The sequence below is a fragment of the Manis pentadactyla genome, chromosome 9, assembly GCF_030020395.1.
Source record: "Manis pentadactyla isolate mManPen7 chromosome 9, mManPen7.hap1, whole genome shotgun sequence".
NCBI classification, from domain to species: Eukaryota; Metazoa; Chordata; class Mammalia; order Pholidota; family Manidae; genus Manis; species Manis pentadactyla.
Window position 1 is genome coordinate 15312764 of NC_080027.1, and position 275511 is coordinate 15588274.

General features: G+C 52.6%; 6 protein-coding genes and 2 pseudogenes across 36 annotated transcripts; 4 read left to right on the forward strand and 4 right to left on the reverse strand.

The window, feature by feature from the left end:
* Positions 1-3782: 3782 nt before the first annotated feature.
* Positions 3783-119703, reverse strand: FADS2 (fatty acid desaturase 2). 7 transcript variants are annotated; one of them, XM_036925515.2, is made up of 15 exons: positions 98575-98701; positions 93952-94022; positions 36041-36195; positions 26041-26151; positions 24236-24433; positions 24007-24108; positions 19093-19218; positions 13240-13300; positions 12782-12858; positions 7106-7203; positions 6825-6921; positions 6443-6522; positions 5669-5794; positions 5377-5444; positions 3783-4822 (listed from the first exon to the last, which is right to left on the reverse strand). In XM_036925515.2, the coding sequence occupies exons 3-14, from the start codon at positions 36173-36175 to the stop codon at positions 5393-5395; spliced, it is 1263 nt and encodes a 420-aa protein (XP_036781410.2). In that variant the 5' UTR covers positions 36176-36195; positions 93952-94022; positions 98575-98701; the 3' UTR covers positions 3783-4822; positions 5377-5392. The 7 variants fall into 7 exon arrangements, with proteins under 7 accessions (XP_036781410.2, XP_036781423.2, XP_036781402.2 ...); XM_036925528.2 differs by having other exon boundaries at positions 93952-94033; positions 98575-98596; XM_036925507.2 differs by lacking the exons at positions 36041-36195; positions 98575-98701 and adding an exon at positions 119579-119703 and having other exon boundaries at positions 93952-94033.
* Positions 75140-76134, forward strand: LOC118931542 (swi5-dependent recombination DNA repair protein 1 homolog; annotated as a pseudogene).
* Positions 94190-94923, forward strand: LOC118931568 (40S ribosomal protein S16-like; annotated as a pseudogene).
* On the forward strand, positions 98870-113411 carry FADS1 (fatty acid desaturase 1). Of its 2 annotated transcripts, XM_036925532.2 has the most exons (12): positions 98870-99214; positions 101125-101235; positions 101803-102000; positions 102729-102830; positions 102935-103063; positions 107310-107370; positions 108820-108896; positions 109734-109831; positions 110046-110142; positions 110390-110469; positions 110558-110683; positions 111044-113411. In XM_036925532.2, the coding sequence occupies exons 1-12, from the start codon at positions 99023-99025 to the stop codon at positions 111093-111095; spliced, it is 1323 nt and encodes a 440-aa protein (XP_036781427.2). In that variant the 5' UTR covers positions 98870-99022; the 3' UTR covers positions 111096-113411. The 2 variants fall into 2 exon arrangements, with proteins under 2 accessions (XP_036781427.2, XP_036781433.2); XM_036925538.2 differs by lacking the exon at positions 101125-101235.
* FEN1 (flap structure-specific endonuclease 1) lies at positions 115608-119708 on the reverse strand. The gene is made up of 2 exons (XM_036925550.2): positions 119579-119708; positions 115608-116842 (listed from the first exon to the last, which is right to left on the reverse strand). The coding sequence occupies exon 2, from the start codon at positions 116819-116821 to the stop codon at positions 115679-115681; it is 1143 nt and encodes a 380-aa protein (XP_036781445.1). The 5' UTR covers positions 116822-116842; positions 119579-119708; the 3' UTR covers positions 115608-115678.
* Positions 119709-119892: 184 nt separating this feature from the next.
* Positions 119893-123062, forward strand: TMEM258 (transmembrane protein 258). Its single transcript, XM_036925562.2, has 4 exons — positions 119893-120026; positions 121510-121619; positions 122209-122345; positions 122956-123062. The coding sequence occupies exons 1-3, from the start codon at positions 120024-120026 to the stop codon at positions 122333-122335; spliced, it is 240 nt and encodes a 79-aa protein (XP_036781457.1). The 5' UTR covers positions 119893-120023; the 3' UTR covers positions 122336-122345; positions 122956-123062.
* Positions 123063-123621: 559 nt separating this feature from the next.
* MYRF (myelin regulatory factor) lies at positions 123622-159613 on the reverse strand. 14 transcript variants are annotated; one of them, XM_036925373.2, is made up of 27 exons: positions 159424-159613; positions 147312-147399; positions 146835-147098; positions 144423-144484; positions 143224-143503; positions 141950-142200; positions 141737-141860; positions 139861-140056; positions 138534-138610; positions 138246-138356; positions 137736-137826; positions 137145-137345; positions 136781-136892; positions 136105-136214; positions 135201-135361; positions 135065-135125; positions 134698-134786; positions 134341-134409; positions 133833-133913; positions 133570-133658; positions 133269-133460; positions 132784-133035; positions 131031-131133; positions 128393-128467; positions 127910-128015; positions 126396-126470; positions 123622-126205 (listed from the first exon to the last, which is right to left on the reverse strand). In XM_036925373.2, exons 1-27 carry the CDS (start codon positions 159467-159469, stop codon positions 126125-126127), a joined length of 3447 nt encoding a protein of 1148 aa, XP_036781268.2. In that variant the 5' UTR covers positions 159470-159613; the 3' UTR covers positions 123622-126124. The 14 variants fall into 14 exon arrangements, with proteins under 14 accessions (XP_036781268.2, XP_036781288.2, XP_036781257.2 ...); XM_036925393.2 differs by having other exon boundaries at positions 131031-131118; positions 133570-133655; positions 135053-135125; XM_036925362.2 differs by having other exon boundaries at positions 133570-133655; positions 135053-135125.
* A 4543-nt stretch (positions 159614-164156) lies between these two features.
* DAGLA (diacylglycerol lipase alpha) lies at positions 164157-225406 on the reverse strand. Of its 11 annotated transcripts, XM_036925241.2 has the most exons (23): positions 225254-225406; positions 205092-205297; positions 191101-191212; positions 190500-190620; positions 189355-189493; positions 188745-188956; positions 187273-187374; positions 186701-186839; positions 183469-183556; positions 181320-181454; positions 180633-180710; positions 178778-178902; positions 175525-175678; positions 174866-174949; positions 174675-174752; positions 174233-174313; positions 173237-173379; positions 172867-172935; positions 172247-172319; positions 170864-171060; positions 169918-170047; positions 169169-169353; positions 164157-167749 (listed from the first exon to the last, which is right to left on the reverse strand). In XM_036925241.2, the coding sequence occupies exons 5-23, from the start codon at positions 189447-189449 to the stop codon at positions 166789-166791; spliced, it is 3129 nt and encodes a 1042-aa protein (XP_036781136.2). In that variant the 5' UTR covers positions 189450-189493; positions 190500-190620; positions 191101-191212; positions 205092-205297; positions 225254-225406; the 3' UTR covers positions 164157-166788. The 11 variants fall into 11 exon arrangements, with proteins under 11 accessions (XP_036781136.2, XP_036781145.2, XP_036781174.2 ...); XM_036925250.2 differs by lacking the exon at positions 205092-205297; XM_036925279.2 differs by lacking the exon at positions 190500-190620.
* Between the last annotated feature and the right edge of the window lie 50105 nt (positions 225407-275511).

A 275511-nucleotide genomic window follows, 5' to 3' on the forward strand; every position in this document is an offset into this window, starting at 1 on the left:
TACCAGGGGGATGTCCTGCCTCTGTCAGGACTCAAAGCTGTGTGACCTTGGGGAAGCTATTCAACCTCTGAGTGGTAGTAGGACCTTCCAGGGTGAGGGAAGATAAAAGGGATGCTGTGTGGAAGGCTCTTTACAAAGGGCCCAGCAACAGACCTCAGAAGTTTATTGAACATTTTATAAAAACACACAGTCCAATGCCCTGGGGCCACCACCTGCTCTGACCTGGGACAAGCCCTTGGCTATCTCTAAGCCTGTTAACTCCTTGGAAGGTACTTCCTGCCTTGAAAACAAACTTATGTCCAGAGCAGGTGCCACATTCAGGGCCCTGCACAGGCTGTTGCCTCTGTCAGGAGTCCCCCTTCCCGTGGCCACCTGTGGTAACCCAGCCGACTCCTGGGGCTATGTGGGCCTGAGGTGGCATTCTCTCTATCCCCTGCATGGGTACACGGTCAGTGCATTTCCTGCAGTGGTTCTGATGTGCTTCTCTGGGAGACGTTAACACCCTGGACTTGGGTGGGTGGCATGACCCCACCCAGCAGGAATGCTGAGCCTGCAGTGCCACCCAGGAATGTGGTGGGGTATCTGCATCACTGTGCGGCAGGCTCTGCTCCATGCTGCCCCCGGTGGTGGTTGGGGGAGGTGCGCCCTCCCATCTGCTGATTCGAAGTTGCCCAGTAACTTGATTACAGGACCCTTGGGGAGGCCGCGGGGCCTCAGGTAGCCACCCCCAGATCTCTCCTTATTGCCTGGAATCCTTCACTGACTGTCCATCTTTACCCTTGTTCCACTCTGTCTCCTTTGCAAGGGCTCCTGGGGACAGGTCCCTACCCCTCTCCTGAGCTGAGCTCCTCCTCTGCTTCTCATGCACTGAACAAAAATGCAGGAAGCAGGATCTGGGTTTGTAAAAGGACAGAGGTAAGGGCCTTGTGGCACCTCTAAGGAACCCTGTGTCCCTGCTTTATGTTCTGCAGAGTTGGGCGCAGAGGCAATGCAGAACTACCAAGCAAGCCACTTGTTCCTCAGTTCCCTCAAGCAGCCTGCTTTGACCGTGTCCCTTGGCCAGCCCAGGCCCACGGGTGGAGGGGGCGCACAAGGGCCGGCCCCTGCCTGCAGCTCGGGGAGGGCTAGGAGGGCTGACAAACAAACTCCTTGTGGCAGGACAGGTCATGGTTCCTTCCCCACGACAGGCCCTGGAGGACCTGGCTGCCTCGGTTCCTTGGTCCCCCCTTCCAAGGGCCTATGTACCTGTCACTGATTCTGGAAAGTTGTTCTTGAACCAGATGATTTGGAAGAAAGACCTAAATGCCTTCAAAAATTCAAAGAAACATGCTCATAATAGCAGAGGACAGTAAAGACATGATCTTTAAATCTGGGCAAGGTGGAGGGTTGGGGGAAGTCAGAGAGAAGATCCAAGTGCCCATTGACCTGGGCCAAGAGTTACCTGAACCATTAGGTGGCCACTGCTCTGCTCATGCATGGGCCAGTCTGGTTAGAAACAAAATCCAGTCAAAAGAGCACTAGAGTTTGGGACCCGGGGCACACTTCCAGCCTCCAATTTCTTCATGGAAGGCTGTAGGCATGCCCTGCAATCCACAGCTTATCATTTCCATCTCAGACTAGGACCAGAGACACTTTGAGAAGCCAGATCCTGTCCAGAGGGGCACACCTCTCTGGGGATGGTGCAGCTGGAACAGCTGATTGACCCAAAGTGCTGTCAACCTGACAGTGTCTCCTAAAGGCGGTCCAAGCCCAGCCCAGGTGGCTGCCCCCTCTCCCCTGCCCCTCTTACCAAAGGCCTTCTCTCTCTTCCCAGTGGGCTGAGAGGGCTTCTGAGTGTCCTGCTGGATGCCTAAGGGACTTGCCAGGCCACTGGCCATCTCCAGGGTGCCAGGTGCACACACAGCTCTGCAAGCTCCTCCTCTGGGCCTGGCAGCCTGCACATGCCCATGCCACCCATGGAACTGATAGCCTTTCATCAGGCAGCTGCCTCACTATGGGTGAGCCCTTATCTCCTCCACAGGACGAACTCCTTCCACTATCACCACCCACCCTGGCCAGCTGCTCGGCCTCTTGGGAGCAGTCTGTGACATGATGGGCCCGGGGGTGCCTTGGTCTAGGAAACAGCCCTGCCCTAGCAGGGGGTGGAGATGGCCAGGCGAGTGCTGGGGGAGGAGCAGGGATCTCACATGCTTGCCCCGGTCCAGCTGCTGTTCCCAATTACCCTCTGGCCTCAGCCTCTCACCTGTGGATGGGAACACTGGGTCTTGTGATCATCAGAGCCTTGCACGTTAGGGTGTCACGACTTTGGCAGGAGATGAGGATCAGGAACCCACGATTCTGTGCTGGGCAAGAGCCTCAGTGTACAGGGACAGGAGGGGTGGTTAGGCAGAGAGCAGGTATGGGTGTCCCCAGCTTCTTGCCCCAGGGAATACTTCTGGGCAAGATGGAGAGCTGGGAGAAGTCACAGCGGAGACCCAAGTGCCTATTGATCTGGGTCTGGGCCAAGAGTTACCTGGGGCCTTCGTAGCTACAGCATCCAGCCAGCCTGTCAGTCCTCCCACCACCCTGGTTGTCACTGGTGATGGCCCCTGGTTGTTACACGTGGCAGGAGTCAGGGGAGCCTGTACTGTACCATCCTGGGATTCAGAGTGCCAGGCCCAGCCCAGGTAGGAGGGATGGAAGCTATGTTTCCCAGGGGCTTCCAGCCTCAAAGCCTCTAAGAGGTCTACTGGGAGAGCAAGGCCAAGGGCTCACAGGTGTAGAGACGACATGTCCTCAGAGCCTCCAGCCCAGAGGGCTGGGAAGATAAAGGACCCACCCAAGGCCTCTCAGCCAACCAGGCGAGGGTTTCCGTCTCCCAGCTCAGGGCTGCTTCTGCGGTCATAGGCCCTCCTTAGAGCTCCTGCGCCCACTGGGGAATTATACACACCCTACTTGGGTCCCCGGGCTGTCCCTGCTGGCTAAACACAGGCAAGCAAGGGGGACACAAGGCTCTGCCTTGGAGATGAAGCCAGGTGGGGAGCCCTGAGGTGCTGGCTGCCCTGAAGCTCTTGGCTCTTCCTTGGCTGGAGCCTGACCTGTTGGCTGAACCGGCCCAGAGGCAGACGACCCAGGGGCAGCATGGGGGCCGGTGGGAGGCAGGCTGCACAGCCGCCCCCAGCACATCCTGTATTAGACCCTTCCCAGGCTCGTGGGTCAGACCCAGGACCGTCCCCGGGCTGTGGAGACCAAACGAACCGCTGCACGGACATGAACCCTAGGACGGAAGCATTAGTCCCCGGGGGTTTCCAAAGTCCCTTCTGAGCTGCTCTTTGCCCCCAGTGCTCTGCGCACTGACCAGAGCAAATGGGCAGAGGGCAGCCCAGCAGAAGCCAGGTGGTGTGAGGCTGTGCGGGGACAGCTGGTCCTGAGATGAAGATGTGGAGACAGAGAATGGGGGTGTCGGGAAGATGGCCTCTGGAAACCTGGAAAGCCTTAAGTGGCCCCAGCAGCACTTTGGAGTTGGGGCTGCCGGAGCTGCTCAGTCCCTAGGAGGAGGAAGGAGGGCCCATTTATTTGGGTCATTTGCCCAAAATTCCTGGCCCAGAGTGTACTTGAGGGAAGGGGAGAAAAAGTTCCTTTGTGAGCAGAGGCAGCAGGGGGCTGAGGGCAGGATGACCGCCAGGGCATGGGGCAGAGGAGAGGCTCCCTGTGCCCAGGCCCGGCTCCCGCTGTGAGGCCCATCCTCCGCCCCAGCGCCGCACCAAGCATGAGCACGCAGGAGCACGGGCTGGCCGCTGATCAAGAAGTGAGAATAAAATTATTTCTTTTATTTCCAAAAAATGTAGGGGTGGGGAAGCAACAGATAAAAATTAAGATCAGTTCCCTATGGATCCATTTTGCCTTTGGGGAGAGACAGCAGCTTGTGGGGCCTGTGTTCTCAGTGAGAGGGCCTCAGGGGGCTCATGTCTCCATGGCAACCCCGTGGTCACACTAGACGCTGGTCCCTCCTGGCTGGCCAGAGCTGGGGGACAAGAATCTTGTCCCCAAAGGCCTCCACTCTGAGTTTGTCCCAGCCTCTCCTCCCTAAAGCTAACTACTGGTTAGTGGGTTAGGTTTCCAAATGCAGCAGCTCTGGGTCCCTCTTGGTTCACTTTCTCAGCCCCTCTACCTCCAGCCCCAAACCCCCACTTGGCCCCATCCAGCCCCCCCAGCCCCCCACCTCCTCTGGGACTGCTCCCTCTCTGCCCCCACTGCCCTCCAGACAGCAGCAGCTCCAGCAGCCCCAGCAGGCAGGGCCACCGTGACCCGCTGCAGCGCCTGGTGGGGGCTGCAGGTAAGTGGCAGATTGTCACAAGGCCCAGCCCCACTGCCACCACCCCGCAACGGAATGTATCCTGTAGCAAAAGGTTAAAAAACCAGTAAAAGACAAGAGAGAGCGGAAGACAGCAAGAGCACGTCCACGCTGGCAGCCCCTACATGGGAGGGGCTGTGGAAGACCTCCCACCAGAGCCCTCTTGCAGCCGGTGGGTCCCAAGTCCACTGGGGCCAAGTGGCCAGGGACTGGCTGGCATGCCTGACAGGTAACGGAGCACTTTGGAGAAGGGTCCAATCGCTCCAGAATCTCAGGCCTCCCAGCTTGGACAAACATCTGAACGGGGCGGGGGGTGGGCAGGGCTGAGCCTGCAGGCTGGCCACTGTGGCCTCTGCTGAACCCACCTCCGGGCCTGCCCCCTGGGTCCAAGGTCACAGCTCTGGAGTAGGGACTGCTCAAGCCCTGGGCCAGACGGCTCCAGCAGGCAAGGCGGCCATTCCCTGGGCCCAGAGGTCTGAGCTGGCTGCCCTGCAGATGGAGGGAGCCTGGAATCAGGGCTCGGGCCCTGGACATTTAAAGAGAAAGCAGCGCCTACATGGAGGCCCCAAGTACCGATCCCCTGGGGTGCAAAGGAGACCTGGTGCACAGAACACAGCTCCCTAAAAAGGGCAGCACTGCAGGGTCAGGGAGCCATCTTGGCCGACGAGGACTCAGCCCCACGGACCTCAAGGGCGTCTGAGGAGAAAGGGGGTAGTGTGAGGCCTGGAGGCCAGGCTGCCAGGGGGTCACAGGCCGCATCTGGGGACCTCTGCCTAGATGGTTAAGGGCAGAGGGTGGAGGCAGGGACAGCTCCCTCTGCTCCTGGGGAGGAGGCTGGAGGGTGGTGGGAGAGCCAGTTGACAGAGGCAGGGCCCAGGAAGGAGGGGGCGGGCGAAGAGAAGGAAAAAAAGAGAGAGAATGGGAGAAAGACCAAAAATGGGGTCTGTGAGCAGGCACTGACCCAGCCTCACAGACCCCTCTCAGGACAAAGCCCACCCCTCCCTTTGGCCATCACCCCCTTGCTCCCCCGGCCCCGTAGGCACCAGGAGGGCTGCAGCTTCATTTATGGAGGTAGGCGTCCAGCCACAGCTCCCCAGACTTCTTCAGGGACCTGGGAAGAGAGCAGTGGGGATAGTCAGGGGCCAGGAAGTGGGCAGGCTGGGGGGCCTGCAGGGCCACTGCCCCAGGAAAGACCAAGGGAAGATCCTCGCCCAGCCCAGAGAGGAGTCAGGCAATGCCTAGTAAGGAGGGGCCTGTGGCCACTGCAGCAGCCACCGCCTCCACCCGCCCCCAGTCCCAGCTGTACGCCTCCCCGTCCCCTCCCGGGCCCAGCACCTGATGATGTCCTGCAGGGCCCTAAGCAGCGGCTTCTCCTGGTACTCGATGCCATGCTTGGTGCACAGAGACTTCACCAGTGGGGCGATCTTGTGGAAGTTGTGCCGGGGCATGGTGGGGAAGAGGCTGGGGGCATGGGGCAGACAGTGAGGACTCACAGGGGCGCCGGGCCCAGGGAGACCCCAAGCACCCACTGTGGGGCAGGTACGTGGGGGCACACCTGGGTGCTGGATGTTTGTGGACAGGGCTGAATTTGTGCTCTGGGGGGCTGGAGGGATACTGGATGGCTAGGGACAGAATGTCTGTTTTTCTGAAAAGTAAATGATGGGGAAGAAGAGAGGAGAGAGGAAAGAGGCAGAGGGGGTGTAGAGGGTAAGGGGCAGGGGTGAGGCGAGGATGAGGTGGCAGACCCTCGGCCTCCTCCACGGCAGGGCAGCTATCTGACCCAGCTGGGCCTCATCACCCTATCAGGGAAGTGGGATTGACCACACTGCCCCGGGCAGCTCACAGGATCAGGGGAGAAGCCAGTGCAATTCTCTGACTACAGACAAGCCACACTCGAGGGGCGGCTGTCATTGTGGCTGTGTGGCACAGGCACAGGGAGCCCCCCTCCCCAGCCTCATGGGCTGGCTGTGGAGCCATGCTCTAGGGCTAGAGAATGGGGGACCCTCAGCAGAGAAGAGGAGGGGATCACCCCACTTGCTGCCCCTGCCGAGACGGGACCGGGGCCTCTCCCTCTCCCATGCGGCCATGCGGCCGCCCGCCTGCACTCACTGGTGCTCAATCTGGAAGTTGAGGTGTCCGCTGAACCAGTCATTGAAGAAGGACTGCTCCACATTGCAGGTGGCTGCCAGCTGCAGAGGGGAGAGGGTGAGCAGCGGGCGCGGAAGGCAAGACAAAAGGCCTGGTCTCCTTCCCATGAGGCTCGGCCCCACTTGGTCTCAGGGGCACCTCCAAGTCACACTGTCCTGCCTGGCATCCTCAGCCTTCCAGTCCCCCCCAGAGACCCCTGACTAGCCCACTGCCGACCAATGGAAGGCCACAGGCAGCCCTACGAAAGCCCAACATGGTCCACTGGGCGGCCAAGTTCTGGCGACCAAGGACATGGACCTGTGGGCACCGAGGGGCCCTGGTGACCAGCTCTGGCTGCCCTCACCTGGCTGCTGAACCAGTCACGGTACGACTCGCGGTCAATCTCCATGACGATGTGATTCATCTGTGTGACCCACACAAACCAGTGGCTCTCCAGGAACCTGGAAGGGAGCACAGCTCGGTGCTGGGGCTGCGGGGCCTGCTCTCCAGGGGGCCCAACCACGGAGGGGACAGATGCTCCCTGCCAGCCCCAGCGGCCCAGGGCAGGAAGTGGGGACCTCACATCGAAGCCCCCATCAACACCAGCGTTCAGGGCCCAGGGATTAACTGGCAAAGCTCAGGCACCTGATGAAGTTGAGGAAAAGGAGGGCTCCCAGGACGCCGTAGAAAGGGATGTACGTAATGAAGAAGCGGGCATAGTAGCTGACGGCCCAGGCCAAGTCCTGCAGAGAGAAACAAGATTAGACGTAGGACTGCGGAGTGTTTTAGCAGCAGGAAGGGGGCTGCGTGCTCCACTCTTGGGGACGGGGACCAGGAGACATCAGCCGAGCGGCAGCCACAGGAGGACCTGGCCGGAGGTCAGCGGGCTTTCACGGTCCCGGGCAATCTGAAGGTGCACGTACAATCTGCACACGCCCCTGACACCTGGCTCACAGGCAGCCCCACTCATCGGCTGGGATGGCCTTCCTCGACTCTCACTCCAGGGCAAAGGCCAGTGCCACTGTCCGTCCCCAACCTAAGGGCCCTTCCAGCAACCACTGGCACTGCTGGCCCTCTTCCTCGGGCTCCTCTCTGATCCCTCCTGCCCTCCGGTGGGGCAGGAGCAGAGGCCTGAGCTTGCACGTCTGTCCTCACTTCCTGGGCAGGTGTTTCCCTTGGCTGCCCGGCAGCTCCGTCCTCCACACAGCTTTGCAGGCAGGTGCCCTGTGGAGCGGGGCCTCCTCTGCCACTGAGTCAGCGCGCCTGCACCGGACCACAGCAGTAGCCTCCCGTCTGTCTCCTAATTTCCCTCTTGCGCCTGCGGCAATCAGAACAGCTGCTTCTAAGCACCAGGCAGACCCCATCTCTCCTCTGCTAAGCCCTCCCATCCCTCCCAAAGTAGCCCAGAGCTTCATGGATGGGGAACCACCCCCTCCTCAGTCACCCTGACCCAGCTTGTTCCCACCCCAGGGCCTTTGCATTGTTTCCTCTCCCATCACTTCTTCTGCCCAGAGCCTTGGCAGGGTAGTGATCACAGCACACAGGCTGGGGGTCAGGCTGCCTGCATTAATGCCTCCCCACCATGGGCTCTGCAGCTGCAGGTGATTTACTCAGCTGTGCCTCTGTTCCCCGTCTGCAGAACAGGGAGAACCTCCCATTGCCCTGCTACAGGGTGAAATGTGCATCAATCAGTGTAGCCTGCAAGTATGAGCCCTAACTGGCCAGGCCCTGCCTTCACACTGCCGTGTCTGCCTGGAGGTTTCTCCTCTTCTCTGCTTGCCAAACTCATCCTTCAATCAGCTGTTCAAGTGTAGCACAGAGAAGGCACATAGTGCATCTGTGGCATTGTGCTGCACTGATGGACAGTGACTGCACTGGGGTAGGGTGGGGACTTGATAGTATGGGTAAATGTAGTAACCACATTTTCATGTGAAACCTTCATAAGCGTGTATATCAATAATACCTTAATAAAAAAAAATCCAGCTGTTCAGTCAAGTCACAAGCATTCAGTGAATGCCTTCTGTGTATCAGGGGTTGAGTTAGGCGGGGGGTAAAAGGAAGTCCTGTGTTTGGAAGGACAGGTTTATAAGGAGATTTCTTAATATCACATGGAAGGTGTCAGAGGTGATGGGAGTGTGGGGTGGGGTCTTGACAAGATCCTGGAATTTAGGAGGCTGCTATTAGGAGTTGGTGCCTGAGCTGGGCTGGGCTGGTGTACCAGAGGCCAGTCAAGCACAGGAAGTAGGAAGCATCTTTGGAGAATGACGACCGTACAAAGAAAAACCCAGACAGGAGAGGCTGCTGTGTGTGTGTGCTGCACGAGGCCGGCCAGCAGGGACTACTTTACATACAAGTGACATGATCCAAATAATCCAGCCCAATGATCCATATACTCCAGCCCAAGGGCTGGAGACCGTGGCCACGTCACACGTGCCTGGGGAGCCTGACCTCGCTACCTTGCAGGCAATGGAGAACTACTGAGAGCTTTCCCCAATGGAAGAACATGGTCACATTTGGATCTTAAAATAGACCCCTGCCAACTGGAGGTGGAGAGATTAGGTTATGTCAGGAGCTCAGCCACGGAATGATGTGGAGACCCAATCCCAGACCCACAGCACCAATAGGGGAAGCAGATGCAGAACACTTTAGGTGGCAAATGCAGTTGCATTTGGGGACTGCTTGGTTGTGGGGGGTCTAGGCTGGTCCCTGGCATTGGTGCCAGGAAAGGCTGAGTAGGAAAGGAGGAGGGGAGCAGCTGGGGAAGGGCTGGCAGCAGGCCCAGGGCAAGACCCTGCAATCCAGTGAGGTGGTGTGGATAAAATGAAGGTTCCTGTGGCCAGGATTCTCACCTGGCCCTGGTTGGCTAGCTCACTACACAAGTGTGGGCAATGCATCGTTATTGATTCTATATAGAGAGCCCTGCCCAGTGCTCTGGGCAACACGGTGGCACAGCTGCAGGAGAGCAGAGCAGAGGACACAGGCCCAGAGGACAGCTGGGTGGGCACAGAGGCCCAGAGGCAGAGACCAGCTTGCTGCCTGCAGACTCGCTCTGAGCAGATGGGATTCTAGTGATTGACATGCCACCGTGGGAATAAAGTTGGGTATAACCCTTTCACCCCAAGAACGTTCTACTATCATTTCTTTGGTCTCACTGAATCCACAGTGAACTTGCCTGGGGCTGAAACCCCCAGGTGGTCTTCAAGAGCATGGGGGAAGCAAATACAGTTCACCCTTGAAGAACACAGGTTTGAACCACAAGGGTCCACTTATATGTAGGGTTTTTTTTGTTTCAATAAATGTATTGGGATAATTTTTGAGACTGTGACAGTTTGAAAAAACATCTTTTCTCAACCTGACTTTAGGGTAAGAATACAATATATAACATACAGCATACAAATATGTATTAGTTGGCTCTTTCTGTTACCAGTAAGGCTTCCGGTCAACAGTAGGCTAATAGTAATTAGGGTTTGGGGAGTCAAAGTTATCCTTGGATTTTTGGCTGTGTGGGGGGTTGGCACCCCTAACCCTTACGTTGTTCAAGGGTCAGCTGTACTGCAAGTTCCACTCCTACTTCTCATCACATTCACTTTAATTTCTTTTCTGTGTGTGTGTAGTACAGCAGTGAATGCATACATATTAATGGGGGTGTTTGCTCATTTACTTTTGTGCAGAGTGACCACAGGACCACGGGACCACTGGTTTCAGGGGTAGGGGGCGAGGGAGATGCAGGGAAACAGCCAGAGAGGCAGAGGTAGGAGATGTAGAATCAGGGAAAATTTCAGGAGGGAGCAGCCAGTGGTGTCAGAAGCAGTGCACCTCCAGGAAAGGTGAGGCTGAGAGGCAACCCTGGATGTGGTCACGGCCGTCCTGCCAGAGCAGCAAAATCTCCCTCCTCGGAGCTCTTCAGAGTGTGCCAGCCTCTCTCCTCCAGGCCTCAGTTCTCATCCCCCACATGCCTGGCATCTGGGGCCGGATATTCTTCACTGTGGGAGGCTGTCCTATGTGTGGTAGGACGTTAAGCAGGATCCCTGTTTAGATGCCCAATAGATGCCAGTAGAACTCTGTCCCCTACCCCAAGTTATGACAATAAAACATGTCACCAGATACCACCATATGGTCCAACAGAATTGCCCTCCCTGAGGACCACTGCCCCAGGTGCCATGCATTTGGCACCCAAACTCACTGTTACATGAATCAGAAAACTATGGGGCACGGCATGCCTCCAGCCCACACAGCTATGGGCCCAAGGGGCTCCCCGGGTCCTATCGGCCTGGAATCCCTGGTGCCAAGCTTGGCTGCAGTCAACTACTGTTTTAGGAGCCCAAGGCTGGAGGCCTGGCCTCCCACCCACTAAACCCTACTCCTGGGCAGGGGCCAGAGCACGGCCGCTGGGGCTCCCCACAGCCAGCAGGCCTTGAAGGGCCTGAGAGGCCCTATCAAATTGCCCTGGCTCTGCTAGCTGACCCGGTTCAGGTACATAGTCTTATTTCCTCTCCTGCTGTCCCTATTTAATGCTTTGTTCCCTGGGGAACAAGCATGGTCAAAAAAAAATTAAATATTCATGTCGGAGTCACGTGCTAAAAACTGATTAAAATACCCCAGGAGCATCAGGTAACCCAGCAGAGCAGGGCTCATGATCTTTTTCAGCCGTGACTCCCTCCACTTGCTACCACATGAATCCTGGAAACAGCAGCCTCCACAGGGGCAGGACAGTGGGGCTCAAATTCCCACCACTGAGCTGATCCAGAAACTGCCTTCCAGCCTGTGCCTGCTGCGTCAGTAAAACAGGTTAAGTGACGCAGTGCAGGTAGCAGTGCTTAACTGTCCCTGTCAGTATGGGCAGAAAGCTCACTTTGGGGGAAACGGCACATCCTAGAAGTGAGTGGCATAGGCTCTCCGTGCACAGGGCTTCTAGAATCACACCTCCTCCTTGGCCACCCCCACCTGCCCAGCTCTCTTAGCAAAACCAACAGTCACAGTGCCTTTGTCCACAATTTCAAAGAGAGAATGTAAGACAAGGTACTTTGAAGCTCTTAAAATGCTATACAAATATTGTTATTTGAGAATGATTGGTGGCTGGGGTGTGGGTGGAGAGTCCAGGACATTGGGAGGCCCAGGTTCTAGCGACCGACCCACCCCTTGGAGTCACCGTGGGCAAGTCCCAAACTCTCAGTCTCAGTATCTTCATTTGTAAAACTGGGTTTAAAGAAAAAAAAGGCCAGTGATACCTGAGTGACTGTCCCCTTGGTCCCCAGGTCAGGGGCCCTGTCCCTGTCTCAGTGAACCCTGCTCTACAAAGCAGGCTCTGCCTACAGTAACTGCCCCACCTGCCATTCCCTTGCAGGAACCATCTCCTCTGAGTTGGGATCACGCCTAGACATCCAGAACAGGCCGAGGACTGCTGTGGGCACCACGCTGTAGGGCCCCGCCTGGGGCCCTGCTCACTGGAGGCAGGATTCGAGGTTCAGCCAAGCCTGGTGTTACCAGCTGGACTGCGCCCCCTCAAATGCATATGGTGAAGTCCAAACTCCCAGGACCTTGCATGACCTTATTTGCAAATAGGTCCATGAGATGTAATTAGTTAAGATGAGGTCATAAGGTGGGCCCTAATTCCCTGCAACTGGCATCCTTATAAAAAGGGGGAAATTTGGACACATATATAGACATGTGGAGGGAAGAGGATGTAAAGAGATAGGGAGAAGATGGCCAAGATCCACAGGCCAAGGAGGGAGGCCCGGACCAGACCCTCCCCCACAGCCCTCAGAAGCACTGACCCCGCGGACGCCTCCATCTTGCGGACTTCTAGCCTTCAGAATGGTGAGACACATTTCTGTTGTTTAACAGAACTCTGTTAACACTCAGCCTCTGGTACTTTGTTCTGCAGCCTTAGCAAAGTAATACACTTGTCGTCTCAGCCAATGCCTGGCTGCTCTCTGCTCACCAACCCGAGTGTGGTATGACATGGCTCATGGGGTCTCAGGGGCCACGCAGGGCCACGGGAGGGCCATAGCTACAGAGGGACTGCAGATGGATGGGCCGCAAGTGGCTCTCATCACATTGCCTTCAGGAACTTTCTGAGGGGCTCTCCACAGCCACTGGCCCCCAGGGGACGCCCCGTGTGCGGGAATCTTTAGGACTGGGGTGCTGTGGCCTCCCTATAACTGGGAAGTTGCCTTCCTGAGAGGGACAAGGCAACCACCCCTTCGGGAGATGCCGGGAGCCCCACAGAGGTACACGGGGGCACAGTGCAGGGGCCCTGGGGGCCGCTCGCCCCAGACCCCCCTCCCCACGTTCCCGCGCCAGCCACGCCGCGTGACTCACCACCCAGTCCTTGCGGACGATCATGGTCATGATGATCTGGTATTGGAAGTACATGGGGATGAGCAGCGGTGGCCCAACTGTGGGAGAGGCAGTGGCACTTAGAGGCGTCCTGTCCCACCAGGTCCAGGCAAGATCGGGAACAGCGGCGGGCAGAACGCCGAGTGCGGTGCCAGCCCTGCGGCTCGTGGGTGGAGGTGGCTGGAGGCCCTGGTGCCTGAGACAGCACCCCTCGCACCCCACCAAGGGGTCAGGGAGTGTGGGGCTCTGGGCAAGTGTTTGGGACTCTAGGCCTGTGTCTCATCAGTACCGTGGGCTGTGAGTGGTCTGCCTGGAAGGCTGCTGCAGCCCCTCTCATCTGACAGGTTTGGGGTCACTGCGTGGGTGTGAAAGGGTGTCAGGGGAGAGGAGGGACAGATGGCCCCCGGGAGAACGCGAGTCCAGGGAGCCCCAGCACTCACTCAGGAAGAAGTACTCGTGTTGGTGGTTGTAAGGCAGGTATTTCAGCTTCTTCTTGCCGTACTGAGAAGAGAGCAAAGACCATGAGCCCCAGCAGCCCCCAGGCCCCAGACTCCTGGGCCCACCCGTTCCTCCTGCTCAGGGGCCTCTGACCCTCTCCTGTGAATCTGCACTCTGCGAGTCTCTGGCCCTCTGGGCTCCCAGCCACTCCCACAAACAGTGGCTGGCATTTCCTCAACCCCAGCCAAGTGTGCCGCCTGGGCCCTTGTGGGCAGCCTCCGCCCACGCACTCCTCCGCAAGCCCAGGAGCAGCACTTCTGAAGCTGAGGTCCGGTTAAGTCACTGCCCAAGGCCACGCGAGGTGGGCCCAGCTGGAAGCTGAACCCAGGAACGGGGACTCAGAGCCCAAATGACAGGCACTACGTAAATGCTCATTGAGTGAAAGCACCACTGAACAGTCCCCACAGGGCATGGGTGCCCAGAGGGAGCTCCCTGGCCAGTCTCCACCGCTCTGTGAGTGAGAGAGCCCCAAGGGCACCCTGGACAGCTGCCTGGAGCCTCAGCGGCCCGGAGAACGCAGGCAGGGCCCAGGGAATTGTTAACAGTCACCAGGCTGGGAGCATCTACCTCCCCGGAGCCTCCTGCAATTTCCAAAAGCTAATCGCTCCTCCCAGGTGGATGCTTCTCACTTGAGGATGTCGGCAGGCCACATAAGGCCATCGCGTGGACTCCTCCGGCCACACCTGTTCACCTGGTCCCGCCCAGAGCACCCTGATGCCCAGACACTTCAAGTGAGGAGGGCTGGGCTGGGACCTGGGCATCCTCCTTGTACAGAGCTGTGCAGGCCACCCTGAGCATGAGCCGGTGGGGAGCCATGGCCCCACAGGGTCCCTGGAGCCCTTTCATTCCAGGGCCCAGCCCCGTGGGGACCAGTCCAGCCTGCTCTTTGGGGACTGAGAACAAAAGAGGCTGCTGAGAGAGAGGCACCTATTCTTGTGTGTGATGCTGGGGGGCTAGAGGGAGCCCAGGCTTGAACTCTGCCCTCCCCAGTGCTAAGACCCTGCACAGGTCACTTAGCACCCCTGAGCCCTGTTTGGCTTCACTGGTTGTTAAGAGGAGCCGATGAGAATATGGGCCTAAGTGCCAAGGGCTGACCCCTGGGACACTGCCTCTCATCCACCCCTAGACCTGAAGGCCAGAGTCACCTTCCTCTGATGGTGTCTATTCTTACTGCTGTTGGGCGATCCAAGCAAGTGACAGATGGAGAAACCTGGCTGTCATCTAGGCCAGTGCCCCTGTTCTCCAGGTGAGAGGGACGTGACTGTCAAAAATCGCAGGGAGGGCCCATGGACTCCTGAAAGAAGGGCTCTAGGTGGAAACAAAGCCTAGCCTGTCCTCTGGATGCACATCTTGATGCCCATGGCCATGGTCATGGCACACCTGGCCTAAGCACTGTCAGAATCGACCCCTTGTTTCCTGTGGCCTCCTGTATCTTGGCAAGGGTCTCACTCCTCCCCGCAAAGTGTGCCCATTTGTGCAAAGGCTGTCATGAAGGCCAGGGCTGAGGCTGGCCCTGGAGAAGTTCCAGACAGGGTGGCCTAGAGGCAGCCTCAGAGGAGGGGGCCCAGCTTGGGGTGTGCTGCAGTCCAGACTCCAAGGAGCATGTGGCCTTGGGTAGCCCCCTCACCTCCCAGAAGCCAGGAAACAAGCCCACAAGCCCAGTCTTGGTCTGCAGGCTTCTTGGCCCTGGATGGGGGCCCTCCTCACATCTCTGCCTCCCAGGTCATCCCAGTGCACAGTCCCCGGCCCAGAGGATACTCAGAAGGACTGACAGGTGGCTGAACTTCTGGGGGCACAGGGGACTTCATTTGAAGCTGCCTTTGTGCAGCAAGCACTATTTTTATGGTGCCCTTTGTGGGGGACAGATTACAGGCCTTCACCCTCCCTGCCAAGCCCCAGCCCCAGGCCCAGCAGGCCTGTCAGCCCCTGAGGGTCCCAGGGTTAGGGATGCAGGGCTCAGGGACAATGCAAACAATGCATCTGAGCAAACTGCTTCACCCCCACCCCCATGAGCTTTGAGTTCCTTATTGGTCAAGTGGATTAATGACACTTCACAGGTTTGCTGAGGGGCAGGCAGAGGAAGCGGATATAAATGCACTTGGGGATTGTGAATGGAAGGTCAGTCCCAGTTACTGGTGTGACTGTGGCAACGCACCAAGACACCACTGCATGCCTGTTCCCCGTCTTGGTGACCTCGGCTGGGGCAACTGCAAGGCCATTTGTCAGTCTCGCTGACCCAGAGAATAATTTTCCTCTGAAAACCAGAAAGAACAACTGAGCTCAGGTGATGCCAAGCCCGGTGTGTGGCTGAGCTCCTGGTTCTCGTGTTCTTTGCCAACGCCTAGCTGAATGAGTGATGGGCCCAGGGAAGGGACAGGGAGAGGTATTTTAGAATGTACCATGCTAGGAGGAGGCACCCCTGGCTTCTTAATTCATCAGAAAGCTGGAGTTAGCTAGCAAAATATCTCCCTAGTGTTCACCACGTGGTGGCCCTGGGCAGGGCCCCACAGACCCGGAAGCCCTGCAGGAGCCAGACAGCCTAGGCTTGGAAGACAGTGCTGCCTTTTCTACCTGTGACTTTGGGCACATTATTTCACCCATCTCAGCCTTGGTTGTTCCACCTATAGAATGGGTTTGATGATAACTTCTGCCTCATGGTTAAGCAAGAGTTAAGTGATGTCCTGCATACAGTGCTCAGCCCAGAGCCAGGTCTGTGGATTCACTCAGTAAGAGCCTTCCTTCCTCCCTATGGAGGCGCCACAGGGCCTGGAGGACCCCCATACCTCATCTCCTCCAGGAGAGCCCTCATCACACATGGAGAAAGCTCGGGCAGGAGGCGTCATAGGCAAGATGCCAGGAAGACAGGGTGCTTTCACTTGGGTGAGGGCATAAGTGGCTTGTTGAGTCCAAACCCCAAGGAGGAGATGGCAGCACGCGCAGGGCTCGCTTTGACATGCCCCAAGCTGAGGCTGAGAGGGTGTACAGGCGGAGGGAGGGGGGTGCAGCCAGTCCTGGTGGCCGACTTCTTGGAGGTCCCTGACAGTTTGCCCTGGCTGGGCTGACTCTCTGTGCTCAGCATGCCCCCAGACCACACAGCCAGGCCTGGGTCACCGGTTCAGGGTATGCTGGGGGCTGTGCCAGGGGCTCTTGGGACAAAATGCCTGAGGACTGACAAGGACCTTCCTTGTCCTTTCAGGTGGGAGGGGGAGGAGCCCAGGCCCTGCCTCTGGGAACCTGCAAACACACACACACAAACGTACACACGCACACACAGAAATGAGCAACATGGCCCCACCAAACACACACAAAATAGCAAGACCACAGGCCCTGGCTCCAGGTAGGACTGGTCTTTTGGCCTGTTCAAGAAGCAGGAAGCCCCGAGGGTTATCTGCAGACAGATAGGGAGAGATCCCAGGGGCAGGGAAAAGCAGGACCTCAGGCCAGGAGGCAGAAGCCCTCACAGCGTCTTGGCTCAGGGGCAATGGCCTCCCTGATCCCCTCTATGATATGCCAGAAAGAGGGTGGGGGATAAGCAAAACTGCCCCTGATATCACCACTATTTAATTCTGTCTGGGAGTCCAGGAGTGTCCGAAAACCCACACCAGAAATAAGAGCGTGGGGCTATTAGGAAGAATCTTCATTTTCATTATTTTCAAGGATATGACTGTCTACCCAGGACACTAACTCAAAAGAATTAACTGAAAAACACCTAGTGTCACAGAGATGGATGTGGACACTAGTTGGACATAAGGTAACTTGCCAAAAGTCAACAGCTCTCCTGAGTACCGGAGAAATCCCAGCCTGAGACAAAACTACCAACTATCTAGGATTAAACTGGAAAGGAAACATCCGCGAGGCATTCCAAGAAAAGTAAAAATCCTTCCCAAGAGATATGAGACGTGAGTAAATGGAGAAAGATACCTTACTCCTGGGAGGAAAAACTGAGTATAAAGATGTAAATTCTTTCCAGGAGGGGAGGTCAGCCCACTAATAAGCTCACGGTGACTGGGTAAGCAGGTCCCTGAAACCTTCTATCCCAGCCCCTGCCCAAAAGCCAGCATTCAAGAGGTATTAGGGAGAGGACATGCTGGAAGAGGTTGCACTGGCTGCCACACAGAGAGGAAAGACGCCTCTTGCCAGCATAGCTGGGGAGACTAGACTTTGTTATTAGGGGCACACAGACACCTGTCAGGACAGCCAACGGCTTACACACCGAAGCTCCCGGAGGAAGGGAAGGCCTTTGTTTTCACTTATTGGAAGGCCCCAAGAGAATCAGTTCTACTATTTGCACATTTCTAGCCAAAGCTAGCACACTGTTTCCTAGAAGAAAAACGTAAGTATTTACTTTGGGAGAGAATAAAACCCCTGCCCTGCTGGAGAGACTCCGTGCTTCCAAACTACTGAATTTTAGCTTATTTCCTCTGAATTGATGATGTCACAGAAAACCTGTTTCTGTCCAGGGATCCTCTCTGGTCGAAAAGAAACTGAGAGACGAGGTAAAAACCAGAACTGGGGGACAGGCTCACTCCTCTCCTTGTTCCAAGCCTTGGGTGCCATCCCTGTTCAGAATCTATTGCCCCTCGAATGTGCTCATTTGGCAGATGCTATTGAGCCTGTTCTGCAGGGCCTTATGATGCTTAAGACCTGCATTAAAGCAACAAGGATCTTCTAACCTTCGGTTTACATAATCACGGTATTTCCAAAAAACAAAGCATTATATAGGTTTTTAAAAAAAACTGAACCCTAACATTAAGGCCGTCACATAGAGATTCTACTCTTTATAAAAAAATGTGTTCAATGAAGACATTCTTCAAATGCATCAGGGCACTTTTATGAAAAGGAACTTAAGAATTAGCAACACCAAATTCTCCTGTCTTATGAAACAACGGGGGTTATGATAGGGCATAGAAATATGACAGAGCACTGGAGAGCCCCAGGTGGAGGCTGATGGCCTTGGACTTTAAGAAGGAGGTCCACGTTTGATAGGCAGTAAGTTGCAGAATAGAATATCTAAGTTTTAATTTGCTTTTAAGAAAGATATGTGCATATTTATACACACAGAAAATATCTGGAAGGATTCATAGCATAGTGCCAACAGTGGTCACCCTCAGGGCATGACATTTAGGGCAAAGCAGGGGGATAATGGATATAATAAGAGATTCATTTTAGATTTTACACATTTCTATACTATTTAAGTGCTTGGAACAGGTATGGTCTATATTTATAATTTAAAAAATGAGCTCAGATAAAAATAAGGTGGTGTGGTAGAGTGAAGGAAATGGCCCAGCTGTCAGGTCTGGGGCCTCAGCCTAGACTGACCCCTAAACTATGTGACTGTGTGGACACATCCTCTGCTCCCACTAGGCCTCGCTTTGTCATCTGTGGTGAAGCAGGTTTGACCAGCTCATGTTGAGATCCCTCCCGGCATCAAGGACTATGACTCTCCAAATAAGGCTTGCTTGAGCTGGTCTTTGGGGACCAAGCTTGAGCCCTGGAGTTGTGCCTTCCTGCTGAACAGGAACCAGATTTCCCTCTCCCCCAGGAAGAAACAGGCCAGCAAGTGCTGGCCCATGGGAGGTAGGGAGGCAGCTGACACTAATAAGGAGCTGTGTCCATCCTTTACACGTGAGGCCATTCCATAGAAACGCCAGCTTGAATTCAGGGTGTCTGGAAAAGGTTTCTGTCCAAGAATCAGACACAGGTGTCTCTGGCTGATGACCGACCCTATAGGATTCCTTCCTGCTCCCTGTTCAGGCCAAACACTTCCCACGTCAGCACTGTCCCCTTTATCATACCTCAATGGGCTGCCACTTGCCCAAGACAAACACGTGCAACATGTTCACATCTGGATCCTTGTGGAAGATGTTGGGCTTGGCGTGATGCTGGAAGTGACGATGGTTCCACCAGTTGGCAGAGGCACCCTATGGGGAAAAATGGGGTGAGCACTGCAGCCGTCTGGGGGACCCATTGGGACCAGTTTCTACACCTCCAACACCCAGGACTGACGTCTCCATTACACTCAGGGCCCTGGGCCCCTGAATGGAGGTCACTCCATCCCTCCAGGCCTGTTTCCCCAGTCATGAGGTGGTGATGGCAGGTGAGGGTGTTAGTGATCCACAACATGGTGAGCACCTCAGCAGGTGTGGGGTGGCCTCTGCACCCTGCCAGCACCGGGTGAACCCCCATGCCCCTCATCCCTTGCACATCTCCTGTGTGCCTAGCTTGTGCAAGGACAATTCTGTTTCAGGAACCGTAAGAAGTGCGCCCAACCATTTGACCCAGCATCCGAGCACCTGAGGGAAATGAACACCTGGCCACACAAAAAATGTGCAGCATTACTCAAAATAACCAAAAGTGGAAATGACCCAAATGTCCATCAGCTGATGACTGGATAAGTAAAATGTGGTGGAGCCAAACAATAGGACGCCATCTGGGTCTGGCCACGCCACAAAAAGGTGTGAAGGGCTGACACATGCTACTGCATGGATGCCTTGACAACATCATGGTGGGTGAAAGAGATCAGTCACAAAGGACCACATATTGTATGAAATGTCCAGAATAGGCAAATCTCTAGACAGATTAGTGATCGCCTAGGGTGAGGGTTGAGGATGGGTTGGAGGGACGAGGGGGTTCAGAAGTGATCACTGAGAAGCATGAGGTTTCTTTTTGGGGTGACGATGTACGCTAGAATTGTGATGATGCCTGCCTAAATCTGTGAATGTACGAGTCACTGGTTTGTACATCTGAAATGGGCAAATTGTATAGTATGTGAATTATATCTCAATAAAGCTTTTTAAAAACAAACAAAGAAGACCCCAAGTGGTCCCTGCTTTCAGAGGGCCCATAGAGTATTTGGCAAGGGACAGCCCAACAGACAGAGGGCTTAAATAATCGCTAACATAAATAGCTAAGAGCCTCCTGGTCCTCACACATAAACATAAAGCCAGGACTCTAGGAGCCAGGAAGTATTACGTGAGTATTTATTTCAAGGTCACAAATCTCTGTCTCATCAGCTCAAGCTCCTGACACATTCCGAGGGCATGCCCCTTCACAAGGTTGCCCAGTGACGCACGGCAGAAACAAGATGTTTCTGAGGCTTCAGCATCAGGACTGTCCCGGTGAACTACTGCTGGATAAACCAGTGCTCTGGCCCAGGACTGTTCGCTGAGACTAACACTTCACCTGGAAGATGCTTTTGGCAGACATGTTCTCTGGACACTAAGAGCCATGGGTGGGAATAGTGAGGAGCAGCTGTGGTCTTTGCTGGGACCTCTGGCCTGTCAGCAGGTGGCCCTCAAAACCCATCAGGGAAAAGGTGATGTCAGTGAGTGAGAGCTTAAAGGGCCAAGGACTTTTGCATTTGATCTTTCCCAGGAGTTTGGCTTCTTTCGGTTAAAAAGGTGGATGTGTCCTCTGACTCCTCGATCCTCGATGGAGGGGCAAGGCATGTTACGGTAAGCGTGATGTTCAGATTACACCGTCCAAGAGATGTTTGTTGAGTGAAAAAGTGAAGGAAAGGAAGACAGGCTGTGAATACCACCAGGATGAAGTCAGCAAGGTGGGGCCAACCTGCCCTCCCTGGACGTATGTAAGGACAAAACATTTTTTGATCCTGCTATTCCTCTGCTGTAATTCTCTTTCATTCTAGGCAAAGCCCTACCTACTCTGCACAAACCGCTCCTTCCCAGGCACAGGGAACTTCCCCGGAATGCTGGCCCACCCCATGTTCTCAGAATGTGGGGCAAAGCTGCCTGTCCCGGGGATGAAGTGGTGAGCAAGGGGTGAGCCCTTGTCTAGCGGGGGCGAGTCGGGCATCACACGGGTGGATGCTCAGGATGCGCCAGAGTGAGGGGTGCTTTTCGGATAGAGGGAAGAGCCTAGTGAGGGTTTTAGGGGTGGGGTGGGGAGTGTGGGCTGTTCCAGAAGCCAAAGGAAGGTCCCTTGTTTGGGATGGAGACCCAGGACTGTGGCCAGCAGCCCTGGGCTGAACCAGACTGTAGCCTGAGAGAAAAGCAAAAGTGTGCACCCCGAGCTTTAACAGACACAGACTTGTCGACAACATTCTCAAAATCCCTTTTTGGCTCATCTTGTTTTCAATTGTGAGAATTGCCAAGTTTGACCATTTTTCTCAGCCAAGCAACAGTCTTAAGTAATTTCTCATTAACTTAAACTGAAATAAAATAATCATTATCAATATAAAGAATATTTTTAATGTTGAGACTTTTAATATACCAACTCTCCAATGTTTAAAAATTTTCAAGTACTTTAATGTTCTGGGAAAAAAAAAAATCAACCATCAGAAAAAGGACACATGCAAACACATATACAGGGGCACAAAGTTTTTCTTTTGCCTCAGGTGCCAATATGGCTCAGCACAGTCCTGATCTTTATTTAAAACGTTGATATTTTGTTCATTGTGGATTTTTCTGCATTAATTTTGCTTTTCAAAATATATTGCATTAAAATGTGATTTATCTTGATTACCGTCTTCTCGAGTCCCCTTAAGTCCCCTAGGCAAGTGGCTCAGCTGCCCCTCCCCAGTCCTGGCCGGGGTAGCCGAGAGGAAGTTGTAAAGAGGCTGGCAAGTTTCCAGGTTTCTATCTTCCGACGCAGAGTCTAGATGGCACCAGGCCTCGCAATCTGCATTTTATCCTAAGTGCAGGGGCTGAGCAATTAACAGTAAAGTTTTAAGCAGAGGTGAGACCGCTGAGAACTGTCTTTGCATGAGACAAAGATGGGCTGTGACACCCTTGAAGAAATGCCCACTGGAAGTGGTATGGGCTAAAGGGAGAGGGGAAGACAGGGTGGGCAGAGCTCACACCCAGAACCCCACAGCCGTGCAGGCTGACAGTAAGAAGCAGGTCCAGCCCCTCAAAGCTCCCAGCATCCTACTCACTGCCCTCATGAGCCTGAGCTAGAATATCCAAGCTGGCAGGGCCCTCGGGACCCACCCTACAGCCAGCCCCCTTTCTTCCCCGAAAAGGGACCAGAGGAACAAATGGAATCCCAAGACTTTGCAGTTGTGTAAAATTGCCAGAGCAATTTCAGACCTAAGCTGTGGTCTTCCTCACTCTGGTTGTCCCCAGAGGTGCTGCGCAGACCAGCCACCGGCCTGGACACAGCAACATGGCCACATTAACTGGGGGCTGGCAAGCCTGAGTGGAACCCATGTCCTGACCTCCTCTAGTCTCTGAGCCCGAGTAGGCCTGGCTTCCCATCGTCCCAGAGTTCTAATTTCAGAAGGCCACCATTCTACATGGAGGCCAGTCCTCTGGCCTCGTCTCCATCTGATGCAAGAGCTCTGCTGCATGGCCTTCAAAGACTGAGGGACATCAGGCAAGAAGGGCCCTCCCAACTCCCGCCCAGAATCTGGAAACAGGACACAGCCCATCTTTGTTAAATGCATGGGGATAGCATGGGTCTGGAGTGAAATGTTACTTTCTAATACTGAGGAGGGTTTCTTCCAACAGAGAAGAGTATAAAATGAAACAAAGCACTCTACTATGTGCACCCTCTCCCTTCATCCCTGAATTTTTGGAAAGAAACCAGGTTCTCAGGCCGCTCCAGGCTCAGGGCCAGGCAAACTGCTTGCTGTGGAAACTGGTTACTAGTTCAATGGTAGTTCACCCCCAGCCAGATCCCGGGCTGGCAAGCCAATGACTTGATGTGGTCTGGGCAGGGGATAAGCTTAACCCAGACATATAGCTCTTCCCGAGCCAGGGTGGGAAGGGCCAGAAGTCTTAAGACAGCCTTTCTTGGGGTGTTGCTGGATGCTGTTGGGAGAGGCTGACATGGAAGATGATGTGTTTTGGAGGGAAAGCTGGCAGACTCATTTCCAAACCCAAGGAGATTATGCCTATCAGATTGGCACAAGGTCACTAGCCAATCCAGCCTGTCTTTTTATAAACTTCTGTGGGTGTGCCTCCTTATTTGAAGGGTGGAGAGAGTAGAACTAACTCTCTTTCTGAATTTTAAACAACTCGTCCTTTGGCTCAGCTGTTCACTGCACTGATGTCCCTTAGTGAAGGACTTGTAAGATGACAGGATCTCCTTATACTTTCAAAAAAAAACCCCATATACTTTCAAAGCATATTTGAGATGGCTTATGATAAAGGACTCAGATAAAACAGAACAGTCTCAATAAAGATAAAAGCATAAATGACCCACAATGAAAGGGGAAAATGTGTAAAATGAAATGTAGACTAAGGATAGTTGCTGTTCCAAATCTTTGCTATGAGTTTCTGGGCACTAGAGTTAAAAAGAAGACTAAATATTAACTCACTCACACTACCCAGTGGTGGAAAGCATACCAATTCATCAAGAGAGACTGCTTCTTTACTGGTCCCAAACTAAAGGCAGTTTATTAGATAGGGTGTAAATACATAATAAACTGAGTCAACACATCACAGGAGCACATGCCGGTTTTTATAACTAACACTCTGATTTTGGAGGTCTAATGTGATACACACACAGGGCTCAGAAGATCAGAGAGGTGGAGGATCTGGAAGCCTGCAGCTCAGTAACACCCTCCCTTCCCCCTCTCTCTGACCCTGGCCCTGCCCAGCAGGAAAGCGTGGCTCCTGGGTGGGCCTGCCCACTATCCTGCAGCCTCAGACACAGACCTGCTGGGACCCAGTCTCAGAAAAGTGAGGTGGCGCTGCACGAGCTGCTAACCAGCGAGATGGATGCCCAGGGCTGCTGATATTTACCTTTAAGTGGCCAATGATGAACTTGTGGACAATGTGGTTCCATGTGGACTTCCTGTACACAGACAGGTGGCCATAATCATGTTGTAGCCACCCAGCTTGGGCCTGGGGAGAGATGGATGGAGAGAGCCGCAGATGCTTACAAGTGTCAGCACACGTGCATTAGGCCTCTGTGGGCCAGGGGAGCCAAGGGTGAAGGCGTCAAGCAACGGGTGAGGGAGTCACGCCTCACCTGAGAGGTAGCAAGGATGAAGGCCGTGATGATCGTTGGAATCCAGCCATTGCCAAAGTAAAAGACGGTGAACCATGCTACGCTCTCCATGACGATGATGTGGGCCAGGAGGAGGAGGAAGAACAGGTGGCTGCTCTTGAACAGGTTCATATCCTCCGCGGTCTTCCTCAGGGCCCGGAAGTCGTCGGTGATCTGGGACTGTTGAGCAAGAACACAGGGAATGGCTTGGCCACCCAGCTACTCTGGAGAGGCCCAACATCTTCTCAACACCCACTGGACTAGAGAAGCTGTGGGAAGAGGGGACCGACCCACAGGGTGTACCCAAGGGAGCCCACCATGTGCACTCCAACAGCTGCCGTTGACCACATACCTACCCGGGCCTGGCACAGCCCTGAGGACTGTGTTTGTGCACGGCCAGTTAAGTGGCAGAGAAAGGATCTGACTCAGGAGCTTGCATTTTGCACACCCACATTCACAGCAGCATTAGTCACAATGGGAAAAAGGTGGAAACAACCCTAATATCCATTGAAGGCTGAATGGCTTAACAAAACGTGGGCTATACAGACAATGAAATATTATTCAGCCCTAAAAAGGAAGGAAATTCTGATACGTGCTGTAGGACGGATGCACCTTGAAGACATTTTGCTCAGTGAGTTTAAGCCAGGCACAGAAGGACAGATGTCGTATGAGCCCACTTACACGAAGTCCCTAGGACAGGCAAATTCATAGTAATAAAGGGTCTGCTTTACATGGGCTTTGGGGAGGGAAAATGGGGGGATTCATGTTCCATGGGGACAGAGTCTCAGTCTGGGGGTAATGAAACTACACAACGCCATGCCATGTGTTCTGGGCACTCTACTGGGTCTGGAGGGGGTTGAACTGGGGGAGACACAAAGCAGTGCAGGATGAAGTCCCGGTCCCCCGAGAGCTCAGGGAGGCAGGAGAGGACTGGGTGGGCACTGACAGGGCAGGTGGGGCCGGGGTGCCGAGGCAGAGTTAAGGATGGCTCTGGGGAGATGAGAGCATCGCTGGGAGAATGAGGAAGATGGCAGGCAGGGGCAGGGCAGGGGAAGGAAGAGAGTGGAGGCCAGGGGGCCAACGGCATCCCCTGGGACATACCCAGCATGTCTGAAAGGTCGCACAGAATGGCGCGTGGGTAGAGGTGGCCAGGTTTGGGAGCCTGGGTTCTAGGTGGTGAAGAATCTGAGGAGTGAGTGGCTACCGATCATTTAAGCAGCAGTGAAAGGTGGTGGGAGCTAGAGAAGCAAGGTCAGGAAGGAGGGAGTCTTCGGGACAAGGCAGAGAGGAGCGGAACTGCCTGCCTGGAAGGGGCATGCGAGGCTGGAAGCTGGAGCCACGTGTGAAGGCAATAAGATGGAACCCCAGGTCAGCTCCAGTGAGGGGTGAGGGCAATCTCATCAGCCCAGAGGGAAAGGCAGAGATGTGGGGACCAGTGGGAGGGGACGGTGACTTCTGGAGGACATGAGGAACGGCCCAGATATCCCCAGGAAGGTGCGATATAATAGTGGGGGTGCTGGACAAGGGAGAAAGACCCTGTGCCCAGCCTGGCCCCACCGGGAGCCCAGAGGTGAGGAGGCTAGAAATGACTGCTCCAAGGTGGGGGACCAGAGACCAGGCTGGCAGCAGGAGGAGGGGGCCTCCTACAGAGGCTCTGAGTCCTCCCTGACCCCTGGTAATAGGCACTGGCAACCCCTGGACTGGCAGAAGCTCCTGTGGCCCACTCTCCACCTTGGGAGCTTCTGTCCCCATACACAGCCCCCCTTCCTTGGCCTGGTCGGACTTACATTCTTGCCACGGTCCTGGCTGGGCTCCTCAGGGGCTAGCTCTCCAATCAGCAGTGGCTTCATGAACTTGCCCACAAAATCAAGGTCGCGGTGGAAAGCACGGAATGCATCCTGGGGAGCAGAGGGGCAGGTGTGAGCAGGAGGCTCCCCAGGAAGGCAGGGCTTACCAGCAGGAACTCTGCATCCCACCAGGATGCAGAATGGGGATTCCCTTGATCCAGCCCCAAATGCTCTCTGGGGTTTCATCCTGGGCAGATTTGCAACTCAGTACCCAAATGCAGCGATGGGGCTGCCTGGGTCTCTGCCCTGAAGAGAGGCAGAGCTCGCTAAGGGTGTGTGCATAGTGGGTTCCCTTGGGGAGTCAGAAAAAATACCCCTCCAGGCCACAGTGGGCGGGGCCCAGAAAGAACAGGAGTCTCTGCAGGCTCCACAGCAGGATGCCCAGTGCCTGCCAAACGGCACCACCCACCACCCCGTGCACACGGCTATCGAGAAGGGAACAAGGCTAGAGACTACTACAGTCTGGAAGATCTGCTTAGATCACGTTAAACCAGACGAGTACGGAATTAGGTAAGAAGCATTTCTGAAAAAGCTTTTTCATGATTTGAAAGAGTTGAAAATAATTATAAAAATTATGAAAAATATGTTGGGGAAGCTCTAAGCTAGTGTGTGTTAAGGTGGTAGCATTGTGCCTTGCTTTATTTTCATTATTTTTCAAATTTTCTCTAATATTTCTGTATCACTTTTAAAATAAAAACAGTATCGTACATTTTAATCTCTTTTCCAATTATAAAGCAATAATGTGCGTAACTCTGGCCAATTTAGGAAATGTACAGAAGAATAAAGAGGACAATAAATACCGCCCACAGTAAATTGTTGCTAATGGTTTAGCATATTTCCTTCCAGTTTCTTTCTAGGCAGGTGGTTATATATATTACACAAATCATCTCACAACAAATACAGCATCTCCATTAGAGATGAGCTGGCACCAGGTTCCCCGGATGAGATATCCCAGGGGGTAAACAACACTCACCCTGCACTGAACCAAACTTCAGACATTGCTAGGAAAGAGGAACAAGTCAAATGACACCATGAGGAGCAATCAGAAAAAAATCAGCACAGTGGGGAAAGAGTATGGGCACATGTGTGGAGATTCAAAGACTGAAAAAGAGAACGCAAATGTGGCAAAATGTTGAGATGAGTGCATCTCAGTTGAAGTTACACAGGTGTTCACTTACTCTTTCAACCTTTCTGTATGTTTGGAAATGTTCAAAATTTTAAAAAGATGAAGCTGGAGGAATGGGGGAAAGGCTGACAACTCAAAAAAAGTGTTTTCAACCCCCCATGAAAATACCTGGTGATGGTAACTGCCAGCCTTCTCCTACTTCCTTACTGCAACCCTGGCATTGAGTCCTTTTGCCTGGTCTCTCTTCTATTTATGTCTAGAAAGATTTACAAAGCAACACTTTGTGCAGAGGAAAACTGGGCCCAGAGTTTTAAAAAACCGACTGTGTCCCCCTAGCTGAACCGAAAGGGATGGTAGGTTTGATCAAGTGTGTTTCTGGACAAGCGATGTTTGCTATTCCACGGGCCTGGGCAGTCATGGGAGGCCTGGGTCCAATGTTGGCCAGCTGCCACTCTGGGCCAGCCACCCCCACCCCGCCAGCCACAGGCTCCCCCACAAAGTGAGGACCTTCTTCCCACCTTGGATGTCGGAAGGTGCCAGGAGAGCCCCATGGGGAGCTTCCCAAGTCAGGGCGCAGGTGTTGGTGCAGACTGAAACCTAACTGCCTGCCCAAGTCTGAGCCTAAAAAAGCCCCTTCGCTGGCCCTCTTCACAGCAGATCATGGCTTCAGGAAATGAACAGGAAGTCTTCAGTAACATAGTTTCCTAGGGAGCAATGGCTACACTTGATAACAAAGTGATCACTCCCTACTCTCACTGAGAGGTAAAGTTCAGCCTGTCAGGAGAGCCCTCCTGTCTCCTGGCTGCCCCCACCCCTCCTCCCAGGTCTGGGTCATGCCTCCGAGCGCCTTGCCTGGGCCAGGGAACCTGGTGGAGCAGACAGACAGGCTCCTGGGTGGCCTGAAGCCACTCCTTTGCTATTTCCCTCGGGTTCTGGGGCAGCCTCACATCCCTGAGGCCAGGGGAAGGGAGGGCGGGATGCCAGGGAGAGCCAGGAGTGCTGTTTACATCCCATCCCTGATGCCTCAAAGCCCTACTGTCCAGATGAAGACTGGAAGGCAGGAAGGTGGCATCCTGTGCTCCAAGCGACAGAGCCGGAATCAAGTCCAGGTTCACCTGACTCAGGACTGCTTCCCCACACGCCACACACGCCTGCCAGCTGGGGACGCGTACTGCTGCTGGATGTCCCGTTGTCTGCGGTAGATCTGGCAGCTTCCCAAACAGGCCTGGTGGGAACCACCCTAGAAGTCACCAAGCTCATTCCTGTGCCTGGGCCTTTGCAGGGCTCTTCTTCCTGCCTGGAGCCCGACTCCCTTAGCGCGTTGTGGTGGCTTCTCCCAACCACCCCATTGAAATGGCTATTTCAGGACACTGCCCTGTGTCATCATCTTCCTAACAGTTACCCAGATCACAAGCTAGATTAGGTACTCACTCTGTTAGCCTTCCCCACTAGGATATAAGCTCCACGAGGGCAGGGCCATGTCTGTCTTGTTTGCTGCAATAACCCCAATGCTCACAAAGCCTCACAGAGGCTCACACGTGAACCTGGGGGCCAGGACCCCACGGCTGTGCACCCTCCAATTCCAGGAGACTTTCCCACTCAGGCTCCTCTGCTGTTTTCAACAACTGGGCTTATGCTTCTGGAACATCAGAATTCTTCTCCTTCCCCAGCACCCACACACTGGCAGTCGGTAAAACTGCCACATGCTGAGGTTATGCAGGCTAGCCCCTGACCCCGGACTTGGCCACAGAAGCTGCTAATTAGAGAAGGTCCTGTTTTAGAGATGAGAAGAAGCTGTGGAAGGCGAAGCTACCTGCCCACGAGCACACTCTGAAGGTGCCTAACTCTAGTTTTCTGCTATTAATACAAAGGCCTCCATCAAAATGAGCTTCGCCCTCCCTGAGAGATGACCACTTTTCGTGTGCCCCCACCACCCGGCCCCAAATGCCACAGATGTGCCCCACACACTTGCAGAGAGTTCCCAGTACCTGCTGGATTACAAAAATAGCTGGCTGGGCAAGGTAGGCCAAGGGGCAAGGCAAACTCAGGGCCAATCCAAATGCTGACTTTGGAACAAGAACTGGAACCAGGATCTGTCCTCATCTGACAGGGAGAGAGGCCAAAGACTTTCCAGTAAGAAGACCCAGGATGCAGGTGAAGAGAAGGGAGGGACAAGGAGGCTGAGAGCTGAGCAACCCGTCCCCAGGTATGTGCTGTGGGGTGGGGAGGTCAGGCTGCAGGAAGGGGGGCCAGAACACCCAGGTTGCCAAGTGGAAGCCACATTATGTCACACTTCCTGGCCTTCCCCAGTCCCCACTTCTGCCATCACCCAGCCCCAGCCATCTTCTGCCTGGCAACCTCTTCCCTGACCCGGCCACACCCTGGTAGAGCTCGCAGCTCCACACGCAGCACGCAGCCTCTCAGTGAGAAGTAGGGAGTGATCACAGATTTGGTTCTGGCAGCGTCCACCTTGTCTGTAGAGCAAGGCTAGTCACTGGTTCAGCTTCATGCATCCGGGCACTTGCCCGGGACTCGGGAAGTGCAGGAGGAGCAAACTCAGGGCCCCCAGTGCTGCAGGCAGTAGCGCCAGGAACAGGACTGGGGAATGGGGGTTAGAGAGGGAGAAGCACAGGAGGGACCCCAAGTGCACAGAGCTGGAGACAGGGACAGTTACTTCCTGTCTGAAGCAGAGATGCAGGCAGGGCTGAAAGCCCCTGTGCCATGTCCCCTCCAAGGGAAAGACGCAATGGAAGTTGGTGGTGCAGTGCCGGCAGATCGTGAGTTTAGGGCCCTTGGTGAGAGGTCTGCTGCTGTCAGGTCCCTGCCCCCGGCACAACCAGAGGAGGGATTTCATGTGCAGTAAATGCTTTTTCTTTTGGCAAAAATGGAGTCACTAAGGTTTCTTCTTCACACTCCTTCTTTCCCTATTTACTGAACTTCCTACTAGTGTGCGGGGACATGCACACACATTTTGATGCACTAGGCTAAAGGGCACACAGTAATGATCCCTCACACCCGTAGAGCATTCTGAAGTTTAGAGATCTCATACACAGCCCTTGAGCCTGATAATAGCCTTCCCATTTCATAGACATGAAAAGTAGGGTTCACAGTAAATGCCTTGCTTAGGAATTCAGAGCTAGGACTCAAACCCAGCTCCGCTGCTTCTAAATACTGCCCATGACCTTCCTGCCCTTTCTAAAGGAGATCAGGGATTTGTTCCATTTTCAGTGTCTTGCCTTCTCACAAGAACAGCAGAGGACCAGATTAAAAGATGGAATGAATCTTGACCTCTCCTTGTGACCTATGCAGATAAGGCAGGAAAATCTGGCTCACACAAGGTGGGAATGTGGGCAGGGTTTGGGGGTGCTGGTATCTAGAGGCAGAGGGTCCAGAGTCAAGTCCCAGCTTGAGAGGAAGAAAGGAACCCAGCAGATGCGATCACTTGTCTGTGAATTATTTGTCTTTGTGCCCAGGGCCAGCTCAGAGCCATGGAGAAACTGAATAAATGTGCAGTGAATCACAGTTGAAGATCCGAAGTCCCAAGTGGGGTAAGTTCTGCAGCGGTGGGACTCTGCCTGACAAGAGCAGACACCCTTGGGGCACAGGTGGGGGTTCCTTTTGCCTACAGCAAGGCAAAGACCAGAGAAGTGCCAGAGGGCCAGAGGGAAGGGGCGAGAGGGAGGAAGGCAGGAAGGGAGGGAAGGCGGCTGGGAGGACTCAGTGATGGCAGACCCTGAATTTAGGTCTCAGCACTGCCACTTGAGCAAGGAGCAATAAGACGTAACAACAGGGCTGATCCGAGGGCTACACAAGGTTATATGAAGGTGCTGTATGAGCTGCAAACATTAAGCAACTTTTATTCTTACAGGCAAGGCCAAATTTAACTTCTCTGGGGAGGCAAAGGTGAAATGTCAACTGCCTTTGCCCTTGACTAGGTTACCCATGCTCTTGACTAGGTCATCGTTTTGGTGATGAGGCAGTCCTGATTTCTGAGGTCTTTTTTTCTACAGAAAAAGGAAAATCCCCTATTGAGGCCCCAACTGTAGCATGAAAGGCCTGCTGGATTTCCAGCCTCTTGGGAGCAAGTTACTGCATTGTGATGAGTGCCTAAGAGTGCATCAAAAATGCTGCAGGGGAGCCGACCTCTATCTGCTGAGCAGTCCCTCTCCACATTTGCTAGACCTACAAATCCTCTGTCCCTCCCCTAGCTCTGAGGAAGAAGTCCAGGCCCCAGGGGGCAAAAGCCACCTACCTTCTCAACAGCTTAAAAATAAGGGTCTCTAGATTCCTAGCCTATTCCTGCCTCTCCTCAAGTCCCCTTCCCAAACACCCCATAATTCCCATTGCCTTTTCCTAACCAAGACAGTTAAAGAGAGAGACTCCAACTGCTCATTCCATATGCAACTATATTCTCCGTTAGTGCATTTCATGCCCTAAAAGACTTATATCTGAGGCTTTGGGGACAGGAGTTTCTTTATGTCTTGCTATACCAAATAAGCTGTCATAGATTTAAACTTTTCTCTCCAATTCCTTTTTGCTTACTTTACATTCTAGCTGTTACAAATCTTAGTGTCAATGTATCTGATACCACTCCGATGCATTTATCTAGTGCTCACAACTTATGAAGTTCTTTGCTACATAAGAAAACAAGTTTTTTTCCACATATTTAACACTATGGATGATCAGACCAATCCATTGTATTTGACTTGTCCTTCTAGGCAGGCAACTTTTTGGTGAAGGCCTGACGTGGGCAGAAACCCTCTGGAATTTACCTATGAAATCGTGAACACGTGAAAAGTCCGGCAACATGGAATAGTGGAAAGACCCCCAACCAGGAGTCAGGAGGTCTTTTACTTGGGAATTACCCTTACCTAACCTCCTCACATGGTTGCACAGAGGTCCAAGTGAGAAAATACACTGATGGTGTTTGAAAACCTTATACCACCTACTTTCTGATGAGCACCACAGACCCAAGGCCCTAAACAGTTCAAAAGCAGGAAAAGCTGAAGGGGCCAAAAGCTGCAGATGCTATGGCAGACTCTCTTCTCGATCTCGAATACACCTGGACCCTGTTCCTGAAAACAGAGCTGAGTAACAGCTTAGCTTGCAGCTAGCTGCCTGGGCTGGCTCCCTGGCTAGGCCTGTTGCATTAAGACTTGGAAGAGGTGGGGAAATCAAGACCTCCACACACCAACAAGGGTTCATACAACTTGGACAGCAAAGGCCCACAAACAGGTCAGCATGCCAGACCTCCAGGTGAAATGATCCATGTCAAGCTTATCCTGCCAGGGCCTCTCCCCTATTCACCCAGCCCAAGTTCACTATTCTCCCTGATGGCTTCCAGCTCACTGCCACCAAGAGAGGTCCCTTCTTCCCTCCTTGCCTCTGTTCTTTTCCCTCTCTGCTCTTTGAGTCTAGGTGACTCCAGCTGCACGTTTAAGAAATCAGACCGGGGGTTCAGGGATGCAGAGGGGGTGCGGTGTAAACACGGAGCCACAGGTTTGGTGCATTTGCTGACGATAAGATGGGCAGCTCTGGCACCCCTGTACCCTCAGGAGTGCAAGAATGAGGGAAGGGCATTCCTAGCTGGATTTACAAACAGAAGACCATTGAGACAAAGTCCCAGAGTAACCTCTCAGGGTGCAGCTGGACCTGTTGCCAAGCCAGCCCAGTGCTGCTAAGTCCACGGGGCTCAAGGCTTCTCTCCAGCTAGGCTTCGCAACCTCCAGCCCTTTTTCCTTCCCATTCCCCACCTCCGTCCCCAAGAACGCCGACCCTTGGGGTGGGGTCCTGGTAGTCCGAAGAGCGTGGGAACAGGAGGTACCCGGCAGTCTGAGTAACACAGCCATTGCGGACCTTCGGAGACAAGAATCCAGGCAGGGACGAGCCCGGCAAGGGACTAGCCTTTCTTCCCCGCGCCCTAGATTGGCTGGAGAGTGAGGGACGCATGCCGAGTCCCACACCTGGCTTCTCTCCCGCTCCTTTCCGCGGCGCCCGGGGCGGCCATCTTCCACGCGGGGCTGGTGGTGGTGGTGGTGGGGATTGGCGCCAAGGCCCTGGGCCCGAAAGTCCCCTTTGGGGGGGTCCCCGGCTCCGGGTGTGCCCGCGGAAGGCGGAAGCCTGGGTCCCGGCGCGCGCGGTGCAGCCTGCACGGTTCTCCACCGCGCCGCTACCTTCCGGGCTCCCAAATCCGATCCCCACAGCAAGTTGGCACCGCTGTCCGAGAGGCTGAGGATGCCGGGGGATGGGAGCTGGGGGGTGGACTCGGTAGACACTTTCCTTCCCCCGCTGGCCGCCCCAAGCCCAAGGCGATGGAGGTCTCGGTTGGCGTCCCGGGACCCGTGTCTCCTGATTCCCGCCCGCAGCGGTGAGAGGTGGCGGGAGAGCCGCCCGGCAGCCTTACCGTAGCATCTTCCCCCGCGTAGTGCCCGATGACCCGGTGGCCCCCCGGGTGCCGACTGCACCATTTGGTGATGTTGTAGACCTTGCGGTCGATGACAAGCCATTTGTCGGTGCGCAGGTTGTGCTTCTGAATCTCCTCCCAGCTGAAGGTGGGCATCGGGGCCTCGCGCTCGGGAGTCCCCTCACCCTGGTTGCCCCCCTTCCCCATGCTGCCTGCCCGCCGACCGGGAAGCCCCGTGCACTGCGGCCTCCCGCGCAGGCTGCCCGCGAGTGCCGCCCGGGCCCCGCTCGGTTCGGCTTTTGTCTTCTCCTCCTCCTCCCACCGCGCCCCCTCCCCCAGCCTCCTCGCCTGCGCTCGGGAGTGTCACCGGAATATCCCCGGCTTCCCACTGCCCCCAAGCGGTCGCCTTCTCCGCCCCTCCCTCCGCCCGCCAGTCCGCGGGGGACTTTCGCCTCCAGTTAAAACTCCGGGGTTGCTCAGGGCCCCGACGCCTCCGGCGCCCGCCCCTCCGGCTGCCCCCGCCCGCAGCTCCGCATCCTCCCGCGTTCGCCGCCGCCGGGGTTTCCACAGTGATCAGCAGAGCGCCTGCACCAATCCGGGCGCGCCGCCCCGCCTGCCATTGGCCCAGGAGGATCTTTCGAAGGCCAGCGGGCCGGAGCGGCAGTCCCCGGCTCCCCCGCCCGCCCGCGCGGAGTCGAGCCACCTTGCGGACGGCTACGTGTTCGACCTCCTCCCTCCCCCGCGGCTGCCCGGGCGCCGTGGGAGATCCCGGAGGAGCGGCGCCGGCGGGCAGGGCGGTTCGCCCCGAGCGTGTGAGAGCACCCCTCGCGCTCCCGGGCTTTGCCCTTGATGCCGGCACCCTCCTGGGACTGGCTTGTCTAGGTGACTGCCTTCCCCAGCCCGCCGGAATGGGCACTACACACTGTCCGCGCCTTCCGCACTGCTGCCCCCCCTGCAACCTTCCTGGAGAAACAAGCCGGCCTCGGGCCTGTCCAGTGCCCTGAACCCTGTAATCAGACGATCTCAGAAAGGAATTGTGGAACCTCTGCTCTGCCTCTTTGTGCTGGGCGCCACGGTGGTGGAAGGAGAGGGCGGCCGTGATGGGGGGACCGGGGGCGCGACGCTGAACAGTACGCGGTCCTTGCCCTGGATTCAGGAAACTCACAGCCTAGCTGGGAGATGAACCTGGTACAATACACGATTAACTGGGCAGTGGCGTAGTACCGACTCCGGGAAATAAAGATGGGGCATCAACAGGATAGGTGGAGGGACAGACCCCCCAGACCCCAACTGGATGCAGCTGCTTAGGATCAGTGCCCTCTGGGAAGGGGCTCACCTGGAGCCCTGGACTCAGGGTGGCTGGGGACAAGTGGGGCAGAAGAATGAACAGAGGGAGGTTGGGGGTGAAGATGGCCGTGTGAATCAGTTAGGAGTTAGGCAGGGGCCCTAATAATTCAATGGAATGATTTCTCATTAGCTTCTCACCCCAACCCTGTGAGGTGAACAGCACCACATCTAACTGAAATGTGGAAAGGCTGAGGTTTAAGGTAGAAGGGCCAAATGCACATGGTTAGCAAGTGGCACAGCTGGGCTCCTTCTGGACCTCACACTGCCTCTTTCCTGATGAGGTCAGTGGAAAGGAACCATTGTAGAAACTGCTGGGGAGCAACCTGATGCAGGGGGTGCAGGATGATCACTCTGGCCAACTGGTGGGGACAGGGCAGTGGGGCTACTTAAGGCCCCTTTCGTGCTATTCCCACAGTGGTCAGTGACAGAATCTGGACCTGAGTACCACCTTTCGAATAAGCCCACCCACATCACAGAGAGACCTAGGTGTCATCTTGCTTAGGCAACAAGCATTCTCCAGAGGACATGTCAGCAAGCCAGAAACCCACCTTTCCCTGACCCCTCCCCTCAAAGAGCCCGCCAAAAACCCTGGCCATAAAGAGCCTCTTGACCTGTTAAAGACCCCTTTTTCCTTTGTTCTGCTGGCCAGGACAGAGGGGTCCCTCTCAGGTTTAGCAATAAACCTGCTTGGACTGTTGAGTCTGCATCCCTTTCAGTCGGCCTCCTTTGTCCATGCTGGTATCAGGTCCTGAGCATCCTTCATCCACAACACAAACTCAACACAACACAAACTCCGGACAGGAAGAGAACAAGGCCTTTCTGGCTTTGAAGAGTGGGAACAGACACACAAACCAAAAGACTCGCTCCCGAGATAAGAGAGGATGAAGCAAGCACCTCAGGAGAGCACATCGACTTTTAAGCCTGCTAAAGGTTTACTGAAATGGTAACCAAGACTGTTATTTTTTCAAAATGGGGATTAATACGACATATATTAATGAAAAATTTTAAAAGGTTGTGGAGCTCAGAGCAGGGAGTGATATCTGAAAGGGAAACTTGGGTATTACCTCATAGAGGAGATTTGAAGACTGAGAAAAGAGCACGCGGGAAGCCACCAAGGCTCTGAAGGGCAGCAAGTGTGTTTGGGGTGGGCAGGAAGTGTGGACCAGCCAAAGTGTGGGGCTCCCAGGAGGTCCCAGCATGGCACTCTCCAGAGCAGGCCCTGAAAAAACATTAGCTAAAGACAAATGAATGAATAAATAAAAAGAACACTCAGACCATTGATAGAGAAAAACTGAGAGCTCCAAAACCTGGCATTCTTTTATCTTCCTAGATGAGAAGGTTTTTCTCTATATTAACTATTAAAGTGTAATTGAATTTTTTTTAATGTTAGGATTACTAGATACAAGATTATAAATAACAATAGTTGTAGTAAAAAATGCCCCAAATATGCATAAAGGAAATAGAAAGATAATTTTAAAATGTTAGGAAGAACCACATCAACAAGAGTCCTGGTAAAATAAGACCTACGATCAGCTAGTTGCCCTGTCAGAGTTTATGAAGCATCCTTAATAGCAAACTCTGAATGAATCACTGGAACACACATAATTTTAAAATTACAAGATACTTGGAGAAAACAAAATCATCTTAGCAGTATATGGAGAGGCAAAATTAGCACCAATACCATTACTCACATTGGATTGTAAAGTGTCACATTTTTATTCCCTGAAATAAAGTTCATTCTTGAAAAAGTTAAAAAAAAAAAAAAAAGAACAGTGAGGAATGACTCCAGGGACCTTCTGGTGAGAACTGCCATGGGTGGGGTTCAAACTGGGAAAAGCCTTGCAGGCTTTGGTAAGGATGGAGAATTTGATCCAGAGGAGGTGCGGAAATTCATGAAGCAGGAGTGTGCTAGCACCAGATCTATGGTGTAGGAAGAGAACTTGGCAGGCAAGGTGGGGCTGGGATGGGATGCGCAGAGAACCTGGAAGCACCAAGAGTTCAGAGGCTACTGCAGTGCTCCAGGAGAGAGGAGCAGAGGAGGCTCGAACTGAGAGAACTTTGGAAGGCTGAAGCCCACAGCAGACAATGCCTTGCCCCCATCTGCCCTCTTCCTGCTCTATTATTTATGGTGGTCACTACTTGGATGACTAATGAGACTGTTCCCTTAAAGCAAACATATAGTATCCCCCTGATCCCAGAGTCATTTAGGAAAAGGGGTGATCTCAGGAAAAGAGGTTCCCATGGCTTCCTCCTGCCCCACAGAATCCCTCTGCATGCCCCCAGCAGTGCCAAGGACCACAGCTTCCTGAGGATCTTGCAAGGAACTCGTTGTGATCATTGCACTTTATCAGGGACAAAAGAGGCCAGCCTAGGTGGCTTGGAGCCCAGGTCCTCTCAGCCAGCCAAGTGGGTGAAAGGCTGGGCATGGTGGAGAGGTGACTTGGGAGACAGGTCCTGAGGGATGAAGCTTGTTCCACTGATCCCCACAGAACAGGTAAGGGGGCTTTCCTTCTTGTCCTAACAGGAGTATTTGACGCAAACTGGTGGAGTCACGGAAACAGAGACAGGTTAATCAGGAGTAGTCATGGGGGCAATGAGAGGGCACATGATTCTGACACAGAGCACACCACAGGCAGGTGACCAGCTGACCAAAGCAGAACACTCCTCCCGGCACCTTGTCTCTTCCTTTTCTTGGATAACTAAGTCACCCCAATCATTAAAAAATCTTCAGTCGACTTTTTCTCAAGCCATGGCCCTTTCTTTCACAGTCCATTTATTACGGAATTTTGTTAATGAATAGTCAACCTCTCTGGGTCTACATTCTGTAACCCATTCATTCCTCTGTCATTACAATCTTCTCCATGTCTGATCGTAGTGATAGCAATCCCTTGTTTCGCCTATCGAGTTAGGCTATGCAAAGGACTCTTCTATGGTGGACAAGAGTGTTCAGAATGATGGCTGGTACTGAGCAAGCATTCAGTAGGTGGTGGTTCTTAATCTCTCCTCTTCTTATCATTCCTCACAAGACTAGGTAGGAGTTACACAGACACTTGGGGAGGTAACATGTCTGGCCCCTCAGCCAACAGAGTCCTTGGATGAAAACCCCAGACCTTGCTTTCATTAAGCCTTCTAGAATGGGTGATGCCCACTCAAGAGCACTTGGGGAACCCAGGCTTTGGGGAATCTGCCTAATCAATGACTCTGTGACATCAAATAAGGTCACTGGATATTACTTTTACAATGTGCCCCTCTGGGTCCCCATCAGGGAAGGACAGTGGCATGATGGACTGCGAGCCAGACCCCAGAGGACATGGGTATTAGAAGACACAGATTTTAGTTCAGGCTCTGACCCCTATTGGCCATGTGACATTCCTTGGCCAGGACACTGTATCTTTGAGCCTCAGTTGTGTGTCAAATGGAATACCTACCTCATAGGATTATAAAGGTAAAATCGGGCAAATACAATAAAAACAAAAAAGCTTGACAGCTGATGAAGTAATATACCCAATATAAGGGATTTATTGTTGCTGTCGTTAGTCTATGAGTAGTGCCAGGTTTTTGGTGCCACTTTATTTGTTTCTTTGGCTATCAGTACTGATAATTAAGATTTCTTGAGCATTTATTGTGTATTAATCACTGTGTTAAATCCTGTAAATCCATTATCTATCTTAATCCCCATAACAATGCTACAAGGACCACTAATGACCTGAGCCTTGGAGAAGTTGAGGAGTTAGGCCCAGGCCCTACAACTTAGCAGCAAAGATGGAATTTGTCTGCTTCTGTAGCCCATGCCCTTTCCACCAAACTGTACTGCCTTGTTGAGAGTAGTGTTTAAATCGTAAATGGTAAAGCCTAAAACCATTCATTCATTCATGCAACAGCTGTGTGTTGAGTGCCCACTCACGTCAGAGTAAACAAGGAGGCGATGTTGAGGGACTAAGCAGTGTTCACCAGGAGGAGGAGCTGCACTGGAGCCCTTAGGTTTTGCTTTCAAGTTTACTAAGTTCGAGTGCATTTGCTCATTTCATAATGTCATAGTTTTAGAGCTGAAAGGACCATATTATACCAACAAGATGGGTAAGGCCCAGTGAGGACAAGGGGTTTAGCCAAGGCCATGTAGCAAATTAGTGGCAGAATGAGGACTAGAAATTCAGGTTTCTGACTCAAAGGTCCGTGCTCTTTCGTCCGCGGTCTAGTTACCAGCAACAACCAAAAGCAATACACATGGCAAGACTTGGTCTAACACTGCAGCTGGGATTTGACTTTCTATTCCAAAGTAAGAGATCTTTCCAAACTAGCATTACTTCAAGGCAACTCATATGCATTTGAGCATGATGCTTACAGCATCTAAGAGCTCCAAAGAGTCTCAGAGCCTGGACCCTGAAATGTTCACCTCCTCAGCTTGGAGAGACCAGGTTTGGGAAGCTTCAGTCTGCTTGGGGTAGGGACTTACAGAGCCCCAGCAGGCTCGTCTCCAGCCTTTGGTTCACCATGCAGCTGGCTCTCACTGCTGACTCCCAAACATCAGGTGACCTAAAGGAGGAAACATGCTGGGAAGTGGGTATGACGTTATTGTTTCCATTTTATGGTTGAAGAAATTGAAGCTCAGTGACGTTCAGTAATTGGCATAGCTGGGATTTGACTTTCTATTCCAAAGTAAGACCTCTTTCCAAACTAACATTACTTCAAGGCAACTCATTTAACTCTTGATGCTTGGTTTTCTCATCTGTAACAAAGAAAGCAATATATATATATATATATATATATATATATATATATATATATATATATATATACAGCCTGCTTACTTCAAAGGGCTGTTGTGACAATCACCTGACATAATGGATAGAAAGCACTTTGAAATTGTTATACATGTAGGTTAAATAATGCAGATGCACGTCTATATATAGATGTGACATTTACACGTATCTATAGTGTTGGAGCTAGAGGCAAGTTAGCATCTATGTGACATTTACACGTATCTATAGTGTTGGAGCTAGAGGCAAGTTAGCATCTAATCTAATCATGTGGTTTCACCCTGATGGCTGCAGAGCCAGAACCAGATTTTATGTCTTTTGGTTTCTATTCCAGGGCTCTTTCCCCAAGGGCCTTCAGGAATCTGCAGAGCTGGGCAGAAACACTGCTGCTGTGCTTCAGTCACTCTCCTTCCATTTGTTTAATGTCTGGTGAGACAGATGTCCGCAGGGTTCAGTTCGTGTATGACCAACTTTGGGAGGCTCAGGAAGGGCAGAGGGAGCACTTCCAGGAAAGGGGCGGGTGTCCACAGGAGCAGAACTGAAACACAGGAGAAGCGCAGTCTGGGCGCTCAGGCCACAGCCCTGCAAGGTGCAGGCCAAGATGCGACAGGGTCACAGGAAGGCTATAACTTGGGATGGAGGGGATCCTGGTGGTGATCTGTTTTTACCTTTAAGACAGAGAAACTGAGGCCTTGTCCCAAATCACCCAGCAGTTGGGAAATCTGAGAGCTTCCTGTTTCTAATAGAGTTGTCTAGGCATCTGGATTGTCCTCAATGTCAGTAACTAAAATTCCTGGATAAAATACATAAAGCATCACTGAAATGCAGCAGCTGCCAATTGCCTCAGCGTGTAAAGGCTTGTCAGACCTTGGATGGTGTGTCCCTGTGTCCACAGAGCAGCATCTGGTTCCCGCCCTGTGGGAGATGGCACCTTGCCCTGGCACTACCGCTTAATTTCCTCGGCTATCTCCACCTGGAGGCCAAGCAGAGCAGGGGACAGCCAGAGTACTGGTGTGCTCGGGTAAGAACACCAAATAGGGGCAGAACAGACCCGAGTTCACGGCCTCATTTTACACCTCCTGGCTCTCCCCTTTCTTATAAAGAAAATGGTTTTGAGTTGATAATCTCTAACTCCTAATCTATGATTCTGCTTCTCCAAGAGCAATAGGTTGCTTCAAGTTTAAGGCGCCACCTCCCTGGTTTCAAGGCTGCCAAGCCGAGGAGGCAGCTGGGGCATCTGAGCAGGGGCTAGACCTCCCTGGTGCAGGCCGCTAGGAGGAACTGCCTGCCAGGCTTCTGAGTCATCCGGGAGTCCTGTCTGGACTCGTTCCTGGCTGCCTGGCAAATGCTAAGGGCCTACATGTCCCTGGGGGAGGTAAGATGGACAGTCTCTTTTGCTTCAAAGCCTACCTCTCCCAGGGACATGTAGCCTCTTACATTCTCAAAGAGATCCCATGGGTCTGCCAGGTTAGCTCCAGACCTCTAGCTATCTCTGAAGTCTACATCCTCGCCTGCTGAATCCAGCCATCTTTATCTTTCTGCCAGGGTTCTGCAGCCAGCATGTGAGGTCCTTCATGACCTGGCACCCACGTCACTTTTCTGTATCTTTTCTCCCTTCCAGCTGTAGACATGCCGAACTGTTCAGTGGTCCCCAGCATGACCATGACCTCTCAGTCATCCTGGCTTTGGGCCCATGCTCACCTCCTGGCCAGAGTGCCCTTCCCCACTTGTCTGCCTTCAATGCCTACTTGACCTTCACATTCAGTTTTCGAGTTGCCTCTACTGTGGCAAAGTCAGAAGTTCCTTGCCTGCGCTCCCAAAGCTCTCCTGACATAGGTAGCATCAACATTACTTGTATTTCTCCCTCTGTCATCAGACCTGTGGCTCCTGTGGCAAAAGGCTGACTCAGAGTTGAATTCTTGGTATGGGGTACATGTTGTGACCTTGTTAAACATTTGTGAGAACTCCAGGGAAAGCTTTGAGGAAAGAAATTGGAGCAGTGGGACTCACACCAGAGAGGTGGGGTATCCTGCCTTGAGGCCCCCTTGCTGGGCTGAGCAGCCAGGTCCTCTCCAGAAGTGCAGGGTAGTGGAAAGCCATGCCTCCGGGCTAGAACACCCTGTTCACATTCCAGCTCTGCATCTCAATTGCTTGCTGTGTGCCCTTGGACACAGCACTTCCTTCTGTCATTAAGCATTTATAGGCATGGTGGTGACTTTGTAGTGTGTTGCCTTAGCTAAGCTGAACTGCCATTCCCAGAATCCCCTTCTCCGTGGTGCCCTGGGCTTGTGGTGGCCATGAGAGAAACACGAGAAAGATTCGGAAGGTGCAAGAGAAGCACAGCCACTTTGTCGCACTCAGAAGGTCAGACACAGGGGCCAGCACTCACACACTGTCACTGCTCTGCTGGCCCCCCTTGTTGGCCTGGGGCAGCCACTGGGTCCGCAGCTCCTGGGCCAGGTGTGTGCAGCTCTCGGGGGAGGGGCCCCCGCCTGTCCCGCAGGTCACCCGCATCATGGAGACTGCAGGTGGTGAGAGCCAGACACCGTTCCAGCTTGTCCCTCGTCTTCCCTGATTTACATCCATCTTCCTTCCCAAGTGGGCCCAGCTGAGACCCAGGGACACCACCTTATACAGACTGCACCCCTTATACTGACCCCTACGAGAAACCCCTCATTCTCTACGGCTCCCTGAGGTCCTGCTTCTCTGATGGGACCCCTGCTAGGCACTGAAGACAAGGAAATAAACAAGTCATCCTCTTTGGGTCTCAGATTCCCCATCTGTACAATGGGAGAAGGGGTAATTAAATGAGTAAGATTCTCAACTTCTCTGTTAAATGTTTGATCAGATAAGCCCCCAGTGGAAGGCACATGGAGCCACTCGTTGCATACCCCAAGGGCTTAGGCACTGTTCCCCTGAGACAGGGCTTGGTGAGTCAAGAGGCCACCCAGGAGCCAGACTTCGATAACCTTGAGGCTGTGTCTGCTCTGGGCTAAAAGAGAGAACTTTGGGCTCAGTCCACCAGTTAGCTTGGCCAAACAACCACATTATTTTTCTTCCTTTAATCCTGAGGTCAAAGGTGGGAGGCACACAGCCTCTATACTGTGCTTCTCAAACAATCAGTGGTAAAGGACCAACTTAAAAAAACAATTTCCAATCCATCAAGACTGACACTTTCATAAAATACAATTAAAATGAATCACTAGGAAAAGAAAAGAAAAAAACCCAATGTCCAAGGCCAGAGTTTTTTATTAGAATTAGTAGGCATAAAATTTCTCCATCAAGTTGCTATAAACATTTCTAAATGCTTACTCTCGATTCCTATACTTACCCTGGTGTGGACAGGTGACAACTCGTGGACAGGTGCTGATGTGTGGCCCGTACTTGGGAGTAGTTCTGCATGATGCCAGAGAGACCAGAGACCAGGGGCGCAGCACCAGCTCCCGGACTGGTAGGCCCTGCTGCCCAAGGCTCCTTGCTCTTCTGGCAAACAAAATTAACAGGCCTTGGAACCATTCACTCTGTGACTTTACTCCCAGTAGGGCCCTCTCAGGGTCTCAGGTTTCTCATCTGTAAAATGGGGCGCTGTTAGACCGATAAGGAGACTCGTGTAAGGGAGGGCATCGTGTAAACTCTCCACTGGGTGGCGAGGACTGCTGAGCCTCCACTGGGTTTGGCTGTGGCTGCTTGATCTGAAGTTGGTGAAAGGGCTCCTGGAAGAGCACATTTTGGAAGTCCTGGGCACAGACACTGAGCTGCAGAGACAATGTCTTACTTAGCTCTGCTGAAGGTTTTCATGAGATCTCTAGGAGACGGAGGGCACGCGTGCTGCCCCAGAGACACAGAAGGATACGGAGAGAGAAGGGCAGGCACCCCTTTTCTATGAGACATCAGCAGGGCTCAGGGTGGTGAAGTCATCAGGGAAACTGATGAGTTTAGCTCCTCAAGGCTTCTGCTACTCTGAGAGGGTGGGAGCGTGACTTTGGGGAAGCACCCTTGTCTTTGGTGCCCCCGCTAAGCAGGGGCAGCAGTGAGGCAGGTTCCTTCAGGAAGCAGTGGACGTGGTGAGGTAATGAGATACTCTCTGTGGGCCCTGGGCCAACTGGGGGAGAGTCGATCTCCAGCATGCATCCTCAGTGGGGCAGGATCACCCCTCAGGTGGCAAAAACAGCTTCTCAGGGGCAAAAAAAAGCCTGGCTCTTTCTATATATAAACACAAATATACAAAAGTATGTAAATAGATAATAAACTTTTAAGAGGTGTCACCACTGGGGGGAAGTGTCTGAGATGGCTTCTTAGGGATATAATAAGGCAAAAAGGGTTTGGACATACTAACCTACAGAGTACAAAGTCCTGCCATTCTGTAAGTAGAGGCAATAAGCCAGGGAAATCCCCTCATGTTCACTCATATCCAGGTTGCCTCATTTGTAACAGCAAACCCGACTCCTGATCACCCTGCACATCGGGGCATCACAAGAGCCTTCAGCCTTTCCCACACCTGCCATTCGTTAGGGCCAGGCTGGTCTCTTCCAAAGCCCTGATCTGTCCACACGGCGCTCCTTAGCTGACTGTGATCCCTGAGCTGTCTTCAGAAGCTCACCGCAGCCTCTGCAGGAGAATTCAGGAAGTCTGGTGCATACTGGTTAGCTCTAAGGAGCCAAGCCCCTGCTCTTACATGAAAGGTGGAAACAACCCAGATGTCCTGCTTCTGGGACCGTGCCACAAGCCTGGGGCTGTTCTGGACACCCTTAGCTGAGCGGGAAACTTTCCCTCCTCACCCCGAGCCCCACGAGAGCCTGTCTGCAGCAGCAGCAGAGCCTCCACACTTCCTCGCTGCCTCCGCAGAGCCTCCCGACGACCCCCAGCTCCCGCTTGTGCCCTGCTCCATTTGGCTGCTTGGATCTTAAACATGCGCTGGAGCCTGTCACTCCCCTGCTTCCGGCTTTCCACTGTACTTAGAATAGTCAATGCCTCACCGCAAGACTGCTTTCGGGTTCTGAAAAGGCAAGTTCTTTCCTGTTTTATGGCCAAGCTGCTGGCTTGGCCTGTTAGTGTTCCTCCTCACCCCCTGTCCATATCTGGCTCAAAAGTCAGACCTCAGAGGGGTTTTCCTCAACCACCTGCAGCCACTCCTCTTCTCTATTATCCTATTTTTTCCCCTCAAAGCAGTTGTTGCATCTTGTTTATTGTCTTTCTTCCACTAGACTGAAACCTCCTGGGGGCAGGGACCAGGTACATTTGCCCACTAGTGTACACTGCACCCCTAGCAGCACGCCCGCCCTGCAGTACATAGTACCTTCAGTAATTGAGTGAGTGAGTGAGTGAGTGAGAGCACAGGTGAGTATCATGTCTGCCTAAGAAGGAGCAGGCTGGTATGAATATGCATTGTAAATGGCTAAGGATCTAGGAGAGACTGTCTCTCGCCGAGCCTCCCGCCCCACACTCAAGCCCAAGCGCTGCTAGTAAGAATCTACCTGGCAGGTGACAAAGAGGGGCTGAGGCTGGGGTCAAATGAGACTAGGGGACTTTCAAAGGCACAGATGAAACCCTCATTGGACTAAATGCCACTGGACTCCTGAGTTCAGATTGTCTCATTTTTCATACACAGTGTGCCTTTAAGGCAGTCCTTTCACAGTCCTGGGCCTCAGTCTACCAGGTAATAAAACAATAAAGAACAATACAAAAAAAATCATTCTGTTAAATCACTTATTAAAGTTAAGCACTTTCTGGGATGGTGGAAATGCAGTAGCTGCTAATCAGGTGTGGCTACTGAGCATTGGAGATATAATTAGTGTGACTGAGAATCTGAAGCTTTAATGTTATTCAATTTTAACTAATTTAAATTTATATAACTGCATGGGGCTGGTGGCTCCTGTATTGGATGGTGCAGGTCTAGACATCTAGGGGTAAGGAAAACATCAAAAATAAGTTAATGACTCCTCAAAAAGTTAAACACAGAATTAGCGTATGACCCAGCAATTCACTCCTAGGTATATTTAATTTCAAGAGAATTAAAAAGAAGTATTCAAACAAATACTTATACAAGCATGTTCATAGCAGCAGAAGGTGGAAACAACCCATGAATGGATAACAGAATGCAGTATGTCCATGCAATGGGATATCACTCAGCCATAAAAAGGAAGACCTGATGTGTGCTACCAGGAAAACATTACGCTACATGAAAGAAGCCAAGCACAAGAGGCCACCTATTGTATGATTTTGTTTATATGGAACAGCCAGAAAGGAAAATTCACAGACAGATAGCAGACTACTGGTTGCCAGGGGCTGGGGTTAGTGCTTAATGGGCAGGGGGTAGCACAATGTTTGCAACTACCTGGAGGGGGTGGTAACACAACATTCTAAATGAACTAGGTGACACTAAAGTGTACGCTTTAAAATGGTTAATTGTATGTTATGTGAATTTCACTTTATGTAAATAAATAAACATCAAGGAATGCATATTGTAGTCAGTATTATGAAAGAAGAAACAGGATGAAGCAGCAAAGAATAATGGGGAGCAGGGAGGGGACCACGTTTCCTAGGTTGATTAGGAAGCGATGTTTCAAGTGAGACCTGATGGTGTGGAAAGGCCTCCATGTGAAAAGTGGGGAGGGGAGTATCTGGAGGCAGTGCTGGGATGGCCTGACAGGGAGAAAGCTTGGCTGTCAGGAGTTGGAAGGAAGCCAGGCAGGCAGACCACAGCCCACTTTGGTTGGGACTGGCCAAGCCGTCAGTGGCCATGTCAAGGTGTACCTTAATGGATGTGCAGTCCACAAGGACAGCATCACGAATACCCGCGGGTGACCAGTACACCTGGGAAGAGTGTTGGCCATTTCTCTACGAGGTCCAAACACTGGTCCTCCCCCTCCCAAGACAAAATCCTGAAGGTTTAAGCAGTTCTTTGCTGCAGGGTTCAGGTTGGAGGGGAGGGAGGCTGTCCCTCCCATCTTTTCTCCTTGCTCCTTTATTCTTTATCACCTACACTTCTGAGTGTGTCCCCTAGGGGGTCTCCTCCCTCCCTAACTTATCCTCTTTTCCCCCAAACAAGCCTTTCTCCCCCTCCCCCGCACTCCCCATTGGGTGGCCCTGCCCCCGCAAGCGCCATCCTTCCCTAACCAGCAATGGTGTCCTGGCTGCTGGGCTGCCTTCCCCTGCAAATTCCTCAGCCTGGGTAGTCCTCTGAACATCAGTGACTCTCTGATAGGCTCAGTTCTCGCTGGTCCCATACAGGGAAAAGTAAGTCATGCCACAGAATCTACTAGTTGCTGGTTCTTGTGGCTACCTCAATGGAGATGCCATTCCTCAGACAAAAGACTCGAGAAGCAGCAGAGTTGGGAGGAAGCATGAACTCAGTTTTCACATATCAGTGCTAACCCACTGTATCCATAAGCAGACTGTGGTTCCAGGGAAAGTGACTCACACAGTCACCAAGAAGTCACTGGTAGGCTCTATATGGAGGGTCAGCAGGAGCTAAGGCCCAGGAGGCCTGACGGAGGTACCAGGGCAGGGTGCGTGGAAGGTGATGGGCAACTAGCCAGAGATGAGGGCTTGCCTGCCACTTGGATAGTGCTTCAGGCTTTGTAACACACTTCCCATTTGATTTCACAACCATCTGTGGGTCAGCCAGGCCAACTGACTTCCTCTTCACTTTACAAGATGAGCCCCAGAGATTGACTTGCTTCAAGGTCACCCACTGAGGGCCAGAGCTCAGGACTCCCAGCTCCAAGATCTTTCTCCTGTTGCCTGTTCTCTGATGCCTCCTGGAGACCCTGCAAAGGGAAAAGTCCTCTCAGAGAGCATTTTCTGCTAATGCTAGCGTGGTGGTACAGGGGTGAAGGAACAACCACCTTCAGTTCTGGGAGTTTCCTAAATGAACAAAGCTATCCTTAGTCTTGGAAAGACAGATGTCAAAGTCCTCTGGGCACAGATGTTTCCTGAACTGCTCCTTCTGAGCCAACAGCCAGGGGGTGGCTGGTCCTGCCTCTGGCCCCCAGCTGACATGCTCCTGCCACCAAGGTGTCCACCAAGGGTCTCAACAAGGCCAGTGGTGCTTGGTTCTGCTGAGAGGTCGCGGGGTTGCTGCAGAGATCTGGACCATGTCCTGCAGCCCCTTCTGCAAAGCTGCAGGCAGAATAAACAGATGGGTTCTCCCAAGGTCACTGGTGTCCAGGAGGGCAATGCAGAGGGCAGCAAAATGATGCCAATCAAACAGGGGAAATCTTTGACCTGAGATATCCGGGCTTAGCTTGGATGCCTCAGAGCAGAACCTAAAGCTGGGACTTTGTCCCTGTCCTTACTTGGCACAGGAAATGCTAACCTGGAAAGTGCCACCCACCTCCACTGTTTGCCTGTCTGAATGTTTCCTAAATTCACCTTGTTACACCAAATGCACCAGAGATGAGAGGTTGTGGGTTCATTTGGTGAGGCTATACAGATCCTCTAGATGTAGAGCCTACCTCTCCTCTGCTTGGGGCATGTAACTTCCAGGAAAGAATGTTCACCCTCTCCCAGCCCTCAGCTGGACCTGAGTTCAATGCCGAGGAAGTTTCCTGCAGCCACAGGCTCTAGCGCTAACTTGCTGTGACCTTAAGAGAGCCCTTCCCTCTGTGAACCTCCACGTCCTGAGTAGCGAGTCCCCTAAAATCCTCTTTGCCTCTGGAATCCTCCAGCTCAGTCTTTTGGAGCAGTCAGCACTGGTCCATCCACCAGGCTCGGAGGCCTGGGAAGGATGTGGGTGAGCTGCACCCTGCAGGAACATTGTGCCCGCACCTGGGCACTCAGACCCCTGCCTATTTCTAGGCAGGACGACCATGGTAGGGGAGCAGACATGTTACTGATAGCCTGGGGGACCTAAGCCAGGTGGACTTTACCAGTGTCATCAGAGAGGGTGTGGGCATCTGGGCTCAAGGCTAGGGCCACAGCTCCACTCCCACCCCACCCAGCCCCCTACGAATCACAGACACACACAGATCTCCTGAGGCTTAATGATTAGCACAGGTCTACAGAAGGGTGTCTATAGCCCCTGGGTTCACATGCCAGGGGCAGCGGGCCAACAAACACCTCCTTCTACCTTATCTCATTTAATCAGTACATCAAAGCTCTATGGGAGTGTTATCATCTCTACTTTGATCGTAAAGAAATAGAGACGGAGAGAAGTAGGAACCCAGCAGCCTGAGATCCCACGGCTAACACCTGGTAGGTCTGCATGTACAGTCTGGCTCTTTATCTCCCTGCAGTGCTCTTTGTCTATCCCAGCGGCTGACACCTGTCCTTGGACCCCTGCCAGGCCAGCTCCACTGGGGCTCAAGGGCCTCACTTCCAGCGATGCTGAACATACCTTCCACCCACACTTCCGCTGCTCCTGGCCTTTACCCACACTGTCCATTCTCATCACACCCAGAGCTCATCTGGACCTCAGGTAAATCGATAAACTCTGTCAATCAGGTTGGGGTTTTTAGCTATTACTGTTCATCTTTATTTTATTTATAGCTCTACAGAAATAAAATCTAGTATCTCATAACAACAAAACAAAGCAAAAGCCTCCTGTTGATTCTGATGCCTCAGGTTTGGGAAACTGCCAGTCTGCTGTTCTCCCCAGCCTCCCTCTCGTGGCACCGCCCCATCTTCCACTTACCCACCGCCTCCGCTGCGTCTCGCTGCCCTAGCCCTCTCTGCTCCCCCCATTCCTGAAGCCTGGGCCCTTCTGGGGCAGGCTGCATCACTCCTTCCCCTACCATTGCACAGTCTGCTCATTCAGGCTGCAGTCCTGGCCTCTCCTGCCCTGGCGGAAGGAGGAAGCTGTACTGGGTCAGAAAGGCTCTTGAGTGGGGGACTCAAATCCCACACTCAGGCTCACTCTGCAGGGCTCCACTAGCAGACTAGCTTCCCCTCACCTCCCAGGTCTGGTTAGCTGCCCCTTCAAGGGCCAAGGGCCCAGAGCAGCAGGGGAATGCAGCTACCACCCTCATCGGGGACCCTCAGAGGGGTGGCTGAGAAGGGTCTGTAAGGGTGGCCTCATCCAGAACAAGGAAAGAGGACAGCGGGAGATTGGAGTTAATGTCAGTGGGCCTGGGCTCTGTGAGGCTACATCCTGAGACCCTGAACAGCCAGACTGGACAGCCCCATGGACTCTGCCTGGTCCCTCCTGCAAACATCTGGCAGGTACACAGGAGTGTCAGTGACAATGAAGAGATGACCATGCCCCTCAGGAGTCCAGTCTAGTGAAGAGGAAGATAGAGTGCTGCCAATCCTGGTACAGGGCGGTATGCCAGAGCTGTGAGAGCTCAGGGGGAGGCCCACTCTTGGGCAAGAGGCTTCAGAGGAGACGATGTAAGAGTTGACTCTTTGAGGAAGAGGCTAAGTTTTTCAGCTAGACAATGGGAGAAGAGAGGGCATTTTAGACAAGGGTGTGTCCTAAGCAAGGCATAGAAAGCATAGCGGCCCCAAAGCTACCCAGGGACAGCAGCCTGGGGGAAGGGAAACATTTGAGATCCATTTGGAATCACTGCACCCACCCAAGACTAACATCTGAGCACTCACTATACAGAAAGCTCTACACTGGATGCTGGGGGCAGTGATCAAAGAATCAATGTCTTTGCCCTAAACGACACCCAGTCTGACAGGGAAATAAGGGGAATACAAGTAATTGAGGATTATGGAATTTTATCAATAGATGGAAACTTGGAGATGACCTGGCCCAGCTTCCTTTTTCTAAACGGAGATAAACAAGAGGCGGAGTGACTTGCCTAAGACAAAAAGCCAGTTGGTGGGAGAGCCTGGATCAGACTCAGATCTTCAGATTTTCATTTCATGTTCTTTCCCTGGTGACAGGTATGACACACACCACAGCAGAAAACTGGAACAGGCCATGGAAACTGGGAGGAGTGTGTGAAGGCTTCTGGCTGGGGGAAGGTTGTGGGTGAGGCATCAGAGCTGGGCCTTGAGAGCCAGAAAGGGCCCAGGGTGTGCATGCTCCAGGAAAGAGGGTGGGCAGCAGCCCAGAGACCGAGGAGACAGAAGGGGGCTCGTTGGAGTCAAGGCAGGGACAACAGGGTGGACCAGTCTTGCACTGACCTTCGAGAACTCTATACTTTATTCTGAGCAGTGAGAAAATGGAGAGGCACTGAAGGGCACAGGGGTATCACAGCTCTGTTAAGGAGAACTCTGGGGCAGACGGCATGCACAATAGTGGAGAGGGCCTACTACGGCCATCCCCTGCTAGGGGCCCCAAAGTACTCCCAGGGGCAACCAGCCTGGAGCTCTTCCTTGCCTTTTCAGGCATACAGAATTGATTTTTTGCTTCCCTTGGTAGCATATAAGCTCCTGGAAACCAGGGACCATTCAAGATAAAAGATGTGCTGGATCTGACCATCTTTTCAGCCTGAAGACACAAGTGACTTAAGGCAGGGTATCAGGGGTAGGTCGGGTAGGTAGTAGATACAAAAACCTAGCAGATTAGAATTGATTTAAAAAAACAAAACAACCCCAAAATAGAAAATAACAAGTGTTGGCGAAGATGTAGAGAAATTAAAACCCCTGTTGGTAGGACTGTAAAATGGTGTCATTGCTGTGGAAAATAGTATGGCAGTTCCTCTAAAACACTGAAAATAGAATTATCACATGACCCAGCAAATTCACTTCTGGGTTTATATGCAAAAGAATTGAGAGCAGGATCTTGAAGATATATTTTACACACATGTTCATAGCAGTATTATTCGTAACAGCTAAAATGTAGAAGCAACTCAGATGTCTACTGATGGATGAATGGATAAGCAAAATGTGGTCTATTCATACAGTGAAATATTATTAGTCTAAAAAGGGTGGAGATCCTGACACATGCTACATTTTGGATGAACCTTGGGGACATTATGCTCAGTGAAAGAAGCCAGCCACAAAAAGAAACATGTTCTATGAGTTCACTTCTTTGAGGTCCCTAGAGTAGTCAGACTCTACCTGCAAACATCTGGCAGGTACACAGAGACAGAAAATAGAAGGGTGGTTGTGAGGGGCTGGGGGAAGGGCAATGGGGTTAGTGCTTAATGCAGACAGAGTTTTAGTTTGGGAAGATGAAAACGTTTTTAAGGTGGATGGTAGTGATAGTGGCACAATATGAATGTATTTAATACCACTGTGCTGTATAAATAAAAATGGTTAAGAGTATAAATTTTATGTTATATGCCTTTACCATAATAAAAAAAATTTGAAAAAGAAAAAACCTACAAGAGATTGGGCTCAGCAAAGATTTTTTGTAAAGGGCCAAAAGCTAAATATTTTCAGTTTTGTGGGCCACATGATCTTTGTCACAGCTACTCAGCTACTCAACTCTGCCAATTTAGAGCAAAAGCAACCACAGATAATAATAAATACACAAATTAGCTTGGCTGGGTTCCAATAAAACTTTATTTACAAAAACAAGTGGAGGGCTGGATTACCATGGGCTGTAGTTTGCTGACTCCTGACCTAGGGGTCCACACCTGTATTTAACTTTCTGTTGTTTACTGATTGAAGGTTCTGGGTCTGTGAACCTCCATGTTAACTTGTAGATTTTTAGTCAGGCAGAGCGCAAATAATTTCTCTCAGGTAGAAGAGATAATTCCAAAGGTTAGGTTTCTTTTCCCTGGAGGACAGTATCAGTTTTGTATGTGACCTGCTGATCTTATTCTAACAATTCTTATAAATACCCCGTTCTTCAAATTCTTTTTTCCCATATTTACTATCCTGCTGGTTCCCTCACTAAAGAGTTAAATAAATCTCTGATGCTTGTTCTTTCTTTAAAAACAAAAGCTATGAGAGATCGTAAAAGGGGGTGATTCAAATTGTTGGGGAGATCAGGGAAGGCTTCTGGGAGGTGGCAGCACTTGAGAAGGGCCTGGAAGGTTGAGAAGATTGGCTGGCATGGAGGATGGGTGCCAGTGAGGGGAGGGCTGGGGAAGTGAACCGGGCCTGGAAGAAGGAGCCACATGCCCGGCTGAGAATCTCCTCGCAGGGCCTCTGACCCCATTCCCAAGGCCTCACTCATGTGGTCCTCTGCCTGAGAAAGCTTCTCTCAGGGTTGATGCTACCAAGGAGAGCAGTGGAAAGAGGTGAACTTGGAGGGCACAGAATGGGAGTGGGGGCCTGGCTCCAGCACCGCTGATGACTGCATGATCCTGAGGACATTTGTTAACCTGTGAATGTCTGTATTTTCATCTACAAGTAAAGACAGTTATCTGTGGAACTGGTAACCCACTGACCCAACAGCCCCGAAAGGGACTTGCTTTTCTGGACTGATGCCCTACCACTCCGATCATGCCTGTGCTCAGAGCAGCACCCCAGCTTTGGTGGGCTTAAGCTGTGCCGCAACCATCTGCTCTCTGCCTGGGAAGGGGTGACAATGAAGTCCAAGGGAGGGACTTATCATGGCTGGACAGTCCTCGGCCGATGCCACCTCACTGATCATTCCCTCATTCCAGCCATAAGCAATCGCTGAAGCCTGATACAATACTTCATATTTACAGAGCCCTATTTATGCTTTCTAATGAGCAATAGTTAGGTGATTCTCAAAGTGACCCTGGATGGTACAAAGGAACAAGTACTGCTAGCCCATTGTATCCATAAGCAGACTGTGGTTCCAGGGAAAGTGACTCACACAGTCACCAAGAAGTTACTGGAAGGGCTGGGGCTTGGGCTCCATGGCCCGTCTATGATGGTTGTTTTCCACTTCCTCCTGCAGCTTTTGTATGAGCACAAGGGACTGTGCTGGAGGCCCAGAGGCTGCACTGGGTGCCATCAGACTGATGACTCTAAGTAAAACAGTCCCAAATTATTTCCAGTCAGATCCCAACAATGCTAGGATGTGTCTGGTTGGAAAAGGTGCACACGATGTTTCTGGTGCAGCTCAGTCTCCAGAATCCCAGATAGCCCTGCTGGGGGAGGCGCTGAGTGTGCCAAGCCATTCCCATCGGATTTCTTGGGGATTACTGCCCCCTCTGCTTTCAGACTCTGATTTGCTGGCCCTGGTGGGGCCACAGGCTGAGTGCCTCACGAGCTCCGGTCCTGCGGTGACTAGGGCTGCTGATTTGTTCCTTGGCTTCCTGCTAATCAGGCCTAATTCCTGAAAACTCAAAGTCCTCCTCTAGGTAGGAACAGACCCTGGCCTGAGCTGGGCAAAGACCCTGCAGCTCTGAGGATGTGAACTCATTCCCCCAAGTCACTCACTGAGCTTCGGCCGAGTCACAAGGCACAGATAAACAGCCAGGAAGGTCAATGAAATGGAGACCTTGGAATAAACTGCTCAGGCTTGCTCTGGGTCATGGGGATTGGGCAAGATAACCTTTCTGCAGTCTCAGGGCCTTTTAGGGTAGCCTCTGGAGGCTGCTCCTTCCCAAGAAAGCTGACCTTGTCAGGCACAATGTGCTTCTCACTATTCCACAAATATTCTTACAGCTCTTTCTGGGGCCTCAGCATTCACGACCAGGGGAAATCCCTGCAAATCCTTCTGTTTCCTTAAGAAACAAATCATGAGCCAGCAATTCCACTCCTAGGTAGAGCCACAGGAGAAATGAGTGCATGTGCACATCAAAAACACACAAGAACTATTAGGGCAGCTTTATTCTTATTAGCCCTAAACCAGAAGCACATCAAATATCCGACAATAGAAAGGATAAACAAATTGAGATACAGCCATGCAATAGAATGCTACTCAGAGGTGGTAAAGAATGGGCTCCTGCGACATGTAACGATGTGGAGGGATCTCAGACATACTGATGGGCAAATGGAAACCTAAAACAGGCATGCTGTGTGACTCTATTTAGATGAAGTTCAAGAACAGGCAAAACTAGGGGACAGTGATACAAAGTCAGAATAATGGTTACATTAGGGTGGGGGGCGTTGCTTGGAAAGGGGCCTAGAGAAATTTCAGAGTATAGGAGCTGTTCCTTATCTGGGTGGCAGTTGCATAGAGGTGTGTGTGTAAATTCTTCAAGTCGTATGATTAAGATCTGTACACTTTATTGTACATACATTATGCCTAAATTAAAAAATTTAATGACCCAGTACATTAAAAATTTGTCCTTTAAGGTGTGTATTCTGACTCTCTTTTCCCACAGATGGAAACAACCCAGTCATACTTGCGTCTTTTGTCAAGTGGATGCTGGGTTCAGTTCCATAAATGGCATTTCAGAGGTTTCCTGCCCTGACGCATCTGAGGCCCTGAACTGCTGCCTCTAGACTAGCCTGCAGAAGCAGCGCATTCTCTGTGCATTCAGGCCCTGGAACCTCTGTCTTCCCGTATAAAGTGCCAAGGGAAAACGTGGAAAGGAGAGATGGGACTTGGGAAATGGGAAGGCTGCATGAAGGGGTGAATATCTGAGCAGGGCCATGGCAGAGTAGGGGCTGGGAGGAGGTGTGCCTCACTGGTAACAGTGACTAACTCTGTAGAGAGTGGCAAGGAGGGCACTCAAGGGGAGTTTATTCCACAAATTTCTGTAATGGGTGATGTTTTTAAATGAATTAACGTGAGTTAACCCTATACTTAAAAATAATAGCACATGTGCACAATACTCTGTACTCACAGTACAGCCCAAGCTTCTCAGCTGACGGGCTGAGAAGGCAGGGGCAGAGGTGGAGGTGCATGGCCTGAGGTTACACAACTAGCCTGTGATGGGCCAGGGCTGGTCTTCAGCCCTTTGGTTACCTGTGTCTCGCTCTTTGGAACTTGCTTTGTGCGGGACCTGGCTTGGAATTACAGTTGAATGCTCTTGGTTACTGATAATTTTGTTTGTTTTTCCTACTGAAATTTTCTTTCAGGATACACAACATATTAGTCAGCTCAGACTGCCATAACAAAATACCATAGACTGAGTGGCTTAAACAACAGAAATTTCTTTTCTCACAAATGTGGATTTGAAGCCTGAGATCAGGGTGCCAGCACAGTGGGGACCTGGTGAGGGCTCTCTTCCTGGCTTGCAGATGGGGCCACCGCCTTGCCGTGTGCCTCATGGCATTTCCTCGGTGCATGTACAGTGAGAGGGAAATCAAGCACTCTGGTGTCTCCTCTTATAAGGGCACAAATTCATCAGACCAGAGCCCCACTCTCATGACCTAATTATCGCTCAAAGACGCCATCTCCAAATACCATACATTGAGAGTAGGGCTTCCACATATGAATTTGGGGGGATACAAACATTCAGACCATAACACATAATTCTTCCTGGTTACATGACATGATTTTGAATCCCTTTTTCTATCCTGGGTTCCCTGAACTTTATTCAATTAACAAATTCATATCGAGCACTTACTGTGTTCTAAGCTCTTGGGATATACCAGTGAACAGAAGGACAGAGATCTCTGCCCTCATGGGTTCTCTTTTAATGTTGGGGTGTGTGTGGGGAGGCCCAGGGCTTGGTCCTTGCTTCTCTTTCGTTTCAATCTCCTTTCACTCTTAGTGGTTTCATCCAGTTCTGTGACTTCAGATAACATCTTTGTGACAGCCTGCCACCTTTCTGTTTTCAGCCCTAGATATCTCTGCCAAACTCCAGACTGATTTAATCACCTACCTACTCAACATCGCTACTTGGCTGACTGATGACTGTGGTGGATGCTGTGGAAGGCAGCCTAGGTTTTTCCCCTTTGTGTCCAAGACATTCATTCTTCCAGCTGCCAGTAGTGTTGGCCACTCACAACAGAGTCCTTCCCCAGGAACTGTCCTCAGCTGAAGGGAGCTGCCTTACCCAAGACTAGGCCCCCTCTGGGGAGCAGCCCAAATCCAGTGACTGGCTGAGTCAGCAACACCCAGTCCTGTTGCTTCAATTCAATTAGACTCTGAGGAGTCATTCCATCTCAGGTATATGTTATGCAGCCATTGAGATGGTGGATGAGTTCTTTTCTATCCCTGTGTCTAAAGACCAGAAGCTGTGCACATTTATAAGGGATGGATAACAGTATACATTATGGCCTTGTCCCATGGCTATGTTAACTCTCTTTCCTCTGTCATAAATATACTGAAAGGATTAGGATCACCTGGACATTCTGCAAAATATCTCACTGATCCACTACATCAATGAACAAAAGTAGGAAGCATACTGGAGGCCCTGACACGAAGTATTTCTTTCAAAGGATGGGAGATAAAGCCTATGAAAAGCCAAAGGCCCAGTTGAAAACTTATATCTACATAAAAACTTGTACACAGGGGTTTATGGCAGCTTTATTTGTAATTGCCAAAACTTGGAAGCAACCAGGATGTTCTTTGGTAGGCGAATGGGATAAATAAATATCTGGATAATGGAATATTATTCAGCAATAAAAAGAAATGAGATATCAAGCCATGAAAAGACATGGAGGAGGCTTAAATGCATATTATTAAATGAAAGAAGCCAATCAGAAAAGGCTTTATATTATGAGTCCAACTAAATGACCTTCTGGAAACAGCAAAACTGGAAACAGTAAAAAGATAAGTGGTTGCCAGGGCTTGGGAGAGAGAGAGGGATGAACAGGTGAAGCACAGGATTTTTAGGGCAGTGAAATCACAGTGTATGATAGTAAAATAGTAGATACATATCATCACACATTTGTTCAAACCAACAGAATATACACATCACAAATGGATCCTAACGTAAATTATGGATCTGGGGTAATAATGATGTATCTATATAGGCTCAGCAATTGTAATACAGCAATTGTAACACTGATGGAGGATGTTGGTAATGGGAGAGGCTGTGCATATGGGGGCAGGGGATATATGGGAAATTTCTGTACCACTCAATTTTGCTGTGAACCTAAAACTTCTCTAGAAACTATAGTCTATTAAAAAAAGAGTCAGAGGTCCACCATGCTGATGAAATTTTTAGGGGTCCTGGAGCATTTTAGAACATTTTTTTCAAAGTAAAGGACAAATTGCCCTTCTCACCATTAAGAAGGAAGCATATGCTTGGTAGGACTCTGGGTTCTAGAAGCTGCATATTCTACACTTGGGAATAGTACTCTGACCCACACACCATGTGAAGTAGAAGGGTGGCTAGTTTTGAGTGGGGTTCACTAGAGGAAAGGGGTCCAGGCTGAAGCACAAGAAGCCCGACTGCTTGGGTCATGAAGAGCGGTAGACCTCTCCCACAGTCCTAGAGGTGTGTGCACGCTGAGAAGTACAGAGTTTACGTCAACTCCCAGAAGGAGAATCACATCCTAAGCCCCTGAAACAGGCTATGCCAGCTGGAGGAAAGAATCTGCGAATCAGCTCCTGGCATGCTTTGCTTTATGGTAGAGATGGAGTCACTGACCATGGGACATCAAATAACCAGGTAACCAGAACTACCCATCATGAGCTGACTCCTGTCAGAACCACCAGGTCACAAGGTCACAGGGGCCCAGCAGCAATGCATTGTAAGACAGACCCAGAGGGCACAGGCAAGTTGAATGAGCCAACTGCCCAGATTCCCATGTCATCCTGGACTGTTATACCCATATGCCCCCTCAGCACACATGTATGGCTCCTTCATGCTAGTCGTTTATGACCAGCTGATGGAGGATGAAAATGGCTGACTTGGTTCACATATAAGTCAGCTTGACATGTGGGTGCAAAGTGAAAATGGACTTGTGATGCTCCAGACCGTGGTGAGGAGAAATCCTCCCACTGGGCATAACTTAATGTGCTGTGGAAAGAGAAATAGCCTTGGATAAGAATATATGGTGTATAAGAAACTGATGGACAGTGGTGAATGGCTTGGCTAGTTGGTGATGGGATCTGGGGAAACAGAAGAGGCCCGTGGGAAAGCCCATGGCAGTGAGCACAGAGTGTGAATATCTTTGCATTGCACCTTATCCCCCCGCACAGAGCATTCACTATGGAAGGAGCACGAACACTCAAGGGGCCGGAATGACTCAACCAGTTCATGTCAGCCAACCTCTGTCATGACCCACTCCAGTGCTGACACAGCTGTGGATGAACAGAGTAGCCACAGTGATCAAGCTGGAGGTTACATATGAGTCCAACAGTGTGGGCTCACCTCTCACCCTCTGCTGCCACGCTGAGTATCCAACCTGCCAGCAGGGATTGCTGGAGCCAGCCCGTACTGGCGTGGGAGACCCAACAGTTCCCATTTCAGGAATTTTGTGAGTTCAGCTGACATCATGCTGATTGCTTGAAATTGGCCATGGTGGGAGTATTTACAACACAGAAATCAGCAGATGCTACAAATCAGAGTTCCCACATACACCCTCCTGCCTGCTCAGACAGCAGGTGGTTAAACATTTACCAGCATACTACAGAATAAAGACCAAAGCTGAACTCCTGATATGGCACTATCCCTTGGGGGCACCAACAAGCCCCGTGGTGGCAAGACGATTATGTTGAACTTCTTCCACCCCGAAAGGGTTAGCAATTTATCTTAACTGTAATTGACACATATATCAGGGCCTTTCCTGCCCACAGGGCCTTACCCAGCAATATTATCTGAGGGCTTGCAGGTTCAATCCACAGCCACAAGACCCCACATTACCTAGCATAAAATTAAGGAATAAAAGAGGTATGGAAATGGACACATGACCATGGAACCCACTGGCCTTGTAACATAGGGTACCTCCTAAAAGCTGGTAGCCTGACAATGATGGAACAGCCTTTTAAAGGTGTAGCTGAATTACCATCTTATAAACAATATCCTCCAAGATGCAGTATACACCTGAAATTAATGACCTTTAAGGTGCTATGTTCCCAGTAGGTAGAATATATGGGTAAAAGTATGGGAGGCCCTGCTCCCACCATTCCCAGTAACCCGGCTTGGAGAATCTGTGCATCCAAACCCTGGAACTCTGAGCAATGTGGATTTAGAGGTGCCGGTTCCCAGGGACAGGACACTGCCACCAGAAGACTCAGCAAGAGCCCCATTAAGCCGTAAGCTATGGCTTGTTCCTGATCACTTTGGGATCTCCCTGTCTACAGATAAGCAAGAAAATAAGGCAACATCCTGGCAGGGGTAAATACCTCCATTCATCACAAAGAGGACTTTTGTTACATAATAAGGGCAGGGAAAATATGTTTGGCACCTAGGTAATCTACTAAGTGCATCTTTTGATAAACACTTGCCCAGTTTTTTGTCAGCGTCACTGAGGTAAAACTTATGTGCAATAAAATTCACTATTTTTAAGTGAACAATTACCACACCTTCCCCAAAAGTTTCCCCATACCCCTTTGCAGTCAACTCCAACCCCCTGGCCTCTGGCAAATACTATGTGCTTTCTATCACTATTGCTTTGTCTCTCCTGGAAGTTCCTGTAAATGGAATCATACAGTAGATCATCTTGTGTCTGACTTCTTCCGTTTAGCACACTTCTGTTGAGACTCATCCATATTACTTCCTGTAGTGGTATATTTTGTCCTTTTTACTGCTGAGTACTATTCCATTGCATGGATATATTATGATTAGTTTCTCCATTCACCAGGTCCTGGACATCTGGACTGTTTCCAGTTTGGGGCTATTATGAATAACACTCTTATGAACACATCTTCATATTATTAACATGTCTATATATATGTACATGTCTTTATATGGATAAATACTTCCTTTTCTCTTGAGCTAATAATGCCTAGGAGTAGAATTGCTGGGCCATATAATAAGTCTATGCTCAACTTTATAAGAACTTTCAAACTGTTTTCTGAAGTGGCTGGACCATTTTACATTCCTATCAGTAGTGCATAACAGTTCCAGTTGCTTCACATCCCTGTCAGCACTTATTTTCAATATTTTATATTTTAGTCCTTCTAGTGAGTGCAGTAGCATCTCATGATGGTTTTAATTTGCAATTCCCTGTGACCAATGATGTTATTTGCCACCTATATATATTCTTTGGTGAAGTGTCTATTCGAATATTTTGCAGACTTTTTACTGGATTTTTGTCTTCTTATAAGTGAGTTATAAGAATTCCTTACATATTAGGTGTACAAGTCCTTTGATGATATGTTTCACAAATATTTTCTCTCAGTCTGTGGCTTAATATCTCATCTTATTATCAGTGCCATTTGAAGAGAAAACATTTTCATTTTAATAAAGTACAGTTTATTAACTCTTTTCTTTTCGAGTTCATGCCAGCTTGTATGGTCAAGAAATCCTTCCCTAACTCAGTCACTAGGATTTTCTTTTTTTCTTTTTCTTATTTATTTATTTATTTATTTAAGGTATCATTGATATATATTCTTATGAAGGTTTCATATGAAAAACATTGTGGTTATTACATTCACCCATATTATCAAGTCCCCCTCATACCCTATTGAAGTCACTGTCCATCAGTGTAGTAAGATGCCAGAGTCACTACTTGTCTTTTCTGTGCTATACTGTCTTCCCCATGACAACCCCACACACCATGTGTACTAATCATAATACCCCTCAGTCCCCGTCTCCCTCCCTCCCCATTCACCCTCCCTCCCCATTCACCCTCCCCCACGGTAACCGCTATTCCCTTCTTGGACTCTGTGAGCCTGCTGCTGTATTTTCCTTCAGTTTTGCTTCATCATTATACTCCACAAATGAGGGAAATCATTTGGTACATGTCTTTCTCCACCTTGCTTATTTCACTGCCCAAAATACCCTCTAGTTCCATCCATGTTGCTGCAAATGGTAGGATTTGTTTTCTTCTTATGGCTGAATAGTAGTCCATTGTGTATATGTACCGCATCTTCTTTATCCATTCATCTACTGATGGACACTTAGGTTGCTTCCATTTCTAGGCTATTGTAAATAGTGCTGCGATACAGATAGCAGTGCATATGTCTTTTTGAATCTGAGAACTTGTTTTCTTTGGGTAAATTCCTAGGAGTGGAATTCCTGGGTCAAATGGTATTTCTATTTTCAGTTTTTTGAGGAACCTCCATATTGCTCTCCACAATGGCTGAACTAGTTTACATTCCCACCAGCAATTTAGGAAGTTTCCCCTTTCTCTGCATCCTCATCAGCATTTGTTGTTCCTAGTCTTTTCAATGTTGGCCATCCTAACTGGTGTGAGGTGATATCTCATTGTGGTTTTAATTTGCATTTCCCTGATAATTAGCAATGTGGAGCATCTTTTCATGTGCCTGTTGGCCATCTGAATTTCTTCTTTGGAGAATTGTCTGTTCATATCCTCTGCCCATTTTTTAAAAGAGTTATTTGCTTTCTGGGTGTTGAGGTGTGTGAGTTCTTTATATATTTTGGATGTTATGCCCTTGTCAGATATGTTGTTTACAAATATATTCTCCCATATTGTAGGATGAGTTTATGTTCTACTGATGGTGCCTTTGCTGTATAAAAGCTTTTTAGTTTGATGTAGTGCCATTTGTTCATTTTTGCTTTTGTTTTCCTTGCCCGAGGAGATGCGTTCAGGAAAAAGTTGCTCATGTTTATATTCAAGGGATTTTTGCCTATGTTTTCGTCTAAGAGTTTTATGGTTTCATGACTTACATTCAGGCCTTTGATCCATTTCAAGTTTACTTTTGTGTATGGAGTTAGACAACAATCCAATTTCATTCTCTTACATGTAGGTTCCAGTTTTGCCAACACCAGTTGTTGAAGAGGCTCTCATTTCTCCATTTTATATCCATGGCTCCTTTATCGTATATTAATTGATCATATCTGCTTGGGTTTATATCTGGGCTCTCTGTTCTGTTCCATTGATCTGTGAGTCTGTTCTTGTGTCAGTACCAAATTGCCTTGATTACTGTGGCTTTGTACTAGAGCTTGAAGTTGGGGAGTGTAATCCCCCCAGCTTTATTCTTCCTTCTTAGGATTGCTTTGGCTATTCAAGGTCTTTTGTGGTTCCATGTTAATTTTAGAACTATTTGCTCTAGTTTTTTGAAGAATGCCATTGGTTATTTTAATAGGGATTGCACTGAATCTGTAGACTGCTTTAGGCAGGATAGCCAGTCACTAGGATTTTCTACTTTTTGTTCTAGATTTTTATAGTTTTAGTTCTTACATTTAGGTTTATGCTTCTTTTATAGTTAATTTTTTTATATGGGATGTGTTTATTTATTTCTTATTTCCTGGAAAGTTTTGAGTAGTATTGACATTATTTTTTCCTTGGATGTTAGGTATAATTTACTAGTAAGGCAATTTGGGCCTAGTTTTTTTGTGGAAAAGCTTTTTTAAAACAAACAAAAACTAAACTAAGTGCCATACTTTATTCAGACTTCTTCAGTTTAAACTAATGCCCATTTTCTGTTCTAGAATCTTATCCAAAATGCCCCATACAGTTAGTCATTGTGCCTCCTTAGGGTCTTCTTGGCTGTGACAGTTTCTTACTTTCTTTGTTTTTGATCACCTTGACAGTTTTGAGAAGTACTGATTAGCTATTTTGTAGAATGTACCTCAACTGGGATTTATCTGATGTTTTCCACACGATAAGACTGGGATTACGGGTTTTGGGGAGGCAGACCACATACAGATCAGATATGGCAATAATTATTAATGGCTTAAGTTCCTCCAAGAAAAAGGAAAAGACTCAGAATGGAATAAAAATAAGAGTCAAACTATGGGTTGCTTATAGGAGACTCACCTAAAACAAAATGACCCCAAAAGTTTAAAAATTAACAGGATGGCAAATGCAAATGCAAAATCAAAAAGGCAACATTAATATTAGACAAAGCAGAAACACTTATTCAATATCAAAGACACAGTCTTTTAGGAGCTACTCAAAACCTACCTCTCTACCCCTCTGAGGCCAGAACTTTTGGGGGAAGGCTACTGGAAAAGCTCAAAGCAGGACTTGCAGGGACCCAGGAATCAAAATGGCTAGGACAGGCTGAGTGTTTCCCATGCCTTCAGACCACAAATGATTGGACTGGCATCTTACCAACTTTGGGGAAGAAGACACTGAAGAGATCCCTTCCCATTCTTCTCTGGTCACTTCAGCCCACCTCTGCTACCCTACAGAAAACCAGTTAGAATTAAGAGGCTGGAAAGACTCAGTGGGGAGGCCTTGTCAGCCCTGGCTCACCATGTGACTTTAGCAAAGTCACTTCCCCTCTCTGGGCCTCAGTTTCCTTAACTACAAAAGGAGTTTGGACTTTCTGATCCCCAAGTTCCACCTGAGCACTGAAAGTTTATTCCTGATCTTTTTCTTTCCACTGTTTTGCTGTTGTTGTTTTTTTCCTAAAATTTCAATACAACCAGTGTTACTGATCATGTGCCAAATCTACCAGGCACAGGACGTGTGGGGCAGCCTGAGTCCCTGCCCCAGGGACACTCTGCCAGCCTGCACTGCCCACTGGGGAAGCAGAGGGACCAAGGGCGATGCCCTGGACGGCTGCCCCTCCCTCTCCCCTTCTGCCCATTGTCAAGGGTGCATGCAGGGGGTGGGGAGGTACTCTCTTCTCCTGCTCTCCTTGTTGCAGGCTTCTCACCTCACACAAGAGCCCCTTCTAATTCTGGCTCTACCCCTGATTTCCTACAACCATGAACAAGACTCCACCACTCTGGCCTTCAGTTTCTCTATCTGAAAGATACTCCTTACCTTTCCCTACCTTAGTTAAACAGATAAATAAAATGCCAGATAAAGGTACTTTGAGAGCTTAAGACATAAAGCTACTTAAAAAAATATTTTAGTAAAAGAAAGCCTTTCTGTAAATATGACCAATGTTATTGATTTGAGGCAAATATTTTGATGTGTAAGTAACTATGAAGTATAGTAAAATTAACTATCTTGCTTGAGGTTTTGAACAGCAAATTAAAAAAAACATATTTTCCCACTACTTATCCTATGTTCCATCCACATAAAAACTGTCTTCTCTTATGGTCAAATTTTTTAAAGGTGTGATAATGGTCTTGGGGTTTATTTTTTCTTTAAGAGATACATAATGAAATATTTACAGATGATAAAATTTTATGTCTTGGATTTGCTTCAAAATACTGTGGAGGAGAGGTATGTGCGATGTTGAGGAAATAAAACCAGCCATGAGGTGAAAATTGTTGAAGTTGCTTGATGGGGATAAGAGTCCATTATGTTACTTTCTCTACTGTTACAAAATAATAGTAAGTAAGGTGAAAACTACTCTTTCCCTTTTCTCCCATATACTAGTCTCTGACATCTTTCCCCCCAACAATGGGGAATCACATTTTTTGACAACCCCTAATCTCAGCCTGTAATCAAGCACTGGGGTCACTGAAGGACAAGGGGAGCGACAGCAAGGGAGGAAAGCAGTTGAGAATTGCCAAGTGGCAACAAGGGCACCTGACAGTTTACCTCCATCACCTCCCAAATCCTTGGAGATGAACAACAGTAATACTTACAGGAGGGTTCATTATAGTATTTCTCCCAGGCAGGTTGAAGGCAGGGTCCAAGACATCTGGGCCTTCTCCAGGATTGCTGGGTTCAGGCTGTTTAACTCGTGCTTTGGGAACTTTTCAGCAGGGAGTAGAAACTGTTCACTGAGGGGCCCTCACCCACTTCACCCAGTGACTAAACAGCATGTGTTTTTGCCTGTGTACCATGTAGAGGTTGTTCAGCCAGAGTCCAAGGCAAGCCGACTCACAGTCTCCTGGCTCACCCCAGGAAAAGTCCAAAGACACCAGGTGCAAGAGCACAAAAGGCACATTGCCTTTTTTCCATCTGCAGACACCAATGAGGTGTAGAAGAGAAGGGTAGGTTAAGAGAAAAATAGGAAAAAATGAAATACAGTGACACTCTTGCCAGTCAGGTGAGGCTGCCAACACTGTTCTAAACAAAGTTCTAAACAAAGAGGAAAAAGTTGATAGAGTTTTCTACAAAATGATTTCAACTTTGGTATGGAAAAATATAAAGTTAAATGACATATGATAAATTTATAGATAAAAGAGTTAGAGTTATTATAGATAAATGAGGACTATCATCCCAATAGAAAGATGGATGATGGATATTAACTAGCAATTCAAGAAATAAAAAGAAGGACCTTAATAAATGGAGATTCATCCCGTGCTCTTGGGTAGGAAGAATTAATATTGTCAAAATGGCCATCCTGCCTAAAGCAAAGTACAGATTCAATGTAATCCCTATCAAAATACCAACAGCATTCTTCAACAAACTGGAATAAATAGTTCTAAAATTCATATGGAACAACAAAAGACCCCAAATAGCCAAAGTGATCCTGAGAAGGAAGAATAAAGCAGGGGAATCCACTTGCCAACTTCAAGCTCTACTACAAAGCCGCAGTAATCAAGACAATTTGGTACTGGCACAAGAACAGACCCACAGACCAGTGGAACAGAATTGAGACTCCAGACATTAACCCAAACATATATGGTCAATTAATATATGATAAAGGAGCCATGGGTATACAATGGGGAAATGACAGCCTCTTCCACAGTTGTTGTTGGCAAAAGGACAGCTAGATGTAAGAGAATGAAACTGGTTACTGTCTAACTCCATACACAAAAGCAAACTCAAAATGGATCAAAGACCTGAATGTAAGTCATGAAACCATAAGACTCTTAGAAAAAAACATACGCAAAAATCCCTTGAATATAAACATGAGCAACTCCCTCATGAACATATTTCCACGGGCAAGGGAAACAAAAGCAAAAATGAACAAGTGGGACTATATCAAACTAAAAAGCTTCTGTACAGCAAAGGACACCATCAGTAGAACAAAAACGTATCCTATAGTATGGGAGAATATATTCATAAATGACATATCCAATAAGGGGTTGACATCCAAAATATACAAAGAGCTCACGCACCTCAACAAACAAAAAGCAAGTAACCCAATTAAAAAATAGGCAGAGGAGCTGAACAGACACTTCTCCAAAGAAGAAATTCAGATGGCCAACAGGCACATGAAAAGATCTCTACATTGCTAATCATTAGAGAAATGCAAATTAAAACCACAATGAGATATCACCTCACACCAGTTAGGATGGCTAACATCCAAAAGACAAACAACAACACATGTTGGCAAGGATGTGGAGAAAGAGGAACCCTCCTACACTGCTGGTGGGAATGTAAATTAGTTCAACCATTGTGGAAAGCCGTATGGAGGTTCCTCAAAAAACTCAAAATAGAAATACCATTTGACCCAGGAATTCCACTCCTAGGAATTTACCCTAAGAATACAGGAACCCAGTTTCAAAAAGACATATGCACCCTTGTGTTTATTGCAGCACTATTTACAGTAGCCAAGAAATGGAAGCAACCTAAGTGTCCATCAGTAGATGAAGGGATAAAGAAGATGTGGTACATATACACAATGGAATATTATTCGGCCATAAGAAGAAAACAAATCCTACCATTTGCAACAACATGCATGGAGCTAGAGGGTATTATGCTCAGTGAAGTAAGCCAGGCAGAGAAAGACAAGTACCAAATGATATCACTAATCTGTGCAGTATAAGAACAAAGTAAAAACTGAAGGAACAAAATAGCAGCAGACTCACAGAACCCAAGAATGGACTAACAGTTACCAAAGGGAAAGCGACTGTGGAGGATGGGTGGGAAGGGAGGGATAAGGGGAATAAGGAGCATTACGATTAACATACATAATGGGGGGGGTCACAGGGAAGGCAGTATAGCACAGAGAAGACAAGTAGTGATTCTATAGCATCTTACTACACTGATGGACAGTGACTGTAATGGGTATGTGGTGGGGACTTGATAATGGGGGGAATCTAGTAACCACAATGTTGCTCATGTAATTGTATATTAATGATACCTAAATTTAAAAAAAGTAAAAAGTAATAAAAAGAGTCAATGACATAGGAGAAGAGCCCTAAAGTCATTAGTATCCAAAGAAAAGCAATAAAAATAGCATTGACAAATATTTTTGGTCAATCATACTGACAAAGATCTTAAAAATGGATGTAATTCAAAGCTTGTGAGGAGTCACTACCAATAAAAAGTTGCCTAAATTGGTTCAAAGTTTGTGGAGGGCAATTTGATAATATACAACTATGGTTATTTTCCTATACAACAATAATGGTATTATACACAACAGTATAACTCCTTTAGGGTTCCTGGGCGGCCAATTCCCAAACACCATCAGGGTGTCTGAGAATTCAACTCAATTCTGACGCTGTCTGGAGACAGAACCAGTTTCCCCAGGTTAAGGACTCTGTCCTGCAAGACTGCCCTCCACCCCCAGTCATAAGCCACAGGCAGTTACCTGTGCTTCCGACCTACTAGCTACAGACTGGAGGTTCCTATGACCTTCCCCTTAGGTTCAACTAATTTACTAGAGCTGCTCATACAACTCAGGAAAACACCTTTACCAGTTTAGTAAAGGATAGCTTAAACGATACAAGTTAACAGTCAGGTGAGGAGATACATAGGGCAAGGTCTCAAAGGAGTTTGTATCCTTGTGGTGCTTGGGGCCTAGCTCAGTGGTACGTGAAGGCATTCTGGCTCCCCAAGCATAGAAGCCCTCATTGCCAGAAAACCAGGATTCAGGAGAGCAATAAGCTCTTCTCAGGGGTTTCGAGAGGGTTTCATTGCGTAGTAGTGATTGACTAAATCATTGGCCATTGACTGATTCAACCTCCAGCCCACATCCTTGGGTGGAGGTCCAAAAGTCTTTCATCAACATGACAAGACACCATTTTACCTTTAAGACTGCAGTATTTTCAGGAACTGTGGATGAAGACCAAATATACCTGGGAAATATATATTTGGCCATATGAATGACCAAATATGTATTCTTATTATTCATTATATTGTAATAACTAAATTTTGAATATATATAGCTTTTGACCCAGTAGTTCCCCTTCTGGGAATCTATGCCAAGGAAATAAATGGACAAGTGTGTAAGATGTGCATATGAGGCTGCCCTGTTATTGGAGCATAGCTGGAAACACCCAGATGTCCTCAGTGGGGACTGATGAATCTGCTCTCTCTTTGGTCCTTTCCTTAAGCATATAAACAAGGCTGAAGTCTCTCATCTCTGTAACCAGCCTCCCAACTCCATGTCCCCAAGGGAAGCCCTGTTACCTTCACTTCACAGCCAAACTTCCCACAGGGTCCTCTGTGTTTTTCTCCACTTTCTTAGGTCTCAGCTTGCTACATCTGTGTCCACCTTTACTGCACCATCGCTCTCACTAAGACCATCACCTATGGTCCCATGTTACAAAGCACAGTGAACGTGTTCATAGTTTCTTGGAAGTGTTTAACACTGTTGCCCACTTTCTCCTTTTGGAACATTTGCCCTGGCTGCCAGGACTCTCCTGGTTTTCCTCCTTCCCTCCCAGCGGCCTCTCAGTCTCCTTTGCTGGCTCCCCTTCCTCCACCCAGCACCTCACTGTGGTCCTCCCTCAGGGCCTTGGCCCAGATCTCCCTCTCCCTCCACCGTGTCCCTGAGGTGGCCCAGCTGCTCCTCAGCCTCACTCACCGATAGCCAACGGCCCTCAGACCTGTGTCTCTAACCAGCAGCCTCTCTCCAACTGCTGACTGGACAGCCTTGCCTGGGAACCACAGAAGTTTCTCAGACTCAGACTATCCAAACTTAAGTTCATCATATTCCTTCAGCCTGCTCCCACAGCCCTCTTCCCTCAGCCAATAGCACCACTCTTCACCCAAGACAAAAAATCACCACTGGTTTCTTTTTGCCGGCGTTCAACGGACACTAAACCCTGTCCAAGCATTTCATTTCACTCCACTGCCATTACGCCAATCTAGACCACCAGCCTTTCTCACACTGTAGCCAGTAAGGTCCTTCATGGCAAGTCCAATCGTACTCCTCTGCAACTTAAAACTGTCCTGGATATTTCATTTCTGCTGGAAAAATGTCCAAATCCCTGGCCACAGCTCACTGGCCACGGCTGATCTGTGTCTAGCTTCTGTCATAATGCTCCCCACCTCACCTGTAGCCCTCTCTGCGAATGTGTCATCCTAGAGTGGGCAGCCTACCTTCTGCATCCTTAGGTGTCCTCCCCTTCTCCCCTTCTCCCACTCACACAGTACTGTGTGCCTTCCTTCACTGCCTCCTTGCTTTCCAGAAGATGGGTCTCATTACACAAACCCGCAGGGGAAACTACCCGGACAGATGTTGAGGCTGACTTATCCCTAAATGAACAAAAAGCCCCATGTTTCTCTGGAAGTCCATGGAGAGCAAAAAGAGAGAGAGAGGGAGAGAGAGAGAGAGAGAGAGAGAGAGAGAGAGAGAGAGAGAGAGAGAGAGAGAGAGAGAGAAACAAGTCCTCCCTAGTAGAAGGTTTAGGGCCATTTTTTCACATGGGTGGGTGAACCAAGGCCCACTGGTCTTCAGGGCTCCTGGCCCCCCTTCCCTCTGGAAGTGCTCTCCAGAGATTGACCCAAGGCTTGGGAAGTGGTTCCACAGTTGCTGATGACATCCACCTTCTGCATTCATTCTGCAAGCAAAGAGCCTTTCAGGAAGACTAATGACAGGACCTTACTCAGACTTCTGGCTAATAAGCCATCAGTGGGCTGTGGCTCACCTGCCAGAAAATAGCAAGGAGGTTGTTACTGAATTTTGACAAGATTTTGGGGAACTCTAATAAAAGAGGAGCCCCAAAACTCACACAGGAAATGCCTTGACCCTGGATCTAGCCGAGCCTGCCACACCCCCTCTTCTTCTACCTCTAAGAAACCCAACCTGTTCTCTCTAAACCTCTGAAATCCATCAAACCATGTCTTCTGAATAAGTCACAGCTTTGCTGACCTGTGAGACTCCCCCAAGACCCCAGAATTACATTCTTGGGACTTTACCAGCATTACTGAAACAGGCTCCAGATCATCCCAATTCCTGGAACCTCTCCTCTTGCTAGGACTTCTAAAGCAGGTCAGATTATATCTGAGCATTGGGAATGGAAACAATTGTCTTCACTGGATATACGAGGCCAGACCTGATCACTGCCAGGAGCTCGAGGCCCACAGCCCCCTGGCTTGGCTTGGCTACGTCCAGAAGAGCTCTGAAGGACCAGTTCTGAGTTTACCCTGGGACTCTGCAGCTTGCTAAGGCTAGGTTGCTAGGCCTCTACAAAGTTGTATACTCCCCAATGGCTCTAAAGCCCATGTCAGTTTGTTCCTCCAGCCAGGGAACCCATAACCAGATTGTCCTCAACCTTCATAACCCACTTATGGATTTCACAGACTGCTACCCAGAAAAGCACGGCAACCACTGTGATCAAGAATGACAAATGCCCACTATGAGATCCCTGAGAACATGGGAGTGTTCTGCTCATCAGGGAAGGGTGGGGAGCCCAGTGACTTTGCCTTTGCTGGGCCTCCTAGACTAGGAAGCCAGTACCTCTGAGGGTACACAAGGCCAGAGGATGAACTTGGCCCATGCCCAGGGGTCTCACTCACTCTCCTCTGCCATCATGATACTCCAGTGGAAGAGTCTAAGAGGCAGAGAACTCCACAGGGGTAATGTTACTTGCTAACCCTAAAAGGCTATTCCCACCTGCCCTATTGGGAGTCCATGGTTCCCACAGATCTAGTTATGACCCTTGACTAACACCCAGACTCAATTCCCAAGACGTCTCGAGAATTGCCTGAGTAGGTAATGACTGCCTCATGTATTCATTCATTCTTGAGTATCTATGAGCCAAGCATGGTACTAATTATTGGAAGTAGAAGCTGATGTCCTGAAATATGCTGGAATATAAGTTCCCAAGGCTTTCCTGCTAACGGTCAATGGAAGAACACCAGGACCATGTTCAAGCTTCCCAGAGCCCTCCATAGAGACCCTGAAGAATGAAGGGCTGCTCTTTGACATTTACCCAAGGACCAGCAGCCTCGATACCTGATTTTCAATTCTTAAGAAATATTCCCCTCCAGATATTTCAACACTGAGTATCAAATAGATATTATCCATTCCTTGTGGCTCAGAAAAATTAAGCAACTAGCCCAGGGTTACCCAGATAAGTGATAAAGCTGGCTTTGGAACCTGGCCCTGTCTGGCCCCAAAGTTCATGCTTATTCTTTCCTCCATGCCTCAAAGTCCTTGAGAAAAAAATATTCTTAGTGCCAACCCAGGCACTCAGAAATCCTATGTAAAATAGGGCTCCTCTCAGGGGCTTGGGGGAGTGGGGGGCAGTGAGTGACTGCATACTGGTACAGTTTCTGTTCAGAGTGATAAAACCTTTTGGAACTACAGATAGAGATGATGGTTACACAACATTGTGAATGTACTAAATACTCCAAAATTATACTTTAAAGTGGTTAATTTTATGTGAATGTTATCTCAATTTAAGAAAGAAATAAAATAAAGGGTCTCTCCTTTAATAGGTGCGCCATTGTGGGTATCCCTCCCGCTTTGTCAAGTCACTAATGTTCTTGTTAGAACAGCAAGGGATTTAGCTTCCTAGTACAGATAACCCCCCTGCCGATTTCCCTTAATAATCTGTCCATAGAAGTTTCTGCCATGTCAATCTGCAACATCGGGCCCTAAGTCTTGGTGCTCCAGAGTATCTGCTGTGGCCCAGTCTCATCTCACTGGCCCTGCCATTGCTACAGAAAGAGAAAAAAAAGGAAGAAAAATATAAAACTCATCCAGAGAGGCTGTGTGAAAATACGATGTTCATACATGCTCGCAGGACTGAATTCTGTGGATTTTAGTCAGGTAAGTCAGAAAACCAGATTCCCTCATGTTATCACAGAAGCAAAGGACTGTAAGTCAGAGGTCAGCTTATGGGTTTCAGTTCAGGGAACAATCCCAGAACAGAACTGCAGAAGAGACCCCTCAGACACAGATTACTTAAAATGCCATTTTCTGTTGTTTCACCTAAGCAATATCAGTCCAGGTTAAAAAATCTTTCATGGGCCATAGTATCTTATCCTTAGAAAGCCTTCTTGCTGAAATGAGAAAGTGAGCAGAGGACCATGGACAGCAGGAGCCATGTGCCAGGGGCCCTGGCCAAGGCCTCTGAGCAGGAAAGGGAACACCGTTGTTTCCATCCCAAACTCATCTTGTCAACTCACAACAAAGTTCCATGTCAACCAGGGGCTGCTGCATGGAGCACTGCAGGAGAACTCGAGCCTCTGGCTAAGAGGTGACCAGAACAAGTGTGAGAGGAACTACTTGAGATCAGGGAAAGAACCAGCAGCAGGCTGTAAAGCTGGACAATTCCTGGAACACACACAGGGCTGGGAATGGTTCCAGTAGACAGAGCGGAAAGACCTCACAACACACAGGTCAGCACCTTGGTAGTGGGAACAATTTAGCCCTAGATGAAAGGCTGCTATGGCCCTGCCTTAACAAAGCTTAAAAGCAATTCCCCAAAGAATCAAACTGATTCCAAGTAACTAACTGCATGCCAGAACAAGCCCAACATTATTTAAATGAGTATAATAAAATCCATCATCCATCAATGTAAACTTGACAGTGTCTGGCAGCCAATCTGGCAGATAGTATTACACATGTGAGGCAGCAGATATGGCCCACATCCTGGAGGAAAATCAATGAATAGAAACAGACCCAGTATTGACAGAGATAATGGAATTAGCAGACCAGGATATAAAAAAGCTATTAGAAATATGCTCCATTTGTTATGAAGCTACAGGAAGACAGAACAAGATGAGAGAAATAAAAGATATAAAAAAAGACCCCAATGGAACTTCCAGAGATGAATACGACAATAGATAAGACAAAAACTACTACACTGGATGGGATAAACAGCTGATTAGAGACACTGCAGAAGAGATCAACGAACTTGAAAACATCAATAAAAACTGTCCAAAACTAAACAATGGAGAGAAAGAAGACTGACAAAAAATGAGCAGAGCATCAGTAACCTATGGAAATACCGAGCATTCTCACATATGTTATTGGAGTTGCAGGAGAGGAGGGACAGGAAAAACTAACTGAATACATACTCAGGCCACTTTCTCAATGAAGACTGGGCAATAATTTTGCATGGGCCTTCAAATAGTGCCCACATACCTTACATAGACCAGCAAGACTCTACCCACCTCCCCTGCTTACCTCTCCCATTTCAGCTCCACCACCCTCTCCTTCACCCACTTCACTCCAGCCCTGACTCCTCATTCTGTAAACTTCCTCTCAGCCTGGGATCTCCCACAGGCTGTTCCCTCTACCTGGAAGGCTCTCTCCACTCCTAGGTGACTCCTACCCCTCCTTTGGATTGTAGCTAAATACCGCTTCCTCAGAGAAGCCCTCTGTGATTTCCCACCCAGGCATGTTCCTCTTAGCTCCCTTAGACCCACACCTTACCTTGGCACATTTTGCACTTTTGAGATGAGTCAGTTGAGTGGGGGAAGGTTCTAATGTCTTCTTCCTTAGAGTCTGATTCCTCATTGCCACATTTCCAATGCTCAGGCTAGTTTTTCAGCCCCCCAGCTGGAAGCTGGCAGAGGAGACTTCAGTGCTTGCACACATCCCATTCTCAAACTACCTCTGTTATGACAAGCAATTCACTGGCTTAATCTCTGTCTCCTTGGCATAGAATGACTGTCTCAACTTAATCCCCTCTAATGTCTACTGGCAAATACCTGTCTTTTCTATGAGCCAGGAGGTCCCTTGGAGAGAACCAGAGATATCTGTCTGTATTATTCAGGGATCTCCAGAGAACCAGAACATGATGTGAATATATAGACAGAGAGAGACAGATCATTTTAAGGGATTGCTTCTCATGATAATGAGGGCTGGCAACTCTAATATCTGCAGGGTGGGCAGGACTGGAGACACACAAAGAGCCAATGCTCAGTTCAGCTCTGAAGGCCATTTTCCAGCAGAATTCCCTCTTGCTGGGGGGAAATCAGTGTTTGGTCTATTAAGGCCTTCAACTGGTTGGATGGGGCCCACCCACATTATGAAGGACAATCTGCTTTATCTAAAGTCTACTGATTGTCAATCTTATAAAAAAAACATAGTAACATCTGGGATAATGTCTGATCTGGAAACTGTGGCACAGCCAAGTAGACAACATTTATTACTGAAGGCAAGGGTGATTATTCTGGTAGCCAGTGGGCATTTCCTCTCCCCACAAAGCCTCCTTCTGCCTGGTCCACTTTTGTACCTGGGTAGGGCTTGTTGGTCGGCATGGGATGAATGGGCAAGAAGCTAGCTTTTGGCTTGTGGCAAAGCCTTAACTGGCAGAACACCCACTCCTCTGGGGCACCAACACTTTAGCTGCAGTTCATTCCATTTCTTTGGAGAATATTACCCCGGATTTTTGTCTGGGGCTAAATGGCTGGCTGTCTACTGGCACAAGAGTGAAGGTGGAGTGAGAGGGCCATGCAGGTGTGAGCAGCTGATAGGTGCAGTTCAACAGACTGACTTCCATTAATCCTGCTCCACCCTCTGTCCAGTACCCTACTTCTGGGATTCTGCTCAGTAAAATGGCTCTATCGTCCAGTGCTTATTCTTGGTTGTGGTCTCCTCCACCCCATTTCAACCACCAGGACATTTCTGTTTACTTTATAAACTTCTGGAAAATCAGTGAAATCCCTTGTCCAGCCCAGAGCAGGACCAGCTCACGGCTTCAGCTGCACACGTTTTCTGCACTGGGAAAGGCGTAGGGAGACGTAAACCAACATTTCATTTTCAAGATGGAAAGTCCATCAGACTCAGCTGTGATTTTACCTAGCACTCCACAGGCCTGCGACAAGTCTACCATCTCCCTGCACGAGTAGTTCAAGAAGACAACCTATGAGTGCAACACTTAGAGAACAACTAAGGAAAACTAGATCTTCATTTAATTCCTGTTCCAATGTGGTAAAGCATCTTAAAGTAGAAAATGAAGGAAATAAGACCTTTTCAGAAAAACCAGCATGTTCAACAGAAGAAAACTGTTTGGAATTTTGAGAAAGCGTTAAACATATAGACAATGAATCTGAAAATACATATTTAAAAAATCCCTTCAAGAATATCAATGCATGTGAATCTAAGTCAGTTGACACTGGGTCATGTAGTGATCTCCAGGATGACTTTGTGAATGAGAATCTTCCCAAACAAGAATTAAATGAAGAAAAACCAAAACTGGTGAAGCAGATACAGGAGAAAGACCTTCCCTGGAGGCTAAAACTAGTCAAAATGTATAGATCAAAGAATGACCTTTCTCAGTTACAGTTAGTTGTTAATAGAAAAAAGCTGTAGCCAGCTGTTGCTTTATGAGTTGCAGTCAGCTATATCTGAGGAAAACAAGAAACTCGACCTTACTCAGTTGATAGACCAGTATGGGTTAGGTGACAAATTGCTATACTTTGACAGAAGTGAAGAATTAAAAAAAATTTTTCTTATTAAGGTACTATTGATATACACTCTTATGAAGGTTTCACATGAAAAAACAACGTGGTTGCTACATTTACCCATATTATCAAGTCCCCTCCCATAACCCAATGCAGTCATTGTCCATCAGTGTAGTAAGATGCAACAGATCCACTATGTGCCTTCTCTGTGCTACATTGTTTTCCCCGTGACCCCCACACCATGCATACTAAACATAATACCCCTCAATCCCCATCTCCCTCCCTCCCAACCTGCCTTCCCACACCCCTCTCCTTTGGTAACCACTAGTCCCTTCTTGGAGTCTGTGATTCTGCTGCTATTTTGTTCCTTCAGTTTTGCCTCGTTGTTATAATCCACAAATGAGGGAAATCATTTGGCACTTGTCTTTCTCTGCCTGGTTTATTTCACTGAGCATATCCTCTAGCTCCATCCATGTTGTTGCAAATGGTAGGATTTCTTTCTTATGGCTGAATAGTATTTCATTGTGTATATGTACCACCTCTTCTTTATCCATTCATCTACTGATGGACACTTAGGACGCTTCCATTTCTTGGCTATTGTAAATAGTGCTGTGATAAACATAGGGGTGCATATGTCTTTTTGAGTCTGAGAAGTTGTATTCTTTGGGTAAATTCCAAGGAGTGGGATTCCTGGGTCAAATGGTATTTCTATTTTTTAGTTTTTGAGGAACCTCCATATTGCTTTCCACAATGGTTGAAATAGCTTACATTCCCACCAGCAGTGTAGGAGGGTTCCCCTTTCTCTGCATCCTTGCCAACATTTGTTGTTCTTAGTCTTTTCAATGCTGGCCATCCTTACCGGTGTGAGGTGATATCTCATTGTGGTTTTAATTTGCATTTCCCTGATGATTAGTGATATGGAGCATCTTTTCATGTGTCTGTTGGCCATCTGAATTTCTTCTTCAGAGAATTGTCTCTTCATATCCTCCACCCATTTTTTAATTGGGTTATTTGCTTTTTGGGTGTTGAGGCATGTGAGTTCTTTATATATTTTGGATGTTAACCCCTTGTTGGATATGTCATTTACAAATACATTCTCTCATACTGTATGATGCCTTTTTGTTTGTTGATGGTGTCCTTTGCCGTACAGAAACTTTTTAGTTTGATGTAGTCCCATGTGTTCATTTTTGCTTTTGTTTCCCTTGCTTGAGGAGATGCGTTCAGGAAGAAGTTGCTCGTGCTTATATTCAGGTTTTTGCCTATGTTGTCTTCTAAGAGTTTTATGGTTTCATGTCACATTCAGGTCTTTGATCCATTTCGAGTTTGCTTTTGTGTATGGGGTTAAAAAAATAATCCAGTTTCATTCTCTTGCATGTTAGCTGTCCAGTTTTGCGAACACCAGTTGTTGAAGAGGCTGTCATTTCCCCATTGTATGTCCATGGCTCCTTTATCGTATATTAATTGACCATATATGTTTGGGTTTATATCAGGGCTCTCTAATCTGTTCCATTGTTCTATGGTTCTGTTCTTGTGCCAGTACCAAATTGTCTTGATTACTGTGGCTTTGTAGTAGAGCTTGAAGTTGGGGGGCATAATTCCCCCAGCTTTATTTTTCCTTCTTAGGATTGCTTTGGCTATTTGGGGTCTTTTGTGGTTCCATATGAATTTTAAAATGATTTGCTCTAGTTCATTGAAGAATGCTGTTGGTATTTTGATAGGAATTGCATTGAATCTGTAGATTGCTTTAGGCAGGATGGCCATTTTGACAATTCTCCTCATCCAGGAGCACAGAATGTGTTTCCATTTATTGGTATCTTCTTTCATTTCTCTCATGAGTGTCTTGTAGTTTACAGAGTATAGGTCTTTCACTTCCTTGGTTAGGTTTATTCCTAGGTATTTTATTCTTTTTGATGCAACTGTGAATGGAATTGATTTCCTGATTTCTCTTTCTGCTAGTTCATCGTTAGTGTATATAGGAGTGCAACAGATTTCTGTGTATTAATTTTGTATCCTGCAACTTTGCTGAATTCAGATATTAGATCTAGTAGTTTTGGAGTGGATTCTTTAGGTTTTTTATGTACAATATCATGTCATCTGCAAATAGGGACAGTTTAACTTCTTCTTTGCCAATCTGGATGCCTTTTATTTCTTTGTGTTGTCTGATTGCCGTGGGTAGGACCTCCAGTACTATGTTGAAAAGAAGTGGGGAGAGTGGGCATCCTTGTCTTGTTCCCAATCTTAAAGGAAAAGCTTTCAGCTTCTCGCTGTTAAGTATAATGTTGGCTGTGGGTTTGTCATATATGGCCTTTATTATGTTGAGGTACTTGCCCTCTATACCCATTTTGTTGAGAATTTTTATCATGAATGGATGTTGAATTTTGTCAAATGCTTTTTCAGCATCTATGGAGATGATTATGTGGTTTTTGTCCTTTTTTTTGTTGATGTGGTGGATGATGCTGATGGGTTTTCAAATGTTGTACCATCCTTGTATCCCTGGCATAAATCCAACTTGATCATGCTGGATGATCTTTTTGATGTATTTTTGAATTCGGTTTGCTAATATTTTGTTGAGTATTTTTGCATCTATGTTCATCAGGGATATCGGTCTGTAATTTTCTTTTTTTGTGGTGTCTTTGCCTGGTTTTGGTATTAGAGTGATGCTGGCCTCATAGAATGAGTTTGGAAGTATCTCCTCTTCTTCTACTCTTTGGAAAACTTTAAGGAGGATGGGTATTAGGTCTTCACTAAATGTTTGATAAAATTCAGCAGTGAAGTGATCTGGTCCAGGAGTTTTGTTCTTAGGTAGTTTTTTGATTACCGCTTCAATTTTGTTGCTGGTAATTGGTCTGTTCAGATTTTCTGTTTCTTCCTTGGTCAGCCTTGGAAGGTTGTATTTTTCTAGAAAGTTGTCCATTTCTTCTAGGTTACCCAGTTTGTTGTCATATAATTTTTCATAGTATTCTCTAACAATTCTTTGTATTTCTGTGGTATCTATAGTGATTTTTCCTTTCTCATTTCTGATTCTGTTTGTGTGTGTAGATTCTCTTCTTTTCTTGATATGTTTGGCTAGGGGTTTATCTATTTTGTTTATTTTCTTGAGGAACCAGCTCTTGCTTTCATTGATTCTATTGTTTTATTCTTCTCGATTTTATTTTTTTCTGCTAATCTTTATTATGTCCCTCCTTCTACTGACTTTGGGCATCATTGAAGAAGAATTTATAGGTGTTTAATTCATAATTTTTTCAAGAATATCTTTGAGAATGACAACTTAAAAGATACTTATATATTTTAAATGGAAGGTATAAACTATTAGAGCTTAGAGAAAGGTATCTTGATGAACATCAATTTAGGGCCTCTGTTATAAAAATATAAACTAATTTCTAAAATGAAAATTTAGTATTTTGGATAAATTTGCCAAAGAAAACTTTACATTTAAACTAATATAGAAAGAAAAGGTTAAATTATGTTTAAAAAAATAATTTGGGAAATTCCAGAAATCAGTTTTAATACAGTGTTTTGTTTATCATGGTAAAAAAAAGTTTTATTTTAAATGTTAAAAAGTAGTCCAGTCTAATGAATGCCTAAACCGAAACTGAACTAAAAATGCCTGCCTCTCTCCTAAGTTTAAGAACCTTGTTTCCATCCATTTGCCACATTTCCATGGGGATGGTCTAGCGGGTAATTAAACTCTATGTCCAAAATTTAAAAAAAAAGAAAAAGAAATTCCTTGTCCATTGGTGGCCCATTCTGTTTTCCTCAGTATCATTAGTTTAGTTTTCTGTCTCTTTTTCATTTCATTTTAATGGAATATCACGAGTTGGTGAGACACACACACATGTTCACTCTGCTATACTGCAGGGGAAGTCCAGAGTAACCTTATAAAAGGCTGACTTTCCTATTTTTACAAGGTTTTGATCCATACCAAAGTTCAAATGTCCCAAGAGATGTACTACTTGCTAATATGAACATTTATGCCCTTATGTAAGTGAAGGCTATGTGCACATCTTCTGATTTACTGACCAGTGGAGGTTTGTGTAGATGTCATACATTGTATCAGGTGTGGTACATGCATAACTCATTTAACTCCACATGGAAATCTAATGGAGGAGGTATTAAAAACCTCCATTTTAAAGATGAGGTAACTAGGGCTTAGAAAGGTAACTGTGAAATACTATTTTCACTTACTCAAAAAATACTTATCAAGAGCCTCCTAAGTGCCAATCATTGTTCTGGGTGCTGGGGATACAGGAGTAAACAAGAGAAAGTCCCTGCCCTCCTAGAGATAAACGATAACAGACAGATAAATATCTAGTATGTCTGGTGGTGACTATGCTATAGAAAGAATAAAGTTGAGAAGGAGGAGTAAGCCAGGAGTCAAGTAGAGTACTCTTTTGTATTAGGTGGGAAGGCCTTCCAGAAAAGGTATCATTTGAGACCCAAAGAAGGACAATACAAGGGCTCTCTCAGATAAAGGATAATGAAGAAATGAGTCTTCTTCTGAGGTTATCAGCTCTAATTGGTTGGAGACTATGAAGGAAATCTTTGGACCAAAAAGTACTTTGATCATTCAGATTGGTGAATGGGTACTTCTGTGAGAAACTGACTTTCCAATCTTAGAGAACTATACCAAGACCCTTGATTAGCTCAGGAATCAACTGGGGTCAAAGTACCAAGTAAAACTAAAGTTAAGTCTGTTCTGTTCTCTGCTGTAAATTACAGAGCCCTCCATTTGAGCTTCCTACCATTTGACATAAAGAGATAGCAACTCTCTTGTCAAAGTGATTAGCTACACAATCTGTCTTTACCATCTAAGCTATGAACATTCATGTTTTGACTGACATCTAGGTTTGTAAAACAGGTTTTAAATATGTATAAAAAGCCATAAAATAGTATACTGTATACTGTCCTTTATGCAAAAAAACAGGAAAAAGTATACACACACATGCTTGTACATGCATACCTACAGTCAAAGTCACAAACATATGCTGTTGTAGGCTGCAAAAAATACCACAAACTTTTCTCATCCCTGCACAAAGGCCTTTTGCAGTGTGACTCTACAGCTTTTTCCTTTGAGATGTGGAGTCTATTTTTCCAAACCCCTTGAATATGAACTTGTTATTTGCTTTGATTTTATGTGCTTAAAGTTTCAAATATGACGGAGACAGAGGCTTGAAAAGTGCCTGTGCTGTGGTGTGTTCCCTCTTTTGCTGCTGGGAATTCTTCTGTCATCATATGAGTGAGGCTGGGCTAGCCTGTTGCATGATGGAAGATGCATGGCTGTCCCATCAGCTGACACTGAGTCGACTCCAGATATGTGAAGACTCCTTAGTCCAAATAGCCTGCCAACTGCCAGACAAGTGACAGAGGCCATTCAAGACCATCCACCTCAGTGAGTAAGCCTGGACAATACTACCCAGCTGGCCCTTGAGTGATACAAATGCTTGTTGTTTTAAGCCACTACGTTTTGGAGTGATTTATCATGCAGCAAAAGCCAACATATATGTGTGGACAGTATATCTGGAAATAATTCCAGAGATATATTTTAACAGTAATTACTGGTTGTATCAGTTGCCTGGGGGATAGGAAGGACTAGATCAGGGGCAGAGATGAAGGGAAAATTTTCACTGTGTTCTTTATCAGACCTTTTGAATTTTGAACCCTGTGAATGTACATAAGTCCCTAAAAATAAACACAATTATAAAATGTTAGAATTATAAAGCATGACAGGTGGAGAAGTGTTTTGGTTCATAAATTGCACTTCTTTTTATTATTTCAAAAGTAACTGAACTGAAAATGAACACACAGGGCTTGTTGTTTTGTTCTCTCAAAGAGATCTAAGGCTTTTGTCTTTTGGCACAGTAACAGCCTAATACATTGTCTGGTGTTTGAGACAACAGCCAAGTCTCTTGTCCCCTCTGCAGTGGCTTAATGTAAGTACTTCTGACAGTTTCTAAAGCGCTGACACCATGAAGCATTGTTTGTCCACATCTTCTCAAGGATCCTACTCTGAAGTCCACATAATATGGTGCCACCTCCTTCCTGGGGAGAAAGATGAGCACTAGGATCTAAGCTGTGCTGGCTGCAGGTGACAAGACTTGAACTGGCTCAGGAAAATTCAACATTTGTTGCCTCACTAAACTCAAGGGAAAGTGGAACTATCTAACCACAGAAAGGTGGGCATGGAGGGGGTCTTGGGAACAAGTAGATTAGGGACTTGAAGGCTGCCAGTTTTCTCCCCTATTTCTCTTTGATATCACTCCATTCTCTCTCCTTACAGACTGTTTCTGGTGGACAGACTGCTGAAAACTACTCAGTCTTAGACCCTCTGGCTTGCTGCATGGGGATGTAATGCCTTCTAACCTCTCGAACTGTAAACTCAAACTCGAGGAAGAACTCTGACTGGCACTACCTTCTTAGATCAGTTCCTGTGCCTAAATGAATCAGCTATGGCCTAGAGATTGATCTCAAATAATCCACATGCTGGAGAGGGGGAAGGAGCTATTTTTGGAAGAGAAGGGTGCTATTTCCAGAAAAAAAGAGACAGCTGGGATAAAACCAGAATCTGAGGGCAGAAACAATATGGGTTTTAGAGTTAAGACAGGCCGAGGTCTGTGTCCTGGTCTTGCTACCACCACAGTATGACTCTGGGAAGGTTACTTGCTGTTTCCGCATATTGTTGTTTCAAGTATTAGCAATAATATGCCCAGCACATATGGCAGGGGCTTCAGCACTGATAGCTTTTTTTTTTGCTCAGGACCAGCATTCAGGATGTGTACTGTGGACCCTTCTGCAACACAAAACTCATGTGTGCATAAAGTCTCCAAATGTTAGGGTTACAAGATACCATTTACTTAGCTCAAGTGCTAGTCTACAAACTGATACCAGATGTTTTCAGCAGTTAATGACAAAATTAGAAAAATAAAGAAAAGTGTAATTTTCCATAAAACCACATTTATAAAAATAAAATGTATATTCAATTGAAATAATTGCCTTTTATTAAAGAATTGTATCCCAATTTATTTGTACTAAAATCTTTTCTATAACAAAGAGGAAACAGTAGATGGTGGAATTTAAAAAATATGTTTATTTGACAAAATGAAAAGTTGACAACCCTACACTGATTTCTATTTTTGTTTCTCATGAAGAACTCAAAAGCACCTGAACCACTCATACAGCCCAACTCTTTGTTTTCAAGTAGAAAATAAATCAAGCCCTAATGTGGTCACATGACTTTCTCAAGGTCCTAGTTGGAAAGTGGATACTACAGAGATCATCCAGCATTTTGATTCAAGGTGGGACTATCTGACAGAACAGATGGTTTTAGATTTTTAAAGTCTTTTTTTTTTAGTGTAATATACTTTATTCTTCAGTGCAGTTTTAGGGTCACAGCAAAATTGAGCAGAAAGTACAATTCCCATAAAGCCCCTGTGCCTACACACACACAGCCTCCTCCACTATCAGTAACCCTCAGCAGCAGAACATGTTACAACTGATTAACCGATATGGACACATTGTTATCATTCCAAGTCAGTATTTTAGGGTTCACTCTCAGGGCTGTACAGTTTTAGGGGTTTTGACAAAAGTATATTGCCATGTATCTACCATTATAGTATCATACAGAATAGTTTCACTGCCCTAAAAATCCTGTCCTCCACCTACTCATCCCTGGCAACCACTGATCTTTTTACTGTCTCCATAATTTTGCCGTTTCCAGAATGTCATATAATTGATATCACAAAGTACGCTATGGACTGAATATTTGTGTTTACTCCAAAATTCATATGTTGAGTCCTAATGCCCAACATGATGGTGTTGGATTAATGGGTAATTAGGTCATTAGGTTAGAGCCCTCATGGGATTTGTGGCATAAAACAAGCCCTGGACCCTTCCACCATACGAGGTTAAAGTGAAAAGACAGCCATCTAGGAGTGGACTTTCTCACCAGACACCCAGTCAGTCAGCACCTTGATCTTGGACTTCCCAGCCATGAGAAATGTCCTTCAAAGTGACTGTACTGTTTTGTATCCCTACCAACAATGAATAAGAATTCCTATTGCTCTGCATCCTTTTCAGCATTTGGTATTATTAGTGTTTTGGATTTTTGCCATTGTAATAAATGTGAGGGTGTATCTCGTTCTTGCAGTCCTCTAAATATGTATGGTGTTGAACATTTTTTCATGTGCTTACTTGCCATTTGTGTATCTTCTTTGGTGAGGTGTCTGTTGAAGTCTTTTGCCCATGTTTCAATCAAATTGTTCATTACCCACCCCCCAGCTTTGTTGAGATATATTTGACATATAAGTTTAAGGCATATAACATGGTGATTTGATATATGTAATGTTGCAAAATGATTACTACAATAACGTTAGTTAACACATTCAGCTCACATAGTTAATTTTGTGTATGTGGATGGTGAGAACTTTTAAGATCTACTCTCTTAGCAACTTTCAAATGTACAATACAGTATTGTTAACTATAGTCACCATGCTGTACATTAGATCCCCAACTTACTCATCTTACAACTAGAAGTTTGTACCTTCACCCATTTCTCCCTCATCCACCTCACTCCAACTCTGGCTATCACCAAGCTACTGTTTCTATGAGTTCATTTTTCAAAAATTCCACGTACAAGAGATTATACAGTCTTTATCTTCCTCTGTGGGACTTATTCCACTTAGCATAGTACTCTCAAGGTCCATCCATATCACAAATGGGAGGATTTCCTTCCTCCCTTCTTTCTGTGGCTGAATAATATTCCATTGTATATATGTACCACTTCCTCTTTAACCATTCATCTATTGATGGATACTTTGGTTGTTTCCATATCTTGGCTATTGTAAATAATGCAGCAGTAAACATAGGGGTGCATCTATCTTTTCAAATCAGTGATTTTTTCTTTGGTAAATTCCTACAAGTGGAGTTACTGTGTCATATGGTATTTCTATTTCTATTTTCAGTTTTTTGAGGAACCTCCATATTGCCTTTCACAGTGGCTGCACCAGCTTACATTCCCAAAAACAGTGTAAGAGGGTTCCCTTTTCTCCACATCCTTGCCACCACTTGTTATTTCTTGTCTTTTGGGAAGTGGCCATTCTAACTGGTGTGAGGTGATATCTCACTGTAGTTTTGACTTGTATTTCCCTGATGATTAGCGATATGGAGCATCTTTTCATGTTCCTGTTGGCCATCTGTATGTCTTTGGAAAAATAGTGAAGTCCTTTGCCCATTTTTTAATTGGATTATTTTAGTGTTGAGATGTGTGAGGTCTTTATATATTTTGGGTGTTAACCCCTTATTGGATAAATTATTTACAAATATATTCTCCCATACAGCAGGTTACCTTTTTGTTCTGTTGATGGTGTCCTTTGCTATACAGAAGCTTTTTAGTTTTTTGTAGTCTCACCTGTTTATTTTTGCTTTTGTTTTCCTTCCTTGGGGAGATGTGCCCAGAAAAAAAGACACTTATGCTTATGTTTGAGATTTTTGCCTATGTTTTCTTCTAAGAGTTTTATGGCTTCACGTCTTATATTTAGGTCTTTAATCTGTTTTGAGCTTACTTTTGTATATGGTGTTAGGGAGTAATCCAGTTTCATTTTCTTGCATGTAGCTGTCCAGTCTTCCCAATACCATTTATTAAAGAAATTGTCTCTTCCCCACTGTATATTCTTGCCTCCTTTGTCATATATTAATTGATCATGTATGGATGGGTTTATTTCTGGGCTCTCTATCTTGCTCCATTGATCTATGGGTATGTTCTTATGCCAGTACCATCCTGTTTTGATTACCATAGCTTTGTAGGATAGGTCAGGGAGCATAATACCCCCAGCTTTATTTTTATTTCTCAAGATTGCTTTGGCTATTTGGGGTCTTTTGTGGTTCCATATGAACTTTAGGATTATTTGTTCTAGTTCACTGGAAAACACCCTTGTGTTTTGATAGAGATTGCACTGAATCTGTAAATTGCTTTTGGCAGGATGGCCATTTTGAAAATATTCATTCTTCCTATCCATGAACACAGGACAGATTTCCATTGATTTGTGTCTTCTTCAATTTCTTTCATCGGTGTCTTACAGTTTTCAGAGTATAGGTCTTTCACTTCCTTGGCTATGTTTATTCTTAGGTATTTTACTCTCTTTGATGCAATTGTAAATGGAACTGTTTTCCTGTTTTCTCTTTCTGGGAGTTCATTTTTAGTATATAGTAATGCTAGAGATTTCTGTATGTTGATTTTGTATCCTGCAACTTTACTGAATCCAGTTATTAGTTCTAATAGCTTTTTGGTTGGAGTCTTTAGGGTTTTCTATATATAGTATCATGTCGTCTGCAAATAGTGACAGTTTTACTTCTTCCTTACCATGTTGGATGCCTTTTATCTCTGTTTCTTGTCTGATAGCTGTGGCTATGACTTCCAGTACTATGCTGAATAAAAGTGATGAGAGGGGGCATTCTTGTCTTGTTGCTGAGTATGATGTTAGTTGTGAGTTTGTTGTATGTGGCCTTTATTATGTTGAGTATATTCCCTCTATACCCATTTTGTTGAGTTTTTATCATGAATGGATGTTGAATTTTGTCAAATGCTTCTTCAGCATCTATTGAGATAATCATATAGTTTTTATCCTTCCTTTAATGTGGTATATCATATTGATTGGTTTAAAAATATTGTACCATCCTTGCATTCCTTGAATAAATCCCACTTGGTCATGATATATGATCCTTGATGTATTTTTGAATTTGGTTTGCTAATATTTTGTTGAGAACTTTTGCAACTATGTTTATCAGGAATATTGATATGTAATTTTCTTTTTTGTATTGTCTTTGTCTGGTTTTGGTATTATTGTGATGCTGGCCTCATACAATGAGTTTGAAAGTATTCCATTTTATTTTTTGGAATATTTTAAGAAGGATGGGTATTAGCTCGTCTTTAAATGTTTGTTAGAATTCACCTGTGACACCATCTGGTCCTGGACTTTTGTTTTTTGGGAATTTTAAAAATTACCAATTCAATTTCATTCCTTGTAATTGGTCTCTTCAGATTTTGTTTCTTCCTGGGTCATTCTTGGAGATTGTATGTTTCTAGGAATTTGTCCACTTCTAGGTTGACCAATTTATTGGCAGATAATTTTTCATAGAATTCTTTTATAATTCCTTGAATTTCTGTTGTGTCAATGGTAACTTCTCTTTTGTTTCTGATTTTGCTTATTTGTGTCCTCTTTTTTTCTTGATAAGTCTGGCTAGGGGTTTGTCTATTTTGTTTCTTTTCACAAAGAACAAGCTCTCAGCCTTCATTGATTTTTTTCTATTGTTTTCTTATTCTCTATTTTATTTATTTATACTCCAATATTTATTACGTCCCTCCTTCTACTAACTTTGGCTTTGTTTGTTCTTTTACTAGTTCCTTTAGTTGTGAGTTTAGATTATTTGGGATTGTTCTTGTTTCTTGACGGTGGCCTATATTGCTATGTACCTCCTTCTTAAAACTACTTTTGCTGCATCCCACATATTTTGAACCATGTGTTTGTTTCCATTTGTCTCCATAGATTGTTTTACTCTCTGATTTGTTCATGGATCCATTGGTTATTTAGAAGCATGTTATTTAGCCTTGATGTGTCTGTGGGTTTTTTGGTTTTCTTCATGTAATTGATTTCTTGATTCATACCACTGTGGTCTGAAAAGATGCTTGACACAATTTCAATCTTTTAATATTGATTGATAGCCATGATTTCTTTAAATAATTTTTCTACTTCAATCTCTCTCCTCTTATTCTAGGATGGCACTTACACATGTGTTAGACCATTTTATGTTGTCCAATGGTCTTTTTTTTTCTTTTTTTAGCCTTCCCCACACCCCACCTCACCCCACCCTGTGGGGTACCAAATGATTTCACTCATCTGTGAAGTATAAGAACAAAGTGAAAACTGAAGGAACAAAACAGCAGCAGACTCACAGAACCAAAGAATGGACTAACAGTTACCAAAGAAAAAGGGACTAGGGAGGTTGGGTGAAAAAGATCAGGAAAATGTGACCCACAACCAGAGTAAAAATAAAAAGAAGACAATAGAAATTGACCAGTAGATGGCAGAGATATTAGAAAGAGCAGACAAGCACCCATCCTCCCCAGTCCCTTTCCCTTTGGTAACTGTTGGTCCATTCTTGGGTTCTGTGAGTCTGCTGCTGTTTTGTTCCTTCAGTTTTTACTTTGTTCTTATACTCCACAGATGAGTGAAATCATCTGGATAATTCCTATGTTCCTATCATCAGTTTCACTAATCTTTTCTCCTGTAGTTTCCAATCTGCTATTAATTCCATGCAGTGATTTGTATTTCAGGTGCTATATTCTTCACTTCTAGAATTTCCACATTTTTTTATTGCTTCTATTTCTTTAATGAGTTTTTCTGTCTACCTGGTGTGTTAATCACTTCCTTTAAATCCTTTTATTTATAACAGCTGTTTAAATGTTCTTGTCTGCTATTTCTAATATCTCTGCCATCTACTGGTCAATTCCTATTGCCTTTTTATTTTTACTCTGGTTGTGGGTCACATTTTCCTGATCTTTTCAGGTCCAGCAATTTTACATTTTATGCTAGACATTGTGACTGCTAAATTTTTTGAGTGTCAGGATTTTGTTACCTTCCTTTAAAGGGTATTGTATCTTACTTTGGTTGACAGTTAATTTACTGGCATATAAATTTGATTCTTCTGAGGCCTATTTTTTTAATTAAGGTATCATTGATATACTCTTATGAAGGTTTCACATGAAAAACAATGTGGTTGCTACATTCACCCATATTATCCAGTCCCCCTCATACCCCACACTATTGTGGAGGTTTTTTGAGGAACCTCCATATTGCTTTCCACAATGGTTAAACTAGTTTACATTCCCACCAGCAATGTAGGAAGGTTCCCCTTTCTCCACATCCTTGCCAGCATTTGTTCTTCTCAGTCCTTTCAGTGTTGGCCATCCTTACTGGTGTGAGGTGATATCTCATTGGGGTTTTAATGTGCATTTCCCTGATAATTAGCAATGTGGAGCATCTTTTCATGTGCCTGTTGGCCATCTGAATTTCTTCTTTGGAGAATTGTCTGTTCATATCCCCTGCCCATTTTTTTTATTTTGGTATCATTAATGTACAATCACATGAGCAACATTATGGCTACTAGTCTCCCCCTATTATCAAGTCCCCATCACATACCCCATTACAGTCACTGTCCATCAGCATAGTAAGGTGCTATAGAATCACTCGTCTTCTCTGTGTTGTACTGCCTTCCCCATGCCCCCCACACACATTATGTGTGCTAATCATAATGCCCCTTTCCCCCTTATCCCTCCCTTCCCACCCAACCTCCCTAGTCCCTTTTTCTTTGGTAACTGTTAGTCCATTCTTCGGTTCTGTGAGTCTGCTGTTTTGTTCCTTCAGTTTTTACTTTGTTCTTATACTCCACAGATGAGTGAAATCATTTGGTACTTGTCTTTCTCCGCCTGGCTTATTTCACTGAGCATAATACTCTCTAGTTCCATCCATGTTGTTGCAAATGGTAGGATTTGTTTTCTTCTTATGGCTGAATAATATTCCATTGTGTATATGTACTTTTTCTTTATCCATTCATCTACTATTAGAGACTTAGGTTGCTTCCATTTCTTGGCTTTTGTAAATAGTGCTGCGATAAACATAGGAGTGCATATGTCTTTTTGAAACTGGGATCCTGCATTCTTAGGGTAAATTCCTAGGAGTGGAATTCCTGGGTCAAATGGTATTTCTATTTTCAGTTTTTTGAGGAACCTCCATACTGCTTTCCACAATGGTTGAACTAATTTACATTCCCACCAGGAGTGTAGGAGGGTTCTCCTTTCTCCACATCCTCTCTGCCCATTTTTTAATCAGGTTATTTCCTTTTTGGGTATTGAGGCATGAGTTCTTTATATATTTTGGATGTTAACCCCTTGTTGGATATGTCGTTCACAAATATATTCTCCCATACTGTAGGATATATCATTTACAAAATATATTCTCCCATACTGTAAGATGCCCTTTTGTTCTGCTGACTGAGGCTTATTTTTAAGCTTTATTGTAAAACTCTAGAGTGGCACATGGTCTAACACTAGAGTAGCCCTACTCCTAATGTATGGCCTTTCTGGGTTCTCAAATAAATGCTCTGTGATTAATGAGGTCTCTTGATTCTGGCTAATAGGAACTCCTATATCTCCCAGTGTTCTGAGATCCAGTAGCAGTTCTCTGCCAGGCTTGTGAAGTCTCACATGGCACATACCTAAGTCTTTAGTATTTGGCTAAATGCAGATATGCCATATGCAGAGTGCTGGAGCTCCTTTTCTGTACGATATTCTAATACCTTGACCCACAAATCCCAGCTGCTTCAACAGCTTCAAATGTTAATCTCTGGTGTGCTCTGCTTGGATTCTACCTCACTATAGCACCAGAAGGTAACATCAAGTAGAAAGCCAGGAAGACAGTGGGGTTCATTTTGTATGCCCCCATTCACTTGGGGATCATCATCTTATACTGCCTACTCTACACTGTCCAAAAATAGTCACTTCATATATTTTGTCCAGTTTTGCAGTTGTTTATGGTATGAGAGCTGTAAAGTGTAGAATTTCAAATACCATATTTATGTAACATGTTCCCTACTTTGATAGACACTTAGTTGTTCTAAATGATAGCATAGCATAACGATTAAGTGTGCAGCTATGGGTTAAATTCCTAGCTCTACCACTTACTGGCTATGGGTCTTTAGGAAGTTACCAGTTAATTTCCCCACATATATAATGGGATATAAGGATAACAACCACTTCATAGAGGTATCTGTGAAGTATGAGAGATACTATATGTGAAATGCTTAGAATGGTTCCCAGAACACAGTGTTACCTATTATTATTCCATATTCTTATTATTACAAAAATGCTACAGTGAACATTCTGGAATATATTTATTTGGATTCTTGTATAATCTCTGGAATTATTGGGTCATTGATATATGCTTTATAATTTGATATTTCCAACTGTTTCCTAAAAGCACTGCACTAATTTGCCATCTCCACAACTATTTTTCCAAACTCTTGCCAGGTCTCAGAGATGTGGCTAAACCTCTCAATTTTACCAATCTGATACAGGAAAAGTGCAAACTCCCCCTTTTAATTATGAGAGATTTTGAGCATGTGCTCATGCTTATTGGATCTCTGTTCATCTTATGACCTCCTGCTTGAATCACTTTTTTTTTTTTTTTGTCTTACTGACTTTATTCATTCATCCAAAAAAATTGTACTGAGTATATGTTAGGGATGTAACAGGGAACAAGAAAAAGCCTCTCCCTCATGAAGCTTGTAATCCAGTCAGGGAGACAGAAAAGCAAAGAAAGAACAAAGTAATTACAAATCCTGTGAGAAGAAAACAGTGGATGTTAAAATCATGAGTAAGCAGTAGTTGGGAGAATGGGGGGAGTATCTTCCTTAGAAAGAGTGGTAGTCATGGAAGGAGCACTTGAAGAAATTAAATTTAAATTGGGAACAGATGGTGGAGAATCCTGTGAAAAGCAAAGAATCATGTTTCAGGCAGAAGCAACAGTCCCATGCAAAAGCTCTAATTAAGGAAGGAGCTTCACATGTTTTAAGAACAGAAAGGCCACCGTGGCTATAGTGTACTTGGTGAGGGGAAGAGAGCCACCAGATGAGACTGGAGATGTAGGCAGGTGTCACAGGAGTATGAATTTTAAGTGGTAATGAGAAACCAATGGCAGGTTTTAAGCAGTAAACTAAAATAACTTTAAATTCTCAAAGATCACTCTAGCTCTTTGGGGAATTGATAGGAGAGAATCAAATGAGAATTAAGGCAAGAAGGCTAGTAAGGAGAGTACTGTAGAAATCCAAGCAAGTGACAATAGCTTCGGTTGAGTGGGGACACCAGAGGTTGAGGAAAGGGAGATTTATGTTATTTTTGGAGGTATGACCTGCAGGACTTGGTCTGAATCAACTGTGTGAGCTCTTGAAGATTAAAGTTTCAAAAATGACTCCCAGGTCTTTACCTTCTCCCACTGAGTGAATAGAGTAATAATAAGGATGGAGAAGACAACAAAAGGGGAGCAGGTTTGGGAAGTGAAGTGGGAGATGGAAAGTTCAGGCATGGACATGTAGATTTGGATGTGATGGCAAGACACCCCAATGGAAGTGGCTAGAAGGTACTGGGTATGTGAGTTAGAAGCCAAAAGAGTGGTCTAGACTAAACATATAAACTTAATGGGAAACTCTCTTCATGTTTTCAGCATGAAGCCTGAAAGTAATTAAATCTAATGATGTGAACATTTAAAGTTTTGCAATCTAAAATGATTTAGTTATTAACTAGACATATTGTGGTGTAGTGATGATTCTACAATATATGCAACTATTGAATCATGTACACTGGAAACTAATATAATGTTAACATGTCAGTAATACCTCAATTACAAAGTGGGGAGGGCAACAGATTAGACATTTAAAAAAATTAATTAAGCAATTAAAAGATCTTGCACTTATATTGGGTCTTTTTCTCAAAAACTTAATGTACTTTACTGAGTCAGAACTGCTGATAAGAATGAGGAAGTATTTAGCAGGGAGGAGGCAGAGGAAAGATTAATTCCTCCATCACAGCAGCAAAAGGGGATGCTACAGCCTGGAGCACTGCCCCCACAGTTAGGTATTCTTCTTTGCCAGGGCAGAACCACTTGGCCACATGTTTACAAAATCTCTAATCTCCTGTTCTTAAGAAAGACAGTTTAGATGCTATAGTATGGGGTAGGAGGTTTCTATTTTCCATGGTTCCATATTTAGCCTTTCTGGACTGGGACATTTGTTTTGGTACAGTAAATAAGTGAAGTGTTTTGCATACTGCATGGTACATTATAGGTGCTCAACTACTCAATATTATTATCAACATTAGAAGAAAGGACCCTGGCTGAGATCTAGAGGTTCTGGGTTCATTTCTTTATTCAAAGTAGCGAAAGGAAAAATATTAGTTTATTGGCTCACCTAGCTTGAAGACTAACCTGATAGGTCACAGAACCAAACAGCTTCAAAAACCAGAGCCTCTGGAAGCAGCAATTCAGTGCTTTCTACTTGTCTTTACTTTTCTTTCCCTGTTGGCCTGATTCTTTTCCACTACAGAAAGGTCTTCTCCATGTGACAGAAAACATGGCGTGCCTGCTAAACAATCTCAGCAGAAAGAATGCTCCCCCACCCCCTTACTTCTGCGAATTAATCCCAGGGAATGACTCTAATAGACTTGAGGTCACATGTCCCCTTGGACCAATTACTGTTGTTAGAGGAATGAGACACTGCTTAGTAGGCCTAGGTCACAAGCTCAGCAATGGATCTAGGTTCTGGGGAACAGCGTCTGGCCCTTCTGGTGGGAGTTCTCAAATCAAGAGCACATTAGTATTCCTATTCCATCACTTAACTGAAGGAGGGTAGGCCTTCTAGCCTCTTTTACCCTCAAGTTTCCTCATGATAAAAATGGAGGTTTCTAACCTATCTCACCTACTGTTTTGTTTTTTAAATGATGAAGCTCAAAGGACACAAGGTGTCTGAAAATGCCATACATGTATTACCTTAGTTAATAACATTGGCCAGGCCAAACTAACAGAGAAACACTCAATAATTTTCAACAACAAAAATGGCATAGATTTAGTAAGAGTGTCACATTTGGTTGGCTTAAATGGTAGGTTGGGAAACTTATCTAAGAAACCATGTTATCAAAAGCATTATCTCTAGGTGAACACTGACCGTAGGCATCATATCCTAAGTAAAACTTTTATCCAAAAAAGCAGACTGCTTAGTGCTGGAAGGAGTCTGGCCTCTTCATTTTAGGTGAGGAATCTGAGACCAGAGAGGTTGATATGAGGTTTAACATTATAACACAGCAGTAGATGGAGTAGCTTAGCTCCCAGGCTTTTCAAATACAAACCTTTATTCTATTCTACCATTACCTCCTTTACCTGCTATATCCTATTGGAACTTGATGGATCCTTCTCTAACTCCAAAATGCATTTAGAGAAGAATTTGGTTGTAGTTTAATATTACAGTTATTTGGATAGAATGTGGGGTAATTGGGAGACTCCCAGGAGAGACCCAGAGTGGTTGTGCTTCATTCCTGTATGTTTAGAACTCACAGTATTGCAGGGGAAGCAGCTGACCAAGGAGTGGCAGAACGGCATTCTTTTCTTGTTCTGGTTGACAGCAGCTGCAGTGAAACTAAAGAACACATAGTAAGTGCTCAATAAATAAACTTTGCTAACAAGCAATTTGGTAACAAAGGAGAAGAGCCTAAACATGTCACCATTTCATCCATTAATTACATATGTAGACTTATCCTAAGAAAATGCTCACAATACAAATTAATACCTATGTTTTTTAAAATGTTCATCACACTTCTCTTTTGGTTGCAGTGCCTCAGGGAGAGGGGTTCTCGTCTCTGCCGGCAGCCATGCTGTCCATGGGCTCTCTGCAGTCTGTGCGGGTCTTTGGATGCAAGAAGACAGCACTGCACATGGAGCAATGGCCTCAGCAGAGTAAATGGGTGGCCCCTGAGAATGACCCAACCCCACACATTGCAATACAAGCTACTGTAACCTGTTCTGCTTCAGAACAAGGAGCAATTTGCTGGTGTGGATCTAAGTCTGTGTGAAGGGTGGTGGTCACGTGGCCCAGATTTATACAATCCTCCAGTTCATCTTCAAAGCTCTGGTGGTCTTTAACCAGAAACACATGGGTAAGGGAGGCTTCCTTCCAAGATCAAAGAAATCCTCACCCAGTACGATCATATCTTGCCTGTAGCTGTTTCCTATCGTGAATCCAAGAAGTTTGGAGGTCCTGGTTCCCACACTTTCTACAACAAATATTATGGATAAGCCCATCATGAAGATCAGGGTTCATCTTTATAATAAACAATGATGTGGGATTTAAGGTTTCAAGGACAAACAACAATAACAATGGCTTCCCTGCAATATTTATACAAAAACTTCTAATGTCCAACAATAAGGAAAAGGTTAAATATATTAGGTATATATATGATGACGTGCTACAGTGACATAAACAATCTACTCATTATAAGTATTCTAAGCTTGGCATTTTTGTTTAATTTTAAGAAGAGATCCTTTGTACTGTCAAGTTACATTAAAAGACCAGCAAAAAGCGGACACTGATGCCTGGGGCACTGCAGACCAAGTCCTTGGGGAAATCTGAAGGCCTAAGGCCTATCTCTTTGGCTTGCCTTCTCTCACTTTACAGAGGCAGCTCTAAGTGCCTAGGAGGAAGACGTGCCCCTGTGAAGCAAGGACAGCAACAGTGACCCCACCACTTCCTCTTGAACAAGGGCGGCATTACATCAAATACATTCAATGAATCCACTGTTTAGGAACTCTTGCAGAGGCACTAAAAGGTATAAATGAATTCTGAATTTACCCATCCCAGCCCCAGATTTCCTATTTTCTGTGTGTGGCTCTAGCTCTTTGGATCTCAGTCATTTTACCTATAAAATAGTGGGTTTAACATAACCATTTGTAAGGTGTCTATACTCTCTACAACAGTAATAAGATTACATTAAGGAAATTTCATGAGCCCCTAATCCCCCATCTCCCATGTTCTTAGAATGCGGTAAAATGAAGGAATCCTGTTTCTATTTCTCCCTTTGTCTCTAATAGAAATGTGATCTTTGGATCCTTTCTCTTTAGTTGAAGCACTACATGTCATAAATTATTTAGTAATTATATATTACTTGGCATTAATCTAGAGGGCTATTATAGATGATTTTTCTTAAAACAAAGACTGATTCAGTTAATTTTATTAGTGCTTACTGTGTGCCAGGCATGAGCTCATTGTGTCCCCATAAATTACCTAATTTCACAGAAACCTAGATACTATGAAGATGGCTTTGATCTTTAATTGTCTGAGGCTGTTCAGCGAGACAAGGCTGTAGCAAGGGCTGAGCATAATCAGTATTCTTCCTCCTACATTGGTTGACTTTTTGAAGGATCCAGCCCAGTCTTTTATATATTTGTGATATCCTCTCAAAACAGATCAAAATCTGAACTCACATAATAAATCACTCCAATAGCCTTTAGCAGTTATGTTATTTAAATTTGGTGTATTAGAATTGGTATAGGGTCTTAAGCTGATTTCTCTCTGTTCCCTTAGTAAATTTAGCCAGAATAATTGGGAGTATTAACAAGTTTCAACTTGGAATTAAGCATGTGATTCGTTTTCTGGATAAAGCAAGTTAAGATCAGCAGAGCCTATGCGGCAATAGATTTGTCCAGCTGGCCCTCTTTTCAGGCCTGGAAGTGTATCTTTTAGTCTGCACGACCATTTGTGTAGGAGCATACGGACAGGAGAGCACAATAGGATATTTGCCTAGTGGCTGTATGCTTGCTAAGCTGTCCTTTTTTTTCAGGTTGAAACCATCAGTTAGTTCAACAAGTTTATTGATTCCACAAAGAACTCCAACTAGGGTACTGTAAATATATGCCAGGTAGAACTGAACAGAATTCACAGTCCCTGCCCCAGATTACAATTTAGTTAGGGAAGTAGCCAAACTACATGGTGCTGGCATAAGAACACTTGCAAAGAAACAAATGCAAATTCATGTCACACAAACTGCTTAAATGTTGAGAATCAGCAAGAGTTATTTCCGTTTGTCCTGTGACCAATAATCAGTGATTTGTCTGTTTGTTTTCTCCAGTGGACTTAAGTTAGGCCTGATCCACGTGGTAATGGACTTTGTATTTCCAGCACTTATCGGTATAACTGACAAGGAGCAGACAATCCATAAATGTTTGAATGAAACACTGAATGGTTTCAGGTAACAGGATTAATCAAAGAATCACCCTACAAGTGGCATTTTCTTTAAAAAAAAAAAAAAAAAGCTTTTCTTCTGATTGTAAAAAGTAATACATGCTCACAATGGAAAACTTGCCATTTTTTGCTACCATAAATATTGCTTCAATGAATATTTTCATTTATAAATATTTTTCTAAAAATATTTCCTTAGACTATATCCCTAAACATGGAATTAACATTTTTAAGATTCTAAAAAGTTGCCAAACTATTTTCCCAGAAAGGTTAATCATTCTCGCTAAGAGCATAAAAGCTTCTATCCCACAGCACTTTCACTACAGGGATAACCATAGAAGTCTTTTTTCCTGTTTCTTCTTTAATGAGATTAAGCAACTTTACAGAAAAATTAACTTAATGTTTAAAAATAAATTATGAAGTGTTCTTTCTTCTGTTACTGTGATACCCACAGGATTCTCACATAATTGTAATCAGTGAGTACATACTGCTTTGGATTCTGCTTTTTTCACTGCAGAGGATTTTTTACCTATCTATGCAGTTCACACCCTGGTCATTTTTAATCGGTCTGTAGTTCCTCACTGTGCTGATATATACCAGGAGCTTGCTGATTTTCTTACTGTCAGGACTTGCAGTTAGTGTTTGTAGTCTCCCTGCTCTACCCTCAATTTTCCAGAGTGAAATTACTTGACCAAAGAGTACCAATCATTTTCTAACTTTTGTTACACACTGCCAAGTTGTTAGGCAAAGTTTTCTTAAAAAGGAAAATGGCCTGTACAGAGGGATTGTACACGGACCATCATTTCTGAGCAAGGCGTAGCAGCCTGGCATTTTAACTGGAAGCCAGGACAGCTGAGATTCCACGTGGGAACTTGGGAAGTCCCTTCCCCACTCTGAACCTCAATTTTCTTATCTATAAAATGAGGAATTTGGATTGAATGGATGAAGGTCTTTTTCTACCAGAAATCTAGTCACTGTTCTCCTAATCTGTTCTGTATAAGCCTCTCCTGACTACTCAGAGCTCAAACTCTAGCTCAGTGCTCAGGATAAAGCTCAGCTTCCTTTCCCGTGGCTGCAAAGTCCATCAAAGTGCAATCAGAGGAGAGACAGCAGAGTGTAGGAGTTCAGAGCCCAGGCCGGTTCCAAACTTCAGCCCTGCTGCTTAATAGTTCTCTATCAAAATACTTAACCTCTCAGTGGCTCAGTTTCTCCATCTGTAAATGAGGTTAATACTAGTTCCTACGTCATTGGTTGTTATGACAATTAAATGAGTTTATGTTTGTAAAATATTAGGAACAGTGCCTGGCACATTGCAAGCACTTTATAAAGTGTTGAATAAATAAAAAAATTTAGTATGTAAACTCTGCTTGTCTTCATACTGTGACAGCTTCTTGATCGGCGCCCGCAGCCTCTAGGCGCTTTCTCATTTCTTCCTAAAGCCCAGAGACCTGCGGCACCAAACTCTCTACTTAAAGGCCCCTTACGACTGAGTCCCAGGTGCCTCCAAGATGGAATAGACATGCTTCAGCCTCAGGCCCAGGCTCTTCACACAGAGCCTCCCGGAGGTCAAGGACACTTCCTTTTCTTAACGAATCCCAGTTATTTTAAATACAAAGCAAGTATTAAAACAAAAAAGGCAAACAAGGTTGCAAAAATTGTGGGGCATATTTAACGTTATAACGAGCAAAGCTCTAACACCGCCCTCAAACCAACACACCATAATTATGTTAACAAGATAATTGCCAAGGGTTCTCAGACAGTTATTTCAGGCCACGCACCGCGGCGAGGAGGAGGCGGCTTATCAGGTCAGCGTCTGGAGACCAGCGGGGACGATCCTAGGCCAAGGACGAGGCCCCGGGGACAGCCGCTTTCCACGTCCCCTGGCCCCCAACCCGCCAGTCCCGGCGGCCCCCCAGCCACCGGCTCCCCCGCGCGCCGCTGCCTACCTCGGAACGCCAGGCCGCTCGCTCGCTCGGGGCCGCCACCCGCAGAAGCCTCCACAGGAAGCGTTATCCCGCCGCGGCGCCCCCTGGCAGCTAAAGCCGCGATCCGGATGCGGGGTCCGGCGGCAACCCCTCCAAGGAGCCCGCGAGGGGGCGCGCCCCCACAGGCCGGCAGCAGCCCGCTCGCGGCGCCCGCCGGCCCGCGCGGGGCCCGGCGGGAAAGCGGGGGCTCGCTCACCGCGCCACGCGGCTCGACCAATGGGAGCGCGCGCAGCGAGGCTAGGCAGTCCGCGCCGCGGGTGCTGAAAACCCGGCGCGCGGGCGGTGGTCTCCGGGCGCGCGCTAGCGGGCCGGCTCACCTAGTACGTGAGGCTGGCGCGCGCTACGCCTCGGGCCCGGAACGCGCGCCTGACAGCCTGCGCCGGCTCGCGCGCTTTGTCGCGGGGCCGCGATGGTCCCCAAGACCCCAGCCCCGGGACCGACCTCGCGCTACTTCTCCTGGGACGAGGTGGCGCAGCGCTCCGGGCGCGAGGAGGAGCGGTGGCTCGTGATCGACCGGAAGGTGTACAACATCAGCGAGTTCACCCGCCGGCACCCCGGGGGCTCCCGGGTCATCAGCCACTACGCGGGGCAGGATGCTACGGTGAGCGCCACCGGACGGGGGCACCGGAGGAGGCGGGGCCGGACGGCCGCGGCCGGAGGCTCAGTGCGCGAGACAGGAAGTTTGGCATCCGCGGCCAAACACCGACTAATTCGGGGGAAAGGCGTACGTGCCGGAGCGTACTTGTTGCCTGATGTTTAGCTGTACTGCGGGCAAGGGATTCAAGGGCAGGAGAAAGGCTGTGGAAACGAATCTGGAAAATGGGGAGGGAGGCCAGCAATGTGCACACACAAAGGACCGCTCCGCCGTGCGTGCGCTCTGTCTGTGGCTCCGAGTCTGGGGTGTCCAGGCGTGGTCAGGCCCAGAGCTGGGCATAGGAAGGAGGGTTCTGTGGCAGGGAGACTGAGTCTCTGTGTGTCTCGGAGGCTGGGAGGGGAGCGCGGCCGCGTCTTGACTGAGCGTGCCGGAGTGAGCGAGCGGGAGCAGAGGAGGGAACTCTTGAGGAGAGGGCTGAGGCGGGTAGCTCCCCGGGGCCCCGCTGCCTTGGGAACCCCCCTGCAGGGTGAAGACCGGAGGGCCGGGAAGGGCCTCACCGGCCGGAGAGGGCTAACGGTTGCTGGTGCACAGGGAAGAATGGGAGCGGCATGCTGAAGGTGGGGGTCCTGCATCAGGATACACTTAGCAAGGACACCCGGAACGGCCCTCGAAACCTGTAGTGAAGTCACTCCGCCGCAGGCCAGCGGGGTCTCCAGCTGTTACCCGCAGCTGTAGGTAGTATCTCTCTTCCCTCGGCCTCACTGAGGGGTCAGCGCGCGCCCCAGCCTGGGCTCTGCTGCTTCCCTTTCTAGACCACCTGTTCTGGTACCTGGTACCTGGCGCCTCCCTACTGGGTTGGAGAGCCGGGGATGACCAGTGGGACGCAAAGGTTGAAACGTTCGCGTTGCTGCGTCCCCTTCCTCTACACACTTCTCCCCTCCGTGCCCTGCGAGCAGCCTGACCCCTTCCGCTGTTCCCCACCCTCTGCCCTTGCCAGCCCAGAGTGCGCCTCTGGGGTTCCCGTTATATCGCCGCGGAGCATAGACGCTTCGGGGTGGTGACCCAACCCATGCTTTGACGGGGCCCGCCTAGGCGGCGAGGCTGGAGCCTACACACTTGTCACCCCGAGTAATCACTGGGCCCCCCAGACAGCCGGCAAGGACGCCGACCAGCGCATGCGCACACGGAGCCGGCCCCTCCGCTGGGGCTTCCCGCAGTTGATTTGGGGCGGGGGCCTGCCGAGGCCGGGACGGCGATTGGTCCGGATGTGTGGTGCCACTGGCCGCCGGCTCCGCCTCGGTTCTGGCCTTGCCTGCCTCTTCCCCATAGGGCAGGGACTTGAATTTTGTCACCTCGGGTAACCAAAATTTGGGGTAGGGGGTGGTCAGAGTGCTACGGAAAATATAGAACACCCAGGATCGCAGCACAGGGAAATGGGAGAAATGCAAAAAGTTCCCAAGTTCCTAAGACATAGGCAATTTTCCTGATCACATTTTATGGAGAACACTGGCTCAGAGAGGGGCCTGTTAAAAGTCCCTCAAAAAAAGAAGTCTTACAGCCCCACCCATCCCTTCAGGTTGTCAACTATACCTAAATTCTTGGGCAAAAGCTGTCCCTAGAGACACCCCGAGGAAAAGCCAGTCAGGCAGGTCTTTCTGTGGTTCCCCCTACCCACGCTTCCTATTCCTTGCTGTGGTGCCTTTACTAGAACACAGATGCTGGGTGACTGCACTGTGGACACATAGGAAAGGTCTGAGCACCCCCAGAGGGAAGTTGGGTGGAAGGAGGTCATATCTGTTTGAACCGGGATGTAGCCACCTTGCTGGAACGAGAGGGTGGCCTTGGTGTGAGTCCTCCAGGAGTCCAGGGGGCCAGGCTGGCTTCCTCACTATTCTGCCTTCTCCCTGTCCTTGCAGGATCCCTTTGTGGCATTCCACATCAACAAGGGCCTTGTGAGGAAGTACATGAATTCGCTTCTGATTGGAGAACTATCTCCAGAGGAGCCCAGCTTTGAACCCACTAAGAATGTGAGACCCTGTTTGTCTTTTGGAGACCCTGTGGTTGTTGAGGGGCAGGGATGAGAAAGAAGGCCTAGATAGGGTCACAGGTGGCCACACTCAGTACTTCTTGGGAGTCTTGAGGTCCCTGCTTCTCCTGAATTCATTGGGTAACAGGTCCAAGGGATCAGGGCTTTACAACCTATGGTTTGCAAACAAGGCCACCCCACTACCATCATCATCAACTTGAGACCTATTTATTGAGCACTTACTCTGTGCCAAGCATAACTTCATATACTCACACATTTACAGATGAGAAAACTAAGACTCAGAGTTGGTAAGCTGAGGATCACACAGTTAGTAAACAGTAGAGCAGGGACTTGAACCCAGTCTATTTAACTCCAAAGACCATGTGCTCTTAGGCACGATCCCATAGCACCTCCTCCTGTCGTCCTTCCTCAGTACTGCGGTATCTTTACCCAGGACTGTGGACTTCCCATAGCCACCTCAGTGAGAGGGCCTGTCTCCAGCACTGTTGGGTTGCAGCTGGGAAGAATTACAGCCCCTTCCCCCCGCTCCCTACCTTTCTTTCCACAGAAAGAGCTGACTGATGAGTTCCGGGAGCTGCGGGCCACAGTGGAGCAGATGGGACTCCTGAAGGCCAACCCCATCTTCTTCCTGCTCTACCTGCTGCATATCCTGCTGCTGGATGTCGCTGCCTGGCTCACTCTTTGGGTCTTTGGGACATCCTTTGTGCCCTTCTTCCTCTGTGCAGTAATGCTCACCACAGTTCAGGTGAGGCCCCTGGCTTCTCAAGAGCATAGCTGTCGTCCTCTATCCTGGGGGACAGAAAGCTCTTTGTACCCCTCTGAAGGCCAAGGAATCCTGTGCAGAGCTGAGGGTGTGTGGGAGAGTTAGTGCAGAAGGGGAACATGTATTCCCTGGTCTGTGACTTTTATTTGCTCAGCAGCCACATGTGCACCATGTCTCTCACTGCCTCTTCAGCTGCTCCTCCCAGGATTCCCTCCTACCTGCAGAACCTTCTCTGAAACTCAGTTTCAGGTTCAGCCACAGCCTAAGTGTACCAAGAACCAAGATTCTGTTTTCTCAACAGAGCTTGACTCCCTCCCACCACATTGCTCAACATGCTAGTAATCCTTGGGCCCTAACACTTGGCTGTCAAAACCCGTTTATCAAGCATCTACTTGCCTCTGAGTTTGTCACTCTCTGTCCTTTTCTGTAGTTTGGATGTTCAGCCCACCATAAGTCACTGAACTCTGGAGCTGGGGAAACTGGAGAATAGGGAAGGGATAGTGATTTGCCCCAACTCTCGTGTGCGTTAGTGGCAGAGCCAGAGTTAGAGCTCTGGCTTCCTAACTCCTTTCCTGATGTGCTCAGTTAGGGTTTGCAGCCATCACAGGCCTAGGTGGATGAAGGAAGAAGTAGAGGCTGAGGATCTGCTGAGGTCAGTGTGAGGGATGCTGGGCTGGTAGGCTGTTCTCAGCACTAACCTCTCTTCCCAGGCCCAGGCTGGCTGGCTGCAGCATGACTTTGGGCACCTGTCCGTCTTTGGCACCTCTACGTGGAACCACTTGCTACATCATTTCGTGATTGGCCACCTAAAGGTCAATGGGATAGGGAGGGGCTCTCTGAAACTCCGACAGTGAAGGGCTGCCTGGGGTTTGGGGTGACACTAGACTTTCAAACTTATGTCTCCGCTTTTCTGTAGGGGGCCCCTGCCAGTTGGTGGAACCACATGCACTTCCAGCACCATGCCAAACCCAACTGTTTCCGCAAGGACCCAGACATCAACATGCATCCCTTCTTCTTTGCCTTGGGGAAGATCCTCTCTGTGGAGGTGAGCTGAAGTATCTGTGGAAAGGTCTGGCAAATGGGAACTAGCCGCACACAGGGCTTTGGGGAAATGCTCATAATGCTGACAGTGTGAGTGACACTGGGGGCTGGGCCGGTTGGCTCTTTGGAAGCTGTAGGAGGCAATAGGCAGTAAATGGGCTGCCCAGGACAAAATCACCTGTCCTCCCTAGTGAGTTCAAGTCAGCTAAGAGTTATTACATAAAGGTGCCTCATGCTGTAAAGGCTCCAAAAGACAACCAGATTATTGTGCAAACCCCTGCTTATCCTTAAAGGGGATGGATGGCCCTCCTTGGGATGCTTTTTAGACACTCCTACCCCAGGCAGTTGTATTCCACAATTGGTATTCCTTGCTTACACTTTGATATCCTACTGTGTCCTCCTTGTCAAAGGTTGGAATGTCTTACTCTTCTCTGATGCTCAGTGCCTGGAACATTCATTCACTGAGTACTTTTTCCCACCTCCCTGATCCCAGTCTAACTTCCAGGGTGGTCAGCGTTGAGTTTGAGTTGCCATCTGAGGTTATGAGCAAAAATCGTAGTGCAATTGCCAAAGGAAGAATGCCCAGGGGTGGCGATCTGGTAAGTTGAGTGAACACTAGGCAATAGGAGAGTATTTGAATGGCCAGCAGAGTTCTTTGAAAAATTCATTAAAAACTCTTTGTCTCAAAGCTCTAGGCTGTAGTCAGAGTTCTGCCAGGTCCCCTTCCCTACTTTATGACATTTCAGCATGCCAAGAATTAAACTGTTAAACATCTCAGTTCCAGGCATGAGTTCAGGGTAGCCTGGCTCTCCTTTTCCCTCTGTGGGAAGGTTTTGGCAGCAGTGGCTGTCCTTGTACAAGAAGCCCCTAGCTTGAGACTTAGGCCCCACCTGTCCATAATGCCCTGATTTTCCCCACTCCTAAGGAACTTTCTTGGTTTGTTACACATTCAACAGTGTGTTATGATACAGTGGGCAGATGATGAACCAGCCCTGGCCCTACCTGGCTCAGGTGGCTACATCAACAGCAGCATGGTTAATTTACTGGGTAGAGCATGGGGTTCTTGGTAGCACTTCTATTGTCACTATAGAGGGTTAAAAAAAAAAGGTGGGAGTCTCGCAGTTGCGGCGCTTCACTGGTGGGGGTGGCGTGGTGGGTGTTGCATAGCAGGGCTGTGCCGGGACCTTGGAGGACAGAAGTGGGCTAGGGGAACAGCTGCCACTGGGCCTGCCCTCTGGGCCACACCACCAACCTGAGGAGACTCTTAGAGCCTTTGCACAAAGCCAAAGTCCCTGCCCCCACCTCCCCAGGGAGCTCTCACCTCTCCCATGGTGGAGGATTCTGCCCCGGGTCCTCAGAGCTGGGCAGGTTGTCCCACTCAGACCCCGAGCCACACACACCCTTGGGCTGCCTGGCAGCAGTGGCATCCATATGGGGGTCACTGATGGATGGGGTCAGGGCTCAAGGGCTGGAGGCTGGAGTACCTCTTCAAGAAAAGGTCTCTTTCCAATGGTGGATCAGTTTCCTGTTGGAGGGACAGGGAGACTTGTCACCTCCAACTCCCCAAGTTCCCACGTGCTCCCTGTGGGCACAGGGCCCCTCCCCAGCCCCGTGCTCCCTGGAGGACTCCTTGCTGCTCCAGGTTGTACCTGCCCCCATCCCACATGGCTACATTGTGCATAGCCTCGATGGCCCAGTCAGTGGCTTGGAGGACATCCTGTTCCAGGCCCTCAGGGGAGGGGTGGGCAGTTAGACCTGGAGCCAGGTGAGCATACTGAGCCCAGGTCCAGCCTGGGCACAGGGTAGTTAGGACCACAGATTAGAGCTAATGCCTGGAATGTCAGACATGAACACGGACAGCGGAACTAGAATGTGAAATGGGCTTCTCAAACTATGTCACTCAGGGAGCTGGAGCATGGGGTGGTCCCATGCTTCTGCTTTACACATTGGGGCCCCGCTGAGGATTTTACCTCTAGGTAAGATGTGTGTCTGAAAACCAGTGGTCCAGAGTACAAACACAGCTTGAGGCCAGGAGTACAAACCGAGTCTGTCTCCCATTTGGCTGAGAGCCCAGCAGGGAGCCTCTCATGTCTGGACCCCTTAACATGCCACTCTGGGTCTCGCTAAGTGGACAAGACACTTCTCACATCACTGCCTTTATTACTAGGTACTAGGGTTTTCAGAAAACTCCCATCTGCAGACACTAAAAATAGAGAATGATCTAGGACCAAAATAGCCCCATTTTTGGCCTAGTTACGTGTCTGAGGATAGGCTGCCCGTTAATAAATGCCTGGGTTACAGGCTGCTTGGTGTTTGGTTCAGCTCCTCTGGGTAGTTTAACTGTACACTGACCCTCATGTGGATCCAGTGGCACCTACCTCGGAGCTTTTCAACTGTAAAGGAGAACAGGACGTACAGGGGACACTTCACCCTAATACAACATTTCTGGCCTCCAAAAGTCAACACAACAGGGCAGTTATTATGGTCATAATAGCATTTGTCCACCATTCAAGGGGATGGGGCTCCCTTCCATAACAGTTCCAAAATAGAGGGCATGAGTTCTGCCTTCCCACCCCACCAAACAGGACAGATCCTCGTCTTCTGGCTTTCCTGTCAGTTAATGTTGCCTGGGATGGGATGAACTTCACTCCCACATCCAGTTCGTCAGCAGGTCTTGTTAATACTGCCTCTAAAACATATCCTAAATCTATTGACTTCATTTCCACTGCTTCCCATCCCCCCATGTGGTCCAGTTCCAATCTGCATTATTGTTCCAACCTCCTCACTGGTCTCTCTGCAACTGTACCTAGCCACTACACTTCATTCCCCCCACCTCCAACTAGTGTGAGCCTTTTAAAGCACAAAGCAGATCATGCCATATACTTTGAAAGACTTCCAGTGGCTTCTCATCCCATGGAAAAAACCCAAACTCCTTACTGTGGCCTTACCAGGGCTTTCTAAGGTCCAACATGATTTGACCATCCCTAGCTTTCTGACTTTATCAACTACTCTCCCCTGTTGCTTACTATTCCCAGGCACACTGGACTTCTTTCCGTCCCTTGAACATCCTCAGTTAGGTGGTGTTCCCTCTGCTTTAAATGCTCTTCCCCTGAATTTTTGCATTGCTAACTCCTTCTCATCATTTGAGTCTCAGTTCAGATGTCAGCCTCTCAGGCCATATCTGCCCATCCTAACCAAATGCTGCCTCCCTCATTTTCTGTCATATTTTCCTGTTTTTAATCTGTAGTTATCTTGAGCTCTGTTTACAAATTTATCACCAGCTTCCTCTCCTTGGATTATAAGCTCCTTGAGGGTAGGAACTTTGTTTTGCTTACCTATGTATCTTCAGCACCTAGAACACTGCCTGGCACATAGTAGGTTCTCAATAATTTGTTGACTAAATCAGCTAATACAGAAATACTGTTTCATTTAGCAGAAGTGCCATGCACAGAATAAACTCTCAATAAACGGCCTGTCAGAACAGTGGGTGGACATGTGAGAGGATGAGCCAGCATTCTGCTTTGGGGTAGAGCTCCTCCTGTGCCCTGTGGCCATCTGGTTGCCAGAAATAATGGGGGTAAGAATAAACCGAGCCATCAGTGAGGCAGCAGAGCCTTACTGTCATGCCTGTGTGCCCACACAAGGGGTTAAGGCCGACTGGCTGACTTCCTGGCCCCAGCCCGTCTCTTCAACAGTTAGGCTTATGAAATAACCACCACCTAACTGAGGAAAAAACCTTGCTGGAGACTTCAGATCACCAAGTTGTTCCTGCCATTCTTTCCACAAATATTTGCCAAACTTTGCTTAGCTTTCAAGCAATTTTATAAAGCTCATGTTGAAGTCAAGAAAAAAGATTTTGATGGAGAAGATCAGGGGCTGCATGTGGAGGGATACTGATGTGCATAGGGGTAAAATGGTCCATGGAGTCCTTGGAGACTGATGTCAGATGGGAGAAAAGAAGGGAAGAAGGTGTCTTTGGAGGAACATGAGGAGCCCTGAGGACCTGCAGACACTTGTGCACGTGCCTCACGTGGACATAGGCCAGTGAGCTACTTGCCAGATCTCAGCCTGGACCCTCACGTGCCAGGTACTGTAGGTAAGGATGGGCCCACTGGAGCCTTCCAATAGCATTGGCATGCTGACAGCTCAGAGCAGGACTAAACTCCTGAGCAGGGCAAAGCCAAGGTCACAGGGGGAGGGGATGGGTGACTAGTCTGTAGCTACTGATCTGTGGTTGCTTTTCTTCATAGCTTGGGAAACAGAAGAAAAAGTATATGCCGTACAACCACCAGCATAAATACTTCTTCCTGAGTGAGTGTCCTCATCCTGCACAGGGGACTGCTTTGGGTGGGATGGTGAAGGGGTGTGGGGAGGAAGTGATTCTCCACAGGGTTGTGGTATTTCAAGCAAAGGCTGGAGGAGGTACCCAGTAACCCAGCAGGTTACTCCCTGCGTGGGAGCAGTCAACCATCTCAACTGAGTCAAGTCCGCGTCAGGCTGCCATTGAGTCATAGGTCATTTGTGTGGAGGCACACCAGTTCCTCCAGTCCGTTCCTGGCCTCCACAAAGACTGAACAGTTGGGGAGCAGGGGTGGGGCAGGGGCATCCGGATTAAGCCTTAAACCTCACCTTATACCTTGTCAAAGAGATGTGAGCCGAGGTGGCCCGGTGGGCGCAGTACAACCTCCAGGGGACAAAGGTAGACACAGCCATGGGAGGACAGGACCGCAGAAGCCTGGGGAAGGACTGTTGGAGCTGAGGAGGAAACATTAATGTGGTTGTCAAGCTCTTTCTGAAGAGTGCTATTGCCTGCTTTAAAAATCTCCATAATGCCTGAAATTTTGAGTTTTAGAAGTTCTTTGGAAATGCCGATTTTTAAAGGGAGGAGATGATTCCACTGACCCTAATTAAGTTCAAAGGAATTTATCCTAACTGCTTATTACCAACCATCCCTACTGGTGAAAGGATTGGGTAGAAGGGTAGAGCAGATGTTCAGAAGAAAGGATATGAGAATCCGTGGCACAAGAGGGTGGAGTAGGTGTGGGCGGGGCACTTTAATGCAGGGGGTCACATGCAGCGTCAAGGCCCTGCTGAGAAGGGCTACAGAAATGGGACAACACTTAGGGGGTGAGCCACTCCTTCAACTCCCAGTTTTAAGAGAAGCCCCTCCACCCCTTCCTATAGCCAATGTCTAGGGCTTCTGGGTGGGTAGCACAAACTCATTTCCCTGGTCCAAGGAAGTGAACTTTTAGCCCATGAAGGATCAGTGAGGTACTTCCCAAACACTCACACGCTTTCCTGCTCCTGCCCCTTCACCTGCTGGGTGGAGCAGCCAGGAACACAGGGAAGGTGACTGCAAGGGCAGATGTACAGCCAGTGGGAAGGCCCTTGGCAGGGGCAGGGCTGTGGTCAAGGCAACTCGGAATATTAGCATTATGCCCTTTGAAAGGCATGGAGGCAGAGCAAGTTAACGTATGGAGCTTGAGTTTCCCCAGCTGCCCTCTTTTACTGGAAAAGAATGTCACTCCCTACCCTCACCGTCCTGGCATGCTCTTGGGAGATTTTGCCCTCTTCAGACTTGCATTCATGCCCATCTTCAGTGCCTGCTGGTTCCAGTGGATTGAGTGCCAAGTCAGCTGAAGAGGCCACAGGGGGTGACAGGGGCCACCTGTTGCTGGAGGCCACCTCTCCAGCACTGATCAGGCCACTAGTGACTCTCATATTGCTCAAGCCTCCTTCCTGTCTCCATTTCCTCTCCAGTTGGTCCCCCAGCCTTGCTGCCTCTCTACTTCCAGTGGTATATTTTCTATTTTGTTATCCAGCGGAAGAAGTGGGTGGTAAGTATCCATTTCCAAAGAGTCCAATATCCTTTGTAGCCAGTACCCTGAGGGGGAGATACCCTCATTTCTCAATGTCCTATTTCATTTAGCCAGTATCTCCTGAGGTTCTTGTGCTGGCCATAAATCCAGGGGCCAGGCCGGGGAGTGGGGAAGATGAGTAAGAGATGGTATCTACTCTTAGGAAACTTCTGGTGAAGCAGGATGTGGTTGACACCAGAGAAGAAGAACAGGCAGAAGGTCTGGGATTCCAAAAGGGGCCCGACTACATCTGGTTGGATGAAAGGCATCAGAAAATGCCTTGTGGAGTCATGTCTCTAGCTGGCTTAGGACAGGCAGAGGTAGGGTTGGGGGAAGCTGGACTCTGAGAAAAGAAGCTAGGAGTGAGGGGCGAGGTTGGCTGTTGGACATGTAGAAGACTCAAGTGTTCTGGAAGTATAGTGAAGAAAAGTAGTTGGAGACTTGACCAGGGCACTGGCACAGACTGAGCCATGGTCCTGGAAGACTTAATTTGGCTGCATAATGAAGGTATGAAGGATTTAGGTGGGTTGGAGGGAACTGGCAGCAGGGAGACCCTGGAGGCCTTTGCACCCATGAAGGAAATAGGCAAGGAGGGCTGGGGGGTGGGGGCTGGGGGAGAGGTGGCACTAGAAATGAAGGGAAGGAACAGTGGCACTAGATATTGCAGGATTGGGCACCTGAGAGAAACTAACAGTAACTGAGTGTTCCAGCCTGGTACCCAGGAGATTGGCACATCATGCAAAGAGACATGTAAAGTGAGAGGAAAAGGAAGAGGTGCTCTGTGCCAGTCATAATGCTCTCTGCCTCTCACTGCAGGACTTGGCCTGGATGATCACCTTCTACGCCCGCATCTTCCTCACTTATGTGCCACTGTTGGGACTGAAAGGCTTCCTGGGCCTGTTCTTCATGGTCAGGTAGTATTTGATGGGAGAGCAGGGATGGGCAAAGGAAACCAGATGTTGGGATTAACCACTCTGGTCTGGGGGCTGTGCTGGGGCTCCAGGTAGTGCCCTGGGTGACTGAAGTGTTGGCTTGAGAAAGGTGGCCAGGCTGGAGCAGTTATCTGAGGAAGAGTTTAACTCTGGGCTTTCTTTGCCTGTGCTGTTGTCCATGTGCCATATCTTCTAGGTTCCTGGAAAGCAACTGGTTTGTGTGGGTGACACAGATGAACCATATCCCCATGCACATTGATCACGACCGGAACGTGGACTGGGTCTCCACCCAGGTGAGGAACAGGCACTTAGACCTGGGCATAACACAGCTAATAACAAAGGTGGGTGGGGGACAGTGACAACAGCAAAAGCTGCCAAACAGGAGTGCATTAGCTTGAAGCTTTTCTCTGGCCATCATGCGGAGAAGGGAGTGACAGGGACAATCCTATACTCCCTCGTCTGGGCCAGCTTTACCTGGAGAAGGCTGGTCTGGTCTTTCCATCTGGTACCCAGGGCCCTGCTCTCCCCTGACCTTTTCAGCTCCAGGCAACATGCAATGTCCACAAGTCCGCCTTCAATGACTGGTTCAGTGGACATCTCAACTTCCAGATTGAGCACCAGTAAGTAGGGAGACCTAGGAAACTGCTGTTTGGGGTGTGTGGGGACAAAGGAGTAGGAGCCACTAACTGTCCTCTGTTCTCCCTGAAGTCTTTTCCCTACTATGCCTCGACACAATTACTACAAAGTGGCTCCCTTGGTGCAGTCCCTGTGTGCTAAGCATGGCATAGAGTACCAGTCCAAGCCCCTGCTCTCAGCCTTTGCTGACATTGTCCAGTAAGTATCTCAGCCTGGGAGGATGGGTGGTAGGGCAGGGAGAGGGTGGGGCGGTGGGGTTTAGTGTGGGATGGGGGCCCCAGGAAGGTTTCCTCAGTTCTCTGGAGTGGAGATCAAGGCAAAGGCAGGGTTCTCTATGGTCCCGTGGCCAGGTCAGGCCTCTGCTCTTGTGTCATGGCCCAGGCTCTTTCTCAGAAGCAAAGGGGAGGAAAGCATTCACATGAAAGGGGGCCTTACGTCATGAAGATCGGCCTCCGCACCTCTGTGAGAGCTTTACTACTACACTTCTGAAAGATGGTTCAGCCTTCGAAGTTGCTTCCGTCGGTCTCCCTCACTGCCTGCTCCCATCTTGCCCCACAGCTCACTGAAGGAGTCCGGGCAGCTCTGGCTAGATGCCTATCTTCACCAATAACAACAGCCCTGTCTGGAAGAGGAGCTTCTGGAGCCAAAGCAGAGGGGAGCTGGAGGGACAATGCCACTAAATGCTAATATTCAGAGGGGGTGTGTTTGAGGAGATAAAGGGGAGGGATCAGAGTGAGAACCTTTATCTCTAGGCACAGACCTAGGACTCAGAGAGGGGTAGGGAACATCCCTTGAAGAGAGGGATGGAGCTTTTTTTTTGGTTCCATTGTTTCTTTTTTCTAGTTTGGCAGATATAAATGGTTGGTGAGCAAAGAGGAAGTCAGGAGGGTTATAAAAACAGGGAGGACCTACCCAGCCTGGAAATCAGGAAGAGATTTAGCACCAACATTCCACCCAGGAAAAGAAGGGGTGAGCTCACCTCACTGGTTCACTTCTCAGTGCCTTTTCCTCCCTCACTTGCAAACCTCAGAGGTTCACAGGCTGAAGGGAGACAGAGCAGCTGAACCTTTTGAGCAAGATTTAGAAAGGAAGCATTAGTGCTTAGAATTCTGAGGCCTGGCATAACGTAGTGCTTGGAGGAAGCTCAGATCACTCTAGGGCTTGGCGTGACCTATGTCTGCCTCAGGCTCCTGGAGAAGCCGTTGTCCACTTTCAGAAGCAGGCAGGGCAAAGGCCACAACTATGTTATTGGAGGCAGACATCTGACCTTGAAGGATCCTGGCCCTAGTGATTTTGGTCTCATATCCCAGCCAGGGTATCTCTTGGGAGCATTAGGTTTTAGGTCTTGCCAAAACAGCAGAGAAGGTTGCTGGCCATTAAAAATCCCTTTAGCTTTTGATTCACCTTTTCTAAACACCACCCAAGGAAAAGAACACTCCTAGGACATGAGTCCACTTCTTGCAAGTGAGCAGATAGGGCAACTAGTCTCCTTCCTGGAAACATGGGTCTTCCAATGGTTTTCCTTTGCTTTCCTACCTGTAATTCCAAGTTCAACAAAATAGCAGTCACTAAACACAGTGGTTAAGTTGGGAGATACTGAATTACCAGTCATGAGAAAACCCAAGTGTCTATCATAAACAGCCTAAGGGCTGTCAGAAATGTATAGCCTAAATATGTTACATTACTTTGGCGTAGGAGCAGTCGATTAAATACAATCGTGTCATAGTTCTAAACCAGTAATAGGGAGATAAAACCACAGAAGTTGTGATTGTCATTGCTGTCGTTAGGCTTCTCACTGTCAATTCTGTTCAAGTACCTTTCTCTGGTGACAACCGGCTAGGAATTTAGGGTAATCTCTTAAAAAGCTTATCAGTTCAATGCTGAAATACAACTTTTAAATCTGGTTTTTAAAGAAAAAAAACAAGTTTAACCCACCTCTGTAGAGAGAACATTGGAATGTGCCCCAGAATCTTGTCACCAGCATTCACATGGCTTCCCTCCCCACACCCTCCTTTCAGTTCAGGTGGCGTATCAGTCGCCTGTTCTGCATCTACTCTTAAGCATACTGAGCACTCTGGACACTGAAGGAGGGAACCCCAAACGAGAAGGAAAAAGCAGAGCCCTAGAAAGTTCATATCCAGTTTTGGGAGAGAATGGCAAGTGGGGAGATAAAGGTCCTAAGACAGGTGGAGATGGGGTTAGAGGCCCACCTATGGAAAGGCTGTTGTGATTACTTAGAGGTTTGTCAAACAAAGCCAGATAAAAAAAGACAGATGGGGGAGAACAGGCTGTGGAAGAGTTCAGCTCTTTTCCATTTGGAGAAAAGCTGGTTTTAAACAGCCTGGGTAGAAAAATTAGCAGCAGAACTGGAGAGTTCTATTTTCCTTGGCTTCCTCACTCCAGAATAGGTGCTGATTCTTCCTCATCTCTGTTCCCTGCTACCTAAATTTGTGGTGTGGTGTCACCAGCCTGTCAAGCCACCTGGCTTTGGGCCCAGGCTGCCCAGTTTAAGCAAAGCCAGTGAGGCTTATGGAGCCAAGCAAGTCCAGGTCCTCAAAGCACCTCAACCACTGTGGCCTTCTCTCCTTGGTCTAGACCAATGTGGTCTCACACAGCCACAAAGGGACATACCAGTGGCAAAAGGCTCAGCCTGTTCAATGATGACATGAGCAATCTCAAATCCAAACAATGACACACGAGCAAATATGCTTAGAGAGGACAGGTCATCTCCAGTACAGGTTGTGGCAGAACTAACATTTGAAACTTGCTTTTTAAAAACAACTTTTATGTTTATCTTTGTTACTTTAATATTCCTGCCACTTGCCAGAGGCATTTTCTTTAAGTCCCACATCAGTATCCTTTTTGTGTGTGCCAGTTTTGTTACTCATCACAATGAAGCTGAAAAATAAAGTTGCTTTTGACTGAATGAAGTCTATTCATTTGTAATCCACAGTGCTCTTCTGCACATGTTGACAGGACTCCTGCGCCTCTGCTCTAAGTTACTCTCCACCACTACAGCTTTTTCTGAACATGCATTCCCATGTGGACTCCCCTTTGCATAAGCCCTGTGGGCAGAGGAACATCAGGACCCTCCAGAAAATGCCAAGGGACAGGTGGACTATGGCAAGGAAGAGAAAAGCCAACCGCTTCCCATGGCGCCCATATGTTCCAATGCTAGATTTCCTAGATACACTAGTCAGGATTTACCTGCATGGCTTCCTCCTGTCATGACATGGAATCCTCACCCTCTTAATTCATTTCTGGTCTCAGTCCCCATTAAATCTTTTTGCCTAAGTCTTTGCTCTGCAGGCACAATACCTCAGAGCTGGACTGCAGAGCAATGCCCTTTTAACTAGAACAGTTTTCTTTGAATATTAGAACATGTTAAATAGAAACTGCAGAACTGATCATCCCTGCGGTGTGCAGTTATTAAACTTTTCGAAAAGACCAGGCAACTCACCTTCAAAAAAAAGAGGAAAACAAATCACTACCTGCTTGACTACCTTAGAGTACAAGCCTTACCACCTCCAGAGTGGCGGTACAAATGCCATCACCATTATCACAGGCTTAGAATCTAATTGCAGTACTTAAATCAGAAAATGGAGCTCAGATAAACTGTGGCTTGGTTCAATATGGGATAACTGGTTTCATTCATCAACTGCTTGAGACAGAGCAGTGAACAAAACCAAGACCCCTGCCCTTTAAGATAGGACTGTCTACATCAGTGTTTCCAGACAACCCTGGTTACAAGAACATTGCTGGGGAGACTATATCCCATTTCTGCTCTAACCAGAGGAACTCTCATACCCGGAGATTTCACCTGCAAAACAGGTTGCTCTATAAAAAAACTTTAAGAATCATTGATGTTGAGGCTTCTACATCCTTAATCTGTTAAAAACACTGTCAACTTAAATTTCAGACCACTTAGTGTCCTTGTTAACTTCAAAATGCAGTAAATGACAGGAATGATAAAAAGTTAGAAATTTAAACAGGATAGCTTCAGACCAAGTTTGGTTAGGATTATAAAACTTTCAAAGCACAAAGACACTGCATCTCTGAAACAGCAACTTGAATCTGATGTCACAAAAGAAACAATGTGATGTTTGAATGGACAAATTTCAAACTGATAAATGCTTGGATGCTATGATGTACTTAATTTAAATTGTGGGACTTTCTCAAAGGAGCTCCTTTATCTCACACACTAAGTAGAAAACTAGAAATTCATTGAAATCATTCAAACTCCTTTCCCAGCAAGATACAGGGCTTCCTCCAAACGGCTTAAGTACCACCAAAGCTGCTCCGGCCATTCTGGGGGCATGGCGCCATCTTGTGGCCACACTCAAGTGACCTGTAATAAGGTCCAATTCCAGTGTTACCTTATGAGTGAAAAGGGGAACATCACAGATGGCCTGAAGCCTGGGGCACGAGATGTTTTCAGGTATTCAAAGAACAGGACATTCTGTTTACTTTTATAATTTTATTGGCTCTTCTTTCCTTACATCTTCAAAATGAAAACAGCATCTTATCCCAAGTATCAACTCAGCTGATTGCTTCAGAAGCTAGGGGAACTCTGACACATTATACTTCTGAATATACCACTGTAAAGACTCAAGTTACATAGCAAGTTTAAGTTTCTGCCCACCCCAGGACATACAGCAAATAATCAAACCCTTGCTGCCCCCTCTGGGACTCCAGGTCTCTGCCTCCTATTTCTCAGTGGCCCTTCCCATCCGTTCAGACTGGGTCTTTCTGATGGCTATCCTTCAGGGTGGGTCAAAGCTGAGCCTGAGAGAAGTGCAGTCTGGTTCCACCATCACCTCCTACCAGCCACTAGCTTGCCAGCCAGGAAATCATTTCTGTACAGTCTTTTGTCTCCACTGTTTATCTCCCTCTCCCTTCTTCAAAACTTGTTTCTATCAACTTCACCTAACAATGGATTCAGTGTCCATTAAATTGCCTGAGAGGTGGTTCGAGCCTGACACACTTTCCTGAGCTAAAAAAGAAGAAAACAAAATACCTCTGAGACCTTCCTGCTAAAAGATCAAGTGTAAAAGGCAAATGCACTACCAAGATGGGTAGTGTTGGAGAAGCAACCCCCCACCCCACCCCCCCGCCACCCACCGCCATGCCCCCAGGGAAGTTTCTCTAGGGCTGGGTATTCTGGGTCAAGGAGGTAAAGGAGGGGAAGCCCACTTATTTTCCCCTTTTGAACTTCCCTGCTGCCCCAGTCTTTGCCTTCTTCTTAGCAGATCCCTTAGGTTCTGGCGCCTTGCGCTTAGCTGAAGAGAGTGAGCCAGTCACCTTAAAGAAATCATCCAGGCGGCCCTGGGTGCTGCCCTGGCGGCTCTTGCTCAGCCGCTTGACCCCACTACGGATTCGCTCCTCAGAGAACTGCTTTTCACCACACATGAACTTGACAAGCTCTTCCTCATTTGGTTCACTCCATTTCAGCTCCACAGACTCTGGGTCAAGCACCTCAGGCTCCAGGAAGAGATGCTGGGCCTCCCTGTGGAGCCAATTTTCCGGCACAGGGTACTTGTTGGGGTCAAGCCGACGCACAATCTCCTCAATGCTCTTGTGCTTCTGGATGAGGTCCACAGCCCGCTTGGGCCCAATACCCCGAATGCTCTCACAGTAGTCACTGCCCAGCAGGATGCACAGATCTACAAACTGCTCCTGGTTCAGGCCAAGCTCCTGCAGAATCCGGCTCAGGTGGAATTCCTGGATGGGCAGCTTCTTGGCCTCACTGGCAGTCAGGTGCCGCATTAATACGGGGCTGCCGAAGGTCAGACAATCCATGTCCTCTGTGGCTGCGGCGTAGACTTTGCCAGCCTTCACCAGGGCGGCACAGCTGGCCTCTGCCTCACTGGGTGCATCAAGGTATGGGATGCCCATGAGGTTCAGTAGGTGCTTGCACTCATCATTGTGCTGCTTGGTGACCTTCACCAGCCGTTTAGTAAACTTTTCCACCTCCTCCTCGGCCCCAGCAGCCTGAGCCTGCTGCAGCTGCTTCTCCGCCTCAGCCCGCCGCTCACTGCGTTTGGCCAGCTCACCTGACTTGAGCTGTGGTGGCTTGCCATCAAAAACATACACGGGCTTGATGCCATTCTCCATCATACGGATGGTACGGTAGAACATGCCCATCAGGTGGCTGGTGGTCTCGCCCTCCTCATTCTGCAGCACATCCCCGCCCTGACGAACAGCAATCAGGAACTGATAAATGCTCATGGAGGCATCAATGGCCACCTTGCGGCCGAAGTAGCTCTTGATGTCATTCTCCCGAATGGCACTGGGGGCCACATCAGCAATCAGTTTGGCCAGGCCTTGAATTCCCATAGCAATACAGAGGAGGGACAGCTAAAAAAAGAAAGGCAGGTAAAACAAGAACTTAAAGAATGCAAAAGGAGCAAGGGTTATAACTGGTGAGGTCTCACCAACTTCATGCCTTAAGTTGAACAAATTTAGCACAATAAAAAGGACACCCAATTCTGCACTGCCGAGCTAAAAAATAAACAAGACACAGTCTCCAGTCTCAAGAAAATTACAGTCTAGCAAGGGCGTCTACTTGATTAATTCTAAGGTTTCCTGATCATCAGGACTAAATTGGTGCTAAGAGGAATAAGACACAGTAGTTGATGTCCTTGAGGGACTTAAAAGTTTTATGGACAAGGCAGCAACAGAGCTTGCATGCAATAAGAGCTACAACAGATGTCTGCTTCAAGGACCATCCAAGTCCAGAGCACAGCACCTGGCTCAGCTCAAGGAGTCCAGGGATCTTAATGGTAGAGCTAGGTCCTCAATGAAAACAGGTAAATTCTGGCTCAACAAAGATGAAATCAGACAGGTACAAAAACAACCATAATACACAGCTGAATGTGTAAAGTGGTAAAACGAACATGTGTATCTACCTTCTTGCCAAATTGTTAACAACACATTCACTCCTCCTTTGTACCTTCATACCAGTCATTGAACATCCCCAACTAATCCCTCCATCTCACCTCCTCTAAGCGGCTGTGATAGTCTTATGTGTCAACCTAGCTATAGTTCCCAGTTATTTAATCAAACGTAAATCCAGGTGTTGCTGTGTAGGTACAGCTGACACCTGAACATGAGCTTGAACTGCACGGGTCCATTTATACATGAATATTTTTCAACAACTACATTGGAAAATCTTTTGGAGATTTGTGACAAACTGAAAAAACATTCTCCCTTCCCTAGCTTGCTTAATCACAATACAGTATATAATATAGATACACAAAAAATTCTGTTGACTATGTAATCAAATAAGAATTTCAGTCAACAACAGGCCATCAGTAGTTAAGTGTTTATTGATCAAAAGTTATATACATATTTTCAACTGCGTGGGGGGTCGGTACCCCTAATCCCTGCACTGTACAAGGGTCAGCTGTATTCTGTAGATGTCGTTAACATCTAATGCGGGTGAGCCTCCTATCAGCTGAAAGGCCATGAAAGCAAAAACTGAGGTTTCCCAAAGAAATTCTGCCTTAAGACTGCAGCACCTACACCTGCCTGAGTTTCCAGTCTGCTGACTTATCCTACAATTCTCAAACTTGTCTACCCCTACAATCACTTGAGCCAATTCCTTAAAATAAACCTATATATACATCCATATCCCCTATGTTCTGTTTCTCAGGAGAATCCTGACCAATATAGCAGCCTTGAAGGATTGGCAAAAATAACACATCTGAATGGAAGTGGTGTGGCCTTCTTCCATCAGAATCCTCTCAGCACTTAGGAACTTCTACTTTTACCATGAATTTGCAAGGAGTTTTGCTTTGTATTTTCTCCCCACTGCTAAGTCAGAAATATGAACTCCATACTCCTACCCGACCCCAGGTCCTGATTCTAGGGGCCTGGCATGCAGTAGTCACTCAGCCCAGTATTGCACATCTGAGGTTCAAGCTCCTTAAACAAATACTTTCTAGGACAGTGTTTCCCAAATTTCAGGTCCAAACCATCCTCACAATTTTTTTGCCACTTTCAACTAAAACCTGTACTTCAGTTCACTTAATATTTTCTTTAAATAGTCACCATATTTTAAAAACTAAGTAAGCTGATCTTATGCAGTATCTGTGTCTTATCAGTTATATTTTACTATGTGTTAAGTATGTAAGTATTAAAAAGGATTTTCTGGGTTCCACTTAAGGTCATCATGTACTCACCTTGGGTACGTGTCCAACACTAAGAAATCTTATACTTAGGCTTCCCAGTGAATTGTTCCCACTCTTCCTTTGCAGGGGTCTTTATAAATTGTTAGTGACCCTGTTACAATCCTCCTCCTAATTAAGTCCAAGCACCTCAGCACGGCATCAAGAGATCTTCCATGCTCTGGTTCCCAAACCACCTTCAGGGTCCGGGAACCAAAAGAAAGGCTGGGATAAGGCCTGCCCTGTCTCACTTTTGCCAGCTGGGCCCTCCTTCTGCCATCCTCTAAACCCCTCCTTCAAGGTCCTCCTCATTTCGGTCGCCCTTCAAATGCCAGTGGCAAAGGCTGTGGCCTTGAATCTAGGCGCCAGCATCACTCACCTGTGTGACATCGCTAAGTCATTTAAATTTGGTTTTCTTAGCTGTAAATAAGATAACCATACCTGTCTTGCAAAATTACTGCCAGGGCTAACTGAGATAACAGATGAGGAGCTACTGACCTACACTAGGTACCCTGCAAACAAACGTCCCCCCTGCAGAACCCATTCAGTCCTCCGGTTCGTGCAAGCTGCCTGCTTTGCTAGAACGTGAACTGAGAACACAAGGCCTTGCTGGCGGGTAGCCTCCCACAGCACCCAGTGGAGGTGGGCAGGAAAAGGGTCGGGGTCTGAACAAGCGAAGTTTAAAAAGTTTCTCATCCAGGGTCTTAGTCAAAATACACAACGGCCCCTTAAAATGGAAGCTATTATCCTCTTTGTGCAAATGAAGAGAGCGGCTCGGGGGTTACGCGACCGGCCCAAGTCCCACGGCGGGGAAGTTGGCGGGACCGCGCTCTCGCGTCCGCCACACGCGCGGCAGCCTGCCTCCCACGGCAGTCAGCGCAGAGCCGACCCCGCCGCTCTCGGGGGCGCTTCCCTTGGGTCTCACCTGGGCTCTGGTGCGCGAGGCTTCGGCAGCTAATGCTTGGTCTGGTGATGCCCAGGACAGTCCTCAGCCCCGCTCCCTGTTCGCCGCGGACAGCCTCTCTCGCTCGCCGCCTTCCAAAGCCCGCGCTCATGTCACGTGACCCGCAGCGCGCACGTCTTTCGGAAGTGTAGTGCAGGCCCCGCCCCCCCCGGCCAGCTTCCCTGAAGGCAAACATGCTCGCCAGGGAGAACGCTTTCAGCTCTCCGGTCCTACCCTTTTCCACTGCTCGCCCTCACTCTATATTAGGGCCTCGCAGGCCCCAGCTCCCGCTACACCCGAAACCATAGGACTACCAGTCCCACAATGCCACTGCGTGGGTGCACTTCCTCTTCCGCCTGAACAGGGCGCCGGCTCCGCAGACGTGTTCTTCCGGTGGCGAGCGGCGGATTACCTGCTGGCGGGCGAGATGGTGAGAGGCTTGAGGGGAGCGCTGGACAGGGCCCGTCCCACCCCCCCTTTTCCCCGTAGAGGCCCCGGACGCTCGAAGTCCAGAGGACGGAAGGCTCCTAGAGCGTCCGGCTTGGGCTGAAGTACGGGAAAGGGAAGCCCCTCGCCATGGACTTCTTACGCTGAAGTTTTGAGCTCTCCATTTTTAAGGCTGAGGGGCGTGAGGTGCATTTTTAATACTTTCGAGCTTTTATCTGTTGCCTGTGATCAGGCTGTTATTTTTGGAAAGTCTTTCCTCCTGCCGAACTTGTACTCATCCTACAAGGCCCTGGGCAATGTTTACCTTCTTAGTGAAGCACCTCCAAGTCTCCCGGGCTCTTGGCCACTTTCTCCTGGGAGCTCCCATAACCTCTGTAGGACCTCTTGCCACATGTCGTGGACTTCTTTGTTACCTGCCACGTCTAGTGACCACGTAGTGACCATGTGACATCATCCAGCTCTGGGATGATGTCTATTCATCTTTGTATTCCCAGTGCCAAACACAGGGCCTGCAGTTGGGAGGCTCAATAAATGGCCGCGATTGTCTTTATCATTTTTAGGGGGGGTCATAAATGTTTACTGAATTGAATTCCAGTGTTTCTTAGAACAATGGGGTCAATTTACTTCTCCAGAGTTGTTATGTTCTGGATTTTAGAAGCGTTGGCTGGGTGGTGACAATGGAAGTTAACATTTGTACAGAAGTTTACATTTACATCCCTCTTTCACAAGCTTTATCTCATAATCTTCCCTATAACCTTGGGAAGGAAACAAGCACGTATTGAACAGCTACTCTATGCCAGGCAGTGAGCTAGATGGCTTTGAACCGTTATCTTTCTTAAATTATACATCAGTCCTGTGAGATAGATATTGTAACTACTTTACTGAGACTCATGTTATTCCATAGAGCCAGAATTGTAATGCCTTTTGCCTGTAGGTACTGGGATTACATTAATAGTGTAGTGGGAAGAATACAGAATTAGAAGTTGAGATCTGGGTTCCTGTCCAGGCTCTGTGAATTACAGCAGGGATTCTGAGTTTGGTGTCTGCAGACATGGGTCCATAAAATTCCCCAAATTATATGCAGACCTTTTCATCTATGTGGTTTTTCCCAGGCAGAGAGTCCATACCTTTCATCACATATTTTTTCACAGTGGTCAGTGGCCTCAGCAACTGTTAAGGACCATTGATCTGTAGCCAATCAATCACTTTCTGTGTCTCAGCCTCTCTCAGCTGCTCTTGTCTCGTATTGAGAAGACAGGGTGCCACCTTAGTTTGAGATACAATCGTAATTGTTGTCATTCCCAAACTGAATCACTTGGTGTTGGTTCTGTAGGATTTCTGTATTTCCCAGGCTGAAACAGGCCTATAGCGGTCACAGCAGCATGTGGTCTCTTGATAATCCCACAGTCCCACCCAGGTTGAAGTCCTGGGACCTTTGATGGCTCTGATCTCATGCCCTCCCCTAGGAGCTCGAGGCCATGAGCAGATACACCAGCCCAGTGAACCCCGCCGTCTTCCCCCATCTGACTGTGGTGCTCTTGGCCATTGGCATGTTCTTCACCGCCTGGTTCTTCGTGTATCCTTTCACTGACTGAGCAGCCAGTGGGCAGAATTAGTGATGTTGGAAGCTGAGGGAGCAGCCGTGCTGGGCACATGCACCCTTCCAGTTTTGTTCTGGTGTGGGGATGGGGAAAGGTAAGGAAGGAGGCAGAGGGAAGGCCGTTGATGTCCAAAGTCAGTTTGTCACCTTATTTTCCAAGTTTAGGTAAGCTCGGTTTGCTCTTCAGATTTCCAGGACAATGAGCAGAGGTCCTGGCTAGATTGGAGGTTGGGGATAGGGGACCTGAAGTTGGAAAAGTGGTGTAGGGAAGGGTGTGGTGTGCTTAGGTGTCAGATCTGAGGGCCAGCCTCAGCTCTATCATGCTGTAGCTGTGTGACCTGGGGCAAATAACCTAACCCCCCTGGGCCTCATTTTCTCCATGGGTGGTAGAGGGGTGGTATGGACTACTGCAGGCCAGGTCTCATGTGTTCCTCTGCCAGGCTGCACCGAGCCAGATAAGCCTCCCAGAAAGTCCTTAGCTCATACCTTTCTCCCAGAGCTGCACTGGTCAGGCATCCTGCCCTGCACAGTCCATCCCTTTATTTCTCCTTAATTTCCCTGCCAGTTATGAGGTCACCTCCACCAAATACACTCGAGATATCTACAAAGAACTCCTCATCTCCTTGGTGGCCTCACTCTTCATGGGCTTTGGAGTCCTCTTCCTGCTGCTCTGGGTTGGCATCTACGTGTGAGCTCCCAAGGGTAAGAGCTGTGACAGGGTGGGATACTTGAGAAGCTACCGCCCTCCCACCCCACATCAGCCGGGACCTCAGGCCTATTCAACTGCTTGGTTAATGGAGAGAGCCTTAGAATGGATAAGGCCATCAGACACATGGGCCTCTGTCCCTGTCCCTAATGGGCATTTGAGCCAAGTATGACTTACGTTGTCAGTTCTCAGTTCTGCACACTGCCTAAGGCCTTGATCTGGTTTGGGGATGTACTGTGTAGGGCTCTGGGCACAAGGCTTCCTGTGGTTACATGTTTGCCTTCTTACACATTAAATGCCAGTGACTTGGCGAGGTCGCTGAGAGGTGGACTAGAAGGGAGTCAGGACTGGGGACCTGTGATTTACTACCAAGAGTACCATTTTGATTATTCTGAGTATTTTCAGTCATTGAAATCTTGACCAAGTGATTTAAAAAAACAAAACTTGCCACAGGTAATCTACCCAAAAGGTCACTAATAATCAGCTCTAGTGGCTCAGGCTTCAAAGTAGTGTGCCCAGTAGCCCTTGCCCCAGGAAGATAGGTCAGTGAGAAAAGGAGGTGTAAAGAAGGGTCACTGATCTCACTTTGATACTGCTCTCTTTCAGGTACCAGCCAGGCGGCTTCACCAAATTACTGCTTTTGTAAATTAAATTTTTTTACTATTGCTGGAACTGTCCCAACCTGCTACTCTCAATAAAGGCAGATACATGACTGTGCTGTCTGGTTCCCCATTCTGCATGGCAGGGAGCGGGGATGCTGGGACCTACATGACTTCCTCAGTCCCGTCCCTCCCTGTTCTGCCTTTCAGATGGTCCCTGCTGGTGGGAAGGCTCCTGCTTTCCATCTGTGAGGGGTGTCTTGTCCTTGGAATTTAAAGCTTACCTGTGGATAGGAGGGGGCCAAGCCTACCCTTTTCTGTTGTTTCTAGAGCAGACTTCTGTGGGAACCAATCACGTTCGCCATGGGCCAGTTTCTTCCTCCAAATGCAGCCACCCTTCTCTGGGCTGGGAACCGTTGCAAGGCCCTGCTTGTCCCCTGAGGTTCTTCCTAAGGTGTCTGCTTTAACTCGGGTGCAGCAGTAGGCCTGGGGGGTGTGGCTGGGGGAGGGGGGTTGCTGAGTCCTGTTCCCAAGCCTCACATGAAGCCAAGAAGGATCATAGGGTACAAGGCATCCATCTGGCTCAAGGACCCCAGAGACTGCAGTTGGTCCTAGCCCCACATGCAACTCCATCTCCCACCAGGACAATCTCAAGAAGAGATGGGGAGGCAAGTTCAGATACAAAGCCGTATTTAAACATTTATTTATATAAGTATATTTACTTCAGAAGAAAAGGACAGTTCCGGGGAAGCAAGCAGGCCTGGGGCTGCCTCCCTCTGTCCACTCCAGTCAGAGTTGGTACACGATAAATATGAGTCAGCGCTCAGGTACAGGAACTGGGAGTTAACTGGGAGGGAGGGGCACTCTATGCACATGCAGGCTTTTATGGGGGATATAACAGGCAGGGGGACTTGTGCATTGAGAGACCCTATGCACAGCTTGAAGCTTGGGGGAGATTAGCCCAGCGGCTACAGGAATAAATGCCAAAGGGGAGAGGAAGGGAGGGATAGCTGCTGGACCCCGGGTAGGGAATGGAGCCAAGATACCCACTCACCAGCGCCAGTGAGGCAGCCGTCAGCCTCCAGCAGGTGGCCCACTCTCCTTCCCTGAAGCCCTTTTATCTTATCGGGATAAGGCAACTTTGGTCCAAGGTTGACCCCCACCATGAGCAGCTTGGAGCCCCAGCCTGGCCCCAATCCTTGCACTGAGGACCTCCTCCCCAGGCATGGAAACAGCCAGCTGCTAACCAGATTGGGGCTATGCTGTGTCCAGATGGGCCCCAGGGAACAGTGGAGGGTCACTTCCAGTTAGGACTGAGGAAGCCTACAGTCCAAGAACACGCACTCTCACCCAGAATCCTATTATAACGGGTAGGGCTCCGCAGTTTTAAGGCATTTAGGGAGGGCACCCCCAGCGGGGGGAGGGAGAACATAGTCGTCCTAAGGAACAAAGGAAGGCTCTGCCCCCTGTCTGCTGTGGGGAGCCATGTAATTCCTATGTCAGAATGGGGCGGGGTGGGGGGAGCCACAACTGGGGAGGGGATGGGAGGCGAGGTGTTCCTGCTATCCCCTGATTCCCCTCGTGTTTCCCTATCCTGAGGATAAGTGCTTTGAGATCCCTGGCAGGAGGGGAGCCCACAGTTAATAGGCTTCCTCTAGGTTCAGCTCCCCCGCAGAAAGACCTCCCATTCGAAGCTGAGAATGGGAGGTAGGAGACAGGCATGGCCTGGTTCCCAAAGAGGTGGCAGAACATTACAGGGCAAAGATGGCAGTTCTCATTCCCATTTCTGAACCCATGCAGACAGGGCTAAGTGTCTTCCACACTCCTTCTAAGAGCCTGGGTGTGGCCTCGGAATGCTCCAGGCACCCTCTAAGAAAGGGTTATATTGGCACTTGAGATAAGACTTCTTCCCTAACCCAAGCCCACCACTCTGCTCCTGGGAGGAGTAAGCAGAGGTGGGGCCTGCTGCTGAGCATGGGTCTCCCCAGCTTGGCTGTTCAAGCCCTGTACAGGAGCCCTTGATTTGGGGAGACAAGGCCACCAGCCAACAAGAGTGGAGGGAGAGGCCAGAGTTTTGGTGGTCAGATTTGGGTGAATGTCTCCAGGCTCCCTGGGGTGAATTAGAGCCAGGGCCCTGTCTTGGCCTGTCCCCCAAGGGCTCTGGTCTGCTCTGGGCCTTCCATCTCCAGCCTTCCAGCCTTCTGCCCTGGCTTAAGTGCATTTTAGTAATTTCATAACAGCAAACACTGTTTGCATCCCCCCCCAACCCAGACTGGCCTACTGCTTTGCAGGGATTCCTGCTCCTCTGCTCAGAGAGAGTGATCGGTGACTGACACTGCTGCGGGCTCCAGAAACTCTCAGGCCATGGGGCTGCAACACGTTCCGGGGGGCTCACAGGGGACTCCCCTTCTGAGATACTCCAGGTTCAAGGGTCCAAGGCTTGCCTGGACCACAGGCCCCTACTGGTTCAGCCAGGCATTAAGTGTACATAAGGCATGTGGTCAGTCTCTCCAGCCCATCTAGGGCTGACTTCAGCTGCCCTGGGAGCTCTTGGGAACCAAGTTCCCCCAGGGAAAAGCGACCTCCTGGGCCACACTTAAAGCTTAGAAGTCCAAGTCCAGTGTAACAGTCAAACCCCAAAAAGTCTACCACCTAGCCACCCGCCAGGGAGCAGCTTCGAGGGTGAGGGATGTCTGCTCTTCACTGATTCACGGGTCCAGCCAAGTCCTTTGAGGCTGGATCCAAGCCCCTTGCTGATCTCAGGCAGGCAGGTCCTCTCCAAAAGAGGGGTGGCTCCCAGTCTCAAAAGAGGAGGCACGGAGGGTAGGCTCTGGACAGTCATAGGCTTCCCCTTGTCTTCAGGGCACTTGAAGCCAGCCCTCCAACCACCATATCTGGGCATCTGTGAATGGTCCTGTTCTGGCCCCAGGAGGTCTCTCTGCTCCCTCTGTGGTATGTGAGGGCTGACCAGCAGGAACAGCAACTCCAGTGTGAGGACTTCCAGTGTCACCAGTCACGGGGAGGGCCAAGCCCAGCCCAGTGTCGCCGAGGGAATACCAGCAAACGGCACAGAGCTGGCGGGCAGCAGGCTCCAGTGTAACACCATTGCATCCAGTGTGGAAGGGGCACCTGGGGAGTTCCGGGCCCTGGTGTGGTGCTGCCTTGGAGATGGCAGCTCAGTCACACAGGCGGTAAAAGTGGAAGTAGTAGTCTGTGGCTGGCCGGACCAGGGCCTCCATGCTGCAGTTGGCCTGACCCTGGATGGAAGGGCAGTGGGAATGGGTGAGGCGGCTCTAGGGGTGCAGGGCAGGAGGCACTCCCCCTCCGGCTGTCACCTGACACTGTGCCCCAGGCCTGCCATGTGCTCTGCAAATGCTCCTATTACTCCCGCAAGCCCCACACTCATATACAAGTGCCTCAGGGGCAGACAAGGGTGCCTGTGCTCACCAGCAGTGCCACCCGGAAGTGGTAGGTGAATTCACGGAAGGACAGGATGGTTACTGGCCACTGGTGGGAAGTGCCCTGGGGAGAGAGGGGAGAGAGGGGTCAAGGCGGCCCTCTGTGCATCCTGGCCAGCGTCCCCCTTGCCATAGCCATTGTAGCCCCAGGCTCCGCAGCAAGCTTTATGAAGGGTAAAAGCAGAGAGCCCTGCAAGGACATCAGAGGGAGCGTGTTCCGCTTTGGAGGGCAAGGGCAGCCACCCTCCACAGCAGAGCACAGACTCTACCAGGTGCCTACCTACAAGTCCACATCTGCCCTCCTCTGGCCCCTCCCTTCTCTCTTGCCACCTTCCTTCTTACCCATAAAGTTCTGGACACATCAAAGTGTTTCATTCAGCCCATCTTCACTACAACCCCATAAGGTGATACTGCTTAAAGATGAGAAACTGAGTTACTTGCCTAAAATCACTCGGTGGACATGTGGCAGACCTGGGATCCAAGCCCAGCCTGCTGCGCTCTCTCCTTGCAGGGCAGGGTGAGGCTTGGCTGCTGGCGGCTTGCCCATCTCCTACCTGAGGCTTTGGCTTGGCCTTCCTAATATGTGGGTTCAGGCCTAAGCTCCACGTCTAATGAGCGTGTGGCTGGGCCCTCCCTCCACTCCAGTGCTCTCTCCTCCCTGCGTGGCCACAGGGCCTGGGCCTCTAGTGGCTCTCACCCATTCCAAACCCTATCAGGTTTCTTTCTGCATGTCTTTCTCCCAGCTAGAGAGTGCATTCTTGGAAGGCAAGGCCTGTGTCTACCCCACTGTCTCCCACAGCTGGGCCCAGTGCAGGGCCTAGGCCAGAGGAGGCCCCAGTAAATATCTGTTGAATCAACACGTGAATAGGTAAGAAGAAATTCCCTTAACTTGTGCTGAGAGCCACAGCTTTGGGTTCCATGGCCAGTGAGGAGCTGGACAGTGACAAGAGTTTCAGCCATTTGGTTCCCAAAGCAGGAGGTAGTCCTCTACATGCAGGCAAAGGATCTAACAAAATTGCAGATGGAATGGTGCCACTTCCCCAGCATGAGCTTGGGGCCCAGGCTCCTTCCTGTCTCCCCGGACTCAGCCCTCTCCACGTTTCCAGCTCTGCCAGCATGCCACACTCTCCCTGGCCTCCAGATCTGTGCACATGCCATTCTACTCCTGGGACACTGTCCCCTTTCCCATCCCCGGCTGACCCCAAGTCATCCTTTGGGCCCCAGGTTGGTCCTGTGAAACTTGCCTTCCCTGGGGCTCTGTCAGGGCAGGGCTGGGGATGGGACAGGGCAGGGACAGGGCTGGGGAGGCTCAGCAGTGAGTGGCGCACACACACTCCCCTCCCTGGGGCACAGCGGTCCAGGCTCTGACGTGTGTGTGCCTGGTGGAGATGCCTTCACACTGACTCCCGGCTTCCTCTCCTCACCCATTTGGAGGCCCAGTTGCGCCAGGGGAGAGGAAGCTCAGGGGTCTGGCTGGCCCACAGCTTCCCAGTTGCCCCCTACCTGGGTGTCCTGGTGGGGATGGAGGCTCTGCATGAAGACTCCCTCCTCACACGGCTTCTCCTGTGATATCAGGCTGCACAGCACCACAGACACGGGAGACGAGGAGCTGCGGGGAAGGCCCAGTTAGGAAGGGAGTGGGGTTCTGTGTTCCTCAACCCCAGCCCCCTCCCAGCCAGCCCTGCACTCCCTTTCTCCTCTCCCACCAAAACAAACCACCCAGCCTTTGCACAGCCTGAAAATCATGCCTGATAGTCAAGATCCTAGACAGCGGCAAGCCCTTTCCCACCTACCATCCTTCAGTCTTCACACCCCTGTGAGGAGGCAGCCCATTTTACAGATGAGCTGAAGCCCAGAGATGGCCAGGGTGGTACAGCCAGTTAAGCACGCACGGAGCAGGCGGCATTGAGTCCCCCCTCAGTGCCCCTCCCCAGGTTGCCCAGGACCACTGTGTCTCCCCACCACCCCTCACCCGCCAGCACTCACTTCATCTGCAGGGTCAAGCTGAGGTGCAGTGGGGTGCCGCTGCTCACAGGGATGTGGTAAGTGACATTTCCAGGCCTGAAAGGGCAAACCTGGCTCCTTAGCCCAAGGCTGCCCTCCTGAAGCCCCCCTCCATCAACTCCACAGCCCCCTGTCTGTACTGGAGCCCTGCAGGGGCATGGGAAGGGGCTGCCTCACCTGGTGGAGAGGTTCCTCCCTGAGGGGGCAGCATCTGAGCATCTATACAGGTACACGTTTTACTGTGCTTCACAGCGCATTTTTTACAAATTGAAGTTGTGGCAACCCTGCATCTATCACATCTATCAGCACCATTCTTCAAACTACACTTGCTCACTTACTGTCTCTGTCCCAAGTATTTTGGTAATTGTCAGAATATTTCAAATTTTCTATTTGTTATGGTTTCTCTGACCAGTGATGTTGGATGTTACCACTGTAATTGTTCTGGGTCTCCTTAAATTGCACCCTTAAAGAACAGCAAACTTAACCGATTAATGTATGTGTTTTGATTGCTCCACCAACCGACTGTTGCCCCACCTCTCTCCCTCTCTTCAGACCTCCCTATTCCCTGAGACACAGCAATACTCACATAAGGCCAATTAATAACCCTCCCATGGCCTCTATAAGTGTTGAAGTGAAAGGAAGACTCACATGTCTCTCGTTTTAAATCAAAAGCTGGAAATGATTAAGCTTAGTGAGGAAGGCATGCAGATAAGCTGAGGGCTAAGCCTCCTGTGCTAAATAGTTAACCAAGTTGTGAATGCACATAAAAAGTTCTTGAAGGAAATTAAAAGTGCTACTCCAGTGAACACATGGATGGTAAGGAAGTGAAACATATTTCTAAATCTCTTGTTGCTGATACAGAGAAAGTTTAGAAGACCAAATCAGCCACAGCTTTCACTTAAGCCAAGCCTAATCCAGAGCAAGGCTCCAACTCTCTTCAGTTCTCTGAAGGCTGTGAGAGAAAGGTACAGAAGAGAAGCTGGAAGTCGGCAGAGGTTGGCTCATGAGGCTTTAGGAAAGAAGCCATCTCCACAACATAAAAGTGCAAGTGGAGCAGCAAGTGCTGATGAAGATGCCGAAACAAGTGTCCCAGAAGATCTAGCTAAGGTGATTAATGGAAGGGCCTCCACAAAGCAACAGTGAAGGTATAACAACTTTATATTGGAAGAATATGCCATGTAGGACTTTCATAGCTAGAGAAGAGAATGCCTGGCTTCAAAGCTTCAAAGGACAGGCTGACTTTCTTGGTAGTGCCTAATGCAGCTGATGATTTTAAGTTGAAGCTAGTGTTCATTCACCATTCTGAAAATGCTAGGGCCCTTGAGGATTATGCTAAACCTACTCTGTGCTCTCTAAATGGAACAACAAAGCCTGTGTGACAACACATCTGTTTACAGTATGGTTTCCTGAATATTTGAAGCCCTCTGTTGAAACCTATTGCTCAGAAAAAAAGATTATTTTCAAAATAGTGTTACTGCTCATTGACAATGTGTCTGGTCACCCGAGAGCTCCGATGGAGATGGACAAGGAGATTGATGTTTTCACGTCCAATACAAATCCACTCTGCAGCCCATGGATTCATTTCAACTTTCATGTCTTATTACTTAAGTAATACATTCCATAAGGCTATAGCTGCCATAAGTAGTGATTCCTCTGATGGATCTGGGCAAAGTAAATTGAAAACCTTCTGGGTATTCCAAATGCCATTAAGAACGCCCACGATTCCTGGGAAGAGGTAAAAATACCAACATTAACAGGAGTGTGGAAGAAGTTGATTCCAACCCTCATGGATGACTTGGAGGGGCCCAAGACTCCAGCAGAGGAACTCACTGCAGATGTGGTGGAAACAGCAAGAGAACTAGAATTAGAAGTGGAGCCTCAAGATGTGACTGAATTGCTGCATCTCATGATAAGACTTGAACAGATAAAGAGCTGCTTCTTAGGGATGTGAAAATAAAGTGGCTTCTTGAGATGGAATCTCCTCCTGATGAAGATGCTGTGAAGATTGTTGAAATGACAATAAAGGATTTAGAATAGCCCCTAAACTTATTAATATAGCAGGAGCAGGGTTTGAGACGACTGAGTCCAATCTGAAAGATGTTTTCCTGTGGGGTAAAATGCTATCAAACAGCATCACATGCTACAGAGAAATTTTTCATGAAAGGAAGAGACAATGGAAACAACAGACTTCATTGTTGTCTTATTTTAGGAAATGGCCACAGCCAATGGCCACAGCCACCCCAGCCTTCAGTAGCCACCACCCTGATCAGTCAGCAGCCATCAACATTGATGCAAGACCCTCCACCAGCAAAAAGATAACTTGGTGAAAGCTCAGATAATGGCTAGCATTTTTTAGGAATAAAGTATTTTTAATTAAGGTAAGTATATTGGCTTTTTTAGACATAACATTGCACACTTAATACAATATAGTATAGTGTAAACGTAACTTTTATATGCACTGGGAAAACAAAAATTCATTTGACTTGCTTTATCACAATATTCACTTAATTGTAGTGTTCTGGAACCAAACCCACAAATCTCTAAGGTTTGCCTCTACTACTTGGGCTCATGTCACCTGAGAGAATCTGTCCTTGGGATGAAGAGAGGGAGCCAAGCCCACCTGCAGGTGTCCCCTGGAATGCAGTAATGGGAGGTGATGGGCATCGAATTCTCCAGCACCTGGATGGAGGTCAGGGAGGGCACTGGGTCTGCAAGGAGAGAGGCTGTTGGGGCAGGGAGGGTGGGTGACAAGGCAGAGCACAAATGAGAAGCAACCAAGGCTTGCCTTCCCAGACTTGGATCAGTCACTCACATCTTAGTATGAATAAGTTTCAGGTTATTCTTTCCAGACTCCCACAATGGCTGGGGTCACACCACCCTCTTCCCCAGCAGCACTGGGACTAGCCAGTTCCCATGAGTCTGAGGTCTGTCTCCTTGACAACCAGAACATCCAGGAGCAGGGATGGGTGTTCCCCATCCTTTGTGTGTACAGAAGCTCACTCACAGGCCTCTGTTCCTAATTGCACACGTCTCTTTTCAGTTCTGGGTTGAGTGACATCAAGTTGGTAGCTTGAAATCAGCCACGGTGGGAGTATTCACACCCACCAATCATGGCTTTTTCCCCCCTGGAGAGCCAACAACAAACATCAACCAGCACAGCCTGTGTGAGGGCTGTGGCCCTCTCTGAAGGAACCTATCACAGACTGGCTGGCTGGGTGGGGGACTGAGTGTCCCATGGGCTTGGGGAGACAAGGCTTTTGTGGTTCATCTCAGCTCACCTACAGGCTTGCTACTGTGTGACCATCCCACCCAGGAAGGGAGAGCTAGGGCCACTAGCCATGGGCCTGGTACATTTTGAGCTCTATGAAACACAACCCAGGCACCCAGGGATCCCAGCAGGACCCAGAACACCCTGTGGGACCACAAGTAGCTATCAGATGTAGACAAGATGGAAGATGTCTTCCTGTTTCTCTTCTGGGCAAACTCCTATTATCTTTCAGAGACTCAGCTGCAATGTCAGGTCCTCCAGGGACACCTCTCCTGATCACTTCTGCCCTCAGCCTGAATCACTGCCCTCCCCAGTTTCCCAGCTGCCTGGGTGTCCCCTCAGAGGCCCCCTCACACTGTTTTTGTATCTGTGAGCTCTCTGGGGCAGGGAAGCCTGTCTTCATCACGCCCAGAGCCATCATATGCAGAGCCAGCCACATAGCAGCAGCCCAGGACACGGCTGCCTGGTGAGCATCAAGCCTGCGGGGTTTCCCCACCACTTTGAACTTCAATCTCTGCAAGCCTCAGTTTCTAAGCATTTTTTTTTTTTACTTTAAGCCACAAATGCCACAAAATGAAAGTTGATGAAAAAGCCCAATACCTAGAGTGGAGCTGTCTGGTTGAATCCAGGAAGACTCTTGGTCTCCTCTTAACACCCAAGGCAACCCAGAGGGCACCTCAGAGGAACCCAGTGAGCAGACAGAAAACTTCTGCAATAAGGGGTTCTCCAGCTTTGTTGAAACCCAAGGCTTGAGGTTGGAAACTTTTGAGGGATCCCATACAGCACTTCCCTTGCCTCGGCATGATGACATAGGAAGCGGCAGGCCTGGGATCAAATTCCAGGTCTGCCGCTGACAAGCTGTACAAACCTGGGCTAGTCATTTTCCCTAAGTCTCCATTTCCTCATCTGCGGACAGCTTCCCTGTTTGCAGGAGTGTTGCGAGGATGAAGTTAAGCCATCTGTATAAGGCTTCTGGCCTGACTGCTGGTACTCAGTAATGCTCAGCAATGTCTACTGACCGGCAACTCTGCACTGGGTTGAAGTAGGCCAGGCCAGCGAGCCTTGCTGGGCTAGGCTGAGAGGTGTAGGTGCGTTGGGCAAGTACCTGTCTGGTCCCCGGCCTGAGTGTGCTGAGCAGGGCTCAGGCCGGGCTGCAGCGCCCTTCGGCGGGCCCGGCGATGGAGACCAAGGCCAGGGCTGCTCTTGGCTTTGCTCTGCACCCCAGGGAAGGGGACTACAAGGCTGGCCACAGGCACTGAGCTCTTTGGATGCTTGGAGTGGCTGATGCCATTGGCTGACAGGCCCCAGGACTTGGCTCTGATGTTGGTAACTGGCAGCAGGGCCATCTGACTGGGGCCTGTGGATAGAACCAGGAACAGGGTGAGAAGACAGAATCTGCCCAGCTGTCTCCAGGGCCCCACTGGACTCTGGGTGACTCCTGTCTATCTGTTGGTCCTTTTAGGGACCCCCAGCTTTCTCCAGAGTCTCATTCTGGGCTCCCAGAGACCCTCCCACCAATGAGTCTTGGGATCTTTCTCTGGACTCATGTAAAACCTCCTCCCCCAAACCCTGGTCATGAGGTAGCCATACCTGAGTGGTTGGTGGAGGAGCTAGGCCTGGGGCTGAGACCATGGCCAGGGTTAAAGCTGGGACCAAGATTAGGGCCAGTGGTAGGGCTGGGCAAGGGTGAGGAGCAGCAGACGACCGGGCAGGGGTAACTGGAGCACAGGTCCAAGGAGCGGATGGCCGGACCTGGGGCTGAGCTGGTCAGGCTGGTGGTAACTGAGGAAGCCAGAGGCCATATGAGCCAGAGGGGGCAGCAGCGCCCCCAACCCAGAACACAGCCACCTCTCCCAAGTCCCATCCCTTCAGACCCACCCCAGGCACGCACCCAGCAACAAAGAGGGCTGTGTGCCTGGCAGCCCAGTGGTTATGGGCGACTGTCGGAGCTGAGTGGTCCCAAAGCTCTGGCTGGACCTGCTGGGGAAGGGTGAGCTGAGCTTAGAGGGGCTAGGAGAGCCTGTGTAGAGAGGCCTGGGAATCCTGGAGAAGCAGGAGGGGCAGGACTAGGTAGACAGGGACGGCAGACAGGAGGCAGGAAGAAGGGTGACAGGAGCCAGAGGCAGAGGCAGGGGGCTTGGTCCAGACACGTACCATGGGCACATGGCCTCACTCCCCCCAGGGTGCTGGGGCCAGAGCAGGGCCAGAAGACATGAAGTGGACACGGCAAAAGAGCTAAGGGGAGCAGAAATGAAAAGTGGGGGACAGGTGTGGGGGAGAAGAGAGAAGACTTAGTCAGAGTTGGCCTAGGAGCTGACGGTGACAGTGGGCAGACAGAGCCCGGGGTCCCACCCTAGCCCTCCTTCCCCCCATCCCTTCCACCCTGGGCCCCTTGGGTACCCCCGGACTCTCAGAGGCCCAGCTACCTGAAGGAGCACTTAGTAGGCCAGAGAGAAACACCAGCTTCAGCAAGAACTGGGAAACGGCTGCCCGCTCCAGGAGACCTTCCCACCCACCTCTGTGAGCCCCCAGCAGGCTGAGAGCCTGCAGTGGAAACCCCCTTAGAGGTACCAGCCTCCACGGCTCTTCCGACCCACGGCTGCCCACCAAAGCCCCATAGGGCCCCATGGCTTGGCCAGCAGCCAGGCCTCCAGAGACATACCCATCAGTTTCTACCAGGTCCTCCTCCGTGCGCAGGCTCAGAACATACAGTGTGGACATGGATACCACGCTGGGAGCCACAGAAAAGGGCCATTGTTAGAGCTGGAGCCACGGTCCAATGCATTCTTTCTGTGGCAGGGCCTGTGGGTCTTGGCCCCAGGGGCTAGGACCCTGAGCAATGCCTATAAATGTGTCTCCCCTGCCCCAGGCAATCAATACTGAATGAGGCACCCACCTCCTTCCCCAAGACCTCAGCCACTTGATCTCCCAGGCTACATCTATCTCCTCTCCCAGGCCTGGGCCTGTGGGCAGCTGGCTTCCCCAGCCAGCCACCCCCAGAGCCTGGGGGACAAGTCACCTGAAGGCCATGACCACCACCAGGGCAATGATGGTTCCCTGCAGGAAGCGCTGGCTGATGCAGGCCTGGTCTGGGACCACAGAGGACGACTAGGGACCGAGAGGGAAGGAGGAAGAAGCAGAAAAGGCCCAGACTTAGGGTGCCCATGGTCTTACCCATGGTGGGATCTGCTGGAGGTGGGGGTGCTAAGGGCTGCTCACTCTGCCAGGGTGCAGAGGGAGAGGAAGGAGAAACCGGGCTCTGCAGAGCTAGAGGTGGGGGCTAGGGAGCACTTGGAGTCAGTGACCCTGGAGAGGGACAAGCTAGAAAGGGAGGCCCCTGGCCCACTCTGCCTCCCACCGCTGCCCACCCTCACCTTGCTGGTCACTTTGGGGGGCCTCTTCTTGGGGGGGACACTGCCTGCCCGGCTGAAGTGGCTCCCTGCATGGCTGCAGCAAGACAGCCAGGGTCAGAGGTGCCTCTGGTAAGGGGGTCTTGCCCCCTCCCCCACCCCCTGCTCCTACCTGAAGGCACCCGAGCTGCCAGTGGACTTGAGGCTGTCCAGTCGCCGCAGTTTGGCCAGCTTGTGGCTCCAGCGCTCCAGCTCGTCAATGCGTGTCTCCAGGTTGTCTGTCAGCTTGCACAGCTCCTTCACAGCACCCACATTCTCCATGAAGATGCGCTCCTGCCATGGGCCGTGGGCCAGTGTCGAAGGCACAGTCAGCGCCTCGAAGCCCCAGGCTACAGGCTCAGCAGGGAGCAGGAGGGGAGCCCACTAACCACAGCCACAAGGAGGCCCATGAAGCCTCCCTGCCCAGGCCAGCCTCAGCTCCATGGTTCCCTGTGCCTCCCTCCAAACAGCATCTCGAACTCCATACCTTTGCTTGGCCATCCTCTACTGCCACCCGGCCCTGTCCCCCATCAGACCCCATGCCTCTCAGAGGCTCCCACCCTCTGATCTCCCCACTCTGATGAACTTGGTGCTTCAAACTTCAGCATTTTACTGTTTAGTCTCAGCCAAAACTTATTACTACATGCTGCTTGGTGCCCTGCCTCATACCAGGTAAATTACAAACATCATCCTAACCATAAACCACGTGTTTAAGCTGCGCGATAACCATGTGAGAATGTCTTACTTACCCTCCTTTGCAGGGGAGGAAAATGACCCTCCCGGAGGTTCCTCTTGCCCTGTCCACATAGCCATAGAGTGGCCAGGTTCCCAGCTCCCACCTGAACGCCGAGCCCTCCCCTCCCCTCCCCTCCCCTCCCCGTGGGGGTGGAAACGGGCTCTGGGAGCAGCATGAGAGAGGACTGGGCTGCCCTTGCCCTCTGCACTACCGTGGCCCTGCCTCCTAGAGGAGATGAATGCCCCCCAGCTGGCCCACCCCTCTCTCCCTGGGCTCCCTCCAGTTCCCCCACCGCGCAGACCTTGTTCACCACCAGGAAGTTCTCTATGGTTTTCCCATTGGCGAAGACCACGTCTCCGGTGTCCTTCACAGCCTCAGGCAGGATCTCCTTCACCTCCTGGGCAATGACGCCTGGGGAGGGACAAGCAAAGTGCGGGGAAGGGGTCTGCCCCAACACCGTAAGCTAAGGAGGGCTCTGGGACCGGGAAGAGCAAAATTCTGGGGGCGAGAGAATTTGATCCAAGTATCCTTGGGGCACGAGGCTCCCACAGACAAGTGTTCACAGGGTCGCAGTTCCAGGGCTCAATGCACGGGGTCCCCCGGGCTGCCGGTAGGGGCTGATTCCTGGGAGTAAAGATCTCTAGGGAAGGGGAGAGGGATACCCGAGGATGAAGGCAGGATTCACCTAGGGGGCCAAGGGACAAGGATCTGGGGCCCATGGTTCCCCGACATCCAGTGTCAAGGGGTGAGGGACCCAAGACCTGGAGAAGCGCAATCTTCCAGGGGCTGGGGGGCGGAACCTCTAGAGGGCAGGTTTCCCCAGGGTGCAGTTCCAGGAGTCCAGGGGAGGGGTTCCTGGCAGTAGGGCTTCCAGAGGACAGGGGCAGAATCGCCAGAGAACAGGAGATGGGGTCACTGAGGGCGGAAGTTACTGGGTTCCCCGGACCCCAGCCCCAGCCGGCGCATCCCGTTCCTACCTGTTTCTGGGGCTGCAGCCTCGATGCCGGCGGTGGCTGCGAACTCGGGCTTGTATCTGTAATGCACCAGCCGCATGCGCGAAATCCTCTTCAGCTGCTCCGTAGTGTCCACCTGCGCGGGAGCCAGGGCCGAGTGTGAACCCGCCCCTGCTGGGCTCGTCCGGAAAGGCCCCGGAGCTCAGGAGGGCGGCGGCCCAGACTGCAGCACGGAGGAGAGATCCCCTGCCAGCCGGGTCAAGTGGGGGGCCTACCTCCCCGTCCTGCTTCCCAGCAGCCCTGCCCTTCCACCTGGGCCCACCCCCTCCACGAGCGCCCCCCACCCCTCGCAGCCCGCCACCTCGCAGCTCTGCTCTCCCCGCTCCACCTCCTGCACGTGCTCCTTGGCCCGCAGGTCTGAGGGGTGCATGAGCGAGCCCATGACCTTAACGTTGCCGTGTACAACCAGCGCCTCGTCAGGCCGGTCCGTGTTGATGCCCACGCGGCCATGGTGGAAGACGGTATCGGGCACCTGTGCCCGCTGCCACAGCACGTCGCTGTCACTCTCAAACTGGCCTGGGTTGGAGGCCTAGCACGAATTGGGGTCGGATGAGTCCTGGGGCATGGGGGACCTGCAGCACCCTGGGAACGGGGGAAACCCCCACAGCTGACCCTCCAGCTCCAGCCCGGACTCCTCACCCCACCACATTATCAAACTGAAAGTGTCCTCCCACTCCGGTAACTTTCAGTCACTTAAGGGATCTCAGAAAGCTACAGGATCTTGTCCACCTGCACGCTTTACTGTGAAGGAGACACCATGGCCCAGAGAGGGTGGGAACCTTGCCCAAGACCACATAGCCAGTGCCCAGAAGGATCAGCACTCCGGCTCCTGATTCTCCAGTATGCTGGCATTTCTGTGGGTGCTGCCTCTCCCATCTCCAAGGAAGACTCCCCACCCCTGGGAGAAAGTGACCCTCACCCGCACAATGATGCGCTCCGAGATCTGGGCGGCCAGCGTGTAGTTCTGGTTCTGTGCATGGGCCTGGAGCGCCACCACCAGCATGAAGTACCTGGGGCGCACAGGGATCTTAGAGGCACCCAAGGTCCTGCCCCACCTACCCCTGCCTCCCCACCACTCTTCCCAGATCAGATGAATAGTGCACAAAACTGCCCACTGAAGTCATTTCCAGCAGGCTCCCAGCACAATCCCAGTAGGCATTACACATCCTACAGAGGAGGAACCTGAATCTCCACCAGGGGGCGGAAATGCCCCAGGGTCCACAGCTAGGAAGCCATCGAGGGGTTCCTTAATCCAGAAGCCAGGCTTCTGCTCTGCCAGTCTTGAATCAGTTAAGGCCCTCTGAGTCTCAGATCTGACGTGTGTAAAGTGGGTCAGTCTGTGGGACTCTGTGCTGCACAGGGTGGTATCTTCCTGTCCCTCGTTCTCAGAAAAGGAGGTTCTACCTGGGCAGGGGTCCCACCTGCTCACCTCTGGTCGGGGTTGGGCTTGCCCTTCTTGCGCATGTTGTTGGCGGTAGTCTCACTGAAGTGCAACCGCCCCACAGTCACCTTCGTGACCTGCTCAGGGGGCAGATTGACCCTGCAGAGGAGGGTCAGGGTACTGAGGGGGTAGGGAGGGGGGCTGTGGAGAGCCAGGCTGCTGGAGGGCACCCGGGTCAGGAGTGAGGGAGGGAGACATTGTGGGTGCCTGCCTGGCCCCCCTCAGCTCCAGGGCCAGCCCTCCCAGGTACCGCCCACACGGGGGTCAGACACTCACGTGACGGGGTTGAAGGGCCGCTTGCTTCGGTCTGACTGCGACTGCTCGATGTTGATGGACTGGTTCAGAGCCTCCAGCTGGGGAGGAGCAGAGCCCAGCGGCACGTTAGGGCCCCTCTCCGCACCTGCTCCTGCCCCCATCAGCCCCTCAGCCCAGGCTGGGAGCTCATGAGGAAACAGAGGCACCACTTCCCCACAAACCTAGGTGCCTTCTCCCACTAGGCGTACACCCACATCACTCCCCACCTCTGAGCACCCACCCCAAACTGGACACCACTAACACCTAAGCCCACTCACTCCCAGATCCCCTCCCACACCCACATTCCGTCCACCCCTCCACAAGCACTGGCCAAGCCATGCCCGGGTACCATGCCCGGATCACGGCACTGAAGGAGACACACCTGACCGAGCCCCCAGGGAGTTCAGGGGCTTATGACTAACTGCCAGTGTGGTTGTACTGGGGGGAGAGGGAGGTGTCAAAGTGGAGGGGCCTCTGAGAGTACAGATGGGCCTCGGGGCAAGTGTCCACCAAGGACCGCAGCAGCGTGAATGGTGGAGGTCAAAGAGAAATCCTCAGGGAGGAGAGGGATGGAACGGGCATCCTGAGGGTGTCCCAGAGAAAGGGGGGTGCCGGAGGGAAGGCAGGAGCTATGAATGGGCACAAGCAGATGGCAGGGCTGGAAGGAGGGAGGGGCTGGATCCCCAAGGCCTCTGTGGGCTGAACCTGGAAGTTGGGCTCTGCAGGGAGGACACTGGGGCCTTGGAAGAATGGGAAGCCCGCCCATGTCTCGGATGGAACGTGAGTAGGAGCCGGCGTGGAAGCCGCAGCCGACACTCAGACAAGAAGGGGGAGGTCTGGTCCAGAGGGAGGCAGGGGGAAGAGAGGAGGGGACCAGGTTAGGGGATGTCCGAGGGATGCAGGGCCGGTGTGTGCTGACAGGAGGGCGAGTGGGCCCCCATACTGACAGCTCGGGTAAAGAGGGCGCCCGGGCCCCACTCCCTGAGAGGGGAGCCTGGGAGAAGGACAAGTTCACAGGAAGTTCATTTGGGAAGGGCAGCTGGGGCAGCTAACAGAGGGGTCAGGACAAGGAGTCCTGCCTGGGGGCCCAGACTTGGGGGTCACAGGGTAGAGAAGGGAGCAGGCAGCATAAATGGCAAGAGGGCTGAAGAGCCTGACAGCTAAGGGGCAGGCAAGGTGAGAGAAGGCGGGAAAGGTGGGGTGGGCGGAGGCTGGACTTAACCATGAGGAGTTTCCTCAGGACGCCTCACTGCTCCCAAGCCTTCCTGGCCCGCCTGCCCTCGCCTCCTAGCCCAGCCTCCAAACCTGCCTTCACTCCATGCAGCTTCAGATAGAAGCAGTCGAGGGGCTTGAGGCCTTCAGGCGTCTTCACGTACTTGGGCTCGCCCAGCATGCCGATGTACACTGTCACCTGGAAGTGGTTCTTCTTCTGGCATACAAAGGCATCGTCGCCCACCGAGAAGTTGAAGCCCTTGTCAGCATCCACCCGGTAGGTGAGCATTGGCCTGGGGGCAGGTGCGGGTGCTCACCCGAGGCGCCCTGCTGGGCCTGGAGTGTCAGCTCCTCCCACACGCCTGTGCTCCAAAGCAGTTTCCTACCCTGGACCCCAGGAGCCTGAAACCGCTCACAGGGCCGCCCCCACTCCTCAGAACTGGAGACTGAGTCCCCAGGAGAATCTGAACTTGGGTCCGCCAACTCCTCAGCTGATACTCTCTCCTCTACATGCCCGGGACCACCCCCACCCTGATGATGGGGGACTTAGGGCAAGACCCTTGAGGCCCACCAGATGGGAGGGAACTTCTGAGGAAGGGGCTTAATGGCCCCCTCACCCCTCTCGGCTCCTTCCCAGAATGTTGCCTGAAGCCCCCTCCCTCGCAGGAGATGGGGCGCAAGGGGATGCATCTGTGGAGCCTCACTGCGCCTGACAGCTGGTTGCCGTGGAAACGGTGGAACCAGGCGCCGGCTCTGCGCTGGCCCAGCCCCTGCCCACCAACTTGCTCAAGCCCCCACTCGCCCTCATTCTGACTCCTGCATCTTCCTGGGTGGGGAGAGGGTCACTCTGGGCAGCCTGGACTCAGCCTCAGTCTACCCATCTGTTGCTGGGCAAGTGTTCCAAGTCTGGACCACTGGGAGACCTCCAGGTGGCAGGAGAGGGAGCAACTGTTGGCACACCCTCACCCAGGTCCCCAGGCGCAAGCAGTGCCCCCGGATACCCAGGGCCTGCCTGGAGGAAGCTGGGCAGGGAGAATGTTTCCAAATTTGTGGGAAGAGGCCTTTGGCTAGTGTCTTCAAGGCCCGGAGCTCACTACTTCTCCCTCCCAGGGCTCCACCCACCTGCCTGACCCTGGGGAACACCCGGGAAGTGCCTGAGCCACACTGGGGGTCTCAGCTGCCAGCTTCCTGGCCTTGTGGCCTGGGGTGGACTGTGGCAGGACTGCCAGAGAAGCATGGAAATAAGTGAGGGGGTCCTCACCAGTTCATAAGGGCTGGACCCCAAAGACCTCCCCTAACCCTGGCAGGGCCTCAAGAGACCCTTCAGCCACCACAGCATCTGGATCCCCCATCCCTGCGGGTTTGTGGCTCGGAATCCCACATAGCCTGGGGCGCCTCGCCCCAGGAGGCTGGTCTTGGCCACCCTGCCCAGGCCCCACAATGTCCAAAGTGAGTTGATGGTGAGTCAAGCTCTCACTCCCCACTGGCCTGCCGCGGTGAGGGGAGTGGTCTCAGAGTGCTCCTGGCTGGGTCCCAGGAAGCTGAACCCACGTGGGTGGGTGTTGAGGAGAGCAAGGAATGCCCAGGCAGCCTGGGACCCACCCCGCCCCCTCCAGGGAGAGGGCAGCTGGAAGGCCCTGCTGCACTCAACTTCCTGCTACCTTCCTGGAATGCAGGAGTGGAGGAGGTGCAGGGGGAGGAGGAGGAGCCGGCCAACACCCGGACACCCACTTCTCCCTGACTTGGCCCCCACGGCCCCTCCCTGGCAGACACCACCTTCTTAAGGAGGCCTCGGGCTGGAGGAGTCAGTGATGCTGAGTGCCAGCCCAGCGCTGCCCTGAGCCTGTCTGCTCTTCCATAAACGGCACCATCTGTACCCAGTGTGCAACCAGGTCCTGCTTTAGGACCTTGATGCCAGGGCTCAGGGTCCCCGGATGGGTAACCGAGGGGTGGGGGTGGTACAGTTCACTCACAGCTCCTTGTAGTTCGCGTCATACAGTGTTGCCCACTTGTTCTGCTGATGCGGTTGCCACTTGATGGACTGGTAGTTGGGGTCCAGGTAGGAGCCACTGAGGCTATCATTGTCCTGCAGGAGACCTGAAGGGAGGGAACACCATGTGGGCCCCAGGCCCCCTCCCCAACTCACAGGGTTGGTCCCTGTGGGGCCCAGCAGGCCAGCCACGTACCTGGTGAGGGTGCCCCTGGGGGGTGCCAAGGCGGTGTCTGAACCCGGGCAATGCTGAGGGGCAAGGAGCCCGGGCCAGGTGACAGGGGGCCCTGGGGAGGCCAGGGTGGGGATGGGGCTCGAGCTGGGTGTGGGGGCAGGGCCGTAGCGGTCCCAGGCTCCTGTTTGATCATTCCATTCAGCATCTGGGCATTGAGGGTGTTGGGGGGTGATTCAGAGTGCTTCCTCTTCTTGGAGGGGTGTGTGGGGAGCCTGGGGAGACACAGATGCACGCCATGGAGGGGCAGGCTCCTCCTGAGTGCCCCGCACTGGGCAGCACCCATCTGCTCTCTGGCTTGTGTTGGCAGGTTATGCCCAGCCCAGAGGATACCTCCTGTAGTAAGCCTGTGGGCTCTACCTCCTCGGGGCTCCCCTTTTGCGCTGTGTTGCCATTCCGTTTCTGTCACTCCTCCCTACCCCCGAGACTGTGGAAGCCAGGAGGGCGGAAGCCACAGCTGACTTGGTGTCCCCAACAGGCCCACCACCTGGCCTGGAGCACAGAGTGCTTGGAATGGTTTGTGGGATGAATGAGCCGGTCCCTTCTCTGGGGTCCTGTTCTGTGACACTCTTCATAGTGGGGGCTCTATGGAGGGTAGCTCCATGGTTAACAAGCCACAGAGGGCCTGGACCACAAAGGCTGGGCAGGAGAGCCTCTTGCGGAGGGTCCTAAAGACTTGGGGGACTGCACAGCACCCCTTCCCCTTCTGGTTTGCAAAAAGTTTCGGCAGTAGAATCCTCCCTTGACCCAAATCTCTGATAAAATCTCAGTGTGTGAAACAGATCAAAAGGCAATTCTGTAGGTTGGAGTCAGAGCAGGAGCTTAGATCTACGCCTAGAACCTCTTCAGGAACCCAAGACTCCATGAGACAGCAGGAAAGTCACTAGTGTCTGGGTAAGAGTACAGCCCCAGTTTGAAGTCCTGGCTTTGCCCCTTCCAAGTTCTATGACCTGGTAAGCATTTCCCCACTCCTAGTAGCCGGTTTACCTATCTGCTCAATGGGGGTGGCCATGCCCACCAAATAAGGTAGATGTGAGCACTTGGCCATGGCTGTTAAGTCCTCGAAGCGTTGCTGGGCACATACACATTATGTACATTTCCCATCTCCTGGGTTCAGAGCCTTCTGCCCTTCCTGGGTTCATCCCTGTCCCCACTTCCATCTCTGTCCTGCCCACTGCTGCCTTGACCACCCGTCAAGCCCATTTTCCAATCTCTGGGGGCAATTGCACAAGGCTTACTCGGCTCCATGTTGCTGTAACAGCTGGTGTAGCATCTGGGGCTGCTGGGTGTGGTGGAGATCGGTGGGCACCAGCCCCTGCCCCAGGGCAGCATAGGGGGGCATCGGGGGCTCGGCCTTCATGTACAGGTCCCGCTGCAGGACAGGGTAGTGAGGTGGGGGTGGTGGGGGCGGTGGGGGGCCTGGCAGGTGGGCTGGAGGTGGGGGCGGGTGCTCCAGGCGGGAGGGCACTCCCACGTGGCACAGGGTGTCAGGGGTTATGGTGCGCAGGAGATGGGGGTCTGCGGGAAAGATGAGGGTGGGTATCAGATACCTACCTCATTCAGGTGTCTGGGCACTAGGTCTCCCCTGGGCAGGGTCTCCTGACTCCCAGCCCATTCTGAGCCAAGCCTGGCGGCTGCCCTCCACCAGCCCCACATGAGAGGAGGGCTGGGCCGCCTAGAGGCTGGCCACAGAGGCCTCGGCAGTGAGACAAGACCCCCTCTTGAAAGGTGGGCAGCCTTTCACCCAACCCCAGCCAGCTGTTTCCCTCTGGCTGGGCCTGGCCCTGCTCCCTGGGGGAGGGCCGGCATCCCAAGTTTCTCCCCCAGCTCCTCTCAGGCTGGATCTTCCTGTGGGCCTTGGGAAGGAGGCTCCCGGGACCCCCAACATGGTCCTGTGCTGCCCTCTTCCCTCTGGTAGCCCCTCAGGAGGGCTCCCAGGGCCAGCCCCCCAGCTCCCTTTGTTCCCCAGGAGGCATTCCAGAGATGTTTTTGGTAAGATAAACAGAACTCTTGACCCCTCTCTGGGCTGTGGGGAGATGGCTGCCCATGATCCTTCCACCCTTGGCCACCTGGGGGCCACGGCACCCCTGAGTACCCTCTGAGGGGAGGTGGGCCTGGCCAGCCAGTGAGGCCTGTGCTCAGACTGCACCCAGCCTTCCCCAGCCCTCCACTTACCGCCGAAGGGCGCGTCCATGATGGCGCAGGCGGGCAGTGGGTGGCATCACCGGCAGGGACACTTGCTCAGAGGCAGGGCCAGGCTCCCCACCCGCCCGTGGGGAAACAATAGCCAGCGCCAGGGAGTATTTGACCAGCGATAATCTGGGCCTGTTGGGCGGCCGCTGGCCCCCTCCCTCCCTCGCTCCCTCCCTCCCCCGATAAGGCCGCCCCAACCACTTGCCCAAACCCAGCGGGGGAGGGCGGTGCCCGCTGGACTCACCATTCACCTGCTGGGGGGAGTAGGCCTCAGAGCCCGAGTCTGGGGGAGAGTCCGGCAGTGTGCTGCAGGGGCAGGAGGCAGGGCTGTTGGGGGGCAGCTGAACCCCTGCCTTCAAGCTGGGTAGCTCCTATGCTGGGAGGGGTCCCACAGACTCCAGAGGCTGGGGCACCACGGTCTTCTCCCTTGGGGGCCATTCTCTGTACCAGCCACCCTGAGGTGCCCAGGCCAGGGCTGAGCTGTAGATGGGAAGCCTTGGTTCCTGCCCAGCATGCCCTCAGACCTACTGGGCACTTGGGGCCCAGTAACCGTTGTCCCTGACGATGGCACAGGGATTCAAAGACTCCCTTCCCAGACCCAGAGGTCAGGCCTGCTCCGCTGTTCCTGTGCCCATTGAAGGCCTGCTCCTAGGAAACTCTAGGGGGTCCTAGGGGGCTGGGCCTGGATAACTGGGGGGCTGCCCGCCGTGGGCAGGTGTGGGCTGGGCAGGGACCTGCTCTGCCAGGCCTGGGTTTATTTTTTCTTGCAGGTTTTGTTTTATCAGTGGTTCAAACAAAAGAACAAATTCAACCCTGAGATCAACATGTCCTGCGTGAACCCTGTCTTCGCCCACTGAGGGGGAGGCTGCCGCCATGAGGGGGTCTGCTTCTTGGTCATCCTGGTCCCCGTGGTTGGAGAGGCTGCCCATCACCATGCTAAGGCAGCTGCCCAAGGCAGCCCAACCATCACGGACTCGGCCCTGGGCTGGTTCCAGAGTCCCAGAGCTCCTCTGGACAAGCCGCCCACCCAACCCTGTAGGCTATGTGAGGATGACAGAAAAAAGTGACGGGGACTCAATCCTTCTGCGGCCCTCAAGGCCCCAAGGGCCGCCCAGGACCTCTCCAGCTCCAAGTGCCCCATCCCCTACCTGCTCCCTGCACTTCCCTGACAGTGACCTTGGGTTTCCCTGGGTGTAAAGGTCCTTTACACCCTCTGGGCCCTGCAATCAAATGCGAGTCCCAAGACCTTGTGTTCTTTCCCCATAATTCCTCATGGTGCTCATAGTGCTGGAGTCGGTGATTTATTAATAACTCCCTCCCCAACTACACCACAGGATCAACGGCAGGAGGGATGTGTCTGTCCTGTTTACCACCTAGGACAGGGCTGGCAGGGGTGGGGGCAGTGAAAGACCCTGGGTCCCTCCCTGCAGTGGCCTGGGCCCCAGGGTCTCTGTGTGACCCTTTCTGTCTCTGAGACATGGCTTTGGTGTGCCATTCGCATCCTCCTGTGAGGGACGGCGGAGCTTTGCTGGCAGGCTATGTGGCTTTGGGGTCCCCCAGGAGCTGGTTACAGGGGACTGTTGATGAGCTCTCACACACACGGGCACGGGGTGCAGCAGGCATCTAGCAGGTGCTTGTTATGTGCTAGTTCTCAGGTCCCCAGGGCCTGTGGCTTAGGGACAGCCTCGTGGCCTCAGCTCACCCCTGGCACCCCAGCTCACCTCCACTGCCCTCCCAGGAAACAGCTACCATCCCGACCAGCACTTCCTCTGTGCTTCCTCCCCTTATTTCCACAACCACGTAGAGGATGAAGCATTTGGGGCTCACTTGACACTGAGGCCCTGACTGAGGTTGTGGGTTACCAGAAGGCTGGAACTGATGGAGCTGGAGATGGAGCCAGGCTGTGTGTGGACAGTGTCATGTTCCCATCACTCTGTTCCTTCCATCCAGAGACAGGGCCCCTTGGCCCTTGTCCCAGGCTGGGAAACCCAGAACTTTCTCTGAGCTCCTCTGCAGAGCCCAGCAGACCTGTGTTTCCTGTCTGTCTCCATGAGCATGTGTCTATGGGCTGCCCTGGGGTCTGGCTGGCCTGTGGCCACCTGCAACCTTTGGTCACAGCCAGTCCCAGGTTGAGCCCTGGGGTCAGGCTGCTGGTGTGGCATCCATGGGGAGAGGGGGAAGGCCTGGAAGGCTGGCATGGGTAGGGGGACGTTCAGGTACCACAGCTGCAACATAGCCAATTCCCTGTGGCCACGGCAAAGATCCCCTTCCATTTGCTCACGCACAGCCACTTGCATGCACGAGTGAGTAGCAGGGGCGGGCAATGGGGGTGCACATGTAGGTGAAGGCTCATCTCACCACCTCTGTCCCCCCTCCACACAGCTCTCGGATTTTTCTAGCACTGATGTCAGCTCTCATCACTCCCCTGCTCAGACCCCTCCATGGCTGCCCACTGGTTCAGAACAAGGCCATGAGTCCCTCCTTGGCCAGGCCCCAGTCCTACCCTCACTTACTGACCCCCAGGACAGTAGTCCTATCACCACTGCCAGACCTTGGCCAGCACCCTCCAGGCCCACGTTCACTGGCCCCACACCCAGTCTGTCCCCTGGACCCCTGCATCTTACCTTTGCCCCCTGCAAACCCTGCCCTCACTCACCCTGGGGCATAGGGAGCCTTGGGCTCTGCCTTGATGGGGGGCCCAGAGCTCCCCAGGAAGGGCTTGGGGGCGGCGCCCATGCCGTTGTTATTGTTGCAGTTGAGCGGGGCACTGTAGCTCGGGGGTGGGAGGGGGCCGTGGCGCCCTGGGGAGGGTCCAGTCCCAGGGGGGCTGAGGTGGTGGACCCCGCTGGAGCCAGGGATCGCTGGCGGCCCGTGGGGGTAGGAGGCGGCACTGGACGGAGCAGCGATGTCAGGGAAGCAGCTGCGGAGAAGGCAGAAGCTCAGAGCCCGGCCAGACCCCAGCCCCTCCCTGGGGTCCCGCCCCCAGGGCCCCAGGGCCGCGTGGAGAGTGCAGAGGGGTCAGCGGCTGGGAAAGGACTGAGGAGCAGCTTTCGGACTCGGGGCCGAGTCACACCCCCCAGGAGGAAGGTGGGGGCCAGAGGGGCTGGGGGTCCAAGGCTGTGGGGCCACTCACAGGTCGGAGGCATCCTCTTTGCTGATGTACTCCTCCAGGATGCTGGTGTCTATGTTGGAGGGCTCCAGGGCGCCATTGATGTCATGGCCTGCAGGGGAGGGGCAGATGGAGCTGGGGGAGGGGTCCTAGGCCTCTGGACCCAGCCCTCCTATTACCCTCAGGCTGGGCCCTCCAAAACACATGCCCCAGGCTCCTCCCCACCTGGGTAGCCAGGCGATGGGGGGAGAGTCCTTCACAGCCTCCAGGAGGCATTGATGATGCCTCCTTCACCCACGGGGACAGACGCCTGGAGTCTCCAAGGAGAAGGGCCCTAAGTGCAGATCTGGGACACACAAGCTGCTTCCTGCCCCTCCAGGCCTCTTTCTAGTTTTATGACGTGGGCGAGTCCTTCCTCTCATCTTGGGTAAATGGGGTAAACATCCCCCTGACTTATGGGGCGCAGCGAGAGGCTAACAAGGTGTTCTATGAAGTGAGTGCCCCGTGGATGTCCACCACCTTCGATGCCTCAGCCCCAGACTTGATGACTCTGTCCTGCCGTCCTCCAGGAGCCGCTTCCAGATGGTCTACCCAGGAGCCTGAGGGCTGGCGGGGCAGGACCACATATCCTGGGGGCCATGGGGCTAGGGGGGCCTTCTGCTACAGATGGAGAGGGAGTGGGATCACAGTCAGTAGTGCCCAGCCCAGTCCACCAGCACTGCCTTTGCCCTGTACCCCCATAACAGGCCTGGGGGGCTTAGCCCTGGGTCTCCAGAGGAGACAGAGGCCTGGAGAGGTAAGGGCTAGGTCGCACTGGCCCACAGCAGGAAGTGATGGCCGCCAGGGTGCTGCTCCTCTGCCTGGCTTCTCCTGGGCCCTCCCCTGATGGAGGAGGCCAGTGCTCTTGGGCATCAGCAGGGGAGGAGAGGGGGAGGCACCGGCCTTTCCCCTCCTGGGGTCACCTTGCGGGGGGGAGACGGAGGGTGGGGTGATAAGGGGGCTGACGTGGGAGATGCGTCAACCCTGATAATGAAGGACGGCCCCACCCACACTGCTGACCTGGGCTGGCCAGCCCCACTGAGGCAGGAGGCACCCCTCCCACAGGCCCCTGGGGCCTTAAGCCTGGGGTCTGCCTCTCATGCCCCCTCCGCTGGTGAGCCCTGGGAACAGAGCTCAGACAGGTCTAGGAACACATCTTGGCTCACTTACTCCTTGCTGTGTGACCTTGGACAGGTCACAAACCCTCTCTGAGCCTCAGTTTCCTCATTAGTAAAATGGGAACATGAACAGCTAACAAATTCATAGGGTTGTTCTGAATATGAAACAGTTAAGGTATGTAAGGTACCTGGCATACAGTGGGTGCTCAGCAAATGGAGTGGCTGTCCTTACTTCCCAGTCCCCAGAGCCCTGGGGTCCCCAGGAGCCCCTGGCCCAGGCCTTTCCCTGGCCCCAGACGGCATCTCAAGAATGCTGAGCCCCGCTTAGGTGATTAATGAGTGGCTAAGCCCTCCTAGGAGTCACGCGCTGCCTGGGACAGGCCCTCCTGCTGGCCCCCACCCCCAGCTCACCCAGTGGGAACAAGGGACACCCACCCAGCACTGCCAGAGGCTGTCCAGGGCCCTGCATAGCCAGGGCAAGAGGAGCGTCTTGGGACCAGTGTGCACGCTGAGGCCCTGGACTCCCGTCCACACTCTGGCTCCCACCCCGTCATTCCCTGTTAACCGTACATCTCATTTATATCGAGGGCCTACTGTGTGCCAGGCACTTTTGGAGCCAAGTACATTAATAATCATCAGAGTTTATTAGATGCAAGGCACAGGCTCTTTGTTTGCAGTGTGACACTTAATCCTCCCAATCTCTAATGGTGACAATGATGCCATGATGACAGCAACAGCAGCTCATACTAAGTGCCTATCGGGTCCCAGCACTATTCTAAATGCTTTGCGGGTTTACCTCCCAATCACCCCTACAGATTGGGTATTATTTGCATCATCCCCTTTGTTCAGAGAGGTCAAGTCTCTTGCCCGAGGCAACAAGGCAAGGAAGATTCAACCCAGGTGCACAGGCCTGACCCCAAGGGGGAAGGTGTGGTTGGTAGTCACTGAGCCTTCCTGGTCATGCTGGGCTGCTCCACCTGATAGGCTGGGGGTTCCTGAGGGAGGGTCAAGCACAGGGAACAGGGAGGGAGGGGGAGCTGGAAGCACCCCTGCCAGGGCAGATCAAGCTGAAGGTTTTGAGACTGAACTTGGAATCTACCATGAATGATGGGGTGATGGAGTCACGGTGTTGCTATTTATAACAAGCCAGGCCCCCTCCTCCCCGCCGCCTCCCCTGGCTAGGAGCGCTCCTAATCACCCTAATCCTCCTGCCCACCTACCCCGGGGCAGGGGGCCCTCAGTCAGAGGCATCCTGGGAGACCCTAACGAGAACCAGATGTGGACGGGGGGAGGAGAGACCCTCCGTGCCAGGGGCCAGGCGGACGGGAGGACGGAGCGGGGAGGAGGGAGCCCCTGGGGCAGACTGGGGCGGGCCAGTGGAGCGGTGGGCAGGAGTTTGTGGTCTGGAGGGCTGGTGGGCCTCCTGAGGAACACCGAGCCCACATCTTGTCTGGGAGCACCTGAGGCCGGCTTGGGCGTCTCCCCGCACCACCCGGCCTGAAGGGTCCAGCCACCAAGCAGACGCCCCCAGCCTGCCCCGTGAACCACACTGGAGATTTCTGACCAAACATTCTGGAGGGCACAGTCGGCACAGGGACTTGCTGGAGCCCGGGGATTCCTGAGACTGGGCCAGAGTCCCCAGGAACCCAGGAGGAAGGCAGGGCCCCGTGGCATACTTTGGGGGTCCCCATCTCCTACCACTCTCAAAAGAGCCCTGGAATTTGCCAGGCAGGAAGTTAAGCGTGACTTGTGCTGATCCTCAAGACCCCCCCTGGGAGGTGGGGGTGCTGCCCAAGCTCCCACAACGGAAAGTGCCACCACCAGGTCACAGACCGACATCCCTGCCCTCCACCCCTCAAACCCTTCCCCAACTCCCATCGCTGGGGTCAACCAGAGCCCTCTGCAGTCCAGGCCTGGCATGGCCACCCCCTCGCCTGCCCCCCCAGCCTCCTCTCCTGCCCTGGTTCCCCTCCCTCCTCCTTCTGTCCCGGGACAAACACCCCCCTTTGCACATTGGGGCCTTTGCTTCTTCCTCTGCCTGAGAACGTCCATTCCTATTTGCTCTTCAGGGTTTGGCTTAGATGTAAATTGCTCTAAGAAGCCACCTCTGACTGTCCCATCCCCTCGAGTGGCAGGCTTCTTTCTACTTTTTCATCAAGCTTTTTTTTACTCTCCTGCCTCACAGGTGGGAGACCTCACAGGTGGGTGGAGGGGCTGTCCATGGCCCACCCACTTCCCCAGCTCACACTCCCCTAGTGGTCCCTCTGAGGCCAGCCCCATGTCACATGCTTTGCATTGCTCACATTTAATTCTCATAACAGCATATAGGGAAGTTTTCCTGCTCTCCATTTTACAGATGAGGACACTGAGGCTCAGGAAGGACAAATCCCTTGCCCATAGCTTACAAGTATGGGAGCTGGGCTCTGAGCCCTGTCCTGTTCTGCTTCTCTGGGATAGAAGCATCTCTACAGTAGGCACGCAATAAGTGTTCATGGAAGGAGAGAGCAAAGCAGCAAGCAGGACACTAGAACCAGGCCTGGGTCTGGGGACCTCTGCCTGGCCATGCTGCGCTCAGGGGCCAGGGCTAGACAGGGACCCTCCATACTGCTCCCCAGGCCTGGGTCTGGGGACCTCTGCCTGGCCATGCTGCGCTCCCTGGCCATGCTGCGCTCAGGGGCCAGGGCTAGACAGGGACCCTCCATTCCACTGCTGCCAGGCCTGGGTCTGGGGACCTCTGCCTGGCCATGCTGCGCTCAGGGGCCAGGGCTAGACAGGGACCCTCCATTCCGCTCCTGCCTTTATGCGCTCCAGCTGCTCTTCATTAATTAGGCCCTTTATTACCTGCTTTTAACAGGAGCCAGACAGGGCTCCTTCCCAGGCAGGCTGAGATGGGGCTATGGAAATGAAGCCCCTTCCCCTCCTCTCTCCTCCTCCAAGGCCACCAAGATGGGCAGAGGAGGAGCCAGGGGGACACAGGCCAGGTGCGGGATGGGGTCCTCCACCCTGGACCCCCGCCTTTACCACTCCTCGTGTGCAGCACCTCCCCCCCACCAGCTGTGGCTCCTGGCTGAGTCCCTGCCATTGTCCCAGGGAAAGAGGGAGGGTGGGGACCCGGCACAGTGGGAGGCTTGTGCCCTGCCCACACCCTCCCCCACAACCGTCAATGGGGCACTTGTCAATTCATGTCCCAAACATGGCGGAAATCCCGTCAGCCACGTGGCTGTGGGCAGGGGAGGCCAGGGCCTAAGGATGCGGTCCAGCCTAGCTGATCTGAACCTGGGGTATAGAGGGCACAGGGCCCAAGCCTCTCCCCACTGATGCCTGTCTCCCCAGATGCCCAGGCATCTGAATCTGAGGGGCACCCTTGTCCAAACAATGGCTGGGGACAAGGGCAGTAGTGGTTGGGGGACTGCCCACCTTGGCACCCGCATGGTGCCCTAAGTACCTTCAGGGGTCAAAGAGGTCTGGTTGCTAATATGGGCCCCCTTCGCTGCCGCATGACCTGACCTCTCTGCACCTTCTCAGGTAGAGCAGGGAGCCCTGCATCACCAGGTGGGGCTGTCTTCAATGAGATGACCAAGAGCTCCTTGCCCGGGGGAGGCCATTCCTCAGCCAGAGTTAATTGCTCTGTTCCATCTCTTTAGGGAGTCCTGCCTCCTTTCCTGCCCAGGCTGGGCCACTGCCCTACACCTCTGCACGTCACTGCACTGCTGCTCCAGGGAGCCCCCGCAGGGGCTCTGCACCTTCTCCTGAGTCCCTGTGAGGCGCCACCTGGATCACGCTGTTGTTCTGGCATGGTCGGGCCTCCAGGCCTGACTCCAGCCATCCTCCCAGTAAGCCTTCCGGGGTTGCCTGCCTGCCCCTGCAGCCCCTCCTCAGTCAGAGGTCCCCAGTGCTGTGGCTCCCCTCCCAACACTGACTGAGCTGGTCAACATGCTCCAAGCGAGTTCACATGGGCACAGGGCACGGGGGGCTCCCGCCTCTTCGGGTTTGGACTTTCTAGCTTTATTAATATGACCTATGATTGATATGAAACGGCTTGCTGTTCAGGCTTCAGCTTGTGACAAGAGCCTTGTCCCTCAAATGCCTTCAGGTCGGATGTGCAAGCCAGCCTTTGCATTTCTGCATCAACCGCCCAGTTAGCTTGGGACTAAATGACACGGATATGGCTCCTGAGTCATGGTCATCAGGTTCTTAAATATGAGCCATGGTTGTTTTTGTTTTTCAACTTCTTGCCAAAAAAGCAGAAAAGAGTCCAGCATCCTACCTGCAGAGATCTATATCCTCTGGGAAACCTGGAATCCTCAGCCATCCCTGGGCTATAGCTATGTCCTCCCTTAGTTCCCACACAGGTACCACCCTGTCCTCAGGTCAACACCAGGCTGAACTCAACCCAAGATGCTCCCAAGCCAGGTTCAACAGAGCTGAGCCCAGCAGCTGTGACCTGTTTTTAGGGAATTACGTTGGTTCCCAGAGATCTCTGCTGTGCTCTGAGGGGCCCGGTCTGACTCCACATGGCTGGGTTAGCCACCTGAGGGCCTCAGCCCTCTCCCACAGGGACCAAGGCAGGCAGGCTGAAGAAGGCCCGTCCCCACAGAGGCAGAGGCCCTGCAGCTTGGGGCGGGGCACATCTCTACCAGGCTCACTCATACCTACCTGGGTGCACATGTCCTCATGTCCCACATGCACGTGTGCACACAAGGGCAGACTCCCAGGCATGTACCCAAACACACATGTACAAACACATACAGACAGTGGCACACCCCTCCCAGACTGACACACACGTGCACACACCAGCATGCTCCACGTGTGCTCACTCATTCATTCATTCAAACTATTATTTATTGAGCATCTACTATGTGTCAGGCACAATGCTAGTCTCTGGGGATACAGCAGAAAACAAAACAGACAAAACCTCCTGCTCAGATGAAGTTGATATTCTGGAGGCTGAGACAAGGGGCCAGACAGATCACTAAAATCCATAGCATTTTAGAAGGTGACAAATGCTATGGGGAAAATAAAGTAGGGAGAAGGGGTTGGGGTGGCAGAAGGGTTGGGGTGAGCTGCAATTTTAAATAGGAGAGTCAGGAAGGGCCTCAATGAGCAAAGACAGGAAGGAGCTGAGGGGCATTGATACCTAGGAAGAGTGTCCCAGATGGTGGGGAGCCAGGCAAAGACCCTGAGGCACCAGCATGTTTGTGCGTGTTCATCTCATCACATCTCACAGACTTGGACTCTCATGCACACAAATGCTCGCTGACGCAGTGGCAGGCCCAGGTCAACACACCTCCCCATCAGTTCTAGTTGGAACTTGGTGTTGCACAGCCCCAACTCCCCACCAGGCTGCCCCCTCCAACCTAGCAGGGCAGAGGGTGGGGATTCCCCTGCCCGTGGGTCATAGACCCCAGGAGGGAGAAGCACTAGAGAGGGGAGAGCACAGGAGCCAGAGATGATGAAGAGGGGGGCAAGAGAGGCCCCAAGGGAAACAGAGTCCTCAGACTCCATGGAGACAGACAGAGGCTGTGCTTGTGCATTCTGCAGGCTAGAGGGATGTAGGTCGGATGGAGAGAGAACTTGCCCCCAATGCAGCCTGGAGGAGCCTCCTGCCCGCAGCCCAGGCCAGTGGGGACCCTGGACCCAACTGCTCCTGACCTGGGGTTTTGCCCTTCCTCCCCACACCAGGCCTTGGCACTCTTGGGGTTTCACTGCTTATATCACACAACCTTGACAATCTCAGTGAGGGCTCTGAGGCCTAGAAGTCAAGGGGCTGGATGGAGGTCACCTGGCACAGCTAGCAGTGGTGGGTCAGGATCCTCAGCACACAAAGAGAGGCCCTTTCCCTGCCTCCCTCCAGGCTGGCACTCAGCTGCGACTGGCTGTGGGTCAGCAGACCCAGGATACTGTCCCAGCTCTGCTGTGGCCGCCCTGAGTGAGTCTGATACATCCATCACCTTCCTCCCCTGCCTCAGCATCCCCTCTCAGAAATGAGGGGCACCACTTGCCTTTCTCTAGAACCCAGGACTCCCAGGAGGCAAAAACCTGTGGCCTGGATGCAGCAGAAAAACACAGACGACAGTCAAGCCCAGTCTGCCTGCCTACCTGCTCAAGGACCAAGTTCAGCATCTCTGAGGTGCAGGGTGCAGCAGGCCCAGCTGGAGGCGCCAGGAGCCAGGAGCAGGCATGAGGACCAGACTGGCCACAAAGAGGGCCCCTGCACACAGAGCATGCTCAACAGCTGATGGTTTCTCCCATCCCTGGAATAAGTAGCCCGGAGAGGGTAGAAGTCTTTCCCAAAGCACACAGCACCAGCCACAGGCTCCAGTCCAAGCTTGGGGGCACAAGCCTACTCCGTGGACCAATAAATCCTCAAAGTGGGGAGCATAACACTTTCCATGAGCCTGCTGAACCGGGCTGTGCAAGCTCCGTGGGGTAATAATGGCAATCCAGGTTAGCATTTATGGCGTGCTACTGCCCCAGGCACTGTACTAGACCCCTCACAGGCCCCAGTTTACCTTACCCCCCCTGGAAACCCTGAGAGGTGGGCACTATGGCTGCTCTTGTGTTCCCATTTTATAGGTGAGAAAATGGAGGCACAAACAGGTGCAGTGGTATGCCCAGGAGGATGGTGGGCAAGCAGCAGAGCTAGGAACAGACCCCGGCAGCCCACCCCGGTGAGTGCAGAAGACCATCACATCATCCAACCCCTGGTGCCAAACAAGGGGCAACTGGCACCCAGTGGCAGCTGGGGCTGAAGACTGATCCCCATACAAACACCCAGGCTGTGAGGGAAACTGAGGTCCGGAGGAGGGGGCTGTGAGGAGGAAGCAGCTGGACAGGAAGGGCAAGCAGCCTGGGTGGGGCAGGGCCACCCCCAGTTAATGATTCAGTTAATGATTTCTGTTCCCTGGCCTTATCAGAGGGCAAAGTCCAAGGGTAGCAGCCAATCAGCAGCCGCGCTGTGCTGTTACCCAGCAGCCTCTGCTGCCAGGGCCCCCAACTCCCATGAGCCCTTGGGAATCAGGGAGTGGGAGCCAGGTCCCCGGGAGGAGGCCATTCTGCCCAGAGCAGCTTTTCTCCCAAACACCCTGCTTGGCCCTGCCTAAGACTCCGAGGACACTCTGCCCAGGACCCCAGGTTCAGCAGGATGGAAACAGACCACTCTTCTTCCCTGCACTGACCCCAGGCCCTCCAAGAGAACCAGCCTCCTGGGCTGCATTGCCTCCATGCTTTTGTTCACATGCCCATTGTTGCCTCCACTGACCCCGAGCACATTTCCCAGTCCTGTGTGGCCCTACACTGGGTGTTAGGGACACTGGATGAGTCAGAGACCCCAGTCCGATTGCCCCACCCAGCTGGACTCAGGATCTGGGGAGGTGGCACTGGGACGGTAGTCCTCCAGGGGCTCAGGAGGCACCCCATCTCATCTTCCTGAGAGTCAGGGGTCTGGCTGCCTCCCCCATCTACCTGTTCCCACGGTGCACCACAGACAGACAGACGTACAGGCTGACACAAGCACGGCACCATCCCGTCAAGCACCCCAGCTCAGCCTCAGACTCCAGACACATCCTCTCCCGTAGTCCCAGGTGGTCCCCCCTGGGGCCTCCTCCTACCCTGTTGAGGCAGAGATGCTGGTCCCCATAGGAAGGCCACCCTCCCCCTCCCAAGCCCATGGTGGCTGAGAAATGAGCTGGGGGCTGTGCATCAGCCTGGCTAGCTTTGGCTAACTTCTTTCTCTGGGAGACACAGCCTTGGCCCCTGAGAAAGGGGGCCGGTGCCACTCCCTCCCCTCCCCCACCCCAGAGCTGGTGTTGGAGGGTGCTGGCTGCTCCATCAAGCCCCATGTGCCCCTGGAGTCAGAAGCCAACACCCACCCCCTTCCATGCTCTGAACCGTCCTTCCTTCCCAGGGCTGAGAGAAGAGGCTCATTAGAGCTGCAGGCACCACCATGACCTCTGCCTCCCTGTCCTGTCTTACAGATGAGGAAAAGGGGCCCAGAGAGGGCAAGAGCTCTGCACAGGGTCACATAGCTCTCATTGGCCAAGACTGCACTGGAACCTCTAGGGTTCTATCAGGATCCTCTGCTGCTGCCTTGCCCCTGTCACTGACCAGGTTCCAGGAGTCGGAGGCCCCCGCCAGTCAAGGTGATGAGAGGTATACTTGCTACCGTGGTCGTTACCTGCTGAGAGCCAGTGCATCCTGCCTGGACGCTCCCCTGCAGGCCCTGTACCCGCAGATCCAGGCAGCTGTAGCCTCCCTCTAGGGGATTAGCAGGGCGGTCATGGGGTCCCGGCCGTACCAGCCTCCCACCCGAGGCCCAAAGCACCTTAGTCCCATGCCGCTGGCCTGGCCCACCTGCACAGGGCAGGACCCAGCACATACGCCTGGTGTGTCTAGACAGTGGGTAACATCAGATGAGGGGCCTCGGTATGCCCTGACCCTTTGGCAAAGCCCTTCCCCTTCTCCAAGCCCAGAGCCCCTGTGCCCACTGTCCACAAGGAGTGGCCAAAGCCAAGTAGGGGCCAGGATGAGAACTCAGGTGTCCCAGTTCTCAGTGCAAGAGCACACGCTGCTCCCACACGCTCAGGAACCACACACCCACAAGCACGAAAGGACAGCTCCCAGCCCAGCGCGCTTTCACATTTATGCTCATGAGCACACTCAGGCACTCCCTGACGCACTCTGGGTGCCCCCCACACCACTGCCCAGCTGGCTGCCAGGACTTCCCCTCCCAAGTGGCCCCTGAGATCCCAGCTCTCAGCACCCACCCACCTTCCCCCGTCTCTGGCTCTGCGAATACTTCTCTAGGCCCTGGCTGGGCGGGCAGCCCCACACCCCACCCCCTGCTCCCCACAGACATTCTTGAGTCTCCTCTTATCTCTCTGGAGGGAGCAGTACAGCCTCCTGGCCAGGCCTGCTGCATGGCTGAGCTGTGGCGTCAGCCCCCACCCCCCCACCCTCGGCCAGGAGGGAAAGTTTGGCTCAGGACACAGGGAGCCTGGGCTGGCCTGCCGCACCCCCCCCAACCCCCACTCTGCCCAGGGCCCAGCAATATCTGCAGGAAGCCAGGGGGCCTGGCACATGGGTCATCTGGGGTATCTAGCTCAGGGCACCTCCAAAACAACACTCCCCAAGCAAGGACTAGTGATCCCTCTCCGCCTGCCCAGGGTCCTAGAGCCCCATAAGGCCTCTGGAGGGCTCCTAAAGGATGCACAGTGCCTGAGTAAAACGAGATTCCCTGGGACTGATGGGGAGTTCACTAGAACCTTCAATGGCCCAGCTACCTCAGGATCAACCATTTAATCTAGTCCAAACCTGATTTATTGGGGTCTGGGTCTACTGGGGTATCCAGAATCCTGGAGCAGGGAGGCCTGAGGCCTGGGGACACTCTTACCTGGGCTGTTTAGTAGGCAGGAGTGGACAAAGGCTCCCACCCCCAAGTCACAGAGAGGGAGAAACTGAGGCCAAGAAAGGCCTTCCTTTCTCTCTCATGGGACTCCAAAGGGATCTGGCCACTGGGCTTGAAATGCAAGCTGCTTCCCTGCCCTGCATGCGGCCCAACCACCCCAGCACAGGGTGCCCGTGGGCCACCCCCACCCCCAGGGGCAGCTTCACATTAATGGAGGGGTTTGAATCACTGGGTTCTGGGTTCTGAATGCACCGAGGAGCAGGATGCGGGCTTGGGGACTGGGGAGCTGGGGAGACAGAGGTGGGCTACCTAAGTTGGCAGGGAGGGGCACAAACGGGGCCAGAGGGTCTACTTAGGTGTTCCAGGGAGGGTCTGAGAGAAGCAAGGGGGCTGGGAGATCTCAACCCGCACCTCTGCCTGGCCCTCCCACACTCGTCCCATCCCTCCTGAATCCAGCACCCAGGAGAAGGGGGACAGCCTGGAGGAGGGACAGAGGCTATTCAGGAGAAGGGGAGGGGAGCTGGGTAGGTGTAGGAGCAGACCTCCAAAACCACTCTGGGGTGGGGGTTGAAAAAAATATAGGGTGTGTGTGACTGGGGAGGAACTTGTTAGGGTCAAGGTGATGGGGGTGAGGTCACTCCTGGGGTAGGGGCACAGCCAAGGAGCCACAGCCCCAGTGACAGGTATGGGTGACACAGCCCTGAGGAACCTCAGATGGCTGGTAGGATGCAGGTCACAGCTCTGGGAGGGTCTTGGAGTGAGGGGGTAGCTGGCAGCAGGGATGGGGACTTAAAGAAAGTTCTAGCCCAAGGAGAGCATTTGGGGTGGGGGAAACCAGCCCACAGAGGAATGGGGAGGGGTAGCTGCTTCAAGGACGATTTCAGCCTTGGGGGAGGAAGGTGCCTTGCGGAAGGTGTGTGAAATCTTGAAGGGGGTCCTAGTCTCAAAGGGTCCTAGTCTCAAAGAGGGTCCTAGTCTCAGGAAAGCACAGTGGGGAGGTCCCAGCTCCTAGAGTCAGGCTAGGCAGAGGGTGTCAACCTGAAAGGCACACAGGGGGCCTGGGTCTCTAGGCAGGGGTCCCAGCCTCTAGGAGGCACTCTGGGGGCTGAGGTACCAGCCTAAGAGGCATGGAAAATCCTAGAAGGCATGCTGGGGGGGTCTGAGCTCCGGGGGGGGTCCAGGCCTGGAGGGGGCTCCAGGGAAGCCCAGCAGAGGGTAGCCAGACTCGGGAAATGCGCTGGGGTTGGGAGGTGTCAGAAGTTAGCAGGGACTGCATGTCCTGGAAGCACGAAGACGAGCATGGAAGGGGACACAGCTCCAAGGAAGGTGTGTATTGGGGGGCTGGGAGTGGGCAGCCCAACTTGAGTGGAGGTGGGTAGTAACTTCCAGGAGACCCAGAGTCAGCCAGGACGGCAGGCTGGTGTCAGCTGAAGGAGGGTCCCGGCCCAGAGGAAGCGTTCTGGGGGGTCCCAGCGTGATGGAAGCTCAGTCGGGGTCCCAGTCCCCGGGAAGATCCGCTGGGGTTCCCAGCGCTACAGGGGGTCGCCGCCCCCGCCGGCCCGCGGCCCCTCACCTTCGAAGAAGCGCTGCAGCGCCTCCGTCTCGTCCACCACCTCCATGTCCGGCCTGCCCGGCGCGCACCACGCCCCGGCCCCTCTACAGCCCGGCCCGGGGGCGCGGCATTGCCGGCGCGGTCCGCGCGACAGTCCCGGCTCGGCTCCGGCTGCGGTCCCGTCCAGCCCGCCGCCGCGTTCGCCCCCAGCGCAGCCTGGCCCGGCCCCGGCCCGCCCCCCGCGCCCCGCCCGCCGCGCCCAGCGCCCCCTACCGGCCTGCTCCGCGCTGCAGCCCCGCTTCGGGCAGGCCGCGCGCCGCTCCTCCAGGCGGCGCTCGGCTCGGGGGCCCTTCCCGGCCTGGGGGGGTCGCCGTGTGGTCTGCTCTCTGTGCGCGGAAGGAAGGGCGTGCGGTCTAGGCCTGGGCGCAGCAGCCACTCCCGTCCCCTTGGGCAGGGGAAGATGGCAGGATTCGGAATCTCAGATTTTTCAGAAGCAAACCTCAGAGACATCCCTCATTTCCTCACCTTACCCACCCCTCATCTCAGCAATAATAACCGGCATTTAATGAACATCTGTTTTGTGCCACACCAGCACTGAGCACTTGCAGGCGTTACCTCATTTAGTCCTCTGAGGTGTGCTCCCAAGGAGAGGCTATTATTATGTGCAGTTTACAGATGAGCAAACCAGGCTCAAGTGCTACTGTCTGAGGAAGCGCTGTCCTGAGATGTTGGAGATGCTCTCTGCGCTGTCCAGTGTGGCGGTGACTGGCCACGTGTGACTATTGAGCACTTGACACGCGGCTCTGGAGACTGAGAAACTGACTTTTCAATTGTATTTAAGTAGCTCAAATTTAAGTAGCCACGTGTGGCTCCAGTTTGGACAGCACAAGTGTGTGGATGTCAAGGCAGTGGGAGTCAAAGTCAGCATTCAGAGGCAGGTCCTGGCTGACCTGGGAAACTTCCCTCTCAGTCGCTGTGTGGTGGAGCAAGACCTAATGGTTCCACCTCCAGCTGTGTCCTGGATAAACCCACCACCCGCGTTTCTTTGTCTCCACCCTTATGAGCCGCTTCTCATCTCTGTTCTGCCCAGCTGCACTGCCTCTCTTCTCACTGATGTCCTCTTCAGTCCTTCCAAATCACTCTTTTTAAAACACAAATTAGACCATGTCCTTCCTTTGGTAAAACCAGTGGCTTCCCTTTGCACTCAGAACAACATATAAACTTCTTGCTCTGGTTTCTGAGGTCTTGTATGATTTGCTCCCACCTGTACAGCTGACCTCACTTCCTACTTTTCTCTCCTTTGCTCACCAAGTCACAACCACCAAGGCCTCCTTGTCATCACTCAAACATGCCAGGCACACAGCTGCTGCGCATGCTGTTCCATCTGTTTATAATGCTTGTGCCCACATGGCTGGTTCTTTCTCTGTAGTCAGGTGTCAGCTCACTCATCACATCTCTGACCAGCCTACCTAAAGCAATCCCCCCTTTTGAGGCCTTTCTTTCTCACCACGTAGAAGATTTTTGTTAGTTTTTGTTACTATCATTCTCTTTACTTTGTAATAGAGGCCCGATGAGGGTAAGAGATTTTTCTGGCTTGGTCATTGCTGGCTCAATAACTATGTGTTGAATGAATGAAGGTTGGCATCATCAAATCTTAGACCTCTGAAACCTTGGATGCAAAGAACTCTGGAAGCCTGGACCCAGTGAATCATCTCATTAGGGAGTGGCTCAACTCACTGCCTCTCAGGATCCTCAGATGCAGTTAAGTCTTGAGTTAGGAAAACCTATCCCACCCTACCATTTAACAGATACGAAACTGAAACAAAGGCCCAGAGCAATGGGGGACTTGCTGGTAGATCAATATGCTAGCCTAGCCAGCCTGCATTTCTCAACTCGGAGTGCCACTGGCCCCCCAGTGGAGAGTTGGGGGTGAACTGGGCTGCCCAGTGGGGATGGGGTGAGAGACTGGGAAGCTGTTCCCACCTGGGCCACCCTCCCTTCCTCAGTGGCCAGCCATGAGGGAGGGGCGGCTGGTGCTGGAACCCCAGATGTGGCCCAGTCAGGAGGCCCGTGGTGGCCCACTGAGGAGGGTCAATGCCACGACAGTTCTGGGCTGGGGGAGGGGTGCCCAGGCCAGCGGGCGCCTCACAGGGAGGTTTTGTCCCTCTGGGGGCCGCTCTCGGAGCTGTTGCTCTTAGATAGAGTGGGATTCTGCCGGAGGCCCCAGCTGTGTGTGCTGACCAGCGCTCCCCCCACAGGGCTGGGCCGAGAGGGGGGAGAGGGCCACACTGAGCCGTGTATTCTTTTCCAGCTGATACCCTCAGAGGTTTTTCTCCCTCTACAGCCTCCCTTAAGACAATTGTTATTCTCTGCTCTGCCTGCTCCCCCACCCGGTCAGGCCTGCTTGTGGACAAAGTAGACACCCGCCTACACCATGTGATTTTTTAAAAAGAATTTATTTTAGGAGTTGTCCAGGACCGGCTAAAAACCAACTTCTTTTTAATTCTCCACCCACCCACAGGTCTTTCCGCCATAACCCACATGGTGCCAGAATGTTCATCATTTGAGGGCCATGCCAATGAGCTAAATATTGCCCTCATCTTGGTCATCAAAGGCAGGGAGGGGTATATTTTTTCCTCAACACCTAACTCCTCAGACTGGATTATTAAGCCTCTGGGGTAGCCTTGAAGTTGGACGGGATGGAATGAAGTTTCCTGTTAATCCTGTGGGAGCTGGTCAGGCTTAGGGGGTTCTGGACCTGTCATCTCTCCTGACTCCACTAGGTTACTGAGCAAAGGAGCAACTGTCCCCAGGGCTTTTCATTTCTGGGGAGCAAGAGAGGAGTGACTGAAATGTCCCAGATTCGAAGGCTCAGCTGACAGTCGAAACAGCCACCTTCCAACTCCATAATGAAGTTGGGGCCCAAGGGCTGGGGCTGGAGAGGGAGCCCCAGAGAGCTCTGTAACCAGGACCTTGAGGGGCCCACCCATGGAGAGAAGTCCCCATTTGCACCCCTCCTCACTAAGCCCCAAGAGTGGGGGGTCTGAGACTTCGGCCCTGGCCCAGCAGACATGGCTGTCCCCTATAGCTGTCTCTCCAAGGCCTGCCCTCTGGTCTTTGGGGGCCTCATCTGTAAATCAGCCTGTTATTGCCCCTCAGTGTAGGTAAGGTGCCAGGGAAGTGATTGCTAAGTGGTGATTTCTACAATGCCAAGTCAGTTCCCAGCACCCACACTGGCCTCTGAGTGGCTGAGATAGCACTGGGAGAAGGGAGGCACGACTCCAGGGTTAAGCAGTAACTAAGTAAGCAGCTAGAGGCTATCCCCGGAGAGGGTGGGGTTTCCTGATGGCCAGACCTTGCTACCACAGGGCTCCCAGCCCGCCATGTGCCCACACAGCCCTGGCATCTGCCCATTTTGCAGAGGGAGGGAAATCTCCCAGGGGCAGTGAGTGTGAACCCAGCGAATCAGTGAGGCCTGGACTAAGGGGAGAGACAACACCCCTGGTCTGGGGGCCCTGCAGGGTAACCTCTCTCCTTCCTCCCTCCCACCTGAGATGGCAGGGGCTGTCCTCGGATCCTGAGTGGGGACAGGGAGGTAGAGTGCTTGCTGCTCCAGCCCTTCTCAGAACTGCCCCTCCCAATTCCATGCTCTGGCTGTGTGACCTGGGGCAGGTCACAGAACCTCTCTGGCCCTCAGTTTCTTCTGCTCCACTAATTGGATAGGATAGTCTGCAAACCAAATCAAGCTATAGGATGGGAAGAACCTGTGAAAACCATGAGGTTAGGGTGAAGGCCAGAGTCCTAGGCTGACAGGCCTGGATTCCGGCCCTAGGTCTGTACCTGCAGCCTGAGTGAGTTGGACTCTTCACCCTTCCCTAGCCTCAGTTTCCTCTTCTGTTCAAAGGCGGATGCTGTGGGTGAAGACAGGCACGGTGCTCTCACCCGCCCCAAGTCCTCATTAAGTAAGGTCACTCTGGGCTTGGGGGTGGGAGGATGGGCAGTGTGGGGAAGGGGAAGACCAAGGTGGGGTCAGAGCTTGGCTGGGACAGGTTCTGCAGGTGTCTGTGGGACTGGCTGGAGATACAGCGCCACCTGCTGTGTGGAGGGGGTAGGCCTGGGGTTGGGGCTGGCAGGAGACGCAGCTGCCTGCCCACCTTGACCCTGGAACTGCCCCACAGGCCCTGCTGCCCCTCAAGCCAGGCTGCGCTGGGGTCCCTGGGGTGCCTTGGGTCTAGCCAGGCATTTTACACCCTCCAAGGGAAGCCTCAGCAAAGACTTCCAGTGGCCCTTTCATTTCAGTGCTAAGCCTCTGGGGTTTTTTTGTGGAGTCCCACCCCTCTGCCCCCGTTCTCAGCACTGGGGAGAGGGGCTGGGCACTGTCAGACGAGCTTGGTTCCCCAACTGCTAGTTCTGTGGTCTTGGGGAAGCCTACTCACACTGTCTGAATCCCAGACCCTCAGGGAGGAGAAAGGGGCTAACGAGTCCCTCTTTCATGACTTAACGAGGTCATGAACACGGATGCCCTGGTAGGTCTCTCACACAGGCAGTGCTCAACACAGGACCTCCCCCATTCAAATGGGGCTTCAAGGGGCTTCTCGTCCCTCACTGCAACTCAAAGTGTGCTCCTGGACCAGAGCATCAACAGCAGCGAGAGCCAGTCCTCAAGGTCCCCTCCTGTCACTCTGCCATTGACCTCAGCATCAAGCACCCCCCACCCCCACCAGCTGGGAAGGGAGGTCACTCAAGGCAGCCAGTGTGCTTCTACATCCAGTTTATACACAGCTCTATACAATATACAGAAACCTTTATATACAGATATATTTATAGAATAAGCTATATTAATTTGTCTCTCCTTTTTACAGCAATATTAGTTTGGATCTTTCATACATTAAGTACAAAAAACATCATAGGAGAATGGCATGTAGAGTGCGTGAGTGTCTGTGGGGCCTGGCTGCTCGCTACCGATTGCATATGGAGGTCACCCAGGCGCCTGGGAGGACAGACCAGCACACAGCTGGGAAGCTTGTGCTGCAGGTGTGGGGGACAGAGTAGGGGTCAGTCTGAGCAGAGCTGGACTCAGGGGGTGGCTCAGACCCCCCAGTTGCAGTGTGGGGAGGAGGGGAGAGACCCAGAGCAGGCCTATCCTTCAGGGGCAGGGCGGGGAGAGGGCAGCTTAGGGATGGGCTGACCTGGGGCATCCAGGGCTGAGTCCAAGCCTGCCCCAGCCCCAAGCCTGTAACCCGGTGTGGTGGCAGACTTGGGGGTGGGGAGTCTGTCCCTGATGGCTCAGTCCTGGGCCTTAGTGGGTGCCATGCCCCCTTAGAGGTCCCAGGAATCACCCTGGCAGAAGAGGAATTAAAAGGCCAGACACCGAGTCTCTCCTTGCTGTTGGCAGGGGGGTGGGGTGGGGATGTGGGGGGGCCTGCTGGAACTTAACTCTGATTTATGATTTCTCTTTTTTTTTTTAACTCTAAGAGTCACTGATTCTGTCCTGCTTCTGTGCTGGGCCTAGGCTATGCCAGCAGCCGGGGCCCTCGGCTAGGGCAGGGTCCTGGAGTCAGGGGAGGGGTGGGAGTCAGAGAGTGAGGGAGGGCCGGCTCCCAGGTCTCTGCTTTCATCCGTCAGGGTGGCCAGGCGTCCCAGGGCAGAATCTGGGCCAGTCCCAGCTGGGTGTGGGGTAGAGGTCAGGACGCAGGCCACAGATGCCAGTGATCATGAGATGTGGGTCTTGGTCAGGGGAACCTAGCAGACCTGGGGAGGCCATGGCCAGGGCTGGGGCAGCACGCCTCCAAGGAGACAAGGCACAAGCAGGCAGGCAATACCTCAGCACTTGCCCGTTTTCTACACCAGGGGTTAGAGCAGCAGGTGAGATGAGGGAGACAGCCAATGTCCGAAACTGCACTGTCCTGTGCTACCCCCACGCCCCCAATGCACCCACCCACAGGCCCCCATCACATTTGCTAGTCTTCCTGGCAGGCTGGGAAGAGACAGTGGGCAGGCAAGGGTGGGAGCGTGGGGTGGGTGCCCGGCAGCTCCTTCCCCAGGGGTGGCGCTCACTCACGCACATGCACACATGCCCCATGCCAGCATGCACAATCTTCCCCAGTCGGCCTCTGGGGAAAGGCTGGTCTCCACCTCTCAGCTCTTTTCTGACCCATCAGGAAAGGAACCCAAGTGGGAGCTCTGGAGGTCTCAGGCTAAACAGGACAGCCCACAGCCCTCAGCCCCACTGGGCCCACTCCCCCCGGCACTGAGCAGAGCGTTTCCATCCAGACCCCACAATACTCCACTCTTGGCCCTACTTCCTGCCAACAGGAATACTGAGGGTGGGAGGGAAGAAAATCCTGTTCCCAGGACAGAGCCCAGACCAGCAAGGAGAGGCTGCTGAGGGGAGTGGCGGCGCGTTTGGTTTCAGATCCTAGGGCCTGGGGCTGCCTGGGCATGGGGGAGTGGGGAGGTGATATAAAGGGCTTACATGGGACCCTCAGAGGAAGAGGGATTTGGCTGCCCTCCTTCCCCCAGGGCACTGGCTCTGCAGCCGGGGTGAACACACCCTTTGAGTGGCCAGGATCCCTTGGGGTAGAAGGCTAGCTGGGAAGTAATGGGAGGGTGGGGCAGGCCCGGGTGCCCACAACCCATTGACAGAGGGAATCAGCATGAGGGGCACCAAGCAGAGAAGGGGCAGGCCTGACCCCATCCTCCTCCGGGCCCCTCCTGGCCCCATGGCTGCCTTGGGCCTCGTGGAGGCTGGTCCCTGCCCTGCTCAGACAGGGGGCTACTGAACTTGTGATTGGGGAGCAGGGCCTGTAAGCCCAGGAAACATCCTGAGCCCAGCCCAGCAGCTTCTGTAAACATACACAGCACTGCAGACCACCTTGGTGGGAGGTCACCCCAGGGGGCTGGCCAGCAGGCACCAGATCTGGGGGGTGGCCAGGGCAGATGCCAGCCTGGACCACAGATGAGAATACGTGGGATGGGGGCTGCTCTCCATCTTGGTCCTGGGAAAGCTGCTAGAGGGCAGTGATGGAGTGATGATGGCATGCCCGTTGCCTGTCCTGGAATGGGGGATGCCAGGCTGCCCCTGTGGGGCACAGTCAGACTGAGAGGGTGGAGTGCTGCCCTGCCCACCTGGCAGGCTGCCTCAGGCTCCTCCCCACTCCACATTCCTCTCCTATCCGAAGGGCCCACATCCCAGCTGCCTTGGTTCTGGGGGTCCTAAGCTGAGGTAGGGATACGGACCCCCAGCTCAGCAGCAGTGCCCCATGCCTGAGGCTAAACTGGCCCCTGGGGGCCTCTCCTCAAGGCTGCCCAGTCCTGGGGGCAGCCATCAGAAGCCTGCAGGGCCACCTGCTGGGGCCTGGGCCTCAGCGGGGCTGCTCCTGGGTGCTAGCGTGCCGAGATGACCAAGTCATCCTGCTTGGCAGGGCTGGCCCCATGGCTGGTGGGGGTCGAAGTCCGGATCTTGTCCGCTGCCAGGCACTCCTGGCTGCTGAGGCCCGAGGGCGTCAGGTCCATGAGCTCACCCGAGGAGCTGAGCGGGAAGGAGGGCGAGAGCGAGATGCCGGAGGAGGGGTCGGCAGAGCTGGTGAAGAGCCGCGGGGGCTTGGGCACCAGATTGGGCTCGAACTGGGCGCGGAGCAGGATCTCTTGCTGGCTGGGGGACTTGGGGCCCTCGGTGTAGTCGCTGGTGGGGCTCTCGGGCACCACCATGCAGTAGAGGTCCTGGAGGGAGCTGCTCTTGCTGTCTAGGTTGAAGAGGCTGTCGATGAACTCCGCGAACTCCAGCACCTGAGGGCTGGGCGAGTCCCCCAGGCGCCCGTTGTGCAGCGCCAGCTCCCCTTGGGGGGCCCCCCCGTCCGCCCCCCCGCCCTCCTCTCCCTCCTCCTCATTGGCCACCACGCTGGGGGGCCGCTCCGGGGTGGCGCCCCCGCTGCCCAGGGCGGCCTCCAGGGGCTGCGTGTCCTGCGAGTGCTTGGACAGGCTGTCGGCCGCCAGCAGCTCCGTGCGTGAGCTCAGGGACGGGTTTTCCTCGGGGATGGCAGGGTCGATGTAGAAGAGGTGGCCCTCGTCGCGCTCCAGCACGGCGTGGAGGCTGGGCGAGCCGCGGATGCTGCGGAAGCCCGAGGAGCGGCGGGAGTCAAAGCTGTACAGGGACTCCGTGTCCGAGAGGCTCTCCATGGTGGCCAGCGGCGCCCGCCGGGCCTGCAGCTCTGCCGCCAGCCGCTCCTGGGTGGACAGCAGGAGCAGCTCCACGGGGTCCTGGCGGGCTGCAGCGGCTGTGGCCGCTGGGGACAGCAGCCACCCCTCCGAGAAGCCCTCCAGGCTCAGATCAGACTGGGACTTGCTCCTGCAGAGGGCAGGGCAGGGGTGCATGTGAGACTCCAGGGGGCCGGAGAGATGAGCCCAGCTGCCTGGCTGCAGGGAACTTGCGGGAGCAGCTAACTTAGCGGTTGTGGAATGGTTTGGACACAAAACCCTTATTAAAAAAAAAACAAAAAACTCACAAAAACCCAAGACAGAAGAGAAAAGGGTAGATGCTGGGTTGAGCCTCAGGCCCCACCGGACGCAGTAGGGCTCCAGGAATGCAGCTGGGGTACCCGCACCAGAGCCTGCCACTGCATGGATGGGACACTGAGGCCAGGGAGCACGGCTGCCCCAGGTCACTCCCGAGGCAATGGTGTGGGGGTGCGGGGAGAGGGAAGGCGAGAGTGGGGGAGGGAGGGAGAGGGGAATGAGGACAGCACTGCCCGCAGCTGCTCCCACTGGATCCATGCCCGTCCTCGGGCCAGCACCCCCTGGGCCTCTCCCCTGGGCTGTAGCCCTCTGCAGAATGGGAGCCTGGGAGCCCCTGGGCTGCTCTCGTGCCTGCAGGGGCCCAGTGCAGCAGCCACTGCAGGTGGACACTGGCTCCCTCTTGTGGTCACACAGCTGTCCGAGGAAATGCACAGATGGGGAGGGATGTCAGGATGTTCCCACCAAGGGCTGGGAAGCAGCGACCACCCTCTGGGCAGCCTCCTGGACAGATTTGTGGCCTGGGCACAGCACGTGAGTGGGAAGTATCCCAGAGAGGAAGGAGGCAGGCCACTCCTTAAGAGCCTGATCCCCCCAGAGAGTGTGTGCATGTGGGTTTGTGCATGTTGAGTGTGTGTATGACTCTGTGTTCATGTGTACAGCATGCACACTGGGTGTCTGTGTCAACAGCCCATGTGTGTCTGGGTGGCTGGGTCTGGGCACAGGCACATTCATGCATTTACATGCAGGGTTGCCCATCTAAGCCTGTCCTGGTGTACGTGTGTCTCAGCCTCTGTCTTGGTGTTTGCCCTATTCATGAGTATGTCTGTATGGCGTTCCCTGTGCACTGGAGTTATTTATGAACATATGTATGTGCACATGTAAGCTTCAATACAAACATGTGTGTGTGTGTGTGTGTATGTAAGTGCACAGGTGTCCATCTGTTGGGGTCTAAATGGCCATGAGAAGATCTATGTGTTTGTGGCCAGGGCTCTGTGCATCCCTAGATGCCCACCACTAGCCCTTGTAGGCTTCAGTGACGGCAGGCCAGGGGGCAGTGGGAGCAGAGCAGGAGAGATCCTCAGCAGCAAGGGCAAGCTTGACCTTTCCTGCATGTGTGTACAGAGCTGTGCAAACATATGTGGGCCTAGCATGTGCATGGGATGCACATGCACACAAGCATTTGTGCTCTGACACCACACTCGTGGCTCCTGTGCGCAGCCTCTGGGGCAGGGCTGGGGTGGGCAGGACTCACCTGACGCTGTTTCGGTGGTCTCCAGTGGGCAGCTCCTGGGCGAGGCCGGCAGGCACGGGTGGCCCTGTGGGCAGTGGCTGCTGCTGGAAGATGAGCTCAGGAGTCAGATCCACCTCGGTGGGGCTCACCATGACCTTAGCTGCAGAGAGCAGGGCTGTCTTCCCCTTGTTGTAATTCTCTAGCACCTGGGGACAGGATGGGGATGCTGGTTGTGACAGAGAGGTGATATTCATGTGGGGGGGGCAAGGCGGCAGGCCAGGCCTCTCAGGCCAAAGAGAGCTTCATGGGGTCAGCAGGCCCCACTCCCCTGCTTCCCCAGGATCCTGCTCCTGCAGGGAGGCCCGGGGGTGGCCCTGCCATCCTGCCTCACCCCACACACAGACGGGACAGGTTGGAGTTTCCCTTGCCTGGGTCAGCCTTTCTGTGGTGGGGTGTGATACCCTAGGCTGCCCCTGCTTGGCTGCGCATCTGTCAAGTGCCAGGTGGGCCTCTGAACTCAGCTTGCCTCCGGGACAGGTCCCTGGGAGTCTCATAAACTCCTCCCCACCACAGGGCCAGGTGGCAATGTGGACGGAGCAAGGGTATGAAGGCCAGGATGTGAGTGGGCTCTCTGGCTCCACCACAGCCCGGCTGGGTGCTCACGCTCACTTCTCAGAGCGTCTGAACTCTTGTCTGCAATATGGGGATGGAGGCTGGGCCAGCAAGGCATTATGGGGCCCTGATGAGGTGTCACCACCCAGGGGGCTCACCTTGTGGAGCCCCTCCATGACCACGTAGGGGAGATGCTCATGCAGCATGGCTGGCGAGATGACCACCTCATTGAAGGCCTTGTTGTCACCCCAGATGGCGAAGTACGTGGGCTCCTCCTGTTCACAGCAGCTGAGGGGGCCCAGGGCCCAGGGGGAAGCTGAGCCGGAGGGAGGGGGCAGCCTGGCCTTGGCCCCCAGACCTCCCGCTCTGCTCTGTGCTCTTGCTTTGCAGGGGTGGGCTGGATCTGGCGACCCCCCTGCTTGCCCTGGCCAGCGAGGCTCCCTCCCTGGGCTCCTTATTGCTGCCTCGCCCTCACCCAACCCCACCCCAGCCAGGAATGTTTATGCCGAAAGGAGGCCAGGAAAGGCTGACCTTGAGCCTCAGCCACAGTCCCTACATAGCCTTCTACCTGCTGTGGCCTCTGCCACATATGCTCTGCCACAAGCAGGACCCAGTTCCAAGCCTTTTGTTGGGGAGGCAGCCCATGCTGGGAAGGAGGGTCCAGAGCTCAACCCTTGGAAAAAGAGCCAGCAGCCGGAGAACCCTGTGTTTGCTCCTTCCTGTCTCCGGCCCCCGCCCCCGCCCCGTCCCTGCTCACAGCTGCCAACTAATCCCAGAGGTGGTGCCAGGTGACAATCAAGGTGTGAGCTGCCCAGGGCCTCAGCGTGACCCCTCCAGCCATCTGCTTTTAAATGGGCCACAAGAAGGAAGAGCTGTCCTGGGGGACACAGGGAAGGCTGACACTGGGGACAAAGGCTGGGACTGTTAAAAGAGGGGCCTGGAGTTCTGCCCCAGACTGGCCTTTTGCTCCACTCCAGGGCAAGACAACGCATGGGTGCCCTAGGCCACCATCTCCTGCCTCTGCCCCCAGCCCTGAGGGTGAGGGAGGCAGGGCGGCCCTGGCCCCACTCGCCGGGCACAGGCAGTGCCTGCCCTGGCACCTACCAGCACTGCTCCGCAGGGTGGTTATGGACCACGTGGATGATGCGGCCGGGCGGGTAGAGAGGGGTGCTGGCTGACAGGGCGATGGTCAGGTCGCTGGGGTGCGTCCAGAGCCGTGTGCTGGCCAGGGTGGTCACCTCTACCTCCTCAGGCAGCTCCGACTTGGGGATGCATTTGGTGGCCCCCACAATGATTCGCCACTGTGCAGAGCATGGGGAAGATGGGGACAGAGTTGAGCAGTGCTGGCTGGGTGGACAGGAGGGCTCATAGGTGACAGGTGGGAGCTGGGATGGCCATAGGCAGAAGGAAGGGCAGTGCCCATCTGAAGAGGCAGTGGCTGAGGTGTATGGAAGCCATGATGGCCAAAAAGATGCCAAGAACAGGTGACACGGAATTGCTAAATTTCAGGGCTAGAAGGGGCTGGAAGACCAGTCAACCTCTTGTACAGTGGATGGGGAAACATGCCCAGAGAAAGGAAGGGACTTGCACTAGGTCACTTCACAAGTCAGAGGTTACTTCACAGCTCAGCCTAGCTGCCCCCACCAGGCCTGGCCACGTCTGGGTTGGTTCCCAGCCCCCTGTCTCCTGAGCCTGACAGGAGACTGGGTCTGATAGGAGCAGTTCTACATCAGGGGACCAGGTTCCTCCAGGAAGACCTGGTCCCCTAAGGCTTCACTGCCCTGCCCACCACTGGCCCCTGGTACCTGACACAGGGCCCTGTCTGCCAGAGGGTCAGGGGCCCCAAGGCTGGGAACAGTCCAAACATGTAGACAGTGGACAGGGTGTGGGCTGGCCTGGGGGGCACAGAGGATGCACTGGCACAGGTCAGCTCCCTCCTGCCTGCCTCAGGGCACCTGGCCACAGCAAGGGCCCCCACAGTGTCCTCCAAAGACCTGATGAGGGATTAGGAAGGGCTGATCCTGTCCTCTGAGCTTCAGTGGAAAATCAGAACAATCTGCACCCAGACCCCCCACGAGTGGTCTCCCAGCTCCTGGGACCCGGGGCATTGCAGCAGGCTTTGGAGGAGGGCACCCTGCTTACGCTTGGAGCGTTGAGCCTCCTGACTGCTTTCTCCTGACTAGGCAGCTCTGTGTGACATGAGCCAGGACTCAGGAGCCCTGGGTTCCAGTCCTGACACAGCTACAACTTGTAGGAGTAAAAGCAAGTCCTCTGCCCCCTCTGGGCCTCCGTTTCCCTGTCCGTACAAGGATAGGCAGTGGGTAGGCGGGATGATCTTGGAGATGCTGAGGGCGACAGCCTGAGGCTCCCATGACACTGCCACACCCCAAGCCGGCCTCTCCCGGCTGGGGCCTCTTGGGCTTTCACAGGACAGATGAGGTGCCCAGAGCCGGGGTGCCCAGGCAGGAGGGAGTGGGGGGAGCTCACTTTGGGCTTGGTGCTTCGCTGCAGGACATCCAGGAGCTGCCTGCGGAAGCCTTCCAGCTGGGAGAGGCCGATCCTGGGGGGAGAAGCCAGACGGGACGTCAGCCTTCCCTGGCCAGGGATCGGGGGAGTACGGGCGTAGCAGGGGAAGGCGCGGGCCTGGCCACAGGAAGAAGCAAGACGGGACATCAGCCTTCCCTGGCCAGGGATTGGGGGAGTACAGGGGTAGCAGGGGAAGGCCCGGGCCTGGCCACAGGAAGAAGCAAGATGGGACATCAGCCTTCCCTGGCCAGGGATTGGGCGAGTACAGGGGTAGCAGGGGAAGGCCCGGGCCTGGCCACAGGAAGAAGCAAGACGGGACGTCAGCCTTCCCTGGCCAGGGATTGGGGGAGTACGGGCGTAGCAGGGGAAGGCCCAGGCCTGGCCACAGGAACAGAAAGAGCAGGCCGTCAGGGTCATGGGGTGGGTGGGCCAGGGCAGGGTAAGCCTGGGCACCTAAGGGCAGGGAGGAGGCCCTGGGGTCCCTCGGGGAGATGGGAATTGACTGAGAGAGGCTTGGTGCCGGCTGAGGCCCTAAGGAGGAGCCGCCCAGGCCAGGACAGTGGAGAGAGGGGAGGACTTGCCTGGGGACGAGATCTTTGCCCAGCACCACCGCCGTCACGAATTCCTTGGAGTACTCCATGGCATCCTCACTGCAAGGGAAGCCAAGGGGGCCAGTGGGGGGGCACCGCAGTGTGTGCAGGGGGTAGTTCTTGACTCAAGGCCCTCTGAGGGGGCTCATGGGTGCCAGGCTGCGCTGCCTGCTCCCTGCCCCACCTTTCTTGCCGGTCAGGCAGTAGATCCTGGGGTCTGCCTGGCATGTGATAGAATGGCCCATGTCCCCTCCACTTACCAGGCCATTCCCAGGCCCCCATGTGACTGGAACCCAGACTGTCCAGTCCAGCTTGCAGCCCTGGCCAGCCCCAGCCAAGCCCGAGGCCCCAGGCTGCTCACCTCAGCAGGCCTCCTGGTGGGGAGTAGGCGAAGCACTTGAGGGTGGGGTACTGGGGCCGCAGGAGGAAGGAAAGGATGGCAGCGGTGCCTGCACCCAGGGAGTGGCCCACCACAATCAGGCCATAGTGTTTGGTTCCACGGCCCTGGGGACCAAGAGAAGCCTGAGAGCCCTGCCCACTGCTTGCTGAGCTGTCTTGGTTGATACCAGGGAGGCAGAGGGGTCTTCCCAGAGTCCTGGGATCACACAGTCTTTGCTGTGTAGCTGCTGGGACAGAGGAAGAGTCAAGCTAGGGCCCCACTTCTTGGGGAGACCATGCTGACAAACTCCTCTTCATCCTTCAAAACCTTGCCTGGAGGTGACCTCCTTGGAGAAGTCCTTCCTGATTTTCCAGGAAAGGCTCACTGCCTCCTAGACATTGCATCTGTACCTGGGATAGACCTTCTTGTATAGTGATTACACTGTAACTAGTTGTTTACCTGCCCCCAGTCCTGTGCCCCAAGACCTAGACTGGGGTCTCCTGAGGCCAGGGACTTTGGGAAGGCTTGGCTTTGGGAAGGGAAGAGGGCAGCACCATGGATGCAAGGGCAGATACTTGCACAGGCAGTGGGCAGCGGGCGGGGTCCAGATCACCTCCAACCAGAGCAATGCCCCTTCTGTCTACTCTGTAATTACTTGTCACTCTGCTCTATCTTTTGGAAAGTCCTGGCCCGAACAATCTTTGTGTTTCCAGTGCCTGACACAGAGCATGCCTATAACTGGGTGGGGCCACACAGGAGCACCCAAGAGGAGCTGGAACAAAAGAGGAAGGGGTCAGCGTGTGGGAGGGACCAGGCAAGTGCAAAGAGGGCTGGGAACTAGGGACTGCAGGAGGGGGCCGGAGCCCGGCCTGGCCTGCGGGGGAGGCTCCTTCATTCTCCCATCTTGTCCTGATCTGTTGCTTTTGGGGAGGGCGAGCTGGGTATGGCAGGGGCTCAGTGGCCTGGAAAACGCCTCACCAGGTCTCGCCCGAAGGCCTGGGACAGGACCATCTCCTGCTCCAGCTTCTTCTTGATGTACTCAGCCGAGAGGACCATTCCCTGGGGGAGGAGGAACAGGTTCGTGAAGCTGCCTAACCCTGTTGCACCCGTTTCCCCCTTTGGGCCTCGTAAACCAGGCTGCGCTGCGGGGGCTGGTGGGCAGTGCAGCACATCATTTCCATTTCACGGGGGAGAAGACCAAGGTTCTGAGTAGTTGTGTGTCTATAGAGACAGTGTGAGCTCTTCTAGAACAGAATCTGTGGGGCTGTGGGGATCCTGGTAGGTGGACCTTCTAGATGCATCCACACCTCACCAACCAGTCTTTCCCACTGAGCCCAGCGAGCAACCCCAACAACAGGACAGGTCTGTGTGCTGCCAGGGGAGGAGAGGAGGGGTCTTACAGGGCCCACAGGAGGGGTACCTTGTGTCCCAGCCAGGTGCCGTGGTGCCCCTCCACTGGGAGGCGCTCAGCATCCCCAGTCAGGTCAGTCAGGGCGTCCTATGGGGAGAGAGAACAGGTCAGGGGCAGGGCCGAGGACAGGAAGACGGAGGCAGGCAGCCCACCAGCGGCAAGTGGTCCACCGGCTGGGCTGGGAGCCACGGGCAGCATACCTTGGGGGACAGGGTTCCCCGGATACTGATCACCACCTTCTTCTTGTCATGGTCCACTGCCACGTAGAAGGGGGTTTCATAGACCTGGGGGAAGGGTGGCTCATGAGCCTGAGTGGACCCAGAGAGAGGGCCAGACTTGGGAAAGTGACCTAAGCAGCGGCCAAGGCTCCGGGGCTCCAGCAGTCACCGTAGGCGTCCCTGACGCCCCACTCCGCCCACTCTGCCCTCCTGCTGCCCTGCTGTCAGGGCAGCCCCAAGTTCTGTGGTCCTGCATGCTGGGCCAGAGGGAGTGCTGCCCCCACCCAGGGCCTTGCGGCTTCTTCCCTCTATTCCTCCCCTCAAAAGGCTGGGGCCAGAAGCCCAGTACTGGGCGTGGAGTTGGGGCCCACACCCTAGCCCCAGAGTGGACACAGGCCGGGGTGTGTGTGGGGGACCACCTCTGGTCTGCCCAGCTCGGGCAGGCCTGCAGGCTTCTGCTGGCAGTGTCAGCAAGTCCCAGGGATCCTGCTGCCTGGGAGGATGGCTTCAGCACCCCAGGCCCTTAACCACCTGCTCCTGACACCAGGCCCCAGCCCCGCCTGTCCCTGCAGCCTGCAGAGCACAAAAGCGGGGGTGGGGTGGTAAGCTACACACTAGCCCAGCCCAGCCTGGCCCCTCACCGCATCATGGCAGGACGTGTAGACGATGTCTACTGAGGTCATGTTCTCATCCAAGAAGTGGCGCCGGATGGCAATGGCATTGCAGCCACAGCAGTTGTCTTCCTCAATGGTAACTCCGGGGGCAAATCGGGGCCGGGTGGGGCACAGGCAGCATCTGGGGTGAGGTAGCAGAGGGCTCGGGGTCAGGGGCTCCTGATGGAGAAATTTTCTCCGCGCTCATCTCTGGAACCTGTTCGTGCAGCCCCACGCCCTCACCAAACCTCCTCTGCAAAGCTGCACCAGCAGTTCCCGCCCTCCCCTGACTTGGCCTCCTGGCGGCTGGTGACCTGCTGGGTGTCCTCCCACTCCCCTTGCAGTGCTCCCCCCACCCACAGTCACCTGGATTGCCTTTCCTCCCTGGTAGCTTCCTCAGCTCGGCCTCGCACCAAGGGCCCAGACGTCAGTCCCGGACCTCCTCTCCCCTCTAGGTGCACTTGATCGTGCGAGACTCAGCCAGTCTCTGGCTTTGAATACTGCTGATGTGCTAATGGACCCCCAGATGCTCCATCCAACTGCCTATATGACACCTCCTCCCAGATGTCCCACAGGCTCTTCACCTTTCCAGGTCCCAGTCCCCAGTGGCCCACCCTGCACGCTCCCTGAGGTCCATCCATGCAGCCACACTCCTACCTCATTGTCCCTGCATCCATGGTCCCCTCTGCCTGAAAGGCTGTACTCCCAGATATTTCGTGGCTGGACCCTAACTTCCTTTAGGCCTCTGCTCAAATGTTATGTGATGGTGAGGGCCACCCTGGCCACCTCGTTACCATAGGCAGCCCCCAGCTCAGCGTTTCCCAGCCTGACAACACACCTGGCTTTATTTTTCTCCCAAACACCCATCTGCTCCAATGGGCTATGCTCCCTTGTCTGTGTACTGTCTGTGCCTCCCTACCAGGTGGTGGGCTCCACAGGGCAGGGCTTGCTCTGCTTGGTTCACAGTTATGTCCCTAGCCCACAAAACAGTTCCAGGCACATAGTAGGCTCTCCCAAAACAAATGGGTGAACATCTGAGCTGGGCACCCAGCTAGAGGTGCAGCTGCTCTGCTCCTCATGCCACCAGAGGGAGCCAGCACTCAACAGATCAGGCTCTGGAGCCTGGAGAACACATGACCCACGCCTGCCAGCTGTCTTGGGATGATGGCTGAGAGTTTATTAAGAATTCTGAATTTTGCTAATATTGAGAGGTTTGTCTTCAGTCGAGGAGCACCTGAGTGACTATACATACTTCCCAATAAGGAATGACCTCCCAGTGCCTGCTGGGAGAGCGCCCCGCCCCCACTCCCGGCCGGGTGGGGCAGGTCTGGGTCTGGCAGCTGAGCCCCGGTTCTCAGGCGGCTGTGTCCTCTTTCTGACCTCAGCGCCATCCTCTAGCTCTGAGCATGTGGCCACCACAGTGTGTCCAGAGCTGGAAACCTGGGCTTGAATTCTTGTTCCGGTGTGTCCCTTCATGGCCACAAGGGCCTGGAAGGCACTCAGCCACCCGAAGCCTCGGTTTCATCCTCCGTCAGAGCAGCTGTTGACAGCTACTTCAAAGGGTGGTGTGAGCTCAGGAGCCCACCATGCAGGAAAAGCTTGGCATATAGCAGACGCTCAATAAATGATGGCTCTCGCTCTCTCCAGTGAGAGGGCTCCCTCTGAGTCACTGATCTGAGAGCACCAGGGCCAGCATCCTGGATGGGAGGGGCCTGAGACATCTTTGAGGCCAGCACTCCTGCGAGAGGAGGCTGGGTGGGTGAGGGGTTTGGAGGCTGCAGGAGGAGAGTGAAGGGCCTGGCGCCTGAGGTGGATGGGCGACTGTCTTTGGGACCCTGGGCTGCTGTGGACAGGCTGGGACTTGGAGAAGGGGGCCCAACCCTCTGGCCTCCACCTTGACACCCTGGGCCTCAGGCCTGGACTTCAGGCCCGCATCTTTTCTGTCCCCCAGGCACGGGGTTCTTCCAGGTGGGGACCCAGCTGGGCCCTTTTGAGGTCTGAGAATGGTCTGCTCTCTCTCCCTGCAGCATTGAGAAGCTGACACAAACAACAATGTCTGCACGGCACCTCAAGTGCCTGGCCTGTTGGTGACTCCCTGGCTTCTGAAATAGCCTGTGGGCAGGTAGGACACGGCCTGTACATAAGATATTCCCTGCCCGGCCCATGAGTAATGGAGCAGGGCCTGTGAGAGCCTCAGTCTCAGGTCTCTGGTCTGGTGCTCATTTTGAGAAGCTTGTCAGCCTTGGCAGGGACTCCTAAGGATGCTGGGAAGAATGCCAGCTATGTGCAGGCTGGCAAAGATGGGGAGGGGGTGGGGGGGTGCCCTGGTCTCCAGGTCAGTTGCTGGGAGGCTGGTGAGAACAAGGTCCCGGGAGCCGCTCAGCTCTCTGTGGAAGGAAGGGCACAGCAGGAAGGGTGAGGCCGCTGTGAGCCCCAGGGGTGGGTGTCAGTGGCAGAAGCTGCCCATGCAGCATGCCAGCCTTCCTGGAAGAGGAGCCAGGGAGCTGTCCTCCTCTTGCCTGCCTGGGCTGAGGGTGGAGCCACCAAGGGCAGGGGCAGGGGCCTCTCCTGGAGCTGTGCCCTTCTCCAGCCACCGAGGAAAGCAGAGTCCACCCGGCTCCCAGCAGTGGGCGCAGGGCAGCGCCTGGCAGGCCCAGGGCAGAGGCCATGCCAACTCCTGCGAAGAAGGTCGGAGCCGTTCACCCAGGGGCCTTCCAGAGGCCTGTATGACTGAGCCTCTACTAGGAAAGTGCTTTCTTTCAGAAAGGCATAGCACAGGAAGGGAGCAGGGGAAGCGGGGATGTGGGTAGAGGGGAGTGGCTGAGAGGGGCAGGAGGGTGGGGGCTGGGAGGGGGAGGGAACCAGCAGTGCCAGACGCCTCCGGCCCCTATTTACTCCTCTCAAACAGTTCCGGGAGGCAGTACCGCCATCCCCATATTACAGGTAAAGAAACTGAGGCTTGCAGAGGCAGACCAACTCGCTCACGGCTGGATTCGAACCGGATACCGACACCGACTCCAAAGCCCCTGCTCTTCCCTGCCCCTGGTAATGCAGCACCAGAAAGGCAGAGGCCCAGAGACAGTCGGGGAGAGCAGCAGCACAGGCTGCAGGCCACAGGGGAGGTGGGGGCTGGGCGGCAGCACAGGTGGTTTGGGGAGAGCCTCGCACAGGCAGGCCCAGTTTCAGGACTTCAGCCCCTTCGCACACGCCAGCTGCGGGGTGGAGGGCGTGGGGCACTCACGAGCAGGAGCGTGCCAGCTGACAGAGGCCGCAGGCGGGCTTCCGCATCAGGTACATGGGCCACCCATAGGCGGCCAGGGCGAAGAGCATGTAGTAGCAGACCTCTTTGTAGCGGAGCATCTCTTGCTGGAAGACAGGAGGAAGAGGGTGGTCACCTCACCTCCTGCCCTCCCACCTGCAGCTGCAGGGCCCATGGGCTCCCCTGGAGGGAGGAGCAAGCTACAGGCCCAGCCCCCCTCCCACCTTGGACGAGGGACGCTCCTCCAGATGATAATTGCATTTCCCTAATTATCTTCGTGATATAACCAGGGCACGGATCCTCCTGAGACCCGTCCTGTTGCTCCAATATCAGAATTAATGATTTGGGGACAGAAAAACACTCAGAGCGCTGGATCAATTTCCTTGCCTGTCTTCCCAAGCAGGAAAGAAAGGGGGAGGTGTGAGTGGCGACCACCCGCCTCTGCAATCAGGCCTGGGAAGGGACATTGAGCCCTGAGAGGCCCTGGGCCCTCCAGCTGGGGGTGCCCAGGTCTTGAGCAGCAGGGCCGGCTCTGGGACACTGACAAGTCCCAGCTCTCTGGGCCCTCAGTTTCTTTGTCTGCAAATATAGGGAGACTCCCGCTTGACTCATTGAGTCACAGGCTCCCAGGGGGAGTCTGGGCCTGATTGGGGTCTCTCCAGAGAAAGGCACCAGTTTGAAACCCAGTGTCTGAGGCCAGTGGCTGTTGTTATCAGCCTGATGGGCTGGAGGGAGGCAGGAGGCACAGGAGTCCCAGCGAAGAGGCTTCCAGTGTCCAGGGTGTACCAGGAACAGGAGGCCTCCTGCACTTTGAGGGAATTAGTCATCTTGTAAAAGTTAAAGAGGGCGATTAGTCATTTTGTGAGGTGAAACAGGTAGTGCTTTAATCAGGGCCCAGAGGGGCGGAAGTGTCCCTGGGCCAGCTCGGTCTGCTCTTCAGGAACTAGCAGGAGAAGGTAATTATCCTCTTCGCGCACTGGAGCTCTACTCCGGCTGGAGGGCAGGTGCTGGCAGCCTCTGCCAGGTGGCAGGCGAGGACCCTGGCATCTCGAGGCTCTGCTCCCTGCCCCCGCCTGCGCCCTCCACAGGTGAGGGTTGGGGGTAGGGTGTGGTGATGAGCCAGGGAAGCCCGGGGAAGCTGGGACAGGCTGGGCTGGGCACCTGCTATGGATGGGCTGTTTTCAGACAGGATACAGACACAAGGGACCAATCTTTTCTAGCAGCACCGTGCTTTTTCAGCACGGCTGGGAACTGGAACTTGGGATGGCTACCTTCCTCTTCTTAGAGCTCTGGGTGGAAGGTGCACCAGGCGCCACTTACACGGGTGGGAACAGGCTCGGAGGGACTTGCTCAAGGGTACAGCCACCACGGTGGAGAGCTGCACGCCCAATTCAGTTTGCTCCCGAGGCCACTGGCTGTCGTTTCAGCCCAGGCAGCAAAGTGCCCTGGGCAAGGGCTCCCCCAGCGCCGGACTGGCCCCATCTCTACTTGTGACAGGCTTAACTTCAACTAGACACTTGACAGGGGGTTTTGCTCCTCCAAGAGCCTGAAACAAATGCTCCGCCCACTGCCTCCACAGCAATCCCAACAGCAGCAGTGGCTGCAGCAGCTCAGTGTCTGAGAGGCCAGGACTGAAGGTGGTGGGCTTAGTTAAGCAAATGCAGGTTCTGGGAGAAGGGGCATGGGCTGAGGAGGAGCTTGTCTGCAGGGCTGAGCGGGCCTCGTGGAGGGGCAGGGGTGGCGCCACCGCCAGGGCAGCTGGCCTGTCCGTGCAAAGGTCATTCCTGGGGAAGGGGAGTGCCGCGGACAGGGTGGGGTAGGGGTGGTACCCACTCACCGAGTTCTTGAGGTCGAGGTACTTGGTGTTTCTGGTCACTGGCATCCCGGAGAGGAAGGCCAAGATGTCATTGTTTGCCTGTAAAACAGGCACCTGAGAATGCTGCCCCAGGCCCAGCTGTGTGGCTGTGAAAGGGCCTCCAGGCTTCCAGACTCTGCACTCGCCCACTTCCCAAGGGCCTGGGAGCCCAGAGGGGTGGGTGGTATCTAGCTTTTCTGCGACCCAGACAGTTTTCCAAAATCTGAGGTCTCCTATTTCCAGTTGCTCCCCTTCCACCCAAAGACTCAAACTCAACTCAAACATTCCCAGCTCAGGCCAGAGGTGGGAGGGGGTAATATATTTTGTAGGAGATGCTGAGAGACCCTGACTGGGTTTGGGGTGCTGAAGAATGGGGGTTGGGGATGGGGAGGCAAGGGCAGAAGGCTGAAGCACCACACTGCATCAGTCCCCGGGTTCCCGTGGCGAGGAGCCCCTTGATGTTGCCCCAGCAGAGGGAAGTCACTCAGGTGAGAGGCAGGAGCGGCTGGCTGAAGGGCTGTGCCAGGGAAGAGAGGAGTGGGCCTCAAAGGCGACCTCCAGGGCCCAAGAGGATGCATGTGCGCGGAGCCTGGGGGCTGGGAGCAGCAGCGGGGGCCGGGAGGAGGGTGGCGTGGGAAGGCCAGGTGGAGAGAGGGCCAGTGTGCTCACCTCATCCAGCACGGCATTACGCTTGGCCCGCTGCCGCTGCCGGAGCAGCACCAGGCCAGCGATGATGTCAGAGGGCACGATGTCGAGGTCTCGAAAAAACTCAGCAAAGAGGTAGGCAATTTCTGAGTAGGCATCCTATGAGGTCCAGGCAGGCAGGAGGTGGTGGCAGGAGAGTGGGAGAGAGGACGAGAGGAGGCGTGAATCCCCCAGGGCTGGGTGTCTCCTCTGGGCCCCCTGCACACGTCCACCCTGGCACCTCTACCATGCTGGGCCTGGCCCCATGTAGTCTTTTGCAGCAGTGACCCCGAGGGCCCTGCCCTGGGCTCTGGGTCCCCACCGACCCTTCTCTGTCCTCCACCTCCTGGCCCTCTCTGTCCTTGGAGCTCCTACGGCACTCACCATCACTGTCTACACGCACAGATGCCAACACGAGCCATTTCCTGTTCTTTCCCCAGTCACTAGGAATCAAGGCCTGTGTGGCCTGGCTTGTTTTTCCTCCAGCCTTTTTCTCTAGCAGAGAAGCCAAAACTAAGCTCCTGGCGGCTTTCCCCCCCGACACTGAGTTTCTATCCACCTCCCACCAGCTGTGACCTTGAAAGGTTCCCTAAGGGCTCTGTGGAGCCTCCCCCACTGTAGGTCCCCCCCTCCCACCTGCTTGAAGTTTCCTGCTCAGGGATCCCCACGATGTGCCTGGAGAAGGTGTGACACTGGGCCAGTGGTCCCTCCGGCTTCCCTGCTCCCCAGGACAGATCAAGCCAGGTCCAGGGACAGGAGGCAGCCCAGGACTGTTTGCTCTGAGGCTTCCCTGTGTCACAGCGAGCTGGGGACTGGACCCTCTTCCCTAACCTGTTAGGAGAGGCTGTGGTGGCAATAAACTCTTGACAAAGGGTTCTCTCACCAGGTTTCACCCTTGAGTGTCTGGCGCTTGTAAGAGAAGAAAACTCAAGGGTTGCAAACTCTAACTCCTCATGGGGCCAGCCGGAGCCGGCTACTCCTCGGCTGCAGCTGACCACCCTGCCAGGGGCCTACACTGCTAGATCCAGAAACATGGAATTTTACATAAATGCCTGTGAATTTTAAATGTTGGCCACCAACTCAAATCTCCAAGCAACACAGCATGGGCTGATCAAAACGTGCTCTGGACTAGACCCGACCCCTGGGTCATCAGCATTTGACAGACCCAGGCTCTGGGCACCCCCTGCAACGTTCTGCCCTTTCACCAGGCACCAACACGAGCTGCGACTGCCTGGGAGAGGAGGGTGCCTAGGCCTTGACCCCTCAGTCCCCTAGAGAAACCCGTGGGAGTGCTCCCCACCCACCAGGGAATCTCTGGGGGAAGACAGAGCTTTTTCACTTTGAACTACTCACTCTACTGCTCACCAGGGGCTGAGCGGGAAGCAGCCCCTCAGGGCTTCCAGTGGCTTCTGTGGACAGCATTTGCTGTCTGGCTCAAGGAAACATGGTCTTCTGACCTCACTGGTTCTGCCACTAACTAGCTGTGGGACTCTGAGCAAATGACTCCACCTCTTTGGGCCTCAGCTGCCTGATCTGTAAAATGAGCGGGGCAGGGGATGGGGGGTACAGTAGGTGGTCTCTAAGAGCCCTGCCAGTGCACAGGGGGAGGGACGCACCACTCAGAGGTTGCAGAGGGCCTGCCCAGCCCCCCACAGCCACCCACAGCTGACCCAGCCTTCCTCCCGCAGGCCTGGCACTGGCTAGCCGGGCCCTTGGACTCCCCAGGGCGCCAGGCGCGGAGGGCAGACTGCCCGTCTAGGACCACACTCAGCACTTTACAGCACCCACGGACCCTCCAGAGCCACTCACAGCTGCTGGTCTGCTTTTCTTGCCTTCAGGTCACCCTGATTTTTGAGTAGCTCTTCTCTGCTAGACTCTAAGTTCCTGGGGTGGCTGAAGGGTCTTCACACCTTTCGGTCCTCTTGACAAAGTAAAGGGTTGGGTGTTTCTTGGGCTGGAGGTAGTCAGTCAGTGGATAACAGGTCCCCATAAAAGCAGGCTGTCACTGTGCTCCTGTCAAAGCCTAGCACCCTTCTACCAGTCCTGTCCCACCCAGGCCTGCCAAGGAGAGAAGGCCTCCTGAGTTGCCAGCAGCAGGATGTGAGCCTGAGGGGGGCGACCTCCGGGTACTTACTGACTGGGAGTCCTTCGTCCGAGTGCAGCAGAGGAACACTTTGAGCCGGCGTGACCAGCTGGTAGCCTGACCCTCCTCTAAGCGGTGCCTACAAAGGGGGAGTTGGTATGGATGAGGTCAGAGGCCTGGGACAGAAGAGCCAGGGACAAGATGTTATGGAAACTGGGTGGCCTGTTCCCAGGACCCCGCCAAAGGGCTCCCTAGCAGGGGGTTCTAGGGGAGAACAGGCCTGGGCCTGGCCAAAGCTGAGTGGCCAGTGAGCTGGCTGCCAGCCAGAAGGGCGCTCCTTGCGAGCACTCCTGCTGGCCTTAGATGATGTACTATTGGGCAAGGCCAGGCCCAGCTCCTGGCTTTTGGCAGACTGAACACCAGCATATCCTGGGGGCTGCTCCATGGACTAAGTGTCCAAAGGCTCAAAGCAAGGGTCCTGAGAGATGGCAGCAGGGTGCTAGGCCTCTTTGCCAACTCATTCCGAGACGACAGACCCGCTTCAGCTTGGAAAGGGTTTCAGATACTCACATTCTCTGTACTGGGGAGAAGGTTTAAGGGGCCAAGTGAAGCTCTGCATTTCCCAACTCCTTCTATCTGTTCTATTAGAGGGAAGAGAGCTGCCACCCTTCATTTTCATGGCTGGCCCCTCTCCACTGGCACCCCCACTGCCCCCAGCCCAGTGGGCCTGGCTGCTCCAGTGGGGAGTAAGGGCACCCAGGGGTCTGCACCCAGAGGCAGAGCACTTAGCCAATTCTCCATGGAGGCCTTTTCACTGCTGGGTGCCCGAGACAGAAATTAGTGTGTTTTGAGCATAAATATAACAGATCCAGCATTAAATATGCAAATTTGCAAACTGAGCAAGAAGGGACTGGCTTGCTTTTCTGACATGTGGGCTCCTACCAGCCCCTTCGGAGCCTGATGCTGGGTGGTCAGAAGGGGAAGGCACAGGTGGCCCTGAATGCATGCAAGGCACTTAGCATCCATTGGGAGTGACAGGCCAGGCCCTCCTTCCCGAGCCTCCCAGCTTCTCTCGGCAGCTAAGGGCTACTTCCTGCCCTGAAACCTGGTTCCACGAGGCAGTGGGTCACAAGGACAGGACAAGCCATAGGGCCTTCCAGGGCTATAAGGAGGGGCTTCTGGGACCTGCCAGCCCTAAGGGATGTGGGCAGTCTTACATCCTAAACCACCATCCCACCTGCCAGGGGCTAGATGAAGGGCCTACGTGCTGGTCAAGCTGGGTTCCAAGAGCAACACATTCTTTAACCCTTTCTAACCTAATGGGCTTTTACACATTCAAAGAGAATTTCCTGTTGGGTCTCTGGCTGATGCAGTGCAGACCGTACACTTTACAGCACTACCCTTTCTGACCACCAGGGTGCAGGTGGAGCCGGTGACAGGTTTGGCCTAATGTGCCAGGCCAGGGAGACCAAGACAGGGGAGACGTACTTAGTCTGGACAGAAAGTTACGAACCCAGCACCCCTCTAGCTCGTTACAGTGAGGAGAGGGCAGACAGTCTGGCAAAGATCCAAGGTCAAGGCTCCCAGGGAGTGATGCTGGGAGTAACCCATCTCCCAAGCCCTCAGACTGCACTGGAAGGAGAAAGGGTCAAGGGCTTTCCCAGCTTCCTGATGACCAGAAACTAAAATCACCCATAGGTGTGGTATAAGGGGTTTGTGTGCAACCCCAGACCTGGAAGTGGATGAAGCGTCAGCAGGCTTGAAAATGTCCTTGTTAGAAAAACTGTCTGTTGGTTTTGGAGCAGAGGGAGGATGAGTGGAGAACAGGGTGAGAGGTGGTCACATGAACCCCGCCAGGACTGGGCTGCCATGCCAAGCCCTCTCTGAGAGCTGGAGAAAAATGTAACAGGCCGGGACCTGTGAGCTCTGAGGCCTTTTATTTACCTGCACAGGACTGGAAACCATAGGAAAACTTTCTAATTAAAATGACAGCCCCCACCAGCTCCCAGCTGCAAAGGTGTTGGCTGCACTGGACCCCGAAGGCAATTACTCAGAGTCAGTAGGGGAGATAAGGGCCCCTTTTCCCAGGGCCCCAGGAGCCCAGAAACCAGGTCAGGTGGTGGGGGCATGTACACAGAGTGAGAAAATGGGACGAGGGGTGGTGGTGGCCAGCTGCACCACAAGGGAAAACGGGCTCTTGGGCCTTGGCTCCAAGAGATGGTGTTTTGGGCTGGGAGGTGGCCAGCTCAGGCGTGGGTGTGGCTCTTGCTGCAGGGCCAAGCTGGTGTGGTGGGCCGGAGGGGAGTCGAACACAGAGGTGCAGGAGGGTGGGGTGGGGAGAATTCTTGCTGGAATTCTCATGGGGGCAACCTGCTCCTCTGGAGATGGACTACCAGTTCTGTACCCCACCAACATGACCTGCCCTCTCTGGGACTTGGCCACCTCATCCATAGAATGGGTATCACAACCGCACCAGGACTGGTGAGAGCATTCGGTGCGCTGACAGTGGAAAGAGCATGGTGCAGGGCCTGACTCAGGGGAAGCTCAATTAGCAAGAGCCGCTGTGACCCTACCTGGAAGCCCCCCTTTCTTTTTGTTTTAGTAACCAGGAATTACTGTGACCCTGGACACCCTCATTTTCTCTGCCATGGCACGTACCCTTTCCCCTTTCCCAAAATGCCGTGCAAAACTTACCCCCTCCAGGAAGCCTGCCTATTTACCTCCTCCAGCCCACTTAATGCTAGAGGCAGCCTAGCCTAGCAGTTAAGAGCAAGGACTCTGAAGCTGATTGCCTGGGCTGGATCCCAGTCCTGTTATTTACCAGCCGTGTCACCTCAGGCAAGTCATATAGCCTCTCTGGGCCAGTTTCTTCATCTGTGTCACAGGGATGAAGGTAACAGCTAACTCATGGAGTTGCTGTAAGTTAATATATGCAATGCTTGGCCTGGTTTGCACATGCTTCCTGCTATTTCTATCGTGGTTATTATCAGCACTGAAGATGATGACAGACAATGGTTCCCTTTTACCGAGCACATACTAACATGAGCATCGTGTTAACAACCTCACACGTGTTTTCTTTTAAATCTCACAGCAGAAGGAGGCGGCAGAGTGGCCATTATTCCCCCTGTAAAGATCAGTTAACTGGGGCTGGGCGAGGCCAAGACTCTGATGGAGGCCCATGGCTTACACAGGTTGGGACGCAGCTTGGGAGGCGTGGGGCCAGCCCCTGCTGGCCCGTCTGCCAAGCCCACTTGGGGACCGCCCTCCTGCCCAGCTGACTGACCGCAGGTTGTAGGTCCGCAGGTTGCGCTGCCTCCTCTTGGTGGCTCTCAGCTTGACAAAAGTGCGGCCCGTGGGGTCAAAGACGCAGAGGACAGTGATGCAGACACTGAGGATGACCACCCAGTTGCAGACGACCATCCCTGTGGGGGCAGCAGTGGGAAGCGAGAGGTACTGGGGGCGGGGACACCTCCCTGGCTCGCCCGCTCTGATGAAAGGGTGTCTGCACAGTTCTGAAGCTCCTGAGCCCACACTCTGGCCACCTAGCTGTCCCCTTCTGAGCCCTGACCCCAAGGCTCACACTTGGCACAGAGCAGGTGGCTCTGTGAATTTCCAGTGAGGTGTTGGGGGGCCCTCAACTCTTGCCCCTGGCAACTATGTGCCTGCTGCTCCCCCCCTCCCAGTCCAGGGTCCCCTCCCTGAGGACAGATGGCAGACCACAAGGATGAAGGCTACAGCCTCACCCAGCCAACCTGTCAGGTGTCCTCACAGAAACTGTTTCCTTCTGGTGGAGCCTGACCTTCCTCTTCTTTAAGCTGACCCTGTCCCTTCCACCCCTAGGGCTGGCTGACGTACCGAGGGTGACGTTCTTGGCAGTGAGGTCGTTGCAGGAGGTATAGTACTGAGTGAGCCAGACGATGCCCACGATGGCATAGATGAACTCGATCACCAGGATGGCTGCAGGAGAGCAGGGCCCTGGCTGAAGGAGGGCCACCTTCTGCCCTCTGGGAAGGGCCCTGGAACCTTTGCTTGGCCCCTCCTACTGCAGGATCGCCAGCCAGCTCAGCAGCAAGGGCATCAGACCCTCCCCCACCCCTGCCACATGGCCTAGTGGACAGGGCCCAGGGAACGTGGCTGCCCACCACCATTCGGTCCTGCTGTCATGTGTCCGGAAGCTCTCGATGCTTCCCTGAGGTGACTGGGAAGGTGGATGATGAAGAAGCATTTCCCTATTCTTTCAGGATTTTAGAATTATACCCACAAACTCTGGAATCAGAGATGTCTTAGGCAAGTTACCTATCTCTCCAAGCCTCCGTTTCCTCATCTGTAAAATGGGGTGAGAACATCTACCTTAGAGGACTGTGTGAGACTCGGATGAGGGAATTAATTTCGTGGAATCTACTATTTCCCAGAAAGAGGCAGGCACTTGGGGTAGGGAGAGGGAGGAGCCCCAGCAGTCAGCTGCTCAAAGCGCCCTGCTCAGGCCAGATCACTGAGCCCAGGGCTGAGAGGTGGAGGAGATCAGCGGCCCTCCAGGGGCAGCAGTGGGGGCCCCAGCTGCACAGGCAGCGTGATGCGGCAGCTCAGAGTCCAGGCTTTGAAGCCAGACGACCTGGGTTCAAACCTCAGTTCTGATACTCACACACTTGGTAGTTCTGTGACCTTGTGGGAGCTAATTAGCCCCCCTGGGTCCCAGATTCCTCATCTGTAAAATGAGACGGATGATAGCTCCTCCCTGGGTTAACATGGGGCGACGGGTAGCTTAGCACAGTTCTTAGAAGCGCAAGGGAAGTGTTTAGTGGGATTGGCCAGGAGAAGCAGCCGGAACTCAAGCCCAGGGAGAGGACACTGGCCCTCTGGGAAGCTGGTCCGGGTCCTTCCCAGGAAGGGGGATCTATTGGGGAGGATCACAAAGCAGCTGAAGAGACGTGCATGGCCTAGAAAAGGGCTCAGCAAACTTTTTCCGGGCCAGAGAGTAAATATTTTAGACTTTGTGGGTCACACTTTGTGTCCTGACTGCTCAGCTCTGCTGTAGTCGTGCAAAAACAGTCAGTACATAAATGAATGACTGGGGTCCAATAAAACTTTATTTACTAAAACAGACAGCAGCCTCGATTTGGTGCTCAGGCCACAGTCCCGGCCACCCCTGGTCTAGAACATAAGTCTAGTAACTCTGCTGGTCTGCTGCTGGAGCCTGGTGTTGGCACAGGGCCTGGCCCATTGCATGTGCCCAAAAGTTTTGGCTGCATGAATGATGGTGCATGGGAGGAGGGTGGTGGTGGGGGTGATCTGGAGCAGCTCCCACCCCCAACGTGGGTGGCCCTTACCCAGGCGCACGTAGAGCACGTACTGCATGGACTCACGGGGCTCCGTGTAGAGGATACCCCCGCGCATGCTCAGCCAGATGATGGCCATCTCGGCGATCATGCAGCTCAGCAGGATGCCCAGGTAGCCGCGGCCATGGTCCACCAGGTTCAGGGAGCAGGCCTCATTCGGGTTGTAGACCAGGCCAAAGAGCACCACGGACAGGATCACAAACCTGGGAGAATGGGCGTGTAAGATGGGCTGGGAAGTCTTTGTACCACCCATGGTCCTTGGCAGGCAGGCCCAGCCCAGCCAGGACTCGGGAGGTGGAAGGCTTTGCTGCTACAGATGCAGGACCACTGTGCACATGGCATCGAGTGCCTCTGAGGACATGGGTGACCACGGACAGGGAAATGAGAAAACGGAGCCCAGCTGCCCACTGCAGAACAGCACCTGCTAGTGCTGGGGTCAGGCCTGGTGGTGGGTAGTTCAGTTCTCTGGGTTTCATGTGGGTATCACCCTGAGTGGGTAGACGTTTCAGACACCAACTCCTGGGAGCTGGGAGCATGACAGAGTCAGGACAGATGGTCAGAAAGCTGTCTTCCAGGCCTATGGCAGAGCCCTGAGACTCACCAGGTGGTGTGCAGGAGGAAGAGGAAGATAGCCGGCAGGACGAGGTCATCGCTGCCCACAGACCAGCGCCGCCGGAACACCACGATCCCGGGCATGGCTGGCAGCTCTGCAGAGGCTCAGCGGGCCTGGTGCTCACCTCCTGAAAGAGAGGAGAGAACCCTGTGCCTGCCCGGGCCACTGCAGCACCCAGGTCCACTGCCCTCCTGGCCAGGTGTGCCCAGCAGCACAGGCATCTCTCCCAGGCACTGAAAATGCTGACCCACCCTGGGCAGGATCCACCCCCCAGAGTATCTAGCCCCGAGAGTCAACATAAAGGACCTCAGTAGCCAGACACTGGCTTCAGCCTTACCCTGATGACTCTCTCCTGCCCCTAAGACTGGCACTGGCCTCTTGGGATTGGTTCTGCCTGGGGTTACCCCAACAGTAACTGCTCAGCTCCATTAAAGACCTAGGCTCACTCCCTATCTCCCTGCAGATGGGATCAGGAGAGCCCCCAAGCCCCTATTACCCAGAGACTTGGCCCAGTGTACTCGGTCCTTGGGGAAGGTGGGGGTAAAGGCATGTGTAGTGCTGGCAAGAGGGTGGGAGTGCCCAACACATGGTAAGTGCTCAGTAAATATTTGTTGCCTAAGGTCTTCAGTTTCTTGCTTTGCTGGAACCTGAGATCATGCGCTATGGCTAGATTTTAAACCCATCAGACAGAATTCCCAAACACAGCTATGCCTCTGGTAGAGGACATGGTTAAAAGACATGGTCAGGAGAACTGCTGAGGTACTCAGCCACTCTGCTGGAAGTGGGCATGCCCTGCAGGGTACCCCATTCTCCTGGCAATTCACCTCTCTTGCCCACCCTGAGCCAGGCAACCTTAATTGCCTAGTCTCCAACTCTCTGAAGTCACTGAATTCCAATTAGCCACAGGCAAGCTCAGGTTGGAGTGCTGGGAACTGGGGCCCCCACACCCTAGAGCCCTAGGAAAAAGGCTAGCCTCAAGGGCCAGAAGGCTTCCCACAGGGACACTGGTCTGGGAGATAGCAGTAAGGGGCTCCAGGGTAGCCCTGTGCTCAACTATGCACAGAAACCCTGGCCTTGGGGGGAGACCGGGTACCCCACTGGAGGGCAGCTGCTCTCGGGTGGCAGAGGCTTACATGGCACCTGGTCCAGGGCTGGTGGCAAGTCCTCCTCTCCCCAGTGACGACTCCGGGGAAATGGAGACCAGCATCACTTGGGAAGGAAGTGGCCAAGTCTCCCCTGGCCAGTGGGCACAGCCTGCAGGGTGGGCAAGGGGATGTGGGGCTGGGTGGCCAGCCAGCAAGTCCAGGCCGGCCCGCCTCCGTCTCCCACTCCCTGGTGTAGCCACTTCATCCAGCCACTGCCGGGCTGCTCTGGGCAAGCTGGTGGCCTGGTGGGCTAGCCTGCCAGGGTCGTGCCTACTCCTACCCCCACCCTCAGGAAGTGACATCACCCCACTCTCTCCAAGGAGGAGCCAGAGCATGGATTCTGGGAAGTGGAGAGAAGGATGGAGAGCGTGGGAGCTGTGTGGCGGGGTGGGTCTGGGACTGCAGGGGGCTGGGACTCCAGTGGCGCGTCCATGACAAGCCGCTGACGGAACAGGCTTCTATTGGGAAGGGCGGGACTGCAGGAGCTGGGACACTGTGGGTGGCAGCAGGGCTGGGGCAGGACAGAGCTGCCAACGGCCTGTTTCAGCACCAGCTCTCCATAGGCCCTCCCCATCTCTGGGTGGCTCACCTTAAAAATACGGGGCTCAGGGCCCCTCACACAGCTGAAGTCACTGAGAGGCTGGTCAGCCTGGTCCCTGCAGAGGCACCGTAGCTCCGCACCCATACTCATCAGGCCAGACCTGGGTGGAGGGAGGGAGCGGTGTCCCCGAGGGGCTGCCCGTGAGGCTCCTGCCCTGCCAGCTACTCAGAGCATCTTGCTCTTAGGGGAGTCGAGGAGCGCCCTGCCCAGTTGCCTCGAGGAGTACCCCTTCTTAACCCCCTTCACCTCTGGGCATCTGGAATAGTTAATGCTTCTTCAATTTGCTTGTACCCCTAACTCATGTGCAGGCCTGCCCCCCCAGCTCTTAGGTGGGAGCAGTGGGGCAAGCCAGGCACCTGGCCCTGCATTAGTGGGCCACCAAGGAGTGTTACTTCCTGTGCAGCCTCTGCCCCTGCGCTCAGGGGGCGACGAGCCTGAAGCTGCCGCCGGTGCCCACCTAGATCACGTGGCAGGCTCCTGTGGGCTGACCCCACCAGGTGTCCCATTACAGGCCCTGCTCCTCCAGCTCGCACCTGGGGCCAGCCCACCACTTTGGAATCCTAGGCACAGCTCTGGGAACCCAGGCTGTCTGACTTTGAACCTGGGCTCCAGCACCCACTAACTATGTGACTTACTAGTTGTGCCTCGGTTTCTTCACCTGTTAAGTGTCGATTATCCCTACCTGTTAAGGTTCTGGTGAGGACCATGTGAGAAACCATCCGCGGAGGCCCCAGCCAGGCTGGATAATGCCAGCACTGGTCTCAGGGTGGGGGTAGGGGTGGTGTATGAGCCCTCTGCTAGACCAGCTGCCCTCCCCTGCCTGGGTGAGTGGACTTTCCAGCTGGTCACCAACAGGTCACGGTGAGGGGCGGGGGGCCAGGGCCCATGCTGCTGCTGGGGGTGGGTGGGCCACTCCACTCCATGTGGATTCAGACATCTCAGGGCTGCTATTTTTAAGGACCTGAAAGGCACCCTTTCTCTTGAGACCCCAGCCTTCACAATGGGGGCCTGTTCCCCTGCTGGGGATGTGATTTCATCTGGAGGAAATGCCTCAGGAGGGGGAGGGCCATGGCTACTTCCTGGTCTGGGGCTGCCACAAAGCACCTCCTCTGGCTCTCCTCCCCTGGGCACAGGGCTGGTACCCTCCAACAGCCATGGGGGGTGGACGGGGCACACAGCCTTCCCTCCTGACTCCAGACCAGTGGCATTTCCAGCGGGGTGGTGTGGGGAACAGGAACACCGCTGTGGGCTCCCCATGCCCCTGGCTGGGCCGCAGCCCCGGCAGGTATGAATGAGGTGCCAGTACCCACCTCACACGATGGAAGGACTTGAGTGGCTCTAGGCAGCCCCTTACTTGCCCCACCCACAAAGTCCAACTTCCCTGAGGATGATTCAGGCCCCCAAGTTAAGTATTAGCCATTCTGGGAGTTTCTCTTTCTAAAAATAAAAAACTATTTTTTTAAAGGCACATGCTGTCCCCTACTTTAAAAACCCTTCTGTGGCTCCCCTTGGCCTGCAGGATAAAAGTCCAAGCTCCTCCGGCGGTGGCTAAGGGCCTCGGTCACTGCAGGCAGGCCTTGTAACCTTGGGCAAGTGCCTCGCTCTCTCTGAGCCCTGGAGCAGAAGGACACTCACTAAGCCCTGGGGATTCCAGGCATAGACCAGTGGAGCACAGAGCCTGCCTCCAGCCACCAGTCATCTTCTGGCTCGGGGAGGCACTCCAGGCCCTTCTCACACTGCCCACCCTCCTTTCCTGTTTTAGGGAGTAGCTACTCCCTAAAAATACCCCTTTGGAAGACCCCGTGTCTTTTTTTACCCCAGGTCCTTTGCTAGATAAAATCCTACTCATTTTTCTAGGCCACCCAGAAGTCACCTCTTCTTTGAAATCTTTGAAACCCCCCCTGAGAGCCCCCTTTCCCATGCCACCCTTCTCAAATGGAACAGGCTACTCCCTGTTGGGATCGCGGGCCCCTCTGCCCAGGGTAGCCCTGGGCACACTGCCATACAGTAAACTTGCTCATTCCCTGCTGCTCGTCCCACCCCAACCCTGAGGGGGAGGCCCTGCAGGTTGTCCATTTCCACATCCCTCAGGCTGGAGTGGGGCGCATCCCACCTCAGTGCCAGCCCCTCTCCTCCCTCGCGGCCTCGGACTGCAGCTCCACCCCTCAGCTGCTGTGACAGCTCCCCTCCCTGGCCCAAGGCCCCTAGCCAGGGCTCCTTTCCCCTCTGAGCTTGGATCCTTGGCTTTTTGGTAAATGTCCCGCCCCAGTGCCGCCCTGACCCCTCAGAGAGCATCGTCGTCCCCTCCGCTGGCTCTCTTGACCATTCTAGCACTTTAGCTCCTTCATCTGCAAAACAGGGGTAAGAAGGTGGTCTTGAGAACTGACTCTGATGATGTCATTGAAGGGCTTGCACAGGCCCTGGCAGACCACAAGGCCCTAACCCTGGAGCTGCCATATTAATAGAGCTCCTGAGGGGCTTTCTGGGACTTCTGGGCAGGATGACCTGTGACAGGGTGTTGCTGATGCCCATGATGGGCTCCAGCTGACTGGCAAGGGCTAGACTGAGCAGATACAACCCTGACGGGTGACCCGCCCCACCACAGGCCTTGAGGAGGGCATGGGCTGCTGCGTCCGTCCTGCAGCTGGTGCAGCACAGAGTGTACCGCCCCAAGGCCAGTGGGAGCTGGGAAGCCACCCTGCTTGTCTGCCCTGGGGCAGGTCACTGGAGTCAGGCTGAACCCAGTGCCACAGGGGACAGGATGACATGCTTTGGGAGTCTGTATAGTGCCACCTCAACCTCTGTGTCAGCCCATGAGATTTCCCACCTGGCCAGAGGTGGCCATGGGCATCTGGGTCCAAGGATGTGCTGGATCCAAGGATGACAGCCAGGTCTGGGCCACAGGGACACATCTGACATCAGCCGAGCCCCTCCTGTGTCCCAAGTCCTAAACTAACCACCTTCCATCTTCACAGCAGTGATGCAGGGTGACAGTGTCACTCTCATTCCACATGCTCTAAAAACAGACTATGTCTGAGTCCTGGTTCTTCACTTACTGGCTGAGTGACTTTGGACAAGTTACTTAACCTCTCTGTGCCTCAGTTCCTCATTTCTAAAATGCAGGTGAAAACACTACCAACCTCAGAATTATCTCAAATTACTACTGAAGAATGAGGAAACAGGCTCAGAGACTCTGCCCAGACACCTTCCAAGGAACAGGAGGCTGAGCAGGCAGGAGACGCAAGTCATTCCTGCTGTCACCCATAGCCCACCCTTTATGTGGAATATCAGAGCTGGAAGGGGCCTTGGAAACAGTCCAGCCACCCCTTTCATAGGCGAGGAAACGGAGGTACAGAAAGGCCACAGAGGTTCCTGGCTTTCCCATAACATCCATCCTTGCAGTGTCACCACCAGATGCTGGACACATGGCTCCAGAGCCCTGGAGCTGGCTCACATCCTTCTCCTTCCTCACGGCACACCCCACTCCAGCTCCCCAGGGGGCACTTCCATTAGCCGAGTGTCACCCCAGGGAGCCTGGGCTGAGAGCCTCTTTCACTCTCTTGATGCATAACCCTCTTGGAAGCCAGCAAAATCCACACAAGCTCCCTCGCTGGAGATCAATTGACAAGAAGGCATCAACCACTTGCAGTTTCAGAGTCATCTATGGCTGGCTTTCCCCCAGCCAACAGGCGGGGCCCCTAGCATTCTGCAGCTCAGCTCTAGAAGGATGAGGGACCTCAGGCACAAGCCCCACCTTCCCTGTGCCCCCAGTTTACCCCGCCTGCCAAGGCTGGTGGCTGGGCCACACCCTAAAGCTGCCAGTACTGGACCAAGAGCAGCCTCCCCTGGCCAGAGCATCACCCACCCCTTCGGGCTGAAGCTTCTCTCCTGAAGAATGAGGAGCCTGGACTAATGAGAGGCTTGTATTTTTGTATTTATGCTAGTATTTATTTGATTTCACAACAAATGGTTGCATGTGCCTTACAGAAACCACAAAAGATAAAGTTTAAAAACAAACTTCAGAACAAAAACTAATTAGAACAGAAGGTAGGGGGACTCAGTTGCACATGTGCAAAACATAAAGGCCCTCACAGGAACTACATGTAGAACTATCATTAGATTCCATAATTTCTGGTGGACCAAGTAAAAAGGGAGATTGGGTAGTCTGTAAGGGCTCTTTTAGCTCTGCAGGGTGTTTTGATCCTTGGTGCCCTGAGGGAGGGCCCAGGCCTCCTGTTCCTATGATGCATGGGATTCCTGTGGGAAAGGGCTTTGGAATTGGAGGTGCTCCAAAAAGGTTAAGGGAGACAGCCACCTGCTGAGCCCCCTCCGCTGGTCTGGGTCTGATTCCAAGTGTTACTGTGTTGGGTGCTGAGGCTTGTCCCTTCTTGGGTCAGCATCTGGCTCCAGGGGACTGAGCTCTATGAGGCTGGGTCCCAGGCAGCCCACAGGGCGAGTGGTGGTGCCGAGAAGGCCCCATCCTAGCTGAGGCGGGCCCACCACTAGCCTACCCTTTTGCCTACCTAACTGGGCTGGCAGACGGTCCCTGCCTCTTTAGCAGCATCCAGGGTGGCTTCAGTGGTGGCCAAATCTCAGCTCCTCCACTTTTCAGCCACATGCTGAGAGCTCGTTAACCTCTCTGCTCCCTTCTGAGGCTTAAATGAGAGCATCTGCAGAGAGAGAGAGAGGATCAACACACAGTAACTAGACTCATTTCGCCAAAGTGCAGCGTGCTCCCAGGTTTGCAGGGTGATGGGGAGGAGAGAGTCAGCCCATAAGTGAGGGGCCCAGGGGCTCTGCTTCCTCTAGCATTTGTCAGTTGCCTACCTTGTCTTGGGCTTCATCTAAGCTCATTGCAGACATAACTCACTTAATCCTAATAAGAGCAGAAAGCTAGGTCCTGCTATTACCAGTATTGTACAGATGGGGTGAAGTGACTTGCCCAAGGTCACACAGCCTGGCTCCAGAGCCCCTGTCTTAGCCTCACACACTACTTCTGAGGAGCAGGATTTAGCTAAGTGCCTGTTTCTGAACCCAGGAGCTGACTTTTAACCTCCCCTGACAGAGAGAGGAGGAAGGGACTTCGGGACATAAAGAACTCTTGAGTCACACCACCTTGTGGAAGAGCGGGGTACTGGCCCCATTCTGCAGATGAGGAAAACTGAGCCCGGTGGGGTGGCTGTGGAGCCAGGAGGGCACGGAGCTAAAACTCCATGTGTCCTTTCACCCCAGCCTCACCAGGTCCTAGGGGACAGCACCGTAGCTTTACAGACGAGGGAAGCGAGGCTCGGAGAGGTGCGATAGTTGCCTGGGGATCCCAGGACAAGGAAGAGGCAGAGCCGGGATTTCAAGCAGCTGCTTGAGGTGCTCAGAAGAAGAAAATCTCTGCCTCCATCAGTCTGACTCCTCATTCCCAGGTGCACAAAGATCCACCCGTTCCTTCCACCCTGAGTGCCCTTCCCCTTCCCCGGGCTGCGGCCCCACACAGAGCCTGGGCTCTGAGAGGCACAGGAAGGGGAGGTGGCAAGGGAGGTGACAGAGAAAGCATGTCACGCGTGGGCTGGGGGCCATGTGTGCCACCCGCCTGTGCCCGGGTGTGTGCAACCCAAGTTAGGGGCCCAAAAGCTGTTGCTTTTCACGCGTCAGCTGTGCTGGAGCAGAAGGCAGAGCCGAGCCTGCCCAGGGCTGGAGCTGGATTTCAGCACGAGATGGGTGCTCACACGCTCAGGCCCTGGGACTAAAACCGTGTACCTGGTGTGGCCAGGGGCAGGAGGAGGATACCCCTGCCACTTGGTCCCCTCCACCCGCCAGGGACTTAGACTAACAACCACCTGCCCCACCCTCCCTGCCAGGATGGCCTTGAAGGGCCCAGGGAGGTGCCTCCCACACCTCTCACTGCAACCCCGTGGGTAGGTATGGCTGTTCCCGTGCCACAGCTGGGGGAACTGAGGCTCCAAGAGGTTAAATAACCTGGTGAGTGCGGAGCCAAGTCAGGCTTTGAAGCTAGGTTTGTCTGCTGAGTTCTCACCACCGCCGCATCAGCGTGCTTGCTGGCCGAAGCCCCTCCCCACCGAAGAGCAATCTGGGGACTGGGCGCGGCGAGTTCAGGGAAGAGGATGAAAGGGGCAGCCCCAGGTACTGGGGGCCCTGCCTATGGCCATCCTGGGCTAGACCCAGAAATAGCTCCAACAGTTATTCTACTACCTGCTTTAAAACTGTAAAGAATTAAAGAATTTTGTTTGAAAAAAATGTTTAATTCTTATATGGCATTTACTACATGCCTGGTATCATAGCAAGGAGTTTACATGTATTAACTCCTTTAATTTAATCTTTTTAACAAGATTTAACAACCCTATGAGGTGCTATTATCCCTACTTTACCCATGAGGAAACTGAGGCCCAAGAAGTAACTTGCTCAGGGTCACTTACTGGAGCCAGGCCTGCGTGAGGCTCTCTGCGCTCCCAGCCGCTAGGAGGATGCTCATCAGGGCTCCGTTCACCACCAAGGCCCTGGCTTCTCATTCTCACGCTAATTATTTTCCACTAGTCTACAACCAGCAGAATCTGCCATCTGCCACTGGCCCTGTCACTGACACCAGCCAGCTCCCTGGGAGTCAGTTGGGGCCTTTGGTTTCCTGCTAGTTGTTCTGGGAGGGCAGCTGGCTGCTGGGGAATGAGGAGGGCGGGCCTGGGAGGGCGGCAGAGCCCTTTTCTGGCAGCCAGGCTGGGTCCTCCTCCCTCCCCTGGCCCTCCCTCGGGGTGGAGGTGGGGCACTTACACCAGGACCCACTTAGTCCTGGGCCCAAATGGACCTGTTCCCAACAGTGGAAGGGGCTCCCAGTGTCTGGCCAGGCCAGGTTTTGTTTCGGAATTCTTTAGAGACTGTTTATTTTCCTGGAAGTTGAAATGGGCCCGTTCCCCACTTAGTACCCAGGGCAGAGGTGCCCTGGAGTGGCTCAGAAAGCCGGGCTTTGCTGGGTCTCTGAGTCCCCTGCCATTGCCTCCTGCCTGTCTGTGGGGAGGACTCAGATGCCTTTCCCAGCTTTCTTTCTATACAGGCCAAGTCCTTCCCACAGCCCTGTGGCCTGCACCCGCCTCATGATAGCCCCTGAAGCCCTCTCTTCCTCAAATGCAGACCTGGAGGTGGCAACCATCCCATGCACACAGAGCTACCTTCCCTCTGGCCAGGAGGAGGGCAGCCCTGGGTTTAAATATGAGTCCCATCATTTCTGGTTGTCCATGACCTTCACTTCTCTGTGACTCCATTACCACATCTGTAAAATGGGATAACGAAGGTACCTGCTTCATAGGGAGTCACGAGGAGGGAATAAAATAATGCACAGAGGGCGCTCGGCCCATAGAAAGTATCCGTTGCCCCTATCACTGTGCATTAATCATCTCTCCTGCAAGTGCTCAGACCGGCAGGGGGCTGCTAATCTCTCTGAGATCTAAGACAACCCTCCCAAACAGAAAGGCCTGGCTCCCAGGCTGACCCCCGCCTGCCTCCTTGCCAGCCTACCTGACAGGACCGGAATGGCGGCATCTCCCAGGAGCCCCTCCTGCCAGGGCTGAGGCTTCACTGGCCCTGACTCCCTTAATCCACAACAAGCCAGTGATGGGGGAGCGCCATCCCACTGGTCAGCTGGGACCAAGGCCCCACCTGGGCTCCCGCTGGAATCCAGGGTCTGTGTCTCTGAGGTTCAGGGTGCCCCATTGCAGATAGCTTCCCACTCAAACTCAGGATGCTCTGAGGGGCAGGGGCCCACCACTCATGACCATCTGCCCAGTCAGCATCCTACGGCCCCCTCCCTTACCACACACATCTCCGCCTCCCCAGGGCCTCTGGGAGCCCCACTCGCTGGGAGCCTCTGGTCTGGCTTCTCAGAGATTCTGAGAGGAGACTCTCCGCTCTGGGTGCTGGCAACACCTCCTAGAGGAATTAGCACCTTCCGCTTCATTAGGGGCCCCCTAATGAGGCCGCTAATGAGGATGCTAAGTGGGCACACCTAGCCTGACACTTCATCTGGGAAAGCCCCTCCGGCACGCCCAGCATACCCTGTGCCACCACCATCCTGTCATGCCTCCTCAGGCTGCGGGCCGGCCTTGGACTCTGGCCGGCATTAGTGGAAATGCCTCCCAGACTGGGCCACGGATACGCAGAGGGGCCACCTCCCTGGGCAGCACGGCCATCTAGGGCACAGGCCTGCCACTCAGGTTATTGGGTTGCACTTCAGCCATTCCCTGGGCATCTCAGAAGCAGGGAGGGATCAAGTGACTGCGTAACAGGAGCTCTTTCCCAGGGGAGGGAGTCTGCAGAGAGTTCCCTTATGGGACAGGAAGGGCCAACATCCCTGCCCCCATGGAGCATGGGTGGGGGTGGCAGCCTCACTGCCTCCTGGCCCCAGCCCCACCTCTGTGGCCCTCCACTCCAGAGCCCAAAGGGGGGATGTCAATGCTCTTCAAAAGTGAAACCCTCAGGGACCCCAGATGAGGGTAGGTGGTCACTGCAGGCAGGCTTCCTGGGGTTTGCAGGCTATGTAAATCAGAGTGGCTCTTAGCTAGTTTACATATTGGGTTCCTTGTAACATCATATTTGAACTAAATAGTCTCAATGCTTAAAAGTTTTTCAGAGGCACTGGACAGGACGACCTCTCAGGTCCACTCTGGCCTCGGCTTTTAGAGTTTTACTTGCTGTTTTCATGCAGGATGGCCTAGGAGAGAGCCTTGGGGCTCACACGTCTGCCTAGCCTGAGCCATTATGGCAAAGGGGCCACAGAAAACACTGATTCAAGAGCTCGGAGACCGGGCCAATGCTTCTGTCCCTCAGGCCCTCTGTTCCCTCTCACCTCCCCAGGCATGACAAAGCAGGACCCAGGCACAAGGAACACAGGTGTCCACGAAGGGGTGGGGCTCAGAAGGCCCTCTGCCACCAGGTGGAGGACAAAGCTAGACCGGCTTTGTCCTGGGGCCTCTATTCCTTCATGTCCACTGAGCCACCACCTTCAGAGTACAGTGCAGGGGCCACTTCCCAGGATGAATCCACTAGTACAGAATCTTCCTCATCTGTAAATGGGGATGGGGATGTCAGCGCCTCCTTCACAGGGCTGCTGTGAGGACAAAGTGAGTTCAAAGCTGAAAAGTGCTAAGAGCAGAGTCTGGCATGGGGTAGGTGCTCAGTAGCATTAGCTATACATACTCACAATTTACAGTTTTAATTAAATCAACCTCCTCCTCAAAAGCACACTATGGCTTTTAAATGCCCTTTAAATAAAACAAAAACTCCCAATCATTAACTGAAAGCTCTCCACCAATCATGGCGCCCTTCTGTCCCTGCCCATCAGGCAAGCTCATTTCCCGGTCCCTTCCGTGAGCAGGCTTCTCCTGTCCCTCTGTGACTGAGCAAGCCAGGAGCGAGGGTACTGCGCCCTGTCCGGATGGCCTCCCTCCTCAGGGCCTTGTCCCTGGTGAAGCTCAGGGCTCCACCGTAAGCCCCAGCCCTCGCTGGTCAGCTCATTAACAGTCAGTGCAGTTGGGGCTCCCTTTCCTGAAGGCTCCTGGGACACGTGCCTCACCTTCTCCACTACGTGGAGGCTCCCAAGGAGCAAACCTCAACTTCCCCCCGCTCGTCCCCCAGCCTGAGTGGGAGGGGCCCAGAGGCCCTGGACAACAGAGACTGGAGATGGGGGAGCCCAGGCCTCCACAACGGGGGCAGCACTATCAGGCTCACGATGAAAGTCAGCCTTCTGCCTCTTCTCGCCTGGGTGAGACTGAAGGGCCTACTTTGGATCTCAGTAGGTGAAGGCCCTGAGAGAGCTGGCCAGCCCAGCCAGCTTGACCTGGGGCTTCAGGGTTTGCTGTCATCTTCCTTCCCAGAGGTCTCACCCTCAGCGCCCAGGCCCCCAGCTTTGTCACATTGTCACTTCCGTGGCCTCCACTTCCCGGCTTGCTCCCTAGGTATGGCAGGAGGAGGCAGAGCCCTGGTGACCACAGGCTGGGACTGCTGCCCTCCCAGCCCCGAGCTGCACTCCACCAGCACTTAACAAGGACACAACACAGAGTTAACAGGCATTTGGTAGGGCCTCCTTCCAGTCAACCTGGGGCAGTGCCGTGGCCCCATTAACTACCTGCTACTAGTAGGGAGGAGGAAGGCCTTTCGCTGAACCCTGAAGGCCAGCGAGCTGCCGGTGACTCCAGGGGATGAACCTTTCAATGAAGAGCTAACAGCACCATCAAGAGAGACCAGCAGGCCCGGGCTGAGTGCTAACGGGGTGCCCACTGGGGCTGTGGAGACAGACAAGGTCCTGGCCAGACCTGCTGAGGCCGAGGCTTCTGCCAGGCAGAGAGTGGCACCTCACCTCCTCCAGAGCTTGGGGAGGCAGTGTGATAACACCTGCTTGCTCAGCAGGCTCAGCCCTTCACCAGGAAGGCTCTGGGGCAGGGAGGAGGGAGGGGGGAGGGAGGCAGCAAGAGCTGGGGACCTGAGGACCTGCATCATCGCTCCTGCTGACTTCCCCACCCTCGGTGGCCTCTGGCTGCTATAAATACCTCTGCTGCCTCTGGATGTTGCAGGAGGTGACCTAGAATCGTGAGTTATGGGGCCTCCTGGTGTGCCCTCCCTACCCATGTTGGATGGAGCCTGTCTGACCAGAGCATTCTTGCAGCTGACAGCCCACCCCCCACCGAGCAGGGCCTTGCCAGGAATGGGAAAACGCCCACACTGAGGGAGACAGCTGGGCCCCAAACCCTAGGTCTCCTACGACCAGCATCTCTGCCGTTTTTGGGGCAAGCACTGAGGACACCAGGTCCCTAGAGAGCTAAGGCCTGGCCAGTCTGCAGAGGACATGCAAGCTGCCGGCTCCACCCGAGACCACCCACGCAGCCGCCTGCCTCACGCTCAGGGGCCAAGGCTGCAAAGCGATTTGTTCCCAGTCGCCCTCCCCCACCTTCTCAGTCCCACATTCCCCCAAGATCTGATCTGGTTTCCAAACTTGTCATCACCCTGAGAGCCTCCCTGGGACATACTCCAGTTTGAAAGGGCCGCGTTAGAACATTCGGCAGTTATTTATTCTTCCAGTCAGTAGCATGCTTCTGAATGAGCCCTTTCTTGCATGAGAAACCCCAGACAGGTCCGGGTCCCAAAGCCCAGGCTTCACTGACTCCAAAGCCCAGGACAGGAGGTGGCCCTGGGTCCAGCAGTGGCAAGGACACCAGCCCCCACACAAGGCCGGCACTCGGTCTCTGGCCCACCGCTTAGGGCAGGGCCCGGATCTGAGAGGACGAAAGGCTGGGAAAAGCTCCCACGGTGGGCCCAGGTGCCGTGAGCTCAGGTGAAATTGAATTAAATTCCTGCATTCATCTAAGAAATCATCAGAGTGCCTGCTACGAACCAGGAGCCACAGCATCAAATAAAAGCAATCGTGGTGCCAGACCCTGCGGAGCCTAAAGGCCAGAAAGAAAGAGGCACCAAGCTAACCTGACCTTCACGTTCAACAACGACGAGTTCTAGGACAAGTGTTTGGAAGAGGGGGTCCCGCCAGAGCCTGAGCAGAGATATGAGGGGCAGCAGCCTTCAGATCTGGGAGCTGGAGCTGAGATATGAAGGACCAGCCAGAGCACAGAGGCCACAGGCAGAGGGCAGTGGGGGTAGCATGGAGGGTGCCCCTCCGCAGGAGGCCTGTGTGTGAGGACCCTGTGGATGGAGCAGACACCAGGCCAGCTGAACAGAAGCAGAGGGCAGGGCCGGCAGGTCAGCCTGGGCAGGGCCTTGTGAACCAGTCCCAGTGTCAGAGCTTTACCCTGTGAGCAAGGCGGGCATCAAGATGGAGGGAGGTGGGGGGCCCAGACTGGGAATCAGTAGACAGTGGTGACAGATGGGGTGGGGCAGCAAGGAGACGGTGCGGTGAGGATGCTCCAACCAAATGGCCCATGCAACAGGACAGGCAGAGGGGGCTGGCCCTGGCACCTGCCCTCAGTGACCTAGGACACCAAGGGATCTTGGCTCCAGGGGGGCGATATGCTGCTGGACACTTGCCTTTCTGCAGGCAGAGAAGGATGGACGGCGCCCAGCTCACCGGCTCCAGGAGGATTGCCGTGAACATGGAGCTGAGGCAGCCACCCACCCCAACCGCGACATACCCTCCCTGCATCGGTTCTGCTCAGTCCTGCTGTCAGGTGTGCAGTGCCTCAACCTGCCCCCACCCCCAGGGTGCGGCTCCCAGGGCAGGGGCCCCGCTTTTCTTCTTCCCCATGTGCCCCCAGCACACAGCGAAGTGCCTGGCAGGTGGCAGGAGGCGGGAACCCACCAAGTCCCTGTTGCCTGAGGAGGAACCGCTCGCTGTCTGAGCACAGCCCGAGGGGGCTGGTGCAGAGCCGAGCCCAGCCCCAGGGCCCCCGACTCCCAGCCCCAGGCTCTCTCCACACCATCCACACCATCCAAGCTCGATACTGGCATCCAGGCCCTACCCTAAACCACTCCCCTGCAGCAACCACTTCAACCAGGGTGTCACTGGTGCCAGACAGCCACACTGTGGGCGAGGCATGGAAGAAATGGGGCATCTTGATCTCACTGCTGCGGAGACGGTGGCAGGAAGGGCGTGTGTGGGTGACGCAGTGGGCAGCAGGGCCAAGACTATGGCCAGTCACCCGGGAGGTCCTGCTGCCTGAAGGGCTCCGCAGCGCCCACAAGCCTGACCCCTCTCCAGCTCGGTGCCCCGGCCTCCCTGGGCATCTGTGGGAGGGTGCTGGGCGGGGAGAGAGCCCCTCCATGGGGACAGCACCGGGGTTGGCTGGGGGCGGGGGCCCTGAGGATCCTGAGGCCCGGCTGTCAGAGAGAAGAAGAGGGAGGACCTGGGGAAATGACTTCCCCTCTGACAGCCTCAGTGTCCTCATCCCAAAATGAGGTGGTTGAACAGGTGATCTCCCACTTCCCCAGTTCTGTTTTTTATCCCCTGAATGCTTAATCTCCAAAAGATCTTCAATTTCTGGCTCAGGAATACAATCCCAGGGAAGGCTCAGACTCACAATACCCCCTCGCGGTCACGCTGGGAGGTGGATAGGCCAGGAATTGCCAAACTACAGCTGGGGGTTTTCAGGATGCCAACTTGTGAAGACAGCCAGAACTAAGTTCAGACCCTAGCTCATTACTGACTTGTGCATGACCTAGTGACCCTGCGGAGTCTCTAAGCCTTGGGTCATCTCCATACAACGGAGACGGGAACAGTTGAGGGACAGGGCCGCTGGGGGGACAAGATGATTTGGAAAGAGGACCTGTCCCCCAGGTCCTCATCTGCCTCCCTCCCAGTGACCCTGATTTGCTCTCTGCCAACTTCCTAGAAATGGGAGGAGAATCACCAGGACCAAGCCCTGGCTTCTTAGATGACACTGCATGAAACCTTGGCCATGCGGCCGCTCCCTGTACCACAACCCTGGGCCTCCACATCCCCAGCCCCCACCGGACCTCTCTGGGCTCTCCCAGCTTTTCTCTGCGCTCACACCTGCACAGGCTGAGGGAAACAGAGGGAGAGAGCAGGTGGCCCTGAGAACATGCCCCAGAATCCCCGACCGGAGGTGGAGGGAAAAGGCGTGTGGCAGGGCTTCCTGGATTCTAGGCTGTGGCCTGTTCTGTGCCTGGCCCTTCCACCACCCTCAGTGTGAGGCCTCCTCTCATCTCCGGCTGGGCCTTGGAAGGACACGTGAGATCCCATCCGGGAAGTGCTCAGAGGTCCTCAGAGAGAAAAGGCCAGAGGGATCCAAGATGGGATTAATTATGTATCAACATGCTCATTTCTTAGAGCTCTGGTTTAGTGCAGAGTGGGAATTGCATGGGGCTCGGTGTCAGAGAACCCAGGCTTGGTACTAGGCTCAGACACCGGTAGGCATGGGCAAGTCACAACCTCTTAGGGCCCCAATTCCTGTGAAAAGGGGATGATAGCATCTGAGTGGTTGTTGGTTAAGGAGTGACACAAACCGGAGTTTCCTTACCTGCAGATGGGGAGTGTGAGGAACCCGGCATTCCCGTGAGGAGTGGCGGTTGGGTGCGGCCCAGGGGCTGTGAGAGCACAATATGCAGTAGGCTCCTTATTGCTGCTGGGGGAGTGGACAGTCTCGGGATGAAGGGCTGAGGTTGGGGCTATCTGCAGTGCCGTCCAGGCCTGCGGCGTCTGGGTCCACCCAGGCCAGCACCTTCCCTGACCAGCAGCAGAGAGAGGGCAATGCAGGGCGCAGCGGCTATGGTGACTTCCACAAGCTACAGACTTCGGGCGCCAGCACTCCCCTTCTTCCCCATCTGTCCTGCTCCCCAGCAAGGAGGTGGTGGAGGGACCTGGGCTCCCCACAGCCAGGAGCCAGAGTCACGTGGCCAGCATGGCAGTGACCAGGTAGCCTCCTGCAGCTGCACCCACCTGGCAAGGCTGTCCCCAAGCCTGAGTGCAGCTGCTCTCCCAGCCACCTCCCACTTACAGAGCTCTTTGCCCACGGAGGGTGTAGCATGGCCTCTTGGTGACAGCCTGGCCATCCTCACGGCTTATCTGACAGGTCCCAAGTGGTGAAGAGACCATGGGCCAGAGCTGTGGGTTTGCTAAAGGCCACAGCACAAGGCAGGGTGGACCCCATGGCAATGCCAAGATTCCTTCCTTCACAGGACCAGAGCCACTCGGAGAAGCTGCCCACAGGTGGGACTGCAGGGGGGAGGCCCCAGCCTCCCTGCCCAGCTAAAGCAGGCCCTTCCCTGGGGTCCCTCTTCCCTGGGACCAGGCCCATGGCCTCAAGGAGTCACCAGCACATTCCCTAGTTAGTGACTGCCCACGCAGCAGTGAGCTCCGGCAGACTGGGGAGAGGATGCTACGCTGGAAGGCCCCTCTCAGGAGGGCAGGCAGAGGGGCGTGCTGGGACTGGAGAAGAAATTCTCCAGTTCCTGGGGCTGATTCCTCAGAAAGGGGTGAAGAGCAGGGCAGGGATTGGTTGAATCAAGGCCAGCTCTCTCGCTGGGAGGGCAGGTTGGGGATGCAGACAGGTGCGGCAGCTCCAGGGAGAGGCAGATGTGCCTGTGTGGGAAGTTTTTGCCTTGGGCCATGTGCTCCTCTGCTCCTGGCCACACAAATGCCCATTGAAGCCACTGTTACCCCACACCCAGGGCAGTGCCCAATACAAGGGCTTTGGGGACCTCTTCTGCTCCTTGCCGACTGTCCAGCTGCCTGGCATGCCAGGCATGCCAGGCTCAGCACTGTAGTCATGTGCTGTGCGTGGGCGAGGCCAGAGGCAGCACTGGGGACTGCAGGGTGGTGGCACTTCTGGGCAGCGCAGCCCTCAGTTCTGCAGAAAAGCTGGAAGCCCAGAAGCAGCTGACCACGTACCTCCACCCTCACCCTGCCCCGCCCATCTTCCTGGAGGGCAAATCCTTGGGCAAACAGTGAGCCAGGTGCGAGCGGCACACGAAATAGCAGGGCTGGGAAAAGCAAACACTGTGGGCCCCCACTCTTCTGGGCCTGCTGCCCTACAGGGTGGCACTCAGCTGCTGCTGGGGCCCCCCGGATGGGTGACTTGCCTTCCTCTTCTGCCCTCTGAGAGGGGCCTGAGTGAGGGCGGAGTGGGCAGGGCATGAGCGAGTCCTCAGGGAGCTGGGCTTCTGATGCTTAGGTACCACCCCCCACCTCCAGGGAACACTGAGTCTTCTCCAGGAGACGGGGGACATAACCGAGCAGGAGGCGAGCTGGGCCTGGAGCCTCTGCTTGGCCCCATCCAAGCTGTGTGACTTTGAACAAGTGAAGGTTTAATAGGATGAGGCCTGTGTGAGAACACAGTGCAGAATTTCCACAGACAAGAGTCTCAGTTCATGGAGGTGCTCTGCCCAGTGCCACATGGATGTGACGTGGCGCCGGGGCAGGTCAGAGAACAGGGGGCATCACTGTGGAGGTCTAGGCACCACACCCTCTGAGGGCATGCTTGTGCGGCTACTCTCTGAGCCCCTGGCCTCAGCCCCGAGGGATCTTCAGCCCTGTGGCTGCAGCAGTAGGGGCTGCTCCCGCAGCAGGGCCTCTCCTGCTGGTCCCCAACTCAGGGGAGCCTGAAGTCAAGCCCCAGAATTCCTTCCAGCTGAGAAAAGTCTGCCCCACTGCTGGCCCCCCCACAGGGCATCTGCTTCCGGCCGACCCCACTCCCCAAGCTGCCAGAGGAGCGCTGTTTCTTCCTCCCAGACCCTAGCTTGGGGTTGGACAGCATATGCTGACGGGGCAGCTTGGTTTGTATCTGCTCTACTACTTGCCACAGCTGAGCGCTCTGCAGGGTCAGAGCTCTTCACGCCTCCATGCCTTTGCACGGGCTGCTCTCTTTGCACAGAATGTCTTTGCTGATCTTGCTCTCCTGGAAATTCCTTAGCCTTCCAGGACTTAGCTTAAGCACCACCTCTTCTGTGAAGCCTTCAGAAACCTGCCAACCAGGAGCCAACCCGCTCAGTGGCCCTCCATTCCTGCCACTGGCACCCCGGCTCTTCATTAGGTTAGAAGCTCATGGAGGGCAGGGCTGCACTCTGCCTGCGTCCTTGGCGCCCAGCAGAGGACCTGGTGCCTAGCAGCTGCTCAAAAAATGTCAAACCAGGCCCTGGGCCCCTCCCTTGTTCCTCTGAGATCACGCTGCTGGCCCGTTTGGCCAAAGAGACCCGGAGAGCATGCAGGGAACAGGGAAAGACGGAGCTTCTCTGACTGACAAGCAGACGGGGGCTCAAGGTTTCCTCTCTTTTGGAAACTTCCACAATCTGAGCCCCAACTTTCACCCACAGTCACAGGCAGCTTTGGGGGCTTGCAGGCTGTCTCCCCAACTCCAAAAGCAAAAACCAAAGTTAACGGGGGGCGGGGTTAGCAGAGGGAAGGGAAGTGCAGCCAGAACCGCAGGGAGAGGGAGTTGTGGCTGCCATCTGCTGTGGACAAGATGCCTGGAGAACACGCACTCCTCAGTGCTGAGGGCCCAGCCAACTTGTGGAGAGTGGGCTGCCCCTCTGCAGATGGGAGCTGGTAGCTTAGCCAAGCCCAAGGGGTGCTGGGGCCCCCTTCTGCCCACCCAGACCCTCTGACTGCCCCCATCTGAACTGCTTCTTGAGCAGACCAGCAGCCAGGATGGCAGCCCAGGACACAAGCTGCATCGCCTCTTCTAGGGAGCCCCCCAGAGACCCCTGCCACTGCAGGCTCTGAAGGCCAACTCCATGATGATGATAACTCACACAATGACAATAAGGTGAACAATACCAGCTATTGTTTAGTGAGAGCCCAACTACCCGCCACAAGGCCCTGTACCGGGAACCTCCGACTGTAATCTCATTTCCCCCATCACTTCCCCTGGGGAGGAAGAAATGGAGAGTCCAAGAGGGGCCCTGGGCCCTGCTCTCCAGTGTAGAAGCACCTAGCCACCTAGGCCCATCAGAAGGTCCTGGGGCCTCCCTTGTTCTCTAAGCAACAGAACCTCTAAGTGGGAAGGAACCTTCTGGGCAAGTGAGTCACACAAACTCATTTTAGGCAGGAAGACGAGAGCCAAGGATGGAGGCACCTGCCCCAGGCAACATCGAGGTCAGTAGCAGGCAGGGAGCAAAGCCTGGAATCCTGCCCCACAGCCCAGCTCCCGGGCTTTGCAGGATCCTATACAGGGCGGTCCTCTGTCCTTTGAAGAGCCACCCTTGGAGGGCGGAGGTGTGCTGGCCCTGCCTTGAGGGCCCATTCCAGTTTGGGCCGGGCCTCCCGCATGCTGCCTGTTCAAGCCGCCTGCTTAGGCAACAGCCAGTCAGCCTCCATGCTCTTGATCGCAGCAGTGGGCCAGATAAAGACAGCCCTGCCCTGCTGGCTGTGCCCCCAGCCCTGTCACTCAGGAGCTGGGCGCATGGGCCACATTCCTGCCCTGGGCCACCCTTCCCTGCACCTGCTCACAGAAAGATTAGCGTGCCCAACGGGGCCATTCGTGCTTGCAGGGGGATACCATCATCAGAGATACCAGAGCTGCCCAATGGCACCCAGCCAACAGAAACTGTTGCATTTCTCCCCAGCCAGGCAGTGGGTAGGGGCCTGAGAAGTGGTTGCCAAGACAGAGCTGTTCCAGGGTCTTGAATGTCACCCTGTGAACCTCAGCCCTGGTAGCTGGGCCCTGGTAGCTGGTGGGCTGCTGGCCCCGCTACTGCAGGCTAGAGTGGTCAGGGGAAGACTCTCCTTCCCATGGGCAAGAGGAAGGCAGGGACTCTGGGGCACTCACCCAGAACTGTACACCCCATCCCACCCCCAGCTCAGCCCTGTCGCTCTGCTGCCACCGCCCCCCGCAGGCCTGCTCACCAGCCTCCCACTCCACATTTCTGCCTGTGCGCCCTCCCCCAGCCCCCCACACGCTGTAACTGCGACACCTCCACCCCGCTGCCTGCTCCCAGACGAGGACACACAGGCAGCTGGGGGTGGGGGAGGGCGCCAAGATGTGCTCCAGGGCCCTGTGGGGACGTCCAGGGGTTGCGCCTACAGTTTTCTCCTTTTCCCCAGGGGTCCTTGGCCCCCGTGGGTCACTAAGCTGGCCCCACTTCCTGCCTCCCGCAGTCCCCCACCACATTGCCCTGTCCATGAAGTGCCTGGGAATCCCGGGAATCAATGGCTTCTCTATTCTCTGGAGGGAAGGCATTTCACCCTTGGGGAAAATCCTTTAGGAGGCAGGGAGCAGCCCCTGTTGTGCTCAGACCCCTCAGTGGCTCACTGCTCCTCCTGAGCCAGGAAGCCGAGTGGGGGTGGGGTGGCACGGTGGGGAGGGGCACCGTGCTTGAGGGACAGCTTGGGGTCTCAGGGTGTGGAGGACGTCAGCTGGGGGCCTGGGAGCTCCGTGGGGGACCTGCCCACTCCCACCCCAGGCCCTGCTCCCCCATTCCCTGTACTCCCCTCGTGTGCTGCTACCAGACACTTTCACAAACAACTCCTGCCTAGGCTGAGGCACAGCCAGCCAGGCTGGGGGTGAGTCAGCCAGGGAAATCCCAGCACCAGCGCCCGCTGCTGGGTGACAGTTCCGCTGACACCTACGGAGTTGGGGCACCCAGCCCCTCCCTGCAGAGGGCGAGAGGAACACCCGGGCTCCCCCACCCCCATTTCCTGCTCCGAGGGAGCCTGGCAGTGGGGCAGGGAGGAGTCACGGTGTGAAGAAGGCTCCCTTTCCTCAGCCTCTGGGCGCAGAGGGGAAGGGGTGGGAGAATGGCCAGCTCCTCCCCGGTGCCCATCATCCCAGCTGCTGGGTGTCCTGGGTCCCAGGGTCTCACAGGGTGAGAGCCATGGACACCCTACATCGTTCCTGTGGGGCCCTGGCTTCTGACTCCTGCTTGGGCACCCCCACTACTTGTGCCCTGCAAGGGCAGGGTCGAGGCCCTGCTGGAGAGGAGAGGAGAGCAAGGCCAGGGGAGGAAGGCCTGAGAGGGGGGACAGCAGAGGTGGCACAAAGGCTGCTCCCAGCAGGACGTCCTGTCCCTGGAGAAACCTGCCGGACCGGTTGGCACCAGAGGCCACCTCTCTGCTGCAGGCCAGCACCCTGAGGGTGCAGGGGAGAGGACCCATGAGATCCTGCCTCAGCAGCTGTGGGCTGGGTCTGTTGCAAGGGACATCCTGGCCAGTGCCTCTCTGTTGAACTCGCCCGCCCCACGACTCCATTCCCTTCCAGCCTGACTCCTGCCCAGGTGGGGCCACCTTCTGAGCACAAGTGAGGAGAGTGAGGGGAGGGTGAGCACCCCCACCCACTGTCTCCAGTGGGCTCCAAGACCAGGGCAGGAGAGCAGACCCAGGGCCTGGTTCAGGTGTATTCAATGGCACCTTAGGAAGGAGCTTTGGGGACAAGAACATGAATGTGAAAAGCCCCATCCTCGAGGGGCTTAAGACTCAGAATGATAAGGAAATCAGCAGGCGGCCAGCGAGTAGGGAGCTATGATGCTGGGTACAGTGGGCACAGCTGCTCAGCCTGAGGCACACAGGGAAGGCTTCCTGGAGGGTGCTGATGGCTATGCAGCAGTTCACCACCAGGAAGAAAGGCAGGGAAGGTAAGGCTGGCTTGTTCTTCTCCATCCTCCTCCAGCCCTAGACACAAAAGCCTCCCAGAATTCCCACAGCAAATGCACCTTGTGCACAGGCCAGATCCCAGCCAGCACACAGGGCTGCCTCTGACCCCTATGCCCTTGCAGGACTCTGTGCTGAGCACCACCATTAACTCCCAACTCCTGCCTCTGGGTTGCTGGCAAAACTATTTCCGGTGAGCTCCCTGGGCCAGGAAAAACATACTGTTGAGTGCACACAGGGCCCATGCGGCTGCTTCCCCAGCACCATAGGCAGACACACACTTGGCATTACCTGGGCAGGAGCCCCTCCACAGCTGGGGGAGATGGAAGCTCAAGTTCAGGTTGCCCCAACCCCCAGCTTTGATCTTCCAGCCCTGTCTGAGCTTCACCGCTCCATGGTTCTTCTGAAGCTGGGCCTCTTGCACTTGCCAGGCAGGGAAGTTGGTGAAACTCAGAAACCCATCCATTTCTTTGAAAAAAAGACTGAAAAGATGTGACCACACAAATCTCATGGGTTTACTTAAATGACTTTAAAACAAAGGGCTTGAATGGATTTCTCCCGTCCTCCCTTCCCACTGAACCACTCACTGGAAAACAGCTGCTGAAAGGATCGGTGGAGACCCAGGGCTGCTGGGCCTGATGGAAACTGGGCCTCAGCCACAAGCAGGGCTGGGGCACTGGCACAGGGCAGCTCTGGCCAGGAGAAGATGAAAAGCAGATACCTGACCACAGGCAGTGCAAAGGCTACAAAGGCTCGCAGGAGGCCAGTACCAGACCAAGGACTGCTCCACGCCTCCAAGCATTCTGCTGTTGGTGGCTTACTCTTCTTCTCCAGCACCACACGTCTCCCTCCCTCCTGCCACCCTTGCCTAGGAGGGCCTGAGCAGCTGCTTCTGTACACTCTCTCACTGGGCAGCTGGAATGGACAGGTGGAGTCCTCTTGGACAGCACAAGTCTAGAAAACCAGCAGTGTGACAGGAGTGGGAAGGTAACTGACTCCCCAGAGATTAGAGCTGAAAGGGCCTGGGGGGAATCAGAATTGAAGCCTCCCTGGCTCCCTGAATCTTAGAGATGAAGACCCTGAGCCCAGAGAGGCCTGCTGATGTACCCAAGGTCACACAGCTACGGGTTTTTATGCAGTCCTTGGCTGCATTCCAAACCTCATTCATTCAACCATGACTCCCCAAGCACATATTATACACCTAGACCCTGCAACTCAGGTTTAGGCGCCTAGGTGGCGCCCGGATGACAGCTGCACTCTGCCCCTCCCCTCCCCATTCTTGGTTTAGTCAATTGGAGGAGGTACACTTGCTGTTTTCCAGGGAAGACTATAAACAGAGAGGCAGGGGAAGGCGAGGGGAACAGGGAAGGACTGCGGAGCACCCGGAGCAGCCTGGAGATGGGGGGCCATGGTGAAGGCCACCCCAGGGCAGGGGTCGAGCTAGAGGAGCACTGTCCCAGGAGTCTGGGGCTGCCCCTGGCACCTGTGACCCGAGAATCCCCAACCAGATGTGCTCATCTATGCCCACTTTTTTCTTCTTATTATAAAATATAGGTTCTCCATAGAAAATAGAAAAAATAATAATAAAGATGACTTGTTAAATGTAGGTGGAAAAAAAACCAGAAACAAAGAAAGGGAAAGAGAAAGAAAATAGAAGTCCCTGCTGATCCCGTTAGGAAAACTCTTAACATCTGTCTAGTCCTTTGCTTCCTCTGTCCAGATATGGGATCGTTCTGCACCTCCCACTTCTCTTCACTGACCTAGAGAAGGTGAACATTTCTCTTAATGAAACATTTCTCCAGCCCCATCTTCCCTCGTTACTGCAAAGTAGTCTGAGCGTGTGGCGTATGTGAGTTCATTGGGCCTGGTGGCCATTAGGCTGTTTCCCTCTCCTCACTGTGAGAAAATCCCCACAGCTGGGCCCAAGGCAGCAGCTCCAGGACCCCAGGAAGGACCCTGCTGGAGCCTGGGGCTCCCGACACCTGTCTAGTGCTGGCTCCCCACCCGCACCCCCCACCCCGCAGAGGCAAAGCCCTGTGCACAAGGTGGGGAGGGGAGGAGGGAGTGGGGGTGCTGCCTGTCACCACAGCTCTCAGTGAGTGACTTCTAGCAACTCTCAAACAGGCAGTGTGGAGATGAATAAATGCAGATTCTCAGGCCCCACCCAGAAATCCTCAATCTGCTGGCTCAGGAACCTGTATTTTGAGCAAGGCCCACCTTGGCCAACCACGGAGGGTCTGATGCTGGGATACTGCCCTGCACTAGGAGAAGCCCTGCTCTAGCGGGTGGGCCCATTCCCCGGGCTGAGCCGCAGCAGTGTATCCCCACCGCAGCCAGCTGAAGCATGTCAGAGCTGATAATTCCCCCAAGAGATTCTGATGGGGGTGGGGGGGGCACTGAGATGACACCTCTAACCTGCTCCCAGGTGCTTCTCCCGCCACTGGCTCAGGGGCTACACTCGGCATTGACTTAAACCATGTGGGCACAGTGCACAGGCGCTGGCAGGCCCTGTGCCCAGACTGGTCATTGCAGTGAGCACTCCTTAAGCACTTCCTATGGGTCAAACACTATGCCCTGGCCACTCAAGGTGTGGTCTGTGGGCCACATCACTAGGAGCAGATCGGGGCCCCATCTGGCCTCAACAGGGAATCTGCATTGGCAAGCTTCTCTGGTATGTGTGGCCTCGAACAAGCACTATGCTGAGTCCTTGACAAGTGTCATCCCACGTCATCCTCCTAACACTTCTCAGAGGCAGGCCCTGATTTTACTGACTGCAGCTAAGAGGTCAAGTGACTTGGTTAAGGTTTCACAAGTACCACAAGCAGGAGCCGCAACAGGAAGCCAGATTGTCGGTCAGCTTCAGAGCCTGAGCTCCCAAGCCCACATTACAACACCCACTGCGTTTCCTGTTGGGTCCCCACAACCACTCGGCCAGAGGGCTCGAACTCCTCACTGTACAGATGAGGCCTTGGAGGCTGGGGAAGCCAGGCCACCTGCTCTGAGGCTCTCCGGGGGAGAGGTCAGACCTGGAGCCCACCCTGTCTGCTGGGCCATGCCCGCTTTCCTTCCCTCCTGGGCCCACTGGTCTTCAGCACGGAGCCAGAGCACAGGGCCTGGGTGGGGGTCCCGCCTCCAAAGCCAGCAGGCTCTGCAGATGCAGTGGGGGGCAGGAAGTGGGAAGTGGGGCGGAGGAACCGGGAGCTCAGTTTGGTCTGAGGACATTCTTTTACACAGCCAGACTCAGTTCTGTGTACCTTTTGAAAGGAAGCAGAGAATAGCTGGGCTCAGCCCAAAGAAGCTGGCCTCTTTCAACATTTCAGTTGCTGCCATTTCCAATTACAACTTCAGAGGGCTCCTATAATTTATACATCCCAGGATGCACTGCTCCAGCTGCTTTATGATGGGAGTTCATTACACCATTAAGGTTAAACTTTTATAAAGTACTGAGCAGGTGGTGGGCTGGGCGCCCGGCTTAGTTACCACTGCCGGAAGCGTGCTGAATGGGGTTCACCTGGGGAAGGGAGGGGGCCAGGCTCTCTAACAGGCCCAAGAAGTGGAGAAGGCGGCTCCGGAGAACAGGGGCCCTCCATTAGCCCATTGATTAAACTGTACGGTAGAGCAGGCAGGCAGCAAGGAGAACAATCTGCAACAGTTCAACATGACTGGCAGGGGGCCTGTGGGGTGAGGAACAATCCTGTGTGCGCTGCAAAGCCTCCTGCCAAGGCCGGCAAGTTGTGGAGTCTGAGGAGGTGGCCACAAGCCACAAACAGGCCTACACGTGGGGAACAGCCAGGGCCGACCGGGATGGGACAGGTGGATCCTCTCGGCAATAGGGTGGCCAAAGGGGGCCTTCTTTTTGTAGGAACCTGTTCTTCTCATGGCTTACAGGATCCCCAAACCCAATGCAAGTTGGAGAAGCAAGAAGGAACACCCCAAGAGGAGAGGCCAGGCAGATGGGGGTCTGAGTCCCAGGCTTCCATACGGCCTTTAGCAGGTTCCTTCAACTCCCCAGGGGAGCTCAGGTCCTTGAGCTGTCCCTTCAACACCAGCACCTCCCTCGTAGGGGTGGCCAGGCACTGCCCTGAGCACAGGGCCTGGGGCCCAGTAGTATCCACTGAATGAGAACTGTCACTGTTCTTTATACCGTATGAGCTACTACACACAAACTGCTCAGAACCGCCCGGCAGACAGGACAGGTGGGAGAGTTGGCTACTGTCACCATTGCTCCACCGTAATGCCTGTTATCTGTCGGTCCCCAGCCTGGGAACTCTCTGAGGACCAGGGTAGCTTTCCTCTTGTTATTCCCAGTGCCAGGCACAATGCTTGCTAAGTGTTCCTGAGTGAATGAGTGGACAGGTCATTACGAGTGGCAAAACTATTCTTTGCTCCACAGTCTGGCCCTAGTCCCAAGGAAGGTGGTAGTGGAAGATCAAGTCCTTTTTAAAGCTATGAAATGGAAACAACCTCTTGAAAAAAATTCCTTGACTTCCCAGGAGGAAAAAGACTCCAGATGTGGCTAGTTGTCTGGCTCCCAGACAATGGGGTTGACTCTGGCTTTCTCCTTCTGCATGTCCTTGGAGCTGAGGACGATTTGCTGTCAGCTGAGCAGGCTGACAGCCCGGCTCGCCTTGGAAGTGCTGACCTCCTTGGCCAGTCGCCGGAGAGGCTGCCCCAGCCAACAGGCTCCCGGGGCTGGAGAGGACACAACAGGACTCTGGATCTGGCCCCAGGAACATCGTGGGGCCTTAGTAAATTACCTGCTACATTAATTACAGTAGATATTTCTCTCCACTCTCCTCCATGGGTCCAAGTGGGCACTGAGCTGAAGGGGTCCCCTTTCCCAAGGCTGCGTCTTCTCTGAAGTCAGACAGCCCTCACCCAGCTCCAGTGATGCAGCATGGCTCCCTGGCTTCCTGCACTCCCTCCAGCTTCTGGGCTGAGGGGCCCAGTCATGGCCCCCACTCTCAGGATGCACAGTCTGGCCCACAGGCCATCTCCCACAGCCGAAGGGGGCTGGGTGGGCTGAGGGGCTGCCATGCCACTCTGCACAGGAGGGTCAGAGGGTCTCTGAGGAAGGACACTCACTTCCCCCAACGGCCTCAGGGGAGGAAAAGGTGAACAAAGAAAAAGCAGCCAGATGGAAGAGGTGCCAAAGGGAAGGAAACCAATACAGGAGAGGAACCAAAAGGAACAGGGCGGGGGGCCAGCCTGGGAGGAGGCTGCAGCGGGAGCAGGGCACAGGGTCCAAGGGGCAGCAGGGCACTGCTGGCGCTGAGAGGCAGCCCAGAAGCCGAAGGGGAGTGAAGGGAGCCCGAGGGGCTGGCCTGCATGGTGGGAGTGGGGCTACAGTTGCCTTTCTGCAGAGAAGATGCAGCCTCTGCGCCCACCTGGGCCCACAGAGAAGTGTGGAGAGGAAGTCGCTAGTTAATATTGCAGACACCATTTATTGAGGCTCTACAGTGTTTTTGATACCAGGTGGACTTCCGAGGCGGTGTCTCATTTCATCCTGACAGCAGCCCGGCGTGCCACATGCCATCAGAGCTCCATTTTAGAGATGAGGAAATGGAGGCTCAAAGAGTTCAAGCGTCTTACTCAAATAGTAGTACGCACCAATGAAGCCCCATCTTTATGCTAAAGTTCATGTTTGCAGGCCTATGCCATGCTGAATTTAAAGAAAGAGAGAATAAGCCAGAGGTGGGGAATCAAAGGAACTACGAGGCAGCGTGTCTCGGAGACCAGGCAGCCCCGCTGGGACGTACGTAGTGAATCGGGATGACTGGCCCCGTGGCTCAGACTGCAAAGGCCAGCACCGTCCCCTCAGCTGCTGGGTCAAGGGCTGCCTGGAGATTCTGCAGCCTGCCCCCAAACTGCATGCGGTGGCCATCCTAGGGCACGTAGGAGCTGGGTGAAGTGGGACTTGGCTGAAGAGCATGCCAGGGGAGCCTAATGTAATCAAGGCCTGCAGCAGGCAGAAACTTGGGAAATGAAACAAAACGTCACCCAACAGCAGCCCAGCCACAGATTTCCAACAGCCATGCAGGGCATGCCTCACCCCTCCCACAGTCTGAGGCCTCTGACCTCTTCTTCAGGGCCCAGGGGGAGCCCTGGCAGTGTGTGTCACGCTCCCCAGGCCCGGCCTGCGCTGAAGCGTGCTCAGAGTAAAGCTGATGAGAAAGCAGAGGATTCCTAGCCAACGCCCTGGGAACCCTGCCATTGAGAGGCTGACAGTCTCACCGCTTTCCGGAACAGACGCAGGGCTCACCTCTTCGCCAGGCTTTCCGCATATTTTAAGGGGTGAGGGGAGAGCCAGGCAGCTGCTTGGCAAGCTATCCTCTTTCCTCCCCAAATCAAGCCTGAGTCGACCTAGTTAGGTTGCCCAGGTGTGTGGGAGATGAGTGGGGTAGAGGGGCCCAGAACCCCAGGACCCTTGCACTTCCACACAACCCAAGGACCTAGAGCGAGAGGGGCTGCCTCCAAGGAACCAGGTACTGGCCAGCCAACCAGGACACCAACTGGGGCCTGGAACCTACTCTAGAGACCTCCTGCCCAGCTCTCAGCCTCATAGGGTCCTTGAACAAGTCCTTATCAGCTGACAAGTCATAGAATTCATTAGCCATCCGGGGCAGCTCAGAGTGTGGGTGCAGATGCCCTGGCCTGGGTTTAGTGTCCAGCCTTAAACATTCTGACCTTCATGCCAGCTCTTGAATCTCATACACAAAGCAATCTAGCCCTTGATTAGCACAGTGTCTCTCCCACTCAGCATCACCTTTGAGCATGGGGACAGCCAGTGAAGAAGAGAGAATAAACATCGGTATTGCTTTCATACAATGGGCACCTGAGACTCAGAAAGGCTGAGTGATTCATGTGAAGTTGCCCAGCAGAGTGAGGAGCAGAATCCAGGCCCAGCACCCTCCACATGTCTTGCTGTCTCCCTAAAACCACCCATCCCATGTGAGTGGGCACCCCTTGTCCCCACAGCAAAGGAGGGGTCTGATGCAGGCCAACACTCAGGCTGGGCAAGAGAAAGGGGATGAGGCCACTGGATAAATACATAGATTTCTGATAAACAGGCCTGAGGAGATGGAGAGAGAATAACAGGGAGAACCAGACAGGCACTCGGTATCCCAAGGCTGCTGGGGTCCGAATCCCAGCTCTGCCATCCACTAGCTGAGTGCTCTAGTCTCTAAACCTCATCTACAAAATGGGTTAATACAGGGTGGCTATGAGCAGTAAACGAGCTGGTGCATGAAAGGTGCTTGGCAGGGCCCCTGGCATCTTTGCTCAGTAAGTGCTCCTTTGATGGTGTGGTTAGTTTTCAATGAGGATATGGATTAGTGAACACGAACATTTAACAGGGTGCCAGCGCTATGTCCCCTAAAAACGTTGGCTCGGACAGTCCTGGAGTCAGCGGAGCATGGAGAAAGGCTTCATGGGACAGATGGGTTGTGTGGGGCCTGAAGGAGAGGCAGGGCTTCGAGAGGAGAAAGAAGGGTCCTAGGTTCAAACCCTGGCTCCCCTCCCATTTGCTGTGTGTCCTTAGGCAAGTGATTCAACCTCTCTAAGCCTTCTGCAAAACAGGGGTTGGAGGGATGGGAGAGTGGAGGACATACCTGTTGCAAGAAGTAAATGAGATCTTCTACATACTGTGCTGGGGTTAGTGTCCCCCAACCCCTTCACAAAATGGAAACTATTATTATTACTGTTATTGTGTGGCTGAGCAAAGTCTCTCGGAGACAGATGCCCTGGGGCCTTTCCTGACCCCCAAGCCTGAAAGGGTTTGACAAAAGCCAACTGCAGTGGGCTCTGTCCCTGGAGGTGTGGCGGGGGGGGCCAGAGGAGCAGCCTCCCACAGCTCACCCCACTTTGTGGCCTGCCAGTGGGAGCAGCCATGTGCTGGGGGGGGTGCAGGGTGAATTGTATATAATGAAGGGACATCAATAATAAATTAACCTCAAGTAAGGCCAGGACTATCAATCATAAATTAATCAAATGGCTCCACGAGAGGCAACGGACAAGGAGCCTCTCTGTGATGAATCAGAAGCACCCTGCTCCCCTCACACAGCCCACCGCACCCCGCCACCCCCAGGCCCAGCAGGCGCCAGGGCCCACAAGCATCTCCAGGTGTAGGAGCTGGGTCTCGGAAGCAGCCCCAAGACGCAGGTGAAGACAGCCCTGTTCTCCTCCCACCCCCGCCCCTGAGCTCAGAGAACTCTCAAACGCTGAAAGGGTTTTGATGAAACTTCCCAGAATAGTAACCTCCTGGGCTGAACTCAGGCAGGCAAAATTTCAAGGGGTAATTTGGTGAGAAAATGATCAAATGCCTGAAAACAAGTGCTAGGAACACTGGAACCCCCTCGACGGGTCCTCAGGGATGAGAACAGCCTTGCGGGCAGCACGAACAGCCTCGTGGGGAGCCCAGAACTCCGCCCCTCACCCCTGACCTGGAAAGGCCTGGAGTCTGCAGGAGTCAAGGCAGCTGAAAGTCAGGGGTGACAAACACATTCTAGGCGAGGACTCGAGGCCCAGCTCCGACTCTGGGCCCCACCTCAGGCCCTTCGCCGTGTCCACCTCTCACTGACCAAACTGACCACTCTCACGACTTCCTCCCCACTCCATGACCAGTCAGGTGGGCCTCTCCCCTTCCCTCACCAGCATGGCCACTGCCCCAGCTCAAGTCCTCTGCACCCGGCAACCGCTGTAGCCACCAGCAGGCCTCCACACTCCTGTCCCCAGCAACCTCTGGCACCTGCTGCCACATGCCTCTTTCTGAGGCAGGAGGGGGCAGCTCCCACTCTCCTGCTCAGCACTCCAGTGAGTGCCCACGGTTCCCCTAGACCATACCTGCAGCCCTGCAGGTGACACACGGCCACCCAGCTCCAGCTCACTTTTTGTGCACCCTGCACTCAAGCCAGACCACAAATGGTCAGCACCTCACTTTCCCAGCCACATCCCTTACGGCTGCCATTTCTTCCACCCTTCCCAGATGGCCCAGGTTTAAGGCCATGGCCACCCAGGTCTCCCCTGATCTCCCTGGTTCAAGTCACGCAGTCTCCTCCAATGTCCACTTGCAGCAGAGACCTTTGTGCTCACCATGTGTCTTTCCAGTAGGCCTTGACCACCTTGAGGGCAGGACCTAGACCTTACAGGCTCTGGTATGTCCAATTCACTTTGATGGCCCTCACTAACCACTACCCACAGTAGGGGCTCAAGTAGTAACTACTGACTAAACCCAAGTGGAAACATTCCCCAGGGGCTCAGACATGATTCCTGTGTATGATTCTATGGCCAGATATGCAAGATTCCATCCATGCCAAGAAGGGAGGTGGAGGGAACTTCTCCTTATCATGAAAAGGGACCTGACCTATTACATCTTATTTTGTGCTAACATGTGCAGGTCATGACACAAGTGCTTTTTTAAGGAGAAAATTCCAACTGCAAGAGTAAATACACTTGTATGTGTGTGCGCTTTCATCATGACCTTTCCACCCACCAGACATTACTAGGTTGTGGAATTCTTTTTTTCTTTTTTTTTGGTTGTGGAATTCTTACAACCACCCTGGTGGGAGGTTTTACTGTCCCCAACTTACAGATGAAGAAACTGAGTGTAGAGACCCAAGATTCAAATCTGGGTCTGTTTGACACCAGAGTCCCCAGTATTAGCACCCACAGGCTGTAATGCTATCTTCTGTCATCTGAGTGGACTGTCCCCAGCTGACTTTCAGGTGGGCTTGGGGAGGAGCATGGAAGCAGGCGTGTGTGAGCACATAAGGGTGTTTGAGAGTCACACCACTAGCCTGGGCTTCCTTCTAAGGAATACTGAGAAAGCAGAAATGCTGCTCTTACAAGAATCACAACAGGAGATGTTAAACCTACTCTCCCACCCTCCCAGGGCTGCAAGGAGGCCTCCTTCCTGCTCCCCCTGTTCTTTGCTGCTTCGCAGAGCCCAGCAACGCCCCGCTCCACACACCCACTGACACCAGGCCAGTCAGACACCGAAGCCCACAAGTTCCTACACCACCAGGCACTCCACACCCCCTCAGCCCTCACTTCCCACAGAAAGCTTACGGGCACACGCGGCTTCACACACGTGCAATCCCTGCATGGCCCTGTGGCAGGAACAGCCCCACCCTTGCTCATCTCAACCATGAACTTGTGGAGGACTTGGGTATTCCTGCCAAACTCCTCCACCTGGGCCACACCGCTCCACTCCGCTCCATCACCCTGGACTCTGCCCTCAGCGGCCGAGGGGTCCCCAGAGGTACGGCGGTTCCCTGGGTCTGCCTCGCCCACACACACTCCCCCATCCACCCCAGAGAGATCCAGCCCAGCCAGAGTCAGTATCAGAAAGGAAGAAAGAAAATCCAGATAAACAGTTTTCAGCCCTGTCCACTGGGGAGGTAACCACATCCTACAATGTCCTGGGCTCCGTGGTTCTGAGATTTATCTTCCCCTGACCACACGCTCATTGATATTTCCCCCAGCGCTACCTGCCAAGGCCACCAGAGTATAATGCAAAGCCATTCCAGTGAGAAGTTGACATTGGGTGGAACACTGGGCCAACAGGTGGTGAAGCCCTGAGGTCTGCCCTGGTCTCAGGGAGAGGGGCTGGGGTGAGGAGAGACCTCCACCAACAGGCCTTGCTGCTAGCCCTGGCTGGCCGGCCTGGGGCTCTCAGCTTCGGGCCAGAATCCTCTGTCCAGAGCTGTCCGAATCCCTGGCACCCCTGAAGCAGAGCAGTTGGGCACCATGATTTATGAGGCAGCTGAGGAAGGCAAGATTGCCAGGAGCTGAGTTCAGCAACTTTTGGAGAAACATGGACAAAGGAACGGGAATGGGACCGAGGACCAGAGCAGAAAAAAATCTCAGCTGGAGAGACACTTGCCCTCAATGTCCACTGCTGTGTTACTAGCCCCCTACCCAGGTAGAATCTGCTTGAAATCAGTACCTGTGTGCAAGGAAGAATGCCTGTGACCTGGCTAGGTTCCCTACTGCCTCAAACCCAAGGAACTCAGAGGAAGGAGCAGCCCTGCTTTTGGGGAACAGAGGCCAACTCCTCTCTGAGTCTCCGATCTGCCCCGCCTGCCACCCAGCTGTGCTGTGCAGAGCCCCAGCATCCCAAGCAGATGGCAAGGGGTGGCTGCAAAGGGCTCCTGGAGCCCAAAACCATAAGGCTGAGCCACAGATCAGAACAAACAGGCGGAGGTGTGGAGGGTGAGCTGAGGGGATGTGAATACTGAATATTCACAACAGGGAGGAATGAAGTTCCCTCCTAATGGACTTGCACTTGGGAGAGCATTCCAAGCAGGAGCTGAAGTGCCGGCCACTCCTGGGAGGGCGGAGAACGGTGATGCAGGGAACATCAGGGCAGGCCTCGGGCTTCCTGTCCACCAGCCTGGGAATGAATGCCCAGGGGAGCACTTGCAGTGTCCAGGCAGCAGCCATTGGGGCAGAGTGAGTCCCACAGCACGGAAAAGTCAGCTGACCACCCTGGGCCTGGCAGGGCCATACCCCCCTTCTACCCACTTGATGCCGCAGCTTGTACACAGGGCAAAAACTTTCTGCCTTAGGGAGTTAGCTTGTGAAATGGGTTGTTGGTTAAAGCAGACACTTATGGAATGCTCAAGAAATGGACCTGTGTTTGATAGAAACAGGCCTTCCAGGACAAATCCTCCTAGCTGAGGGGTCTGTAATTCAGACTTGGCAGCCTGTTATCAGGAACTAGGGCCCTGGTGGCAGAAAGCAAATCAATTTGCAGCCACGCTCATCTTCCCCACCTGCGAAGGTCCTTCAGAAGCAGGCCCATGTCAGGTGGGATGTCCTGGGGAATTCATGCCACACCTGTCTGGCCTTGGAGGAACTCTCTGTGGGTGCCATTGCCATTCTCCGTGCCCCGTGGGTCTGAGATCATCCCCTACTGCCCCCGGTTCTGTCATCTAGCCTCAAGCTCCCTCATGGGACCACCCAGCCTACATCCACTCTGGTGGCTCTGACCCACTTTGCTTTCCTCAGGCCACAGCCCCCAAAACACTCATGTGACCACTCCGCACCCCCATCCTCGGAATCCAGAGCCAACAGAAATTCTCAAGAGAAAACACACACTTCCAAGTCTCCCTCCCACACAAGTACCCCAGATCTGTCAGCTACGGACACTTCCCAGCCTGGGCTGGACCAGGAGGCATGTCTGCAGCCCGAGCAAAAGGCTTCTCCTTGCTCAGGCCACTCCTGCGGGATGTCATGGTTGCTGCGGCCACGCTTGGGACCATCCCCGGGAGACTTGGGGCCTGGTTCCAGCTCAGCAGCTGACTCACAGTGTCAACAGATCCCACTTTTCCCCACCAGGAGCCTTTCCACTCGGGGCCTCTAATTCCCTATGACAGGTCCTTGACCTTCCGGCTGCCCTCCTCCCCATCACACTCCATGCCTCCACTGCCTGTAGCCTATGGCCCTGATCTCTCTACCTAATGAGAATCCCTGACCTTGGTACAGCCTGTCACTGTTTACGAGGGGTTTTCCACATGCACCAACTCCTTTCATCCTTTATGACCACCTAGTGATGTGGCTCTGAGAGGTAAAGTCACCTGCTCAAGGTCACACAGCCAGGCCCAGAATTCAAGTTTTCTGGCTCCAAATGCACTGGATGGCGCCCTAGCTTCACAGTATCTCCCAGCACCCACCTTGGCAAATGAGCTTCCACCGGCCACCCAAGTCTCCCATACCCTCAACATTGTCTTTCTGGACTCCAAAAGCCTTCCCCAGGCCAAGCCCAGGTTCACCCCATTTATTCTTCCACCCTGATGCCACTTCCTCCAGAGATCCACGAAGACATGAAGATTTCTCCCACATCCTAAGACTTCTGGGGGTCTGTAAATTGCCCATCTGCAGAAGAGAACACCATGTAACACCAAGACAGACCCTCATCCAAAGTTTCCCAAAAGTGGGGGTGGGGGCAAACACAATTCTAGCACACTCCCTGGAGCTGCAGACTCATCTTTCAAGCAATCCGCCCAAATGATCCTCTGGACCCAAAGCCTTTCAACAATCAAAGAAGAGAGACAACTCCCAAACACCCCAGAGCAAACCATCAACCCAAAGAGAAGGCAAGGTCCAGTGACTACAGACAGATGGTGCACCACACCGCTCCCAGCCCTCTGGCACGGGTCACCTCAGCCCTGCACATTTCTCATGACATGTTCAAGGGCAGTGATTACTGCTGAGAACCACCCACTCCTCCCCCCTTGCCCGAAGCTGGATGAATCCATGAGCCCAGGACAATGCTAGTACCTGGACAGCTGTCACTCTGACCATCAGGTTCCTCCTTGTAGAAGCATCTCCTGGTATCTCTCTTTCATGTTCATTATAAAGGACACCAACCTTTTCCCAGACTTTTGCTTTCCTCAGCACAGTGTACCCAACTGGCATTAAAGGTGGCCTGGGTGAGAGAGGCAATGCCCCTCATCAACACCAGGACGGGAGGGCGGGTGTACCTTCGCATCCACCAGGGTCTGAGGGTCACAGATTTTCCCAGCACAGGACCAGACAGCCCCTGGCACCACGCTGTGCCAAGGCCATTTCTCCCAGTCACACCAGGAATTCCTGCCATGCTGACACCAATTGTTCAAGCCCAGGGTTCCATCACTCTGGACCACGTCAAGGCCAGAACCATCCAACACCTTAGCAATGGCAGCCCTTCCTCACACCCATGCCAGGGGCACCATGTGCCCATGAGCTGACCATTGCCACCTTGGAACCAGTCCTTGTGCTGTGCCCACCACCTACCTGCACAGAGGACTGCACCCGCCTCACATCTGGGTGGTCGCAGCCACACCAAGGTTTAGGGTGAGTCTTCTGACACCCTGCCAGGAAAACCACGCTGTGTGTGTCAGACCCACGCTGCCCACGACAGTGCCGCCGGTGTCACCATCCCCACACCAGTGCCAGGGGCCCCGTGGACCTCACACCTGCCACAGGCGCGCGTGGCAGCCGCACCTCCGCCCGCGGACCCGTCGGGCCGGCCACCGCGCGCCCTGGACTCTGCCCAGCCCGCCGCGCCACTCGCACCGCTCCCAGGACCCGGCCCGCCGCGCCCGCGGCCCCCCTTACCTCCCGCCCGCCGCAGGGCTCGGCCCACAGCCGCCGCGGCGACCGCCACCTCCATCCTGGGCTCCCCAAGGCCCCGATTCACTAACGCCGCTTCCGCAGGGCGCCGGCGCCGACGCGGAGACCGCCTCCGCCCCCCGGGGTACGCTGCGTCCTTTACGTAAACCCCACTCCGCCGCCAGCGGTGACCATGGCGACGGCCGTGGGGCGGCAGCGCCCTCTGGTGCCAGGGAGGGGAGCGGCGCCGAGGCCAGAGCCAGGGAGACTCGCGGGCGCGGGCCCGGCGCCTGGGGGCGGCAGGAGCCTTGTGGCTCCGTCCGCGGCGGGGGGCTCCGTAGGCGGCCGGGAGGGGCAGGACACACCGCTTCTCACGCAGGGAAGGGAGCCGCCAGGGTCCCCCTCCCTCAGGCCCCGCGTGACCGGGTTTAGCGTGGGAGAGGCAAAAAAGCAAGTCGGATAACTGGAGAACTGGTTCATTTGGGAGGAGGAAAGAGAGCGGGGTTCCACCTCCTGGGGTGACTGAGCGTTCCTTGAGGCGTCGGAGCACCTCGTCATCTGTGCCCTTCCCCCCAGTCTTCTCCCCCTCGGTGCCCACCATTGTGCCTGGCGTCCAAAGGGGCACTTGGTCAATTTTGAATTCCTAGTAAATGAAGAAAACCGCTTCACACATGCCCATTCATCCAGGCTATAAATCGCTTAACACGCCTTCCGGGAGAGCTGCTCTGAACCGGAGGCCTACTGTCCCCTTGTGTTGATCTGGGGGGGTGGGGCAGTGCGTGGGCACAAAGAGAAGCAGAACCCAGGACCTGTCCTCAAGGAGCTCCGTCCATGGGAAGGGACAACCACAATGCAGGGGGCTTGTGGTGTAGGAGCCAAGCAGAGGGGCTGACAGAGCCCTTAGATGGGGCACCAAGCAAGCCTTGGGGGTGGGGCGTTGGGTCTGGAGGACCGCATGACCCGTTTGGGTCTTAGAGTTTGAGTAGAAACTCATCAGAGGCGAAAAGCAGAGTATTGTGTTTCTGTAAGGTAAATGCTTCTAAAATGTTTCCTGTGCTCTGTTATTATCCCAAGAAAATCAGAATGGGCAGGAGCTCAGCGCAAATGGGAGCCACAGAGGAACATAGGGAGCTGGGTGTAAGCGGGGGCTGATGTGGAGTCAGCCTGAAAATTACTTGGACATTTGGGCTTAAGGTGAGACTCTGCCCAGAACAGCCTTCCCCTGTGTTGAAGCAGGGAGAAGCTACTTCTGGAAGTTCTGTATAACTTGTGGTTATTTTGAAGGCAAACTCCAGCTTAGGTAAAGAAAGAAATGGCCAGGTAGGGTGGGAGACAAATGCTGGGTGGGGTACCTCAGGGGATTCAAGGAAGAGGTGAACCCTCCTAGCCTCAGGAAGGGTAGGGGGCAGAATCAAAGTTGCCCAGCTTAATATGTCTTGGTTCAAAGTTCTAGATTTCCAGATGAAAGAATCTTATTGGCCCAACTTGGGCCATGGCCAATCATACATCCCACCCCTCAGCTGCCCTGTCCACACAAATTCGTACATGTCCATATGTCCCCCTTCCATTCATCCATAGTCATCCTTACCAAATAAGTTCCAATATCCATGGTCAACCACCTCCAGACTTGATGCCATGGTCAAGAGCCAAGCCCAAGATCTTCAAGGGATGTCTGTTTTGTCTCAAGTTCTATGGTGATCCCTCTGGGCATTTAACAGTGGGATTAAAGTGTACCTTTAGCCACCAAAAATATCATGTCCTTTGAACTTTTGCTACCCAAAATGTGGGGAGCTTGTTAGAAGTGCAGAATCTCAGCAGGTTAGCAAGATCCCTGGGTGATTTGCATGTACATTAAAATTTGAGAAGCACTGTTATTATATGTATTGGTGGGGAGAGGGAAAAGAAAGGCATTGAAAATGTTTTTTTTAACTGTGGTCATTCCTATTTAAAAAGAAAAGGGGAAAGGTTTTACATTTCATCCTTCAGCAACTGTAGTAACCAGCAAGGAAGCACAGGTAGAGGCTGCAGTCCACTGGCCACAAACTCCTAGGTATTTATGACTTCTTTCCTCTAACTCCTTGTTCTGTGGTCCACCTGCCTCCTGCCTGCATCTCCTTTGGTCAGGATTCTTTGCCGGGCGGACTGACCCAGTGAGTCTTCATCATTGAGGGCTTGAGCCATTGGTAGTCCTGGCTGTGAAGCATCACAGCAGATTTCTGCCTACATTCACCACTGGGAGCGATGATACCAGAAGTATCCCAAGGGGACCCTGGGGTTTACCCATAACATAGCCTCCTGTGTGTATGTGACGAAGTTCTCAGAAGGGCCAGGGGCCCGTCCCAGTTTCCAATTCAGTGGAACCATTATTAGGCCTCCCGATGGAAATATTCCTTCCTTCAGTTCCAGAACCACCAGACAATCAAAACCCAGAGTTTCCTGAACAGGAAGCAGACAACAGACATTTTGATACCGGGGAGACTCATCATTGTCACCTCCACCCCTAGTTCTGAGATCCTTTGGAAGAAGTATACCGTAATGGGTGTCTGGTTCAGAGCACAGATTCCCTGGAGGCCTGACCCAGTCCAGCTACCAGGCTGCACCCTCTGTGCTCCAAAGCCATGCTTGCCCTTCCCTTTGAGTGCCTTCAGGCCTGATTCTGACAGTCTGGCCAGGTGTCTTTGAAGACAGCCACCAGCATTGTGAGCAGCCTGGAGCTGGGGAGGAGGACAAGAGTGAGGCGCCAGAATGGGCGATGAGCCATTGACTGGTCCTGGTCCAGCTGCCAGGCTGTGTTCCCTCAGTTCAGTGCCAAATGCCCACTCTGGCCTCAGTTTCCCTCTGGGTCCCAGTAGGGATAATAATATGGCTCCTCCTCCCAGGGGGCTGTGCAGATTAACTAATTAATGAGTGTGACATCGTCTGCTTCCACAAAGGGGCTGATTAAATGCTGAGTGTTGTTATTAGAGCGATGGAGGGTGTGTGACAGGCAGAGTCAACTGGAGACAGATCTGCTCCCCTCGCCTCCTTCCCACCCCCTTTCTCCGTCTGCCCCACACTGCAAGCTGAACATCTTGCAAGACAAAACCAAGATGATTTTTGGCTCCCCAAAGACAATGTATAACTTTTGCACGTCTCCCCTGTACTGGAATGTGAGTCATGGCCGAGCTTCATAGCATAATCTGTCCCTAACAGCTGACACAGCTGTGCCCTGCCCCAGAGTCAGCTCCCAACAGCTGCAGAATGGGATGGTGTGGCCAGTGATTGCATCAGGTAGAGCTGCCTGCAGAAAGACAACTGCAGATCCTTGAGCTGGCACCACCGCCTGACTGCAGGGCTCTGTGGTCCCAGGGATTGAGTGACTGACTGCCTTTCCTCACAGTCTGAGGGAGGAGACAGCCAACGGGAACACTGGCATAAGGTTTGGGGCATCAAAAGCATGCAGGGTCTTAAAGTGCAAAGTATCTGCTCTTGGCCACAGGAGATCCAATGACTGTATTTTAGCTTAGATGCAAGGTATAGGATAACTGGATGAAATCACAGTTCTGGGGCATGGTGACTTCAACCCAGCTTGCTCCCAGATGAGAAAGTCCAGAGAGGCCCCCCAGTGAGGCAGTGAATGTGCCTTTTCCAGTAGCCTGTGTGAGATCATTGCCCACCTCCAGACCCTGGGTGCCCAGTCCCTGAGTGTTGTAGGGTGCTGGCTCCCACCATGAGTTCTGGTACGCACGATGGGTTGGGTGGGCAGGAATCACTCAGTCCCGCCACCAGGTAAATAAGTCTGCATCTGACAACCAAGGGGAGTGTTGTTTACCCAAATAGCACAGACTCAGCCTGCCTGGGGAGGTGAGAGAAAAGCTCTGGAGGCTGAGCTGTCAGACTCCCACAGGGAGAGAAATGAGCCAATTGTGAGGTCTAAGAAATGCATGTGAATTGGGGCCTGGGGCACCTGGAACCCGCTTTGGATCACCCAGGGCATCTCTTGGTAACGTTTCAGCTCTTATTTCCTCTGAAAACGGCTGCTCTCCCTGCTTGCTTGCTTCTCCTGCTCTGACACACCGGAATACATTGGGATATGCTGAGGGCCTGGGCAAGAGACAAGTTGTTCTCCTCACCAGAGGGAGGCCTACCAGCCCATACCTTTCACCTGTGTAAGTGCAATTTGCAGAGTCTTGACATATCTATACGGTGATGGAGTGGTAATGGTGGAGATGCTGGAGGAAGTGATAATGACGGTATTTTGGGTAGGAAAAAGAGGAGGACAGGTGGCTTCCAAGGGCAAGTGCTGGGAGGTCTTTCCATTCCTGCTTCATCCTCCATTCACTTGGGTATCACGAGCATTTTCACAATGCCCAGAGGATTGGGGGATCCTTGCATCTCATTAAGCCAGCCTATTTGTAAGTGTCTGTTCCCTAATGGGTATTGTAGTAACTAGTTTTTCTCCTTGGGGGCACTGGGGAGCTACAGGATTGTAAACACAGATGTCTCAGGGGAAAGCTGGCATGCTTATTGACTAGTGCAATTCGTCTGCATTTTCTGGACAGCAGTAACAAGAGCAGAGGGTCTGTCCTCTGGAGGGTGTTCATCTGTCCACCCATTCATTCTTCCACCTGCTTCATCACCTATTCCATCCACCCAGCCATTCATCCACTCACCCATCCTTCCACCCAGTCTGTCCATTAACCTGCTCCTCCATCCATCTACCCATTCTTCTGCTCCCCCTCACATTCATCCACCCATCCATCCATCCATCCATCCAACCATCCATCCAACTATATCCTAATTCAAGTGCTATTGATTCTTCCTCCTAAATGTCTTTGAAACTGTCCACTTCTGTCTATTTCCACCCAAGTCCAGGGCCCCTTTGTCTCTTTTCAGGGTAACTGCAATAGGTTTCTACCTGCCCTCACTTCTCATCTATTTTCCACCCAATAGATAGAGTGACCTTTTATAAATGAACATTGTATTATGTCATGTCACTGCTTAAAGCCTTGCTGTGGTTTTTTAACCCTCTTGAAATACAGACCCAAGTTGTTTTCAGGTATACAGTAAAGTGCACAGCTTGATGAATCTCCTACATATGCATATACCTGTGGCCACACCCACGAGAAGATACAGAATATTTCCAGTTCTTTGTACTTTCCACAGTCAGCATCCACACCCCAGAAGTAATTACTACTCAGACTTTTATGCCATTGGTTAGTTTTGTCTAATCATGAACTTCCTATAGATGGTATCATAGGGGATGTACACTTTTGGGTCTGGCTTCTTTTGCTCAACATCATGTTTGTGAGATTCATCCATGTTATTGTGTGTATCAGTAGTTCATTCTTCTTTACTGCTGTGTAGTCTTTCATTAGATGAATATACCATAACTTGTTATTCTGCTATTGATGGATAGGTAGTTTTGTCTAGTTTGGGGCACAAATGAATAAGGCTGCTACGAACACTCTTGTACAAGTCTTTTGGTGGACATTGTGCCTCTTTCTGGTGGGTGGGCAGAATAACAATCCTCCAGTGATGTCCACATCCTAATCCTCAGAATCTGTGAATATGTTAGGTTAACATGGCAAAGGGAAATTAAGGTTGCAGATGGAATTAAGGTTGCTAATCAGCTGACTTTGAGATGGGGAGATCATCTTGGATTATCTTGGTGGGCCCAATGTAATCACAAGGGTTTTTATAAGTAGAAGAGGGAAGCTGAGGGAGAGAACCATAGAGTTGGCAGTGTGAGAAAGACTCAACCAACCATTGTAGATTTGAGGAAGAGCCAGTGAATGTGGGCAGCCTCTAGAGGCTGGAAAAGGCAGAGAAACAGATCGTACCCTAACACCTCCAGAAGGACGTAGCCTGCTGACACCTTGAGTTTAATCCAATGAGACCCATTTTGGACTTCTGACCTACAAAACGATAAAATAATACATTTGTTTTAAGTCACCAAGTTTGTGGCAATCTGTTACAGCAGCAATAAGAAACTAATACAGATAGATGCTTAGGAATGGGATTGCTGGATCATAGGATAATCCAAAGGCTCAAATTCTGCTTGTGGTCACCACACCCAGCATGTCTGGCCCTGCCAAGGTGACCACCTCCATCTCAGGCCGCTCTCTCCACCTTCCAGTTACATCAGCCACATCAGCCACACTGTTCCTCAGAGGTCTTCTCTGCATGTACTGTTCCTTCTGCAGAATGACCTTTCCCTCTCCCTCCTCTTTAGGTATCAGTCCTCAGGATACTTTGCCAAGAAAGGAGGTCAGTCTCCTTAACTGATGTGTTCCCCAAATACTCTCTTCTTTTCCACCAGGGCACTTGTCAAGGTTTGCAATGACATACTCATTTGAATGGTTGAGTGTCTTCCCAGACACCCCCATGCACACCACATGGGCAGGGACTGGGTCACCACTGCATCCTCAGCATCTAGCTGCAGTGCCTGGCACATAGTAGGCCCACAGCAGTGACCTGCTCAATGTTGAGTGACTCTTTCTGTTTGATGGGGGTGGGGAGTGGGGCACTGTAGGCTGGATGCAGGGAGCATGTCAGAGAGAGTGAGGAGAGGAGGAGGGAAGGAAGGGAGAAGACAGGAGGAGACAGAGGAGGGAGAAGCACCCACCCAGAGATCACCATGGCCACATTCTGCCCTCGTCTTCATCTCATTGCACTGGCATCCCCAGGGCAAGAAGACTCTTGAAAACTGTTCATGTGGTTCCAACCCACAGGAGGCAAATGCTGGTCTCTTAGTGAGAAAGGCCCCGTCTTCCTTTACAGACAGCTCAATGCCTTTCCAGGGACCTGTGACTCATGCTTACTGCCTTGGAAACAGTCGGCCCCTGAGGCAGGAGGGATTTTATAAGTAAAAATGGTGAGGTGACCAAGACTCAGAGACAGGCAATGAGCTGCCCAAGGCCCCCCAACATGTTAATCAGAGCTGGGACCAGAAACTGTTGCTCTTGACGCACGGCTCAGTGGTGGGTTGGGGCAGGGTTGCCTGATTTAGCAAATAAAAAACTGGGATGCCCAGTGAAATTTGAATTTCAGATGAATGGCAAATGATTTTTTAGAGTAAGTCCCAAACACTGCATAGAACAAGGGCACACTAAAGAATTATCATTGTCCTTCATCTGCAATTCAAATTTAACTGGGCATCCTGTGTTTTATCTGGCAATGCCAGGTAGGGGTGAGGTAGAACTGTGGATGGGGAGATTGATCTCTGCTTCACTACCGAGCAGGACTTTCTGGGGGCACTCAGTCCTGTGGTGTCCAGAGCACACAGCCTATCCATCCGCTGGACAGAGCAGGCCACCCTCTGATTCTCTGGCCTCCTTGAATCGCCCTCCTCAGCCTCTGAGCAGACCCCAGCCTTCTGCAAGGCCACCGGCTCTCCACTTTGTACATCAGAATCATCTGCCCAGGCTGCGCCCCCGGCCAATTCCAGCAGGGTCTCTGGGGCTTAGACTCAGCCATCAGGAGTGCTTAAAGATCCCCAGGCAATTCCAGCTCACTGTCGAGTTTGAGAACCATGGTGCTGGCACGACCCGCTAAGTCCCATTAGTTCTGCCCTCAGCTCCCAGAAGAGCCGTGAGTACCTCTGCTGCCTCGGCTGCTCCCTTTTCAAACCCCCCACCGCAGGCGCTTTCTGCCCTTGGCAACTCAGAGTTTCAGCTTCAGAGAGTGCCAGTTCTTTCTCCCCCCAGACTCATCAGGAAAGCAGGGCTGGGACTCCGCATCTGGGGTCCCTGGGCCCCTGATGTACTGACCACAGGTGATGGGATCTGAGGCACTCTGGGGAGCCAGCTGGGGTTCCAGGGTAAAGGCCAGGCAGAGACAGGTTGTTACGTGCACTAGTTCTTTGTTCTTTGGGCCCAGTCCTCAGGCGGGGTAGCATCTGTTGGCTGTGGGTCTCTGTAGTGTCCCGCCGTACCTCTCCCCCACAACCCGCAGTGTACTTGTGATTACTCCGTGTCTGTCCCAGTAGATTCAACCCCAGGAAGGCAGGGGACAGGTCTGCTTCTGTGTCCCCACAGCTTGGCTGGTGGCTGGAGCAGGGGCTCAATTAATGTTTGTATGGTCTGTAGATGAACTTTAGCAATCATGAGCTCCAGCCCTGTCCTTGTACATATAAGGAAACAGGCACAGAGAGGGGACAGGACCTGCCCCACATTGCACAGCATGGTGGAGGACTAAATCCAAGGCTCTGATTCCCATTTCAGGGCTCTTTCCACTGAGTACCACTGGGCCCCCAGGCATCTCAGGCGTGCTCTGAGTCTTCATTTCTCCTCTCTTTAAGATTACATCCCCCTACCCCTACCCCCCACATTGTGACTTACACTCACATACACTCTCTCTCTCTTCCCAAGGCTTCCCTTTCTGGGAAGGGTCAGGGTGACCCTGGCAGTGGGTGGGGAGACAGACAGGGACTGGAGGACGGCTTTGTTCTAGGGGAGACGCCGGAAGTCCCTCCAGTCAGAAGCCTCCTCTACCAGACTTCTGGGTGAATAACCACTGCAGGGTAGGGAGGCAGCCGGGCTTGCATTCTGACAGGCCTCACAGTGTGGACGTTGCTCTCTCTCCTGCCCCTTTTGCCTGATGGACTGTACTGCCCCCAAGCTCCCAGAGCCTGCTTCTCCCCAGGCCTCTCATGAAGCTGGAAGGTGCACAAACAGGATTTGGAGCCAAGCTGAGCTACTATCTCTGAAGTCTAAACCCTACCTTTCCTGGCTGTGAGATCCTCTTTAAGGCTCAGTTTCCGAGTTGGGAAAATGGGTCTAATATTACCGCCTGGTGGGGTGGTGGTAAGGCCTCCAGGCATGGCGCCTGGCCCAGAGTAGGTGCTGAGCCACTGTCCTTTCCCTGAGCTTTTGGCCTGGAGTTTTGGTGACACTCTAACGTAAATGTGAGCATAGTTAGCAAAAACTCAAGGCTGAGGCCCAGATTGGACAAACTGATGTCACCATTCCTTCCTGAGGTGTGAGTCAGAAGGTGGCCTTTTCGGTAAGTTCATGAATGACAATGACTTCCTAATGGGCTCCCAAGGGCCCCAGCAACTTTGAGAGACTCCCCTGCCTTTTGAAGTCCACACCAGGATGGTTAAGCAAGCATCTGCCCCAAGGGGCACTGGAGGCGGCTCTGCAATGGGTCTCGCTGGGAACACAGATATCAGGGGGTGCAGAGCCAGACAGGCTGCTAGGGGCAGGCCAATCCGGAAACCGAAGGGCTGGCCTTGGACCTCAGACACTCTTTTCTTAGCAGTGTTTTTTTTTTTTTAATTTGTGTGTGTGTGGTAAAATATACATAACATAAAATTAGCCGTTTCAACCACTTTTAAATGTGTAGCCAGTTGGTCAGAAGTACAGGTGACAGTCTGGGCTTGCAACTGGTGTCTGCAATGGGGGCAGTCTTGTGGGACTGAGCCCTTAACCTTTGGAATCTGAACCCTTAACCTTTGGAATCCAGGTAGATGGTGTCAGAATTGAGTTGAATTCTTGGACACCCTGCTGGTATCCAAGAACTGCTTGTTGGTGTTGGAAAGCCACGCACACACAAACATGTTGGAATTGGGTCCAGGGACCTAAAACAGCATGGTATTAGGACCACCCAGTCAAAGCCTTTCTTCAGGACACATACCAACAGGGAGCAGGTGACATGGGTCAGGATTGTTGTGGGGCCCCCAGTAGTGAGCTTTGGAGCCTGGAGGATGTGTGGCTGATGCATCAACTGCCCCTGCTGTGCCTTTTCCTAAGTTCCCACCTGTGCCCCTAACCCAGCATTGTCTGTAGGTTCCCCAAGCCTGGGAGCTGGAAAGCATTTGGCTTCCACATATGTAATATTTTTCAAATATATGTGGATGCCATTATGATTAATAACATTCAGATTCACCAAAAGCTTTTCTGAATTCACAGTGGTCTTTCGTGATGTTTTCCCAGCCAATGAATACTCAAAAATACAGCTATTAACAAACGGGATGGGAATACCTGAAACTTGAAATGTAAGAGTTCAGAAAACAAGTGTTCAGAATGGGCCCTGGAGGTAAGCTCATTTGGCCATTTTGGGGTTTCCAAAATGGGGGGAATGCTTAAATATCCTACCTCCCTGGAGTCACCCTTCCCTGAAAGATCCGGTTCAAATGGCTTATGTCCCTCTTCTTTGCCCTGGGGAACTCTAGCATCTTCTCAACATCTCTGAGAATCTCCGAGGGATGCTCATGATCAAACTCCTGTTACTGCTCAGTCCAGATCCTTACAGCCCCCACTCCCCACTTGCTAACTGCTATTTCCCTCCACAGTGCTTTGCCAAGCACAGCCTGGCCCGTGCTGATGGGTGACCAGTGGGACACGGAGAGCCAGACTGCCAGGGCTCAAAGCCCACTTCTGCTGTGAGCTGAGTGACCCTGGACAAAGTACTCTCTCTCCCTGGCTTGGTTTATTCATAACACACTGAGGACAAGAGGCAAGCCCTTCCTCTTCAGGCTGGCGGCAGGTCACGTAAATTGTTGTGGATAACACATTAGTGCCTGGCAGTTAGGGGATATGAGCCACCATTTTTATTTATCCTCCCACTAAGCACTATGGTGTGTAACTCATTTTATGAATGGTTTGGGGGTAGAGGAAGGAGATCACAGCCCAGCACCAGAACCACGGACCTCACCATGTCTAGCATCTTTTCTGTCTGCAGCATAGAAAATGTCTCACCAGCCAGTCATCTCCTCCGGCTGGGGCCTGATGCCATTTCTGGGTACCTGCTCACTACCCCTTCCCTGCACCCCCATCCCACATCGCAGTTCTACAGCCTCCCAACCCCAACTCAGCTACCAGTAGAAGATGCAGAGTTGATTTTGCAGGGCATCTACGTTTTGATCTCAATTGCTGTCATATGGAAGAGGCTGTAAGACAATTGCTCAGTGAGGCTAAGACTGCCCCCTAGGAGGAGCCTGGGAATCTGTATGGGCATTTTTCTGTGTTGCAAAAGGGACGTGTGTGTATGTGTGTTTATATATAAACATGAGTAACTTTTGTATGCTTTTGATATACACAGAATTTTCTAGGAACACAACTATTATGTACACGGCAAGAGAAGATTGCCCTTTGTTTTGCTCGGAATTTTGCCAAGGCTTGTTGCCCATTTCACATCACCAGGAACAACACCCTCTCGGCGTCTGAGTTACCGCCAGGACCACCTGGGTCCATCTGCCTCCGTGGCGGTTGTATTCTCAGTGATCCCACCTCTAGGGGCGCGTGTCAGGTCAAGGCATCCCATCTCCTGCTGTAGCCAGCTTGGCAATTTTCACCCCAAAGTTATTTTATTATAAACAACTTCCCTTTTATTTCTCCTTCATATCATGGTTAGGAGATTACATTGCTTTTTTTTTTAAACATGTGTGATTATTTGTGAATTTCATTTCAACTTGGCAAAGAGGACAGAACAAAATATTTGCCATCCCAAGGGGGCTCGGGTCTGGCAGGGTTGCCAGCCACCTTTGCATAATTTAAGAGACCTATTGCTGAGCTCTCGCCAGCAGGAGTGATTTATTTCTGAAATGAAGTTCTCAGATGCAGAGGCTGCTGCCGTTATGTATGCTTTCCCTCTTCCCCGTGAGTGTTCTGGGTTAACACCCCCTCTGCTGATATCTTGGCTCCCAGGCCACTTCCTCCTTGACCTGTCCTCACAGAGTGGCCCCAAGTGGTGCTCCCAACACACCAAGATGACTGTGCCACATCTCAACTTAAACCTTTCTGTGGCCCCACATCCCCCCTGGTTTAAGCGAGAGTCCCTCGGCCTAGACTACAGGGCCCCCCTTGAGCCACCCACAGGGCCTGGCTTCCTCTCCCATTTTGCTGTCCAGCCTCTGTGCCTTTGCCTGGGCTGCTTCCTCTGTCTGGATACCCAGTCCCCACCATCACCCTCGCCTCTACTTCTGGTTGTTTCTAGGGACTTCTCTTCAGCAGAAACTCAGTCCTGATGTTCTCCCTCTAGAAGGTCGGTTTCCACTGAGGCCTGGAGCTGAGCAGGGGAGCAGTGGCCACCGTGGGAGGGAGAGCAAGATGTTAGGTTTTAGAGAGTCTGGTAAAGACCATTCCTCTTCCCCATCCAAGTTTGGAACCAACCGAGACACACAACAATAAGACAGAGATCAAACTGTCTCCCTATGGCCGTGACTTCAGCTCAGTGGCCCAGAGGGCTTCCTACTATGCCACCCTTGAACTTGACATTCATGCACCAAAACCCACCCAGTCCTGGGTCCAAGCAGAGATGTGGGAGGCTCCTGGCCTCTAGCTAGGAGCAGGCCTGCAAGGGCTTCTGAAAGAGAAGGGGCTGGGCTGAGTGTGCCCAAGAGCACCTCCCAAAGTCGGTCATCAGATAAGTCACTTTGCTGCAGGGAAGGAGAAAGCAGTGAGCGCCGGGCGAAGCTGGAGCATCACTGGAGTTCAGTGGACTCTCCTCCACGAGGAAATGTGGTGGGAGGGAGGGGGGAAAGCCGTGGCCCACGAGGCCAGGGCCCGGGGCATGTTGATGGTGGATCCCAGATGGGCCAGAGCTGGGGGAGGAGGCTGAGGCCAGAGGAGACCGGCAGTTAGGGACCGTGCAGAGAACCTCCCTACTTTAAAACAACCTTTGATTACCTGCATGTTCATGTAGAAAGTCGGGGCACACAGATAAGCAAAGAGAAGAAAACAAAACCCCTCTACTCCCACCATCTGGTGAACATCACTGTAAATACCTTATTGTCTGTCCTCCTAGATCTTTCCATGCATAGATTATTTTTTTAAATCAAAACAAGATTATAGTGTCCTTGTTGCTTTGCAACCCACTTTCTTTTTTCAGTTAACAGTCTTGCCCCCTCTCTGTCAATATGTTTTTAGCCCATCTAGTGAACAGCCCATGTTCAGATTCCCCCATTGTCCCCCAGATGTCCTCTATGCCGACTCATGCGCACTGGGATGCAGTTGGAACCCTCCGACTGGATGCTCTTAGGGGCCCCCCTTGGGGATTTTTCTCCTTGTTTCCCTCTGGTCTTACTAAGGTGATTCCTTTGTCTCTTGTGTTTTCAGTAAAATGGTTGAACTCATTAGGCATTTTGGGCAAAAGCACACATTGTGGGTGCTGGTGGCACTTCACGATGCATCACACAGAAGCCACCATCTCATGAGTGACACTGAGTCAGGTGATGAGTTCTCAGAGGGCTAGGCCAAAGGGTCGTCCCAGTGAGAATCCTTCTCATTGTAGACGTGGAAACTGAGCCAGAGAGCGGCCACCTGGGGCATAAGACCTCGCGGTTTACAGAGGGTCTTCTTTCTCCGCGGACCACCCTGCCCTTTGGAGCTTCGGCATAGCCCTGAGATGTAGGAATTATAATTTCCATTTTACGGAAACTGAGGCTCCATGTAACCAAGTGATCAGAGCTGGGATGTGACACCTGGTCTCTGTCTCCAGGCCCTTTCTCCTTCCCCTCCACCAGGCTGTAGGGCTCTGCCTGCCCTTCTCCATCAGAAGAGGCCTGGGCATATCTGGCCTGGGTCCCTCCAGGCCCAGCCTGCGGGCCAAGGCCAGGGCACGCTGCTGCTCTGGGGAGGCCCTGCAGCTGTCCCTGCCTTTTGGATGAACAGGCCTTCACTCTGGGCTTGGGCGTGGGGGGTGGGGACACAGCTGTCTGGGCCCTGAATGCGCCAGCTCAGCAGGCTCAGGTTTCCCTCAGGGAAGGAGAGAGACTATTTGCAGGTGACAGAGGACAGAGGGGAGGCTCTGGGGCTCCACAGGCAGCCCAGCTGCTTCCTGGCTCCCCTTCCTGCAAGCCCCTGCTTGACCTGGGAGTAAACTAAGTTTCAGGGAGTTTGGAAAGCTGGCCTTGGGGCACACAGCTGGACATGGCAGAGCCCCGACTTGAGCACAGGATTCTCCCTCCCAACCCAGGGCAGCTTGCATTGCACCCCATCCTCCTAAACCATCCTGGGGGAGGCCCCACTCACCACCCGGTCCCCAGCCCAATTAAATGCCAGGTGAAGTAAAGGGCGCACTGGACAAGGAGTTCTCATCACAGTCCATCGTGCTTTCCACTTAGCCATGTCTGTTCATTCTTTCCTCAACATTCATTGTTGCCTGATATGCACCAAGCTGCACGACGTGTGGGGACTACAGATACAAAAATGTTTGGGATTCAAATGGAATTGTTTTCATACCTTGGCTCAGTGACTCACATGTTGTGTAACCTTGAACAAATCATCTGACCTCTCTTAACCTCAGATCCCTTATCCACAAAAGTGATAAGGCTCTGGTTGGTTTGATGAGAGAATTGAATGCATGGAGAGCCCTTAATAAAAGCAGCTCACACCTATATTAATGTTTACTATGTGCCAGACACTGCTCTATGCATTTTACACAAATTAATTTGTTTAACCTGCACACCAGAGGTAGGTATTATTATCATTCTCATTTTGCAGATGAGGTACCTGAGGCCTGGAGAAATTAAGTGCCCTCTTCATGGTCACACAGTACGTAAGTGGGTGAAACTGGGTTTTAAACCCAACAGACAGTCTGGTTCAAAAATAACCTATTCTTGTACTCACTGTACTTACACTAAGGCCTAGCCATTACCCTCATAAACACTAGGTGCTATAACTGGTCCCCAGAAGGGAACTGCTTTCTGCTCAGACACTCCCTGCTGTTGTGCTGGGCCCGTAATGTCATTGGAGGCCAAAAGAGCTTGGGATTGGTACGTCTGTCCACAGCACAGTCTGAGAACGTGTATTAGACAACAAATGCCACCATAACACTATGCAACAAAATACCCCAAAACTCAGTGGCTTCAAACAACAATCAGGTATTCTCACGCTCACAGATCTGCTCCTGGTTTGACTTGGCTGTGTGGCTTTGCCCCAGGCAGCAGATCCAGCTCAGCTCAGACGCATATCTCATCCTAGGACAAGATTGAAGGGGCAGCTGATCTCGTGTTCTTCTGGTGGCACTGGCAGAAGAGCCAAGGGGCAAGCTCAGCCATGAAAGCACAAAGCCTCTGCTCACCTCGCAGCCTGCTGGTCAAAGCAAGTCACACGATCAAGTTCAAAGTCAAGAGTGGGGGTAACTCCAGCCACCACGAGGCCACAGTAAAATGGTAATACGTCTACTAGAGGCAATGAGGAACTGGGATAAAAAATTCAAACTTCCAGAGAAAGGAAGGGTTCAGGGCTGGGTGACCCAGCCTGTGGCCAGACATCAGATTGGAGTCACTCAGAAGCCAAGAGAGGCCTGGGCCACTTCCAGTTTGGGAAGCTCTCAGATTTTTATGTAAAAAAAGCAAGACATACTAACACATCTTACAGTAATTGCAGCATATTTTAGATGTTTACATTGAACAAATTAATGCCTTTCGCTTGCACACAAACTGCCAAGCAATGTAATTATGCTGTTCACAAGAAAATTATAGGATATATTAAAATTATTCATTGCTGGTAGACTAAGGGTGGTGGGCAGTGGTGTCCAGACAATGGGCCACAGGGTGAAGTTTTCTGATTCAGTCAGGCCAGGCTCTCTGTCACCAGACAGATGACTTCCTTAGAAGATAGTGCCCAAAGCCTGACCCTGGGGCCTTCATTATGCATTAGAAATACCTGGGAAGCTTTTGCAAAATGCCGATGCCTGGCCCCCCAACCCCGCCAAAGTTTCTAATTTGTTAAGGCTGGGGTAGTGCCTGGGTACCAGGTACTTTTCAAAAATGCCCTGTGTAATTCTGATGTGTAGCCCCAGGGTTGAGATATGTTGGATTATGCGGCCAGCCGGCCTAAGCCAGTTTCTGTAAATGAGAAGTGAAGTGAGGCTTAAAGCTTTGGGGAAGAATTTTCCTTCTTCCTGAGAGAGAGCCCTGGAATGCTCAGTCTCATTTCTGCTGGCCACAAACAAGGACACGTCCTACCATGCTGCCATGGGGGGCCATCTCTCAGCCATGAAGGGAGCCAGCATGAAGACAAAGGGATCCAGAGGAAGACAGGAAACAGCCAGAGCCTTGATCTCACCATACCTGAAGCCTCCAAGCCTTCAGTTGTATGAGCCAATAAAATCTCTTCTTGCTTAAGTGAGTTAGTCAGATTTGTGTCCTTTGCATCTGCAGGCATTGAATAATGAAAGCACTTCCCATACAGGGCAACTATGAGGACCAAGAGTGGTGCTGCGTGGAGAGAGTCTCACGTGGGTGAGTGCTCCGTAACTGTTAGCTCTGACAAGTCGCCCCAGCAGAGGGGGTGCACAGAGAATGGGCTGCCCTAGGAGAGGAAGTCCGAGGGTACGCTGCCTTGCAGAACCTAGAATGGGGCATGGCAGGGATGTGATAAACGTCTGCCCAATGCGATGGAAATTTCATGCTTTTATTTCCCTTTCTGTAATGCGCTGGTTTCTGCCAGATGCAAGGCGAGTAATCTGATTATCTGATTAAAGTAATATGACCCCACGTATCAGCAACTCCACACTTAAAGCTACCAGGGCAGATCTGTGTGGGTAAGAGGCTTACCAACCAAAGGATGAAATAATCAGGCTGGCAAGGAAGCAATTAATTAAACAAATGCTTACTAAGAGCCTACTATGTGCTGGGCACTGTGCCAAGCCGAGACAGCAGAGGAAACCCCAGGGTCTTTGCTCCTAACAGAAAGCTTGAGAGGTCTTTGAGGTGGGGCGGAGCATTCTGCCCTTACCTGTGTGGTTTCTACGTGCCTGGGCCAGTGCAGTGTGGCTTGATGCCCCAGATAGGGTCCAAGGCTACACCCCTGAGGTGAAGCACCAGAGAGATGGGTACAGACCCAAAAGGTTGCAATCCACCAAGCTCTCCCCTCTCCAAGCCTCTCCCACGCCCTGGGGTGGGCAGGAAGTAGGGACTGGAAACCACTATTTTGTGTGCAGTGTTTCTGAAAAACTTTAATTTTCGACCAGGCAATATAGTCCCATGGTTCAAAAATTAAAACAGTATAAAAAGACAGAGGCTGAGATGCCAACAGCCTACCTCTGTCCTGTTCCCCCCCATTTCCCTGTGTCTATAGGCAGCCACTTCTTTAGTCTCTTAGGCGTCCCCTTCTGCAGTGGTTCCAGGACCAGCTCTAGTCTGTTCTGTACTGCTTGTTAAGTATTTCGATGATCCCTCTGCCTTCCCTCCTCTCTGATGAAATACAAACAGACACAAAATTATATTTTCTCCCCTCCTATCTTACACAGAGGTAACATTATGAATACCCTGTTCTGAATCTTGTCTTTTTCATTAAAAACATCTCAGTGCTCTTCCCCTAGCAGTGCAGAAAGGTTCCTTTTTTACAGCTATATAGTATTTCTTCCAGTTTATTTAACCAAATCCCTATAAACTGCATATTTGTTGTTTCCAGTCTCTTGCTGTCATGAGCAATGCTCCAAAGGTAACCTCATGCATCATCCAGGCATAGCTCTGCCTTTAGGATAAAATGTAAACTCAGGATTGCTGAGCCAAAGGACAAATACATTTGCAACTTTAATAGTTATTGAAAATTGCCCTCCAGAGGGGACATACCATGTTGAATTCCCACCAGTAATGTATGAAAATTTCTTTTTCAAGTGAACCAAATAAAACTGTAATTTCTGAAAACAAAAACATGCTCCTTGTAGGAAATTGGGAAAATAAAGTCACAAAGCAAAAAATACAGATTACACTTACACTGGATCTGCAGGGCTCTCCCTATTCGTGGGCTAGCATGTTTCCTTCGAGTCTTGTTCATACTCTGCATACTGTTCCATAACCTGATTTATTCATTGAGCTAATATTTTGCGAACAGATTCTCGTGTCTGTAAATATTTTTCCTACCCTCTGAGAGGGGGTAGAACAAAGATATTAGGCAGGTGGACCCTGGGTCCAAGCTCACTGCCCCTCTCCCCACCCCATTTTTTAGCTGCACAGAAATGGGCAAGTTACTTAACAGTTCCCTGATTTTCCATCTCCTCATTTAAAACAGGGATCGTGTGAGCACCTACTTCATGGGACTGCTGTGAGGGGTAAGTGAGTCAGCACACATGAAATCCATGAACAGGCCTGGCACTGTAAACATAACAAAAGTTGGCCGATACTGTCTCATTTTTGCTGCAAGATATTCCCGTGGATAGAACTGGCAGTTTATTGAACAAATCCCTTTTTGTTGGATACTCCGATGATTTCTGTTTCGCACTGTACAGCAACTTCTTGACTGTGCCGCTTTGCCCGGGTCCCTGGTTATCTTTGCTGAAGGTGGCAGGGAACGGGCACGGCCCCCTTCTCATGGCTGCTCAGGATTTACCCCACTGTGCCCCTGGGAGCTCTTTAGGGGGTGGATTTCACGTCCCTCTCCTCTGGTTTTTCCTCCACACAGGCTCAAAGGCAAGTATCTGGGCTCCCTGGGGCCTCTCTTGGCCCCGCCCCTGGATAAATCAGGCCATCTCTCTTGGCCAAGAGAATGTAGGAGTCTTAAAACTGTTATCTGAAGAATAGATTTTTTAAAATGTGGTCCATCCATACCATGGAATATTATTCAGCAATAAAAAATGAAGTATTGGTACATGCAACAACATGGACGAACCTTGAAACTATTACAGCAAACAAAAGATGCAGGACACAAAGGCCACACGTTGTATGATTCTATTTGCATAAAACGTCCAGAAAAGGCAAATCTGTAGAGACAGAAACCAGGATAGTGGTTGCCAGAGGCTGGAGGGAGAGGTAATGGAGGATGATGGAGAACGGGTATAGGGTTGCTTTGTAGAGTGATTAAAATGTCCTGCAACTTACAGTGGTGATGATTCCACAACCTTGTGAATATATTAAAACCCACTGAGCCGTACACTCTAAAGGGGTGAATGTTATCAAATAAATACATAAATGGCAGTTGAGAGGATCTGGCTACTGGGGGCGGGAGGGAAACTCCACGGGTTTAATATCCAGCCGAGCAATGTATAATCTCTGTACAATGGCCTGCAAAGTTCTCCTTAACCCCCAATGCACATTAGAATCACCTGGAAGCTTTAAAAAGTCCCAGTGCCCAGGATGCACCTCATCCAAGTAAGTCCAGTGAAGCCAATATACAGCCAGGGCTGAGAACGAGTGCTCACATGGTCTTAAGAAACAACAACAAACAAAAAAAACAAAACATCCAGCCTGACCTAGAAGGCCCTGAGCAAGGCCCAGAGAGGTGAGGACATTTGCTTGGCGAGTCATGGGCTGCCCCCCTAGGCAGATGTATTGTCTTGTGCTCAAGGGCATGGACTCTGGGGCCAGCCGGGAGTAATAGGGTCAAATCCTCGCTCTGCCTAATCACCTAAGCCCCGAGCATCAGCTTCCTCACCCATCCGCTAGAGATCAGATGAGATGCCATGTGCAAAAGGCTTCTCCTGGTGTCTGGCACATCAGGAGCACTGGTTTTAAGGAAGTATCTAGTAGTTTCCAATGTGCTTGGAGAGGAGTAAGGGAGTGTGGCCCCTGACCCAATGCAGCTCCGCTTTCACACCTTTAATACCCATAATTTTAAACTGCTGCTTATTCCAGATGCTCTGTGGGGCACCACTCCCAGAGGCATCTGAGAAGAGCTAGACACAGGAGATGGGGTGTCTTGCCAGAGGTCCCTTGCTGACACCTGAGTTCTCTTTGGGGATGTATATGGGGGTCCAAGTGGGGTGGCCCAGCCTCGGCAACTCTGATGGTGGTGGGCTTCTCTGGGGAGGGACTTGCCTTCACTCTGCCTCCACGGCATGTAGCATAAGTTCTGGCACTTAGTAGGGACTCAAGAAATGTTTGTGAGCCACAGTGGGACGTCCCAGGTGGTGAGAACAGCCCTCCTCCAGGTGGGAGGTTGAGCGTGGAGAGGTGCAGTTCCCCCTAAGGCCCCTAGGGGTCTCCACGCTCCACAGAATGGCTCCTCCAGGGTCCTGCCAAGGGCTCTGCTCACTCCAGTTAACTTGGAGGAGGGTCTGTGCCCCTGAGTACTTTCTAGGTGGTGACCAGTGTGGGATGCCATGCCCTAGCCCCCGGGATGCCACCACCAGCCCCCCACTCTCCCCTGGGGTCAAATCACAGACCACAGTGAGGACCAGCTTCTGAAACCATTCAGTACAGTGTCAGTGAAAGGGGAGGGGCTATGTTGGGGCCTCTGAGAGGTTGCATACCTACCACACTTTTTGTGCGGTCTCTTTTTCTTTAATTCCCACACCTACAACCCTGTGAAGCTGATGTTTTCTCCCTTTTATTAGGAAACTGTAGCTCAGAGAAGTGACCTGACGAAGTCACTGGTGGGGCTGGGATTCCAGCCCTACTCTGCCAGTTCCAAAGCCTTTGTTCCGTCCCAAGAGATCTGCCCACAGATCTGCCTTTCCCTGCACCTGGGGGTGCCTGGAGACTGCTTCTGCAGGGCCCTTCTGTCCCTGAGCCCCACGCACTCAGTCACTCACACACAATCATACTGTTTGCTTGCACACACACACACATGCACACCAGCTGCCACCCAGAATTTCAGAGCCCAGCTGAGATTTGATCCTCTTAGTCCCTCAAACCACGGTTCTCATCGAGGGATGAGCTGTGAGGAGTTATTACAAGATCAGTTGTTTTAATCTAATCATCTCCATAATTTTAATTTTCTTCCCTCTGAATATACTTTGCATCAAGGACTTGTCTTCCTGGTTCCTGTGAGAATGCTGCGCTTTTCCTTAAATGAAGGGTCATTTATGGTTTTTTCCCTGTTATTACAAAAGCAATTTGTGCCATTGCAGAAAACACAGAGAAGCCAAGAGAACAGAAACTCTCCCATCCCCACCTCCAGAGACAACCCTGGCTGACCCAAGGGCAAACAGCCTTCCTCAGCCCCCCCGGCCCCCACGTGGAGCCTTGGAATCCCCTGTCATGTCTGAGCTGGTTCTAACAGACTGAACTCCTAGGCTGGGGCTCAGAGGCAGGCTCTTGGTCCTGCCTTGCCACTGGGTCCTGTGCTTCCTGGGACAGGAATGATCTTGAAGGGCCATTTGTCTGTGACTCAAGGATTCTGGGCCTGTTGGGAAGGGTTCAAAGCCCAGGGCAGACCCAAGTGCTTCTGTCATGCAGGACAAATGAGAGGTGCACGAATGAGAGGTGGTGTCAGGAGCTCCCAGTACCAAGGTGGTCTCCTGGAATAATCTGGAGACTATGGGAGGCAGGGGTGGGGAAACTTCAACCCAGCTCCACATTGAGCAGATGGGCTACCTTCCCAAGGACAGACATTTAAGTGGCTACAAGGACCCTGGTGTCCTGCATCCTGATCAGGGTCCACTTCACAGGGGTAACTTGTGCAGCCACACAGGGCCCCCTGCTTGAAGTTGTGCTGTCACCATTTTGAAATTCACAAAAATTTCTGAACAGGGGCCCCACGTTTTCATTTTGTACTGGGCTGTGCAAATTATGTAGCCAGCCCTGCTCCTAATAATAATAGGTGTTACTGACATAGAGCTAGCTGCATGCCAGGTACTCCTATTTATAATTCATCTGTCCCTCATAGAGGCCAGGTGTAAATTGCCTCTCTTAGCCTTGGTCAACTCATATGATGATGTTTACTCTGTAAACATTTTATACATGCTGATATACCTAAGGGTCTCAGCAATGCCAGAGATGCTATTACTCTCCACATTTTATAGATGAGGAACTGGGGTCCAGAGAGGTTAAGTAACTTACCTGCAGTGGCAGAACTAATGAGGTGTCAAGCTGTTATTTGAATCCACCCTGCAAACCCTGATACATCTTGCCCATCACATGGGAAGCCAGCTCAAAGCTCCTGCCCTTCCTGCCTGGCTAGCCAGGGGTGGTCCCAGGAGCTCTGCAGCCCTGCCTTGCCCCAGCCTCTGCCCCAGCTGTGGTGGGGACCCAGTGGGGCCTGGATGGGTGATGTCAGTTTCCATTTCCACCTCTTCCTGATCCACTGACAGGTGCTGCACTCTGCCACCTCCTGAGCCCAGGTGTACTCTCTGCTCCCCCGTGTGGGTGCAGAGCCATGGGGCCAGGAGCTGTCACTTTGCATTTCTCCCCACAGCGCTGAGCTCTCCTAGCACTCTGGGCTGCAGCTGTGGCTCCAGGGACTCTAGTCCATCTGTGCTGATATCACTGAGATGACAGCCTGGGAGGAAGGGGCTGGTGCCAGGGCTGAGCACAGGCAGTTGGAAATGCGATGGACAGACTGGCACTTCGGAACTCTTACACACTGACTGACTTGCTCAGCTTCTGGGTCTCAGCGCCCACATCTTTTAAAATGGAGTAAAGAAAGCAGGCTTACCAGTTAAGAATTCAGGGTCTGGGTACACAGTCCTGAGTTCAAGTCCCAGGTCCAGCATTTAGCAGCCATATGACCTTGGGCTGGTTATGGAACTGAATTTCAATGTCCTCTACAAACACAGCAGCAACAGAGACATCCCAGTGAAGAACCTGACAAATCCCAGCATCAGCACTTTTTAGTTATGGGACCCTACACTTCCTGAACCTCAATTTCCTTGTCTACCAAATGGGGATGATCCTCACAGGGTTCTGTGCTTTTTCCTCAGTACCTTGTGCTTTCTAAGTGCTCAGAAGGCCATTATTACAAGGGTGACCTCTCAGGGTCCTTGTGAGGACCAGACAGGATCGCTGGGATTCCAGCTGGTGCCCTGCTGGAAGCATCTGCATCAGGAAAGGGGTGTAACACAGAGGCCAAGGGCAGGGCTCTCCTCCCACAGCCAGGCTGTGAAGGAGACAACCCACACAGAGGCCAAAACCCTAGGAATTTGTAGCTAAGACCTAACACAAAAGCCCGGAGGGGACTGAAAGTCTGCATTTCCAGACATCTCCCAGGGATGCAAAGCGTCTGATGAGGGACCAGGCTTAAACGGCCAGGCTCCAGAACGTTACATGAATGCAGGTCATGAACGTTAGTAAGAATTTGGGGTGTTGATTTTCACCCGGTCTGACTTCCGTAGGCTATGAGGGCCTGGGAGACAATTCTCCCCAGAGGTCATAGGGAATGCCGCTCCAGGTCAGAGGTCACCAGGTCTGATTTTTGCTGCTAAGAGCAAAGAGACAAGGAGAGGACACCTTTCAGCTTGAGTAACAGGGACAGTGGTTTCCAAACTGGGCCACACACCAACTGCAACAGAACTACTTGGGGATTCTAAAAAAATACAGATTCTGAGTCACAAAAGAGACAAATACTTTATGATGTCACTTATATGAGGTATCCAAAGAGGCCAAATTCATAGAAACAGGAAGAATGGTGGTTCCTGGAGTTGGAGGAAGAGGGAAAGGGGAGTTGTTTAATGGGTACAGAGCTTTAGATTTGCAAGACGAAGTGTTTTGGAGATCTGTTTCATAAGAATGTGAATTTACTTAGCACTATACAATTGTGCACTTAAACATGGTTAAGATGGTATATTTTATGTTATTTTTTACCACAATAAATAAAAAATACAGATTCTGGCCCTGGCCTGAGATCCCCTTAGGTCTATCTGGGATGCAGTTTAGGAAATCATTTTTAAAAATCTCACTCAGGGGACCCAGCACACAGCCAGACTTGGGGATCACTGGCTGGAGAGGCTGTAGCTTGAATAGCTCCCAAATCTGTCTACCTCCCCTGCCTTGACCTCCACTGGCCAAGACCCAGGCCCCCTCTCCCTACCTCCCTTTGCCATGCAGCTGCCTGGAGATTTTTCTCCATCACAAATCTGATCCTCACACAGCTCCATTAAAACCTTTGCACGGCCTCCTGTTGCCCTTGGTACGAGATAGGGAAAAACACAGCCTTCTCAGCAGAGTCAGGGAGCTAAGCATGTTCATGTTCATGGAGAATTATACCAGGAGGCCTCCAGGGCTATGACAGAGGTCTGTGCAAGAACCCTGGAGCACCAGGAGGCAGAGGTGAGTTCTGCTGGGGAGCGGGTGGCGGGAAAACTTCTTAGGGGAGGAGGCATTGTGCTGGGCCTCGGAAGGTGAGCTGGTGTTTGTCAAGGACTAGGATAAAGGCAAAGAGGGGTGGCAGTGGGAGGGGGCTCCAGGCCTGGACAGGAAGACAAAGGCTAGAAGGAGATGGCCCCTGGGGGCAGGGGAGCAGAGGGAGGAGAGGGAACAGGCCAGTTGGGAGAACGATGCAAGGTGAAAGAGAGCAGGCAGAGGTGAGTGAGGGGTGAGCCAGGAGGAGGCAGAGCCCCACTCAGGGGCTTGGGTTACCAGCTTCGTCGCTGCCCCAAACGCTCTCATACTGTGGGGAGAGCCTCCCTGAGGTGATTGGGCTGGGAGGGGGCCCAGCTCCTTGGGCTGGGGACCCTGCAGCTTCCCGGTTATCCAGCCCACTCCCCAGGGCCTGGTTCCCCCTTGGACCCTTGGGATCCTGCTCCTTGCCTTTCCCCTGTGTGTATGTGTGTGTGTACGTGTGTGTGTGTGAACCTCTTGAGGGCTGTGTGGCCACGCAGTCTCTGTCTTTGCCTCCCAGTGTGTCTGTGTATTTGTGTGTGTTTCTTAAAAGCTGGGTGTGGCACAGCATGTACAAGTTTATGAGTTTGGCTCCTAGGGCCAACCCAGGAGGTAACAGGGGATTTGGGGACCACAGCATGAGGGAACTGGAAGAGCTCCACCCCTCCAGGTAAGCACACAGCCCAAGTGGAAAGATAGAGGCTGCTGTGTAGCTGTGCAACTAGGCATCGGGCTGGGCCCACCCCTCCAGGCTGCTCCTTGCCCCCCAGAGTTGCCCAACACCACTGAAGAGGAATTTGGGAGTGGCTATTACCCAGCATGCATTTCAGGAAGGGCCCTTTTCACCCCATTAGAGATCAAATAAACAGGTCTTCTGTGGCTGGGGGCTCCCCTTTCATATCCGCCTTCCCACTGGTCAGTCCTTTTTCCTCTGTCCCCCATGATACACATGCACACAGTCGATCACCTGGAGCAGAAGTAAGGTCCTCCTGGGCCGTGGCAGCCTTGCTCCCCAGTAGAGAACTGGACGGCACATGCTCAGGGTGCTGAGGGAACCCAGCTGGAGGGACATCACAGCCCAGGGGCTCAGACAGGCTGTCTGTTGGGAAAGAGATGGGAACAGAGGTATCCCTGCAAGGGCTGGAAAAGAAATCACATCCCATAATCGTTGGCAAGAAGGTTAAGTGGATGTGGTCGCAAGTTCATCCCTGGGACAGGCATGTTAATCGCGCTAAAACATCTGAAGATGCCCTGAGCCACATGGAGGAATTAGTAGGCCTGGAGGAGAGTCCAAGGTCACATTGAACAACACCCAGGAGTGGAAAGAGCTCTGGACCAGCAGTCTGAGCCCCTGGCTCCTCACCCCGGCCTGGCCACCAGCTCCGGTGGCCCTCAAGCAAGCTCCTGCCTCTCTGGACTCAAAAGACATTACTGTGTGCCAGGCAGGGTGGCCTGGCCACCTGATGGAAGGCTTGCTGTCCCATGCAGTGGTATTGTTATCATCATCCCTGTTTTGGAGGTAAGGAAACTAAGGTTCCTTGAGGAGAAGTGACTTTCACCACAGCTGGCAACCATGGGTGAGTCCTGGACCCCTACTCCAAGCTGAGAGCAGCAATTCAAGGGTAGATGCCCTGTAATTATCGTCTGCCATGGTAGACATTCCCTTAATGTCCACTAGGAGGCGCCCTGGACTGTTTCTCCTTGTTGACGCCAGCACCACCTCCTCAGCTAGTGTTCTATCCCCTGGGTGGTCTCAGAGCTAGATGGGGCTGGGGGCCAGCTCCTGGGCACGGTCAGAAGGCACATTGGCCTCCTTCCCTCTCCTGACCCACTCCCATGGAGGAAGGAGCCTCAGGCCCTTACCTTCCAAAGGGACATGAGGGCCCATTAATCTCTTGGGAGCCCCATGGGCCAGATTGGAGTCCGCTACAAATGTCGAAGGTTCCGAGAGGGTTAGTAATTTGCCCAAGGTCACACAGCCAGGTCTGGCTAATGCTGAATGCCGGAGCCCCATCCTGGTTCTGGGGAGGCTCAGGGCGGGTGGGCTGGACTCAGCCTGTCATGTGGCCCCCAGCAGGCAGGAAGGTCCTGGTCAGCTGGGCCTGTGAGCCTCGGGCTGCCAAGGGCGGGCCTTCCACAGTGTCTCTCCAGTCACTCAAGGGTCTGGGGCTCTGTCCCGGCAGTCAGGGCTAGGCATGGGCACCTGTGAAAGGGGAGCCCAGTTGGTGGATGTCCTTGATCCTGGTGTTGGCATCTTTAGCTGAAAAGGGGTGTGTAAGAGGGGGCAGAGGGTCCTGGGTCAGACAGGGTAGTGCCAACAGGGAAGCTGATATGGGAGAGGCCATGGGGATGGGGGCAGGAAGGCTGTGATTTGGGGAAGGGGGTTGAGTAGTGACCTGGAGAGGCCACATGATCCAGCGTGAGTTGATATGGAGGCATTTTGGAACCCCAGAGCGGCTGGGCTGGACAAGGGGTGGTGACAGTGACATTGAGAGTGGGGCTGCAGGACCCTCTCTCCCTGCTTTGCTTTCTGGAGGGTGGATGCTTCCCCACCACCCATGGTGGGTGACCCGGATCTGCCGGGGAAGCAGAAAGCCCAAGGAGAGAGCCTCCTTGCTTGGGCAAAGTTACAGCCAGCTGCTGCTCTCTCACCAGTTGGGCCCTTCCCACTGGGACGCTCCCCCTGAGTAGGCCTGAGTCTCTCAGTCCCCTCCCTAGCATAGGGACCTCTAGCCACACTCCCTGACTCGGCACCACACAATGGTGCAGGCAGGGAGCAGGCCCAGGGCTGGGCTCTGGGCTCAGGGACAGAGATGAGCACAGCCCAGGCTCCAAGACACATGGCAAAGCCAGGGAGACAAGTGGCCACCTGCGTGCACAGTGATGAGGTTCCTCCAGGTATGGGGGCTCCTCTCCATGAGACAGATGAATCGAGGGGACATCAGGCCAGAGGTGTCATCCTGGAAAATCCCAGCCCTTCTCCAGGCAGGTCACAGAACCTGCTCTCCCAGCCTGGGCCCTTCCCTCCCTCCCAGCGATGTGTCCAGGGGCACCTGACTTGAACGGGCTATAAATAGAGGGATGACGGAAGGCTCCGGAAGCCCAGGAGAGGGCAGGAGAAAGGGATTCTGATTCTCCCCAGAGGGGCCCAGTGAGGCTGCACTGATAAGGCAACATTTCCGTGGTGAGACTTCCAGATTGAACAAGGTCCCCCTGGCAGAGGAGGTCTGGGAGGGGGCATTCAGGCGGAGGGGACAATCTGGTAAAGCAAAAAATGGAGCAGGTGGGTGGCTCAGAGTGACTGGGCAAAGGCTGCATGGGGTTGTGGCTGGTGAGGAAACCCAATGGCCAAGGACCTCGAATGCCAGGGTAAGGGCTTTGTTCTGGGGTCCAGGTCTTGTTCTCAAGGTAGTTCTGGTTTCCTGATGGAGTGTTAAAAGTGACAAACAATTACAACTTAGGGCAATCCCAGGCTGCCTGGGACATAGTGCCAGAAAGGACATGGCCATCCTTCCCCAGCGGAATGGAAGAGCGTCATGGTGTGCCTGAGACTGCTAAGTATTCCCTATCTGTTCTCCTATCTTCTTTGCCATAGAACCCTTGACTTTGATCATACAACCACTTGAAATAAAGACTACCTTTCCCAGCCTCGCACAGCTAGCTATGGCCATGTGAATAAATTCCGCCATGGGGGTGTCACTCCAAGAGAAGAGGTGCCATTCAAACGCAGGGGCTTGCACACTTGTTGCCAGTTCTTCCTTTCTGCTGGTTGGAATGTGCATGTGATTGCTGGAGCTGGAGTAGCCATCTTGGATCCTAAGGTAGACGCCACATGTTAAAGATGGCCAAGCAACAAGAAGGAAGTTATCTGGATTCCTGGACTAGATACTTCCAAGTGTTGTTTACTTGAAAGAAACACAAACTGTATTGTTTTTGACACACTGCTTCTTTGGGTTTTTCTATCTCCTTTAGCTAAACACAATCGTAGACAACACACAGGTCAGAAATGAACCTCAAGAACCCTTATATCCAATTGTTCTGTTTTATTTTTAAATCCATAAGCAAAATAGAAAAAGGAAACCCCCAGGGGTATTTACACCTCTTAAGCAGTAATAACAGGCATGCTGCAGTTACATTCCAGGTATCATCCATTGCTCACAGGATCCTTTCCAGAATCTTCCTCCTCTGCAGTGTTTTAAGATGCTTAGAAATGTGCTTTGTTGTAAATAACATGCAACATCCTGCAAGAGCTTGGTTCCCCATGCCAGGACCACATCCAGACATGCCTGGTCCTCTGGGTCTTTGGACCTGCCATCCACGTGCTCACAGAGGCACCAGAGACTCGAGCCACTCGGTGCTGCCTGAGAAGTACGTGAGAGAAACTTCAGTTAACCCTTTGGCATTCCTGGGTGGGTCCTTTTAACCTTTTTTTTTCCAATATACAGGGTTGTGTGGTCTTATCTCTGCCGTGATGAAATAATAATAATAATAATAAATTGCCATTTAATGAAGACCCTATAGTGTTCAACTCTCGAGGGAAGGACTAGACAAATGCCCCCTTTCTTTGGCGGAGATGGGAACAACGGAGAATACAGCCCTTGGCTAAGGATTTATTAGAGACTTTTACGGGAACAGCCCTTTCCTCGTGTAACTATGGGAGCAGTCATGAAAGGCCCGGGCGCTGCTCTGCATGGTCAGGCCACTTACTGGATCCCGGGTGGGAGCGGGGTCCAGAAAGAGAGGCGGCTGGGAAAACGCTCTCCTCCTCCTTCCCGGCTTGGCTGGTCGGGCTCTGAGTCTCGGCTGGTAGGCGTGGCTCGCAGCGCTCCCAGAGCTAGTTGGCCAGGCCACGCCTGCAGGGGGCGGGCTGGGGGCGGGCTGGGGGGCGGGCCAGCAGGCGTGTCTGCCAGGACTTCCCAGGCCTGCCGCTGGGGCCAAGCCCACCCCTCCTCGCTGTGCTGGGGTGGGTGTCTGGGCCATTTCCCTCTGTCCTGGCTGCTGGGGGAAGGCCCTCCTGGGGGTGGGGACACAGCTTCCCAGCATGCGGGGGGTCGGGTGGGGGAGGTTGCCGCAGGTATGGCAGAAGGAGGCAGGAGGCTGAAGTTAAGGTGTGGGAAGAATGAATGACTAGAGGCGGCCTGCCTGGGTTTGATCCTGCTCCGCCTCCAGCTGTGGGGATTGGCCCAGTGATTGAGCTCCTCTGAGCCCAGCCAGTTTCCTCATCTGGACAACGAGGAAACACAATACCTTCCTCTTGGGGCTGTCACAGGGATTAGATGAGATAACACATGTCAGCTTCTAGGATGGGTGCATGGTGCACGGAATGGGCTGGAAGAATATTAGCTGTTAGTTTATGATGATGATGATTATTATGATTATTTTCATGGGGTATTACAAGAGAGACGTTCAAACCCAATAAACCCCTTTGTGAGGGGCACTTCGGGAGAAGGATCTAACTTCTGAGGCACTTCCTCAGAAAAGCTCTCTCTCTAGCTCATACCTTACAGCACCACCTCCCAGGTTGTAAAGCTGTCTAATTACTCCAGACCAGCAGGGAGAAGGTCTCAGCACATTCAGGAAGGCAGAAGAGCATAGAGATTCCCAGCACAGACTCTGGGGCCACACTGCCTGGGTCTCAGTCTAAGTTTTGCCCTTTCAGAACATTTCTTAACCCATCTGTGCCTTGGTTTCTTCACATGAGACATGGAATGATGCAAGAACCTCATCAATGAGGTAATGAGTGCTGGTGGTGTGGGGACACCAGGGGCCAGTGCAGAGAAGTGGGAGATTCAGGCTCTGGCCTGCTTTCCCACCCAGCTGGAGGCCCGGACTATGAGGGGCACAAACGGTGGGGCGCACTGGCTCCCAGTGGGTTGTTTCAGTTCATCCTCTCTCCACCCGTGGGAGGCTGGCATTTACTGCCCCATTCTGTAGATGAGGAACTGAGGCCCAGAGACGCAGGAATGGAGGTGTTGCTCCCAGGCCTGACTGACCCTGGAGCTGACATCCCTGACCAGGACTTCCTGGCCTCCAGCTCTGCGGAGGGGCCTCTGTTACCTGTCTCAGGCACATTTTCTCTCAGCAGACTCTCTCCTTCTAGGTACAACATTCAATCCTTTTCTATTTCCCACCCGCTGGTTTCTCCTTTGTCTATTCATCCTAAAGAGCAGTGACTTGAAGTTCACACTGACTGTGCTCTGCAACCTCAGACTCACAGAAGCAACAGCAAGCCTTCCCCTTCTAGAATGTGTCCTGGAGCCTGGGAGGGGGTCATGGTCTGCAGCAGATACTTGGGGAATGTGGAGGGGAAGGGACTTGCACTGGAGCCAGCCAGGAAGGCTTCTTGGAAGGGGTGGGCCTTGAGACAGACTTGGAAAAGGTGAGACCCCTCTGCCAACAATAGATGGAAGGGCAGAGCCATGGAGAGCTCTGGTGTCTACCGACTGGCTTTGAACCTTAGCCTTGTAGTCAACTAGCCGGGTGACCCTGGGCCTTTCAGTAAACCTGTCTCTGCGTTAGTGCCCTCCTCAGAAGCAGAAGCATAGGGTTGCAGATGAAGGAGGAGTATGAGCCCAAAGGCCTGGGTCCTCACTCCACATGTCAACTTTGATACCATTAGTCGCTATGTCTGCTGGGCTCCTGTCTGATGCTATGGGCTTTATTTGTATCATCTCATTTACCTTACCTGGGAGATCATATGTTTGTCCCCATTTTCAGTTGAGGAAACATGCCCAGAGAGGTCTGGTGACTGGCCCAATGTCACACAGTTGGCAGGTGGTACAGCAGAAGCCAAGAACTTGGGGCTGTCAGATTTCAGAGCCTGTGTCCCTAACACTCGGGCCACTTTCTCTGACCCTTCCTCTCAGGCTTCCCCATCATTGAAAGGAGCGGGGGGTTGGACAAGTGACAATCTGTCCAGTCTTGCAGTCGCAGCTGCCAGCTGTAGAAGGAAGGGTCCCTACTGGAGCCTAGTGCCCCCTGCCAGCCTCTCAACCGTGTCCCTGTCCCACCCCCAGGATGGTGAGGAGCAGGTGCTGGGGTGAGGAGTCTTGTCCTGGGGCTCATTTTCCTGCCTCTGCAGCGGGTGGGGGTCTTGGAGAAGCTGGGTCCCCAGTGCCCAGGCTCTGCTGGCTAAATTTAGGTGCTGGAGTATAGAAGGAACAAGGTAATTAAGGGGTGTTGTGTCACTTTCCAGCTGCCTCTCACGTCCCCTGAGCAGTCACACGCCACTCGGCAGGGAGGAGAGGAGGCGTGGGTGTCAGAGGGGAGGAGTGGAGGGACAGTTGGGGCTGGAGGAGGTGGGGGAAGAGCCACAGCCTTCATCCCAGACTCACGGGCTCAAGGAACATGGGCTGCCTGGACCCAGATACTGCCCCTGTTGTCCAGGGACTCTTCAGTTCCTCCAATTAACAATCATCCCTAGATGGAAAGAAGTACCCCTTGTCACTGGAAGTGCTCTGCAGAGGGGATGTCAGCCAATATCGATCATGCACAATATGCAACAGGTATGTTTGCATATATGTTCTCAGCAAGTCCTCCCAACTACTCTCTATGGGAGGCATTGTCAAACCCATTTTACAGAGGAGAAAACCAAGAAATGAGCTGCTTGTGTTTACACAGCTGAGGCTTGGGGAAGCCTGGGTATGAACCAGGTAGGCTGGCTCCAAAGCCTGTGTTCTTAGCCTCGGGTCCTTTGTAGTACAGTCAGTTAGCACTCTGACCAGAGAAGGATTACCAAGAAGCCTTTGCTGAAGAGGTGAGAAAAGAAGGCATCCTAGGTGGTAGGAGCCACCTTGGCAAAGACTAAACCGTAAGTCTGCCCCCCTCCAAAGTGCACAGGCTGGCATATGAGCAAGCATGAGGCTTCTGTTTTGGGGTCCTGATGGTTGTTGCTCTTATCCCTGTAACTATCAAAACTGGACCTCAATCACCCAATTAAAAGTGGGCAAAGGATTTGAATAAACATTTCTCCAAAGAAGATATGCAAATGGCCAATAAGCACAGGAAAGGTGCTTAACATCATTAGTCATCAGGGAAATGCAAATCAAAACCACAATGAGCTACCACTTCACACCCACTAGAAGGGCTATAATCAGAAAGACAGACTATAACAAGTGCTGGCAAGGATGTGAAGAAATCAGAACCCTTGTGCATCAGTGGGAAGGCAAAATGGGGCAGCCGCTTTGGAAAACAGTTTGGCAGTTCTCCAGAAAGTTAAACATGGAGTTCCCATATGGCCCAGCAATTCTACTCCTAGGTATATACCCAACAGAACTGAAAACAAATGTCCACAAAAAATTGTATGGGAATGTTCATAGCAGCTCTAGTCATTGAAGCCAAAAAGTGTAAATAATCTAAATGCCCATCAGTTGATGAATGGATAAACAAGATGTATTATATCCACACCCTAGAATATTATTTGGCCTTAAAAAGTTATGAAGCACTGAATATGCTTGCTACAACATGGATGAACCTTGAGAAGTTATGTTCAATGAAAGAGCCAGACACAAATGGCCATATATTGTACAATTCATTTATATGAAGCATCCAGACTAAGCAAAGTCTTAGAGACAGAAAGTAGATTAGTGATTTCCAGGGGGCGGGGGCAGGGGAGGATGGGAAGGGATGGCTAATAAGTGCAGGGTTTCTTTGATGGGGGATGATATGAATATTCTGGAATTAGAGGGGAAGGGTAGAGGCACAACTTGATAAATATACTAAAAAATCACTGAACTGTAGACTTTAAGTGGGTGAGCTTCACGGTATGTGACTTACATATCAATAAAGCTGTTATTAGGGAAAAATCCCCAAACCATATCAGATCTGCCTCTAATATTTGCAAGAGCACAAATGGAGACCCACACACCGCATGCCTAAATATCTAAAATCAAGCAATCAAGCTGTTAAATAAAATATTTTCCCTTCTCTTACCTTGACAAATATACCTTCATAGTGGCAAAATTGAAAAGTGTGTATAAAGTTATGTTTTTCATATGCTTGAAAGCTGGTGTGTTTGGGTATTCTGTTGATGCACTGGCTGTGTTTGGGCAAGTGATAAAATAAAAGACGTGAATAACTCATAAATTACTATAGTTTTATTCCATAAAAATGTTCATGCCTTCATTTCACCAAAATTACTAATTCTGTGTTTTAGTAACAGGAGTAATCTGAAATGACTAAAGAATAAAATATATTTTTCATCCAAAAGATAAATTATAGTTAATATAAAAAATTCTAAATATTTTCAAGAAGATATTTTTCTAAAATGGTCAAAATAATTTACTGAAATTAAGAGGCAGAATATAAATGATATTTAATGTAACATTTTAAATCAACTCTGAATATTAATTTCTTTAAGTTTTAATTAAGCATTATTAACCATTTTTGAAAAAATACTATTCATAATTCCAGGGCTCAAAGCCCACCTAGTTGGTAATGTTAAAGATCAATATCACACTGCATGCGTGTTATATCTAAATTTCTATATACAAACTTAAGAGTAATATGAGTTGTTTAAACATGGCAAGATAAATGTTCTTCAGCCGCCATGGGCATAGTTGTGGGTATTCCATTAATTCTCAAGAACTCCTGGAACCAAGCTTTGGTATACAAAGAAAAGCAAGAAAAACAGACACTCCTCCCCTAGACTGCGGGTGGGACTGAGGGAAGTCGCTGACTTTCCCTGGGTCACCCATTCTGGTGGGAAACATTCTCATGAATGCACCCGTTTGCACAGTTTTTTCAGCTATGGTCTCAGACACTCAGAGCATTTAAGCCAGGAGAGACCTGAGCTACACTCCAAATGCTAGCCAGTGCCGGTTCCTGTCTGGCTTGAACATTCTGAGCTGTGTGGCCGTCCATCACCCACCCCTCCACACCCCCAGAGCATGTGGCATACATGGCTCCCCAGACCCCAGGGGCCCACCCTCACAGACCTCCCAGCCTCCTCTCCCTGGTCAGCCAGCCAGCCTTTGTCCTCGCAGGTCCCTCCCCCAAACACTCTTCCCCTTTCTGCTTCCTTTGGCTTTGGCTCTCACCCTTCCTGGCCCTTGTCCACTGGGTAGGTGGCCCTCCCATGGGCTCCCTGCTGCAGGGAGGGGACCTGCTGCATCGCTCACCGCTCCATCCCAGAACAGGGCCTTGACCAAGCTGACTGACCAACGGGTTGCTACTGTGCAAGGGGACCAGGAGTGGGGCTGGGTCCAGCTCTGTAGCCTTTTCCTCTATGGGATACCTCTGAGGAACAAGTGGGTCTGCCCAGAGGAGTCTGGGAAGCAGTGGGCCAGGCATGCAGCACCTCATGGTCCCCTCATGATCGGGATTGCTGAGGCCAGAGCCCTGGGGATAGACTCTTCATCTGGCCCACAGTAAGCCCTGACTCCCTCCCTCCCAAGTCCCCTCCTTCAGCCTCCCTGGACCTCTCGCCCTCATCGAGCCCTCCTCTCCTCATGCTCAGCACAATTGCACATGACAGCTGAGATTCAGGGAGCCCTGGGACCACCCTGTCCAGCAAGGCCACGTTCCCTCCCTATATTGTTCTTTGGTCAAAAGACAAAATGACTTGAGGGTGTGAAGTAAGGGGAAGAGCAGGTGCCGCTGGAGCCCACGTACTTGGGGCAAACTCCAGCCTTGCCACCTACCAGCTGTGTGACCCAGTCTGAACTTCAGTTTTCCTCATCTGTAAAATGGGGACAGTTAGGGTTGTGTTTTCTTTTTCATAGTGTTGCTGTAAGGATTAAATGGTACAATGCTTCATAAAGAGGGTATAGCAAGTCCTCAGTACATGGGGTTATAATAATAATGATGATGTGGGCATGATTATTATTTTCATGAACCTGTATAAAGTTGGTCCCTCCTATTCATTCGTTCATTCAGTCAGTAAGTCGACAGGTATGCAGCAGTGCCACCAAACACAGGCTCCAAATATCCCACAGTGGCCTTGAGCACTGGAGATATCCAGACAGATTCTAATCTGCATCTGTGAGGAACACATGTGGTCACAAGTCAAAGAAAACCTGAAAACTGTGGCTTAAACATTTCAGGGCTTCCTCTTTTCAAGTAACAAGGAATCTAGAGGTAAGCTGCCCAGGGCTGGTACACTGTCTGATGACATCTTCCACCATCTTCAGATGATGGCTTCCAACCTTATGGTGCCCCAATGGCTGCCACAACCCCGAGCATCATATCTAGGTTCCTGGCAAGAAAAAGTAGATTGGAATCAAAAGGAATCCTACCAGCCAGACTGCCTCTTACTAAATAAAGCAAAAACTGTCCTGGAACCCCACACAGTTAACTACTGCTTATGTCTCATTGGTCAGCCATAGACATTTAGGGGAAGCTGGGAAATTGGGGAGCATGATTCGCTCAGAGTAGCCCTGACCCATCCACAGGGATGGGGGCAAGGCAACCCCAAACAAAACTGGAGTGTGGTTAGCAACGGGGGCTGGGTGTTAGGTGGGCAATCAGCAGTGTTTGCCACTGTCACACAATGCAGGGGATGTGGAGCCCATCCTCTCTCATTTGTGTACAAGGGCACCAGGTGTAGAGAGGGCAAGTGACTTGCGCAAGGTCACACAGCAAAGCAGGGGAGAACTGGAACCCAGACCTTCTAAAGCCACAAGCAGAACTCTTCCCACTGCCTACCCCCAACATGATATGACTTCTTCATTGACCAGCCCCCTGTACAGGACTCAGGAGGTGAGGACCCCCAAGGCCCCTGCACCCAGAATCCTTCAGGAAGAGGGCAAACATTGGCCATAATGGGAGGCAAAGGCCTTCCTTGCTGTCACCAACCCCCAGGGGCAGGGCCGGCTCCTCAGGGTGGCTAGCTGGCAAGTGGCTAATTACCCTTGTCACCTACTCTTTTCTAGGAGAGACAGCCATATAATCTGCCTGTCAGCTGGAGAGAGGGGTGGCCCCTCTCCTCCACTGCTGTTGAGGCTGACACTTGGCAGACAGGGGTGGCAGAGCAGCCAGTGAGGGAGGGATGGGGGGCCAGCTGGTAGGCAGATGGACAGGTAAGAGAAGATAGGTGGGCCAGGGGCAAAGCAAAGATGCCAGGTGCTACAGCATTATCAGCAGGGGTAAACTGAGGCAAGACCAAGGTTAGACCCCTGCCCCAGGGATAGAGTGAGCTGACCTATAGGACTTTTCCTGATGCGTCTCCAGAGGCCCTGGTGAGGAGCACCTAACCCCAGGTGGGAGCAGAGGGCAGAGCAGGGGGATGCTTCAGGTTGGAGGAAGCAGAGGGAAGGAGAGGCGTCCTGGCAGAGGGGACAGCCTGAGCAAAGGCATGGGGAGCTGCCAGCCCCTCAGCCAGTTTTGCCGCAGCTTGCCCTGAGGGACGGTGAGGGGCGCAGGGTGGGGAGGCCATTTATGCAGAACCTGCTGTGAGTGGGTGCTTTTCACTTGACTTCAGGAAGCCCTCCAGCAACTATAGGGTCTTCTTGCCACCCCCGTTTGATAGGCGAAGAGGCTGAGGCCACTAGTCAGTGGCAGACCCTGGGTTCAAGCTCCAACCTGCCTCTCCTCCGGGCCTGTGCAGTCAGCCTTCTGGTGGTTTCCCTGCTGCAGAGGGGAGGGTGGGTGAGGAGCCCTTGGTGGAGCCTCGATTTTGAGAACAGGGAAGCAATGAAGGTCTGAGCAACAGGAGGGTGACGTGGTCCTATTTATCTTGAAAAGGTCTTTAGTTCTCTTTCGAAGTGTTCCGTCTGCCCTGCATATATCATCTTTATTTTCCTGCTTGCTTTCTTCACCAGGGTACAGAGTAGTGATTAAGTGTGTGGACCCAGAGCCAAACAGCCTGGGTTCAAATCTTCCCCCTGCTGCATACCAGCTGGGCGACCTCGGGTCAGTGATTCTGTTTCTCTGTTTTCTCGCCTGCACATGGACATCATAAGAGCACCTGTTTCATAGACTTGGTCTGGGAATTAAAAGAGTCATATAAAAAGTCTTGTAACAGTCACAGGCACATAGCGAACATTCAGGAAAGGTCAGCCACTGTTACCAGAATGCCATGTCTTGTGGTTACGTATTTGTTAACTTGCTTTTCGCTTCCTCTCCCCTTGGTACACTGTAAGCTCCATGTCACTCACTGTATTCGTTAGCAAAGAATGACACACTGGGTGCTTGGCACCAACAAAACTGTATGGTCTTACAGTTCTGGAGGCCAAAAGTCTGAAATAAAGGTGTCAGGAGGGGCCATTCTCCCTCTGAAACCTGTAGAGGAAAATTCCCCTAGACCCCCTCATCTCTTCTTAGCTTCTGGTGACTGCTGGCAATCCCTGGGGTTCCTGGACTTGTAGTTGCATCCCTGACCTCTGCCACCGTCCTCGTCCTCCCACAAGCCCTCTTCTTACATCTATGTCCCCATATGGCCATCTGCCCTCTCTTCTTATGAGGACACTGGTAGTATTGCATTGAGGGCCACCCTACTTCAGTATGACCTCATCTTAAGTTGGTTATATCTGTAGTAACTCTATTTCCAAATAAGGTCATATTCTGAGTTACTGGGGCTTAGGGCTTCAACATATCCTCTGGGAAGACACATTTCAACCCATAACACTCATCAAAGCATGCCCAGCCTGTGGCCCAAGAGATATCTGTAGGATGGACAATAAAAACAAATAAAGGGGATCTTCTGATTGCGAACCCCCAGGGGCAGGACTCGGTGTCCCCATCTCCATGTTCCCAGGGCCCACGGCAGAGTCTGCTCTCCTGGAGGGCCTGTAGACGGATTTTAATTTAGATGCATCTTGGGGAATTTGTCCAGCCAGCTGGCTGGCCAAGCCACCCGGGACGAGAGCCCTCTGGGGCCTGGAGTGGGTAGAAGGGGGCTGGGGAAGGGTTTCCGCCCCTCAGAAGGACAGGCCTGACTGCCGAGCCCAAAAAAGCTGACAGCGTGCTCAGCACTGCTGCCGCTCCGCACAGAGGGGGCAATCCCCAGGGAGACGTCACAGGCAGCTGGGGGGGACTGATACCTCAGTGTCACTGCTAATCCGGGCGCGCAGGCCGCCAGTGCGTCCGCAGGGCCTCACAGCGCTGTGGGGGCGGGGGTCCCGGCCGGCGGGCAGGGAGGCAGCTGACGCTGAGCCAGGGGCCGGGGGACTCCCCCTGTCTGGCTGAAGAGGGGAGGGCAAGCTGGTTTCTGCAGGGTCCCACCCCCAGGCCCCCTGCCCAGCCACCTCTGGTGCCCCTCTGCTCCAGCACCCAAGGGCCAGCCCCGCTGAGCCTGGAGGGGAGGAAGGACAAAGGCAGCACCCGCAAAGGTCAGTGGCCCTGGGGGCCAGGAGCATCCATGATGCAAATGTGGAATTTACACTCCCGAGTGCCTGCTGGCCAGCCTGCCTGCCTGTGTGTGTGCCAGCCAGCAGCCTGGGCAGCCTGGCACAACAGATGTCCTGGGCCCTGCCTGGAGCTGGGTAGCTCTGAGACTCCCCACTGCTGCGGGCACTTCCCCAAGGAGGGGCCTGGGGTGCACGTGAGGGAGGGGCCTAGGCAGGGACTGGGCAGGCCCATTCTGGCTGGCCAGAGGGTATATGTGCGTGTGGGTGGGGGGGTCCTATCCTGCTGGACCCCAGCTGTCTGCCTAGATTTCTACCAGAAATCTGCCTAGAGCTTCTGTCTGCGTAGAGCTTTCCTGGCTTCTTGGCTGGAAGATCCTAGGAGCCAGATATGGGAAGAGCAAATGGACACCAACCAGTCCTCTTTTCTGTTTATCTGGCTTCACCTAGATCCTTTCCAGAGCCGATTCCATTCAGTGCAACTTCTCTGATCTTCCCATGCACCTGGGTGAGGGGAAGGAAAGGCAGACCCTGGGGCCCTCCCTTAGGCCGGGGGCTTTCCTTTAAAGCTCCTAAAGACCCTGCTATTCTCATCCTGCTGCCCCAGTAGAGGAGACTGAGGTTCAGAGAAGAAAGCCCATTGGCAGGACCAACGCCATGCAGTGGCGGGGCTGGGACGCAAACCTTGGCTCCCTCACCTCCTACGCTGCAGGAAGCAGGACCCCAGTCTTCATTCAGCCTCCACCTTTCCTGGTCACCTTCCCTCAAATTGCTTAGTCCCTGGAAAGATGTCCCCCTCGCCATTCTCCAGATGGCTGGACGGAGAGTCGTGTGTGTGTGTGTGTGTGTGTGTGTGTGATTCAGCTGTGCAGTATGTGGTACTGTGCAGCCAGCACTGGGCCAGGAGTCCTGGGCTCAGGACCAGATCCTCTCCTGGATTTGTTGAGTGACCTCAGGACCTTCACCCAGCCTCTCTGGGCCTCAGACTCATCAGCGACCAAAGGGCATTGGTCAGGGATCTTTCTAACTCGGCCCCCTTCCCGCTTCCCTGTCTTTCTGGAGCCCCGAGGGCTGAGTTGATCTCTTTTTGCTCATCCAGCACCCAAGAAGCAGCACAGAGCTTGACACCCTGTGGGTGCTTGATACAGCTCATCCTTGCTGAGTGACAAACCCGCCATTCTGAGTCCCCAGGGACACCGTCCACATCCTCCTCAGAAGGCTTCCCAGGGCAGAATGCTTCTCAGTGCTCAATCTTCATTTGCAAACCCACTCATTCTCCCTGTCTGTCTATCTTTCTGACACACACACACGCGCCCCTACCTGGGGAGTCCTTCCCCATAGTCCATCACATCTCATCACATCACACTCGGCCACTGGACTATCAGAGCCTTTAATCCTATTGACATTCAGTTAATGAGTTTCTGCCACTGTTGACAGAACCTCATGCCCCACCCAAGCTGGACAGGCCGGGATCAGAGTTCAGAGTTGCTGGGATGAGATGTGGGGCCTGGGGGAGGGGAACAGGGAAGAAGGACCTAGCACCAAAGGACCCCCAGTCTCGCAGTTGGTGGTGTCAGGGGGAACAGCCCTCCCTGGCAGCTGGAGTCTCCTCCCAAGTCTTCCTTGGGACAGAGGCCTGCCCTGGATGAGCTAGCAGGTTTGGGAGGCACTTGGAGTTTGCAGAAGGCCTTGGGCCCAGAGAAGCCCAGGGAAGCAGAGCCACCAACCCAGGGCCACACAGTAAGGTGGGCTCCTGACTTCTGGCTCAGCACCCCACTTCCCACACCTCTAGGTTCACTGGGAGAGAATACAGAAACACCAGTTGTTCGTTGGTTGTACCAGGGAGATCTGGGGGCATGCACCCAGAGAACAGAAGGGCGAGGCCTGAGGGCCCCAGCACTAAATGTGGCCAAGCTGCTAAGGCTGTGGGTTGTCTGGGGAGGGCTCTGGAAAGCAAGAAGCCTGGGGGAGCAGCCTATGCAAGTTGCTGCTGGGAAATGAACCCCTGTGAGTCCCAAGGGAGCTGGGGTGGCTCTGCCCTTCAGGGGATGCCAGCCTGCCTGGAGCTTAGGACCAGCAGAACCTACCTCCCACTGAGTCTCAACCCCAGGAGGGCAGAGCCAGGGCTCTGGGAGAGTCCTTCTCAGGGAGAACCCTGCCTCCAGGCAAGGCTGTGGGGGACCAAGTCTCTGTCCATCACCCACTCCTGGGAAGCGGCATCCCAGGGTGTGCCCAGAGCTCAGGCAGGGTGGGGGAAGGCAAGAAGGGGATGGTCCCTAAGCCTGGGGAACCCATAGCAGCTCTTCACTGGAAGGCAGCCTGGAATGAGGAAGGAGTATGGGCTCCAGGCAGACAATGCGGGCCCAGATCACTCTGCCTCTTCAAAGCTGTGGGACCTTAGGGAAGTACCTAACCTCTCTGGGTTTTAGTTTCCTCCATCAGAAAATGGGACAACAGCTACCTTCTTCCAATGATTCTTTGTGAGAAGCGAGCTTGGCATGGTGCCTTCCTGCTCAGTAAACAGCCACCACTATAATTGCTGTTTTAAAATTTCTAACTACACTGACATACCATTATTCAAATATCAGATTGGCAAAGCTCACAGAGCTCGATAAAACATTGTGCAGGCAAACGCAGACCTGGCTGGTGTGAGTATAGTGCGGCGCAGCCTCGGGGAGGGCAATTTGACCCTCTCCATCCCCTTATAGCTGCGCATAGACACATCTAACCCAGCCGTTCCATTTGTGGGAAGTGCTCTGCAGGCTTCTAGCATGCATTTGAAATGGCATATGTACAACATTATTTATTATAACATTTAATGTAATTGCCAAAGACCGGAAACAAACTAAATGTGCATCAATAGGGGATCGGTTAAATAATTTGTGGTCCCTCCACACAATAAAGCAATATGCAGCCATAAAATAAGAAAAAGGAACTGCTTTTCAACTGACATAGAACAATAATCAAGATATATTTTTAAGGGCAGAAAGCCAGACACAGAGCAGGATGTGTATGCATTTTAAAAGGATAACAAATGAGAACACACATGAAGGTGGCGGTTTATACACAGACTTCCTGGAAGAACACACAGGCACTAGTGACAATGCTCTTCTCTGCAGGGGGAACTGGGTAGCCAGGCAGGAGCGGAGGAGTGGCTTTTCATGAACGTCCTTTTTAAGTTTTGAATTTTGAAGCCTGTGAATGCATTAACCATTCAGAATATAAATATAACTTATTGTTTTAATATCCATTTTGTTTATTAGACCGTCCTGGCCAGGACTGAGCTTCAGAGGTGCTTTTGGTTCTATTTCCAGGGGTGGGAGTGGTAATGAGGGAATCTTGGAAGCTGGGCCCACGGGGCTGGGCAGTGAGATGGGACCCCCAGCAGCTGTGGGGGGCCAGGCCTCAAGCCCAACCCAAAGGCAGGAAAAGGTTGGGGGCTGAGAAGCCACATTGGCCCCTGCCCAACACGGCCCCAAAGTATGCAGTCCTAGAGAACAGGTCTGCCTTCATTACACTCTGCGCACATCTAGTGGAGGCTGGCACAGAGCAGATACTGTGCACCACGGGGGCAGCAGATGGGTGTGAACAGGTGTGGGAGGGCCCGGGGCTTGGTTACCACTGCCCCTGATGTGAGGACGGATTGAATATTCTATATCCTCCCAATAACACTATCAAATGAGCAGCCCAGCCCCTGGGATTCTGGCCCTGCTGGCACCCAAAGTGTTCAGAATTCCACCAGAAGTTCCTCCCCACAAGAACCTGCTGTGTACTTGTGTCAGGGGCTTTCCCTCCCAGTGGGACAGGCCCGGGCCAGCCAGGACCACCATCCCAGCTGCCCATACTCCCTGGGGGTTGTGCTGTGCTGGCATCTGCCCCTAGCAAGCAAGCACCTGGGGCTGGCCCTGTCTCCAGCCTCTCTGGCTGGACACACCCCCTACCCACTCCCAGGGTCTAGTCAGCCCTGACGCTGGAGTGCCTGCGGCCCCCCGGGCATGGCAGCGTCACAGACACCAATGTGGGGCGGCTGGCAAGAGCTCTGCTGCCAGGAGACTGTCTCCCTGGATTCTGGCTCTTTGAGGTGGCATCACTGCTGGAGGAGGGTGCCGCCCACCACCTCCCACAGCGGGAGATGTTTGCTGTTAGGGTCCCAGAGATGGGGGCGGGTCCTTCACCAGGACTGGTCATGAAGGGCTGTCTGGTGTACAGAAGCCCCTTCCGAATCCTGTTGTTAGTAGCAGGACCAGAGCAGAGGCACTGAGGGTAGGTAGCCTCGGGTGATGGATTTTCCTGCATTGCCAACACCAGAGGGTCTGCACTGGACTTCACAAATGGAGGCGAGGTCTCCCTGCATCTGTCACACACTGTGTGTCAGGACCTTCCCATACATGATCATTAAACCTCATGAGACACTGGGATGGATATTCTCATTTTGCAGAAACCAAGGCTCAGAGAGATGATGACTTGCCCTGAAGCCACATGCCTGCCCCCAAAGCCCGGGATCTCTTCTGCCTCCCCTCCTCCCCACCGCCTCTTTTCCCTGTGGCTCTGTAGGTGCTCCTGTGTCCTGGGTCGGCTCAGGCTCAGAGGCCAGGTGGTGCTGAAGGGTAGGACCTACAGGAATGAGTATTCCAAGGAGAGGGCAGAGCCCACACAAAAGCACAGAGGTGGGACCGTTTAGACTGTGGACAACAAGCATGAGATGGGAGCTGAGTCTCAACGGTGTGGAGGACAAGCCTGGAGAATGGAGGGAGGCCAGAAAGCTAGTTAGGAAGGACAGGGTTCAAATGCCAAGATAGACTCTCTTCAGTGAGCACTGGGGCACCACGGGAGGTTTGTGATTGGGAGACAGGCATGATGACGTGTCTTCCTAGATGATTCCCAGAGGAGAGGAGCAGGATGGCAGTGGGGCACCAACTCAGGCAGAGAGGCTCTGGGGCAGGTACAGAGGCAAGCAGAAGGAGAGGCTTCTGGAGGCAGGTGCTTGGACTGATGCCCAGCTGTACTGCTCACCAGCTGTGTGGCCTTGGGCCAGTTACTTAAACCCTCTGGGCCTAAGTCATCTCATCTGTACAATGGCAATGATGATAATATGCCTTATAGGGCTGCTCTGAAGACAAAATGAATTGAAACACAGAGGAGAGCCTGTTAGAACACAGTTAGCGCCAAGTCTCAGCTGCTATTTGTTATTATTACTGTCACCCCGGTGCTCAGTGCTAAGCCATGTGACATGCTGGTTCTGCGTTCCTGCTCTGGGCGGGAAGCAGGTGGGAAGACCTGCAGCTCCATGGGAAAGGAGGAGCTGCCTTCACAGTAGCCCGAGGAGTCCCTGGCCCAGCCCGAGGTGGTCCCCACTGTTTTTAGGCCCCTGGTAGTAAGCAGGCAGGCAAAGACTGGCCCTGGTGGCAGAGTCCCTGCTCGCCCTGTCCTTGCCCCAGGTCCAGGTAGATGGGGGGCTTCATACCAGTTTTCCTGGCAGGGATCATTATCATGGTTCCTTCTCAGGCTCCAGTGTGCCCCCTGCCAAGCCCAGGAAAGCGGGGAGGGGTGACATTTGGGTAGTGGCCGGCTGGCAGGCTCTAATGAGGTGTGTGAAGGCCACGGAAGCTGCCTTGGAGTCGAGGTCGGTGGGAGGGCAGAGGCAAGGCGGGCCTGGCGTGATAGCCCTTTGATGGCGGTTGCTGGGGTGAGCTCAGAGTCATTCGGCTGTACTGACTCCAATCTGCCCATTATCACCCTGGGCTGACGGGTGACTCAGGCCTGAGCTGCCAAGGGTCCCCGCCTTCCTCACTTCCATTCCACCCTCACCCCCACTCACATCTGTGCAGCAGCTGGGCTCTGGGGCAGCCAGTTCTGTAGGCCCAGCACCATCTGCTTTCCCTGGAGGAGGGAGGCGCCACAGGGGGTGTGCCCAGGACAGTTGGCTCCCGGAGCTAAGGGCGGAGCTAAGGTACACCTGGCCTGGTGTTAGGGCACTGTGAGCTTCACTCTGCTCCCACAACTGGGGCAGGGGTCCAGGCTGGAGATTCAGGAGGCTAGAGTCTCTCCCCGGCCCCTGGTGGATGTTAAATGACTTGTTTCCCTGACACTTGAGACTCAGGGCCCCCATCTGCACAATGGGTTCGCTGTCCGGCTCCCTCCCTGCTTCTCCAGCCAACTAGACCTAGTGCATGGCAGGAGGCTGTGGGTGTGTTACAGTGCGAAGGGTCCTCCCCATCAGAAGACAACTGAGCCACCGACTTCTTTAGGGTGTGAAGGGATGCAGTGGAGGGGGTGAGGGGCAGAGGCACCACTTCCCAGCACCTTTCCTTCCACCCAACCCTGAGCTGCCCAGAAATCTGGGGGTCCTGAAGCCCCCCTCTCCTATCCCTGCCTGGATCAAGGGCCATTTCCTCCTCAGTTGCCCCTTCCTAGAACAGGGAGGAGCCATCAGGATCCTCAGTAATAATAATAGCAATGAAGGCTTATGCACCCTTTAAAGTCTTTATGCCAGGTGGTCTCACAGGTGGGGTAGTTCTCATCCCCGGCCCATGCGTGAGGGCCCGGAGGCACAAATGGTTACAAAGGCCACATGGCTTGCAAGTGGTAGCACTGGAGTATGAACCACGGCATGCGTGCCTCTGGAGCCTTCTCACAGAGCCACAGAGTCACACGTGGCCCCTGGGATCAGGGACTCGCCTTCAGAGGGGGATCTCCTTGAAGGTGGCAAACCTGGCCATCTCATTTGACTTTATATGGAGTGGGCACTCCCAGCTGTTCTGGGCATGAAGGACTTGCCAAGCAAGTGGCTTGAAGCGGGGGTGCTCTGGCCCAGCAGAGATGCGGCTGGTAGCAAAGTCACAAGTGTGTTTCTCTCCCCGCCTCTCATTTTCAGAGAGAAAAGCTGAAGTCAAAAGAGCAAAGGGGCTCATCAGGGTCACCCATCAAATGGGTGGCAGAGTCGAGACTAAACCCATATGGCGGGACTTGCAGAGATGTCAGGAGCTGGCACCAGGGCCAGGGGCCCTCTCTCCTCCCAGTGGGGGTAGCCACGCCCCTGCCCTTCCCCCAGGCCCAGCCTGGGCCACACTCTCCAAGTGCCTCCATTAACAGCGGGCTGGGCTCCCTGCGCTCTGCCTACCAGCGCCTGCGTGGTGTTCCCAGTGACTTGCTCCAGGGACAGCCCGTGTGTGTGTGTGTGTGTGTGTGTGTGTGTGTGTGTGTGTGTGTGTGTGTGTGTGTCCTCATTCCCCACTGTTGGCACACCCGACTCCCTTATTCCATCAGCAAACACTGGGCCTGGGGAGGCAGTCTGATTGGCTGGCAGTGTCCTACTCCCAGTTCCCCTCCTTGCCTAAACAGACAGCTCTGTTTGTCCTGTCTGCCCAGACGCCAGGACCTCACCGTTGCCCAGAGCCCAGCCTCACCCAACTCTTCTCCCACAGAATCCCTGTCAGAGCTGGAGAGGCCCATGGAAAACATTTAGGACAACCCCTAACCACCTACCCAAGCAACACCACTTCCACTTTTGCATGAAACACCCTGAGAGGGCAGGGAGTGGCCCACCGTCACAGAGCAGGAAGGCAGGGGGCATCCAGCCACTCTCCTCACTGGTTTGAGCATGACCTCTGTGTCTTTGCATGTGCTGTTCCTTTCACCAGGAAAGCCATTCCTCCATGGAGCCTCAGCCCACCCAACGAATGACAGCCTCATCGGAACCCCCACATCAACCGTGGCTGCCTCCATTGTAGCTCATAATATCTACTACCTTCTACATCACCCTGCAAGCTCCTGAAGGCCAAGACCTGCACTTGCCCCAGCACCCAGAGTGAGGCCCTGATGAAGGGTCGGCAATGAAAGAATCAGCGGACTTGAGCCAGAACAGATCTTTTCAACCTGGCCCGGCCTGGCCCACTTGGCCCCACAAATCCCTGTACCTTCTCCCCTGGTCCAGGGCTATTTGGGGAGGCTTTCCACCAATCCCTGCCTCATTTCAGGATCCCAGTGGGCTTTTAAGACCATGGTCTTCCTCTCTCCTCCATGCCTGGGCCCAGCTTGGACAGAGCCTGCACTGCGCTGTTGTGGGTGAGTCATGGGCAGACTGTAAACAACTTTACAGAGCACTGGCTGTACCCCCAAGGCCCTGGCACTGGTCCTAGCCACACCGTGTGTGGGGGGGGATCTAAAAGAAGATGTGGTTAGTTCCCACACACCCACTATGGAAAGGAGAAGGTGGAATAGAAACAGGGGAGGCTTCCAGATTTGCATATCAACACGTGCACAGCAGTCTGCGAGCAGCCTGGCCTAGGAGGGGACTAACCAGAATCTGAGGATGGCACAGGAGGGATGATCAGGAAGGGACCTGTGGAGGGGAGTAGGGGTGCCTGCAGGGAGTTTGAAGGCCACCAATATTTATTGAGCACCTACTATGTATGCTTTAGCACTGCTCACGCTGGGGAAACTGCAGTGAATAAAACAGAACCCATGTGCAGAGACCGAAGAAGCAGAGCCCGTAAGGGAGGGCACGGGGCAACCTTGTGCATCCTGTGTAAGGTGCTATAGAAGGATGGAGTCTTGGAGATCTTCCCAGCCACGTGACAAGTGGGGAAACTGATGTCCAGGAGGCCTGGATTTGCCTGAAATCACACAGGGAGACAGGGCAGGGCAGAGGGAGGCCCCAAAGCTCTGCACATTGGCTGAGGTGAGGGTGACCCCCATATGGCCCATGTGGGGCCTCGTTTTATGGACCTGGTGGGCTGGGGGCTGGATGAGGGCAGGACGTGCTCCTCTGCCCATTGGAGATGGGGCTCCAGGGCACTCAGCAGTGGCAGAGGCTCATGGGGTAAACCAGGCTCTGAAGTCACTCTTCAAAGGGCCACCCACGGCCAGCCTCCTCTGTCTCCCCGTCTGCAAATGGGCAGCTTTGACTTCATGCTCCCGAACAGCCTCTCCAGGACCAAAAAAGGTGCTTCTTTACTCCAACTGGGGCTGTCAGAATGGGTCTGGCATCTGAAAACTCTCCCACCTACACCGCAGCTTGGGTGCGGAGCTCCAGGAACACTCAGTGACTCCATTTCCCCAGCTTCAACAGCCTTGGGTGCCCCAGGGTCAGACCATGAGCACTGGCATTTCGGAGGCTTGTGCTTTGCTAAGTGAACATTAGACACAGATTACTTAGCCTCTGAAATCTGTGGCTGCCTCCTACGTGCTGTTTGATAAGCTTTTATGGTCACCTTCCTCTGGTGCCGCATCCCCGGGGCCTGGGGCAGCTTGTTTGCCTGGAGCCAGGAGGCTGTCAGGTGGGGCCGTGGATGGCGCCAAACCCTGGCTGGGAGCTGCTGCCCAACTGTCTTATCTTGAGTATCATGCTCACCCTTTCTGGTCGCACCTGGAAATGGCTCTCCATGTGTGACCTGGCTTCCCTGTCCAGTGGCCTGCTTACTAGTCTGCTCCTGGGGGAGGTCCCAGGCTTGGGATAAAGCAACCGATTCTTGGGTCACTCAGCCAGTCTCCCACCCCCAAGCCCTGGCCCCTTCCCCACACTATTTGTCATTCCAGGCCCCTTGCACCCTTCCAGGAGCTTCCTAGGATACCTTCTCCGATGTTCCCAGCACACCTTGTCCAGGTTCACTCTGGACTACTGTGCATGTGGGTGCTCTGTGGGGCTGGGCTGGGCCTTATTGACCATTGGACCCTCTGCACCAGCCTGCGACATAGTCGATGTCTACAGATATCCATTCAGTCCTTCAACCACAAAACATAACAGCTTTTGGGACAAACTGTGTACATGCCTCCATGCTGGGCAGTGAGATACAGATATTAGAGGCTAATAAAGCAATCTTACCCTCAAATAGCTCCCAGTCTTATTTGTGATTAGGAGAAACACAACTACATAGCAGGTGATTAGTGCCTTGCTGGAGGAAGCTCAGGAAGCAGTGGGAGCACATATCAGAGATACTTGACCCTGAGAAAACCAGAAAAGGCTTCCTGGAGGAGGCAACAACTAAAATATGGCTTGAAGGATCAGCGGAAATTAGCCAGGTGGAAGAAAGAGTTCCAGGTAGAAGGAACAGCTGGGTGGAGGGCTGGAGTGCAGAGGAAACACATATTTGGGTATTCTGGGAACTCTCAGTGGTTGGGCTATCCTCTTTGTTCTTCCCTATTGCCTGGCTTTCTCCCACCCCTTTAATAAAGAAGGGGAGACCATTCACTCCAATTGGGTGAGCTTCCCAAACCCCTATCCCTGCCTGAGGAGACCAGAGAACTCTCAAGAGGCTGGCCACTTGCCCCATGCCCCGTGATCAGCCAGTCATTTCTCTGCTCTGAGCCTCAGTTGCCTCATCTGTTAAATGGGGTGGGGCACTCAGGCCCATGTGGTTAATATGAGCGACCTGAAGGGGAGGAGAGCAGGCTCAGGCCTTCCCCTGCCCAGCAGCTTATACAGCCTGGATGGGGCCCAGGTCAGCAGAAGATGGGGGAGACCCTGGGGAATAGTGCCCACCAGTCTCCATCCAGGCCATGGACCCATCTCCCATCCTAGGAATCCCTCTTCCTGGGCCCCCTCCCTCCCAGACTCTTTGGATGGGATAAAAAAAGAAATGGTCCTCCCACCACCTGGCAGGCGTGCCCACGAAGAGAAATGCCTTTCTGCTGAGCATGGTCTCTGTGGAGCCCTCACCACCGCCCAGCCCCACCTGTCGTGATCTTCCAGCCGCCTGCCTCAACCACGTGGGGGAGGGTGGAGAAGGCAGTGCTTGTGGTGGGGCTGGGGACCCAGTCTAGGTGTGAGGGCATGCGGGAAGGAAGGGTCAGAGGGGAGCCCGAGGACCAGTTTGAGAAGGGTCATTCCTCCCTTTCTGGTCTACAGGGAGAGTGTGGGGAGGGGGCGTGGGGTGGGAGAGGATCCCACAACCGGCAGACACACTGAGCCTGGCCCAATTTCTGGAAAGGGCTGGTTCCCCATGAAGGGCTCAACAAGCTTGTGGAGTAAGATTGGCAGAGTCATGGGGGACATCAGAAATGGTTTCATCCCCAAAATGTGAAAACAGGCCCAGAGAGGGGCCTGGGCTTCCTCAAGGCAGCACAAATTAGAGGAGGTGGAGTCAGGACTAGAACTCAGGACTCCTGGGTCCAGTCCCAGGGCTGGGACCAGCGGTGGGCATGGGAATCAAGGTCACCTTGAGGACTGTGGTGAAGCCAGGCCAGGCCACCACAGGATCAGGGTCCATGCCTGACCACTTTCTATCCCACCTCTATGCTGCAAAGGTCTGTCCACAGTTGGACTGGGTTCCGGTCTCACCAACCGGAGTACGGTGGCAGGGAAACAAGGAATTCCTGCCTTGGCCTTCCAGGAAGCCAGACTTCCAGATCTTCTGACATTCCAGAATTGCAGAAATGCTGGAAGGAACCCCTGGATCACTTATGGATGAGGGAACTGAGGCCCAGGGAGGGGAAGATGGTCCCAAAGCCCCAACCTCAGTGAGCGGCCAATGCCACTCCCAGTCCTGCTCTTCCTGGTATATCAGTGTGTGAGAGGCCAGGCTGTGCAGGGAGTCTAACAGCCCTGGGCTCAAGTCCCTGCTGCCCCTCACTGGCTATGGGACCTCACTTCACTTCCTTGTCTCTCTGAGACTCAGTTTCTCCATCTGTAAACTGGGGAGAGCAATACTTATACACAGGGTGCTATAAGGATTTAATGCAGTAACATGAGCACCACCAAGCACCCAGAACACTGCCTGACACGTAGCAGGCCCTCAATAAAAGGGAACAGTTACCATTACTCTGTGCCATGCTTCTGGCTCGCTATCACTAGAAGAAGAAGAAAGGGGTAACTTCTTTAATTCCAGAGTCCCCTGATGAGCAGCAGAGAAATCTAATTGTTGCTGAGGGAGGCAGCCGCTATCCTAGAAAGCATGTCATGTCCGTGCCCTCTCTGTTTTCTTTCTCCCCACAGTAACCAGAGGTCATTACTAAGTGACGACTGAAGTCCCCCAGCTCCAGGACCTCTCCAGGGCCCTGGGCCATGGCCCTGCCCGAGGGCACTGACCCTTCCACTCTGGGGTACCCAGAGGGAGGGGCCAAGGGGCAGGATGGGC

What these genes read in the sequence shown, in the direction of transcription:
- FADS2 (XM_036925486.2), bottom strand. Translation starts at nt 33,836, where the DNA reads ATGGGGAAGGGGGGCAACCAGGGTGAGGGGACTCCCGAGCGCGAGGCC. An exon ending in GCCAGGACCGTGGCAAGAAT is followed by an intron (nt 24,434 to 26,040) that starts GTAAGTCCGACC and finishes CTTGCTCAACAG; the next exon opens with TCCCAGATCACCGACGACTT. An exon ending in TCATCATTGGCCACTTAAAG is followed by an intron (nt 19,219 to 24,006) that starts GTAAATATCAGC and finishes TTTTCCCCATAG; the next exon opens with GGTGCCTCTGCCAACTGGTG.
- FADS1 (XM_036925532.2), top strand. Translation starts at nt 99,023, where the DNA reads ATGGTCCCCAAGACCCCAGCCCCGGGACCGACCTCGCGCTACTTCTCC. An exon ending in GCTTTGAACCCACTAAGAAT is followed by an intron (nt 101,236 to 101,802) that starts GTGAGACCCTGT and finishes TTCTTTCCACAG; the next exon opens with AAAGAGCTGACTGATGAGTT. An exon ending in GGCCTGTTCTTCATGGTCAG is followed by an intron (nt 109,832 to 110,045) that starts GTAGTATTTGAT and finishes CATATCTTCTAG; the next exon opens with GTTCCTGGAAAGCAACTGGT.
- FEN1 (XM_036925550.2), bottom strand. Translation starts at nt 116,821, where the DNA reads ATGGGAATTCAAGGCCTGGCCAAACTGATTGCTGATGTGGCCCCCAGT.
- TMEM258 (XM_036925562.2), top strand. An exon ending in TTCACCGCCTGGTTCTTCGT is followed by an intron (nt 121,620 to 122,208) that starts GTATCCTTTCAC and finishes TTTCCCTGCCAG; the next exon opens with TTATGAGGTCACCTCCACCA.
- MYRF (XM_036925355.2), bottom strand. Translation starts at nt 159,469, where the DNA reads ATGGAGGTGGTGGACGAGACGGAGGCGCTGCAGCGCTTCTTCGAAG. An exon ending in GGCTGCAGCCCCAGAAACAG is followed by an intron (nt 136,215 to 136,780) that starts GTAGGAACGGGA and finishes GTCCCTCCCCAG; the next exon opens with GCGTCATTGCCCAGGAGGTG. An exon ending in ACTTCCGGGTGGCACTGCTG is followed by an intron (nt 126,206 to 126,395) that starts GTGAGCACAGGC and finishes CCTTCCATCCAG; the next exon opens with GGTCAGGCCAACTGCAGCAT.
- DAGLA (XM_036925332.2), bottom strand. Translation starts at nt 189,449, where the DNA reads ATGCCCGGGATCGTGGTGTTCCGGCGGCGCTGGTCTGTGGGCAGCGAT. An exon ending in ACCTCGACCTCAAGAACTCG is followed by an intron (nt 178,903 to 180,632) that starts GTGAGTGGGTAC and finishes CCTGTCTTCCAG; the next exon opens with CAAGAGATGCTCCGCTACAA. An exon ending in ACACGTCCTGCCATGATGCG is followed by an intron (nt 174,950 to 175,524) that starts GTGAGGGGCCAG and finishes CCCTTCCCCCAG; the next exon opens with GTCTATGAAACCCCCTTCTA.